This window comes from Saccopteryx leptura, chromosome 2 (assembly GCF_036850995.1).
Source record: "Saccopteryx leptura isolate mSacLep1 chromosome 2, mSacLep1_pri_phased_curated, whole genome shotgun sequence".
NCBI classification, from domain to species: Eukaryota; Metazoa; Chordata; class Mammalia; order Chiroptera; family Emballonuridae; genus Saccopteryx; species Saccopteryx leptura.
Window position 1 is genome coordinate 344,218,052 of NC_089504.1, and position 204,794 is coordinate 344,422,845.

Consider the following 204,794-nt stretch of genomic DNA (forward strand, 5'->3'; position numbering starts at 1 on the left):
GGATGGCTTTGTGGCCTCTGCCTCAGGCGCTAGAGTGGCTCTGGTCGCAATATGGCGACGCCCAGGATGGGCAGAGCATCGCCCCCTGGTGGGCAGAGCGTCGCCCCATGGTGGGCGTGCCGGGTGGATCCCGGTCGGGCGCATGTGGGAGTCTGTCTGACTGTCTCTCCCTGTTTCCAGCTTCAGAAAAATGAAAAAAAAAACAACAAAAAAAAAAACAACAAAAAAAAGAAATATCTGGTATGGTGATCACCAAATGTGAACACTAGCTATTTCTGAGTGGTAGGATTTGTGGTGATTTTACTTGACTATTTTAATAATAATACCATTTATATAAATTCATCACTTTAAAAAAAGAAACTAGCCCTGGCCAGATAGCTCAGTTGGTTAGAGCATCATCTCAAAGCACAGAGGTTGCTGGTTCAATCCCAGGTAAGGGCACATATAGGAAACAGATTGATGTTCCTGTCTCTTCTACTTTCTCTAAAATCAATAAAATAAACATTTTTAAAAAAACATGAAAAAAAGAAACTGAAAATATGAATTAATCAAAAGGCTATATGGGTGTTTAGTGTGGGAAGAGCTGTTTTCTGAATAACATTAAGAGGATGGGAGGGGAGTGGGAACTGGGAACAGAGAGGAAGGTACATATGTCTTAGCACCCACCCCCCACTCCATGTCCCATCACACCCTTGGGGTTAAAAGTCTTGATAAGAGAAAGGTGGCAGGTCTGGGACACAGGTCACCAAGTGGGGGATGCAGGCCACAGGGTTGACATCACAGAGCCCAGCATCCTGGCCCTTCTCAAAGTAGACGCTGCCAGGGGAGAAGATTGAGGGGTCCTCATCAAAGAAGTTATAGGGTCGGAGCAAGAAGCCAACTCTGTTCCCCACAGTAACTGTGTTGGGGACATCCTCAGCATGGGGGATGTGCAGGAAGCTGGCTGTAACCCAGGCCACCAGGTCCTGCAGGAAGAGGGAGTTGCTGGAGAACTTTGGAGGGAAGACCCAGAGAACCACCCCTCAGCCACAAGCCCCAACGTCCAGCCTCAGCCCTGCTTCCAGACCTCCTTTCAGCCCCAGACTCTCAAAATGTGATGACCCATGTAGGAAGCTGTAGGGTAATCAGTATCCCAGGTCTAATCTCACCCCAGGAGGGATGACTCATGATGGTCATCAGAGAACTCCTTGGCTTCTGAATCTGAGAAACTAGAAATATACCATTCTCTCCAACCTAGGGTCAGGGGTTGGGCAGCCAAGACGCTGGACAGAAGAGCCCCTCCCCTCTGTCTCTAGAGCTACCAACCTCTCCGAGGAGAGTTTCATTATTGATGAAGTCAGCAAAGGCAATAGTTGGTGTCCAGATGTCATTCTGGTAATAGATGCTGCTGCTCTGTGACTCCTTTTCTTTCCTCTGGGTCACCACGAGCTGGTATCTGACCAGGAATGTTGTAAGAAGGTGGAGTCAGAAAATATCAAAGACCTCTACTGTCCCAGAAGTCCTTTGGATCAGATTCTGTGTGAGAACATCTCCCAACCCATATCTACTTGGATCTGAGAGGAGGTACAGGGTTGATGGTAAGCCAAGGACAATAAGTTGGGGTCTCTAAGAGCTGGGATGGGGAGGAGGACCAGTCTTTCCCTACCACCCAGTATCCAGAGCCCTTCTCACCTCCCCCAGCTGAGGGCCCTTTCCATGTCGCTCTCCAGGGGCATGTGGATGCCGAGGGGGCTGTGGATCTGGATTCGGTAACCACGCTGATGACCCCAGGCATTAGTCTGGTTGCCAGCCAGGTAAAGGTAGCGAGGAAGGGGATTTCCCAAGGAAAAAGCTGCCAGGTCCTCCCTTCCCAGGACCTGCCGAGTCAGCTGTGGACGCTGCAGTTGGTGTTCTGGACTCCAAGGGGCTGCCACCGGTTTAAATACCACGTCTTCAGCTACCACCCAGTTTTTCAGCCCTGCCAGGTGAGGGGGAGGAGAGGAGTTCCATACCAGGTGAGACAGTTTCCTCATCTCCTCTATGACTTCCACTGTTCTGCCTGACAAAGGGCAGCAGAACTCATCAGAAAACACTACGTGCTGGGAGCCACGAGGTCTAGATCGGAGAGCTAGCTCATCTTCTTTGACCCTGCCCTGTGGTTACCTCTAGTCACAAGTGGCTATTGCATGTAAGTTAAAAATACAGTTCCTCTGCCTGACCAGGTGGTGGTGCAGTGGATAGAGCATCGGACTGGGATGCGGAGGACCCAGGTTCGAGACCCCAAGGTCGCCAGCTTGAGCGCGGGTCATCTGGTTTGAGCAAAACTCACCAGCTTGGACCCAAGGTCGCTGGCTCAAGCAAGGGGTTACCCGGGCTGCTGAAGGCCTGCAGTCAAGGCACATATGAGAAAGCAATCAATGAACAACTAAGGTGTCGCAACGAAAAACTAATGATTGATGCTTCTCATCTCTCTTCGTTCCTGCCTGTCTCTATCTATCCCTCTCTCTGAATCTGTAAAAAAAAAAAAAAAAATACAGTTCCTCAGTCACACTAGCCACATTTCAAGGGCTCAATAGCCACATGTGGCTAGTGGCTAATGTATTGGACAATGCAGACATAGCACATTTCCATTTCTGCAGAAAGTTCTGTTAGCACTGGTCTACCCTTGGACCAATTATTTCTTTATTCTCATTTTCTGAACCTCTACACTGAACATAATAAAAGCTGCTCTGTGGCTGAGCTCTGTATGTGGAAAAGCATACACAGGTGGCCAGTTGCATTCTTATAACTATGAAAGGGACATTTGTCTTGGAGAAGCTGGCTGGAAAAACTCAGTCCTCTTCCACGGTGCTCTGCACACCCCTATTAGCTTTCTTTCTAAACAAGATGGAAATGACTTTCAGTCTTTTTCAAAAGTGAATAGATTTAGCCTGACCAGGCAGTGGTGCAGTGGATTGAGTATTGGCCTAGGATGCTGAGGACCCAGGTTCAAAACCCTGAGGTTGCCGGCTTGAGCGTGGGCTCACCAGCTTGAGCGCAGGGTCACCATTTTGAGCATGGGATCATAGACATGACACCATGGTTGCTGGCCTGAAGCTCAAGGTCACTGGCTTGAGCCCACACTCATTGGCTTGAGCTAAGGGTCACTGACTCAGCTGGAGCCCCCCTGGTCAAGGCACATATGAGAAAGCAATCAATGAACTAAGGTGCCACAACTATAAGTTGATGCTTCTCATCTACCTCTTTTTGTCTGTCCCTGTGTCTCTCAAAAAAAAAAGTATATAAATAGATTTATATCTTTAAATTGTCTGGGATATCCTTAGAACTCTATTGCATTGGTAACCTGCACTCATCATGCCACCCACTTGGCATTAGATCGTATACTTGACAAGACTGTCATTTTCTTTAAACATGACCTATATGAAGGCAGCTGGCACAGGGGGTGCTCTACTGAAGCCAGTGCCTCTGTTGGTTGTCCTATGCACAGGGGGCCTGACAGCCTCTGGCCCAGACTATACTGTATGTACCCACTAGAGAGCCAATAAACATTACTCGATTTTACTTCCTAAGACAAGGCTCTTTAATACCAAAAACGCTGAAGAGACACCTCAAATCAGAAAGGTCATATTCCAAATATATCAAAGAATCGTTAATATGCCATTTCAATCATGCTATTTCCTTCGTTCTTCCTCCCCCTTCTGCGCACGCACGCATGCGTACACACACACACACACACACACACACTCTTTACACCCAGGAAAATAAAATCTTTCACAAGAAATATCCCTAGTTACAGCACAATTGGGCATCTGCCCCCATACTCAGTTTCCCTAACTGTAAACTGGAAAGGGTCTGGTGGATTTATAATTTTCCTCTGGGTCTAACCGTCTGATTTGACAAGTTGGTTATTTTCTGTCCCCAAGAAAACATGTCAGGAGCAGCAAGTGCTTTTTGCACTCTGAGACCTACTTGAGAACTCCCTTTCTACACTTGCAGCAAGCCTACTACATGCCTACCACGCCACTGGAGAGCCCACTGTGTTGACATGGGCTGACAGGGGTGGGATAGCCCTTCCCAGGAGGATGGGGCCACTATCCTGTCTCCCCAGTTGTCTGAATTCCTGTGGAGCAATTGTCAGCTGTACTCCACCTCCGTCTCATGTCCGGACCACCTCTACCCTGAAAATCTCTTTAGATGGACTGCTTCCTACCTCTGTTCAGGCCCCCACTTTACCCTCCTCCACTGACCTGCAAAATTAGGACTCAGAGAGCCCCAACTCCAGCCTCATCCAGCCTTAGGACAAACTCACCACCCATAGTCACTCAAGGTTAAGGTAGACAGACATAGCCGTTGCATTAAACTAATTTCTCAGTGGCAGCAAGTCAGAGGGGCTGGATGATCAGAACTTGGCGAGGGAACTCTCTACCTCTGCCAGATACCAAATAAACCCAGTATTTCAGACTGGTTGCAGATGCATACACTCAAATCAGTCCCTGCTCTGTGAATTGTGGAGCAGGAATGCTATACTCTCTTGCCTCTTCTGGCCTGATGGGGGGGATCTCCCTCCCCTCTGCCCCACCCCAACTCGCAACCCTCATTCCCTGAGCACTCACCTGCCACATCCAGGTCCAGCTTGAAGTGGAAGGCATGCGTGTGCACCGTCCCCAGCACCCGTTCCCCCACACGGTTCCCAAAGAGGAGGCTTTCTTCCCCTCCACTCAGGAAAGCTGTGTTGATGAAGCCTGTGGCATGGACCCGCCCTTCAAGTGCCCCATTTGGGTACAATACAAAGTCCCAAATGTAGTCATAGTTGCCTACAGATGACACAGACCTGACTACAAGAGCTGAGCTGGCCAAACCACCGTAGAAATGACTCTCAAGGTGATTGTGGTGCCTACGAAGGGGTAGTCCTTGGGCCTCCTCAAATATACACACAGCCCCCGGGAGCAGCTGGACTGCTGCTTTGCCTACTAATATGTGGATGTCCACCATTGTAGATTGATAGGGGCAGTCCACACCCCGCACCAAGCCCCGGCTGTTACGGCCAAGTCCGTAGCTGCTATCCAAGTATCGGGTCATCATTGTCTTGGGTGAATCAGCACCGTAGATAGTTATACACTCCTGGACACTGATTTCATAGGCTACTCGCTCGCCCTTGAACCGAATATCAAAAATCCTCATGCCACTGAATACCCCATGGCCAAAGGTAAATGTCCAGAGGGAGGATACCACCAGGTTCCCCTGTACACTGTACTGGGAGCCCTGCGGTGAAAACTGAAGAGGAGGAAGAGGACCTGGGGAGACCCGGGACCTCAGGGATGAAGCCCCCTTTGGCAGGGGCAGAGGAACTCGAACCACTTCCAGCTGGCCAGCCTTAAACTCCCATTCCAACTGGCCCAAGTCTGCATAGTAGCGCCCGAGGTAGAAGACCTGCTGGACAGCCCAGTGGGCAGGGTCCAGGGCCCTGTGGTCCAGCAGTAGCTCCAGCCCCACTGGGTGAAGGAAAATCCCAACACCTGAGATGTTATGGTGGAGCGCTATCCAGGTAGTACGGTCCCCTGAGCGCAAGCCACTAGGCGTGGCATGCAGAGATGCCAAGGTGGAGCCATTGTAGTTGAAGACTGAAGCAAGGAAGACTGGTGCCTTGGGTAGCTCCACCTCTTTCAAATGTGTCCACATCTGGGCAAACTCAGTTCCCAGCATTGGGCGGCGGTGATAGGGCACGGGGCCCCCGTGACGCTCCACAGTCACATCCCGCATGTAGGTGGGGTGGGGCAGCGGTCCCACCACCAGCTCACTCACATTGGGCTGGGGTTGTCCGCCAAAGAAGACGATGGCCAGTGCTTCCCGGGCAGGTGGGGGGCTCCCCCTGTCCAGGTGAGCCAAGGCTGCAGCCTTGTGGGGCAGCTGCAGCTCCACCGAGAAGATGCAGTTGTCTGAGGGGCGGGCCTGGGCTGCATCCACCAGGCCTGGCCCCAGCTGCTGGGTCAGAAAGCTCATCACAGCCATCAGCTCCTCTCGGCTCAGGTCTGCAAACAGCTGGCTCTGGCCAGGGTGTGTCCACTGCTGGGCACCATGGGATACAGAGGGGCAGCGGGGAGGCTGGCTGGAGCCCCCTCGGCTGGTCAGCAAGACATAGGTCAGGGCAAAGATGGTAATGAGGGAAAGTGCCAGGAACACGAGGACTACCTTGATATTCATGGTGAATGCTGAGCTGAAATGAGTCCTACCAGCCGCTCCTCCCAGTGACTGACATCAAATCAGGGTTTATATTCAGTAGGATAGGAATGGAGAAAACTCCACCCTGTGGGTTGAACGGGAAATGTCTGACCTTGATTTATATAATTCGGTTCCAATTTTCTGTTCTGTGGTTTGGCCCAAGGCACTACTTCCACGTGCATAGCACCCCCATCACTGAACTCCTACCGGCTGCCCGATCAGTACTCACTACTCATCTCCATCATTTAGACCAGATCAGAGGACATTTGAAGTAATGCTAAACTGCCTTCCATTCAAAACGAGTGAGGAAGAATGGAAATCCCAGATGCCCAATCAAGTCCTGTGCGCTGAATGCAGCCACTAAAACTGGCCATTTTCCTACCTCCTGGCAGGTGCTGCTCCCCAATATTTCTAGGACCTACTGCCCAGTTCAGCAGTAAGCATTGTGTTTTGCCATTTATCTAAGGTCAAGTTCTTGATCTGTAGTCTCAGGCCTCTTCTGTCTAGTCAGTGAGAAAGGAGTCACTAAAGGCCTGAGCTTAGCAGTCATATTTGTACACCAAACCCAGGTCCCTAAGCTGTGTGACCACAGGGGAGGTACTTATAAGTCTGTCTCCTCACCTATAAAGAAGGGATAAAACTACCTTATAGATTCATGAAGATTAAATGTGACCATGCATATAAAGGGCTTGTTAGCTACTGGTCATCACTGAAACAGAACAGAGCAGATGTTTCTCCATCATTCAAGACTTTAAATTTCTTTTTGCAGAGACAAGGGGATCATTGGATACCAGAAGGCTACTCTACAAGATGGAAGTTGAGGAAACTTTATTTCAGAGGGAGCTAGGGTCCTAGATGGCTCTCCAAGTCATCTGAAAACTAAAACCAGGAGTCTCCTGACATCTTAAGAAATTAAAAACATTATTTGGAGGGGAGAATTAGTGTAAGAGAAAGAAAATGACAGCGTAGGGTGCTCTATGAACCAGGTGATTCCACACACGGCACCACAGCAGCCTCTACTGGCAGTTCATGGGCATCACTGGGGAAGGAAGGGAGGAACTGTGATGTGGAGGACTGGGACAGAAGCTTAGCTTTGTGAAGAGGTAGGTATCTTTCATATAATTCAGACTAAACATAAATGAAGGACCCACCCTTGCCTCTTGGTAGGCAGAAGCCTCAATCTTTCTATTATTCCAGAGAAAAGAGAAAGTTCAATTGGTATAAAGACACAATAGGGTGGCTGGCAGTGTCTGTGGAGGAGGGCACCCCAATGCGCACGCATGTGAGTATGGGTGGATCTCTAGCCACCAGAGCATCGCAATCGCACCAGGGTCTGCAGCTTTAGAAAGAGGTCAAAGTACCTGTATTTTTAATAATTTCTTGACATGGTAAAAGAATTATACATTACGATCCAAGGGCGGTTGGGTGAGGAGGAGGGGCAGCAGAACAATCCAACAAACAAAAAGGGAAACTGAGAAACTCATGGTAGGAGAAGGGACGTGTTTTATCTGGAAGGGATCTGGAGGGTGGGTAGGGGCACTGCCCAACTAAAATGCAATTGGTTTGTTACTGAGTACTATTCACGGGAAGAGAGCATCCTGACTGCTTCTCTATATAGCATATCGGGAGTAAAAATGATGTATCCAGGTGGAAATACGATTAGGGGTTGGAAGACAGAGACAGGGGAAGAGTAAGTCAGAGACAGACACTGAAAGAGTCACTAGCAGGCTTACTGCAGACTCTGACTCTCCAGCACTGGTAAAGTTAAAAAGTGGGGGACATCTCTGGAAGATTCAAGAGATAGGAGGCAACTCTTCTATAGTTTTGACTTGCCCAGCAGATTTCCACATACACACAATGCGTACACACTCGCGTGTATACACACATATACACACAAGTGACTGCTTTCCCTGGAAGCACAATACTATAAATAAGAGAAATACTTTTCCCAAAGAGAGCCCAGCCGGAGCAGCAGCATCTGGCACTCACAGCTGTAGACTCCCCCACCCCAATTTACAACTGGTCTGAAGAGAGGCAATCAGGAGTCCGAGGACTGGCCTTTGCAATAATGCCCAACAGGACCCAAATCACACAAAGAGAAAGGAGCCTTCTCCAAACCCTCTGCCTCCCACCTCTCGGTTCTCCAACTCACCAGCCTCTGGGTACCAAGAAGCTACAATATCAGAAGACAATGGGCCCCAGTGAATGACAGCTGAGACAACTATCAACTCCTGAACTGTGTGTGTGTGTCTGTGTGTGTGTGTGTGTGCGTGCGCACATGCACATGTGCACATGTCACGGTTTGGGGGGAGTCAGGTAACAGAGTAGGAAGGCAGATGTGTGTGTATATGTGTGTGTCTGTCGTGCACATATGTGTATGTGAAAATTCTAGTTATAAAAACATCTGAAGGAGCTAGAAACAGCTGAGATCTAAGATGTTTCTTGTCATGTATGTAGATGGGAAACCCGAAGTCATCACCAGCACAACTGTGGCATGCAGGATCCAATATCCCACAATAGCAAGAGACCCTAACCTTACATCAGAAGAGAGGAGCTGGTCTCCCCAACCCCAGATCCTAAAAAAGAAAACCTAGCACTTTCCTTCTAGTTCCCTCAGCTCCTAACCAACTAATCATCAAAAGGGAAAAAAAAAGCCCAAGACACAGGAGTGGGGCGGGGAGAGAAAACACAAGTATTCTTGTGCCAATATCCTGCACACACAAACCTGGAGTTCTCCAGAAATTAGGACAGGTCGGGTGTTGGGTGTTAGGTGTTAGGGAAGGAAATAGAAGAGTTCCTGAGGCCTGAAAAAAGAGGTAAACACGTCACAGAACTACATGAGAGTTTCATTAGACTCTAACTAAAAACAGAGAGAGGTGTGATTACTATTTCCAGCCAGTTTCCCCGTCACGATAGTCATGTAACAAACCAAGGCAATGTCGGTCTTGAGCCAGACTCACAGAGTCCCCTGGCCCTGGCCTCAGTACAGTGTCTCTGCATTGCTGCTCCGGGGCCGTTTGATCTTCTCAATATTTTTCAGAATCATGTCATGTAGAGTGACCTGGGAGAAGAGATCAGAATCATAGAGAATTCTACCCCTGCCTCAAAAAGAAAAGGCCCCTCCCCACCAAATCCCCAAGCAATTCACATAATCTCACTCTCTTATTTGAACCTGAAATCAAGGTGGCTACCCAATTCTTTTTTTTTTTTTTCCTTACAGAGACAGAGAGAGATTCAGAGAGAGGGATAGATAGGGACAGACAGACAGGAACAGAGAGAGATAAGAAGCATCAATCATTAGTTTTTTGTTGCAAGATCTTAGTTTTCATTGATTGCTTTCTCATATGTGACCGTGGGCCTTCAGCAGACCAAGTAACCTCGTGCTCAAGCCAGCGACCTTGGGTCCAAGCTGGTGAGCTTTGCTCAAACCAGATGAGCCCGTGCTCAAGCAAGCTGGTGACCTCAGGGTCTCAAACCTAGGTCCTCCACATCCTAGTCCAACGCTCTATCCACTGTGCCACCATCTGGTCAGGCGCTACCCAATTCTTATACCCCAAAACTGGGTATACCTGGGTATTTTCAAGGCCCTGTGTCTAATAAAAACTAACCTTTATTGAGCATTTAACATACCAATAATTGCACTGGGCCCTTTTATATATTATCTCACTCATTATTTTTAAATTTTTTTTTAAGATTTTACTCATTAGAGGGGAAGAGAGAGGAAAATAGAGAGAGAGGGAAGCAGAGGAAGAGAAGGGGGAAGAACAGGAAGCATCAACTCCCATATGTGCCTTGACCAAGCAAGCCCAGGGTTTTGAACCAGCGACCTCAGCATTCCAGGTCGATGCTTTATCCACTGGATCACCACAGGTCAGGCCCTCACTCATTTTTAAAAACCATCTTTGTAGAGTATATATACTGACTCTAAGCTGCATTTCAGAGATGAAGACTCTGGAATCTGAGGTTAAACAACTCACCCAAGGCCACACACTACAGGTAGCTTTGGTTCCAAACCTAAGTCTGCCTGACTCTAATAATCTCATCTTCGCCCCTATACTACATCACACTCTCTCCCATCCAGGTAGAAAGAAGGAAAATACCCAGCTATATACCCTCAATGATTTCAGAGTTCTTGACACTCTGCTGACTTTGTTCTATTCATTTTACCTCCACCCCTATCTCAACCCCCACAGAGTGGCAAGAAATTTCTCACCAGAGCTAAGAGAAGACAGGGCAACTGTGGGCAGGGGCCTAGGTTACTTACATATTGATTCCTTAGTTCTGATATGATGAGGCGAAGGCTGATATATTCTTTCTCATCAATCTCTGTCACAGTTCGGCGATAGTCCTCCTGAAAGAAGGGGCAGAGCCAAGGCTAGTTCCCGAGGCCGACTAGCCGCGGACGGCTCCTCCCCAGCAACAGTCACTCCTCCCGTCCCTCCACTTCCACCCGCAGGCCACAAAACCCTTACTTACCACGTGGGGATATTTAGCTATTTTAGAAACCAATTTGGCTCTTGTAATATAATATCTGGAAGGAGAGAGAAGAGGAGGAAGCTGCAGAAGACCCTGGACAGTGTTTATCACCACCTCACCAGCCCCCAATGCTGGGCCAAGCCCAAGCAGCCCTACCTAGAAATCTGGTCCAGATAAGAGGCAGCTTCACTCTCAACAGTCCTTAGTTCTGCAACTGTCTCCTCCTGGAAAAAACAGCAACAGTAAGTCAAAAGTGTCTTCCATATCACTCCACGGCAGACCAAAGGGAAAGGAAAAACTGACAAAGCAGGGAGATAAGAGGATCTCCAAAAACCTTCCTCTGCAGTGTGTAAGGGAAGCACATTACCTGAATGGACACCCCAAAGTTGTTCCCATCTTCTATCCTGGGGATCAGGAGCTGTACCCACATTTTGACCTGGAGAGTAAGGAGAACAAAATGTGCATATGAAGTCCATGGCTTTTTCTGCTTACGCCATGAAGCATACAATTCATGCTGCTGCGGCCAGATGCCAGGAGCACAGGAGCCAAGATACTTAGTCTGCCAACACCCATATCACCTCCATGCCTCCAGCCCACCATCCATCATTTTTCATAGTTCAAGCCAGGCTGTCAGAAGTCAGCCTATTGGTCACTAGCCCCTGCCTCACCGTGTTGCATTTCTCAATCAGCAGCCGGATCTCTGGTTTCACTTTCTCAATAATGTCCACCAGCTGCTGGTTGCTTTTTAGCATCCCATTGGGCATCACAAACACCTTGGTTCCTGGCAGGGACATGAAGAAGGCCAAATGATTGGGCTGAGGGCCAGGACATAGCATCCCCCACCTTTCTCTCTTCTTCCCCAGACCCATGAGATGCTATGACCTCTGCCTTTTATCTGTCACAACAAACACCGACACACCAACAGAATCAAAAAGAGAGAGTGTATGGATTAACAAATGAGCATTTAAAATGTGCCCAAAGTCTGAAAATAAGGAAATTAAAGTATGCTTTAAAGACTTAATGCACTATTATTAAAGAGGAAAAAATAACATGAAACTGGGACTTCTGTGAAAAATCTGCAGTGGGTAATTACCCCCAACCTCTCTCCTTTGGCAGTTCATACTAAGTCAAACCCTCCTTTTTTACTGGAAAGTGAGGTTGAGCGTGCTAAATAATGACCATATTTGGAAGACTTGGGAATGCCAACTCTGAGAAATAAAATGAGATCCTGCTTCCATTCCTGGAGAACACCATACCCATCCCGTTTCTCAAGGCTGCAAACCAGGGAGTAGGTGGGGTGGAGGGGCTCTTACCTTGAAAGGCCTCTTCACACTCATCCAACCTTCGCTTTTTGTAAGTGGGCTAAGGAAATAAAGAGACAGAAATTAGCCTGCTCTGAACTCTCCCATCCCTACCAGTTACACTTTAAACAAGTTTAATCCCTTCTTTGACCCCACTGGTTACCTTACTATATACAATTTACTAAGTACATATAAGGCTTTAAGAAAAGGTTCTTGCCACAAAGTAACTTACGTTCTAGTTGGTAAGACCAACCTTTCCAGAAATATAACCCATTAAGCAAATACAGGAGGACAGATACTATAAACCCGGGGTTTCCAACCCTTTGCATCTCACAGCAGACATAAACTACCATATTTCCCCATGTATAAGACACACCTTAATTTTGGGACCCAAAATTTTTTTAAAATATATTACATAAAATTATTTTTTTATTTTTATTTTTTATTTTATTTATTCATTTTTAGAGAGGACAGAGAGAGGGAGAGAGAGAGACAGAGAGGGAGAGAGAGGAGAGACAGAGAGAGAGAAGGGGGGAGGAGCTAGAAGCATCAACTCCCATATGTGCCTTGACCAGGCAAGCCCAGGGTTTTGAACCGGCGACCTCAGCATTTCCAGGTTGACGCTTTATCCACTGTGCCACCACAGGTCAGGCCTATTACATAAAATTATTAAACTCAAGTTTTATTCATAAAATTCATACAACTCATCACTGTCAAACTCCCATCCATTAGCTTGTCCTTATCTGTGTCTGATGACGAATCGTTTTCTTCATATATTGCCTCGTCTTCAGTTCCATCTATAGCATTTGAAATGCCAAAACGCACCCAGTTTTTAGACACCAAATTTTTCAGGGATAGGTGCATCTTATACATGGGGGAAATATGGTAAATTCTGCAGCACACCAAAAACATATATTTTTTGCCAATGTGACTAAAAAAATAAGTATAATTTTGATTCATTCACAATGAAGCACTCTTGTTGTGCTGGCTGTTGTCAGTTGTTTTATTTGACAACCTAAGGCAGCGGTTCTCAACCTGTGGGTCGCAACCCCGGGGGGGGGGGGGGTTGTCGAACGACCAAAACACAGGGGTCGCCTAAAGCCATTGGAAAATACATATTTATTATACAATACATTTTTAAATAAAATATGTATTTCCGATGGCTTTAGGCGACCCCCGCTGGGGTCGCGACCCACAGGTTGAAAACCACTGACCTAAGGGAATAGAGGTCAGTGCCCCTGATGAAACAGTCTAGTATTGGATGTTTTAAAAATTCTTGCAGCACACCAGTGTGCCACAGCACACAGTTGAAAATTGCTACTATAAACAATAGGAAAAAAGAACCATTCAATGCAGGATAAAGAATAATTGAGAGAATATATACAAATCTGCTTGTTCCATAAAGAAACAATATTCGATCAATAAACACATATTTAGCACCTGTTATGTACCAGGAACAATGCTAGGTGCTGGGAATACAAATATGATTGAGATAGTTTTTGCTTTCCTGAATTTTAAGTTCTAACAATGAGACAATGCAGACAAAGAGCAATACAGTGTCATTAGTGTTATAGAATGTAGATATTTAATTGACAGTGAATAGGTAGTAAAGATGTACAGCAAAGACAGGGACTGCAATTATATATCAAGAGCTATCCATCCAATAACAAGACTCAAGACACTGCAACAGGTAAGAAAAATCTTGCTTAGAGGTGTGGGAACAGATCAGACAGCCTGAGGGAACCCTGTAGTTATTAGTCCTACTTGAAACTCTAACACACGGTAGCATTACTAAATTCACCTCAATGCTATTAATAAAAATCAGGGTCTAAAGGGGGTGTACTGCAGTCATCATGTCTGTAGTCCTCATTCCCAGATCCAAATCCCACTGTCTTCTCTGTACATGTTTAGACTGACCAGGAAATAAAGGACAGAGAACCTATTGCTTCAGAAGACAAAGACAATTATAGGACACTTACACCATCCAGTCCATCGTGGCTATTGGTGAGAAGAATGGGATCAGGAACAGGGAGATTCATGTCTGAGTGGATCTGAGTTAGGTCATGAATATTTAGAATTGGTTCCTGAAAGAGTAAGATAGCCACACCCCAAACATTAGTCATTTTTTTTTTTGTTTGTTTTTTTTTAGTGAGAGGAGGGGAGAAAGTGAGACAGACTCCCACATGTGACCCAGCAACCCATCTTGGGCGGATGGTCCAATCAACTGAGCTATCTTTAGTGCCTGAGGCTGATGCTTGGACCAATGGAACCACTGGCTTTGGGAGGGAAGAGGGAGGGAGGGAGAGAGAGAGTGAAGGGGAGAGAAGTAGATGGTCCTTCTCTTGTGTGCCCTGACAGGGAATAGAACCTGGGAGGTCCGTACACCAGAGGCTTTATACACTGAGCCAACTGGCCAGCACCTCATTAGTCTTTTCAAGATGAACAAAAGAGTATCTCATTTGAAGAGCAAGAAATGAAATTACTGTACAGTACAAAACAAAATAGAATCAACACTTAATTTGTCCCATTTGACAGAAAGACCAGGGTCAAAAAAATTGGGAAAAGGAAACGGATCTCTCACCTTCAAAAAACTATCAAGTTCTAACAACTTCTTTGGGAAAAAATTTGCCACCAAATCTTCTGCCTAAAGATGAGAAAAAATACATTAAGAATTATGAGACGGTATCTGTTAACAGGTATCTCTCCTTTAGGAAACTACCAATTAACCAATACTAACGTTTTCTATTTATTTCACTCACCTCACTTGTGATCCGCTCCCTGAAAGAATCAACCTAAAATTAACAAAGAACAATTTAGTAAGAGCAAGTCATTACCTGGCAACAGCGGTAAGGGCAGGATGGGGAGACCCAAATCTAGTTTTCTTTCCCTCACCTTGTAATTGTAATGAAAAGCTGAGAGGCCCCCAGATTGCAAGTACTTTATTTTTTTGCGTACCCATTTCTCCATCTCAAGAGAGGGAAGCAGGGCTTGCGGCCGCGCCTGCCTGTCTTCCCTCTCTCCCTCCCTGTGTCTGAGGCTGTCTGAATTTGTGAACAGATGAAAGACAGACAGATAGGGGAGGTGTGAGCTCACAAACGTGCCAACTTCAGTCCAGACTTGGCCTAAAATACTAGGCAGGCCTGACGCCAAGGGCAGCGGCAGCGGCCGGAGGCGGGGCTGGGGAACTTCCAGCTGTCACTAGCCTAAAGCACTGAGTCCACCACGTGTCCGGGGCTCTCCATCACCATACGAGGTACAGAAGACCACCCTATATTATCCTCTCCCCACATGCCGTCTTCGGGAGTGGGGGGCTGGGCTGAGCCGAGCGGAAGCTCAGAGCCGGTGTCCCCAGGGAGACAAAGACGCCATGGGGAATGGGGAGCTGATCAGACTGTTCGGGGATCGAAGCGAGGGGTAAGGAAGCCAGGACCGGTGCCGCTACCTTGAGCTTCACTTCCTGATCCACTTTCAGCAACGAGGCCATGGCCGGGCAGGGCCGTGTCCGCTCCGCTGGAGACCGGAGGCGCTGTGGCTCCGGGGAGGGGGTAAGAGGGACGGGAGGAATCTCGGCTGCTCTCGGGACGCGGCTGCCCTCGCTGGCTCACTCCCTGCTCTCTCGCTCGCTCCCTCCCTCTGTGCGATCTGCCAGCCCGCCCGCCTGCTGCCTGCTGCTGGATGCCTGCTTGCTCTCTCTCTGGCCCTCCCGGCTTTCGCCGCTCACGCCGGAAGTTACGTCACAGCCAATCGCCGGGACTCCAGCTAGAATGCGTATGGGCTTTGCGCAGCCGTACTGAGGGTCGACTCTGGATGCTCGGGTCAGGTTCATATCTCCCCAGTTCCTGTGCCCGGTAAGAGGAAAGTAAAAGGGAGGGTGGCGGAGGCTGGTTTACTGAGTCCCAGAGAGACTCAGGAGCTGTTTGACTCTCTGTTAGCTCGGCACTCGCCTTCACCGAAAGGACTTTCTTAGCGCTGCCGCTTGGAGGACAGGACCAACGATGTCGTCGCGCGCAAGTGACGTTAGACCGAGAAAGCTGTCGGTCCCGGCGCTAGCTTCAGGGATCTCGTCTGAGATTCTTGCAGCCTCTTCTCTTTGACCGAAGCTCTACTGCTATGCTAGAGCCAGAGACAAAGTTCTATTGTACCAGGCTTCCCCACCTTTCTCCACCACTTAACTCTCATACACTTTCAGACATCGGAGATCAACTGCCTGATGGGTAAATTAACGCCCAGAATGGGTTGGCTTCACGGTGATGCCACTTAATCCTGGAACAGAACCCAGGTCTCCTGATTTCTAGGACAGTGCTGTATCCATTTTCCTAATGGGAGGCAAAGACCTTATCTCCACTCACCCATTCTCTCGGTCTGTCGACATTGGTTATTTTGCTAAATAAAATGGGCGGGCCGTTGTGCTAGGCTCTGTAACAACACTGCCGCAGAGCCTAGAAATATAATGTTAGTCACTTAAGTAAGTTAAAATCTTCTAGTAGCCACATTAAAAAGTAAAACGGGTGAAATTAATTTTAATCATACTTAACCAAGTTTCTCCAAATATTAATTCAATGTGTAATCAATATTTTTAAATTAATGAGATCATATACATTCTTTTTTTCATACCAAGTCTTCAAAATATGGTAAGAATGTTAAACTTACAGCACATCTCAATTCAGACGTGCCACAATTGCAGTACTGAATAGGCACGTGTGACTAGTGGCTCCTGTATAGAACAGCACAGCTCTGGGAAATCAAAGGTAAATAAGACTCAAGTTCTCTGGTCTCACAGGGCTTAATACTGGGGAAGACACCTGAAAGTAAACTGTCATCACCATAATTACAAAATTTGATAAATATTAGGAAACTGATACAGAGAAAATAGCAGGGACCTATTTTAGATAAAGTGGCCAAGGAAGGCCTTTTAGATGAAGTAACAATTACTCTGAGATCTAAAGGATGTAATGAGGTTAGCTTGGGAAGACTCAGGGGAGGAGCCTTCAAAGATACAGGTGCAGCCCAAGAAAATGCCTTGGGGAAGGAAAGAAGTTGTCCTATTGAAGAAATTGAAAGACTAGTGAGCTGGGTGGGAGTGGGGTGAGGTGGGGTGAAGTGGGTTGTTAGGAAACAAATTTGATTAAGTGCAAAAAATTCTGTAGGGTTGTGAGTATTGGAAATCATATCTTTGAAAGAACTAGCCAGTGCCAGGACACAAGGCAGGCACTAGATACATAAGCCATTTTGATAAGCTACCTATTAGTGTTTAGCATGAAGAGGTTACTCTTTAAACTATGTAATTATCATGCTTTCAGACTCAAAGACCTTTTGTGCTTATTCAAGACTACATACAACATAGCCCATACTACCTATCTTGCTTATTAACATCTGTTTTCCCATTTTATATTAACACTTGTCCCTAGGAAATTTAACCTCAGATCTAAAACTTCAGAAATGCTTTCCAAAATTTACCTTATTTTAAGTTTGCTTTACCCTGCATGTATTTAAAAATTTATAACTTCAACTTACAAACTTAATATGTTTGTTCTTCTTGGTGGCTTTGTTCTCAAATACTTGTGTTTTGTTGTCAAGTTGTAAGAAGGCATATACACATTCCTTCTTTATCTCCATTCCTCCTCCCTTATCCAAATGTTTTATGTACTGCTCACAAAAATTAGGGGATATTTCAAAATGAATATAAAGCAATAAAAAAAGCATTTGATTTTTTTTATTAAACAAGAATATCAGAAAAGCAAAGGACAAGTCAAAGAAAGTTGATTATGCAAATGAGACACAAAACCAACTTTTATTTCATTGGTGAAAATGCACTATACAAAAGTCTGAAAGTACTAGAGTATCTGCATGTTTCCTGATGCCCTAATTTTTGTGAGCAGTGTATAATATTCCACTTTATTCAGTGAACAGTTGCCGAGGGCACCACTATATTTACTAAACTCTGTTCATTCCTGTGTGCTTATAAATCAAACATGATCACTGATAACTGGTCTCTCTTTAAGTTCATGTCCACAAATCTCAAGAGGGTGTGCAACACTGCCTGAGACCCTACTACATACTACTGACAAGTTTACTCTTCCACACTCCAAATGACTGTCATACCATCTTATCTCCCCAAACCTTCAATATCCTTCCCCTCCCACCTCCAATTTATGGTCTTGGCTTATTTTTCACTGTGAAAACAAGCAAGTGAGAATTTCAGCTCACCACCAAATCTGCCAACCTGGAAATACCTTCTGCCTTTCTTCCCCTTTTATTGAAGGAAACATCCCTGTTCCCATTAAAAACCAACTCTTTCTGGCCCTGGCCAGCTAGCTCAGCAGTAGAGCATTGGCCTGGTATGTGGAAGTCCTGGGTTCAATTCCTGGCCAGGGCACACAGGAGAAGCGCCCATCTGCTTCTCCCCCCTTTCCCCTCTCCTTTATCTCTCTCTTCCCCTTCTGTAGCCAAGGCTCCATTGGAGCAAAGTTGGCCCGGGCACTGAGGACGGCTACATGGCCTCCACCTCAGGCACTAGAATGGCTCCAGTCGCAACGGAGCAATGCCCCAGATGGGCAGAGCATTACCCCCTGGTGGGCATGTCGGGTGGACCCTGGTTGGGCGCATGTGGGATTCTGTCTCTCTGCCTCCCTGCTTCTCACTTCAGAAAAATACCCCCAAAAAACAAAAACAAAAAAAACCCCACCCAACTCTCTCTTTTGTGCATTGGAACCCATCCTCTTTTTCTTTTTTTTTTTTTAATTTTTATTTATTTATTTATTTATTTATTTATTTATTTATTTTAGAAAGGAGAGGGAGAGAGAGAGAGGAGAGACAGAGAGAGAGAAGGGGGGAGGAGCTGGAAGCATCAACTCCCATATGTACCTTGACCAGGCAAGCCCAGGGTTTCGAACCAGCGACCTCAGCATTTCCAGGTCGACGCTTTATCCACTGTGCCACCACAGGTCAGGCCATCTTTTACTTTCTCAAGGTCTGTGTTCAGTGATTCTCCATTCTTTTTCCTGTATTACATATATCTTCCTCCACTGGAACGCTTCCAAACATGGTAAATCTCTCCCATCTTAAGAAAAACCCTCCCTTGAATTCAGATTCCTCTTTCACACTCTATTTCTGTGCTCTTCTTCATGGCAAGACTTCTTGAGCAATGTTGTCTCATTCTAATTCCTTATCTCCCATTTAGTCCAATCCTCTCCAGTTAGACTCCCATTCCACATTCTCACTGAGATAGTTCTTGTTAGGTTACTAATGACTTCCATGTTGACAGCACCAGTGGTCACCTCTCCATCTTGCATGAACCTCTCAGTGGTACCCAACACCTGTATGCTGATGGCTATAAATTTACTTCTCTAGGCCTGACATGTTACTGAGTTCCAGTTGTCAACTAAAAAGGCATCTCAAACTTAAGGTGAATTCTTGATTCTCCCACACACCTGTTATTTTTCTGCTTGTTTCTATCTCAGTAACCAGCACAACTGTCAACCTAATTGTGAAATCAAATACCTATCAACCTCGATTCCTCATTCCCTCATCTCCCCACATCCAACCTTCATCTGATCCTGTCAGTTTTACCTGTATAATCCTGTATGAGTATGTTTTTTTTCCATCTCCTCACTTGTTACCCTACCAGTGGTTGGCAAACTCATTAGTCAACAGAGCCCAATATCAACAGTACAACGATGGAAATTTCTTTTGAGAGCCAAATTTTTTAAACTTAAACTATATAGGTAGGTACATTCCTTATCGAGGTAGCGCCCGCACATGGTATTTTGTAGAAGAGCCACACTCAAGGGGCCAAAGAGCCGCATGTGGCTCACAAGCCGCAGTTTGCCGACCAGGGCCCTAGTCAAAGCCACTGTCATCCTTTGCTGGGACCATTATGATAGACTGGTCTCCATGTTCACTCTTGCCATCACCTCCACTACCACATTGCATTCTCTACTCATACCCAAATTATCTTTTAATATGTCAACTGTGGTTATGGCAGTATCTACTAAAGCTGAATAAATCTATCTTCCAGAAATCCCAACTCTAGAAACACCCAACAGAAATGTATAAATAAATGTATTCACTAAAAACATGAAAAAGAATGTACATTGCAACACTATTCACAATTGCCTCAACTGAAAACTACTCAAATGTCTCTCAAGAGTAAGATGGATAGCCTGACCAGGTGGTGGTGCAGTGGATAGAGCATCAGCATGGGACACTGAGGACCCAGGTTCGAAACCCTGAGGTAACTGGCTTGAGCATGGGGTCATCTGGCTTGAGCACAGGCTCAACAGATTGAGTGCAGGGTTGCCAGCTTGAGTATGGGATCACAGACATGACTTTGTGATTGTTGGCTTCAGCCTAGAGGTCTCTGGCTTGAAGCCCAAGGTCATTGGCTTAAGCAAGGGGTCACTGGCTCAGCTGGAGCTCCTCAACTGTCAAGGCACATGTGAGTAGCAATCAATGAACAACTAAAGTGCCACAGCTACAAGTTGACACTTCTCATCTCCCTTCCTTTCTGTCAGTCTGTCTCTCTCACTCCCACTAAATAAAATTATTTAAAAAGAGTAGAATGAATAAATTAAAAAAAAACACTTATTGATTGATTTTTAGAGAGAGACAATAAAACATCAACCTGTTGTTCCACCCATCCATGCACTCATTATCATACCTACTATATTGGTTTGTTGCTTTAACAAAGTACACAAACGGGTGTCTTTGAACAAGAGAAACATACTGTTTCACAGTCTGAAATCAAAGTAGCTGGACCATGCTCCTGCTGAAGGTACTAAGGCGAAACCTGTTTCAGCCCTCTCTCCTAGCTCCTGGTAGCCTCGGGTGTTGGCTTGGAGATAACTTCTCTCTGTGTCTCTTCACATGTTCTTGACTATCTTTGTGTCTAAACTGCCCCTTTAAATTTTTTTTTTTAAGAGAGAGATAAAGGGAGAGAGGAGAAACATCGATTTGTTGTTTTACTTATGAATTCGTTGGTTGACTTTTTGTGTGTATGTGTGACAGAAACAGACAGACAGACAGGAAGGGAGAAAGATGAGAAGCATCAGTTCTTTGTTGCAGCTCCTTAGTTGTTCAATGATTGCTTTCTCATATGTGCCTTGACCTGGGGGGGGGGGTGTCAAGCAAGTCACCCCTTGCTCATGCCAGTGACCTTGGGCTCAAGTCAGCGACCTTGGGCTCAAGCCAGCGACCTTTTGGGTCATCTCTATGATCCCATGCTCAAGCCAGCGACCCCACACTCAAGCTGGTGAGCCTGTGCTCAAGCGGGGACCTTGGGGTTTTGAACCTGGGTCCTTTGCATCCCAATCTGACACTGTCCACTGCGCCACCACCTGATGAGGCTGGTTGATTCTTATATGTGCCCTGATGGGGGATCAAACCTGCAACTTTGGCATATTGGGAGGATGCCCTATCCAACCCAGCTAGGGCTCAAACTGTTTGTATAAAACATCAGTTATATTGGGTTAGGGAAACCTAACAACTTCATTAACTTGATCATCTGCAAAGACCCTATTTCCATAAAGGATCCTGGGACTGAACATTAACATCTTTGAAAGACTCAATTCATCCCATAATACCTACTATTATCTGAAATCATCTTATTCATTTGTTTACATGTTTATTGTCAAATTCTCTCCCCTAGAATATAAGCTATTAGAGCAGTTCACCAATGTATCCTCTCAGACCTATAAGACTGATTAGGTCCTCAGTAAACCTTTGTTGAATTGATGATTTGGGGTATGTTGTTGAGTATTCACAATCCCTCAAGCACTATACATACTGACCTGTCACATATTCTCCAAGCAGCAGGGCACACAGACAGTTTACTCTGTGCTGAGCATTGCTCTCTTTACTTCATATTATTACATCATTTAATCATCACACTACCCTGTGCTCACTTTAAAAACAAGACAAGAGTAGTTGAATAATTTGCTCAAGATCAATGTTGGTGAATGACAAAGATACATTTTCAACCCAGGCAGTCTAGACTTTCAAACCCTCAGTTGTAATCTCTATACACCCATACCCCTCTATAAGCCCATTATATCTCTATGCCTTTCTGAGACCATTAGTAGTGGTAGTTAAAGCAGGAAGAAATGTAGGACTACGAACCCACCATGCCAGGCCTAGGTGGGATTTCTTTGGGAGTGATTCCATTCACCTACTCTAGAGGGAGTCTCATGCTGAAAGATCCAAGAGGAAGAAGGGTTGTAAAAACTAATTAGCAATACCAGGAGAAAATCATCTGTTCATATATTACATTTATGTAATACTAATCATAGGGAGATCACCTACATTTAAAATAATAGGAAAGTGACAATGACTTACTAAAAAAAATTTTTTTTTCCTTTTTTGCACTTTTCTGAAGCCGGAAACGGGGAGAGACAGCCAGACAGACTCCCGCAGGCGCCCGACCGGGATCCACCCGGCACGCCCACCAGGGGGCGCCGCTCTGCCCCTCCGGGGCGTCGCTCCACCGCTACCAGAGCCACTCCAGCGCCCGGGGCAGAGGCCAAGGAGCCATCCCCAGCGCCCGGGCCATCCCCGCTCCAACGGAGCCCTGGCTGCGGGAGGGGAAGAGAGAGACAGAGAGGAAGGAGGGGGGGTGGAGAAGCAAATGGGCACCCCTCCCGTGTGCCCTGGCCAGGAATCGAACCCGGGTCCCCCGCACGCCAGGCCGACGCTCTACCGCCGAGCCAACCGGCCAGGGCCCTAAAAATTTTTTTATAAGAGAAAGTTAGGAAGGACTCTTGGAGTTTAGGGAGAATGTCAGAGGTGACACACCTGGGGGGTAGAAGAGGGGAATGGGAAAGGCCAGAGTGTGCTGCCGAAAGTGCACTGGGAGTGAGGACGACTTTCTAAGCAATATAAATCACCCAGAAAAAAAAAGACAGATTTGACCTCATAAAAATTGAAAACTTTTGCACATCTGGAAAATACATTAATAGACCAGTCATACAAATTGATGAAAAATATTGAGCAAAATATTACCTAGTAGATAAATGAGTAAAGGACACAAACAGAAAGTTCACAAAAAAGTGAACAAGCTGATTTGTACAAATGATGTCAATTTTTTTTTTAGATTTTATTTATTCATTTTAGAGAGAAGGGAGGGGAGAGGAGCAGGAAGCTCAACTGCCATATGTGCCTTGACCGGGCAAGCCCAGGATTTTGAACCAGTGACCTCAGTGTTCCAAGTTGGTGCTTTATCCATTGTGCCACCACAGGTCCCGATGATGCCAATTAATATAATAGGGAAGTGCCATTTATTCCCCCTCACTCCTCAAATATTTGATACCTAATACTGGCTAAGGCATCGTGAAACAGATTCTTATACATTACTGGCCCTGGCCGGTTGGCTCAGCAGTAGAGCATCGGCCCAGCATGTGGAAGTCCTGGGTTCAATTCCCAGTCAGGGCACATAGGAGAAGTGACCATCTGCTTCTCTACTCTTCCCCCTCTTCCTTCTCTCTCTCTCTCTTCTTCTCCCACAGCCATGGCTCAAATGGTTTGAGTGAGTTGGCCCCAGGTGCTGAGGATGGGTCCATGGCCTCACCTCAGGTGCTAAAATGGTTCAGTTGCTGAGCAACGGAGCAGCAGCCCCAAATGTGCAGAGCATCATCCACTAGTGGCCTTGTTGGGTGGGTCCCCATCCCAGTGCATGCAGGAGTCTGTCTCTCTGCCTCCATGCCTCTCACTTAATGTATAAAATAAAGTAAAATAAAAATATACATTATTGCAGGCAGAATATGATTTTGTGCAACTGCTCTGGAAAACAGTTGCTAATATTAAATAAGAGACATGAAATAGCCATACTCTTTTCATCAATAATCCCAATAATGAGGCTTTATCATAAGAAAGCAGTCAGCTCTTCCTTGCAGTGTTATTGTAATCACCAAAACTGGAAGCAAGGGAAATTTCCAGCAACAAATACGTTAAGTTAGAGTGCATGTGATGTGATGCAGCCATGACGATACAATTATAGTGTAGTGCGATTATGGGTAATTCCATGACACTATACCTCTAACTTTTTGTATTGTTACATTATCTTTCTGTAAAAGTTTAATTTTGTTGTAAATTAACTATAAGCTTGTTGTAAAAATAATCTAACAACACAAACTAAGTAAAGTCTTGTTCCATTGTCCAATGAAAAACTGCTTGCTGCGTATCACTTGATATAATGTAATATCATATTATACACCACATACAGTATATTATTTTTTTCTGCAAATGGAATCATACCATGTATACTGCCTATAACTTTTTTTTTTTTTTTGCAAGAGAGAAAGAGGGAGGGACAGACAGGGACAGAGATGAGAAGGGAAAGGAGAGAGATGAGAAGCATCAACTCACTGTTGTGGCACTTTAGGTGTTCATTGATTGTTTTCTCATACATTCCTTAACTGGTGGTTCCAGCTGAGCCAGTGACCCCTTGCTCAAGCCAGTGACCTTGGGCTTTAAGCGAGCAGCCTTTGGACCCAAGCCAGCAACCATGGGGTCATGTCTATGATCCCATACTCAAGTGGCAACCCTGTGCTCAAGCTGGTGAGCCCACACTCAAGCCAGCGACCTCAGGATTTCGATCCTGGGTCCTCATTGTCCCAGGTCGACGCTCTATCGACTGCGCCACTGTGTGGTCAGTCTGCATGTAACTTTTCTTATTTCAATAGACAATCATCTCGTGTCAATTAATGCAAAAAAACCCCTCCTATCTGGTCTTCCTGTTTCCAACCTTGCCCTTCTTCAGACCACTCTCAAAGTAGTCAACTGAACCAAGTAAAAAGCAAGTTTAATTTTTTTTTTTTTTTTTTTTTTCATTTTTCTGAAGCTGGAAACAGGGAGAGACAGTCAGACAGACTCCCGCATGCGCCCGACCGGGATCCACCCGGCACGCCCACCATGGGGCGACGCTCTGCCCACCAGGGGGCGATGCTCTGCCCATCCTGGGCGTCGCCATGTTGCGACCAGAGCCACTCTAGCGCCTGAGGCAGAGGCCACAGAGCCATCCCCAGCGCCCGGGCCATCTTTGCTCCAATGGAGCCTTGGCTGCGGGAGGGGAAGAGAGAGACAGAGAGGAAAGTGCGGCGGAGGGGTGGAGAAGCAAATGGGCGCTTCTCCTGTGTGCCCTGGCCGGGAATCGAACCCGGGTCCTCCACACGCTAGGCCGACGCTCTACCACTGAGCCAACCGGCCAGGGCAAGTTTAACTTTTTTATTATTACTACTAATTTTAGAGAGAGAAAACATTGGCTTGTTGTTCCATTTATTTGTGCATTCATTGGTCAACTCTTGTATGTGTCCTGACCAGGGATCCAACTGACAACCTTGGCATATCCAGAGGACACTAACCAACGGAGCCATGGGGCCAGAGCCCCACATTTTTCTTTTGTAATTTTTTTTTTACAGTGTCTTTGATAGTTCCAGAAGCTTTCATTTCTAAGGAGTAAAATTCAGTATTCTCCTTTTGGGCTTCTGATTTTCATGTCATGCTTAGGCAGAACTTTTCCACTCCAGGATTATTAAAAATATTCACTCATGCTTTCATGAAGTACTTTTTAAAAGTTTTTATTTATTGGTTTTTATAGAGAGGCATGAGTAGTGAGAAGTATAAATTCACAGTTACTGCCTGACCAGGTGGTGGCGCAGTGGATAGAGTGTCGGACTGGGATGCGGAGGACCCAGGTTCGAGACCCCGAGGTCGCCAGCTTGAGCGTGGGCTCATCTGATTTGAGCAAAGCTCACCAGCTTGGACCCAAGGTTGCTGGCTTGAGCAAGGAATTACTCGGTCTGCTGTAGCCCCACGGTCAAGGCACATATGAGAAAGCAATCAATGAACAAAGAAAGTGCCACAACGAAAAACTGATGATTGATGCTTCTCATCTCTCTGCATTCCTGTCTGTCTATCCCTCTCTCTGACTCTCGCTCTGTCTCTGTAAAAATAAATAAATAAATAATTAAAAAAAATTCACAGTTACTTGGGTCGTTTTAAACTTTTTTTAAAGAAGTTTACTTATTTTAGAGAGGAGATGGAGAGAAGGGGGAGGAGCAGGAAGCATTAACTCCCATATGTGCCTTGACCAGGCAAGCCCAGGGTGGCGACCTCAGTGTTCCAGGTCAATGCTTTATCTACTGTGCCACCACAGGTTAGGCTAGTTGCTTGTTTTGCTTGCTTGTCATATGTGCCTTGACAGGGCAAGCCCAGGGCTTCAAACCCTCAACTTCAGCATTCCAGGTCAATGCTCTATTCACTGCGCCACCACATACCAGGCATATAGTACTTTTTTAATCATTGTATTTTTTCTTTTTTTTCTGTCCCCCTTCCCCCTTATTCATTATATTTTTGTTGCCTAAATCCGTGGCTAACTTGGACTTTCTGGTGTAAGCAGTGAAGTAGAAGATTCAGCTCACCTCTATCTACATGGTTCTTTTGCCCCACTCATTACATTAAGTATATAGTTCATTTCTCCACTGATTTGGAATACTTTATCACAAACTAAATCCCCCTGTATACTTGGTCTATTTTAAAATTATTTTGTATTTTTCCGAAGTTAGAAGTAGGGAGGCAGTCAGACAGACTCCCACATGCGCCGGACCGGTATCTACCCGGCCTGCCCACCAGGGGACGATGTTCTGCCAATCTGGGCCTGGCGGAGCCATTCTAGTGCCTGAGGTGAGGCCATGGAGCTGTGCTCAGCACCCCCGCGGACTTTGCTCCAATGGAGCCTTAGGGGAAGAGAGAGACAGAGAGGAAGAAGGGGGGGAGGGCAGGGTGGAGAAGCAGATGGGCGCTTCTCCTGTGGGTCCTGGCTGGGAATCGAACCCGGGACTTCAACACGCCAGGCGGACGCTCTACCGCTGAGCCAACCGGCCAGGGCCACTTAGTCCATTTTTGAACTCTATTCCGAGTCATTGACCGCCCTATTCCTGCACCAAAACAGAAATGTTTTAATTTTATACTTTATTATAAAAGATATATCTTTATACATTTCAGTATCTGAAGTGCTTGACTTTTCCCAATTAATTAATTGAAATTTTATAATATAAAATAAAAGTTTACCTTCCCTCCAAGTGTGTCTACCACTCTCTCAGGGACGTTTGAGAGAAATCCCAGCTCTCCCAAAGCGAAACTTTTTTTAACAGATACTGCAGGAATAATTAAAGTGGCTCTTCAGAAGCGACATCTGAAGAAAAGTCACTGAATTAGAGAAAGGCGGAGCCTCCTCATTCTCTCCAATTCTGTCTCTCCACTTCCCCTCCCAACCTTTGCCCGTCAGCCTATGCCTGCCGCGTTTCCCAGTTCAGCCTCTAGGGGGCGCAAACCGGCCCGAAAGCGGCCGGGGCAAAACGGACCTATTGGCTCCTCCTACAACTGCAGCCGTCGTGGCGTCACATCCGGTCAGGGCGGAAGTCCTCCGCAGGCCGACCGGGAAGTAGCTGAAGGCTGGCTATGGCAGTTCTGAAGGCCTCGCTCCAGGACAGACTTGAGGCCACGGTGCCCCCGCGGTAGACCAGACCAGGGTGGCGGGCTCCGGGCCCCGAGGTGAACAGCGTCGAGGACTGAATCGCGGCCTTAGAAGGGAGCCTGGGAACCCTGACTGCCCCTAATGCAGCCCCTCTCTGACTGGGCTGTAAACAGTCTTTGCCGGGGCTGCCCCGGAAGCAAGTCCACTTGGTATCGTGCGGTTGCTAGAGGGAACGGCGCGGGCGGGATTTCCCCCTTCACACCAGCAAGGTTGGTGGTAGCCTCGGACCGGGGGTTCAAGGGTGCCTATTCTCCCTAACATCGCCTCCTCTCCACCGCCGCAGGGATGGAGGGATCGAAGACGTCCAGCAGCACCATGCAGGTGAGCTTTGTTTGCCAGCGCTGCAGCCAGCCCCTAAAACTGGACACGAGCTTCAAGATCCTGGACCGTGTCACCATCCAGGAGCTCACAGGTCAGCGAGACCCTTGCAAAGAGAGTGGTCAAAATTGTTGAAAGTGAGCAGCTTTGGAGATGTAGGTCTTAAGATGTCTGTCTGTGCAGTCTGTCACAGACTCCAGTGTAGACCTAGGAAAGTCACTTAATCGCTTTGACTCCCTGTTTTCTCATCTGAAACATAAAGAAGTTCTGACATAGTATGCTTCTGAGAGCTTTCTATAACAAGGAACTGTTCTTAGTTTTTACTCCTGCTGTTTCAGTAGATATATAATATATATAATATATATTATATATATGTGAAAATAAAATAAAGGGCATTTTTTGAGGACTTGTCATATACCAAGTTCATTACATGCATTACTTTGTTTAGTCCCTGCAACAACCCCTAGGGATGATTTTACAAATGAGGAATTGAGGCTCAGAAAGCTTAAGTGGCCCTGGCCAGTTGGCTCAGTGGTAGAGCATCAGCCTGGCATGTGGAAGTCCCAGGTTTGATTCTCGGTCAAGGCACACAGGAGAAGCGCCCATCTGCTTCTCCACCCTTCCCCTTCTCTCTTACCCTCCTGCAGCCAAGGCTCCATTGGAGCAAAGCTGGCCCAGCGCTGAGGATGGCTCCATGGTCTCCGCCTCAGGTGCTAGAATGGCTCCTGCTGCAACGCAGCAACACCCCAGCACCACCCCCTCCTGGTCATACCGAGTGGATCCCGGTCTAGCGCATGCAGGAGTGTGTCTCTGCCTCCCAGCTTCTCACTTCAGAAAAATACACACACAAAAAAGAAAGAAAGCTTAAGTGATTTACCCAGTGGTCAACAGTTGATAAATGGAGTAATAGAGTCTCATAGTCTCAAGAAGTGAGATTTAGTTTTAAAAAACCCAAAAAACTGAATAGGCAGTTTAAATAAGCTCAAGGATCTGACGGAATCAGCCTGCTTGGATATAAATCCTGGCATCATTTACTAGGTGAATGTCGTTTTGCAAGTGACATCACCTCTCGAGGTCCTGGTTTTTTGGTTTCTTTATCTGTAAAATGACTTCCAGGTAGTTTTAAAAATCAAATATGACTAAGAACATAAATACTTAGGAATATGCTGGACAAATAAAACTAAATAAATGTTAGCCTTTGTTACTACCCAATTTCTCTTCTTTGAGAATTAACTCTTTAATGGATTTAGAACTTTTTATTATGGTGGCCCTGACCGAGTTGCTCAGTGGATAGAGCATCTTCCAGTGCGCTGAGGTCTTTGGGTTCAATCCCGGGTCAGGGCACATAAGAGAAGCAACCAATGAGTGCACAAGAGCTGATGCTTCTCTCTCTCTCTCTCTCTCTCTCTCTCTCTCTCTCTCTCTCCCTCTCTCCCTCCCTCCCCCCTCCTTCCCCCTTCTCTCTTTTTTTTTTTCTCAAATCAATGGAAAAATTAAAAAGAAACCTTTTTATTTTGGAGATTTTCAAATATACAGCTAAGAGAAGGGCATAATGAACATCACCCAGCTTCAACAAGTAACTACATTCTCTCAGTCTTGTGTCCTCTATACCTCCACTCACCTCCCATTCCCTCTCATTATTTTGTTTTTTTACTTTTGTTATGGAAAACTTCCAAGTGTATAATGAACTCTATGTACCCATCACCTAGTTTCAACAATTATTTTTTTAAATGTTATTTTTTTATTGATTTTCGAGAGAGACTGGAATGTAGATCTGTTCCTGTATGTGCCCTGACCAGAGATCAAACTAAACTGGCAACCTCTGTGCTTCAGGATGATGCTCTAACCAACCGGCTATCCGGCCAGGGCACTTCAACAATTATCGATGCACATTTAATCATGTTTTATCTGCAGCCCTATCTCTTTCCCTCCCACCCCAAATTATTTTGAAGCAAACCCCAAAAATAAATACCATAAATATTTTGGTAACTATTTTTTAAAGATAAGGTATCTTTAAAAACATAACCATAACATTATACTGGAGAAAAAATTAACAGCCCCTTAATCTTATTTAATGGGAACAAGGGGAAGAAGAGATTCTTCTTTGTGTAAATGGTACTCTCAGAAAAAGGTAGAGGTGGGGTGATGATAAGGATGTTTCTAATTCTTTTTTTATACTTTCATATCCACTTTTTTTTTTTTAAAGAGAGAGAGGACAGACAGGGACAAACAGGAAGGGAAAGAGATGAGAAACATCAATTCTTTGTTGCGACACCTTAGCTGTTCATTGATTGCTTTCTCATGTGTGCTGTGACCTGGGGGGGCTCCAGCTGAGCCAGTGACCCCTTGCTCAAACCAGTGACCTTGGGCCCAACCCAGAGACCTTGGGCTTCAAGCCAGTAATCATGGGTCATGTCTATGATCCCACATTCAAGCCAGTGACCCCGCGCTCAAGCCAGTGACCTCAGGGTTTCAAACCTGTGTCCTCAGCCTTCCTGGCCGATGCTCTATCCACTGTACCAACACCTGGTCATGCTCCACTTCTGCTTTGATAGGATTCTTTCTGACTTAATATTTTCCTTGCCCTTAGCTCCATTACTTGCCACAGCCCAGGTGAAATCAGGAGAGACCCAGGAGGAAGAGGCTAACTCAGGAGAGGTAGGAAACACTGAAAGGCAAACCGGGTTTCTGCAAGGTACTTTGTGCTTCTAGAGCCACAGATTTTGGGGATGTCTGGTTAATAAGAGACATTCTACGCAATCAGGCCGCTGTGGATCATTGGAGGTAAGGAAGTGCACCTGAGGTCACAGGGTTACTGAATGGGGCATCCATTCAAAAATGTGAAGAGAGGTTCTTTATTTGAGGCAGAATTATAAGCCATTATAGGTGAGAGATGTGATGACCTGTGGATCCAGGTCATCTCAGGGCATATCTAGTTTATATCTGTTGTCCTAGGTAATTATTAATATCCACTTCTCTTCATTCTCTAAAGTATCTTGGTTTGGGCAACGAATTATATAATTACCCTGGCCAGATAGGATTGTCAGTGTTAGAGAACATGTCATTTTAAACTGTGATAACTTCAGTGAGCATTTTCATTGCCAAAAACAGATGTCATAGGTTTTTTATCACATATAAATTATGTCAAAGTATTGAAAACATCAAATTACCTACTTTTTTCTATGTCATGGCAACCTTCATTGTAGTCTGATCTGGCTTTGTCCTTGTGTTCTGATATATAGGACATCTCACCTTTACCCCTGACTAATGTTGAGAAAATGTATAGTTAAGTTATAATTGAGTATAAACATAGTTAGGGAATGCTGTTCCCCACAAAAAATCATATGGGACTTGAAGTGTGTCTGTACCAGGGGTCCTTCCTTAGTATCCAAGAGTTGGCTAGATAATACCCATTTGTTAAGTCTCTGTGGTTTATCAGTCTTGTGGTTATCAGGTATAAAGCCAGATAGTTCTGAGGCTGTCTTTGGGAAATAGACTTCACCTCTAAACTGTCAGAATTCTAATGCCCTCTTATTTCTTTCCCAGGAGCCATTTATTGAAACTCGCCAGGATGGTGTCTCTCGCAGATTCATCCCACCAGCCAGGTGCCTACTACTCCTCAGCCCCCTGCTCCTTGCCAAAGACTAGTAGAACTTTAACTGAACCCGGACTTGAGGCCTGGAGCTAGGTGAAAGAGATGAAGCATCACTTAGCCTTTTGACTCTTTTAGAAAAGATGCATTCCCTTACACCTGGCCCATCACTTTCCAGTATTCAGTTAGTACTGGAAAACCCAATTAGTTTTTCCTATAGCCATTCACATGTGGGAAGAGACAGTAGCTCTCATGATAAAGAATTGAGACCAAGTCAAGGGAGTGATTAACAAATAGAAAAGATGGGCTCTTGAAAAGTTTAAAAATAGCAAATGTTGTAGATGTTCAGATTCTTAGTTATTGATGCATGTGAAGGTGGCTGGCGAGGGACGTAATATTAAAATGTGGTCTTTCCAGGTTCTCCTTTTCCGTCATAGACACACACATCTCAGTTTTTGATTGCCCCTCTCCCTCCGTAGTCCATCCAGGCCAGCCTTCCTGCTGAGTGCCCCTGTGGAGGACCAGCATGGCCTTCCCTCGGGAGAGAGGGACCTTTGGGAGGTCAGTCAGGCTAGGAGTGGGTGTGCACCTTGAGGCCCCTCAGCTGGTGCTTGAGAGTCTCTGCCACTGGCACCACAGTAGGTGGAGGAGGCCTCTCTGCTCCCTCATGTGGCCCATGGGCGGGGGGCTGTCTGCAGGATGATGTCTACAGAAAGTGCCAACAGCTTCACTCTGATTGGGGAGGCATCCGATGGTGGGACCATGGAGAACCTCAGCCGAAGACTGAAGGCAAGTCAGCCTCATTCCAGCATCAAGCAGTGGGCATGACTGGTAGAGGTGGGGGTGACTGGGCAGGTAGCGTGGGGAAGGCCCTACCCTGACTCTTCGACACTTCCAGGTCACTGGGGACCTTTTTGACATCATGTCAGGCCAGACAGATGTGGATCACCCACTGTGTGAGGAATGCACAGATACTCTTTTAGACCAGCTGGACACTCAGCTCAACGTCACTGAAAATGAGTGTCAGAACTACAAGTGAGTGCTTCTAGAGCCAGGGTCCAGAAAATGACATATGGGCTTGAGCTGTCACTGGTCTGAGCCTGCCTGGTCCTTACCCAAGAGCTGTGTTCCACTCAGGTGAACAGGTTCCCTCTGGTAAGCATACTGTGTGTCCTTGGCAGACGCTGTTTGGAGATCTTAGAGCAAATGAATGAGAATGACAGTGAACAGCTGCAGCTGGAACTAAAGGAGCTGGCGTTGGAAGAGGAGAGGCTGATTCAGGAGCTGGAAGATGTGGAAAAAAACCGTAAGATAGTGGCAGAAAATCTCGAGAAGGTGCAGGCTGAGGCTGAGAGACTGGACCAGGAGGAGGCGCAGTGAGTGATCACCCTGTTCTTCTCTTTTCCTGCCCTCAAAGCTCCAGCTGAATGTGTCTGATTTGTTTGTAAGCTGCAGTCAGCTGTCATTTCGCAGCATGTCTGCTCTGGATCCTGCATATTGTTTCCAGGCCCTGTTTCTAGAGTTTTGTTTGAAGGGTTATATGTGGAGGGTCAGCATGATTAAGTGAAAAAAGCATGTTGATTAAATAGAGAAAGGATAGCAAGGGCTGTAGTCACAGCTCTGTGCTGTAGGGAACTGGGCTCATTTGGGTTAGTCAGCTGCTGCACCCGGCATCCTGCTCTGGAAGGATGAGCATATTGGCCTACATTCATTCTTTCTTAGCTCAAAATTTTCACTGGTGCTCTTGACCTGAGAGAACCCTCTGTCTATTGGAGGAGACAGTTTTCACATTCACTGAAATAGGGGATATGAAGGACAGGACAAAAAGTTAATTTTTCACAGAGCAGTGTAACAAGTTCCATTGGAAATGGTGTTTACTAAACACTTCTCAGCCATTTGGCTAAGATCAAGTGTGGAAATGGTGATTACTAACTATTTTAAAGGATAGTAAGTATATAGAGGTGAAGTTATAGAAGTTCAGTTATGACTAATCCATGGAAGAAGCCACTCTTGACCCACTCACTTTGATTTTGGAAAAAATTAGACATCTAAGAGATGTTTGGCCCTAGTTTGAGTCTCTTTTTCCTCCTCTTTTTGAATATGGGCAGCTGGAATTTGAGACATTCCTGTCTCTCCCAGGCAAAACAACTGGTGCAGATAAGTTCCTTTGCGTAGGATCTCTGACAAATCTGAAAGCTGCTGTGACTAGATGCAACCGTGATTACTAAGAAAAAATCATTAAGGAGAGTGATAACAGAAATTTTAGCCTCCAAACTAACAACCTTCAATGGCTACCTTGGTTGCTCACAGGTATCAGAGGGAATACAGTGAATTTAAACGACAACAACTGGAACTGGACGATGAGCTAAAGAGCGTAGAAAACCAGATGCGTTACGCCCAGATGCAGCTGGACAAGCTGAAGAAAACCAACGTTTTCAATGCAACCTTCCACATCTGGTAATGAGGGCTGGAGGGTGAAGATCTGGGAAGTACCACAAATCTGGCTTCAGCTGTTGACCACCAAGCCAGGGTGCCCATCTCCCACAAAATAGGACTGTATATCATTCTTACCCCATCAGGTTTCTTTGATTCCTTGTGACGGGCTAGGAACAATCAGGGGAATTGGAATTCTAGAGCTTATTGCCATCTACTCTTTCAAAGAAAGATCTGAACCCTCCAGCCACATGAAATTCTGGTTCTCTGCCTGGAGCTGATTTCTTACCCCAAAGGACATTCACGTATTAATTTATTTGATGTTTTATCCATTTAGTATCTGTTGAGCATCTTCTGTGTGGTAGGTACTATTCTAAGCACTGGGATGGCAACAGCAAACAATTTGTATTCTTTCTAGTTGCTTATAATCTCGTGGAAAAGATAGATAAGTAATAGACAATTATAACACAATGTGATAATGGTTAATATAGGGTACTGTGGGAACACAATGGCTACTTGACCCAATGTGGGGAGGCCGCATGGAACGTTTTGCTTAGGGGAGGTTGATGGTTTTTTTGTTTGTTTGTTTGTTTTTGTTTTTTTTTTTATTTATTCATTTTAGAGAGGAGAGGGAGAGACAGAGAGAGAGGAGAGACAGAGGGGGGGGGAGGAGCTGGAAGCATCAACTCCCATATGTGCCTTGACCAGGCAAGCCCAGGGTTTTGAACCGGCGACCTCAGCATTTCCAGGTCGACGCTTTATCCACTGCGCCACCACAGGTCAGGCTGGGGAGGTTGATGTTTAAGCTGAGATGTGAAGTAGAAGTCTGCAGAGGAGGGGGGTGGTTTCTGGCAGAGAGAACATGTGTAAAGAAACAGGAAAGTGGGAGTGGTGAATTCAGAGAGCTTATTGTGACTAGAGATTGAGTGTAAAGGGGAGAATGACAGGATATGAAACTGGAGAGTTACCAGTTCCTAAAGTATCTTGTAGGTGTCATAAAAGCCTGCAGACTTGAACCGAAGGCATTGGGAGCCACTGAAGCATTTTAGACAGGAAAGTGATATAATCACGTTTGCGATTCCGATAACTTTACCTGCAATGTGAGAAAGAACTTGGGGAAGAGGGCAGTATTTTTGGTAAGGAGACAGTTAGTAGCAATCGTCACAGGAAAAGAAAGTAGTAGCATCGAGTCTGGGGAGAAGTGGACAGCTTGATGAGATTTAGGAGGTAGAATCACCAGAGTGGTGCTTTTTTGCAGGGGGGGAGCTGAGAAAGAGCATTCAAGGATGGTACCCAGGCTCTGCTTTGGCATCTGAGCAGCAGGTAGAGAGGTGAGGACTGACACTTAGACATATATTTGAAGCACCACGTAGAGGTTGGATATATGAATCTGGAGATGAGAGAGGTATAGGCTAGCTTTTAGGTGAGAGCAGGAAGTGTCAGAATTTGCTAAGTTTTAAGTTCTCCCTATATTTTTCCTTGCCCGTTTGCCTTCTTCTGTAGGCACAGTGGACAATTTGGCACAATCAATAACTTCAGACTGGGTCGCTTGCCCAGTGTTCCTGTGGAATGGAATGAAATTAATGCTGCTTGGGGCCAGACGGTGTTGCTGCTCCATGCGCTGGCCAATAAGATGGGTCTGAAATTTCAGAGGTAAGAAATGTAGCCCTTTCTTGTGGCGTGGTACATCTTTGATATCGTTTGTATCTCCATTCTGGTACTGCTCTCCACTATGGCCGAAACCCTTTCTCCCAACAGCCTGGGAGTTTCCTGTCTGTGGAGACTGCCTGCTTCTGGTTTTCCCCTCATCATAGGGCTCTTCCTACTGATAAGCAGTCCTTGAGCTGCATGACCTTAGCAGTGGTCCCCAACTTACCATCTGTCTCCAGAACCTTAGTGTTCCTCAGGCTCTTTTCAGCTTTTGTCGTTAAATCTAAAACACTTTCATCCACAAAGGCCCCCTAGACAATTATATAATAAATATACTTTGTTCGGTAAGCAAATCTTTTTTTTTTTTTCTGAAGTGAGAAAAGCAGAGGCAGAGAGACTCCCACATGTGCCCAACTGGGATCCACCAGCATGCCCACCAGGGGGCGATGCTCTGCCCATCTGAGCCATTGCTCCATTGCCCTGGAGGCACTAGTGCCTGAGGCAGAGGCCACGGAGCCATCCTCAGCACCCAGGCCAACTTTGCTCCAGTGGAGCCTTGACTGTGGGAGGGGAAGAGAGAGGCAGAGAGGAAAGAGAGGGGGAAGGGTGGAGAAGCAGATGGGTGCTTCTGTGTGCCCTGGCCGGGAATCAAATCTGGGACATCCACATGCTGGGCCGACGCTCTACCGCTGAGCCAACCAGCCTGGGCTGCTAAGCAAATCTTTTTTTTGTTTGTTTGTTTGTTTTGTATTTTTCTGAAGCTGGAAACGGGGAGAGACAGTCAGACAGACTCCCGCATGTGCCCGACCGGGGTCCACCCGGCACGCCCACCAGGGGGCGAGGCTCTGCCCACCAGGGGGCGATGCTCTGCCCATCCTGGGCGTCGCCATGTTGCGACCAGAGCCACTCCAGCGCCTGGGGCAGAGGCCAAGGAGCCATCCCCAGCGCCCGGGCCATCTCTGTTCCAATGGAGCCTCGCTGTGGGAGGGGAAGAGAGAGACAGAGAGGAAGGAGAGGGGGAGGGGTGGAGAAGCAGATGTGCGCTTCTCCTGTGTGCCCTGGCCGGGAATTGAACCTGGGACTTCTACACGCCAGGCCGACGCTCTACCACTGAGCAAACCGGCCAGGGCTGCTAAGCAAATCTTAAACATGGAGTCTATAGGGAGATGAGGGAGAGGGTTGGAATAATAAAAGAGATAGGATGAAGTCTGAAAAATCATTGGGTTCTAACATCCCAATAATCACTTTAGTAAGAGTCCTGTATCCATCTCTGTATGCTTCTTCTTTTAGATATCGACTTGTTCCCTATGGAAACCATTCGTACCTGGAGTCTCTGACAGACAAATCCAAGGTACTCTGGGGAGCTCCATAATCGCTGGAATACAGAATTCTTGTACCTTCTAACAAAATGGTTTTATTTTGAAAGTGGCATTATTCAGTTTCCTTCTTAGACTGATATATCTCAAGAAGAGTCAATGTCTTGTCTAGTTCAGGATTAGCTCTTTGAGGTCTAGAGAGAAGTTAGGTGTTTCACGGTCTATTGAGAAGGGATATGGGCAGATTGGAGGAGAGTGTGTGCTTTAGAATGGGGAGTGAATCACTGTGAGATAAATATTTAATTCATTTCTATTGATAGTAAAACAGTATTAAGTGCATTTTTATTTGCCCAGAGTTACTGTTTTCAGTGGGATACAGAAAGAACATGACTTGAGAGATTGAGAGGATTGGGAACAGTCTCTGAAATATAATAGCCTGTCTTAGTGCCACACCCATAGCCAGTTCTCTCTTCTTGGGCAGGAGCTGCCATTATACTGTTCTGGTGGGTTGCGGTTTTTCTGGGACAACAAGTTTGACCATGCAATGGTGGCTTTCCTGGACTGTGTTCAGCAGTTCAAAGAAGAGGTTGAGAAAGGCGAGACACGTTTTTGTCTTCCTTACAGGTCAGTATCCCCCAGTGCTGAATGAACCTAGAGTAGGACCAAATTGAGCAGGATTGAAAGGACAGTAAGAATAAAGGCAAAACATATAGAAGGAAAAAAAAAAAACAACATATAGAAGGTGGGAAAGCAGAAAATGGTACGAAATCACTTGACACTGATGGGCAAAGACTGATGTAGCACTGCAGGGAGGACCAAGTGTGACCACCTGGCTCCTGGAGAAAGGAATGTTGTCTTAGTTCAGGGGATTTTCATAGCACAGAGCTCATGCCCACTCTCCAATTTCAGGAGGATGTTTCCTTAAGACCCTGGAAATATACAGGAATGCTTCCTTTGGCCAAATTGTGTAGGAGCCCGGTGATGGATGGCAGTCTTAGTTCAAGAGAGTAAGGCCGAGCTGCTTCTGTCGCCCCAAAACAAAGCATTTCTTTTCTTCTGCTGCCCTTCTCTCCCCATGAGCTCAGGGATGCCTAGGAAAACAGTGAGGAGTACTGTAACCCTCACTTACCCTCTGCTCCAGGCTTGTCATCTGTTTGGGTGTGTGTCCTGTCCCTGTACTCCACAATGACAATGAGACTCTTGTGACAGCCTTCTTGATTTTTGGCTTTCAAGCAAATCCAAAATACACTACCGTTCCTCGCCAAGAGTTCTTTAGTAGATAAAATGACGTGAATGGTCCCATGATTGAGTCCTTGCCCATTTGCCTGAACTGACTTAACTCGGATCTCAGTTACTAATGAGCTCTGCTGTGTCCATCTGCAGGATGGATGTGGAAAAAGGCAAGATTGAAGACACAGGAGGCAGCGGTGGCTCCTATTCCATCAAAACCCAGTTTAATTCTGAGGAACAGTGGACAAAAGCTCTCAAGTTCATGCTGACGAATCTTAAGTGGGGTCTTGCTTGGGTGTCCTCACAGTTTTATAATAAATGACTTTCTTTTTTCCTTAGGAGGACGTTTGCCTTAAAGGCTTTAAAGTATGTTTTGTTTGAAAAAAATAAAGGTTTTAAATTAAATTCGGGTACTATTAAAGAGCACATGTTTACAATACCAAAAAAGGAAAAATCTACAAAAGCCACTTTATTTTAAAATATCGTATGACAAATAGTTTCAAAAGCTATACATGCCATGTATAGCTACCAGCCTTTGTTACACTTTTGACTCTTAATCCCATGCCTTCCTTCCCCTTCTTCCCTTAAAACAGCTAATTTAAGTTTGCTTCTGTGTTGTTTTTTAACTGAGTTGAATTGAGATTGATGTGTTTTCACTGGATTTTATCTCTCAACTTCCTGCACTTAACAAAATTAAATAGACACTTTTGTCTCCACCGAGACAAGATGTATAAGACGCACAGTTGGATAACGTGAGAAAATGACATATAAGCTTTGGTTACCATGTGATGTGATCAGAAGCTTGAAATTTAACACTTCTTCTCACTTGGTTCTAGTACTGAATGCCTGCTCTGCTCTGTGTTAGAGATATGAAATGGTGTTTGATACTGTTTGAGACGTTATGGAGAGATTTAATTATTTGTAATAAAAGATTTGCTGCAGTCTGATAATTGCCCAAGGTGCACTGTTGTTGTTGTTGTTTTGTTTGTTTGTTTGTTTGTTACCTGAAAGAGAGTACTTTGTATTTCTGGGAGAATTGAGTTCAAATGCAGGTATGTGGAAATTCTGTGAAACATGTTTAGAGATGGGTTAGTGTTACCTTTTAAAAGGATTAGTGGAAATAGCTGCAGAGAAAGCCCTATTTGTGTAGATCTCAATAACAGAACAGAGATGTTTAACTAAGGGAAATACAGGCTGCCTTCTTGCTAAGTCAGGGTCAACCAGTTGGTCTCAGTTTTTGAGCCCCTGGTTAATACTCATCTCCATGTCTGATGTTCTCTCTTAATGAAATGAACAGTTAAAGCCATAAATACCTTGTTAAGCAAAAATGAACCAACTTCACTAATATTCTGTCTCTCCCACCTTTTTACATTTTCAGTCTGATGCAACAAAAAGGACATACTTGTCCACCTTAACTCTTGTCTTTGATGCAGAAAAATAAGCATAAAGTTGGAAAACACAGTTCAAAAGATCCTTGAAACTTTTGTACTCTGGGTATTAAAGTAAACAAAGGGAGGGATGAGTGCCGTGATAGAAGGCTGTTTATAGCTGGCACATCCAGCCTGTCTCATGTGTTGGAGGAAGCGGCAGCTTTCAGAGCTCTGGCCGCGAGGTGGGGAGGAACAGGCTGCTGTCGCCTGGGAGTGTTGGCTCCCACGCTGTGAGTCAGGATTGCATAAGAGAATGCAGCAATGCTCTCCAAGGCAATGCCAGTGATGCTCTGCAAATGCCCCACAACCTTCAGAAATAGAGACAGATTTCTTATTACTGAATCATCTCAACATGTTTTAGTGCACAAATTGCTTGGGCTGTTCTCTCAAGCCAAGTATAAATTTTTTTGTTTCTCTGAATTTACAGAGAAGATTAAGTCCAGATCCCAGTGTTTGCCAATAGCCAGATTACACTTGGATACCTTTGCCCTGATGGTGCTAGTGTGGAAAGTTTCTGCTAGACATTTCACTCGGCTGGAGATAAGTTTTGTGAAATGTGAGAGGGATGTTTGGGCCTTGACCTTTTCTCTATTTGGGACGATACATCTATTGGACTTTAAAATGATAGTGGATTATCATCATAAAGGGAAATGAACAAGCTGAACTGGACCTCCATTCCAATTTCATAAGAGGAAAACGACACTTCAGTTCTAACCTAGTTTTTCCTCTCCTAAATCCTGCTCATTCATATTAATCCTGGGACTTGGCACTTATCTTTTATAGGTTGTTTTCTGTTTTCCTTTAACGAATGGGGGAATGCTTTCTATTAAATGAATTCTGACCATGCTGGTCCTGCTCAGTGGTGCATACCTGGCTCCAGCACTCGTGGTTTTGGATGAAAGCACTTGCTGCAATGATTCCTACTGCCAGCAGCATAAAGTCTTCCTTCACCGAAACAAACTTTTCCCTGAGTGATTAAAACCATTATTAAGTTGGGAGCTAGAATGAAATTTGATCTTCCCAATCCTAGGGTCATGGAACTTCAATTGTTGTTTATGTTGACCATCTTGGATATTTTAGACATGGAAGGAAATGGTCAAATAATAGCTAATCGACCCTTCTCCCAGCCTCCCCCAAATCACCTGGGATTAAAACATGAGCCTCCTGTCTGGTTTATAGGCCTTTTGTTGTTCCATCTGTCTCCCTAACAAATGTAACTGTGAGGCTTTTTACCATTCTGACTTTACAGTAATCAAACACTTGTGTCCAAGTTGCAACCTTGTGACTGGCTTCTTTTCCCAAGTGACTGTAAAAGCAGTCCAGTAACCTCAAATTATACACAGCTATAAAGAAAGAACTAGAAAATAATTACTTGAAGTCATTTAAATTTAAGAGTAAAAGCAAAAAAAGGCATTTAGGGTTTTGCTAATTGGGCTCAGTCATCTGCATCCAAGCAACATACCGGATGTTAATTTGAACCAGATAACCTGTGCAGGTTATCTGGACCAGGTGCCTTGCTAGGTAAAGTGCATTCCCCAAGTTCTCATGCTGCATTCTAGACTCCCTGTCTCTGGAGGGAGCCTACGCTAAAGGGGTTGCCTTACCCTTGCAGTTGACTGGGTGTGGAGTTCTCAATTGAAGCCCTCAGCAGGCTCTCATATATGGGCTCATGCAGAAGATAGACTAGGTCGAGCAGGGTTAGACAGGTTGCATGCAGCTGTGTGGCTGGGACCAAACAGCCATTGTATCCTAGGTGGAGTATGGGCATGGTAAAGAGCATTATGCGGGTCTTTTCTGATCATATCAGTTGTTATGTAACATAAAACTGTTGAGCTGCTAAAGTGCTTCCTGGTTTCTTTGCTTTACTGTAAGAAACCTCTTTAGTTGGAGGTCAACTTTAAAGGACAAAGGGAAAGATAGAGAAATCTCCATATAACATGCTGTATGTTTGTTTGTTCCCCTCTTATCTCATGCCTCCATAAATTCACCTCTTTGATCCTGCAATAAGAGGGTGCCTAGTGAGTCCAAACAGCAGCCAGGCACTGAGACCTAGATTTCTTTCCCTGACAGGTACCAGTGAGAGCCCTTTCCTCAGTCATCCCAGGCTTCTTGCTGTTCCTCACTGGTGGGTTCTGCCCACTGCCCCCAAAACCCTGAGTACATTCTTACTGTCTTCTCTGGAACACTCCAACCCACAGTCCCTGACACACTTAACAAAGTACCTAGAACCTCAAGGAGCATCTCCACATATGCCAGTGGAGTAGGCAGATTGATTTGAAAGTTCAGGGACTTCAAAACATCAAGCTCTGACTCCAACAGTTCTTCTTTAGTGTGTAGATACCCTAGAGCTTGGAGGAAATTCAAGACTGTAATGTTGCTGATTATCTGAGCAAGAAAAAACAAAAGAGAGAGAAAAGGGTGTCAGAATGAAGGTCATACATCTTGGCATAGTATCCAAAGCCCTTCACAGTCCAGCCCATGCCTTCATCTCATCTTCTGTGTTGGTAATTCCCCCTTACACTAATGCTGGTCATGTAGAGCTTACACTTCCAAACCCACCAAGCTCTCCAAGCCTCTCTCTACACATGCTGTTTCCTGTATCAGGATCTCTCTTTCCTCCCCCTTCTCTCCCTGCTTTCCTTAACTCCTCTCTCTCTTCCCTTAAGACCCACCCATCTTCCACACTCCTCCCCCTTCAAGAAGTCATTTTCTCTAAATACACTTCCTGGACTCTCCAAGGCTAATAAGGTACATACACAGCCCTCAGTATTTACACTAATCAGAACACTTTCCCACATTGTTTGCCTGTGTGTCTTCTCTCATTGGATAGTAAGTTCCTTGAGAGCACAGACAATATTTTTACTGTTGCAGCCATGGCACCTAGTGCAGCATCTGGCCACAGAAGACAATAAATATTTGTTGAATGAACGATACTTTGTTATATAGGCATTGGGTAGTGATGTGGAAAAATTTATCCTTTATAAATGTAATAGCTTGCCTTCAATACTGATAGGCGTGTTGACAGTTCAGACATTTTATATCAACTGTCCTTGAGTCCATGGGGAGAAAAGGTGACCTGTGTGAATAATGGCATCTATCCAGCAATTATACTTTGGGAACAAAACTTCAGGCTATCTAATAACCGCCTGTGCGTGTGCGTACGTGCGCGCGGGTGCGTGCACGTGCGCATGTGTGGGAGGTATGCTTAGGGAGCATAATTGCACTCTGGAATTTCCACATAAATAGTATCACCTAGCCTAGGAGGAGGTTTCTCCCAGTCACCTTTGGATGAGCTGGTTTCTTTCTAACACTCAGGTGCCCATGAGCAATCCCAGCTCCTTACTTTGTAGTGGAAAGAAAGTTTGCTCGCCAGCTGAACACATGACACAAGACGCAGGATAAACTTGCTGAACAGCTGCTCTTTCAGAGCCCTCCAATTCTGAGGCACTGTCTTTCCTCTCAGCTGGATTGTAGCTTGCCTACAGATAGTCTCTGCCTGCTTAACCATAAACCTATAAAGAAGGGAAAGGGAGAGTGAACAATCCACACTCACTCAAACTAAGGGGAGTTTCTGCTTCAAATTCTGCTACATCTTATCCTCTCCAATAGCAATTGCTAGCTAAAAAAATTTACATTTGCAATAGAGGGTGCAAAACGAAGTGTCATAGTAAGGGGAAACTAGTACTTTTTTTTTTTTTAAGATTTGGGGACATTAGTTGTTCTGAGGGTACCACTTACAAAGGCCTTATGCTTAGGGCTTTACCTTTCTAGGATTTCCACAGCCTGGTAGCTCACGGATTTCTCCAGACACCATTGTTCAGACAGAAGAAAAACAAACTCTGCCAAAACAGGAAAGAAGAGCCTAATTCACAAGGTGCAACCAAAACCACTCTGTGAAGTCTTGGCGTTGTGTAAAAGCCATGGTGGGGCCAAGGGAAGAAGGTCAAGAGGTGAGAAAGATGAGACTGAAACAACCCAAGCTAGCTTGGTTCCCTTTGCTGCCAATAGGCAGATCAGAGGCATGAAAAGGAGGCTGACTGAGTGCCAAAGACAAGGGCTTACCAAGCCCCCTCAGTGACCCTGGAGACTTCCTGTGGGTCTCAGCTGATAAAAGGCTTAGCCAGCTACACACAAACATACCAGCTGGTCTAATTGGCCTGAACATCATGCTGGGAACCCCGAGTTTCAAGGGAGATTTTTGGCTAGATAAAAACCCTAACCCCTATATTGTTTGCAGTGGAATGTTGACAGGAACAGAAAGGTCCCTCCTGCAGCTTCAATAGTCTTTATAGTACTGTTTGTTTAGTAACCACCCTCTGAAGAACTCCCATTGCTTTACAAACATGATTCACCTTACAGCTGGACACCATCTCTCCACCAACAGTTTGTTGGGTAAATGTGTGGTGGCTGAGCCTCTCCTCAGGAGCAGGCTTGTTACGGTGGAGTGACTTGTTTTGAAAAAACATCCTCCAAATCAGGGCACACAGCCCAATTTGGGGAGGGGAGGGGAGTCACTGGGAAGGCGGGAAGGGCCAGATACCTTGGCAAGATTGGAGGCTGCCTGTTTCTCTTTTAAAGAACCACCCCAGATAGAATTTTATTTAGTTTGCAATATCATGAGAGGGTGGAAACAAGGGTAAATGTTAGTGCTCAATAAAGAAACCTGCAAAACTGAGAACTTTTAGCCCTGATCAGCAAAGAATTACATACAAATTACTATATGTTTTCAGGGAAATTTTGACCTTAGAAAAGAACTATCAAAGTTAAGCAAGCACAAGATAATTTAAAAATCTATTCAACATACATTACACATAGGTATATGTACAAAACCTTATTGTTAGTAGAGATTAAAGCTCTGCTAGCAGTGTCCAATGAAGAGAATTAGTTTAAGCAAGTAAGCAAAATACCCTAGAATATTTGCATGTTATTAACCAATCTTTTTATTTAATAGAGTTTAGGCTTTGTTTTCTTTGTGAGTGTGTGTGTATGTATAGTTGTCAGTTTGGTTTTGGTCTGAATTATCTGGGCAATTGTTTCTGTTTTTCATTTTAGCTTGCCAAGAGCACAGAGCTGGGGTTAGGTGGAATGGATGAGGGTTGCACCTCTCCCTTGCTGCTGGCTCCACCTCCTGCGCTTGCAAATATACTCAGATCTTGCCTGACCAGGTGGTGACGCAGTGGATAGAGTGTCGGACTGGGATGCGGAGGACCCAGATTTGAGACCCCGAGGTCGCCAGCTTGAGCGCGGGCTCATCTGGTTTGAGCAAAGCTCACCAGCTTGGACCCAAGGTCGCTGGCTTGAGCAAGGGGTCACTCGGTCTGCTGAAGGCCCACGGTCAAGGCACATATGAGAAAGCAATCAATGAACAACTAAGGTGTCGCAACGAAAAACTGATGATTGATGCTTCTCATCTCTCTTCGTTCCTGTCTGTCTGTTCCTATCTATCCCTCTCTCTGACTCTCTCTCTGTCTGTAAAAACAAAAACAAAACAAACATACTCAGATCTATTCTTAACTAAAAGACCCTCCCTTATTGTCCTCGTAAGCTAAGACTTTGTCTAATTTCTTGAAAGCCTAGCTTACATCTGCTGCTTCCACTCCACCATTCACTTCCTAATGTTCTGCAATCTGGCTTCTATTTTTTCCTACTTGCTGAAATGATTGTCTCAAAGGCCAGCAAATATGTCCTAACTGTAAAATATCATGACCCTTTTGCCATCCTCATTCCCGTGGTTCATATCCCTGAAGCATCTGAAACTGCTGGCCATCATTCCTTCTTAAAACTCTCCTCTTGCTTCCAAAGATCTCTTGGTTCTATCTTCCAAACCATTCCTTTTATTTCCTTCACAACTCTTCTTCCTACTCCAATTTCTGGAACACAAAATGTTTCCCAAGGAACTGTCCATGACCTTTTTTCTCCCTCTAGTAGCTCATCCTCTGCTACAGTTTCACAGTATCATATATGGAGATAATTTCCAAACCTTTATCCCTAGTTCTGACTTTTTATCTCTCCTCTGGCTTTTTAAGCAGCCTTCTAGAAACCTTCCTCTGTTTTATAAGCACCAAAATTCAGTAGATTCAAAACCAAAGCAATTATCTTTCCCAAACAAAAGTCACACTTCTGTTTTTCTGGGGGTTTTGTTGTTGTTTTTAATGTATGTGTGTGTTTCCCTTAATGGCTCCACTATATTCCCAGTCTCCTAAGCTCAACTCTTCGGCATGGTCATCTTTGTCCTCTTCACTTCTTCAGTCCATCCACTGTGGTACACTATATGTTCTTTTTTTTTAATATTTTTTATTTTATTTATTCATTTTTAGAGAGGAGAGAGAGAGAGACAGAGAGAGGAGAGAGAGAGAGAGAGAAAGAAGGGGGAGGAGCTAGAAGCATCAACTCCCATATGTGCCTTGACCAGGCAAACCCAGGGTTTTGAACTGGCAACCTCAGCATTTCCAGGTCGACGCTTTATCCACTGTGCCACCACAGGTCAGGCCATTATATGTTCTTAATCCATCCTTCCTACCTTGTCATTCTCTCAGCCTTATTATCTAAACTACTAACACAGACGCTACTGGTCTACCTACCTCCCATCTCTCTCTACTCCAATCCATCCTTTACATCACAGCCAAAATATTTTTCTAAGGCAAAAGGTACAGTTATATCACACTCGTATTAAAAAACCTTCAATGCCTTCTTGCTTTCCTACCAAGCCAAGTATAAACTTCTTACCTTGGCACTCTAAGTTCCATATGGAATGTCTCCAAACTACCTTTCTGATCTTAATTTCAACTTTTCCAGTGCTTTGGCCAACATGGCCTACATGGTACTCACACTTACCCTGAGTGTCCCTATTTCCATAGCTTTATTCATGTTAGAAACGTTGACCCCCCCCCCCCCCTTACTATCTTTACCAACCAGAATGTCATCTTTCAAGGCCTACTTCAAATGCCAGGATGCCTGGAGGACTCCTTTAATTCTTCCTATCCACACCTCATCTCATCACTCCTTTCAATTACCCTTAAAAGCTTGTTTAATCTCGTATGTCACTTATTCAACCATACTTGTACCTAAGCATTTGCAGATTTGCCCTAATATCCTCCAAGGATTATAAACATGGTTTGAAAGCAGGAACTAGATCTCCGTTTCATCTTTCTATCCCAGTCAACATGGATAATAAATACTCTGCACATACGGAAAGCAAGGGTAGGGTGCTGGTGTGTCTCGTTCATCACTATATCCCCTGCACCTGGCATACAGTAACTTATTTGAATTAATAAAGTAAACTGAATCTCAAGTTCGGTGCCTCAGAGACTGATGCCCGGGTCTCCCCTAAAAACCCAGCTCCCCGGCCCTGCGTCCACACCCACGATCCGGGTCTCCCTGAAGCTGCCCATCCAGCCCGTAGACTCCTGCACTGCTTGCTCATTCTGCTGCGCCAGGTGGAGCAGAGCGTCTTCAATAGTCTCTGTGGCAACAGCTCCAAACTGAAATTCACTGAGAGAGGCCAATCTTGGCCTTACAGGTCCGTCCATTTTCAGAGGCCTTTTTGGACACCCAGACGGCTCACTAGACCCAAAAACCAATGCCCTTATCTCCTTCCAGAGCCTTCTGCCACATTCTGGATTCGTTCTCCCCTCCTCTGTGCTTGTCCTCGCCTCAAGTCTGAGGAAAACCCAGTGCTACCACGGCCTCCAGCCCTTCACAGCCTTTTCCCTCCTCAACGGCCGCGCACCCCTCAGCCAATCAGAAAGCACGGCCGTTTCCCTTCTCCCCGCCCTTCTCCTAAGGCCAAGAGACGCACCGGGTTGGTAAAAGAAAACGCGGACTACAGTTCCCAGCGTCCCCGGCGGCGGCCAAACGCTGTTATTCCCAGCAAACTCCGCGCCTGGGGACTGCGAAGGGCGAGCGGCACTATGGCGGCGTCGGGATCTGGTGACCCTCTGGATGCTAAGAGTGGACAGGCTCCTGTGGCCCAGCGCATCGACCCGACTCGGGAGAAACTGACTCCAGCACAGCTGCATGTCATGCGTCAGGCGCAGCTCGCCCAGTGGCAGAAGACGCTGCCACAGCGGCGGACCCGGAACGTCGTGACCGGCCTGGGCATCGGGGCCCTGGTGTTAGCTATTTGTATCCGTCTGGACTGTAGACTCAGGGAGACCGCAGATGGGGGTCAGAGAAGGGGAACAGAGGCGTGTAGGAGGGCAGTGTGAGGATGATAGAAGGAGTCTGAGCTGTGAAAGTCGAACGCTGAGCCAAGCGTTTAATGTCATTTTAAGATGCTCTTTTAATGTAATTCATTAGTAATAACGGGGTCGGAGTTAGGGCTTGGAAGAACAGAGGGCAGAAGATCAACTCACTGATTTGGGAGGATGAGAGATTAACAAGTGTGGTGGAAACAAATCTAGGAAAGGGGAATGTGCATATATTCCAAGTGGTTTCCCTAACCCACCTCTCCAGATGGTTACACCATCTACTCAGTGTCCCAGGAGCGTTTCCTAGATGAGCTGGAAGATGAGGCCAAAGCAGCTCAAGCCCGAGCTATGGCAAGGGCATCATCAGGACCCTGATTCAGATGGGCATTGCACATCTTCAGCCTGCTGGAGCCTCTTCACATGATGGAGGATGCCCCGTGACCTCGTAGAAGTTGAAGCCTGCTCACAGCATTGCTGGCCACCTTACAAACCTTAGACAGTGACTGAGCCCAAAAAGACCGGGAGTTATGCATTTGGCCATCGTCAAGGGAACATTGCCCACCTCATACTCAGTATGTGGCAGCTGAGCTATTCTTATAGTTTGTTTTCTTTTTTAAAAGGTACCCAACCTTGGCTTTTCCCAAGCTTTCTGACTTTGTGATTTATCCCCTTCACTTCCCAGGGGCTGGGAGGAAGAAAGACAAGAAATGGGCTGTTATTGGAGTGGGTATGACAGCTCTGGCAATGTTGGGGACTATAGGAAAGATGGGGTCAAGTGGAGAATAATAAACTGAGTCATCTCTCTTGGAGTCAGATGAGTGTGTTGGGCTGACACTTCATGCTGGAAAGCTCCACAGGCAGTAGCTGCAGCGGTGGCATTGCCCCAGGGAGCTGTAAATGTTTAACTAGAATTACTTTTTCCGTGAGATCTTTCCACCTGATTTAAGGGAGAACTCATGGTGGGTCACTGGGCTGTTTGAGACTAAACCACATCTTGGGGATAGGAAGGTCACTCTCTGTCCTCTACCCTCAAGAACAACACACTAGTCCAACTTTGGCATTTCTCACCCTTAGAGAGAAAGGTCAGTGAAGGATGAGGGACAAGCGGCTTTTTTTTTTTTTTTTTAACTTCTACTGGGGCCCACCTGTGTAAATGTAAGGTGATGTCTAGATGGGATCTTAGTTTGGTGAGGTGGGTCATTGACCTTGCATTTTTCTTATGAACTGCTGGCAGGAAACCAGAAGGCTGGGCATCTTCTACCTTTGCCTCCTATAGTGAGAGGAAAGTCCCTTCTAAGTCTTCCCCTTCTTTACCGCACAAGCCTTTGTCCCCAGTTTTTAAGGCCTGACAGACACAAATTCAGAGTCCTGGTTTCCAGCATTTTTATTGACTGCTGCTAATTCTTGTGAGAACACCCTGTCCACTTGCCCTGCTGGGAGTGTGCCCTCTGGAAGCATCTGTGCTTGGGTGGTATTGCTTAGTGGTTGAATCTTGGCTGAGGAGGTAGCAGGGATGGGAATGGTAGGCTGCAGAATTTATACCTTCTACACACAGCAAATAGTTCTCATATTTTTGGCTCTTCGCTGTAATGGAACAACACTCTCCATGCCCCTTTGTCCTCCTACTCCCTCAGTGCTGGGATCTTCCTTGCAGAGTAGTGCTGGTCAGCAGATTCTGAGAGCACACGCTACATGGTGGGTCCTGGTATGGGGGAGACACATGGCTTCTGTTCTGAATTCACTGCAGGGAAAAGAAAAAGTACTGAAGAAACCTCCAGGGTGGGAGGAAGGTGCAGCTGCAGCCAGTTACAAATTCCCTGGGCTCTCCCTCCCTTGGGCCCGCCCTCACCATCCTGCCAACATCCCCGGCGAATGTCACCCCCTTGCTTGCCCGCTGCTCCTGGGAGCCGGTGCTGCTGCCACTCAGGGAGTTCCTTCGTATGATGCCTGGGTGCAGGATGGGGAGGGAGAGCACTGAGTGAGGGAAGGGGCCGCAGGGAGACAGGGGACTAGGCCCCACAAACCAAGGTCAGACCTCCAGGGCCTGAAAGAAGCTGCATCACTAGGGAAATGAACATAGGAAAGATGGGAGTCTGGCAACTGCAGTCTCACCAGGGCCTGGGGGCTCGGAGCGCTGCAGGCTGTTGCGGCGGGATGTGGGGAAGCTGCCCTTGGAGAGGCGGCGCTGGCGGCTGGAAAGCATGGCAGCCGGGGCCACGATGCCCGGCGGGGGCTGCTTCCCAAGCCTGCTGTACAGGTCCTCAATTTCCTTTTTCTGTAGTGTCTGCAGTGCCTCCACCTCTGTCAAGTGCCTGAGGATGCACCAGGAGCATGAGGGCTAGTTACACGCTTTGCTCTCCCAAGTCCGCTTCTTGTCCTCCATCCTCCCCAGACTCACTTCTGTCGAAGGCTCTGCAGCTCAGCCCAGAACTCTTCATCCTCCCCACTGCTCTCTGATTCCTCACTGCTCAGACACAGGCTGCTATAGGAGTAGTTCATCCACACTGGGCTGGGGTGGCCCAGGGGTAGGGAGCTGTCCCCCACTTGGGGCTCCTTCCCACTGTCCCTTTCCTCCTCAATTCCAGCCCCCAAGCCCTCGGCTGCGCGGTCACTCTCGGCCAGAGCTTCCCTGGCCTCCGGCCCGCCTCCAGCACTGTCCTCTGTGTCTGAGCTTTCTGAGGTCAGCTGAGGAGTTGGAGGCTTCAGGGAACCAGAAAGAGCCAGGGATGTTGGTTGCCTGGGAAGAGGCTCAGGTGGTTCCTTGGATGAAGTCACTTGGAAACGCCCAACAAGCTGGGGCTTTCCCTCTGTAGAGAGACAAGGAGGGAGTCATGGAGAGAGGGGGAGAAACCGGTGGTGGTATACCAAGTGGGTTGATAGTGGGCGGAGGAAGGTCAGTGGTCAGAGGCCTCACCTTCAGAGATGGGTGCCAGTCTGGCTTCACCCAGAAGTGGCCGAGCAGGATTTGGGGAGGCCTACAAAGTGCAGGTCCATGAGGAGAATGATCCAGAATGGAGCCCCCTTAATCATCCCTCTTGGTTTCATACTTACCTCACTCTCCAACTCGGCTGTCAAAGGCGAAGGCCTCTCCTGGCCACAGGGAGCAAGGGGGGCGAGAGGGGGCAGGCTTGGTAAGGGACCAGGAGGGGCTGGAGGAGACTGGGAAAGGAGCCCAGGTGAGGGTGACAGCAGGGACTGGGCCACAGTCATTACTGCCAGTGAGAAGGCACTAGCCAGAGAGAGGAGAGGGGCTGCTGTGGTGGGGGGGAGGGGTGAAGCAGAGGAGCATGGGAGAAAGGAATGAGGCATGAGAGTGCCCTGGGAACCACTGGGAGAGAAGGGAGGGGGGGAACTGGGGGGGAGAGAACTCTGTGGAAGCTGAGAGGGTGGAACTGGAAACTGGGATCCACTGGGGAGAAATGGAAGTGGAGAGCTGGGAGGGTGTGGATAGAGGTTTGAGACCTGGGAAGAAATTGAGGAGAATGGGGTGGGGCAGGAATGACATGGGGGAGAAGTGATGGGGAAGATGGGACTCGGAAAAACAGGGGTTCCAGGAGAAAATGGGTTTCCAGGAGACAAGGGGGCTCCAGGGGAAGATGGGGAGGTGGAGAAGGCTGCCCAGCTGCCATGCTCCAGGGAGGTACTGCTCTGGAGCTCTGCGAGGGGAGAAGGGAGTGTTGAGATTCCAATCCATTTGCTGCGCCTTTCCCAGGAGCAACCGAAGGGTTGGGAAGAGTACGGACAGAACTCAGTACATACCACTGGGTGGGCTGGGGAGGGAGCCTGGGAGGGAAGGCAATGGCGCTGGCTCCTCCTGAGGGAGAGAAGGGGCCCACAGTCACAGTGGGGAAGAGCCTAGTCTTAGATGGAAGCTTTCAGACTAGGGTTCTTAAGCTAGGACTCATGGACCTCTAGGAGTCCACAGACAGATTTGAGGAATTCAAAAATGTATTGCTGAAAGGTAAAAAGGCATGATGGCTGTACCTTACTTAAGTGATTCAGAAAAAATATGTGGACACACAGAAGGGAAAGGAGAAAGATAAAATTAGTGTGGCAAAACAATTGGCAAGTCTAGTCTAAGAGTATCTGGGAGTTCTTTGTACAATTCTTGCAACTTCTTTCAATGAGTTAGACATTTTTCTAGAACAAGGGTCCATGGCTTTCATCAGAGGTTAAGAGCCACTAGTTTAAGTTCCCAGAGATGGAGAGGGGTTAGATCCAAGGTGACTGGTGAAGCAGAGAGTAACGAAGCTGCAGCAGAGTCCGTTTCCCCCTGGAGGTGCCCAAAGGGTCTGACCTGAGGACCCAGGGGGTTTTCGGCAGCTTCCACAGGGCCTGTATCTCTCTTCAACAGGGTCTCCACTCTCTGGATAATCTCCCGAATCCGGTTCAAGAATCCGGCTCGCTCCGAAGGTAGAATGAACTCATTATACACCTGGCAAAGGTCAGCAGGAAGGGGGATGGAGGATTCAGTTATCCCACTCATCTCTTTCCCCTGCCCCGATTGTTAAAAACCAGCCCTTCACCCCACCACTTCTGCCAACCACCAACCTAAAACAAGTATTTAAAAAATGTCTACTGAGTGTCAAGCACTGCGTAGCATTAGCTATTTTCCTCTAAGCTGTAGAGGAAACTAGCTAGCCTTCATAGGATGCACATATATATTAGAGACTTTACATATCTTATCACATTTAATGCCAACAGCTTTCTGGGATTTGTATTAATACCCCTATTATAGAGTTAAAATAACCAGTACTCAAAGGTTAAGTTCAGTCTGCCCAAGATCACAGGATTTGCACCCAAACCTGTCTAAACCAAAGCCTGAGTTCTTTCCACTGTTTCCTCACATGCTTTTGGACACAGTTCTGCTCTCATAGGGCTTTTAAAGTATAACACAGATTCCTGGCCAGTTAGAGCATCATCCCAATATGACAAGGTTGTAGGTTCCATCTCTGGTCAGGGCAGATGCAAGAATCAACCAATGAATGCATAAGGAACAACAACAAATTGATGTTTCTCTCACTTTCTCTAAAATCAATCAATCAGCCAATAAGTAAATAAAATATACCACACAGATGTGTATGTGGCATGCGCACACACATACACTTAAATAAAAATGAGGCAATAAATAGTAAATATAACATTCCACAAACACTTATTAGCACATATTATGTGTCAGGCATTGTGCCAGGTACTGTGAGAAATACAGGGAAGCATAGAACAAGGTCCTGGTCCTGAAGAAGCCCAAAATCTAGTGGAAGAGACACATACATACAGAACTCAATACACTGCAAGTCAGCCCACGACACGTGAGGCATTTATGATTGAGGGATAGATAACAATGCTGTTCTGGGCAGGGGAAAGGGAGAGTTGTTGTTTAATGGGTATTGAGTTTCAGATCTGCAAGATGAAAAAGTTCTGGAGATCTGTTTGACAACAGTGTGAATATACTTAACGCTCACAAACTGTATACTTAAAAAGGGTTGAGGGCACATTGTATGTTATGTGGGTTTTTGTTGTTTTTTGTTTTTTTTTTAACAGAGAGAGAGACAGATAGGGACAGACAGACAGGAACACAGAGAGATGAGAAGCATCAATCATTAGTTTTTCGTTGCAAGACACCGTAGTTGTTTATTGATTGCTTTTTCATATGTGCCTTGACCATGGGCCTTCAGCAGACCGAGTAATCCCTTGCTTGAGCCAGCGACCTTGGGTCCAAGCTGGTGAGCTTTGCTCAAGCTAGATAAGCCCATGCTCAAGCTGGCAACCTTGAGGTCTCGAACCTGAGTCGTTTGCATCCCAGTCTGACGCTCTATCCACTGCGCCACTGCCTGGTCAGGCTGTTATGTGTTTTTTAACCACAGTTCTTAAAAATGCTATTCTAAAAATAGAGTAGGTGATACCACCCCAGGGGGTGCAGGGTGGAGGGAGCTAGAGGAGCTGGGAGGGTGGCACCAAGCTGAATTTTGAAGGATGGATAAGAAAAACAAGCCTTTAGGACCTACTGTGTGTGAACACATCTCATAGATTATATCATAGCATTGCCCTTCTCATATATATCACATCTCATAAATTATATCAGAACATCTTTGCAAAATAGATATTATCACCTACATTTTACTGATGAACAAGGGAGGTTCAGAGAGGTTAAGAAACTTGCCCAAGTTCACTGAATTAGTAAATAACAGCTGAAATTTGAACTCAAGTCTTAAGTGAAAGCCCATCCTTTCTTCTGTTCCACACTTCATCAGGAAGAGAAGGGCAGTGCAGGCAGAGAGAACAGCAGGAGTAATAGCTCTGGGGCGTGGAAGGGCATGGCACGTTCACAGAGTAGTGGAGACTTGAGTATAGCTGAAAGTACTGCGAATTGTAAAGACCATGTTCTAGAGTTTGGCTCTTACTCTGTAACCACAAATAGCCACTGAAGATTTTGGGGGAAAAGCAAGATCAGATTTAAGTCTCAGGAGAATTCTGCTGCAGAGAAGTGGAGGGTAGACTGGTAAAGAAAGAAAAGAGGGCAGTGGGTCCTGGGGTCAGGGGGCGGGTCTCTGTGGCAGCGTGAGGCCTGAGTGGGCTTGAGAACCCAGTAGAGAAGGCTCTCAGGCAAGAGGCGACAGACTCCTGAGCAGATAAGGCAGAAGCAGAAAAGCTCCCAGCCTCTTCAGAGGACCATTTAGAAACCAGGGTGACTGGAGGAAAGATTCCAGAAGAGGCAAATAGCTTGATAAAAAGGTGATACTTTTGCATGCCAGGTGATAGTTTGTCTTTGTCCTGGACACGAGCTGAGTGACATAGAGGAGAAGCGTTTTTAGAAGACAGTACCTGAAACGTGACGTTTCTCCCATTCCCTTCCCTCCTTCACCCCGGAAGCTGACAGCCACCGCTCTCACTCCACTGAAACTGGTCTCTCACAAGGACCTTCTCCTGACAAAAACCAGTGTGATCTTGCCTTAGGCTTCACTCTATGCCACCTCCTTGAAACTCTCTCTTCCCTTAGTTTTTACTAACATCTTTCGGGGCTCTTCCTACCTCTCAGGCTCCAGCTCTGTGCCCTGTGATGACCTGTGCCCCCTCCCATTCCAGAAGTGGAGGTATCCACTGAGACACACTCTCAGGCTTTCTATGCCTCTGGTTTTGCATGCCCATCTCCCTTCATTCTCAGTTCTATACTGACGACTCCTAAATCCACCTCTCTCTCTAGCCCTGCCTGACTCACATCCTGCGACTGTGGACAATCTTATCTTGCCTGTCATTGAAGCTCACCATGACCCCTAAGAAAAGCCCACTTTCTTTTCCATCTTCCCCTTTTCTTTGATAGTCTACTCCCAATAGTCCCTCCAAGCTACAAGTCACCCTTGATATCCCCTCTCCCTAACACCCTATCATATCAACTCAGCAAATATTTACTGAGTACCATGTGTATTGTACTACGTCAATAAATTATTGTATTACAGAGTAATTTATTTGCTTGAAACCCCTTCCTGCTTCCCAGATAATCTATTGTTTCCAATCCACACCTGGTTTCTTGTACCCACCTGTCAACTGGATTCCCTACCCCCCACCCACACCCACATCCCATGGCAGATCGGTCTTCCTAGAACCTATTCTAACCATGTTACACTCTGCCTAACTCATAAGACCATCTATAATCCAGGCCCACTCCAAATGCCCAACTTTGCTTCCAGAAGGACTTTTATTGGAACCCTTAATTTAATTTAATTTTATTTATTTATTTATTTTTTGCATTTTTCTGAAGCTGGAAACAGGGAGAGACAGTCAGACAGACTCCCGCATGCGCCTGACCGGGATCTACCCAGCACGCCCACCAGGGGCGATGCTCTGCCCACCAGGGGGCAATGCTCTGCCCATCCTGGGCGTCGCCATGTTGCGACCAGAGCCACTCTAGCACCTGAGGCAGAGGCCACAGAGCCATCCCCAGCGCCCGGGCCATCTTTGCTCCAATGGAGCCTTGGCTGCGGGAGTGGAAGAGAGAGACAGAGAGGAAGGCACGGCGGAGGGGTGGAGAAGCAAATGGGCACTTCTCCTGTGTGCCCTGGCCAGGAATCGAACCCGGGTCCTCCGCACGCTAGGCCGACGCTCTACCGCTGAGCCAACCAGCCAGGGCGGAACCCTTAATTTTAGTGGTTTCCTCATGAAGATCTCCCAATGCCATATTCCAAGTTACTCCCTACTTCTATGCCTTTGCCTGTGCTGTACCCCCCCAGACTGCCCTTTCTACCCTTCACTGCCATTCTTACCCATCTGTCAGACCTCACCTAAATCCTACTTCTTCCCGCCCCTGCCCCCAGCCCATCCTTCACGTATAGCCACAGTATTGCCATCTAGCATGGACTTCACTGTAGCACTTGTGTATATTCTATCTTAGTCTCAGATTGCTCCACCTGAGGATCCAAACCTCACTGGATAAACAAATCTCCCGCAAAACAAGGGCAGAGATGTCTTTGGTGACATTGTGCTGAGTGTCAACCAGTGCTTTAAAAACCCTTGCTGTTGGTTGGGGCAGGGGGAGTTCAGCAACAGGGAACACCAGGAGAGAGAGTCTTATCCAAGACTTAGACACTCTATCCTCCTATTTCTCCCCCTTACCATGGCAGCTGCAATCTCCTCCGGACTGTCCCCATCCAGATCAAATCGGAAGGTCACCATCTTGCTGTTGTGTGTCTGTAGCTGGCACTCAACCACTCTGTCATTCTGGTCTGAGACCTTCAGATTTAAATTCAGCAAAATGGAGGAGGTCAAGCCCTCTGTCCTCTCCTCACATGTCCCCACCCCACCCCAACCAAGTGATGTGGCTGGATTATAATTGGAGAGAAGCAGACGCTGCCCCCAAAGTCTGGCTGCCGCTTGGGTACCAGTCACACACTGCTACTTCCCTTTTCTGGCTGACCTCCCCCATCCTCCTGACAGCTCCCTCCTGGCCCTGAAGGTTGTTCCCCACCTCCTGTGCCTCTTCCTTACGCTAGTGACACGAAGCCGGGATCGGGGTCTGCGCCGGAGATTTCTCGCGAGGGGTCTCCTCATCCGTCCCATCCCTTCACCCACGTCGCTGAGGCCTGATGCTGCATCTGAGGCGTAGCTACAAGAGGGAAAGGAGATAGGAGGACTGTCAGGGAGGACACTGGGACCCCAGAGCTCCATGTCTCACCCCAGCACCCCAAACTCATGCCAGAACTTACCTGTCTGCAGGGGAGAAGTCACTACCAGGGCCAGAGCGTGGGATGGATAGGGCAAAAGCCTGCAATAGGATACAGGTTCTTGAGATCAGGGGAAGATCATTGCTGGCCCCCAGGAAGGCAGTTTCAAGGATGCTGAGGTAGTAGGGAGATGGAGTTAAGGAAGATGAGGACAACAGTGGTGGATCTCCAGGGACATGGGGCCCGGTCATGGGGTTGGATTTCACAAGGAAGGAGGTAGGTCATAGGCTTTGGATAGCTGGCAACCCTCCCAAGTGACCCCCTCTCACCGAGGGCAGGCAGAGATGGGACTCAGCGGGGCTGGATGGCACCTCCATAGGGGGCTGAAGGGCAGGGTCTGAGGCATCCAGGAAGCCAGAGGAGCTGAGGTAGCCATCAGTCTCGCAATCCGCTGGTGGGTGAGGGGATCGAAAAAGGGGAAATAAAGGAGAGTGGTGGCAGAGGAGGGGGCTGCCTGAGAAGGGAGGGGCCTGGAGTCGTCCAGAGGAGCTCCAGGGCTGGATGTGGAAGGCAGGGTAAGTGGCAGTGCTGCTGGGTTGAACTCCTGGGCAAGGGGTGGGGTGCAGAGGCCAAGGGTTCTGGGAGTTACGTGCCAACGTCAGAGGTGACTTACAGGTGGTAGATGAGTAGCTGGCATGGCGGAAGAGGAACAGCTGGTGCTGGTCTGCCTCTGGCTCCTCAGGCTCAGGGGGGAAGGAACTGGGAAGACCAGGAGTCATGGGAACAGCTGGTGGTGGGGGTTCTGGCTCAGGGGGGAGGGCCTCCAACTCCCTAGCTTTGCGTAGCTTCTCACGCTTCCGTTGGATAGCAGCCACCCGTTCACGTACTGCACGGGCCACTGGCTGATAATCAGCTTCGCAGACTAAGCCCAGGGCCACCTGGAGTAGGAGGGTGAGGAACACAGGTTGGGCCCACCCTCCTCAAAGACCCATCAGAACACTTTTGTGGAGCCTCTAAGTCTAAGACATAGGAGGAAGGAAACCGACACTTATTGGTTACCTACTGTACCCATTAACTAGCAATCCCTTACACTGTCACTATTCAATCCTCCCAATAACCTCCTGAGGGAAGTCTTATCAACCCCATTTTAGAAATAAGTTGATATTTCATGTTTATACAGTAAGTCACTTGCTTTCGTTTGGGGGGAGGTGGGACATTTGGCAATATTTGGAGACTTTTTAGTTGTCATAACTGGGCATCTACTAAGTAGAAACCAGGGATTCTTCTCAACATCCTACAATGCATAGGACAGTCCCCAAAACAAAGATGTGAATGGTGTCCCGGTCAAGAACCCCTATAAACCCTGGCCGGTTTGCTCAGTGGTAGAGCATCGGCCTGGCGTATAGAAGTCCCGGGTTCAATTCCCGGCCAGGGCACACAGGAGAAGCGCCCATCTGCTTCTCCACCCCTCCCCCTCTCCTTCCTCTCTCTCTCTTCCCCTCCCGCAGCCGAGGCTCCATTGGATCAAAAGATGGCCCGGGCGCTGGGGATGGCTCCTTGGCCTCTGCCCCAGGTGCTAGAGTGGCTCTGGTCGCGGCAGAGCGACGCCCCAGAGGGGCAGAGCATCGCCCCCTGGTGGGCATGCTGGGTGGATCCCGGTCGGGCGCATGCGGGAATCTGTCTGACTGTCTCTCCCCGTTTCTAGCTTCAGAGAAAAAAAAAAAAGAGCCCCTATAAGTAGCAGGTCAGGATTTGATCTCAGGTCAGTGCTATAGAAAACTGTTCTTATGCCACATTTCCAGCTTCTTGACCCAGACCCACAAAGTTGACCCCCACCCTTTCAACTTTCATTTTTCTATTGATAACCTTATATTCTCTCCCTTCCCCCTCAGGCCTTCCTAAGCCAGGCCCCCAAACTTTCCCCATATCTTCTGCCTCCCAGGTATACCTCTCCTGTTCCGACAGCTTGCTTTCACCATCTCCTTATTCATTTCAGCAACAAGCTTTGCTGGGCACGTAAAGGAGGTCGGGTGGGGTGATGTGACTTAAAGGCTGAACAACCTGAGTTTAGATCCAGCTCTGCCACTTGCTTGGCGCCTTGACAAGATATTCAACCTCTCTGAGCATTCATTTCCTCACTAATAAATCAGGGTAAAGTCATTCCATGTAGAGGTGGTAACAATGATCAAATGCATGAGAAAGTGCTCTAAGCCATGTACACATGTGGGCTATTAATAGACTCCTACCATGTGTCAACACTGTCAGGAACAGAAAAATCAGTAAATAGTCTCAGCACTTAAGGAGAAAGAAATGTATCCTGGTGGAAAACAAGACCACTGGTGGTGGGTCCTGCCACTGAGGACCTGCTGAAGTGAAAAGCAGCTTTTAATTTTGACTCTAGTCTAGAGGGTCCTGAAATTGACGGTTCTGAGCATGGAGGACGAAAGAAGAGAGAGAGATGGGGTGTCGGGGTGAATAAGAAAAAAAAAACGAGAGAGAAAAGAGTAGCTCGATAAATTGCAGAGAAAGGCATTCCAGAAACATCAGATCAGCAGGAAAGAAAGCAGGGAGGTTGGAGGAGCCAGGGTCTGTCTTGGAAAAGGAAATCTTAAGCGTGTTGAACACAGGATGTGTGTGTGGGTGTGTTAAGAAGGAAGGGGCAGGGAGACACTGGCAGGAGATGCCGAGAAGAGTGATTGGGCCATTTCGTACCACCCCGAGGCTCCTCAGATGCCCGCTGTAGGGCAGTCTGCCCTCCCCTCACCATCTCCTGCGCCACTTCCTCAGCTGCGTCCCGGCCCAGCTGGAAGAGGAACTCAATGGCCTGGTTATCCCGTGGACGTCCCCCGCGCCGGGCGTCCTCCATGCGTAGCCAGAGCTTGAGGTCAGGCTTCTCCCCGTCATCCTCCTCTGCCAGCTCCACGTGCACCCCACGCTCCTCGCGGAAGAAGGCGTGAGCCAGAAGGTCCTGGATGGTGAACCTGTGGGCCAGCGGCGCCCAGTGAGCCCACCCCCCGCAGCCACCGCCCCAGCAACCCACCCAATCTGGCTCCCTCTATCCCACCTTTCATTCTTATCCGTGCGGATGCAGCCTTCAATGATCTCCTTCACCTCGGGTATTTTCACCTTGTAGAAGCTGTTTGGCTTTGTGCCCTGAGGGAAGGGGTTGCTTTAAGCCTCCAGCTCTCTGCACCCTTGCTATGGGCTTGATGCGCGCGTTCGCACACACACGCCCGAGGAAGCAACACTTGCAGTTGCAAAAGCACTGTGACTGCTACTAGAACATTTGATTTCAATTCCCAAACCCCCAAGTACCGACAGTGTGAACTTAAACAAGTCTGCCTCTAAGCCAGTTTTTTTCATTTTAAAACGCTGGGCAGAATATTTGCCATGCTGACCCCCTGGGGCAGCTGAAAGAATCCGATGAGAGATTGGAAGTGGAATCATTTGTAAACTCTAGGGAGCGCTACACACACATCATTATTCTAAATAGCTTAATCTGGGGGGGGGGGGGGGTGCGCGCGCGCATCATATCCTTCAGTGCAAACCAGGGCATCTTGTGTCTAGCCTGTTTTCATTAAAGGAAAGGGCACTGACCGCGGACTGGTTAGGACAGGAATATGGGAGGGGACCTGGAATTCCTTCTCCTCTCCGGCCTTCTCTCACCGAGGTGACCTTTCGGTAGATTTGTGCGGCATTCTGGCACTCAGAGTAAGGGTACTCGGAGGTAGCCATCTCCAGCATGCACATGCCAAACGCGTACACGTCCACGGCCTCATCGTACTTTTCTTCGTACATCTCCGGCGCCATGAACTCTGGGGTCCCTGTAGGATTCACAGCAGGCATCAGGCTGCAAAGCCTCCCTTCTGGCTTCTTCCTCCCCTTGGGTGTACATAGGCTGGGCAGCCCTCCAGTTCTGGAGTGCAAGTGGGCGACCCTTCACCACTGCAGTAAGGGGGAGAGGAGATGCCATAGGTCTCCTCATTTTTCCTATGGTTTTCTAACTCCGTAGAACTCGAAGGACCCTGCTGGGGGAAAGGGGGGACCCCAAGCTCTCTTCTGACTGGGAGAGGTAGAAATGGCAAAGACCGTTCTGGCGGGACGCACCGATGACACTCTTGGCAAAGGAAGCACGCTTGAGCGTGGCCAGGCCCAGGTCCCCGATCTTGACGGAGCCCGTAGGGCCCGTGATAAAGACGTTGTCACACTTGAGATCTCGGTGCAGGATGGGGGGTACCCGCGAGTGTAGGAAATGAAGCCCTCGCAGGATTTGACGGCTCCAGCGCTGAAGGACTCGGGGCTTCATCTCACGGAATCGCCTCAGGTATCTGGGGAGAGTACAGAGCCAGGATTGTTGCGGGGGGGGGGGGGAGCGGGGGAGCAGCCCCCCCAGAAGTTCTCCTAGCCCCACCAGCACCACTACCCATGCATCTTCTGCCCAGCATTCTCCTAGCCTAGGTCAGCGCAGGGATCCAGGGAGAAACTGAGTTGGGAAGTGTGGTAGGCACACATGGGCTATAGGGCTGAGGCCAAGGTGCTGGGTAGCACCGGAAGGGATGACTAACTGCCCCAGCGTGGGGGAGGGCTCTACAAAGGAAATAACTTTTGTATTGCATCGTGAAGGATGAGTAGGAGTTCAAGGGTGAAAAGGGGAAGAGATGGAGACTTTCCAGGGAGAGGGGACACTGTGCTTAAAGGCATGCAACCAACAAGCCACAGAGGAGGATGGGAGGAGGTGCTGGGAATTTGGTTTGTCCGAAATTTAGGCTGAATATGAGGCTGGATCCTAAGGGCTATGAGCAAGTTAGGAAGTATGGACTTTATCCTAAGAGCCCGGGGAGATCTTGAAGGGTTTTAAGGATGGGAGTGATAGGGTCAGATTTGCAATGGAAGGAGATAACCCTGGATTGCAGGAAGATAGGATAGTTTGGAGAGGAGAGGGATAGAGCGAAGGAAGGCCCTCTGAGGGGACTGCAGGTCTCCAGACCAGTGAGGTGGCAGCAATGTAAGGGTGTAGATGGGGCAGTGAACGCTGAGTGGGGAGATGCAAGGAGGGACTTGGAGACAGACCGATGGGGGAAGGGTATGCACAGAGTGGAACGAGAGGAGGCATCTGGGGAGATGCCCAAGTTTTGGCTGGAGTACTGAGTGGACCTTGCTATTCATCAAGGCAGGGACACAGGAGGGGTACGTGAGAGATAGTGAACCTGGTGCTGGACCTGGATGTAGAGTTTGAGGAGCCTGAAAAGTTTCAGAAGCAGTGGGAGCTCCCACCACCAACCCTCCCACCAACCATTATAACCAATCGCAGAGCTCACGTCTTCAGCGTGCCAGAGGTCATGAGTTCCGTGACCAGCACAATGCAAACCTGGCCCCTCAGCACTGACTTCCACGAGTCATAGAAGCGAACGATGTTGGGGTGCTGCAGCCCCTTGAGCATCTCCACTTCTTCTGAGAATCGCTGCCGCTCTGCTCGCGACAGTTTCCGAGTCTGTGGGGTAGGGGATAGGAGTCAAGGTCAAGTCAAGCCCAGGACACCCCCCCCCCCCCCGTGGAAGGAAAGGATGGGGCACAGGGGGCGGGAAGATGATGAGGGCTGAAGCTGTGGGATGGGGCTGGGTTGGTGAGATCGCAGGCCTAACCAGCTGTAGACCCCGAATTTCAGGTACGCCCCCTCAAAGTTGCTCAATGACACGCCCATCCTGGGTCTGGGGCGGCCTCTTGGACCCCCCGCTGGACACAAGCGGCTTTATGCAATCGGGTCCTGGAGCCCTGAGCTCATTCAATAGCGCCTTTGTGGCCGCCCAGGCAGGCCTTGAGGCGGGAGGGGGCGCCCGGGGGCTGGCAGCAGGCTGGCAGCAGGCGGGCAGACGGCGGACACAGAATTGGGGCCGGCAAGGGGGTTAACCTCAGAAATTGAGAACTGCTAGAACGAGACAGGAGGCAGAAGGGCTGCAGAGGGAAGTACAGAGAAAGGAAGAATCAAGGACCAGGTGCCAGGAGACTGCCCCCTGTCCCATGGCTGTCCCGCCTGTCTCATCACCCTCCCTCACCCCCTCCACCCCAGTTTGGCCGCCTCTCCTAGCCTGGCCTAGAGCCTGGGGTGCGGCACTGGCAGGAGCAAGGGGCAAGCCCAGTGCCAGGACTCCAGGAAGGACCCTTCCCCCAGGCTCTGTTCCCCACTCGGCATCTGAAGCTGCTGGCCCCAACTTGAAACCCACGGGACTCAGCAACTTTGGGCCTGGGGAGGGAGAGCCCAGGTAGTCAGTGGGATAAAGAGCAGGACTGGATTCCAGCCAGGGCCTGAGCTCCTTGTCTCCTCCTCCCCCAACTGTGGAGAAGTCCAGAAGTCTGACTGCTCCAGAAGGGGCCTGGAAGGGCCCCATCCTGCCACAACAGCTGAACTCTTCTTAAGTGGAGAGGACTCTGCCCCACTCCCTGGCCTCCATCATTCTGCAATGATCCAGGTTGAGGGAACAGGAGGACCAGGGTCATGCTGTGGGTCTCAGGACTTAGGGGAAGGGAGGGGCCACTGCAGGAAAGTAGTAAGGCCAGCCAACTTTTCATACCTGAACTGGCTCAGTACCCAATTTCCCACCCTACTTCCCACTTCTCAGGGCTGAGTATAGAGACTTTAAAGTGAGAAAATGTCCAAACCCATTGGGGAACCACCACACACCACCTGCCTCAGTTTCTCTTTCTGCCGCCCAGAATCAGCCAGATCCATGGGTCATCAGAACAAGTGGGAGCAGGAATGTCTGGACATTTGACTGGAAAAATACATCCCTCCCTTGTTGCTATCCCTTGGGTCTCCCATCCCAAGACCTCCAAAGGGTCCCATCCCAAGGTGCTGCCAAGGGGGCACCCAGCCGCACCTGCAGCTCACACCAGGCCACCTCCACCGTGGTGTCGGTGTCTAGCCCTCGATACACCGTTTTGAATGAGCCACGTCCAATCTCAATGTCAAACTTGAGGTATCGGCCGTCTGGGGACGTTGCCACAGCCTGGGTCTCTGTGTCCTCCTTTTCCTCCTGCTCCCTCCGCCGCTCCTGGGCCGTGGCTTCGGGGACCCTCGGCGGTTCCCGAGACCCCGGGCTTCCTGCGGAGCACGCAAGCTCTGGACACACAGTGTCTGCAGCCTTTACCGGGGCTCCTCCAGTGCACGTGCCCTTGGGGGGCTCTTCGGAGCTAGGCGGTGGAATCCTTGCGGGGTCGGGACCAGGAGAGTCCGGAGGATCGGGGGGCTCCGGAACGGGTGAGGCTGTCTGGGACCAAGAGCTCAGCAGCCCCAAGTCAACTGAACTTCGGCGGCTGAGACGGGAAGAACGCGGCCGGGGCTCAGTCTTCCCGGAGAAGCGACGCGCCCGGCGAGCAAGGGGCCCAAGACGGGGTGCCCCCGTGGCAGTGACAAGGGGCGGGGGCCGCAGAGCCAGGTCTGCCTCCGCCTGGGACATGGGGACCGCGGTCTCTGGAGCCGAGGGTGCCAGCATGAATAAGGGCCGGGCGGCGCAGGGCGGTAATACGGCCGGCTGGAGAGGAGGTGGCTTGACAGGCGGAACGGCTGGGTGCGCAGCACTCAGGCTGAGCTACTGGGGCCCTAGCCCCCAGCTCACCCGCCCCGGAGCCCCGCCCCTATTCCCCCGGGGCCGCCCCCTCCGAGCGGCGAGCGGTGTGGATTCCGGTGCACAGCCCTTCACCTCATACGTCGCCCCGCCCCCGGCCGATCCCCCTCCCTCGCCTCCCCACGCGCCGCCTTCGGGCTCATTCCTAAGAGCCGGGTGCGAGGTCGTGGAGTGTCCTCCCGCACTGAGTGCGCAAACCTGTTTGGGGGGGCACGATGCTGGATAGGGAGAGGAAATGTGACTGTGGCTCGCCAGCCCTAGAAAGGGGGGTGGCTAGGGGGAGGCCACAGCACGCCTGCACGCCCCAGATAAGTAGCACCACCCCTACTAGTCGTCCAGAGTTGCACCAGGCTGACCATACAGAGGTCAACGGAAAGGTCTGGTTTTCTCCATTGCCACCATCCCTCCTGGCTGCACAGAGATGGGTGTGTGCAACCCAGGACAAGCCCCACGCCCCAAATCAAGGACCCAGTAAGACATCCCTTCCACCTTCCTACCTTGACCACACCTTGGCCCTGATTAGAGTGGCTGTTTTTGCTATGTGGGCTCTCCTTCCTCCCCCTTATGTTTGCCAAAGTTTCCAATAAACCAAAGTCCATGTCCAGTTTACCCCTCCCACCCCCTCAGCTCCCCTTGGCCTCAACTACCTCACCCAGACCAGATGGATGGAGGGAAGGTCTTCGGAGTTCAGGACTTTCATGAGGTTGGTGAGGGAAGGGGAAGCCATTAAGTTTCTCCGGTTCAGACACAGAAAGCAGTCTGTCCCCAAGCTGTGTTCCATCAGCACTCCCCCACACAGCCCATCCAGCAGATGTAAAACCGCAGGCTCATTGGAGCCTGCCAGCACTGGAGGACTTTCTCATTTACAAAGGCCATAGGCGTTCTCTCCCATTTCCTTAGCTGGGATTTGCTCAGGGCATAACACTTCACAGCCCTCCCCATGCCCATTTTAGTAGTGACATCAGAGGCAGGCAGTGGGGTTGAGCTTTTTAATATCATAAATCACTGTCTGGCCCCGCCTCTCACTGCCAGGCCCCTTCTTGGGCCTCCTATCTTCATATTGCCTGGAAGGCTGCCTGCAGCCAGGGCTTCCACCATCCCCTAGTAAGGATCCAGCACCAGCCTGAGAGGGGAGGCAACAGCAGCTAAAGGGGTAGGAGAGGGAAGAGACAGAAGCTTGTATAGGCATGTGTGTGTACTTACATATGTGAACACATGTAAAGTGCTGGGTTGCAGACCCTGGCTCAGGGGCAATCTAGGACAGGAGAGAAGGTGGGGCAAGGAGAAGCACATCTTTTCTTTGTGGCACCTCAGCCTCGCCCTATCCCAGGGACAGACACACGGGGTAAGTGGGAAACCCATCCCTGGACTGAAGCCCTTTTGAGTCTGGTGGAGTCACAGATCCAGTCTGTGGGGACACTGGGTCTGTCTCCTTTTGAAAGCCCTGGAAGGGTGAGAGGTAAGGCGTAAAGGGAGACAGGTCTCTGCTAGAAGAACTTGACGCCTCGGCCATCGCTGATGGTGATGATCTCTGCCTTGTGCTCCTGCTGTAGGGCCTGCAGAGCCCGCAGTACAGTTGCCTCATCCAGCCCATGGAACTCTGGACAGGAGACAGGGGCAGTCAGGGACACTCAGCGCCTTGGGGTTCAAAGCCTCTGAGGAGAGCAGTCTAGTGGGAGGCTGAGACCTTACAAGGCCAGGATACACATGTGCCATCTCTACTGCTGCAGCTGCCACCCACCCTTCCAGGGGTGGGCCTGACCAGAAGGTGGTACAGTGGATAGAGCATTGGACTGGGATGTGGAGGACCCAGATTCAAAACCTCAAGGTCACTGGCTCAAGAGCAGGCTCACCAGCTTGAGCGCAGGCTCACCAGCTTGAGCATGGGATCATAGACATGACCCCATAGTCACTGGCTTGAGCCCAAAGGTCGCTGGCTTGGAGCCCAAGGTTGCTGGCTTGAGCCCAAGGTCACTAGCTTGAGCAAGGGGTCACTGGCTCTGCTGGAACCCCCAGACAAGGCACATATGAGAAAGCAATCAATAAACAACTAAACTGCCATAGCTACAAGTTGATGCTTCTCACGTCTCCCTCCCTGTCTGTCTGTCCCTGTCTTTCTTTCTCGCCCCCCCCCCCCCAGAAAAAGAATAAGGAGTGAGCCCTGGCCAGGTAGCTCAGTTGGTTAGAGTGTCATTCTGATACGCCAAGGTTGCGGGTTTGATCCCTCCTCAGGGTATATAACACAAGAATCAACCCATGAATGCATAAATAAATGGAACAACAAATCTATCTCTCTCTCTAAAATCAGTCAATAAATAAAAAAAATTTTTTTTAAACATTAAGTAGAAGAAAGCTTTAGTCAGCATAAAATGAGTATTCATACTTATTTCACCTTTTTTGATTTTGTCTGACTCAACTCCCATGTGCACCCCAATTAGTGTACAACGCACAAAAGTGACACTATTTGCTTACAGGCCACAGAAGAGACCTTGACAATCAAGACTAGGGAGGTCAAGGACAAGGGCCTAGTTGCACATCTGTACCCATCCATCATAAAGACCTGTCCTAAAACAAAGCATAGCCATATGCCAGAAGACTGTTAAGGTCCAGCACAGGTAACTGCCCCTTCCTAGTTAAAAGGAACAAAGGTGGGAGCCCTGGGCTAACTGAGTGTCTAGAGATGTGGCAATCTACTGCAGGGAGATATGAGGCAGGAGGCAAGCCCTAACAAGCTTGTACACCTCATTCCCTGCAAGGGGCCCAGCTCTTGAGTCAGGAAGCTTGCTTTCTGAGGAAGCCTCCACCTTTACCCAGCCCGAGTGGTGGGCTAAGCAAGGCAGAATCACTGAAGTCATAGGTAATGGTGGGAGTAGCAAGCACAGGCCTGCAGAGCCAAGAGTTATAAATGCTGTTGGGGCAGTCGGGACCTAGTAAAAAAAGAACGCACCCCCCCTTTCCGCAGCTAAGATCGGAACTTTTGGTGATCCTGGGGGTCAGAATATGAAGGCAGAAACAAAAGATCTAAGAGAACATTTATACTATGTAAAAATCAAACATTATGCAAATCACTGCCTGGTTAGGAAACAAACTATTTAAAGGGCTGAGGGTGTTGGCCCAATCCCTTTAGCTAATGCCCAGAAATCTTGAGCCCTCTATAAGAATAAAGGGTGAAAAGAAAGCCTGCCTCAGCAAGAAATGAGATTTCAGGCTTAATCTCCTGCCCTGGTTCCTCATTCACCATCTATCTACACCCCTAATTGTTAACTTTTCATGGGTCATAGGTGCCCTTGAAAATCTGATAATATGAACTCTATCCCACAAAATTTGGGGTTTTTTCTGTATATGAAAATAATGGTCATGAGTTAAGAAACCTTGTATTATGTAGTATTTGGAATTCAGAGGCAAAGAAATGTGAAGTCTGAATGTCAATTAAACAAGGACTGGAGAGAGGATTCAAATGACAATATTGGGGGAAGGGAAAGGCATTACCCTCATCCTCTGTGTCTTCCCCATTGGTCAGTTCATACAGGGTGAACACGGAATTGTTCTGGCCACTCCTGGAAACCTATGGACACAGAAAACAGGGATTGAATAAGGACCGGGAATCTCCTGGGAGGTAAACTGGCCAGTTTCACCTCTCTGACCCAGGAATGGTACCCAGTCCCAAACCAGATCTCTTACCTCTGCAGAGAAGTGGCTAAAACCCACAAACCCTACAAGTGCTATATTTATACGTGTATACACATATTCAGAACCACTAAACCACAGGCCTTCACGTGTCTGAGGAGTGACCTCTCATTCTGGTTATTTTCCTGTTCAGGAATGGGTGGTTTATGTGCTTGTTATATTTGGGTTGTTGATGCTTTTTCCCTCTTTTCTCTCTTGGGAATGTTTAGAGCTGGTGGTGGCTGGGAATTTGGGGGACAGACTCTGTCCCCACACCCACACTGGGTCAGAACATTGCATTCATATTGTGGACAGCCCCATAAGGGTGCGGTGGGGGAGGGACCCCATGTTTTGTTTTGTTTTTTTCTTCCTTTCCCCATTTATCTTCTGTGGCCAGAGGCTCCAGCCAACAATAGTACTTGTGGTTCCCAGTACTGCATTCTCCAAACATGGCCTCATGTAGCCTCTGGCCTCCAACAGGCAAAGAAAGGGAACTCTGTGTAGACATGGAAATTGAGTCACTGAAAGCATCTTGCCGGGAAGACCTGCACTTCCTCTTTCTGCCCCTTTCCACTTTGCTCAGTCTTGGTCTGGGAACACCGGGTATCTGCAGAGCACAGATACCATTCTCCTTTGCCATGCATTTGTCATTGCAGCAGAATACTCTCACCCACTGATAGATGAGTTTCCCCCATTCTTCTGGCCTCCGCCACATGATCAGGAAGCTGGACTTGTTCTTATCCAACCATTCGAGGTTCCCTGCAAAACAGATACTTATGAAAGCATCATGCTCTAAGAAGGAACAAAAAAGTAAAAACCAAGATAGAACGGAGTAGAAGAGACTCATCTTTCAGAAGGAGAAATTCAAAATTTGTTTTACTGTTGCTGTCCACAAGGCATTCGTTTTCCTTCTACATTTATCCAGGTGTTAGGGCACAGATGGAGAGATTTTAACTTTGTATACCAGTGGGGGAAAGAATGAGGGATATTGGGCTGTCTACTGTACAGAGACATTTGGACTTCGAGCCAGGGGAGAGAAAAAAGTAAAGACTTGTGTTAACCTGCCCTCAGGAAAACAAGGAATCTGGGGAACTGAACCCACCTTTCTTCCTCAGTTCCTCTAATACAATCTGGATTGATTCCACGGGGAGCTTCCCTGATTTAAGGTTAAAGGCATGCCGTTAACGGAATAAATTGAGGGGGATAAAAATCTGCAGAACCAGTCTCCTGCTGAGAACCACCTGCCCCCTATCTTTTCCTTCCACACACACATATGTGCAATTCCCTAGTGGGATATAAATGGGCATTTCCTGGATATCGGGGGGGGGGGGGGGAAAGAAGATAAAGACAAACTATTGCAATTAAAAGGAAGAACTTGACAAAATGAAAGGTACTGCATTTTCTCATCCTGTCTTCTCTCCTTCCTGCACAGATATTTTAGTTATGAGTCAGGCAGCAAAAACAAATGACCCTTACTTCCTGGGAGAGTAGGTGGAGAAAATTACTAAAGGTAGTACCTCAGTTTGAGCCTCCCAATGACCAGGACTGGAAATTCAAAGTCAAAAGGGCTCTCAGGTTGAAAAGCTTGGGACCTGGCTTCAGGACAGAGGCTCTAAGACCTGAATGACACCTGGATACCCATCACTGCTTAGGACAAGAGGGTTTGGTGCTGCATTTGCGTTTGGGGGTAAAATGGATGCCAGCTCCATATATTTGTTCTTTCCCAAGGCCAGTGTGGATGGGAACCTGACTACTATGGGTGAAGGAGGGTGTGTGAAGTCTGGGCATGTGGCAAAGTGTGTAAGTGCATGTGTGTGGGCTGTGGACGAGCCTGAAGGAGGATACGCTGTAGCTTCACGTTGTTGAAGAGCGGGCTCTCCTGAGCTTCCATCACCGTCATGCTGGACTGTTTGTGCAGGCGGCAGAAGGACAGGACCAGCGAGCACCAGGCGGCCAGCTGCTTCTGCCGAGTGTCCACGTTCGGCTGTAACCTGCCGGGTGAAGGGAGTGGGTTGCAAATTACAGGGAGTGAAAGGGCGAGAGGCAGCACTTGCCCGAGGCGCGTTTGGGGGAGAAAGTGAGGAGCAGAGAGTGGTGGCGACAGGGTCCTTTCTCCCCCTCCCCATGTGAAGGATCAGGGCTGAGCCCGGGTTCCGGGAGAGGGAAGGGAGGCACAGCGGGGCTTCTCGGGGTCTGAGCCTCACGTAAAGAAGGGCGGGAAGCGATACTGCCACGGCCACTCGAAACTCATCGCCATCGTAGTAGTCCAGGAAACCCGGAACCTCCCGGCAAAGGACTTCCGGTCTCTGCTTCGGAACGTCCGGGCAGAAAGTACAGCAGAAAGGTTCCGGACCCTTCTCGTGAGACGGGGAGCAACCTAAAGAAAGGGGTCTATCTTCCTTTCAGCCCGTCCTTTGCCATTATCCTAAAAATCCTTACCGTTTAGAGTAGAAAGGTCCCTGAGAAGTCTTCTGATTCAACCTCAGAGAAAAGCAGTGACTTCCTCCAGCAGCCCAGTTTGTTACTAGAACTGCAATTAAAACCCCGGTCCAGACCCCAGCCTAGGCTTTTGTTCACTATACTAAGCTTCTTTTAATGTTAACATTTGTGTCAGTTGCCATTTAAATTAAACACCTCACAATTCCCCAAATCCCTTCAATTCCTATGTCCTTCTACTCCGTCATTCTTCATGCAGCACCTGTGGTAGAACATTTGTAGCTTTTATCACTGGAAACAGCTCTGCTTTCATGATTCAGAATTTACATCTTTAATCATAGTCATCAATCTCTCACTTCTCCCATGTCTTCACCTTCCTAGCCTCAAGTCTCAGATCCCTTTTGGTCTATCTGACTCCTTACCCAGACTAGACTACTCAATTTTGTCCCCTTGCCTACCTATCTGCTGGCCAGTCCCCAAACCAGGATTGTTGCTTCTTGTCCAACCACACTCCCTTTTTTATCATTCCTTGTTGGGGAGTATTACTAAAAATAAAAATAAATCACCAAAACATGCTAACTGAGCCCCAGATTCCTTGACTACTTGACTAACCTCACTGCTGGGTTCTAAGTGCAGCCCAGTGACCCTTTGTCCTTTACTGATTTCCTGTCACATCCCTGAAGATAACTCTTAAGACTTTTCCACACTCATCAAGCCATTCTACCTGTCCCCCCTCTCTGGGGAATGCTCTTCCCTTCTGTTTTATAAGACTGAGGCCATGTATGTTACCTATCAACCTTTCCCTCTCCATCTGCCATCACAATCAACTTATCTCTCAATAATTCCTCTCCACTTTTATTCCTTCCTTTTGAAATCGAAGGAGGAAGTGTCATTCTTCCTTTACAAAATCAACTCTTTGGTGTATCTTCTTGTCTTTCCTTTCCAGCTTCCTCTAGGACTTCTTTGTGCATCATCTTCCCTCCTTCCTTTCCCCTGCTTCCTCTTCCCTGGTCTACAAAAATATGCAGAGGTCATCCCCACTTGAAAATGTGTAGTGTCCTCTCAAATTCCTGTATGATCTCTAAAATCTCCTTAACCCAAATCTGTCCTTCATTATGCACAGTTTCTGGTTCACAGAAGTGCCCAACAAATATATGTTAAATGAGCAAAATGAACCATATAATTGATAATGTTCTTTCAAAGGGCACCATCTCCTTTGCTTCCATGGCGCTGTTTTATCCTTGTTCTGATACTGTCTGATTATCCCCTTTGTCTCCTTTTTCCCTGTTCTTTTTTTTTTTTCCCCAGAGACAGAGGGAGAGTCAGACAGAGGGATAGACAGGGACAGACAGGAATGGAGAGATGAGAAGCATCAATCATTAGTTTTTCGTTGTGACACCTTAGTTGTTCATTGATTGCTTTCTCATATGTGCCTTGACCATGGGGCTACAGCAGAACGAGTAACCCCTTGCTCCAGCCAGCGACCTTGGGTCCAAGCTGGTGAGCTTTTGCTCAAACCAGATGAGTCGCGCTCAAGCTGGTGACCTGGGGTTCTCGAACCTGGGTCCTTCGCATCCCAGTCCAACACTCTATCCACTGCGCCACCGCCTGGTCAGGCCCCATTTTTTATTTATTTATTTTTAATGTTTACTTCATTGATCTTAAAGAGAAGAAGTGGGGGGTGGGGAGACTGGAATAGATCTGTTCCTTTATGTGCCCTGACCAGGGATCAAACTGGCAACCTCTGCACTTCAGGGTGATGCTCTAATCAACTGAGCTATTCAGCCAGGGCTCCTCATTCTTTAAATATGGGTGCTTCCTAAGAACCTAAGCTCAGATTTCTTCTTTTCAATACAGTTCTTTCTTAGAACTCTCATCCCTTTCATGGCTTTATATAACATTTCTGTGCAGAATACTCCTAAACTTATGTTTTCAGCTCCACCCCTCTTTCCACACCCCCCTCCATTTCTAATTCACTGTGTAAAATAACAGCTTGTTCCATCTTACCTCATATTGCATATCCTTTTCTTCAAGCTACTTCTTCCTCTTAATGGCTCTTCTTTTTATAAGATTTTTATTTATTCATTTTAGAAGAGAGAGACAGAAGGAAGGGAGGAGCAGGAAGCATCAACTCCCATGTGTGCCTTGACTGGGCAAGCCCAGGGTTTTGAACCAGTGACCTCAGTGTTCCAGGTCAATGCTTTATCCACTGCGCCACCACAGGTCAGGCTGGCTCTTTTCTATTATTACTTCCACTACTGTCTGAATAACTCAGGTTCAAGGCCTGAGTCACTTTAATCTCTTCTCTCTGTCACCTGCTTTATACCCAAATCCTGTTGATTCCTTCCCGTTTTTAACTGTTTCTTCTACTTTTTAATTATATTTTATTTCCCTATTCATGGTACATTTGGTCCATGTCCTCCTTTTCTCAACACTGGATTATTACAATAGTTTCCTAATTCATCTCCGTTTCTGCTCTCCCCACTAAGGGAGTGCGCTCCACCTAAGGCCTATTCATGTAGCAATTCCACAATCACTTCCTGTGATCACACCTCTGCTAGATGTGACCCTTCCTTCCTTTGCACACATAGAAAACATTTTGTTTGTATCCCTTGCATAAATATCATCGCACAGTCCATTGTTTTTGTTTATTTGCACATGTCAGCTTCCCTACTAGTTGAAAACCATTGAGAGCAGAAACCAAGTCTTATCTAACTTATCTTTCCAACACAGTATACTATACACAGTGTCTTATACCAGCATGTCTTTGATGTATATTAGTAAAATGCATGAAGGCAAATATGGGCCAAGAAAACCATAGATATATCCTTGGAGAAGACATGCATTCATGGAAACAGCTAAGATTTATCTCAGGGGAAAACTCAAAATGTCCTAGGGAATAGGTGTGTCTCCAGAAGGACTGATATGTCTGAGAGAAGTGTGTCTCAGAGAATGACTATATACATTTCAGGAAGCATACAAGTATATATTTACAAAATAGATAGGCATATAGCCTGACCCGGTGGTGGCGCAGTGGCTAGAGCGACCCAAGGTTTCCGGCTTGAGCATGGGCTCATCTGGCTTGAGGACAGGCTTGCCAGCTTGAGAATGGAATCATAAACATGACCCCAAGGTTGCTGGCTTGAGCCCAAAGTCACTGGCTCAGCTGGAACCCCCCAGTCAAGGCACATATGAGAAAGCAATCAATGAACAACTAAAGTGATGCAACTATGAGTTGATGCTTCTCTTCTCCCCCCCCCCCCTCACTTAAAAAATAGGTAGGCATATCTAGGAAATGGATACACATATATTCAGAGAAGCAGATATTTCAACAAGAAAAAAAAAGAAAGTTCTTGAAAAGACTTTAGGTGACACAGGGAGTAAACAGGTGTTTTATGGAGAACAGTTATTCTCTAGATCAGTGGTCCCCAACCTTTTTTGGGCCACGGACCGGTTTAATGTCAGAAAATATTTTCACGGACCGGCCTTTAGGGTGGGACAGATAAATGTATCGCGTGACTGAGACAAGCATCAAGAGTGAGTCTTAGGCCCTGGCCGGTTGGCTCAGTGGTAGAGCGTCAGCCTGGCGTGCGGGGGACCATGGTTTGATTCCCGGCCAGGGCACATAGGAGAAGCGCCCATTTGCTTCTCCACCTCCCTCCCCCCTTCCTCTCTGTCTCTCTCTTCCCCTCCCGCAGCTGAGGCTCCATTGGAGCAAAGATGGCCCGGGTGCTGGGGATGGCTCCTTGGCCTCTGCCCCAGGTGCTAGAGTGGCTCTGGTCGCAGCAGAGCGACACCCCGGAGGGGGAGGGGCAGAGCATCGCCCCCTGGTGGGCAGAGCGTCACCCCTGGTGGGCGTGCCGGGTGGATCCCGGTTGGGTGCATGCGGGAGTCTGTCTGACTGTCTCTCCCCGTTTCCAGCTTCAGAAAAATACAAAAAAAAAAAAAAAAAAAAGAAGAGTGAGTCTTAGACGGATGTAACAGAGGGAATCTGGTCATTTTTTAAAAATAAAACATCGTTCAGACTTAAATATAAATGAAACAGAAATAATGTAAGTTATTTATTCTTTCTCTAGATAGTTCTGATGACCTGGCAGGTTTGTCCCAAGGAGAACTGGAGGTAAAGGTTCCATATGAGAACTGAGCCTCATTGTTTAGGGTAGTGGTCCCCAACCCCCATTTGGTACCGGTCTGCAGAGAAAGAATAAATAACTTACATTATTTCCGTTTCATTTATATTTAAGTCTGAACGATGTTTTATTTTTAAAAAATGACCAGATTCCCTCTGTTACATCCGTCTAAGACTCACTCTTGATGCGTGTCTCAGTCACGTGATACATTTATCCGTCCCACCCTAAAGGCCGACCGGCGTCTGTGAAAATATTTTGACATTAAACCGGTCCGTGGCCCCAAAAAGGTTGGGGACCATTGGTCGAGGGGACCTACAAGAGTGTCTGCATTCCAAAATTGTGAGTCAGAGACTAGTATATTACCAGAAAGTGATGTGGATGGAAAAAGACTGCTGTAACAAACACAAATGCCACCTGGGCAGGTGATAGGGGGATAGTCATGCCCTAGGCATATACATTTTTAGTAAAAGGTTTATCTTTGCCTTAAACAAACCTTGTCCATTGTTTCTGTGCATCTATGTTAGCACACTTTTGAAAATGCCTTTTTTCTAGCCCCTCCTTCTAAGATGTAACCACACTCAAGAGAGCACATATCTTAACTATCTCGTCATCCAGTCCCCACCTTGCTTTCTCCCACCTTCACGTGATCTTCCTAACGTTCCCTCCTTAATTTCAGATGCATAAAAGAAACTCCAAAACTGTCATTCTTCAGAGCATTTGAGAGCTTACTATTGGCATACGCCATCAGTTTTAACCCAAATAATTTCTTTTTAGAATTCTCTATGGGTTTGGACATTTATGTTGACAGTGGGAAAGTGTCTTTAAATTTTTTATTTATTGATTGACTTTTAGAGAGGAAGAGAGAGAGAAACATCAATTTGTTGTTCTACTTATTTATTCATTTATTGTTTGACTCTTGTATGTGCCCTGACCAAGGGATCAAACCAGCAACCCTGGCATATCAGGACGATGCTCTAACCAACTGAGCTACTGCGCCAGGGCTGGGGACGTGTCATAAGGGAGCATAAGTGTGACTAGGAAGCTGATAGAAGGATCCAGTTAAGAATTAGTGTTTGCGCCTGAGCATTGGCCTGGGATGCTGAGGACCCAGTTTTGAAACCCCGAGGTTGCTGGCTTGAGCGTGGGATCATAGACATGACCCCATGGTCACTGGTTTGAGCCTAAAGGTCGCTGACTTGAAACCGAAGGTTGCTGGCTTGAGCAAGGGATCACTCATTCTGCTCTAGCCCCCCCCCCCCAGGCATATATGAGAAAGCAATCAATGAACAACCAAGGTGCCACAACGAAGAATTGATGCTTCTCATCTCTCTTCCTTCTTGTCTGTCTGTCTCTGTCTCTCTCTTGCTAAAAAATAAATAAATAAATAAATAAAATTTTGTGTTTGCTATAGAGATGACAGGTCTCTGACCTCAGGATCCAATCTCCTGCTTTGGGCTTCTTTCACCACACACCCATCTCTGGTATTGTTTTAGTGGACACTAGGGGGCAGTGTGCAGCCAGGATGTAGGCCACACCCCTGGGGTCCAAGACAAAGTAGCATGAGGGCCAGGGACCTGGAGGGGAGAGTCCTGTGGTGAACCTAGCAGAGGAAACCCCCACCACCTTTGCCCTCTTTCGGAGGTCCTTAGGGGTGGGCTCCGGTTGGTCAGATCAGGGTTCCTATTCCCAGTCTTTAAGAGTGAACTGAGGCATAAATGAGGGGAAAATTCAGGGCTCCTGTGTGGTCCCCTTTCCTTCTTGCATCAGTCACAGCAGAGTCCTCCCCTTGCCCCTGCCCCCACACCTCCCCAGCAGCTGTCCAGACCGGAAGGGAGTCTCTTCCTGCATGCTTCCTGGAGCTGAGTTTGGATAGGGGCAGGAAAGGCCCCGCCTTGGGAAGAAGGAGTGTATGAGTGTGGCCTTCAGGTGGGGGGGGGGGGGAGATGTAGGGGGCAGGTAAGTGAACAAAACAGTGGGGCTATACAGATTCTTCCAGCTCTGCTGCCCAGAGCTGAGGACCTGTGGGAATGGCAGACTCTGGGAAGGACACAGGCCCCACTGGGATGGGGAGGAGGACAGTATACAAAAGAAGTCTTTTATTTTGAAGATTACAGAATTTGTGCCATGACCCCACCCAGCTCCATTTCCACCAATTTAAGGCTCTGCAGTGGGGTGAGAGTGAGAGAAGGAGGTAGGGAAACAGGCACTGGAGGTGGCAGGGGAAAGGATTAAGGTGGCTGCTGGGAAAGTCAGGCCACCTTAGGCCTGGGCTTCACTGTCTTTACTCCTCCACACCACAAGGGTGACCAGGAATGGAATGAGGCATATGGGGGCTATGATCAGGGCCAGGAGCACATCCTCTGGAGGGTCTGAGAGGGTGGGCTGCACCAGGGAGCAGTTGGCAAAGTGGGTCTGGTGAGTCTCAAAGATGATCTGTTCCGCCAAGGGATTAGGAAAGCCCAGGCCAAAATGGTCTGCATTCTGTTCCAAGCAATATTGCAGGTCGCTATAAGGTCTGGGGGCAGGAGAGAACTAGAGTGAGGGAGGAGTTGGACCCACAGAGAGGAGAGCCCAACATTCATTCAGGGCCCACCCACTAGAAGCAGGCTACATCCCTGGCCCAAACCGCCCTCCAGCACTGCCCCTACCTGCTAATTATGGTCCAGTCGCACCAGTCTTCTCGGATAGAGTCCATTAAATCCTTATAGTCCCGCCAGCACAACTGGACAATTGTCTCATAGTTCTCCACCATGGTCCCTGTGGGTACTAATGCTGCACATTGACCACACCCTGCCCCTCCCTCCAAGTCCTCTGGTCCAGGTATTTCCAGCCAAGAGCCATTGTCCATGACTTTAAACATAGGAACTACCTGGACAGCCTCAGAGAGGTTCCCAAGCAAGACATTTCTGGCTGAGGAGAGAGTCCCAGCTCAGGAAAATTTTAATGCCTTCCATGTGCGCAACACTTTCCAGACTGACAAGTTTCCAAATACACTTTCTTCCGGGGTCTTCTAACCCATCTGTGAAGTGAGCTAGCTTAGAGGACTGCCCTATGGGAAATGAACCCTTCCCTAGTGACTTGCTTCTCCTCCTGCCCTAGGCCATCTTCCCACTGCTGCTGACTACTCACCTTCTGGCTCCAAGCTGCCTGGGGTGGTAAGAAGCTGAGCCACGGACTGTTGGGGCTTCAGGATAGCTATGGGCAGAAATGGGAGGAGGTGGAAGAGCTAGGATCTGGGCAGTGAAGTCTGGAGGGTGGATGTGAGTTGGAGGCTGAGATCCTTCTCAGAAGAGAAGGAGGAATAATTCATCCAAGGGGTGCCTCAGTGCCCAAGAGAGTGGGCATAGTAACAGCTCCCTCCCGTCACATTCAGTCCCCAAACTTCCTCCTTCCTCGCCAGCCCCAGATCTCCTAAGACCTGTCCGCGGGCTCCCCGCCCCAGCTTCCCCCAAGTGGGAAGCAGCTGGCGCGGCATCCTTACCGAGGTGGGGCCAGGGACTGTCCGAAGGACAGCGCTGTCCTCATCCACAGCCCAGGGCCCGTTTCGGCCTCTGCTGTCCAGCCCCACTTCCCTCCAGGGCCTCCCGCGCTTCCCACCCGAGTCCCCGGCCGCTGCGCTCACCGCCCAGCAGGAGGAGGAGGTAGAGCGCTGTGTGTCGCCCCGCGCGGGTTGCGGGGATCCGCGGGCCGCCCGCCGCACTCTCTGCCCGGAGTGAGGCCATCGCGTGGCGAGCTGGCGAGGAGGGGCCGCAGGGCTGCGCCGGACCCGGGCGGGGGCGCCTATATCCCCGGCCCCAGCTGCAGGAAGCCGCGCCGCTTCCTCGCAGGGGCTGGGACAGCGGCGGCCACGTGGGGGGCGGGGGCGAGGCCCGGGGCCGGCGGGCTGGACCGGGTGTAGCAGCCCCACCCGGTCCAGGCGCCCGCCACTCCTCCACTTCGCGGGCAACGGCCCACCCTTTCTTCCCGCTCACACTACGGGGTTGGACGGCTCCCCCTTGTAACCCCAGAACCGGGATCCATTTCCTGGTCTCGGTTGCCGGGATCTCCAGGACTTGCAAGGATCTCCAGGACTTACTGGGATTTCCCTCCGGGACTTGGAGAAGAGGGAGGGGTCTGGGAGCTCAGAGGGCTTCTCCACGCGTCAGTATCTAAGGCAGGGGGTTAGGGCTGTCCTGGGCTGTAGGGAAAAGAAGGCCTGGAGCTGGGTTCAGAGTTCCCAATTTCCCTGGGAAACACCCACTGATGTCAGGCCACCTGCCAAAACCCGGGTGGAGATGAGAGCCACCCTTCCAGAGGGCCTGAGGATAGAGACAGAGGGAAAACCAAAGTCCCAATACCTTCTTTCTCAGGTGTCTCCTGGGGCCTAGACCCACAAACAGGATTGGGGAGAGGGGCAAAAGGAAGATGCCTGCACTCCCAGATAGAAGCTGGCCACAACTCTTTAGGGCCAAGGTTGCGAGAAGGGAAGGGTTTCAATTCTAAACTTTAGAACCTACAATATGTGATGTCATTCATGAAATGGGTATATTATTATCCCCATTTTACAGTGAAATAAGTGAAAGCTGAGGAGAAAGAGCCCAGAACTTGGAGTTCAGAAGCTCTGAGTCCTGATTCCACCTTTTCACTCCTCTGGAATGACTTCAGTTACCTTCACAAATTCTTAGTGTTCTCCCATGTAAAACAGAGACATTGCCCTCTTCACTAAACTGTTGTAAGGATGACGTATATGAAAGGGAATGGAATTGCACTCACACAGTAGATGCTAGTTTCCTTTCTTCCTTTCCTAAGGACTTGCCTAAGGTCACACTGCTGGCAAGTAGCATGTGATCCTGGGCCCCCAGGAGCCCTGACTTCTGCCACTTCACAGCTGTCTTTATGTCCTAAACCAGAGCTTCATTAGCTTGAAGCAGTGGAGGAGCCCAGAAGCTGGCTTGACTATGACATTCAACTCCAGACACAGCTGTCAGCACCGAACTTTCCTAAATTACTCCCAGACACTGACACTTGAACTCAGCTGCTGTTGTTATCCAAGTTGGATATCCATGGTGGATCCCTGTCTACCTTGAATTATGTCTCATGATCTCTCTTCAACATCTTCATCTCAGGGTCTTGGGCTCTTGAGTAATGGCCACTGATAATCTGTAGTCTCCTCCATAGCTAGGGTTAAGAGGTTGCTTTAGAAAGACACCCAGAGGGAGAAGAGAGGTGGCCTATTTGGCATAAACCCCAAAGCCCTCCTGCGGAGGGTCCTCTGCAATGTGCAGAAAAGAACCTGGCAGTTCTGACCCACTTCAGGTCAGGGAAAAAATCAATTCCTTCTCTTCCACCTGTGATTTCCCTTTTTCAGGAAGACAACATGGGCAAGAGGGAAATTCTGGGTGCTAAGATGGAAGGAGGAAGCAAGGAGGGACAGAAAGCAAAACCAGCCATTTCCACTGGGTTGCGGTCAGCAGCACCTGAACCCACTGTAGGTTAGGACTAGGGTTGGGGTCAAGATTAAAGTCGACAAAAGCAAATATTGAATATTAAATAAGGCAGCATGAATAAAAACAAGCAAACATTGGTTAGGATTCTGAAGGCAGGTTCTGCCTCTGTCTTGCTGTGCAACCTTGGGCAAGCCATTTTATGTCCTCGGGGCGCCACATTTTCATATACTAAATGACCTTAGACTCAGGAGGGAATACACAGGTGACTTGGTAGAAAGTGTGATTTTTAGCCTAGAGTTGGGGTTAAGCTTGCATCAGGAATGGAGCCCTCCAAAGGTGAGCTTGTTGTAGGCATTCCTGACCAGGGAAGTCCAAGCCCGCCCTTGGCAGAGGCTGGAAAATTTCTCTCCTGATTTTCCTCTTCACTTTTCTTCTTAGCAGTTAAGTGTTTGGATGTTTTCTATCCTGGTAACTAGGGATCAGTTATGGAGGTCCTTTGGGGCTAAACCGGGACTGGAGACCTCACCTTCCTCTTCCAAGTTGCCATAGGAGATAGTCCCATGTTCTGCAGCAAAGAGACAGAGAGGGGCTTTGCTAGGGACAGGTTATTTCATGGTAAGTCCCATTTTCCACTCCTGGGAGCCTTTTAAAGCCCACTTCGGCTTTCAAATGTATCGTTTTTGCTATAAAAATAGCTTTAATTGCAAGGAATACATAAGTATATACTTGTTACAAAATATATTTTGTCTTTCAAATCGTTTAAATAACCTGGAAGTGAGCCAAAATATGAAAAGAAGATTCAAACTTGTTCCCTTTAAGGGGGATGCTGCCATGACTGCCTCGCACAAGCACAACCAAAGGCAATGATGATACTGAATTCCAAAGAGCGAGGGCGGTTATGAAGGCTTTGAGGCCCGTAGGTTGAAGAGCTTGATTTTGGAAAGCCTCAGGGGGTAGCAGGAGACAGGAAAGCCATGAAATTGAAGGACACTTCAAAGGACAGGACGGAGCTGTGGGGTCATCAGCATCTTGAAACATTTGTTGATGTGATTTGGTGCAGGATGTGCTGAGTAGGTCTGTAGTCACATAGGGTCAGACTTAATCAGGGTATAGACGGGGTCTCCCTGGTGTTGAGGTAATACTGGAGAAACATAGCACACTGAAGCCAGAGTTTCCAATTCTGTCTGCAGCTCAATCTCTGTTACAAAATATTTAAACACAGAAAACTTTATAGCCCCATTCTTTTATCAATCACTTCCCCACATATTTTGGACTTAAAAAAAAGTATGCATAGGATTTAATATTCATACTGTTCAATGATTTCTTTTTTTATGTAATAACATATCTTCAATATCTTTCCTTGATACCATATGTAGATGTGCCACTTTCCTTATAACTGTCACATAGTATTATTTTTATTCTTGCTTTCCCTATATCCAGTGGAGTCTGGTCTTTAAGTTCCCTATATACTTCCTTATTAATCTGTCCCTACCCCACCTCCACCCCTACTGCTTGGGAAGAGAAGACTATGGTTCTGGTCCAACTGAACATTGACCTGAGATTTCTGGCCTCAACCTAGATTGAGTTCTCCTAAGTAGGGATCCTACTGTCACGTAAATTTCCCTTCTTATTATAGGTTAGGGGCCTTCCTGCCTGGACTAGGGGGAGAGATGACTTGGTCCTTAGGAGAAGTGCCATTCCTGATCCCCAGCCTTCCCCAGAACACACATCTAGAACAACATAACGGGAAGTGTAAAACCCTGGGGGTCTCCTGCACAACAAAATGACAGGTGGAACATCTTGAAATTAGCATCTATACAGTGTAGAGACATTAACACATGCTGACCTCTTCCCCAACTGTCTGCAAAATAAAGAGAAGAGCACAAGAGAAGATGTGGGGGAGAGAAAGAGAGTCAGGGAAGCCAGAAGTTCTGGCTGAGTGAGGCTGATCTTCCCAAGCTGGGGAGAGGAGACAGACATCTTCGGAGGGCAAGGAGGCAGCAAGAAAAACCAGGAGGGCTGCAGTCAGGGAGCCAGCTGGCTGAAAACGGGCAACCAGAAGGATGGGGACAGACACAATTACTCCATCTCTCCCCAGCCTCCTCATCTTCATAATGACAGCACACTCGGTATGAGGAGGATGACCACCTCTCAGAGGGGAAAATGGTCATCAGAGGAAACTCAGGCTCTTGCATTGGTAAAAAGCATGGAAAATGGTTAAGTTATATTCCTCATCAACTGCTGAGGACTTAATAGTAGCTACCATTTATTGAACACTTACTACATGCTGTACAGTGTTCTCTGACACACGCGCTGACTGCTTTGCACAAATTTCTATGGTGTATGATATTACACCATAATATCAGAATTATTTCATCTGTGGGTGAAATGAGAAAACAGGAGTGGTTTGCCCAAGGTCCCAGAGGTAGTAATTGAAAGAGTCAGGATCTGAACCTAGAACTGCTTAATGCTAAGCTGCATGTCTTAATTATTATGATTTATCACTTCCTTCTCACTCCAAATCAGAATATTAATTCCTTATTGGGTGCTGAAAAGAAGGGAAAAGGATAGAGTTTCTTCCAAGACCAGACTGACTCCTTCAAAATAAGATTCTGCACACAACTTGCTCCCCCTCCTTCCCTGACCCCGGCCAGACCATGCCATCACATGGTGGAGGCTGTTTTTCTGAAAAGAAGCCAGACTAGATTTACAAGAACAACGTTCAGACAGTGTGACTGGAGAGGACCATGGCCAAATGACCACAGCACACGCCCAATAGTGCTGAGAACACTGTTGGTCCCTTAGCACTGAAGGCTGACTCATGGTTGCGTCAGGACCGACCGAGTTCAGATGCCAGGATTGCTTTCACCCTTCCTCCATTCCCGGGCGGTCCTGTGAACCCATCCCCAGGAACGTTCCTGCCTCCTCCCAGCACATCCAGGCTGAACGGTGTACAACATGGGGATGCCCTGAGGATGCCAGGCAGTATGCTCAATGTCCCACACAAAAGGTTTCATTTCAAACTCACAACTCTAGCCTGACCTGTGGTGGGGGAGTGGATAGAGCATTGACCCGGAACGCTGATGTCGCTGGTTTGAAACCCTGGGCTTGCCAGGTCAAGGCACATGACAAACAAGCAATGAACAACTAAAATGAAGCAACTATGAGTTGATACTTCTTGCCCCTCTCCCCATAAAACAACTAAATAAAATAGAAAAAAAACCACAAAACCCTCACAACTCTGTTAAATAGTAACTCACTTGAGGAACTAAGGCTCTGAACAGTTAGGTAACTTGTTCAAGGTCAGGCAACTACTATTGATACACAGGTCTCCTTGATGCCGAAGCCTGGCACTTCACCTCTTCTCCACGATACCTGACGGCAGTCCACCTGCTAGCCAGCTGGCTAGACAGAGCCAAATAAGAAGGGATGAGGCTGAGCGGCCAGAAGGGCAACCAGACAGGGTTCCTCATGGCACAGAGGACCTTCCCCACTCAGTACAACCCCTCTTCTGGCCATGACTACTTCACCTACACTGTATCATTTCACATCCTTTCCTCTAAGACTTTTCTTTTTTTTTTATTTTTTTTATTCATTTTAGAAAGGAGAGAGAGAGAGAGAGAAGGGGGGAGGAGCAGGAAGCATCAACTCCCATATGTGCCTTGACCAGGCAAGCCCAGGGCTTCGAACCGGCGACTTCAGCATTTCCAGGTCGATGCTTTATCCACTGCACCACCACAGGTCAGGCCCTTTCCTCTAAGACTTTAATACATTAGATCAGCGACTTTCAACTAGTGTGCCACAAAAAAACTTTAAAACATGCAGGGGCCCAGCACTCGTTCCATGTCTAGCTGTCACTGGTTGAAGCGGGGTGGTGGCATAGGGATTGGTGTGTTCATATAATCCAAAGAAATGGAACCTGAACAGCCAGGGGAAAACTTTCTCAACATCAAGACAAGTGGTGAATTTGGTAAATGCCCTGCAAAAGATATGGAAGAAAAACAAGATCTAGGAACACTGGTGAGATGGTTGAATTACGCATAATGCTGCAGAGCAAGACTGCTGGAAAAGGAGGCAAGAATATTAAGGCTCTGCACGCAGACTATTGTGCCAGTGTTTCAGTCCCAGACAGCAGTGGCTCCAAGCGCATATTGAGTATCAGTGTTGATACTGAAACAATTGGAGAAATTCTGAAGAAAATTATCCCTACCTTGGAAGAGGGCCTGCAGTTGCCATCACCCACCACAACCAGCCAGCTCCCGCTTGAATCAGATGCTGTGGAATGCTTAAATTACCAACACTATAAACGAAGTGACTTTGCAAATTGAGACTGTTGATCCATCAGAGTCTGACAGGAGGAATTATTAGGGTCAAAGTTCCTAAAATCAAAGACCTTTGAGAGGACACTCAGACAACAATCAAGCTTTTCAGGAATGCTGTCCCCATTCCACAGAGTCGTTCTCATGGGAGGAAAACCTGATAGAGTCATAGAGCGCATAAGATCATCATTGATCTTATAGCAGAACCCCCCCATTCAAAGGACATGCCCAACCTTATGATCCCAATTTTTACAATAAAACCGATGATTATAGTGGCTTTACAATGATGTTTGATGAGCGCTGTGGATGTCCCATGAGATTTCCCATGCGGGAAAGAGGTGTTTTGACAGAATGCCTCCTGATCAAGGTGGGCATCTGAAGCCTACATCTAGAAGAGATTATGATAATATGGGACCTTGGCGAGGACCTCCTTCCCCTCCTCCTGGCCAAGGTGGCCGAGCTGACGGCAGTGCCAAATCTTCCTCTTCCTCCACTACCACCACCTAGAGGAGGAGATCTAATGGCCTATGAAGGAAGAGGAAGACCTGGAGACCATTGCGATGGCATGCTTGGTTCCAGTGCCGAAGAAACTTGGGATTCTGCAATAGATACATGGAACCCTTCAGAATGGCAAGTGGCTTATGAACCATAGGGTGGCTCGGGATGTGATTATTCTTCTGCAAGGGGTTGTGGTTGATCTTAGTGGTGATCTCATATGGTGATCTTAGTGGACCTATTATTGCTACACAAGTAACTATTTCCAAAGAGGTGGCTGTACCCATTGTTGGCAAAAATAGTCAGAAGATTAAACAAATTAATCATGCGGCAGGAGCTTCGATCAAAATTGATGAGCCTTTAGAAGGATGCAAAGATTGGATCGATACCATTACAGAAACACAGGATCAGATACAGAATGCATAGTATTTGCTGCAGAACAGTGTGAAGCAGTATTCTGGAAAGTTTTTCTAAGGCTAGTGAAGGACTGAAGGAGTCCTGCATCTTTCTTTTCTTTTTAATCTGCTTCTGTTTGAAAACCCAGCATTCCCTTACTTCAGAGGTGTTCTGCATTTGACGTATAGTGAAATCTTTGCTGTACACCAGATATAATGTTTTAGTTCCTTACAAATGGGATGGGGGAGGGTGTGCAAAAACTAACAATGAAACTTAACAGCAGCAGAGTGAGTGAATTTTCATTTTTGCTCGTTGGTGGTTAAAAAGGAAGGTTCTCCCAATGTAATTATTGTGAACACTTCGCTTTGTGGTTATTGTAATATTCTGGGAGGGGGTGTGGGGCAGGCAGAAAAAGTAACAATAGTTCATATGTCCCTGCATCTATTCAGAGCAGTGTGCAGAATGTAATGCTCTTTTGTAAGAAATATTCTATGATTTAAAAAATAAATTTAGTGACCCTAAAAAAAAAATTTTTTTTTTGCCATTTTTTTTTAAATTTTAATGGTAAAAAAATTTTTTTAAAGATTTTTTTTTGTGTGTATGAGTCTTTTTCCTTTATTCCTGCTCGCAACCTGCGAGTGAGAAAATACACACGGGGGGGGGGGGACACTTTCCATTCAGGACTTTCAAGGCCACTGACTTTTTCCGTTTTTTTCCTAGAATCAAAGTCCCTCACCAGACTTATTCGCCTCTGTTCCCCATCTCCTTCTCCTGCACAAACTGGCTTCTCCTTCAGCATTCCGCCAGTTTGGCTGGCTCCTTTCCGCCATGTGGCCTCTCTGCCCTGCTACAACATGAGGTCCTCCTCTCAGCTTAGAAGAATGTGGTCTCATCTCCCCCAAGAATTTTTAAAACACAAAATATCCAACTATTTAGTCATGGAACTGACCTCTTTTCCCTTAGATTGTCAAATTAAAAACAACAGCCAACACAACAATAGCTATCTGGTGTGAATGCCCTGTCTTGAACCATAAATGTATATAGGTCATATACTATAACAGAATTGCATCTTATTGGTTATGTCACATAATAAGGTTGTGCCTGATTTGGCTAATTCTTGGTGCCAGGAATCCTTATAGACATGTAGGCACCTGGGTTTTTTGTTGTTGTTGCTGCTGTTTTTAGCGAGAGAGAAGGACAGACAGGGACAGATAGGCAGGAAGGGAGAGAGATGAGAAGCATCAATTCTTTTTTTTGTGTGGCAGCTTGGTTGTTCATTGATTGTTTTCTCATATGTTCCTTGATGGAGGGAGGGTTCCAGCTGAGCCAGTGACCACTTGCTCAAGCCAGCGACCTTGGACTTCAAGCCAATGACCTTTGGGCTTAAGCCAGTGACCATGAGGTCACGTGTATGACCCCACACTCAAGCCAGCAACCCCATGCTGAAGTTGGTGAACTCGCACTCAAGCCAGATGAGCCAGTGCTCAAGCCAGTGACCTCAGGGTTTCAAACCTGGGTCCTCTGTATCCCAGGCCCATGCTCTAGCCACTGGGCCACCATCTGGTCAGAAAGCACCTGATTTTTTAAAAAGTTCTTTTTGGGTCCTGGCTGGTTGACTCAGTGGTAGAGCATCCACCTGGCTTGTGGAAGTCCCAGGTTCAATTCCCAGTCAGGGCATACAGGAAAAGCAACCATCTGCTTCTCCACTACTCCATCTCCTCCTTCTCTCTCACTCACTCTCTCTCTTCCCCTCCTGCAGCCATGCCTTGAATGGATAGAACAAGTTGGCCCCAGGAGCTGAGGATGGCTCTATGGTGTCACCTCAGGCACTAAAACAGCTTGGTTGCCTGAGCAATGAAGCATCTCCCCATAGGGGGTTTATAGGGTGAATCCTAGTTGGGGCCCATGCTTGGGGCACACACGGGAGTTTGTCTGTTTGCTTCCCTGCCTCTCACTTAATAAAAAACCAGTGATTTTAGATTTTAAAAGGTAGGTCATTATTATTATTATTTGTAAATTAATTAGAATTATACCTATCTTTTTTTTTGTCAGATCAGCAAAAATGTGTTTTTTGGTGTGCCACAGAATTTTAGTAGAATATCAGTGCCACAAGGTGAAAAGGTTGAAAATCACTGAATCAGATGGACAATGAAAAAAAGCTCATAACCTTATGAAATAAATCATTTTTCTAGATCATAACAAGTATCCAATATATATATTTTAAGCAAATATGACATGTTATAACAGTGTATGTGTGTTTCAACACATGTAGAGTTTATACTGTGAGCTAAGAAGTACTATAAAAGGCAATATTTTTCTCATCTGTAAAATGGGGGTAATAATATCTATAAATTACAAGATTTAAAGCACTTAGAGCGGTTCTTGGCCCATAGTCAATGTATATTATTATTTCTATTGTCTTAGTAGTTAAGACACTTTGGAGTCATGCTCACTTGAGTTTGAATTTCAGCACCATCACTGATTTAATTGTATGATTATGGGAATACTAAAGGTCTTTTTGTTTTTTTTTTACAGAGACAGAGAGAATCAGAGAGTGGGATAGATAGGGACAGACAGACAGGAACGCGGAGAGATGAGAAGCATCAATCATCAGTTTTTCGTTGTGACACCTTAGTTGTTCATTGATTGATTTCTCATATATGCCTTGACCGTAGGCCTTCAGCAGACTGAGTAACCCCTTGCTCAAGCCATTGACCTTGGGTCCAAGCTGGTGAGCTTTGCTCAAGCCAGATGAGCCCGTGCTCAAGCTGGTGACCTTGGGGTCTTGAACCTGGGTCCTCCACATCCCAGTTTGACAACCTATCCACTGTGCCACTGCCTGGTCAGGCTAAAAGGAACTTGTTAAATATATAAATAAATGTGATTTATTTTTGTTCCTTTATATATAATGTCATGGATATAATCTGTAGATAGATATATGTTCTTTTCTTGTTCTCAAAGGGTTTCCATAGCCTGCTATCCCATTCAAGCCACAATGGGGTTCAAAGGGCCATATCATCAGAAGTGTAGGACCCTGCTGATAAGCCAGGGAAGAGAAAGGGAAGTCACAGAACCAAGGGACACTCCCCTTTCCTGTCCAGCTAGGATTTGTTTGTCTTCCACACAGGCTGTTCCCTTCTGATAGGGAGTGTCCAACTTTGATTGGCATCTCCAGTACAGGGGAAATAAGGAGCCCCCCGTCTCTCAGGAGTTGCTTTTCTCTGGATTTGCAGAGTAGTCTCAAACACATTTCTCATTCTGGGGCCACTGGTGAGAGCAGAAAGCTATGGAGAGAATCCAAAATCAGGATGTCAGAGCTAGAAGACCTCAGAGAAAGGAAGAGGTAGAGTGGAGTGGTTCAGAGCATGGGTTTGGGGGTCAGAATGACTGGGCTCAAATCCTGGCCACACCTCTTACCAGCTAGGTGATTTGAAGTAAGTTCAGAATCCTTTTAAGCCCGAGTTTCCTGAGCTGTAAAAAACAAGGATGAGTATATTACTGACTTCATATGAAATGAAACGACCCGTTGTAAAACACTTAGTACACTGCCAAGCACCTAATGAGCAGCCAGTATTTGAAGGCTATTGTTATTTTTCTCGTTCTGCAGTTTTACAGTTGAGGAGTCTGATGGCCCAAAAGGAAGCACAGCTCATTAGCTGTCCACCCAATCAGGGCTACTTCCCAGGCAGTGCCATGCCATAGGCGTGTCCTGTGGGATCAAGGCCCTGCAGTAACTGTGCCAGGGATAGAGAATAGCCAGCACCGCCCTAGCTGTGGGCTTGGAGCTTTCAGAGTGTGTGCAAAAGCAGGGCACAGATTCCACCTAAGTAATCCTCCAAAGAGAAGGTTTCTTCCTACTGAAATAACTTATTTTGTTATTAACAAAAGCTAAGCAGGCCCTTTCTAATATTTTTGGCTTGGAGGCTCAGAGTTTAAACTTATGACAGCCATGGACAAGGGTTCATTGTGGACCTGTTCTTACTTGCTGAATTGAATGTATTATAGTGATCCTTAAGCAACTAGAGGTCAGGAACTAAGTACCTGGGAGTGGAAAGCTAGGTTTTTGAGATCAGAGGACGAAGTGTCCCAGGGAAGAAAGGCTTCAAAAATTGAGCCATGTTTCCAGGCTCAGTGATGTCTAGGCCTCAACTTGATTTGGAGTTACCTTTGCCTCTAAGTGTTCAGGGAAGGGTCTGGCACTTGAGTTGGCCCCACCAAGGCCTGGGCAGCAGCCCCAGTTTCTGGTGACCTTTATGTGGGCTTTTAGGTTGCCTATTTGCTTTGTTTTGTTGTTTGTTTCCCCACAGCAGGGAGGCCTTTCCCTGCTTCTGGGTGGGAACTGGGGGAGGGAGGATGGTTTGCTCCCATCGCCACAGCTGTGTTTACACTTTCCTGTCAGGGACTGTCTGGGGCCCAACCTTTCCTTAGTCCTTTGTATCCCCCCCCCCCCCCAGAGATGTTATTTGATATCCCTGTGGGCTTTACAAGGGAGGGGCAGAATGAGTCAAGGGGTCACCATCCAAAGGGGGCTGAAAGGAAGGGAGGAGGTTGCGAGGGAGGAAGGAATAGTGCAGAAAGCTCTGTTTGAATTCTGGGAAGCATCATCTCCTTTTCTTTCTATCAGTGGCTTGAAGACCAGCAGGGGACAAAAGTTCACTTAGAGCCTGCCGGCCCCAGAAGGAACAGAACATGCCATGTTGTTTCTAATCACTTGGTAGGACAAGATTTTGCTTGGTGATGGGGAGGTGATTGCGCGGAGCAGTCTTCCCTAGGGCTTCACTGGGGCCAGTAGTCAGTTACGGGCATGTTAAAGCCAATAAGATCATGCTAAAATACACATAAATTAAAAAGGACTTAAGATGATAGTCAAGTAAATAGTGCTCTTCTTCTCCAGGGAGCAAGTTGAGCTGATATTAATCAATATAGTAGTGTTGCCGGACTCTCAGCCAAGCCCAGGAGAACGACTGCCAAGGCAAATCAGGCATCAAGTTTCAGAAATTAAACACATAATTTTATTTTTCCGCAATAGGGACCTTTCAGAAAAAGAACAAGCTCTATTAGGCTACTCAGCACACTTTGCCCAGTTTCTTTCAGCCCCAAAGGCCTGCAATTTAAGAGCAAGATGAGCAACTGGAAGCCAGCAGTGACACAGTCGTTCCTTTCTCCCGTGATCTGCCTGGGGGCGTGGCTGGGGGAGTGGGCTAGGGGTAATGGGACTGTTCTTCAAAGGTCCAGTTGCTGAACGCTTGCCAAGAGTTTTTCTACGAATTTATAGGACAAAGACCTGAAGGGTTGGAAAAGAAAAAGTTGTGGAGGAAGAGCGGGCCAAAAAGATTGGCTGAAGGTTTCTCATGAACCACAGTCAGCTGAGAAAGAGGCTGGTCTCAGGAAAAATTCTTCCCCATCACACGACGAGGAATTGATTGGCAGACAAATTTTCCCTAAGAACCCCATGCTTGTTGGTGATTAGGAAAGCTGTTTTTATAAATTTCCAGTGAACAAGGATTACTAAACCCTGGGCTTGGTCCTATACCAAGTATCATTGTGAGTATAAAAAAGGTATACAGTGGCCCTGGCCGGTTGGCTCAGTGGTAGAGCGTCGGCCTGGCGTGTAGAAGTCCCGGGTTCGATTCCCGGCCAGGGCACACAGGAGAAGCGCCCATCTGCTTCTCCACCCCTCCCCCTCTCCTTCCTCTCTGTCTCTCTCTTCCCCTCCCGCAGCCGAGGCTCCATTGGAGCAAAGATGGCCCAGGCGCTGGGGATGGCTCCTTGGCCTCGGCCCCAGGCGCTAGAGTGGCTCTGGTCGCGGCAGAGTGACGCCCCAGAGGGGCAGAGCATCGCCCCCTGGTGGGCAGAATGTCGCCCCCTGTTGGGCGTGCCAGGTGAATCCCGGTCGGGCGCATGCGGGAGTCTGTCTGACTGTCTCTCCCCGTTTCCAGCTTCAGAAAAATACAAAAAAAAAAAAAAAAAAAAAGGTATACAGTGAAGTAGTGAGTGTAAAAGTGGTCCTGGAGTTGCAGTAAGAGAGACCCAGGAGGGCTGGTAGGCTTTACTGAGGAGGTGGAGCTTGTGCCATGATCTACAACTTTGACATAAATCCTCTCACCTTCCTTCTTTTCCACCTCAAAATATTTCTGGCCTAAGCTGTGGTGGCACAGTGGATAAAGCGTTGACCTGAAACACTGAGACTGTGGTTTCAAAACCCTGGGCTTGCCTGGTCAAGGCACATATGACAAACAATCAATGACAACTAAAGTGAAGCAACTATGAGTTGATACTTCTTGCTCTGCCCCTCTTCTCTGTAAAACCAATAAATAAAATCTTACAAATGTATACAGTGATAACTCGGTTTTCCTCAATAATCCGTCTGAAAACAATCGGTGAAATCCAAAACCGACAAAAACTGAGGCAATTATTTCCATATGAATCAATGTAAATCCAATTAATTTGTTCTAGACACTCTAAAATACCAAAAACACATTTTTATAGAGAATAAATTTAGTGTTTAATACTAAAAACAATAATAAATTAATATAAAATGAATATAAAAGACTAATGTAAAGAATAAATGAACATCTAACATGGCATTTACCTTTCTTCTTTTTTTATTTTAAAGATTTTTTTTTTTTAACAGAGACAGAGAGAGGGATAGACAGGGACAGACAGACAGGAACGGAGAGAGATGAGAAGCATCAATCATCAGTTTTTCGTTGCGACACCTTAGTTGTTCATTAATTGCTTTCTCATATGTGCCTTGACCACGGGCCCTTCAGCAGACTGAGTAACCCCTTGCTCAAGCCAGCGACCTTGGGTCTAAGCTGGTGAGCTTTTGCTCAAACCAGATGAACCCGCTCTCAAGCTGCCGACCTCAGGGTCTCGAACCTGGGTCCTCCACATCCCAGTCCAACGCTCTATCCACTGCACCACCGCCTAGTCAGACGACATTTACCTTTCTGAAGACTCTTCTTGGTGTATAGAAGACGGCAAGGAGGGGAGAGAGAGGTGCAGATATTACTGTTTGGAAGGGGAATCCTCCTCAATAAGGACTTTAGGTATCAAGGCACTATCTGGGGTCACTTTCCTTCCTGGTCTTTTGGCACTAGGACCAGCTTCAGAGTCAATGGACCCATGTCGCACAAGAAAGCTGTCCAAAGAGGTCTGCTTCTGCTGCCTCTTTAAGATTTGCCTAAAATAGGGCAAGACATTATCATTAAACAAGTTGCAGACACGGCCTGCAACAGCTTTGTCTGGATGACTTTTCTCCACAAACCCCTATAAGGACCTTACTCCGCATGGAGAAGATGTCCTTAATCCCTGAGGAAGGCACATTCTCCCCTGTCTCTTCCTCCTCACCTGAAGCAGCTTCTTCCTCTGCCGTCTGTTGCACTTGTAGGTGAAGGTCTTGCAGCAGCTCTTCAGTGGTGAGTTCTTCACTGTGGTCATCCACCAGCTCTTCCACATCCTCACCCCTCTCCTCCAAACCCATGGACTTCCCCAAATCAACAATTGACTGCGCCACATGGGTAGGGTCATCAGGGGAAGGCTCAAACCCTTCAAAATCTCTCTCATGCACACATCCTGGCCATCATTTCTTCCAGGCAGAGTTTATAGTCCTGGGTGTCACTCCCTGCCAAGCCTTACCTATGAGGCTAATGCAGTTGAGAATGTTGAAATGTTTTTTTTCCAGAACTCACTTAAGGACAATTCTGTATCTGATGTCACCTCAAAGCACCTTTGAAACATTGCTTTTGTGTACAGTTTCTTGAAATTTGAAATGGCATTCTGGTCCATGAGCTGGATGAGTGGTGTGGCATTAGGGGGCAAGAACTTCACTGTGATAAAACTGAACTCCTCCAACAATGTGTCTTCCAAACCTGCAGGATGTGCAAGAGCATTGTCCATTACCAGGAGGCACTTAATGACAACTGATTATCCTGGAGGTATTTTTTTTTTCTTTTTTCTTAAATAAATTTTTATTAATGATAATGGGATGACATTAATAAATCAGGGTACATATATTCAAAGAAAACATGTCTAGGTTATTTTGTCATTAACTTATGTTGCATACCCCTCGCCCAAAGTCAGATTGTCCTCCGCCTCCCTCTATCTAGTTCTCTGTGCCCCTCCCCCTCCCCCTAACTCTCTCCCTCCCTCCCTCCCATGTCCTCCCTCCCCCCACCCCTGGTAACCACCACACTCTTGTCCATGTCTCTTAGTCTCGTTTTTATGTTCCACCAATGTATGGAATCATGTAGTTCTTGGTTTTTTCTGATTTACTTATTTCACTCCGTATAATGTTATCAAGATCTCACCATTTTGCTGTAAATGATCTGATGTCATCATTTCTTATGGCTGAGTAGTATTCCATAGTGTATATGTGCCACATTTTCTTTATCCAGTCTTCTATTGAAGGACTTTTTGGTTGTTTCCATGTCTTGGCCACTGTGAACAGTGCTGCAATGAACATGGGGCTACATGTGTCTTTACGTATTAATGTTTCTGAGGTTTTGGGGTATATACCCAGTAGAGGGATTGCTGGGTCATAAGGTAGTTCTATTTGCAGTTTTTTGAGGAACCACCATACTTTCCTCCATAATGGTTGTACTACTTTACAGTCCCACCAACAGTGGATGAGAGTTCCCTTTTCTCCGCAGCCTCTCCAATATTTGCTATTACCCGTCTTGTTGATAATAGCTAATCTAACAGGGGTGAGGTGGTATCTCATTGTAGTTTTGATTTGCATTTCTCTAATAACTAATGAAGCTGAGCATCTTTTCATATATCTGTTGGCCATTTGTATTTCTTCCTGGGAGAAGTGTCTGTTCATGTCCTCTTCCCATTTTTTTATTGGATTGTTTGTTTGTTTGTTGTTGAGTTTTATGAGTTCTTTGTAAATTTTGGATATTAGGCCCTTATCTGAGCTGTTGTTTGAAAATATCATTTCCCATTTAGTTGGCTGTCTGTTTATTTTGATATCAGTTTCTCTTGCTGAGCAAAACCTTTTTATTCTGATGTAGTCCCATTCATTTATCTTTGCCTTCACTTCTCTTGCCATTGGAGTCAAATTCATAAAATGTTCTTTAAAACCCAGGTCCATGAGTTTAGTACCTATGTCTTCTTCTATGTACTTTATTGTTTCAGGTCTTATATTTAGGTCTTTGATCCATTTTGAATTAATTTTAGTACACGGGGACAGGCTGTAGTCGAGTTTCATTCTTTTGCATGTGGCTTTCCAGTTTTCCCAACACCATTTGTTGAAGAGGCTTTCTTTTCTCCATTGTGTGTTGTTGGCCCCTTTATCAAAGATTATTTGACCATATATATGTGGTTTTATTTCTGGGCTTTCTATTCTGTTCCATTGGTCTGAGTGTCTATTTTTCTGCCAATACCATGCTGTTTTGATTATCGTGGCCCTATAATATAAAGTCAGGTATTGTAATGCCCCCAGCTTCATTCTTTTTCCTTAGGATTGTTTTGGCTATTCGGGTTTTTTTATAGTTCCATATAAATCTGATGATTTTTTGTTCCATTTCTTTAAAAAATCTCATAGGAATTTTGATGGGAATTGCATTAAATTTATATATTGCTTTGGGTAATATGGCCATTTTAATTATATTTATTCTTCCTATCCAAGAACAAGGAATATTTTTCCATCTCATTGTGTCTTTTTCTATTTCTCTTAATAATGCCTTGTAGTTTTCGTTATATAGGTCCTTTACATTCTTTGTTATGTTTATTCCTAGGTATTTTTTTTGTTGTTGTTGCAATCGTGAAGGGGATTATTTTTTTGAGTTCGTTTTCTAATATTTCATTGTTGGCATATAGAAAGGCTATGGACTTTTGTATGTTAATTTTGTATCCTGCGACCTTACTGTATTGGTTTATTGTTTCTAATAATCTTTTTGTGGAGTCCTTCGGGTTTTCGATGTATAGGATCATATCATCAGCAAAAAGTGATACCTTTACTTCTTCTTTTCCGATATGGATGCCTTTTATTTCTTTGTCTTGTCTGATTGCTCTGGCCAGAACTTCTAGCACCACGTTAAATAAGAGTGGAGAGAGTGGACAACCCTGTCTTGTTCCTGATTTAAGGTAGAAAGTCCTCAGTTTTATGCCGTTTAATATGATGTTGGCTGATGGTTTATCATATATGGCCTTTATCATGTTGAGATATTTTCCTTCTATACCCATTTTGTTGAGAGTCTTAAACATAAAATTGTGTTGTATTTTATCAAAAGCCTTTTCTGCATCTATTGATAAGATCATGTGGTTTTTGTTCTTTGTTTTGTTGATATGGTGTATTACGTTAACCGTTTTGCGTATGTTGAACCATCCTTGAGATTCTGGGATGAATCCCACTTGATCATGATGTATTATTTTTTTAATATGTTGTTGTATTCGGTTTGCCAGTATTTTGTTTAGTATTTTAGCATCTGTATTCATTAGAGATATTGGTCTGTAGTTTTCTTTCTTTGTGCCATCCTTGCCAGGTTTTGGTATGAGGGTTATGTTGGCCTCATAAAATGTGTTTGGAAGTATTGCTTCTTCTTCAATTTTTTGGAAGACTTTGAGTAGAATAGGAACCAAGTCTTCTTTGAATGTTTGATAGAATTCACTAGTATAACTGTCTGGGCCTGGACTTTTATTTTTGGGGAGGTTTTTAATAGTTTTTTCTATTTCCTCCCTGCTGATTGGTCTGTTTAGGCTTTCCGCTTCTTCATGACTCAGTCTAGGAAGGTTGTATTGTTCTAGGAATTTATCCATTTCTTCTAGATTGCTGTATTTGGTGGCATATAATTTTTCATAGTATTCTACAATAATTCTTTGTATATCTATGATGTCTGTGGTGATCTCTCCTCTTTCATTTTGGATTTTATTTATTTGAGTCCTGTGTCTTTTTTCCTTGGTGAGTCTTGCCAGGGGTTTGTCAATTTTGTTGATCTTTTCAAAGAACCAGCTCCTTGTTTTATTGATTTTTTCTATAGTTTTTCTGTTCTCTATTTCATTTATTTCTGCTCTGATTTTTATGCTCCTTGGTTTGGTGCATATATATTAAGAATTGTTATGTCTTCTTGATTCAACTTCCCCTTAATCATTATGAAATGACCATTTTTGTCTCTGAGTACTTTTTCTGTCTTGTAGTCAGCATTATTAGATATGAGTATTGCTACACCTGCTTTTTTTTTGGGTGTTGTTTGCTTGGAGTATTGTTTTCCAGCCTTTCACTTTGAATTTGTTTTTATCCTTGTTGCTTAGATGTGTTTCTTGTAGGCAGCATATAGTTGGATTTTCTTTTTTAATCCATTCTGCTACTCTGTGTCTTTTTATTGGTAAGTTTAATCCATTTACATTTAGTGTAATTATTGACACTTGTGGGTTCCCTACTGCCATTTTATAAATTGCTTTCTGTTAGTTTTGTATCTTGTTTGATTCTTCTCTTTTGTTTTTCTATCATTTGTTTTTGTTTGTTTGTGTTCCATACTTCTTTCTGGAGGTATTTTTTCACACTCCGGCCAAACACTTCATCCACTCAATGGAAATCAGCCTCGTGACCCATGGTTTCTTGTTTGTCCTCCACATCACACACAATTTACTTTTTTTTTTAAACAAGCATTTGATTTATTTTTTTAAATTTTTATTTATTCATTTATTTTTTACAGAGACAGAGTGAGTCAGAGAGAGGGATAGACAGGAACGGAGAGAGATGAGAAGCATCAATCATTAGTTTTTCATTGTGCATTGCAACACCTTAGCTGTTCATTGACTGCTTTCTCATATGTGCCTTGACCGCGGGCCTTCAGCAGACCAAGTAACCCCTTGCTGGAGCCAGCAACCTTGGGTTCAAGCTAGTGGGCTTTCAAACCAGATGAGCCCGCGCTCAAGCTGGCAACCTTGGGGTTTCGAACCTGGGTCCTCTGCATCCCAGTCCGACACTCTATCCACTGTGCCACTGCCTGGTCAGGCCACACACAATTTAGTTTTAATCACATTGTTTCTGCTAAATATTCTAGGAGTTTCTGAATTGTACACCAGTAAGGGCTTCACTTTACAATCACCACTAGCATTACCACACAACAAAAGAGTTAGCCTACATATCTTTCATAGGCTTATGTCCTGGCAGTGCCTTTTTCTCCTGTGTAATGAACGTCCTCTTTGGCATTTTCTTCAAAAAGAGGCCAGTTTTATCACAGTTGAAGACTTGTTGGGGGATGAATCCTTCAGCCTCTACATAATCTTTGAATTCAGACACAAATTTTTTGGCCCCAGACTTGTCCGAACTTGCACCTTCGCCGTGCCTAGTAATACTGTGTATGCCAGTGCGCCTCTTGAATTTTTCAAACCAGCCTCTGCTGGCTTTAAAATCACTATGTGCACTAGTACTTGTCCCAGGCATTTTCTTAATAAGATTGGCATACAACAGTCTGGCCTTTTCACATATGATGGCCTCTGAGACAGAATCACTATCTGTTTTTGATTGATCCAAATTAATAATAACTGTTCGACATCTTCAGTTGTTTGTCATCTCTGTTTCTTTAGCACATTCACATCTTTTGCTACATTAGCCTTTATTGCTTCCTTTTTGCCACAATGGAACTTATCATGGATGGCTACTTCCCATACATGTGGCCAATTTCAGCAATCTTGGAGCAACTTTCGTACAGTATTTTTCAATGATTTCCTTCTTCAACTCAATCGTGTTCCTGGCCTTCTTCTTCAAAGGGCTTGCTGGCTCTGGAAACTTTCTTTGGTCCCATGATGGAGCAAAAAGGAAAGGGTTAACTTATTAGCAAGGGAAACACGTAACAGGGACAATGATATTGAGCACATTTTGAAACTGAAAAACGCAAAATAAACACATTACACCGAATACTGTATACACAGTAATCACTCACATGTAATTGTAGTATTAGCACTTGCAACCAATAAAAAAAGCACAAAAACACTGGAAAGCAATGGAATTGTTTAGCTAGAAGCGTGGGGTGATGCCCACACATCCAGAAACAACGCCACACTGAGCAGGAGAAGGCGTGGGTTGCCCTTTGTTTTCGCAAAATTAGCAGCGAGGTCACGTGGGCACGCCGACGAAATCCAAGGCAACCAACAAAAACCAATATAATTTTTCGCAGAGAAAAGCGACAAAAACCGAAACCGACAATTACCGAAGTCAACGAAAACCAAGGGTTATTTCCACCCTGGACAGTTAGCTTAGTTAGTTAAGAACGTCATCCCGAAATAACAAGGTTGCAGGTGCTATCCCTAGTCAAGGCACACACGGGAAGCAACCAAAGAATGCATGACTGAATGGAACAACAAAGGAATACTTCCCTTCCCCCTTCCTCTCTCTCCCTTTCTTTCTCTGTCTCTCTCTCACTCTAAAAAAAAAAAAAAAAAAAAAATCAATACAAATTAAGCCAGAGCTGGATAGCTAGGTTACAGTGTTCCTCTGAAGTGCAGAGGTTGCCAGTTGAATTCCCTGGGTCAGGGCACATACAGGAGCAGCTCAATGTTCCTGTCTCCTCTCTCTTCCCCTGTCTCTCTCAAAAACAAAATAGCCTGACCAGGTGGTGGAGCAGTGGATAGAGCGTCGGACTGGGATGCGGAGGACCCAGGTTCAAGACCACAAGGTTGCCAGCTTGAGCGCGGGTTCATCTGGTTTGAGCAAAAGCTCACCAGCTTGGACCCAAGGTCGCTGGGTAATAATAATAATAAAAATAAATAAAGTAAGTATTTCTGTAACCATATTTTATTATTGCAAAACTTTTTTTTTTTTTTACAGAGACAGAGAGCGAGTCAGAGAGAGGGACAGACAGACAGGAACGGAGAGAGATGAGAAGCATCAATTATTAGTTTTTTGTTGTGCATTGCGACACCTTAGTTGTTCATTGATTGCTTTCTCATATGTGCCTTGACCGCGGGCCTTCAGCAGACCGAGTAACCCTTGCTCAAGACAGTGACCTTGGATCCAAGCTGGTGAGCTTTTGCTCAAACCAGATGAACCCACGCCTAAGCTGGTGACCTCAGGGTCTCAAACTTGGGTCCTTGGCATCCTAGTCTGATGCTCTATCCACTGTGCCACCGCCTGGTCAGGCTGCAAAACTTTTTTTATCTTTCCTCTTGTCACTTGGCATACTCTCCTAAAACAATGTTGTCCACTCCCATGGTATTAGTTACTATCCCACATGTTGATGGTTCCAAATTTCTCACCAGTCTCAGTCCTGACAATCAGATCTTCTGAACATATCTCCTGAGATAACTCACATCCTTTTTTTCCAACAATTATTTATTTAGTGTAAAGTTCCTCAAACTTGGTCACGCAGTGGGATCACCTGGGACGCTCTGAGAACTTGCGAAGCCCAGTCCAAACCTCAGACCAATCAATCAGACTCTCTGGGGGTGGGAGGCAGCCATCAGCTATTTCATTCAGGTTCCCCAATTTTGATTTTAATGTGACCCAAGTTTGAAAGTCACTGATCTAGAAGGTATTGGGATTGAAAAGGAAGATCATCGTAAATTATCAAGCATGAAGGAATGTTGTCTTTATTTGGTAGTTATTTGAATAGAAGCAAGAGAAAAACAGCAAAGTCAAAGTTTCTGAAAGAAGAAAAAGAACACTAAATCGGGAATCCTCAGACCTGAGTTTCAGACCTGACAGAACAATTTTTCATCTTTGTAAGGCAAGTATTTTATCTCCCTCACGCCAGAATAGCCTTGTGTGTAAAACTGAAATCCTTTCTACCTACTTCATATAGTTGTTATGAATAATATTTGAAAAAAATAAACAGTATAGGCTTTTAGTGTTATATACTTGGAGACAAATTTAAGGTTATTTTGTATTTTAAGTTTTAATTTTTTGCCTGACCAATGGTGGAGCAGTGGATGAAGTGTCAACCTAGAACAGTGGTCCCCAACCTTTTTTGGGCCACGGACCGGTTTAATGTCAGAAAATATTTTCACGGACTGGCCTTAAGGGTGGGACAGATAAATGCACAAAATAAAATTATGCAACCGGCGTAAAAACTGGCATTTTTAAATATAATTGTCGAACTTATGAGACAAGCATCAAGAATGAATCTTAGACGAATGTAACAGAGGGAATCTGGTCATTTTTAAAAAATAAAACATCGTTCAGACTTAAATATAAATAAAACAGAAATAATGTAAGTTATTTATTCTTTCTCTGTGGACTAGTACCAAATGGCCCACGGACCGGCACCGGTCCGCGGCCTGGGGGTTGGGGACCACTGACCTAGAACACTGGGGTCGCTGGTTCAAAGTTCTGAGGTCGCCGGCTCTGCGTGCAGGCTTGTCAGCACAGGGTCACTGGCTTCTGTTGGGGAAACATCCACAGGATCCCAAAACTTGAAAGGTTGCTGGTTTGAAATACCCAAGGTCACTGGCTTGAACAAGGGGACTCTGGCTTGGCCCTGGTGAAGGCATGTACGAGAAGCAATCAATGCACAACTAAAGTGAAAGCAACTACGAGGTGATGCTTCTCACCTCTTTCTTCCTTCCTGTCTCTCTCTCTCAAAAAAAAAAGTTTTATTTTTTTTAACTTTATATTTTGAAATAATTTTAGATTTTCAAGAGTTGAAAATGGTAGCAACTTCCTGTATCCCTTCAGCCATTTTCCTTAAATGCTGAGGAAGCATAATTGCCAAAGCCAAGAATTAAGATGAATAAAATACCATCAACTAACCTATGGACTGTATTGTAATTTCATTATCCTACTGGTGTCCTTTTTCTGGACTAGGACTCAATCCTGGATCATGCATTACATTTAGTTGTCATGTCTCCTTGGTCTCCTCCAATTTGGGACAGTTCCTCACCTTTTCTTTCTATGATGACTTTTGACATTTTTTGAAGATACTGGCCAATTTTTATGTAAATTTCCCCTTACTTTAGATTTTTCTAATGCTTCCTCATGATTTAATTCAATTTACGCATTTTTCAAGAACACTGCAAAGGAGCCTGACCTGTGATGGTGCAGTAGATAAAGCAACAACCTAGAATGCTGAGGTCACCTGTTCAAAGCCCCAGGCTTGCCAGGTCAAGGCACATATAAGAAGCAACTACTACAAGTTGATGTTTCCTGCTTCTTTCCCACCTCCCTTCTCTCTCTCTCCTCTCTCTAAAATCAATTAAAAAATTTAAAATAAGTAGATAAATAAAAGAATACTATAGATATGACTTTGTGCCCTTCTCATTGCATCATTTTGAGAAGTACCTAATCTAATATGAATATATTAACTTTGATCACTTGGTTAAAGCCATGTCTGCCAAATTTCTCTCCGGTAAAGTTATCTTTGTAACTTATCTTCTGAGGAGATACTTTTTAATACAGGCTAATTTGAATCTAAGTGATTGGGAAAATTGTTGACAGAAATAGAGAAGTCACATGTAAATAAAGCAATAAATAAAGCCCATACCCTGACTTGTGGTGCCGCAATGGATAGAGCATGGACCTGGCACACGGAAGTTCCAGGTTCAAAACCCTAGGGTAGCTGGCTTGAGTGAGGGCTCACCAGCTAGCAGTGGTAGTCAACCTGGTCCCTACCACCCACTAGTGGACGTTCCAGCTTTCATGGTGGGTGGTAGCAGAGCAACCAAAGTATAAATAAAAAGATAGATTTAACTATAGTAAGTTGTTTTACAAAGATTTATTCTGCCAAACTTAGCGAAAATCCAACATAAAGTACTTGGTAAGTAATTATTATTATATGCTTTAACTTGCTGTAACTCTGCTTTATAAATTTTATAAAGTAAAGTTACTTCCCTACTTTATAAATCACCATTACTGCCTGACGTGTGGTGGCGCAGTGGATAAAGCGTTGACCTGGAATGCTGAGGCCGCCGGTTCGAAACCCTGGGCTTGCCTGGTCAAGGCACATATGGGAGTTGATGCTTCCAGCTCCTCCCCCCTTCTCTCTCTCCTCTCTCTCCCTCTCTAAAAATGAATAAATAAAATAAAAATAAAAATAATTAAATCACCATTACTGTGGAACTGGTAAGCGGTTAGAAAATTTTACTACTAACAGAGATACAAAAGTGGACGGTAGGTATAAAAAGGTTGACTACCCCCCTGAGCTTAGAGCATGGAATCATCAACATGATCCCGAGGTTGCTGGCTTAAAGCCCAAGGTTGGTGGCTAGAAGCTCAAGGTCACTACTGCTGGTGAGAGCAAGTGATCACTAGCTCTGCCTGAGGGCTTACCTCCCCTCCAGGTCAAGGCAGGTAGGAGAAGCAATCAATAAACAACTAAGGTGAAGCAACTACAGTTAACCCTTCTCATCTCTCTCTCCGCACTCTTTCTCCCCCTTTCTGTCTCTCTGCCTTTCTCTCTTTCTCCGAAAAAAAAAAAAAAAAGAGCTCATAAACCCTTGTTTGGAGGTATTGGGTAGCTGTGAGGGATCAGTATGAAGGAGTGAAGTAAGACGTGGGGATGCAAGCGCTGGGTAAGTTCTTCAAGAAGATATTAGTGGCTCCTCGAAGTTTCCCAAGAAAATTGTCCCCTGACAAGGCCACCTTGGAAACCCTCCGTCTGGGGTTGTACCACCTGGACTTCCGAGTAGAGGTGTTCGCGCCAAGTGACAGACATTTCCAAAGGGAAGCCCGGGTGGTCCGACCTACGGGGGTGACTCAGTGCGCACGCGCCGGAGGAGGCGCGGGGCGGGACCACGGCGCGGTAGGCGGGGCCACGGCGCGCAGGCGTCCTAGTGGAGGGTGCCTGCGGCTCGGGATGGAGGGTGAGTGAGTAAACAAGCCCGGGCGGGTCGGTGGGGCTGGGCCGTGGCACCTTGCCACCAGGGGCCTAAGGGACCGAAAGGCGAAGGGGGGTCAGAAAATTGGGAGGAAGCGGAGGGGCACACTGCCTTTCTGCTGGGGGTAGCGGGGCGCCCACTCCCGGTTCCGAGGGCTGGGGGAAAAAGGGGCGACGGGGCGAGAGAGCCCCGGCGAGGACGGCGTCTGTGGCTGGGAGGGCGGTGTGTCCGGGAGGAGGAGCAGCGGGGGCGGGCCCGGGGACGGGGAATCCCGTTGGAGGGCGGAGGGCGGGGTGGGTCGGGTGGGCGGGAGCCCCAGTGTAGGGAGCGCGCGGGTGGGCGGTGGCACCTGCGGGGGCCCTTGGCGAGGTGTAGACTCTCAGGGACCGGGGATGTGGGAGAGGAGGGCCAGACACGAGCTCAGTTTGGAGGGTGCTGAGGCATGGGTTGCAATAAAAACCAGGGCCGGGACTGGAGTGAAGCGAGAAGCGAGAGTGAGGTCCTAAGCAGCAAAATATGAGGGGCCACTCACTCGGGGTGGAGCTGGTGCAGACACTTTAGGTTTTGGGTGCGGGGCGCCTCTAGCCTCACCAGTCCCAGCCCCCAATAAGCGGCAGCTTCTCTCCAAATTTGGTCTCACGCCTATATCCCTGCCCACCCCAGAATTCTCCTGGGGATCAAAGGCTAGAAGGGAAAGAGCCTTGAAGCCAAAAAGCAAGGTGTTGTATTTGGGACTTGCCTGTTAGTAAATGTGGGACAAACTTTTTCGGTAAAAAGTGACAACTGAAGAAATTGTTTCGAGGGCGGGAAAGGGAAGGGATATGGAAGGATGTCAGTGCCACCGGTGGAATATTGGGAGCTGGCTTTAAAGGTGAAATGTGAGATTGTAAATGGAGTGGCCTAAGTGTGGAGCCTAGCGCTAGAGGGGTGAGGATAAGGAAAGGAGCCGAGGTGGATGAACTACTGCCGTGTGTAGGACGACCGCATTGAAAATGTGGTCTGAACCTCCGCGTTTGCTGCCATGACGTCTTTGAGAGAAAAATCCCCCACCTGGAGCCTTGAATGAAGTTTCCAATCTGAGAAGGTGCTTTCAGAGGTTCTGTGAGAGTTTGTCTATTTTAATATTTTAAGCCTTGGAAATTCCCCAGGGCTGGGATGGTGTGGCATTGGAAGAAGAGATAACTTAAGTAGAATAAAGTGTGTACTTGAGGAAAGGAATTTTTTGTAAACACAATTATAATAGAGAAGGGACTATCTATAAAAATGTAATAACATTATTGTCAAGGTTTATGTTGAGTGTGTGTATCACAGTGTGAATTAACTTTCTCAGGGCAGGGATGTTTGTTTTATTCACTGTTATACCGCAAGCGCCTAAAACAGAGCCAGGCACACAGTAGGTGCTTAGTACATATTTGTGGAATACATAAATAGTGGGCAGATCGCTCATTGTGTTACTAGAGCTGTTTGCAGAGGTAGGTTCATCGCTACTGTTTATGTATCTCCACCGTGAATTGAAAAAGAATGAGCCTGACCTGTGGTGGCGCAGTAGGGCGTCCACCAGGAATGCTGAAGTCGCCAGTTCAAGATCCTGGACTTGGGCCCTGGCCGGTTGGCTCAGTGGTAGAGCGTCGGCCTGGCATGCAGGAGTCCTGGGTTTGATTCCTGGCTGGGGCATACAGGAGAAGCACCCATCTGCTTCTCCACCCCTCCCCCTCTCCTTCATCTCTGTCTCTCTCTTCCCCTCCCGCAGCCAAGGCTCCATTGGAGCAAAGTTGGCCTGGGCGCTGAGGATGGCTCTGTGGCCTCTGCCTCAGGCGCTAGAATGGCTCTGGTTGCAACAGAGTGATGCCCCAGATGGGCAGAGCATCGCCCCCTGGTGGGCGTGCAGGGTGGATCCCGGTGGGGCGCATACGGGAGTCTGTCTGACTGCCTCCCCGTTTCCAACTTCAGAAAAATACAAAAAAAAAAGACCCTGCACTTGCCTGGTCAAGGCACATATGGAAGTTGATGCTTCCTGTTTCTCTCGCCCTTCTCTCTCTCTCCCCTCTCTAGAATGAATAAAAATAAAATCTAAAAAAGAAAAAGAAAAAGAATGGGATGGAAAATTAAAAATCTACAGTGCCATCCACCCAGGTGTTACTTAGCCTGCTATTTAATAAAATTATTTGTTATAAAAGAGAAACTAATAAAGACATTAAACTTACCCCTAAGACAATCTTCTGTAAAGGGACACCTTCATGTGGATGAAAGAATTCCATAGGTTGGAACTTTTATATTCTAATATCAGTCTCTCTTAAGTTTAAGAGTATTGTTCCTTGCTCTGACTAGGTAGCTCAATTGGTTAGAGTATTCTCCTGATACACCAAGGTTGCACATTCAATCACCAGTCAGGACACGTATAAGAATCGACCAATGAATGCATAAGTAAGTGGAACAATAAACTGATATTTCTCTCTTTCTCTTCCTCTCTCCTGCTCTCTCCCCCTTTCTCTCTCTAAAAATCCATAAAAGGCCCCAGCTGGTTAGTGGATTGGAGTGTCATTCCAAAACAACAAGGTTGCAGGTTTGATCATCGGTCAGAGCACACTCAGGAAGCAACCAATGAATGCACAACTAAGTGGAACAACAAATGAATGCTTCATTTCCCCCTCTCCTCTCTCTCCCTTTCTCTCTCTGTCTCTCTAAAAATCAATCAATAAATAAAAAATTAAGCCTGACTAGATAACTTGGTTGGTTGGAGTGTCTTCCCAAAGCACAGAGGTTACTGATTTGATCCCCAGTCAGGGCATATACAGGAACAGCTTGATGTTCCCGTCTCTCTCCCTGCCTTTCTTAAAAAAAAAAAAGGCAATAAGAATATTGTTACTTAAATGTTTTATCTCCAAACATTTCAATAATGTTTTTCCATTTCCAACTAATGACAAACTACGTTCTAGCTTTAGCCTTGCAAATTGAGATCCATTTTTCTGAAGTAAGATTTTCAAGGTTTTGTAGCTTTCTTTTTCTATAGAGAATTTGACTAGTAAGTAAGGTAGTTATTATTTCCAATTATAATTTTTTTTTTACAGAGACAGAGAGAGTCAGAGAGAGGGATAGACAGGGACAGACAGGAACAGAGAGATGAGATGCATCAATCATCAGTTTTTCGTTGCACATTGTGACACTTTAGTTGTTCATTGATTGTTTTCTCATGTGTGCCTTGACCGTGGGCCTTAAGCAGACCAAGTAACCCCTTGCTCGCTAGCGACCTTGGGTCCAAGCTGGTGAGCTTTTGCTCAAACCAGATGAGCCCGCGCTCAAGCTGGTGACCTCAGGGTTTCGAACCTGGGTCCTTGGCATCCCAGTCCGATACACTATCCACTGCGCCATCGCCTGGTCAGGTCAATTATAATTTTTTTAGAAAACAAAATTATAGAACAGTTTTAGATTTACAAAAAGGTTGTGAAACTTATACAGGGAGTTCCCATAAACCCCACATCCAGTTTCCCCTATTAGTAACATCTTACATTAGTATACATGTTAACATTTTTTACATTTGATGAACTGATATTGAGCTTTCTACAATTATTATTCATTCTGAAGTTACTCAAGAGTTTTTTAAAAGGTGAAATTGCCTACTATTTTTTATTTTTTAGAGAGGAATGGAGAAGGAAAAACATTAATGTGTTGTTCCACTTAGCCTTCATTGGTTGATTTTTATTTATTTTTTTATTCAGTGAGAGGAAGGGAGGCAGAGACAGACTCCCACATGCACCCCAACCAGGATCCACCTGGCAATCCCATCTGCGCCAGTGCTCCAATGCCGAGCTATTTTTAGCACCTGAGGCTGAGGCTTGGATCAGTTGAGCTATCCTCAGTGCCAGCTTGGGGCCATGCTCAAATCAATCGAGCCACTGGCTGTGGGAGGGAAAGAGGGAGAGAAGGGGGAGAGGGAGGGTTGGAGAAGCAGATGGTTGCTTCTCCTGTGTGCCCTGACTGGGAATTGAACCTGGGATGCTCTACTGCTGAGCCAACTGGCCAGGGCCCTATTTGTTCTTTTTTATTGCTGAGTAGTATTCCATTGTATGTATATACTGTGCTTTGTAGCCATTCACAAATCCATAAATATTTGTCTTGTTTCCACTTTTTGGCAATTATGAATAAAAATGCTATGAACATTTGTGTACAGGTCTTTATGGGGACATATATTTTCATTGCTTTTGGATAATTAGAAGTTGTGTGTTAAGTTATGTGGCAAATATATATTTAACTTTATTTAAAAAACAAAACAATTCTGGCCAACTGTTTTCCAAAATGGCTATACCACATTTTACATTTTCACCACCAATGTATGAGCCAGGGGTCCCCAAACTACGGCCCGCGGGCCGCATGCGGCCCCCTGAGGCCATTTATCCGGCCCCACTGCACTTCCGGAAGGGGCACCTCTTTCATCAGTAGTCAGTGTTCTGAGAGTAACTGAACGAGAACGAGGTACTGCGCAAAGGATTATGTGGCTGCACAATGGAAGACGTCCAAAAGCAGGCCCATAGTTCCCATTGAAATACTGGTCAGTTTGTTGATTTAAATTTACTTGTTCTTTATTTTAAAATTGTATTTGTTCCCGTTTTGTTTTTTTACTTTAAAATAAGATATGTGCAGTGTGCACAGGGATTTGTTCATAGTTTATTTTATAGTCCAGCCCTCCAATGGCCTGAGGGACAGTGAACTGGCCCCCTGTGTAAAAAGTTTGGGGACCCCTGGTATGAGCATTCCAGTTTGCTGCACATCTTCACCAACAATTGATATTATCCATTTTTGTTTTTTTAGCCATTTTAGTGAGTTGTAATACATCATGGTCTGCCTCTTTAGCAGTAGAGTGTAGGCCCAGCGTGTGAAAGTCCTGGGCTCGATTTCCAGTCAGGGCACACCGGAGAAGCACCCATCTGCTTCTCCTCTCCTTTCCCTCTCACTTTTCTCTCTCTCTCTCCTCCCCTCCTGCAGCTATGGCTTGATTAGAGCAAGTTGGCCCCAGGCGCTGAGGATGGCTTCATGGCCTCTGCCTCAGGCTCCAAGAAGAGCTCAGTTGCTGAGCAATAGAGCACTGCCCCAGATGGGCAGAGCATCACACCCTAGTGGGCTTGTCTGGTAGATCCCAGATGGGGCGCATGCGGGAATCTGTCTTCCCTTCTCTCTAATATAATAATAACAATAATAATAATAATAATAATAATACATCATTGTGGTTTTGATTTGCATTTCTCTAATGACTAAATAGTATTGAGCGTTGTTTTCTGTACTTTTATGCTATTTCTAAATCTTTTTTTTTTTTTTTTTTCATTTTTCTGAAGCTGGAAACAGGGAGAGACAGTCAGACAGACTCCCGCATGCGCCCGACCAAGATCCACCCGGCACGCCCACCAGGGGTGACGCTCTGCCCACCAGGGGGCGATGCTCTGCCCATCCTGGGCGTTGCCATGTTGCAACCAGAGCCACTCTAGCGCCTGAGGCAGAGGCCACAGAGCCATCCCCAGCGCCCGGGCCATCTTTGCTCCAATGGAGCCTTGGCTGCGGGAGGGGAAGAGAGAGACAGAGAGGAAAGCGCGGCGGAGGGGTGGAAAAGCAAATGGGCGCTTCTCCTGTGTGTCCTGGCCAGGAATTGAACCCGGGTCCTCCGCACGCTAGGCCGACGCTCTACCGCTGAACCAACCGGCCAGGGCTCTAAATCTTTTTTGGTGAAGTAGGTCTTCAAATTTTTTTTTTTTTTTTTTTTTTTTTTTTACAGAGACAGAGTCAGAGAGAGGGATGGATAGGGACAGACAGACAGGAACGGAGAGAGATGAGAAGCATCAATCATCAGTTTTTCGTTGCGACACCTTAATTGTTCATTGATTGCTTTCTCATATGTGCCTTGACTGTGGGCCTTCAGCAGATTGAGTAACCCCTTGCTCAAGCCAGCGACCTTGGATCCAAGCTGGTGAGCTTTGCTCAAACCAGATGAACCCACGCTCAAGCTGGCAACCTCGGGGTCTCAAACTTGGGTCCTCCGCATCCTAGTCCGACGCTCTATCCACTGTGCCACTGCCTGGTCAGGCACTCTTCAGATTTTTTTGCCACTTTTATTAGCTTGTTTATCTTATTGAGTTTGGGGATTTTTTAAATTTTGTTTTGAGGGGGTGAGTAGCAAGAAGCATTGACTTGTGGTGGTTGCTTCTTGTATGTTCTTTGACCTGGCAAGCCCTGGGTTTTGAACTAGTGACCTCAGCATTCCAGGTCAACACTCTGTCCACTATGCCACCACAGGTCAGGCAGGAATTGTTTATATAAAGATTTATTTTTAAACTTCTTGACCAAAACAGTATGTTTTAGAGTTTTTATTCAATGTATAAGTGAACTAAATGAACATAATAAGCTCTTAAGTAATAGCTTAGTACTTAATTGAAATGTAAATGCTGTTTTGCATTCTAAGAACTAAAGAACAGATCAAGTAGAAATATAAAGTATTTTTTATGTGCCATTCCCATGCCCAGGATGAATGAATCCTTTTCTCCACATCTGCTGTAGTAAACGCTGAGTGTTTTTGTTTGTTTGCTTTTTACAAAGAATATTTGGAGTGATAGTTGCTGGTTAGTGTCCAGATGCTATGAGAACCAATCTTATGGCTGTGTTTTGGTGTTTATTTTAATCATACCTGTCTGTTCCAAATGGTATGTCTCATCTTCCTCATACACTTTGTGAGACTAACTGCCATGTAAACTTTTAGAGACATTGAAAACCCACTAAAAAGCAAAGCAAAATAAATATTGCCTCATGGTCACATGAAATTCAAATATCTTTTTTTTTTTAATTTTTATTTTTGTATTCTTTCTGAAGCTGGAAACGGAGAGAGATAGTCAGTCAGACTCCCGCATGCGCCCGACCAGGATCCACCCGGCACGCCCACCAGGGGCGATGCTCTGCCCACCAGGGGGCGATGCTCTGCCCCTCCGGGGGTGGGGGGGGGTGGGTCGCTCTGCCGCGACCAGAGCCACTCTAGCGCCTGGGGCAGAGGCCAAGGAGCCATCCCCAGCGCCCGGGCCATCTTTGCTCCAATGGAGCCTTGGCTGCAGGAGGGGAAGAGAGAGACAGAGAGGAAGGAGGGGGGGGGTGCGGAGAAGCAAATGGGTGCCTCTCCTATGTGCCCTGGTCGGAAATCGAACCCGGGTCTCCCGCACACCAGGCCAACGCTCTACCGCTGAGCCAACTGGCCAGGGCTCAAATATCATTTTTATTGTAAAAGGAAGTGTGACTTATTTTACATTATGATTGGTTAAAACATATATTTCATATATATTTTCATTTGTATGTGTATACTCCTCTGACCAAATAAAGTACTTGAGTAAAATTAGAAGTAGTGCCATTAATTACTGGACTGTTGTAGTGTGTTTACTGTCAACTCTTTTGACAGACTGTAGGAGATGACATTTTAGTTATAACACCTTTCTTTAATAAAAATATTGATATGTTTCTGAGTCCATCTCCTCTAAGAAATCTACACACAAATACACATACCCATACCCACATATATGCCCGAGCAGTTGTGGATTGAGGAAGGAGAGAGATGAGAAGCATCAACTCATAGTTGTGTCACTTTAATTGTTCATTGATTGCTTGTCATATGTGGAGGTAGAAGGTGACCTTACACTGAGCCAGTGACTCCTTGCTCAGGCCAGAGACCTTGGGCTTCAAGCTAGCAATCACTTGATTGAGTTTGGGCTCAAACCAGCGACCTTGGGCTTCAAGCCAGCAACCTTTGGGCTCAAACCAGCAACCTTGGGATCATGTCAGTAATCCTGTGTTCAAGCCAAGGACCCTGCACTCAAGCCAGGGACCCTGCGCTTGAGCTTGCGCTCAAGCTGTTCTTAAGCTGGATGAGCCCGCGCTCAAGCTGGCAACCTCAGGGTCTTGAACCTGGGACCTCAGCATCCAGGTCAATGCTCTATCGACTGCACCACCACCAGTCAGGCAGGATTATGTTCTTTTACATTACTTGATCTCCAGTTTTAAGTGGATGCAGGAAACTTGCCCTAAACTTAACTATTTCTTTTTTTAAATGTTATTTAGAAAATTAAATTTAAAGGGGTGATATTGATCAATAAGAGTACATAGGTTTCACATAAACAGTATGGCGTTTGAATTGTTGACTATGTTGTGTACCTATCACCCAAAGTAGGTCATTTTCTGTCACCATATTAAGCTTACTATTTCAAAAAGGGAAATGAGTTCCAAAAGGAATGGGAAAGGGATTGCAATCAAAATGCATTTTTTGTCCTAGCTGAGTAGCTCAGTTGGAGTGTTGTCTTGACACGCCAGGTTGCGTGTTCAGTCCCCAGTCGGGGCACATAAAAGAAGCAACAAATGAATGCATGAATGGGTGGAGTGACAAATCAATGTTTATTCCTCTCTCTCTTTCAATCGATCAAAATAAGTAACTTAAAAACCACTTTTTGAGGAGGTTATGTCTCACTGTACTGTGATCTGTAGCATTGAGGTCATTTGCATCTCAATAACTGTAACCTAAGGTTTCTCAAGGAGGCAGTTTTATCTTACATTTTATCCTACATTTTTCATTTTTTGGAGTAGACTATTAATCTTGTTCAGCAAAAATTATATGGACAACTAGTTAATATTACATGTGAGTGTGGTGTATATTCTTAGTTTTATCAGTCAGAAAGAGTCCCTCTTTTGGCTCCATTCCACAGAGGAATGAGAAGTATTTAAAAGGTTTTAAGAGGAAGAGAGGTGGTGCCATTTAGGAAAGAAATTCAGGTCAGCTTAATTTTTTTTTTTTTTTAAGATTTTATTTATTGATTTTAGAGAGAGAGGGAAGGGGGAGGATACAATCATAGTTGGTTCACTTTTGCTGTTGATGGATTGTGTCTTGTATGTGCCTTGACCTGGCAAAACCAGGTTTCAAACTGCTGACTTTAGTGTTCTAGGTCGATTCTCTATCCACTGTGCCACCACAGGTCAGGTCAGGTCAGGTCAGCTTAAGTTTTTATAACCCAGGATTTTAGCACTCTGGGATTTAAATTCCTAAATTATGTTGTTGTTTTGTCCCCTTCTTCCAGAGAGGTAATATTTTTTTTTTTTTTTTTTTTTTTTTTTTATTTATTTATTTATTTTTTTTTTTCATTTTTCTGAAGGTGGAAACGGGGAGAGACAGTCAGACAGACTCCCGCATGCGCCCGACCGGGATCCACCCGGCACGCCCACCATGGGGCGACGCTCTGCCCACCAGGGGGCGATGCTCTGCCCATCCTGGGCGTCGCCATATTGCGACCAGAGCCACTCTAGCGCCTGGGGCAGAGGCCACAGAGCCATGCCCAGCGCCCGGGCCATCTTTGCTCCAATGGAGCCTTGGCTGCGGGAGGGGAAGAGAGAGACAGAGAGGAAAGTGCGGCGGAGGGGTGGAGAAGCAAATGGGCGCTTCTCCTGTGTGCCCTGGCCGGGAATCGAACCCGGGTCCTCCGCACGCTAGGCCGACGCTCTACCGCTGAGCCAACCGGCCAGGGCCCAGAGAGGTAATATTTAACTGACAGGAAATTCTGTTTAAGAGCTTGAATCACTTGATTGAGTTTACAGTAAACAGTGAATCTGTCTGCATTTTGCTATTCCTTTATTTATCCTCTAAGTTTCTTTTTTTATGTGTATGTGTGACAGAGACAGAGACAGAGAGAGGGACAGATAGGGACAGACAGGAAGGGAGAGAGATGAGAAGCATCAATTCTTTGTTGGCATCACCTTTCAGGGGTCTCCAAACTTTTTACCCAGGGGGCAGTTCACTGTTCCTCAGACCATTGGAGGGCTGCCAAATACAGTGGTCCTCTCACTGACCACCAATGAAAGAGGTGCCCCTTCCAGAAGTGCAGTGGGGGCTGGATAAATGGCCTCAGGGGGCCGCATTGCGGCCCGCGGGCCATAGTTTGGGGACGCCTGCCTTAGCTGTTCATTGATTGCTTTCTCATATATGTGCTTTGAGGGGGGGGGGAGGCTACAGCAGACCAAACCAAATGACCCCTTGCTTAAGCCAGCGACCTTGGGCTCAAGCTGATGAGCCTTGCTCAAACCAGATGAGCCCACGCTCAAGCCAGCGATCTCAGGGTTTTGAACCTGGGTCCTCCATGTCCCAGTCCGACACTCTGTCTACTGCGTTGTGGCCTGGTCAGACTATCCTCTAAATTTCTAATAGCATGCTACCGATCTATTTGGTTCATAAAATGGAACAAAGTCCATGTGCATGAGATATCATAGTTGTGATCTGATTGTGGCATATATGTGACAGTGGGTTGAATTTTGCTATTTTCTTGTGTCTGTGCTGTCAAGTCTTTTGGGGAAGAGCAGGTAATTTTGAAATGATTCTTCAGAAGAAATGGGATGTTAAGCTCCAAAATAAAACTTTTTTTTCCAGAAAATTTGAAAACAAGGCTTTAAACTTGAGTTTCTGTTTCAAATTTTGGCTCTCCATAGTTCCTTGTAATACTTTGGAAATTTAAAATATTAGGTGTTTAATAATATTAGGTGACCAGGCGGTGGCGCAGTGGATAGAGTGTCGGACTGGGATGCGGAAGGACCCAGGTTCGAGACTCCGAGGTCGCCAGCTTGAGTGCGGGCTCATCTGGTTTGAGCAAAAGCTCACCAGCTTGAGCCCAAAGGTCGCTGGCTTGAGCAAGGGGTTACTCGGTCTGCTGAAGGCCCGCGGTCAAGGCACATATGAGAGAGCAATCAATGAACAACTAAAGTGTTACAATGTGCAACGAAAAACTAATGATTGATGGTTCTCATCTCTCCATTCCTGTCTGTCTGTCCCTGTCTATCCCTCTCTCTGACTCTCTTTGTCTCTGTAAAAAAAAAAAAAAATTAGGTGAAATGACTTGAACTAGTTCTCTAGGAAACAAGTAGATAATGTAGAGTAAGAATATAATCCTGTAGATTTTGTTGTATTTTTACCTGCATATAATATTTGTTCTTTCTCTAAAATAATTGGTGGGCCTGCAGGGAGAGCCTAGAAATTGGTTCAGAAAAGTAAAATAGCAAACTTGGTAATTGTGAGAATATATTTGTACACATGATTGGAAGGATAGAATTTAATAAAATAAAGAACCTTCCCAATGGCAGCAAGTATTATTGGGACCTGATTTATATGCAGAAATAGTGGTAGCAGAGACTTCAGTCTCTTTTATTTTATTTTATAATTGGATTTATTTTGGTGACATTGATGAATAAAATTGTATAGGTTTCATATCTACAATTCTACATTACATAATCTGTACATTGATTGTACTGTGTTTACCACCCCAGGTCAAACTCTTCATAGTAAGGGGGAGCATCTTACTGAAGTATCAGGGTCTAAGTACACTTCCCTGACTTAAAAACTACTGTCTGTTCTCTTTTGAAAAGCTGCACATTTGTTTTGCCTTCATGTCTTACCATTCTTCCAAAGAACAGAAGGCACATTATAAAACCGGACACTTCCCTTGCATTCTATGAGGTAGGTAGAGTATGTTATAGTAAGTACTTCTTTAAAACTATGACTCTTACTTCAAACATCAAGAAAAGTTATTTGCAGTGTTATATATTTCCATATGTCTTGCTGTTGACTTGGAGATGAAATTATGCTGTGGTCATAACTACCCTTTCTTGGCTAAGGGTATGGTAGATTTAGACAATTTGGTAAGTATGGTTTTATAGTACTTTCCATGAACCTCTTTGATATTAATTTGGTTCTTGATGAACATTTTTCATAATCAAGGTAGTAGGCTTCAAAGTTTCTAAGTAATGGACTTCCTAAATATCTCTGAGAGAACTTCTTCAGTGCTAAATTAAAAATGAGGTATCACAGGTGGACAGAGGATAAGCTTTTTGGTAATCAGACCAAGAATTGCTGACATGAAATATTTTAATTGAAACTTTCTGTTGAACTTCTAGATATGGGTTCTTTAAGTATATGTTTTTATGAGTAAATATGATGAGAGTGAAAGTATAGCTGACCATGTTTGAGTTTGAGAAATGCTCCATTTCCAGGCAGTAAAATGCTGTTTCTCATCCTTGTCTCTCTTAGATTACAGCAAAATGGATATACCAAATCCCCCAACTTCCAAATGTATCACTTACTGGAAAAGAAAAGTTAAGTCTGAATACATGAGACTTCGACAACTTAAACGGCTTCAGGCAAATATGGGTGCAAAGGTAAAAAATAGTCCCCAAGTGAAAGGTTCTGTATTTTAATATATTGGTCCAGTGTGGAGGGGTTGAATTTTTTTCTCTTCTCTTTGAAATCCTAACAACTTTTTTCTTGGCTTGGCTAGGCTCTATATGTAGCAAATTTTGCAAAGGTCCAAGAAAAAACCCAGATCCTCAATGAAGAATGGAAGAAGCTTCATGTTCAACCTGTTCAGTTGATGAAGCCTGTGAGTGGGCATCCTTTTCTCAAAAAGGTACTTCCAGGTGTCTGAGCTCAGCTTCTTCTTTTCCTGGACTTGTATTTGTGATTAGAAAATAAGAAAGGATAACAGATACAGTTAATATATTCAAGTCAACTTTGAATTACTAGGATGGTAAATCTGTAGCTTAAAGAAGAACCTTTTGCCTATTGTTGTTTCAGCATAGTCATCGTAGAAAAGTAGGACATCTGCTATCTACTTTCCTGGGTTCTGTGTCCAGGTTTCAAAGCAACCTTTTTTTGTGCCTTGTTTGGCAGCTTCAGCCCTTTGATGTTGGTAAAAGGAATGGCCTGGATGAATGACAGGAGTATATTGATCAAAGGGATATCCCTTATTGTAAATTTACAAACCATTCTAGTTTCTTAAAGAAATAATATATTGTAAATTGTTTTTTCTATTGATTTGAGAGAGAGAGGAAGGGAGGGGAGAGGAAGGGAGACAGAAAGAGTGAGAAAGAGAAGCATCAACTTGTCATTCCACTTAGTTGTTCCATTTAGTTGTGCATTCTTTGATTGCTTCTTGTATGTGCCCTAACCAGTCATTGAACTTGTGACCTCAGTGTGCCAGGAGAATGCTGTATCCACTGAGTCACCTGGCCTGGGCTGAGATAATATTTTTAAAATATAAAAAGTGGGTAGTATATTGATAGTAATTTTGTTTCCCAAAGTAGAATATGACTATAATTTCTTTTGCTTCCTTCAGTACTGCCCCCATCAATTGTGCAGCTAAGTTGATGTCGACTGTCATAAAGTTTGAGTGTTCAGGAAAACTTGCTCGTCTTCCTCCTCATCTTTTAGGATTTTCAGAGGTCCTTTGCTGTTATGTGTACATAACTCAAGGAAACCAACAGTTTTATTTTTATTTATTTATTTATTTATTTTTTGTATTTTTCTGAAGTTGGAAACGGGGAGGCAGTCAGACAGACTCCCGCATGTGCCCGACCGGGATCCACCCGGCATGCCCACCAGGGGGTGATGCTCCGCCCATCTGGGGTGTTGCTCATTGCACCAGAGCCATTCTAGCACCTGAGGCAGAGGCCATGGAGCCATCCTCAGCACCCGGGCCCACTTTGCTCCAGTGGAGCCTCGGCTGCAGGAGGGGAAGAGAGAGACAGAGAGGAAGGAGAGGGGAAGGGGTGGAGAAGCAGATGGGCGCTTCTCCTGTGTGCCCTGGCCGGAAATCGAACCCGGGACTCCTGCATGCCAGGCTGACGCTCTACCACTGAGCCAACCGTCCAGGGCCAAAACCAACAGTTTTAGATTGAAGTAAACATCAAGTGTGGGATTTGAAGCCCTGGCCGATTAGCTCAGTGGTAGAGTGTCGGCCCAGCATGTGGAAGTCCCGGTCAGGGCACACTGGAGAAGCAACCATCTGTTTCTCTACCCCTTTACCCACCCCTCTCTTTTCCCACAGCCATGGCTCAAATGAGCAAGTTGGCCCGGGTGCCGAGGATGGCTCTATGGCCTTGCCTCAGGTGCTAAAATAGTTCAGTTGCTGAGCAATGGAGCAGCAGCCCCAGATGGGCAGAACATCAGCCCCAGATGGGGGTTGCCCGGTGTATCCTGGTTGGGGTGTGTGCAGGAGTCTGTTTCTACACTTCCCTGCCTCTCACTTGATATGAAAATAATAATAATAAAATTAAAAAACATTTTTAAGTGTGGGATTTGAAATAAAATCATTGAATATAGGAGGCACTGTGCTGGATTCAGTAGAGGATACAAAGGTGAATAAAAGATAGTTCCTGCTTTCCACAGGTTTACAGTGCAGTGGCTCCTTTTAGGAACTGTTACAAAACTCTCAGCCTATTAATTTGAAAAAATTAGAAAGCTGCTGGCATCATTTTTAGAAGGAAAAGCCAATTCTCTCTTGGGTTATGTGCTTGCCTTTCCCTCTCCATGTCGTTGTTTATATTTCAGTGTACCATAGAGAGCATTTTCCCAGGATTTGCAAGCCAACATATGTTAATGAGATCTCTGAACACAGTTGCATTGGTTCCCATCATGTATTCCTGGTCCCCTCTCCAGCAGAACTTTATGGTATGTATTGAAAGCACTCTGCTAATGTTTAAACTCTATGATTTTCTTATGTTGATATCCTGGCACCTTTCTTAAGGTAAATATTATCTGAGTATACTTAACAAACCTTGGACATGTAGGGCCGAGTGCTTTTGTAATTTATTTACTCTAAAAAGTATATTACAAGTTGTTCTGACTTGTTAGATGTTGTGCTCTCTGAAGTGGACTGTGTCGATGCTGGTTCGTTTTTGAATGAATGAGACTGGGCAAGACTCCAGTTTTCCCTTACTACTTTGGCCCAATTTTACAACGTTGTGTGCAGTTAAATGCAGTCTAAGTCAGACACTTGAGGCTTAAGCATGTTGACAACTCCCTGCTGATGGCTCAATCCTTTCTGAGTCCCCTAAAGGCAAGATACTATGAAAGCAACTGAGATAAATGAGGTAGGTGTTCAGGGATCCACAATCCTTTCATCTAGGCCTTTATGCTGACTTCTGCTGGGATTATTTGTGGTCCTGATAATCAGTCCTCTCTAAATACTGCCATTGCTTATCATCTGCCCGGTAACAGATAACAATTCTGCTGACTAGAATAGGATGTGGATTTACTGAAGGGAATCTGCTCTTAGAATAAACCTTAAGAATAATTTTACTTTGTAACTTGAGGATTTGAGAATGTGCCCTCTGCTGAACCAAAAAAAGAAAAAATCCATTAATATTACTTATTGCTAGAAAGTATTTGTAGTTCATACTATTGATTGACTTAAGGTTCCCACTAAGTATGATTGACATGAGTTATAATCATATTTTTTATTATGATTATGGGAGGTTAGTCTTAGTGTGTAATAGAATATCCGAAGATTTTATGATTGCTCAGTTTCTGTTCTAAATATTCTAGTTATATTGCAGATTATACTTTTGGAAACCTTCCTTCTTATTTACTCTCTCTACATATGAGAAGAGTTAGTATTAAAGACTCTTTAGGTTGTTATTTTAGGTGATATTCATACCTATTTCACAGTGATGATTAGTGGATAAAAATGAGGCAATAGATGATGGAATCACTGTGAAAAATACTGTATTTTTCACTTCTTAAGACCCACCTGACCATAAGATACACCTAAGGTTTTAAGGAAGAAGATAAGGAAAAAATATTCTGAACCAAATGGTGTGTTAAAATATTTAATAAAATACCATATTTTTTGCTCCATAGACGCATGGTCATTTCCCCTCCACTTTTGGCGGGGTGGAGGGGGAGGAAGTGCGTCTTATGGAGTGAAAAATACGGTAAATATGCTATCAAATTTTAGGTGTTTGTGGAAGTATCCTAGTTAGCATCATGCTAAACATTTGGTGGTTAATATCCTCAGGTAGTTAAACTGATGTTTTGTTTCTAAAAGTAGCAGTGCCCTCTTCCATTTGAGGTTTGAGGTTTTGTCAGCAAAACAAAATGGCCAGTTTTTAAAATGCAGTCAACTGTGACCAAAGTCATTTTCAGGAGATTCAAGCAGCAAAAAAAGCCTCAGCAAAGATTTCATTAAACAGAAAAGAGGAGGTGCATAGTTGATTCATGGAACAAATCACATCTGGTTTGATTTCAGGTAGAAGATGAGACAGTTCTGTGCAATATTCCCTACATGGGAGATGAGGTGAAGGAAGAAGATGAGACGTTCATTGAGGAGCTGATCAATAACTACGATGGGAAAGTCCACGGGGAAGAAGGTAGTGGTGCTAGGCTCTTTGGGAGGAAACTCTGTTAGAATGGTGCCTCTTCTTTGGTCCATCGTCCTCTTCCTTTTATCTGCTGGCTGCCTCGTGGTGTACACAGTGAAGAATATTTCAGGGTAATCACGTGGCTGAGAGTAGAAATTTTATAGTAAAACTATTCCAGCCTGGCCTGTGGTTTCTCAGTGGATAGATTATCGACCTGGAATGCTGAGATCGCTGGTTCAAAATCCTCGGCTTGCCTGGTTAAGGCACATCAAGCAATGAACAATTAAAGTGAAGCAACTATGAGTTGATACTTCTTGTTCTCCCACCTCTCTCTGTTAAATCAATAAATAAAATCTTTTTAAAAAAATAAAAATATTTATATTGAAAAATATTCCAGTTAAATTTTAAAAGGAGTTGGGACATAAAAGGATCATACAGTAATCAGTGATGGGAGAGAAAGTTCAGTATACAAATAAGTGATTATAGAAGTTTTTCATAAATCCACCCAAGGCCTTTTGTTCTTCATTTCCCTTTCTCTGAGAATGGCAATGACCATAACCTGTCATACAACTTTGATCCAGATATCATATCTCAGAAGTTGTTTATAATATCTTGACTTTCCTAAAAGAAGGTCATTTGGACTTAGTTATAGACCTAGTAAAGGCTGTCAGCCCTGGCTGGATAGCTCAGTTGGGCAGAACATCGTCCCAATATGCAAAGGTTGTGGGTTTGATCCCTGGACAGGGAACGGATCAATGTCTCTCTCTCTCTCTCAAATTAAAAAATTTTTAAACTGTGTTAGAAAAGGCTGTCAGTGTGTAAGAAGTGGGAAGATGAGGAGAGACTCCCCATGGATTTGCAAAGCAATAGCCTCACCTGCACTTTTGACCTTTTTGGGTGCTGTTAGTATGCTGCTGAATTGCGTTTATCACTACGCCCTCTAGTGTTTAAAGTATTTCTCCTAAGGTGTAGTGTAACTCCAGATAGTCTGATTTAAAAAAAAAAAGTCTTTTTATTCAAAGAAGTAACTACTGACTAATTAGCAACAAAACCAAGTACATTTTTATTTTATCATTCTTTTTCTGTCACATATGCATTGTTTGTACATTTCTGTGAGATTTTGGACTATAAGTACAGGTTGACCTGTGACTATAGAAGTAAAGTACCCCAGTGAGAATAAAGTTTATAACTGGATTTCCCATTTTAGTCAGCTGACCTGTCACAGTTGTAAGAACCAATGAAATTATTATAATTCCCTGGTTGTCCATATAAAAATGTACACATGGCCCTGGCAGGTTGGCTCAGTGGTAGAGCATTGGCCCGGCGTGTGGAAGTGCTGGGTTTGATTTCCGGTCAGGGCACACAGGAGAAGCACCCATCTGCTTCTCCACCCTTCCCCCTCTCCTTCCTCTCTATCTCTCTCTTCCCCTCCTGCAGCCAACGCTCCATTGGAGCAAAGTTGGCCCAGGTGCCGAGGATGACTCCATGGCCTCCACCTCAGGCCCTAGAATGGCTCCGGCCGCAATGGAGCATCGCCCCCTGGTGGGCGTGCCAGGAGAATCTCGGTCGGGTGCATGCCAGAGTCTGACTGCCTCCCTACTTCTAACTTCGGAAAAATACAAAAAAAACCCCATGTACACGTGTAACCTATCTGAGTCTCAGGAGTGAATACAAGAAAACCTTCGTAGGAGAACTAATGGAATATGAAACAACCACTCTTCATCTGTTTAATTCTTATGTTTCAGAAATGATCCCTGGATCTGTCCTAATAAGTGATGCTGTTTTCCTGGAGTTGGTAGATGCCCTGAATCAATACTCGGATGAGGAAGAAGAAGGGCACAATGACACCTCAGATGGAAAGCAAGATGACAGCAAAGAAGATCTGCCAGTAACAAGAAAGAGAAAACGACATGCTATTGAAGGTAAATACTACTACTTTCTTATTCCACTTTAAAAGTAACAAGGAGGCCCTGGCCGATTGGCTCAGTGGTAGAGCATCGGCCTGGCGTGTGAAAGTCCCAGGTTCAATTCCCAGTCAGAGCACAGGAGAAGTGCCCATCTGCTTCTCCATCCTTCCCCCTCTCCTTCCTCTCTATCTCTCTCTTCTCCTCCCGCAGCCAAGGTTCCATTGGGACAAAGTTGGCCCAGGCACTGAGGACGGCTCCATGGCCTCTGCCTCAGGTGCTAGAATGGCTCCGGCCGCAATGGAGCAATGCTCCAGATGGGCAGAGCATTGTCCCCTGGTGGGTATGTGGGTGGATCCTGGTTGGGTGCATGCAGGAATGTGTCTCTCTGCCTCCCAGCTTCTAACTTTGGAAAAATACAAAGGAAAAAAACAAAAAAAAAAGGTAAGAAAAAGGAAGAAGGAAAATACAGGAAGGTTTACTACTTTTTAAAGGCTGTTGTTGCTTGTCATTGGTTTGCTTAAAAGGGGAAAAATGATCATTGATGATAGCTTAATATATCTGGGATCTAGCTGAGAAGAAAGTAGAACTTCGAAAACAATCATTGACCCTGGATGGGTAGCTCATTGTCTTAATATATCAAGGTTGTGGGTTCAATCCCTGGTCAGGGCACATACAGGAATCAACTAATGGGTGCATGAATAAGTGGAACAACTAATCTCTCTCTCCCTCTCTTCCTCTCTCTCTTCTTCCTCTCTCCCCCTCTTTTCCTCTCTCTCTCTGTCTCTCTCTCTTCCTCTCCCTTTCTCCCCCTCTCTGTCTCTCTTCCTCTCCCTTTCTCCCCCTCTAACTTTTTCTTTCCCTTTTTCCTTCCCTTCCTCTCTCCTTTCTTTCCTTTCTCCTTCTCTTCCTCTCTCCTCTCCCTTTTCTCTCTCAAATCAACCAATAAAATAATACATTTTTTAAAATCATTGTTCCTTTCTAATTAAAAAAGTAATATATTTGGAAAACATGGAAACTTACAAGGAACAAAATAAAGTTTGCTTATAATCCTGCTGCCTAGGAATAACCAGCATTAATATTTCCTTCTAGACTTAAAAATATATAAAATGTGTGTGTTATATATACAGTGCATACAATGTTATATGTCAAATATATCTCAGTTTTTTAATAGTACATATATAAATCAACCTATTTATATGTGTTATGTGAAATTAGGATCATGTTTTGTGTGTGTATACACACATATATATCTTTTTATTTAATATTATAGCATGAGCATTTTTTCATTTTGTTAATAATTAACTATTTAATGTTTAATTATACTCTGTTACTTAATTATACTATATATGTGTGTCTCTTTTGTGATAAAAAAGTTATGTCTTATTCTTTAGCATCAACATATAGGATTCTTCTATATTCAGGTCTCTCTGAGGAACCAGTGGTTTTCACCTCCAGATTCTATCTTGGGCAGTGGATTTTGATGTTAATGTGTAGATGACTCTTTAATTCCCCTACTTCCTGGTAGTCTATTAGATAAGTCCAGGTAGCCTTGACCTTCTTGATATATTCCAAAACAGCCAATGCTTAGGTTAATTAACAAAGCTCTCATCGAAATGCTGTGACAAAAGGAAAAAGGATCAAACAGCTTTGTTTGCTTACTCTGATTGTAGATGACACTCTGGAACTTTGTCTTTTCTAATTCAGGCAACAAAAAGAGTTCCAAGAAACAGTTCCCAAATGACATGATCTTCAGTGCAATTGCCTCGATGTTCCCTGAGAATGGTGTTCCAGATGACATGAAGGAGAGGTAGGGAAAGCTGTTCCCTTCAGGCCATATAGAGTGATGAAGCAAAATTTTTGGTCAAACTTGTATTTGGTTAATAAAAAGCCTTGTTTATGCTAAGTGCGTTAGTATTTGCCTGTACTTCTGATTATTTCTGGCTTACTTGCTTACCCCTAAATATCTGTTCCCATATTAAGGGTCATTGTTTCCTGGCTTTTGAGTAAGTCTGAACAGAGAACTTTTATAATTCTGCCATTTTTTTGGAGAGTTACTTTAGCACCATACTTATCAAAACTTTCCCGTGCCTTACTTTTAGACATATGCCCAGCCCAGCATAATTACAGTGTACCCACTTAGTTATACACAATTCCATCATCAACAAGAGTCATAAAAACTGCCTGACCTGTGGTGGTGCAGTGGATAAAGTGTTGACCTGGAACACTGAGGTTGCCAGTTCGAAACCCTGGGCTTGCCTGGTCAAGGCACATATGGGAGTTGATGCTTCCTGCCCCCCCCTTCTTTCTCTCTCTTTCCTCTCTAAAAATGAATAAATAAAATCTAAGCCTGACCAGGTGGTGGTACAGTGGATAGAGTGTCGGACTCGGATGCGGAGGACCCATGTTCGAGACCCTGAGGTCGCCAGCTTGAGCATGGGCTCATCTGTTTTGAGCAAAGCTCATCAGCTTGGACCCAAGGTCGCTAGCTCGAGCAAAGGGTTACTTGGTCTGCTGAAGGCCCTCGGTCAAGGCACATATGAGAAAGCAATCAATGAACAACTAAAGTGCCCCAATGAAAAACTGATGATTGATGCTTCTCATCTCTTTCCATTCCTGTCTCTCTCTCTCTCTCTCTCTCTCTCTCTGTAAAAAAAAAAAAAAAAAAGACTCATAAAAACTCCCATCCTCTCTTGGCCAACTGTACCTTGATGACTGTCAGTACTCAATCTGTATTTTCTCAGTGTAGACATTCCCTGGGAAGGAACTCTTATCTCTGTTTTCTTAAATAGGTATCGAGAGCTTACAGAGATGTCAGACCCCAATGCACTTCCCCCTCAGTGCACACCCAACATCGATGGCCCCAATGCCAAGTCCGTGCAGCGGGAGCAATCTCTGCACTCCTTCCACACACTTTTCTGCCGGCGCTGCTTTAAATACGACTGCTTCCTGCACCGTGAGTGGGCTACTCCAAAATGTTCTCCTGTTTTCTATTCCCAGCCCCCATTTCCTTCTCTTGATTTTAGTTTATCATATAGAGTTCCCAGCTTCTGATCTGATGATGGTTTTACAAAGGACCAGTCTATTGTCACTTGTTCAGTTATAGTGCAATGTGCTTTGCATGGCCAGGACGGAATAACCAGCAACGTAATTGTTCTTGAATACCTCCTAGCTTTGAAAGTATTGTGCTGGTATCAGAGATGATTAAATTTTATGCACCTTGGGAGCTATTTATATCTAAATTCTGTAGTAGCTCCCTTATTCAGTCTTGTTCCCCTCCATCCAGTCAAGGAGATGAATTATTGGAAACAGGACCATGTTTTGTTTTCCAGCTTTTCATGCTACCCCTAATGTATATAAACGCAAGAACAAAGAAATCAAGATTGAACCAGAACCATGTGGCACAGACTGCTTCCTTTTGCTGGTACGTCCTTAAGCTGTTCTACCACTGTAAACTTTGTTGAAAATTGAGCAGGAAATGGTCCTTGGTCTTTCTGCCCCTGGGAACACAAACCAAGTGAGACAGTATATAGCACTTGGGTCATTAAGTAGAAATAAAACATGATTTCTGCTCTTAAGGAGCTCCCAGATACTGAGGCAGTAGAGCTGTGAAGTTAGTCTTCTGAAGTGAGGTTTGTAGAGCACTGATGGCTTCTTGGTCTAATTGTCATCTGTTCAAATTTCAGAGTCTGAAACTGTATTATTTGAACTGAGCTGTGTATGTTTAACTTACAGAAAAGTATATACACAAGTTTTCTTTTATTGCTTTTTAGAAATCAGTGCATATTCAAATGCTGAACTATCTTGCCCCAAACTTTTTATTAAGAAAAATTTTAGTTATGTAAATAAAATTGAAAGATACTTTTTCCCTCAATTTAATAACATTTTTTCCATACTTGCTTTATTCTTATATTTGTGTCTGTATATCTTTTGCTGAGCCCTTTGAAAAGAAGTTGCAGCACTGGCCAGATAGCTCAGTTGGTTGGAGTATCATCCAGATACACAAAGGTTGTGGGTTTGATCCCCAGTCAGGGCTGTACAGATAGGAACAGATCAATGTTTCTATCTCTGTCTCTCCCTTCTTCTCTCTCTAGAATCAATCAATAAATTTTTTAATAAAGAAAATTAGTTGCAGACATTGTGATGCTTGTTTGCTAAGTATTTCAGCATGAATCTCCTAAAAATAAAGACATTTTCTTACATATTACAACTAAGAATACTAACAAGAATTTCATAATATACCTAGGCACTCATTTATTTTTAATTTTTATTTATTTATTTAAGTGAAAGGAGGTGAGATAGACAGACTCTTGCATGCATCCCGACCGGGATCCACCTGGCAACCCCATCTGGGACCAGTGCTCTGCCCATCTTGGGCCATGCTTGCAACTGTAGCGCCTGAGGCAGCTCCATGGAACCATCCTCAGTGCCCAGGGCCAACACTGTCAAATCAATCAAGCTATGGCTGCAAGAGAGGAAAAGAGAGGGGGGGGGAGAGAGAGAGAGAGAGAAAGAGAGATAAGGTGGAGGGGGATGGGAGGAGAACCAGATGATTGCTTCTCCTGTATGCCCTGACCAGGAATCAAAGCCAGGACTTCCACACGCTGGGTTAACACTCTACTACTGAGCCAACCAGCCAGGGCTCTAGCCATTCTATATTTAATTTTTTTTAGCAGTACCAAGAATAGTTAGTTTTATTTTCAAATCAAGATCATACAGTTATGCATCATATTTGGTTATGTCTTTTCAGTCTCAATAATACCACATTTTTATTTTTATTTTTTTTACAGAGACAGAGTCAGAGAGAGGGATAGATAGGGACAGACAGACAGGAGCAGAGAGAGATGAGAAGCATCAATCATCAGTTTTTCGTTGTGACACCTTAGTTGTTCATTGATTGATTTCTCATATGTGCCTTGACCGTGGGCCTTCAGCAGACTGAGTAACCCCTTGCTCGAGCCAGCGACCTTGGGTTCAAGCTGGTGAGCTTTGCCCAAACCAGATGAGCCTGCGCTCAAGCTGGCGACTTCGGGATCTCGAACCTGGGTCCTCCGCATCCCAGTCCGACGCTCTATCCACTGCGCCACCGCCTGGTCAGGCCATATTCTTTTTTTCTTTTGAAAAGTTTAGGCTGGTTGTCTTGTAGTATGTCCCATATTCTGGTTTGTCTGTTGTTTCCTCCTGGTGTCATTTAACTTTAAAATAGGGAATGTTACTCTATTCCCTATTTCCCATAAGCTAGAATTAGTTCTGAAGGCTTAGTTATATTTATGTTAAACATTTTATATAAGAATATATTATAGCCCTGGCCGGTTGGCTCAGTGGTAGAGTGTCGGCCTGGCGTGCAGAAGTCCCGGGTTCGATTCCCGGCCAGGGCACACAGGAGAAGCGCCCATCTGCTTCTCCACCCCCCCCTCCTTCCTCTCTGTCTCTCTCTTCCCCTCCCGCAGCGAGGCTCCATTGGAGCAAAGATGGCCCGGGCACTGGGGATGGCTCCTTGGCCTCTGCCCCAGGCGCTAGAGTGGCTCTGGTCGCGACAGAGCGACGCCCCAGATGGGCAGAGCATCGCCCCCTGATGGGCAGAGCGTCGCCCCCTGGTGGGCGTGCCGGGTGGATCCCAGTTGGGTGCATGTGGGAGTCTGTCTGACTGTCTCTCCCCGTTTCCAGCTTCAGAAAAAAAAAAAAAAAAAAAGGATATATTATAAGTGATGCTCTGTGTGTCACATTGTAGCATAGGCATATAATATCAGTTTCAGTGAATTTCAAAACTTTTCTTTTGGAATTTCCTTTAGGGCCTACAGTATATTGTTCTGAATATTCTTATTAATGGCAAACCTTTATCCTTTATGTATAGATTTAGATTTTAGAAACAGCTAGATGTCTTTAGTAACCAAGTCTGGTAAGATGATAAATGATCAAGTTGCATGATAGTGATTTGGTCTTTAAAAAAAAAGGAAGCAGCCTGACCTGTGGTGGCGCAGTGGATAGAGCGTCGTCCTGGAACGCTGAGGTTGCCATTTGAAACCCTGGGCTTGCCTGGTCAAGGCACATATGGGAGTTGATGCTTCCTGTTCCTCTCCCCTCTTCTCTCTCTAAAATGAATAAATAAATCTTTTTTTAAAAAAAGGAAAAATAAAGCTATAAAGTAGTGAAACAGTATTCTTTCAAGTTTAATATACTTAATTGGAGGGAAGTTCCAAAACTAAGTAATAATATTGTACAAATTCAGGGATTACACATTTTATTGAAACAGAGACAGAGCAGTAGAATATAAAGAGCAGTGTGGCCTGGGGACAAGGAACCCTGATCCTTTTACCCACTCTGGAACAATTAGCTGTATACTCTCAATCAGGTCCTTTCCCCTCTCAACCTCATCAACTCATCTACAGGAGAATGTGTTCGCAAATTCCAAACAGCTAATACACAAATAATTGTAGATACAACTCACTGGAAAGTTGAAAATGCATAGATTATATCTTTTTTAAATTACTTTAAAGGATTGCTCTTTTGTGAAGAAGTATAAGTTTCTAAGTGTTACAGTGTTTGCTAAGCAGCTGTCAGATGGTCACACTTATATGGTACAGAGCAAACAAATTAGAAAGACAGTATCATTGCGTGTAAGTACAGATGTTGAAGAAGACGGTTTGTGATGATGGGATAAAATATGGCGACTCTGGGCCTATTCTGGTTTTCTGTCTATAACGTGTCCATTGCAGGAAGGAGCAAAGGAATACGCCATGCTCCACAATCCTCGCTCCAAGTGCTCTGGTCGTCGCCGGCGAAGGCACCACATGGTCAGTGCTTCCTGCTCCAACACTTCAGCCTCTGCTGTGGCTGAGACTAAAGAAGGGGATAGTGACAGGGACACAGGCAATGACTGGGCCTCCAGTTCTTCAGGTACAGTTAACAAGATGATCTTTTCTTTCCACACAAGGACTCTGGTAAACCCAGGATCACTCCCAATATCTGTTATTAACATTACTACGTTTTATAAAATTGTTAATTCTTTCTACAGGTTCACCAGGGGAGACAGGGACTATTTTTTTTTTTTTTTTTTCTGAAGCTGGAAACAGGGATAGACAGTCAGACAGACTCCTGCATGCACCCAACCGGGATCCACCCGGCACGCCCACCAGGGGGCGACGCTCTGCCCACCAGGGGGCGATGCTCTGCCGCTCCGGGGCATCACTCTGTCACGACCAGAGCCACTCTAGTGCCTGGGGCAAAGGCCAAGGAGCCATCCCCAGCACCCGGGCCATCTTTGCTCCAGTGGAGCCTCAGCTGCAGGAGGGGAAGAGAGAGACAGAGCGGAAGGAGAGGGGGAGGGGTGGAGAAGCAGATGGGCGCCTCTCCTGTGTACCCTGGCCGGAAATCAAACCTGGGACTTCTGCATGCCAGGCTGACGCTCTACCACTGAGCCAACCGGCCAGGGCCCGGGACTATTTTTTTTACTAGCTATGCTGCCTTTTAAATAAAATACAGTACTTCTGAGTTTGTGACCAATTGCATTCCACCTTCTTTTGTTTCTTTTATTTCTTCCTCTCTTAGAGGCTAACTCTCGCTGTCAGACCCCCACAAAACAGAAGGCTAGTCCGGCACCACCTCAGCTCTGTGTTGTGGAAGCACCCTCGGAGCCGGTGGAATGGACTGGGGCCGAGGAATCCCTTTTTCGAGTCTTTCATGGCACCTACTTCAACAACTTCTGTTCAATAGCAAGGCTTCTGGGGACCAAGACATGCAAGCAGGTACTGTCTGAAAGGAGCAGGAACAAGCGTGGTCCCTCCTTTCTGTCACTAGTGGGCACTGCTCTGCCAGCCCTTTGCCATCCAGTAAGCCTGCCTATGTGGAGAGAAGCCATCTCAGGCTGTCCCTTGTGAGCCTGTGCTTCTGAGCTATAAAGGGGATCTCCAAACACGTGGCCTTCTGCGGAGGCCAGCCCAGCAGTGCTTGGAGCTCTGCTGTCCTCCTTGCTGAACTCTTATTTCTGTCTTAGCCATGATCTAACTCTTCTGGATGTTCCAGCATACTCTTAGCTTCCTTTTTGGTTCCCACCTTTTCTTTTAAGCGTGTATTCATTTTCTAGAAGGGACTCCCAGGTCTTTTTTTTTTTTTTTCAGAGAGAGAGAGGGATAGGCAGGGACAGACAGACAGGAACGGAGAGAGATGAGAAGCATCAATCATTAGTTTTTCATTGTGCGTTGCAACACCTTAGTTGTTCATTGATTGTCTTCTCATACGTGCCTTGACCACGGGCCCTCAGCAGACTGAGTAACCCCTTGCTGGAGCCAGCAACCTTGGGTTCAAGCTGGTGGGCTTCTTGCTCAAACCAGATGAGCCTGCGCTCAATCTGACGACCTCGGGGTCTCGAACCTGGGTCCTCTGCATCCCAGTCCAATGCTCTATCCACTGCGCCACCGCCTGGTCAGGCTCCCAGGTCTTTCTGGGGACATTCTAACCCAGTGTACTCCTGCTCCCCAGCTGCTGCTGCTGCTCCTGTTCCTCCCATCAGTCTCCTATTGCTTTATCCTACGAACGTCCTAGCACACAATTTCATGACTACACTCCCAAAAGATAGGCCTGGACCTCGCCTTCTCACTCATACCGTCACTGTAATCACAGTTTGATGGTAGCCAGTGACACTCTGAGGCAGGACAGGGCTGTAGTGAGGAGACCCTGTAGAACAGGGACAAGGAGTCAGGTAGTAAGGCCAGTCTGTCCAACAAGAAAGGAATGCCAGAGCCTGAACCCTGCTCACCAGGCTCCTAGCTTCTGGAGGAGTTTCTGTGGCTTCTTCTTCACGCCTCCTTTACTTAGAACAGACAATAGAACCAAGAATTGAAGTGCCCTTTGCTTTCATTGCTGAGCTCAGACCTATTTCCCTGAGACAGATTCTTTTTTATTTTTAATTTTTATTTATTTATTTTTTTTTACAGAGACAGAAAGAGTCAGAGAGAGGGATAGATAGGGACAGGCAGACAGGAACAGAGAGAAAGATGAGAAGCATCAATCATCAGTTTTTTGTTGCGACACCTTAGTTGTTCATCGACTGCCTCCTCATATGTGCCTTGGCCGGGGTGGGGGGGGGGCACAGCAGACCAAGTAACCCCCTGATCAAGCCAGCAGCTATCTTGGGTCCAAGTTGGTGAGCTTTTGCTCAAACCAGACGAGCCCGCGCTCAAGCTGGCGACCTTGGGGTCTCGAACCTGGGTCCTCCGTATCTCAGTCCGACGCTCCATCCACTGTGCCACTGCCTGGTCAGGCCTGAGACAGATTCTTAACCCTAACGATCCATCAAGCTGGGTGCAAAACAATTTTTGTGTGTACTTTTCCTGAGAAGAAGATGTATACTTTTCCTGAACTCTCAAAAGGGTCTATAACTAAAAAGGAAGGAAAAAGACTAAAAAGGAATACCCTAAAGAAAGAAGCACATGAAAGGCAGCCAGCTTTCCTGAAATACTGTCCTTCTGGGGTAGTCCAGCTCTGCCATCTCTGTACCAGCAGAGGGAGCTAGTGCTGGTATATGTCAGTTCTCACGCTCAGTTACACAAGGTACACAAAGTTGCCCTTCCTGAGAAGAGAGATACTGTCGGTAAGGATCAGCCCACCTGCAGGGCTTGGCAGGCAGAGCTGTAAATGAGAGATACTAACAGGAAAGCTGTAAGTGTGCTCAGTTTTTCTCCTTTCTTGAGTCAGGATGAATGGTTAAGAATGAACTTCAGAGCCATCACCACTCTGTCTCCCCCTGACTAGAGAGATGCTCAGTCAGCTGCTGGGAGCTCTCTAGAGCCCCCCTAAGCCCAGCACCTGGCTGGGTCACTTATATGACCGCCTAGCTCAAGAAGGAGTGACAGGACCTCTTGGATTTCTCTTCCAGGTCTTTCAGTTTGCAGTCAAAGAATCACTTATCCTGAAGCTGCCAACAGATGAGCTCATGAACCCCTCACAGAAGAAGAAAAGAAAGCACAGGCAAGGGTTGGACAAAGGACTTTCTGTGGCCAGGCTGTTCCGTGTGCTCTGACTTCCCCTTGGACTTCCCATCTGCCTCCCTCTTTAGCCACTGCCCATCCCTTTGGCATTGCGCAAGTGCGGGCCAGCCTTCTCAGCGCTCCCTGTGGGTCTGTGCCGCGGACCAGCCTGCGCCCTGTCCCTAGATGCTGTGGATCATGAGATCATTGTTTGGTTTTCCATTTAAGCTCCTGGCCAGTAGAATGTGAGCTGGCCTCATGGTTCTACCCTGAGGCCATTTTCCTCATTGGGTGATTAGTTAACCACTGTACCCACTTCTCAACCCTAACACCAGAGTTGTTTTGTTTTGTTTTTGGCACGTGTATTGTTTTTCTAAGTTTCATAATACTGTTTTCTAGTTAGCCTTTGCTTAGAGTTGGAAGTTTTTGTTTCTTGAGGTGTTTTTTTTCAAAACAAAAAGTATTGATACTCTGCCTTGGCGTGGTTCCCTAATTACTATCACCTATTGAAGGAAGGAACCGATGTGGATTCTAGTTGTAGAAGGAAGTCCCTGTGGCCGCTCCCTGTCAGTTCCTTCACTCAGAGCGTGTTCCTGAAAAGTCTTCTCACCTCCCCATCTTGAAACTCTGCCACTCCTCCACCCCCTCCATCCTTCCACCCTTCCACCCCCACCCCCTCACCTGTCCATCCCTCCACCCTTCCACCCTTCCACCCTCCACCCCTCCACCCCTCCACCCTCCACCCCCCACCCCTCCACCCCCCACCCCTCCACCCCTCAACCCCTCCACCCTTCCACCTCTCAACCCCTCCACCTGTCCACCCTTCCACCCTCCACCCCCCACCTCTCCACCCCTCCACCCTTCCACCCTCCACCCTTCTACTCTTCCACCCCCACCCCCTCATCCCTCCACCCTCCACCCTTCCACCCTTCCACCCCCCACCCCCCACCCTTCCACCCTCCACCCCCCACCCCTCCACCCTCCACCCCCCACCCCTCCACCCCTCCACCCCTCCACCATTCTACCCTTCCACCCCTCCACCCCTCCACCCTTCCACCCCTCCACCCTTTCACCCTTCCACCCTTTCACCCTTCCACCCCTCCACCCTTTCACCCTCCACCCCCCACCCCTCCACCCCTCCACCCCTCCACCCTTCCACCCTCCACCCCTCTACCCTTCCACCCCCCACCCCTCCACCCCTCCACCCTTCCACCCTTCCACCCTTCCACCCCCCACCTCTCCACCCCTCTACCCCCCACCCCTCTACCCCTCAACCCCTCCACCCTTCCACCCCCCACCCCTCCACCCCTCAACCCCTCCACCCTTCCACCCTTCCACCCTCCACCCCCACCCCTCCACCCTTCCACCCCCCACCTCTCCACCCCTCCATCTCTCCACCCTTCCACCCCCCACCCCCTCACCCGTCCATCCCTCCACCCCCCAACCCCTCCACCCCTCCACCCCTCCAAAGGCAGGGGAGAAGGAGGAACAATAGTGTTAGACATAGAGGGTTGGATTTTGTTTGGTGTCTATTTTTTGTTTTATATATGTTTGTTTGTTAAGGGGGTTGTTGCTTATGTTTAAATCTTGAAGCATAGGCCAGTGGGATTTGGGATGGACTCTAGCTGCCCTGTACCAGAACAGGGGCCTCCTGTGGGGGGATTTGGAAGGACAATCCCCAGTTATCAAACTGCAGTCCCTCGGAGTAGGTTGCATTGTCCTTTACCCACGTTTACAGAGTTCCCCAGAATCATGACCCAGACCCATCCTGTCTCTTTTTCAGGTTGTGGGCTGCACACTGCAGGAAGATTCAGCTGAAGAAAGGTAGGTTCCAGCAGGGCCTTCGACAGTGCAGCTCCAAGTCTCACCACTGTGGCCGTCCTCCGCCCCACCTGCAGCTGTACTTGTTGACCCGACACCGCTTCCATGGGTTACGGTTTTTCTGCAGCAGCTGAGAACAGCTCAGCTTCTCACTGCAGCTGCAGAGACCACTGAGGAGGTAGACTAACGGACCTTGTGGCCTCTGGCTTTCCTGGTCCTGGACTTCATTTAATGTTCAGAAAGCTGCGCTACAGTCCTGGGCTATTTCCACACTTTCCCCACAAAACAAATGACCCCATTGTAGCTTTTATGAACAATTATCATCAAGGATTGCCTCTCATTTCCGGTGTCAAATGAGTGTCCAAGGTTATGGTTAGAACGAGCCTCCTCTGAATCAGCGCCGTCAGACAGTGGGGAGGGAGGGCCGCTCGGGAGCCTGGGCCCAGCAGCGCACTGTTCTCTTCTGTCCTAGATAACTCTTCCACACAAGTGTACAACTACCAGCCCTGCGACCACCCGGACCGCCCCTGTGACAGCACCTGCCCCTGCATCATGACTCAGAATTTCTGTGAGAAGTTCTGCCAGTGCAACCCGGACTGTAAGAGCTCTTTGTTTTCCCTGGAGCCGGCCCAGTCAGTCGGCCCCAGGGCATCCCCGGTTGCCCTCCCTCCTGTGCCTTTTGCTGCTTAGGGGCCTTCTGATGCTCTCCTGGCTGCTGCATTTTAAGCATTCTACAAGAGACTTAAGATCTGGAAAGGTCATTTTTTAAAAACCCTTACATATATGATTCTAAAAGCAATAATTATACAGAATCAGTTATTTCCCCAATTTTACCATCTAGGGCAGAATTAAGAGATAACAGGAATCTTTTTCCTTATGGTGCAGTTACAGCCTCCCTTCCCAGAATGTTTTATAACAGATAAAGGTTACAACCCTGTGTATGTCTATTTCAGTTTAATACCTGGAGTTTTAATATCAAGTATGTCTGGATGTCAGCAGGAGGTAGGATAGAGGCCAGAAGGGCTTCTCTCACCTCTTATCACACTGTGTCCTTCCCCCTTCAGGGCAGTTTGATGGCAGTCCCCAGAGCTTGCAGAACCTGGTGCCCAGGCGTTTGTGCTGAAAATAACTCCCAACCCATAGCAGATACCACTCTGAACCACAGCAGAGGGGTGCTGGTACTGGGGAGGGCAATGTGGGGGGGAGGGTGACACAGAACGGATGCATTCTGTTTTCAAAATGATTGTTGTTTTGATGTTGGCTATTTACCAGTGAAAAACACTGATTTCATTGGGAGGGGGCACTATCCACCTCCCTTCCAAATTCTGCCATCAAGGAGAAGGGAAAACATTGTTCACTGTTGGGGAATTTCTAGGAAATACATCTCTGTAGTCAAACCTGCTTTTTTGACTCTCAAGCATAAATGTTGGGAGGCACTCCATTTTCTTTGGAAAAAATGGTTTTTTGGGGGGGGGGTTTGTTTGTTTTGTATTTTTCTTAAGTTGGAAACGGGGAGGGGGTCAGACTCCCGCATGCGCCCGACCGAGATCCACCCGGTATGCCCACCAGGGAGAGATGCTCTGTCCATCTGCGGCGTCGCTCTGCCGCAATCAGAGCCATTCTAGCGCCTGAGGCAGAGGCCACAGAGCCATCCTCAGCGCCTGGGCAAACTTTGCTCCAATGGAGCCTTGGCTGTGGGAGGGGGAGACAGAGACAGAGAGGAAGGACAGGGGGAGGGGTGGAGAAGCAGATGGGCGCTTCTCCTGTGTGCCCTGGCCGGGAATCGAACCCGGGACTCCCGCACGCCAGGCCGACGCTCTACCACTGAGCCAACTGGCCAGGGCCAGAAAAAATGTTTTTTGATTTTATGATTATCGGGAAGGGAACTTCTGTTTTGTCAAATATCCTTGAACACATAACATTTACTTCTCTGCTGTCCCTTGAGTCAAACCTGACCCAGCATTAGCCTGCTTCTCTTCCTACCCTTACCTGTTGTCCCCCCAGGTCAGAATCGCTTCCCTGGCTGTCGCTGTAAGACCCAGTGCAATACCAAGCAGTGTCCTTGCTATCTGGCTGTGCGAGAGTGTGACCCGGACCTGTGTCTCACCTGCGGGGCCTCAGAGCACTGGGACTGCAAAGTGGTTTCCTGCAAAAACTGTAGCATCCAGCGGGGCCTCAAGAAGGTGGGGGCCTTTCTCAGGGCTTTAGGCCGGGTTATGGGATGTGGGAGAGACTGGATAGTTCCCAGCAGCCTGTTTCTACCAGTTCCTTGGCAGGTTTGTACTTGAAAGTGCTTGGTAAATTCTAAAAGACACACTTTTACTGAATTAGTCAAGTTTTCTGTCCCAGTGATGGATTAGAAAAGTGACTAAACTGGCCAGATGGAAAGGCGCAGAAGGATGGACTGGTCATTGATGTTTATTTTTATTTGACACATAGCAGTGAATGCCCAGAGTCAGATCCAGAAGGTCCCCAGGTCTAGAGGAAGGGGCGTCATGTTTCCTTTCCCCACCTCCCTTTTTGTTTTTCCTCCCACAAGAACAGAATGGCTTACACCTTTTTCTGTTTTCAGATCCTCTTAACAGTTGGTAGTTCTTTCCACTTTGCCCCACATCATACACGTGCACCTCCAGCACGCATACCCCCTCACTCACACACCCTGTAGTCTGAGGTTTGACTCCTTCTTCCCCAGCACCTGCTGCTGGCCCCCTCAGATGTGGCTGGATGGGGCACCTTCATTAAAGAGTCTGTGCAGAAGAATGAGTTCATTTCTGAATACTGTGGTGAGGTGAGTGCTATCAGTTTGGCCCACATTCTTATCTGGGGAGATACTGATGAGAAACTCTGATTTTCTGTGGTCCAGACTTCTGTGAATTAATCTCTAAATAACTCAGCTGAGTTTTCACAGGGCCTTTTGGGGGATCCCACAGAACTGTTCGCAGTCCTGAAACAAACCACTCTTTTTCAACTCTGGCAGCTGAGGCCACACAAAAGGGGCTGGTGGGGGGACTCTTTAGCATAACATTGGCCAGCCTGGGTAAGGATTGCAATGAAATAACTGAGCTCAGTATGCTATAATCCTCAGCAAGCACCTAGATGTGCCACTGCCCCTCCCCCTCCTGTTCAGGGGCAGGGGATTGTGCCCTGAGCAGACAGCCTGATCTCCTTGTTCTTGTCTGTCTCTGCAGCTCATTTCTCAGGATGAGGCAGACCGACGAGGGAAGGTCTATGACAAATACATGTCCAGCTTCCTCTTCAACCTCAACAATGGTATGAAGTCTTCTTTCTCAACCCAAGGTCGTCTTGGGCAGGTCATCCTACCAGATGTCCCTTGTTACGGTCCAGGTTCAGATCAGCTCTGAATCTTCCAACAGAGGCACAGAGCAAGGCGATGAGATTGAACCCAGAGATACCACGAGCCACAGTTCACTTGCTTTGGGAGAACTTCCATTTCTAGTTGTGTTTCTAATCAGAGCACTGAGCACTTACACCTCAGAAATCTCCCTCCCTAGATGGGAAGAGGAGACCAGAATTCCAGTGAAAAGGGGGAACTCAAAGGGAATACTCCCACATGAAGCTGCATTTTTTTTTAAATTGAATTTATTCAGGTGACACCGGTTAGCATAATTAGACAGGTTTCAGGTGCCCAATTCTATAACACATCTCTACACTGTCTTGTGTGTTCTCCCCCAAGTCAAATCTCATCCCTCACCCACCTCCACACCCCACTCCCTGCAGTCGTGCACTGAAGCTGCATTATTATGCTGCCTGCTTTCCCAGATCCTGTTAGTGTGCTGGGCTTCAGAATGCCCACTGGATTGTCTTGTTTCTGTTACTGTTTGATTGATTTTTTTGTTTGTTTGTGGCAGAGACAGAATCAGAGAGAGGGACAGACAGACAGGAAAGGAGAGAGATGAGAAACATCAATTCTTTGTTGTGGTTCTTTAGTTGCCCATTGGTTGATTTCTCATATGTGCCTTGACCGTGGGGCTACAGCAGACCGAGCAACCCCTTGCTCGAGCCAGCGACCTTGGGTTCAAGCTGGTGAGCTTTGCTCAAACCAGATGAGCCCGCGCTCAAGCTGGCGACCTCGGGGTCTCAAACCTGGGTCCTCCGCGTCCCAGTCTGACGCTCTATCCACTGCGCCATGCCTGGTCAGGCTCTGTTTGATTGATTTTAAAGTCAAGAAGCTGTGAAGTTACCTGTTGAACACATGGTCTTCCTTGATTTACTTTATACAGATTTTGTAGTGGATGCAACCCGGAAGGGAAACAAAATTCGATTTGCAAACCATTCAGTGAACCCCAACTGTTATGCCAAAGGTGAGTCCCCAGTGAACTGGGAGGCGGGCTGGGCGAATGTATGCTTCACTTACTATGTTCTATCCATTATTAACTTTTTTATAGCTGAGCTATTTTCTTGTCCAAAGATAATTATGATTACTGTCTAGTATCATTTTGAGCCCCCCCCATTTTATAATCTGCTCTTTTGACTGAATACATTATAAACATTTTCCTTCAAACATGAGTCTTTTAAAGATAATTTTTTCCCCACGTCATTACCCAGAAAAAGAGATCTGAAAGTGAAGAGGCAGCTTTATTGACTACTTTCTAATTCCACTTCATTTATGTTTTCACTGGTAATTTGAAGAAAATCAGCCCAGAATCACAACTGATTGTTGACTTGGGGTGACTAGGAACCTAGCCCTGGGTTATTCCTATTTGCAGTGGTCATGGTGAATGGGGATCACCGGATTGGGATCTTTGCCAAGAGGGCAATTCAAGCTGGCGAAGAGCTCTTCTTTGATTACAGGTGAGACAGCCAGGTCCTAGAGAGGTGGCCCTAGAGGGGGAAGGGTAGCTGTTGGAATTGACTTAAGGCTTAGGGTGGTGATATGGATGAAGGCGAGGATCTCATGGTGCTCAAGGCTTTTTCTTTGTTCTGCTCTCTGGTGCCTTGCCTCAGAAGGGGGAGCACTGTACACTGCTGTTCAGAAATGGGAGGGGAAGTGAAATGGGAGGGGACTCCCATCTTTTTAATCAGAAAAGCGTTGATAGTAATCTGGTTCCTCCTCCTGCTCTGGAACAGGTACAGCCAAGCTGATGCTCTCAAGTACGTGGGGATTGAGAGGGAGACTGATGTCCTTTAGCCCTCCTGGGCCCCACCAGCGCTTATGGTAGCAGCACTGTCTTTGCTTGTATGCACACACCACTGCTGCTCGAGTTTCCTGCACTATGTGTCTCCCACACCAAGAAACCCCCCACCCACTCCCTCGGTAGTGAGGCCTCAGTTGTGTCCAGTGGGGACAAAACTGGCTCAGTGTAAGGGCAGACAGGCAGCTAGGGCTTGGGTCCCAGGAGATAGTGTTGCAGATGTCAAAGCTTGCATCTCAGGCCTCGGGGGAAGAGAACACAGGCTGGGGGTAGGTGATGTATGCTTGATTTCTTGTCACCCAGGCTGTGGGTCTCAGGAACCCACTTGGGCAGATCCTAACAAGCATTAGCCTATAATTCTAACTTTCCACATCAAGGGCCCTTGTGTAATTGGGTTGCCAACGTATCTCTGTGGTCCCGAGACCTGGAGAGGACAGGCTAAGTGAAATTGGTACCTGGAGCTCCTGAGTGGCCTGGGTTAAAGGTGGGCCTGGCAGGCAGCAAAGACTGAATTCAGAGGGGAGATAGATCACCTTACTACCTCTTCCTTCCTGGCAGGATTCAAACGGAAAGAATGGGTTCTAAGTAGAAATATTCTGCACTGGGAGAAGGAAAGTTAAGTATCATCCTCCGATGGACAGTGAGAACCAGCCTGATGATAGTAGTTAAACTGCTAAGCCTTTGGCCCAGCAGGCTTTGAGAAACCTCTATGTATTCTGGAGATGGACACATTTTCAGATGCCCCAGAGCAAGTACCAGTGCCCTGTTAGCTCATTCCAAAGTTCTAGCTTAGCAACTGCAGGCAGGCATTATGCTGCTACTGAAGAAGCGTGGAGGGGTATACCAGGCTGGGTGGGAGTGCTCTGGTTCCCTGGAGCAGTAGTTGTTTTCAGGCCTTTCATTCCCCTTAGAGACTCAGGCCCACAGAGCCACTGTTACCTATCTCCTCTGCATAGATGGGTGTAGGCCTGGACTGGGGGAAGATTGTTGGTGTGATTGATTTTCCTGTCTGTAGCACCTGCTGTTGGAAAGGGTGAGTTGACAGTATGTGTTTGGAGATGGGTGAAGGACTCCCAAATTGCACGTGTTTAGGATGGCATCACGTGTATACTGCACTGGCAGAGGGTATTCAAAGCGTCGAGAAGACCACCTGTGCCAGTCTGTGATGCTGTTCTCTCTGGGATTCATGCAGAGCAAAGCACTTTATTTCTTTTAGGTCTGTAGATTGGGGTGGAGTTGGAGCTAAGGTCTCTGGGGTCCTTGCGTAAGTCCTATTTCTAAGGGAGGGGGAAGGAGGGGGTGGAAGGGTCTCCTGTTCTGTCTCATTGCCTGGTGGAGGTAGAGGAGCTGCCTTGACAGAGAAGAATTGAATGAGAAAGGCCAGCTCTAAGAGCTGCTCTGTGGCTGGCATGCTGAGCTGGCAGGGAATGAGGAGCATTGTGTTGGGTGAAAGGACATGGGCAGGTACAGACTGGCCTAGGGAGTATCAGAATAGGGAGCGGGTGTCTCCCTTCTCTCTGGGGAATCAGAGCCTCTCTTTCCAAGTCTATGCTGACCACTCCCTTCCTCCAGTCTCACTGGCTGTCCCGTGAAGCAAGGAGGAGGATTCTCTCTGGCCAAGCAGCCATCCAGGGATTTTTGTGGGACACACACACACACACACACACACACACACACACACATTCACCTATTCTCACTCACCACACTTGTGGGCACATGTACTCAGCAGAGCACACGCTCAGCCAGCGTGTGACAGAGCCTCTTCTCACCTGAGTGGGCCAGCCTCCACCATGATTCTGATATGCACATCTGCTGTGGTTTATACTCATTGTGTATTGGGGACACCTTCTAGCTGGACTGTGGGTTCTGAATTACTCATAAATTATAGGGGAAAACCAGAGACCGATGAAGGAGGAGGAGTTAGGTCTGTCTGAAATGCTAGCAGCTGGCCAAGAGGAATAGGTGGGAAAAAATTACATCCAGCCTTTGAGAGGCAGGACTGACCCCACCCTTCCCTCAGTGTGCAGAATCACTGTGGTCCATCCCTACTTCCCCAGTTTCAGACCACTAATACTCCTGTTTCTCTAGCATTCCCATCCTTTTTCCCTGCTGTCCTCAACCTTTAATGACGGGTGTCAACCCTTCCCCCCAGACATGTAATGATAATGGAGCAAGGTGGTGGGGTGGGTGCGGGGGAGGCTGGTATATGTGCGGCTTTATTGCCAGTGAATTTCACGCACTTTATAAAGTCCTGTGGCTTGTGACCTCTTATCTGAATAAAGTGGCAGAATCCATTTTAGCAAGTTGTGTACCGTATGTTTGTGGGCTGGAAAGATCCAGGGATGGCAGTTCAGGGGCAGCTTGGGCTAAAGGTTTAGCATTCTGACCCCCACTTGTCCACTGAGATCTGGGGCTGGGGAGGGGAGGAGATTGGCAAGAACCAGTCAGGCTCCTGTTAGATGATGCAAGAATTCTGAGGACTCCCCAGAGGCATTTCCAAGCTCTAAGATTAGTTCCCTTCAACCATCCCACTAACCCCACCTAACCACGACACTAGCCACCACACACAGACTGGGGCTCTGCCACTCTGCTTTATTAATGGCTCTGAGTCTTGAGAGCACAGCTTCAGAGTGGAGGCCAGATCAGGCTGGAGGAGTGACCAGCAGACCTCATGAACTTCCAACACAGGAGAAGCAAACTACAGACCGTGGGCACAGCATAGGACAGGACAATCGATTGGTTTTTTTTCTTTTATATATAAACTGATAATTTAAAAATTAGAGTAATATATAGAGTTTCTCTAGAGAGACTTTGCAACAAAAAATATATATAAAGAATGTGACATCCTTGGCAAATGAAGCAGCATCTCTGAGCGGAGGAAAGAGGGCTCCTCATGCACTGGAGAAGGGGCCAAGCCTTTGGACAGGCACCAAGGCTATTGCATACCTTGGAAGAGAGAGGAGGAGTAGGAGGCTGGCTAGTCAGTGTGTCTGCATTATTTTCTCTATGTTGCAAGTTTTTATGGCTTTGGCTAAAGCGTTTGAAGCAGCGGAGGTACTAAGGTGCTAAACTGAGGCCTCTCAGTCTCTGTAAAAAAAAGAAAAGGGAGGGGGGTGGGAGACAGTGATGAAGCCCTCCCTAACCCCCAACTGAGTGGACGTAGATGGAAGATGTTCTGCAGGGCAGGGGGAAGGCTGGGTATGATTTAGCAGCCTCCTCCCCCAGACCTTGTGCATCCCTGCAATCCCACACATCTGTCCCTGCTGAGATTGAATGTTTGAAGAGAGACAGTTAATTTCCCCTGAACTCTGTTAATCCCTGGCAGCAGCTGGGATAGGGATGGCAGGAAGGGCCTGTCTCAACCTCATGAAGCTTCTCCTTTGGGGCAGGCAAACACCAGGAGGCTGGGGAAACGGAAACAGGCAGGGCATTGGTTTAGGCAGTGAGGCTCGGCCACTCCCTTTGGTCCCATCTATAGATCTGCCCACCAAGCTTGGCAAGAGGGGCATCCTCAGGATGAGCAGAACCAGCTAAGAGGAGCCAAATGTCCCTGACAGGGTTGGGTAGAGGCAGGTACTGGGGAATTTGAGGAAATGGACTTGGTCCCTGAAGCCCTTCTGAATCATTCAGATCTGGACTCCTCCAGGATCTGGGGTAGGTTTTGGTCCCGGGAGCCAGGGGCTGGGGCTGGGGCTGGGGCTGGGGCTGGGGCTGGGGCTGGGGCTGGAGCTGGGGCTGGGGCTGGAACTTGGGTAGAAGCTGGTGTAGGGGCTGGGGCCTGGGCAGAGCCTGAAGCAGGTAGGGGAGGTTTGCTGCTAGGGTGGTAATCATGGGTAGCCTTGGGCTCATTGGTGTGGTAGGAACCCTTGTAGCAATGATTTTGCAGATAGAAGAGCACCAACATTCCCACCAAGCCCAGCAGCAGGAAGGCCACCAAAACTGAAAGGGAAAAAAGAAACAATTCAGGGCAGATCTTTGGGGTTTCACCTATATACAGATGCACATGTATGTTCTTGACTAAAAGCATACGTGTGCGTCAGTGTCTGCTCTCCAACCATATCAGACTATTCCTCAGTGTCAGGTATGTCTGAATTCCTGGCTTATCCCCTGTCATTTTTCTTTCTAATATTCTCTTTTCACATCCCTGGTAATTACCCCAATTTCTTATCTCTCTAGGATGTTACTATACCCCATTTCTTCATTTCTTACCCATAGTCCCATCTTGATATTTCAATTAAAAAATCTATAGGGCCCTAGCCTGACCTGTGGTGGTGCAGTGGATAAAGCATCAACCTGGAATGCTGAGGTCGCTGGTTTGAAACCATACACTTGTCTGGTCAAGGCACATATGGGAGTTGATGCTTCCTGCTCCTCCCCCCTTTCTCTCTCTGTCTCTCACTCCCTCTCTACTCTAAAATGAATAAATAAAATAAAAATTAATTAATTAATTAAAAAATCTATAGGGCCCTAGCCAGTTGGCTTAATGATAGAGCATCAGCCCAGCATGTGGAAGTCCCGGGTTCGATTCCCGGCCAGGACACACAGGAGAAGCACCCATCTGCTTCTCCACCCCTCCCCCTCTCCTTCCTCTCTGTCTCTCTCTTCCCCTCCCGCAGCCAAGTCTTCATTGGAACAAAGTTGGCCCGGGCACTGAGGATGGCTCCATGGCCTCCACCTCAGTTGGTTAAAATGGCTCCCATTGCAGCGGAGCATCGCCCCCTAGTGGGTGTGCCAAGTGGATACTGGTGGGGCACATGCAGGGAGTCTGTCTCTTAGCCTCCCTGCTTCTCACTTCAGAAAAATACTACAACAACAAAAAATCTATAGCATCCTCACCCTGGCCAGTTGGCTCAGTGGTAGAGTGTTGGCCCTGCATGTGGATGTCCCGAGTTCAGTTCCCAGTCAGGGCACACAGGAGAAGCACGCATTTACTTTACTCCTCCCCCTCTTGCTTTTCTCTCTCTCTCTCTCTCTCTCTCTCTCTCTCTCTCTCTCTCTCTCTCTCCCCCCTTCTCTTCTCCCTTCTGGAAGCCATGGCTTGATTGGAATGAGTTGGCCCCGGGCACTGAGGATGGCTCCATAGCCTCTACCTTAGGCGCTAAAAATGGCTTCAGTTGGAACAGAGCAATGGCCCCAGACGGGCAGAGCATTGCCTCCTAGTGGGCATGCCGGGTGGATCCTGGTCAGGGCACATGCAGGAGTCTATCTCTGCCTCCCTCCTCTCACTAAAAAAATAAAATAAAATAAAAATCTCTAGCATTCTCAAACATTTAAAAATCGCCAGCCCAGTCATATACTACCTTCAGCACAGGCTGTCTCATCCTTTGCACCACCATGCACTAGGGCCGTCACCACCCCTCAGCCCTGGGGATACAGGGCAGGGAGGGAATGCTGACAGGGTAGAATCAGGAGGTCTGGACAGCGATCACACTACTCACAGCCTAAAAGTATGGCAACCCATCCATCATCATGGTAGTACGGGAAGTCTGAAAAAGAGAAAGCATCAGGTAGGAGAAGCCTTCTACATGGTAAGCATCAAGAATCATTTTTTTTCCCTCCCTCTTCCTGTCCCAGGGACGTACCTGGGGGCAGATACCAGGGATCCAACTCAGGTGGCACCTCTGAGAAAAGACGTGGCATGGCTCCACAGTTAGATTCAGACAGTTCTCCCTGAACTCGAAGGGCCTCAGCTAACTCAGCAGTCATGGGCCGAGGGGTTCGGAAGTGGGTCTTGAGGGGGGCCACATTGTTGAATCGAACACCAGACAGGCAGCCCGAGAAACCTGGTGTGTTATAGCGCTGGATCTCTGGGTCAATCACTCCTGTCTCTGGGGAAGAGGCAGGCCCGGAAAGAAAGGGGCTTGGACCTCCAATAGCCCTCTCACCATCCACAAGTTTCCCACTCACCCACCACCTGCACTGCAATTCCCAGTTCCGTCATTCTCTTCTAGGCTCCAGGGACTTCACCCACAATTTCTTACCTAAAACGCATAGTCACCCGCAGCTTACCCATAACACGCCCTAGATACAAGGCCTTGGGTGAGTCCAGCTGGCTGTCCACCAACAGGGAGAACTTCTGTTCTGTCATTGGGAAGTAGTCCACCTGAGGCGGGGAGCAGGAAGGAGACGAGGGAGAGAGAACAGAGGCAGACACAGCCGTGATTGTGCAGGAACTCTGAACTCTGTCCAAACTGGTGGTAAGTCCTAGCTCTGTCCTAGGTGGGTAACCCCTGGACCCAGATGTAGGATTTGGTATTAAAAAACCAACCAGCTGGATGACCCCATGGTCTGGCTTGAGCCCAAAGGTTGCTGGCTCATTGAGCAGGGGGACGCTGGCTCAGCTGGAGCCCCCCCCCCCTCAATTGGGGCATGTATGGGAGAAGCAATCAATGAACAACTAAGGTGCTACAGCTATTGATGCTTCTCATCTCTCTCCCTTCCTGTCTGTCCCTCTCTCTCTCAAAAAAAACAAAAAAATCCAACAACCTGGTTTTAAGCCCCGTTTTTGCAGCTTCCTAGTAGTTTGACTGATAAACCACTTTACTTTCTGAGCCCATTTAACAATTTGTAAAACAGAAATAATAACACCTGCATACCTGAACAGCCTCACAGTCCTGTTGTGAGAGTCACATGAGGTAATGCATGTAAAAATTCTCTGTAAGTTGGGATGTGCTCTACAAATGCTAAACACTTGACATTTTCCTGGGTGCCACAATCTAGATCATGAGGTTATGATCTGAACTGTTCCACCTCCCTCTGTACACACCTGGATGAAGAGGCTGCGGTAGACACGGGTGATGTTGACACTGTGGGGCTGACCATCGGTCACGGGTCGGGTGGTTAGCTGGTACACGTAGGGGCTGGTGGTGCCCAGCTGATACCGCAGCTGCAGAGTCCCTGTGGGGTGGGGAGGAGAAACCAGGAATCTCCTCTCAGGCCCCACAGCCCCCTTTCTCTAAGAGCACTTGGGTCCTATATGTATTAGTGAGTCAACAGTGTGAGAATGAAGGGTGCCGTGGGGGAAACTGGAGTTGAGGGAGACAGCCTGTTGGGAGCCTACCATCTTCCTTGATGAGCACAGCCATGTAGTCACGCACAAAGGAGCTGACATAGAGCAGGACAGCAGGGGCAGACTGGGTGCTGAAGCTGAAGGACACTTCCTCTCCAGTGACGTTGTAGACGGGGCCCCGGTAACCTGGCACAGGCCGGCCGGGCTGCGGGTAGTCAGGCAGACGGTACCCAGGGCCATGGTAGCCAGGCACGTAGCCAGGAGTGTCATAGCCAGGGATGTAGCCGGGTTCGTAGCCTGGCACCGGCCGGCTCAGCATGTGGGAGAACTCCCGGGCTGCAGAGCGCAGTGCTGACTGCAGGTTATAGCGCATCCAGGTGCCAGACTCAAAGAAACCACCAATATCTGAAGGCAGAGGTAGTGAAGTCAGGGCTTCTGGTCCCACATTCAGACATTGTATATGTCATCTGTACACACCCACCCATGAGACTTGCCCTCAGTTCTGCCACCACCACAGTTTCATCTAATCTACCCCCTGTATTTTACAGGTGGGGAAACTGAGGCCCAGAACTGGGTAATGACTTGCTTAAGGATACACAGTAAGTGAAGAGCCAAGATTAGAATCAAGATATTGTGACCCCATCCAGAACATTCACCGCTACTCACACATTCCAAACCAAGACCAAAGGTCTCCTCCTGTTGGTCCCTAAGTCCCTGTAACTCCCTAACTCCACCAGACTTCCCATCAGTAACCTACCTGCTCACGCATCCTCCTAGACCAGCCTTAGGGAGGATGCAGTCTGGTTATATGTGCAGAGATCTTGCTGTGGTGAATGAAAAGGCTCTCCTTAACCAAGAACCAGGTTGCAGACATGTTTTAGGAGTGCAATTGTCAAATAGGAAATGGCATAGGAGGGCCTCATGCAGCCTGAGGTGGATATGCTCGCAAGGGGGGTAACCTGTGTTACCTTGGTGATAGGGGAAGATGGGGAAGTTACTTGCTTGTTGCTTTTGAGTTCTTTTACTACTAGCTAGCTGTACCACCCCTTCCTTGCCCCACTTTATGCCTTTGGCATCACCCCGCATCTTCAGCTGCCTAATGGTCCCAGATCAGAGCTCAGGAACCCAGAGACAACTCTAGTTTTCCCTGGTGCTGACTTTATACCCTCCTTCCTTTCTTTCCTGGCATCCCTACATCCTACATGCCATTATACCCAATGGCTCTCTGTCCTCCCATAACCAGTAGCACTGACCATGGTTGCAATATGGCCCATCAAAAGCTGTGAGGTCACAGTCACATGTGTAGTAGCTGTAACGTTCCACGCAGCGGCCTCCATGGAAACAGGGGAACAGGGGGTGGGTGCAGTGGCCTGTGCAGTTGGGTGAGGTACCCTCAGAGGCATTGGCACGGCCTTCCAGGTTCAGAGTCACTCCATTCAGACGCATAGCCCTCAAGCAGCCCACGAAGGGGCGCCTCTTTAACTCTGCGGATCCTGGGAATGGAGAGCAGGTCAAGAAATGGGTTTAGAGCAAGAGACAGAGAGCTAAGTGCTGGGGTTGGGAAAGGAGCCAAAGGGGCTGAAAGAATGGAACAGAGCCATTGGGCCAGGGACTGGAGAGGAAAGGTGGGCCTTGCTCACTCTGAAGCAGAGGGGGTTGGAAACTAGGATGTGGGCTTCCTGGAAACAAGAGCAGCCTTGAGAAGGTGGGAAGGATAAGGAAGCTTCAGACCTGCCTCTGGGTTGCTGCTCACCAACGTAGAGGGGCTGGTCATACTCCAGCCAGATGTAGGTCTGTAGGGGCATTGGCCGCACCACCCAGGGCCGGTGGTCCACACGGAGCCGGGCCTGCTTCACGTTGATTTCGGCCCGGACCAGGTGCCACTCATCATCGTTGAACTCCAAGTCATCTGCGTGTACAGTCAAGTTTTCATCTCCGTTCCCCACATCGAAGGCGAAGACCACATCCCGGGATGCTAGACAGTGTAAGGGTGAGGGAAAGAGCATTCACACCTCCAAGATCCCTCACAGATTCCTCGCCCAACACAACCTCTCTTCTTCACACTCTTCAGAGCTCCTGGCACGTCCCTCCAATTTGTCTGCAGCCTGGGACAAAACCCATAAGCTGCTTAAAACCTCATACCCCTGGTCTCTCCCAAATTTGCAGGTCTCCGGAGTTAGCGTCCTAGCCCCATTTCTCAGGTTAGACGCATTGCTGGTCAGCTCAGAGAAACCTCAAGTGTCCGCCTTCCTTATTTACAAGTAAGGGGCCTACGGCTCCAATAGATGAACTGGGCCAAAAAGCCAGCTTTCAAGACAGAGCTGGGCCTAGACCCCACGGTCATTGAAAGCCCTCTCCACACTGCCCCTCAGAAGGGCATCTGGCCTTGTCTCTTGCCCCAGCCTCCACCTATCCCTTTTCTCCACAGAGATCGTCATCTCCCCCACGCCCCTCCCGGTGTGCCTGCTCACTGTTTAGTTCCACCCGCAAGTAAGGTCGGCACCACTGGTAGTAAGAGCCTCCCTTATTCTCTAGGAAGACTCCTGAGGGAGCCGAGGTCCTGAAGTAGAAGGAGACATCAAGGCTGTGGTTGGCACGGATTGGAGGGAAGCGTAGTGCAGCCCCAGTGTGGAAGGAGATGGTGTTCCAGGAGTTTCCTACAAAACCAGATGGAGGAAGGCCTTGTCAGGGGGATTGGAGGGTGGGAGAGTAAGGGAGTCTCCGGTAGATGGGGGAGGGAAAGACAAATACAGATAGCAGTAACCAAGGGGGACTGAGGGGTGTAATGAAAGAGAGGTGCAACACAGATGGGGGTCATATTATAGCAGGACCTGCTGTGTCTGGCAGTGCGTCCTGGAGGCACTCAGTGGGTCAGGCCAAGATTATGGAAACCAAAGAGCCAACCCAGGAAGGGTACACGAAAGGGGTCTGCCACTCACGATCACCATAGCAGCGCAGAGGCCTCAGGAAGAACTGGGCCTCAGAAGTGGAGCGGTTTGTATCCCCCACCACCACCTGAGTGACAGGCAAATGGTCAACAAAGGTCAGCAGTCCTTTGTCCGTTCTCCTGTGGGGGCAAGATGCAGTGGCTCAGCCACTGCCATTCACCTGCCCCAGAATCCTGAAAGTCCTGTCCCTTTGCTCCCCTCACCACTGGGGCTGGTCAGCATCACAGTTACAGTACAGAGCAGGGTCCACGCAGCTCCGGTCCAGACCACAGGCACAGCGCCGGATCCCAGGCTGTGAGCCTCCCCAGTAGAAGTGCTGCTCTTCATTTCGGCCGATCCAAAAGCTGTAGGGGTAGCCTCCTGGGGAAGAGGTGCAGGCAGTTTCCAGGCCCTGTCCCTCCACCAGCCTCTGGGCTCCCCTCTCACCCTTCTAACCTGTCCAGACCCTTGAATCTTCTAGCCCAGGGCTCCAGCTTAACCATCTGATTTTTCCTCCCAGGCCCCCCACTGGTCCCTCCTCTAACTGTCCATCCCACCTTCTCGGACCCCAGCCTCAACCTGCAGTGTTGAGCAGCCTAGAATTGTAACAGGAAAATTCGATCCACTGTTCACAGTGCTGGGAAGCATTGGCCAGGGCACCGACTTCCTCCCAGGATGCATTCCAGTATTGGATAGCCCCCAGGAATGGCCGCTCCATGCTAGAACCTGTCACCCGAGTTGTCCACAGCCTGTCATGCCGCACAACTGTCCATGCCCGGTTCTCTGGGGGAGGGGAAGGGACAGAGCTTTGGCTGGAGATGGACATTCTCTACCTATCTCCCTACCCACCACCATCACCAGTGCTGCAACTCAGAGCCAATAATTGTGGCCAGCAGCTCCATTCCAGCCCAGCTCTGGGCACTGTACATTGTAGTCTGGAGATGAGACAGCTGGAATGGATCAGGAAGTTGGAATTTATCTGCAAGGCTAGGTTACAAATTCCTGAGTGTCACTTTTCCCCTCTGCCCTCCTTTAACCCCACCGCAGTTTTTGTTTTGTTTTGTGTGTGTTTTTTTGGTGAGAGAAAGAGAGTGGGGCAGGGGTGGGAGAGAAATGAGAGGCATCAACTCATAGTTTCATAGTTGCAGCACTTTAGTTGTTCACTGATTGCTTCTCATACATGCATAGATTGGGGGGCTCCAGCCAAGCTAGTGACCCCTTGCTCAAGGCAGCGACCTTGAGCTTCAAGCCAGCGACCTTTGGGCTCAAGCTGTGACCATGGGGTCATGTCTATGATCCCACACTCAAGCCAACAACCCAGCTTAAGCCGATGAGCTTGTGTTCAAGCCGGATGAGCCTGTGCTCAAGCCAGCAGCCTTGAGGTTTCGAACCTTGGACCTCAGTGTCCCAGGTTGGTGCTCTACCCACTGTGCCACCACCAGTCAAGCTAACCCCACCACAGTTTCATTTTACTGGGCCCTGTCCATCCTTTAATCCTTCCCTGTTTCCCCCACACCCAGCATAGCCTTGTCAACTGCCCCTTCACCACCTATCAGAGCCACTTACCTCGGATATCACAGTACACTACAAATGGCTTTAGGGGGCCACTGCCATCAGGATCAATGGTGAAGTTTCCAGAAGTTTTCCCACTAAGCCGATAAGCCTCACAAGATTCCTTATACAAAGCTGGTAGGTGGTAGGGTGGGGAAAAGGTGGTTGTGGGTTCAGAGGGCTAGGTGAACCAGCCCAACCATCTCCAGCAGCCTCAGGATCCCCAGCAACCTTCTCCTGACCTCCCCTGGTCTTTACTCTTCCCCACATCCCAGCTGGCTTACGTTGGTGGCAGGTCTCCCCCTTGTAGCCTGTCAGTTCACAATAGCAGATGAAGTCATCCCAAGATTGGTAGCAGCGTCCGTCATGCTCACACATGTTAGGGTTGCACCTAAGGAAGGAGTCAGCACCAAAGGAAGAAGCTTTATTGGGAGCTTAAGAATGGGGTCAGACCCATAAAGGCTCTACTGCCAGCGCCTGAGGGCACCTGAACCCCATGAGATACACCTTGCCTAATTAGCCAGATATGAGCCTAAATGCTGGGTCATTATTAGGCAGGCCTTAGAGCCCAAGTACTGTTTCCCATTCGCTAAAAGACCAAGAATGATTTATACTGCCCCTTCCCCCAAAACTCCCTCTAAGACCAAAAAGATGCTTCATTTCCATTCTGAGCATATGTCACTTTAAGGGAAGAAACAAGAGGTGAGAGATCAAGGAGGAATCTTCTCCAGCTGGGAGACTGAGGAGCTGGGACCAGGAGAAGAAAGATTATTGAGAAAGACCACTCCCTTTGGGAGACCATGGATGAGGGCTTTGGAGGGAGTCACCTCTTGCAGAGGGAGGGACTTCTGGATACCTATCAGTGATGCCGCATGTGTCAAAGAGGACTTCAGCATAGTAGCCAAGCCGCCGGAACTCCACCAGAGTCAGGTTGACCAGCTGACCGTCCACTTTGAGCAGCTCCATGCAACCATGGAATGCTGTCTGGTTGGAGTGGCAACCCCATCGACTGGCTGGCTTGGGACAACCTGGAACAACCGCCCCTGTGAGGCTCTCCCCAGGGGAAACTCCAGACACCCTCCCCCAGGGTGATACCAAAGGAGAGCCAGACATGAAGGAAGGGAGAGGGCCAATAAATAATGACAGTGACTTTCCAGTTCCCTAGGCCACAAAGGGAAAAGAGGGATTTATCCCCACAAAACTCTCTATGTAGCCCCATCTAGGTGGACTTAGGTGGGGACATTCCTACCTAGGAACAGGGTCTAGCCAGGTTGGCCACCACTTACCCCCAAAGAAGTATGAAGTTCCTGTACGGATCAGCAGTGGGTATGAGACCCTGACCTCTGACCCTTCCACATCATCGATGCTGATGACTGCATGATTTTCTTGTGCTGCAAAATTCACCTCGTGCCAAAAGCCATCATTCAGGCGGTACCCTGGACAGAAAAGGATGCTGTGGATGGGGAAAGCACCAGGCTCTAGGAGAATTGTGTCTTTCGTGGGAAAGCAGCACCCCTACTCTGTGTCCCAACAGCAGCCTCTGTTCCCCCTCCCATTGTTACGCTTATCACACTGAGTCATGACATCTCTGAATGTCTCTCTTCCCTATCCATAACCCTAGCAGCTTATACAGAGTCTGCAAAGTTCTACATGAATAACACCTCCAGAGACCCCCTGGAACTGGAGAATACCAGGACTCGGTCTTCCTGCTTCTCCTAGCACCCCTAGCTTCTCAGATCTGCTCCCAGCCCCAGGTGCCTCCATCCATTCTCATTTCTTCCCAGGGCCCTGGGACCTCCTGCTCTGCTGTCCTCACTCTCTCACCCCTCTCCAGTATGCAAAGGCCTTCCAGTCCAAGCCTATAACCTCCCCAGATCTCCCCTGCCCTTCTCTGGCCTCCTAGTGCCCCCTCTTCACCCCTCACCAGCAGCGAACTGAAGCTTCTTTCGGCCAGACTGCGCAATGGACACGTTGACTTGCCCTTCACTGAGCATCATCTCCACATGGCCCAGCCCGTCCCCCAGGCTGGAGTAGAGTAGCAGTCCCGTGAGGTCCCAAGTTCGGAAGCGAAAGGAGACTGCGAGACGGCCGCGGCGCGGGAAGCCAGGCACTTGCACGAAGTTGTGAGGACCTCCGAAGTTGACTGGGTGAGGAACCGGGTCCAGGCAGCGGAAGGCCACCTTACCCTGGGGGCAAAAGCGAGGATTCATCAGTAGCCGCAAGTCCCTGCCCAGCCTCTACTGGGAATTCCGTTGGCATTTTGGTCTAAGATCTTTGCTTCAGCATTCCCTCGTGTGGGGAGGAGGAGCGTCGGAATAAGACCTCCAGCTCTAGCTATTCCCAACCCCCCTAGAAACGTGTCGAGCTGTAGAGAGGGGTCTCTGCTCGTTCGCAATTACTGATCTACATGGTCTTCAGGGCGATTTTCTGGCAGTGGCGCTGGATTAGGCGCTCCTGAGCTGGGGTAGAGGAAGCACGCCAAAACAGCCCTGGGTTCAAGTTCCTACTGAGCCACGGCGCAACTGCGTGCCCCTCTGGCTAAGCCACTCCTGGCCTCTGTACCTTATTTTCCTCATCTTATTCATTGAGGTGGTTGGACCAGACCACAGCCTCTTCACTAGGCAGCAGGGGGATGGCCTTGGCACCTCCTGTGATTCCGTGATGCCAAACCCCGCCCCCCCCCCGCCCCAACATACACACACGACTTGAGCATCTGGCTGAGGAGAGAGAGGTCCTGGGCTTTTATATGATTCTCAAGATTTCTTCCCGCTCCACCTCTGCTTTCCAAGAGGCTCTGATGTCCCATCCTCCCAGATCCCCTGCCCACTGGCCTCAAAGGTGATCCGCGAATGGCGTCGCACTGCCAGGTCCGCGATGTTGACTCGGTTGAAGATTACGTTTTCTATGCAGCCGCGGAAATTATGCCGATAAGCGAGATTTTTCTGCGCGGCTCCCACCAGACCCCCGATGAACATCTGCGGGCAGGGTAGGGAATGAGGTTCCTTGGGTGCGGAAGCCTGCGCACCTTCCTGGCGCTCCGGGGATACATACAGCCTTATAAAAGATTTGAGCCTGACCAGGCGGTGGCGCAGTGTACAGAGCATCCGCCTGGGACACTGAGGATCCAGGTTCAAAACCCGGAAGGTGCCGGCTCACCGGGCCTGAGCGCGGGGGTCGCTGGCCCCAGCCCAATGTCAGCAGGTTTGAGCAGGTCACTGGCTCGGCTGGAGCCCCACCCCTACCCCTTCAAGGCACATATGAGAAAGCAATCAATGAACAGCTAAGGTGCCACAACTATGAGCTGATGCTTCTTGTCTCTCTCCCTTCCTGCCTGTCTCCCCACCCCCTCTCTCTTTTGCTCTCTCGCATTAATAATAATTTTTTTAAAAGACTTGAAACACAACCAATATTTCCCCAATATTGGTATTAAAGCTGGAAGATCACGGGGCCTCCCCAGGTTGCGGTACTAGTCCTAACTCTACCGCAGATTGGCTGCACTCCCTTAGGTAAGTCAACAAAACTTTATATACAGATGGAGGCTAGGGTCTTTGTCAACTTCACAGAGTTGGGCAATTCGATGGGGCACTTTTCTTTCATTTAAAAAAATTTTTTTGCCCTGGCCGGTTGGCTCAGCGGTAGAGCGTCGGCCTAGTGTGCGGAGGACCCAGGTTCGGTTCCTGGCCAGGGCACACAGGAGAAGCGCCCATTTGCTTCTCCACCCCTCCGCCGCGCTTTCCTCTCTGTCTCTCTCTTCCCCTCCCGCAGTCGAGGCTCCATTGGAGCAAGGATGGCCCGGGCGCTGGGGATGGCTCCTTGGCCTCTGCCCCAGGCGCTAGAGTGGCTCTGGTCGCAGCATGGCGACGCCCAGGATGGGCAGAGCATCGCCCCCTGGTGGGCAGAGCGTCGCCCCTGGTGGGCGTGCCGGGTGGATCCCGGTTGGGCGCATGCGGGAGTCTGTCTGACTGTCTCCCTGTTTCCAGCTTCAGAAAAAAAAAAAATTATTGATTGATTTAGAGAGAGAAAGTGAGAAACACTGATTTATTTATGCATTCATTGGTTGCTTGTTGTATGTGCCCTGACCCGGATGGAACTTGCAACTTTCAGGAGGATGCTCTAACCAACTGAGCTACTCCGCCAGGGCCTAAGGGGGCAATTTTCTCATCTTGCCCAATCCCCCAAATCCAGACTTTCAAACCCATCTCAGTAGTTCTGGGGTGGGGCCCAGGAATCTGCATGCTAACAGCAATGATAAAAAACCAGGTCCTTTCTGTGAGCTGCAAGTTTGCCCAAAGCTGCTAGGATATTCAGAAACCAGAAAGCGAGGTTTCACGTTTGGTGGAGAGAAATGCAGTCTCCCCCCACACACAGTGATCCAGCACCCCACTCAGCTAAATGAAGCCTCCTGCTTTGCTCACCTCGGTGTCCAGATTCAATCTTTCAAAGTCTCCATTGAGAATGAAACGCTGCACGTAGCCGTCCAGGGTGAGATTCGCTTGGCGGCCATATCGGTCTACACGCACATAATGCCAGTGCTGGTCATTGAGAACCCCACCAGCACTCACTGTCGTGTGTCCTGGTCTTGGCTGGATGGGACTGCTGCCTGAGGGTAGGGAGAGGGAGAGAAATCAGACCTCACACTGGAGAACCCCTGAAGCAGTGGCCAGCAGCAGCCAGGGAGGGTGGGCATACAGAGATTGGACCACCAGGAGCCTGGGATGGAGTGGTGGTCATTGGCCAGGATGTGACTTATGTTAAGTCCTTTGACCTCTTTGAGCCTGTTTTCCTATCGGTAAAACTTGGGACTTGTACAATAGCTGCTTCTATCTCATTATGTGGATGTTATGAAAAACTAATTAGATACAAAATAACTAGTGTGTGTGTGTGTGTGTGTGTGTGTGTGTGTGTGTGTAATGTTTTTACAATGAATCCCAGACAGACTGGGAAGTGCCTTGTCCAAGGTCACACTGCTAGTTGGTGGTAGAGCTGAGACTGGAATCCAGTTCTACTAACTCGGAGACCAGTGCTTTGCTAGCACCAAATTCTACATGAAAAAAGGCAGATTGGTCCAAACAGAAGAGGGGACGTCAAGTGTGCGCGCGGCTTCGCGAAGGTGCAGCGAAGCGCGCAGCCACAGCGCCTTCGGAGTCGCACCCCAGTCCCTCGCTCACCCAGACTCATGTGCAGCAGCAAGTGCGCCCCCTGAAGCTCCAGTGTCACGTAGTCGCCTTGGGCACCCTCAGCGTGGAGCAGGAGCCCGTCTTTCTCTTCAGTCTTGAAGCTGAAGGCGAACACGTCCCACAGGCTTCGGCTGACCCCTCGCGGGAAGCGGTACGAGATGGCATCATCGCCGTCGAAATACAGCACATCCGACTCTGCGCGAACGACCGCAGGTGGGCCGGGGACCGAGGAGACTGTCTTGTCTCCCGGCCCCCCTCCACAATCTCTGCATCCTTACTGTAAGGACAGCCGTAGAGGCCTAGCCTCAGGCCGATCTTGCCGCGCGGGTTCCAAGCCAAGGGCACGATGCGGATGTAGCGCGCGGTAAAATGGTAGTGCAGGTCGTGGCGCACCACTGCCGAGTCATTCATGTTACCGAAGAAGGTCTGAGGGGAAAGAAGAGAAGCGTGACCAGGTCCCCACCTTCGGCGTGCTCCCCAACAGCCTCTCGGCCCACAGTTGTCCCAGCCAGCCAATCAACTTCCCGAAAGCAAACGCTCCTGCCTTCATTGATCTCCCCTGCCTTCATGGCTTTCTGCAAACACGGTTAGTTTCCCTAGCCTAGAGTGTCCTCTCCCACTATCTCACTTCTTCAAAGCTCAACTCAGGTGTCACCTCATTCAAGAAGCTCTCCCAGATTTTACCCTTAGGTTGTTAATTAAGCCCTGTCATCCACGAGTGTCTCACATACATGGTGAGTTTACAGTCCCTCTGGACTGAGTCCCCGTTGTGGAAGTTACTGCTCTTCATTTGTGCCCTCACCACTGCCTCCTCCTCTTTCCCACAAGCTAACGCCCAGTCCAGGTCGCGGAGCTGAGGAGGTTCCCCAGTGTGTATGCAGGAGGCTGGAGTACCGCATTGTGCCCTTGCTGGTAGAACACTGTCCAGCTGTCCACTCGGTCGCCATAGAGCAGCATGTAACGTGTGACCCAGTCCCAGGAGTTAAAGGAGCCTTGTGTGGCCACAGCCCGTATCCGGTGTTTCTTCATTAAATCGATCTGGAGCCAGGGATTCGGGTCCCCAATCCGGGGAGACCATCCGCTTATGCCTATAGAAGGGGCAAGGGCTTTCACCACTGGCGCCCCCTTTACCCCCAGCCCTCCAGAGTCTCCCACCTGTCCGTCCGTGGGGACTGGAGCTCACCGTGTAGCCGGGCAAAGCGCGGCACAGTGAAGAGCCCATAGTAGGAGGAGGCACCCAAAGAGCGTGCGTACAGAGGCCCCACCAGCTCCTCGTCACAGCCATCTGGGTTGGGGGAAAAGACACTTTGGTCAGGGGCAGCCCCTTCCAGGTCTTCCCAAAGGTCGGGTACACTAAGAACTAGAGCTCCTCCTTCTCAGTTCCCCAGAAGCAGACCCAGCCCTAACTTAAGCCGTCTACTCAACCCTGGCTGCAGCAACAGCTGCACACTCAGGGGAGGCTACCTTCTTCTGGGGGAACCCCTAGACCAGGCCCTCCCTAGCCCTATTCTTGCCGTGGTGCCAACTGAGCTCGGTAAGCCTCAAAACACACTCTCAAACTCAGCATCTCTCAGAACTTGAGTCAGCCCAAGACACCAATCCGGCCCCAGCATGAGCATAGTCCCACTCATCAGCACCCTCAAACCTGCACCAACCCCAAATCCGGGCCTTGCTCCCAACCATCACCAGCTCCATGTTCAACCTTAGCGTCAACTGGGCACCAGCTGCTGCCTGGATCTCAACCCCCAACCCCAAACCCTAGCCCCTGGGCCAGCTCCAAGCCTAACCCCAGTCCCTGGCAAAACCTTAACCCTATCCCGATTCACCAGTTAACAACCTTATCTCCAACCTTCAAACCCAGGCGCCAGCTGTGGCTTGGATCGTAGTGCCAAATCCCGGCCGGGGCCAAGTTTAACCTCGGCTCCGAGCCCAGCTTCAGAAACCCGGGGCGCGCGCGCTAGCTCGGGAGCTGCATTGCGGAGCGCGGGGGAGAGGCCGCAAAGGATGAAAGCGAGCGAGCGGGCGAGCGAGCGAGCGCGCGCCGGCCGGGAAGGGACCCGCGACCACCCAGCCGCAATGCGGTGCGGGACCCGCCCTGCAGGCTTTGAACTCCCGGACCCAACCCTTCCGGCCTCGGAGCCCCGCACTCACAGTAGCCCCAGCTCTGGGCTCCCGAGACCGCAGCGAGCAGGATGCAGAAGAGCCGGAGATGCATCCTGCAGGTCTCACGGGTCTCCGCGGCCGCCTCCCGGTGCCCGGCTCTGGCTAGGGCTCCAGTTCCAGCTCCAGCTCCCAGCTCTCCTGGGGTTCGCAGCGGATCACTGTCTCCCCTCCTTCCCCACCCCTCCTTCTTTCCTTTGTCCCCCAACCCTTCTCCCCCCACCCCCTTCTCTAAGTCGTTCCTAGTTCTCCGCTGTGCTCTCTCTCCTCTCCTTTCCACCCTCTCTCCTCTCACCTCCCCCCCTACCCCAGCCTCTCCTAGCACGCGCTGCTTTCCCCGACCCCGCGCAAGCGCGCGCCTCAGCCTTGCTGCGAAAGGGCGGGGGTAGAGAGCCTCCAGACACCGGGAAATACCTTGAATAACCCGAGGCTGGCAGGGACTGTGGTCGCAGGGGTGGGGGAAGGGAGGTCTTTAAAGAAAAGGGGTGGGGGGTCTGGATATGGGAAGAAGAGTAAAAGATTCTAACATTCTCCGAAGGCAAATTATGCTCCAAGGACCCTTGTTAGGCACCCTCATAACCCTGTGAATTCAGCATTTTTACCCAACTCTGCAGATGAAAAACCTGAGGCTCGGAGAGGTAAAAAAACAAAAACAAAAAACCAAAAAACAAAAACCTTACAATCACACATTTGCAATCACACATTTGCTAGGTAGCTAGCAAATGTGGACATTGCAAAAACCCATTCTTTCTTTTGGCAAGGTAAAGAGAAATTGTTTTTTTAGGGGGTGGAATGGGAAAGTTAGAGAAGGCCCACAGACCCTAATACCCACCACCCCCTCTTGGCCCCTTTCCCCGCCCCTTCCTTCCTGTCCCAGTAGTTTTAACTTCTCTCCCCAGTGGCTGTACCTCAGAAACCGGTGTAGCCAGAGATGGGGACCGAGACTTCAGAACAGGTGGGAGTGGGGGTAGAATGGAAGGATTGCAGAGAGGGAGGTAAGGTGAAGGGATGGGATTCCACACCTGGCAACAGGCCTCTGCCATGCTGTAACCTATTCAAGATGCCTGAAGCCATTTGGGATCAGGAGTCCTCCAGATAAGTGGGGCTGGTGATGTGAGGCTGGGGTTGGGGGACAGGAATGGGGTGCAAGGGAAGGGTGAGCTGAACGTAGAAGTTCAAGGTGCCAACAGAAAACCTGAGCCCCAATTCTTAAGACCCGCTTATCAAGAGAGTAGTTCAGTGCACCTGTACCGGGGTAGAGGTTGGGGTTGGGGAGGAGAAAAGAGAAATGAGACACAGCCCAGAGCCCGGCCACCAGGTCTGAGGCAAAGCCCGCAGTTAGACGTTCTTCCAGGAGAGGGCGCTGCAAGCGGAACTGAAGCTTCAAGACTTATTAGTAATACAAACCCTTGGCCAGAGCACAGATGCTTCACATCCATTATCTTCCTATTTCAAACAATCCTTATTTCAAATAACCTTGTCAGGTGGGCTGGTCAGGATTTCTAACCTCTACATTACATATTAGACAACTGAGATCCAGAAAGAGCAAGTGGCTTGCTCAAGGTCACCCAGAAAGCTGGATGCAGAGGAAGGAAGGGTGCAAGGGAAGCCAAGGCCTGTTGTGGGTGTGCTGGGGAGTTTGCAAATAAGTTTGTGCCTTCTTTCCGTGTGCAGTTGTATCTGGTCACACCCAGATTAGAAGGCATGTATGGGAAGGGGAGGTGAGTGGGAAGATAAGGTCTCATAAGGTCTCTCCTCTCGTTTTGAACTCTCCAGGTCTCCTGGGGCCCCTACTCCGGGGACGATGAGGAGGCATACTCGGCTGAGCCATTGCCAGAGCTTTGCTACAAGGCGGATGTCCAAGCCCTCAGTCGAACCTTCCAATCCAGTGTCTCCCTGACGGTGGCTGCCCTGGGTCTGGCAGGCAATGGCCTGGTCCTGGCCACCCACTTGGCAGCCCGACGTGCTGCCCGCTCACCCACCTTCGCCCACCTGCTCCAGCTGGCCCTGGCCGACCTTCTGTTGGCCTTGACCCTGCCCTTTGTCGCAGCGGGCGCTCTGCGGGGCTGGAGTCTGGGAAGCAACACCTGCCGTGTCATCTCCGGCCTCTACTCAGCCTCCTTCTACGCAGGCTTCCTCTTCCTGGCCTGTATTAGCGCCGACCGCTACATGGCCATTACTCGGGCCCTCCCAGCTGGACCTAGGCCCTCCAGGACAAGCCAAGCACACTTGGTCTCAGTCATGGTGTGGCTACTGTCGCTACTCCTGGCACTGCCTGCTCTCATTTACAGCCAGGACCGGCAACGAGAAGGCCAGCGGCGCTGCCGTCTCATCTTCCCCGAGGGCCTCACGCAGACGGTGAAGGGGGCGAGTGCGTTGGCACAGGTGGTCCTGGGCTTCGCGCTGCCGCTGGGTGTAATGGCGGCCTGCTATGCACTTCTGGGCCGCACGCTGCTGGCCGCCAGGGGGCCGGAGCGCCGACGCGCGCTGCGCGTCGTGGTGGCTCTGGTGGCGGCCTTCGTGGTGCTGCAGCTTCCTTACAGTCTCGCCCTGCTATTGGATACAGCCGACCTACTGGCGGCCCGTGAACGGAGCTGCCCTGCCAGTAAGCGCAAGGATCTGGCACTGCTGGTGACCGGGAGCTTGGCTCTCGCCCGCTGCGGCCTCAACCCCGTGCTCTATGCCTTTCTGGGCTTGCGCTTCCGCCAGGACCTGCGGAGGTTGCTCCGGGGTGGGAGCTGCAACTCAGTGCCTCACCCGCGCGGCCGCTGCCCCCGGCGGCCCCGCCTCTCTTCCTGCTCCGCTCCCACCGAGACCCACAATGCTTCCTTCTGGGACAACTAGGGCTGCGAATCAAGAGGAGGGGGCAAGCTGAGGAAATGAATCTGGGAGGGTAGTGGAAAAGGGGAGTAGGTGGGGGAACGCTGAAAAAGAGGTAGGAACCTAAAGCAATTGCTTCTGTGCTTTGCCACATTAAATTGATAACATGGAATTGATATGCAACCCAACAACTGTTACTATTTTTGAGTCACTGACTTGGGAAATATTTGTAGCAGGGCGGAGCTATGGGTCTCCCCCCACATCCACCTCCAGGGTGTTAAGCTTAGAGTGGAAGGCGCTGGGAGCCTTGGTGGGGGTTGGGGTGCTGTTGAGCCTGCTAAAGCTCCAGGCACTGACACACACACCCCTTCGTCCGCTCTCTGCTAACAGAGGTGAGGTGGGAAAGCTGCCAGGCGAGGGATGGGGGTTCCTCTTGAACTAACATAAGGAAGAGCTTTCTAATAACATAGAGTGCTGTCCAGTAATGGCTGCCTTAGCAAGTACCGAGTTCCCGGTCTCTGGAATGTTCTGGCTGAATCTGTCGGGAACTGTGTGTGCCTGAGCATGGTGTGGGGATAGGGACGGGGCAGGAGATTCCCGTTTCTGGTGGACTTTTTTGGATTAGAGTACCATTTTATTTTACAGTCTTTTCTAAGGTTCTGTGGTGGAAAAAAAAAAAAGGTAAAAAATTGAGTCGGAGTTTTTTCACCTTGGAGAAAAAGCCAGGAGAGAATTCCAATTTGCAAATTTCCAAATAGTCATTATCATGGACATGGTGGGGGTGGACGTGACTGTTGTCCTCTGTCTTCTCTGGGAACAGGGTCAAAAGAAATGCACTTAGCCTGCCAGAAAGAGAGAGGTTAGACATGGGAAAGAACTTCCCCGCAAAAGGGCCTGGGATCCAGACAGGGAAGAGAGTATATGGTTGTGGTGTCTCCACTCCTAGGAAACTTCAGTGCAGTCCACTCTCTTTTGGGGCCAGGGCAAGGCTAGGATGGCCTCTAGAGACAGTCGCGTTGATTCTTGGTCTTTGTTTTACACAATCACGAAAGGCAGGATGGTATTCACGTGCGACAACTCTCGCAGTTTAATATCCGGTCAGCAAAGCTGCCCCAGCTACTCCAACCAGCAGTCTGGGGACCTGGGGAAAGAAGGGTGTGGCGTGGCGTGGCGGGGAAGTCTCCAGGGAGGCGCTGCCCTGACGTCCCCGCCCTGTCCCGCCTCTCCCAGCTCGGACTAGTCTTCCTTCTCAGAGAGCCTCCGGCGGCTGACATAAACCACAGCCTCTAGAGGCCGTGAACCTCGGAAGACACGGAGATGGCGCCGATCCTCAAAATGTCCCACACGCCAGCCACTGGGGGCCAACCAACCTGGAATCCTCCACCGGAGACCGCGGGAATCGCCGCTGAGTCAGCAACACACGCGCGCGCCCGCTGTCCCTCAGGCCCCCGCCCAGCCCGCGGCCCCGCCCCGTCCCCTTAGCTCCTCTGTTAACTCATTCCTACAAAGAACCGCAGGATTTTCACCGAGAGACCTCCACTCTATTCGAAGACAACAGAATTCCCTAGAATCCCCACTGGAGTTCAGTGAGCTGTGCCCTCTAAATTAGATTTTATTTCCGGCCTAGGTCTGCACTTCATTTCAAAAAGAGGTGACTTGTCAAGGAACTGGACTTTATCCAGGGGCGGAGGGCCAGCCCCAGAGCTGTGCCTGACGCAGGTAGCTAAGACTCCTTCCTTTCTCGGGGACCCTAAGACCAGACAGAGATTCAGAGGGTAGCAGTTAGGGCCTTTCTCGATGTCCTAAGAAGCCCTTCGTTCCCTAAACCTTCTCAGGAGGGTTTTTAACCTGTAGGTTGGTGAGCCAAGAGTTAAAACAAGAGCTTGAAGGCGGGCTTCCGTGACGTCACTAGCACTCGGTGTCCGACCTCAGAGACAGGGGCGTGACTAACATTGCACCGCCCCCTCCCTCCCTATTTCCTTGCCCCTCCCCGCTGTCTCCAAGCCAGTGGCACATGATGCAACCCGCCGCCGTTTCAGTATTCTGATTGGTGGCCGCGCCCGGCGCCAGGCACAGGGATTGGGCAGGGGAGGCTGTGAAAATTGGACCCTGCCCTGTAAAGAAGGGAGGAGAGAAAGGAGAAGAAAGGGGGGGCGCCCCGAGGGGAGGAGATTTGGGAGGCGGGGTCCGGGCGCTGTGCTCGCGCACCTAGCGCGCGAGTCCTGGGGCTGCAGGGAGCGCAGCGCGCGCGGCCCGGGCCCCGGCCACCGGACGCTGTACCGGACACGACCCTCCCTGGAGCTTGGACAGCTGCCCACCTTGGACACTGCACCGGACACTGCCCCCCACAGGGCTGGACACTACAACGGACACTACTTCCCAGCTCCGGACATTGCTCCCTTCTCCCCCCTGAGACCTGGACGCTTTTCCCCCTCCCCCTTCGGGGGCCCAGACACTGAGCCCCCCTCAGGCTCTAGCTAGCAACCCCTAGCACCCCAGCGCCAGACACCGCCTCTTCCCTGTCCCCTTCTTCCTTCCCCTCTACCCGCCTCATCTTTACACCGATCGGGTCGGAGCCCTGCCAGTTTCTCGGAGCCCTGCCAGTTTCTTCGACCCCGTGCAGCTCGGCCCCCGCTGCCCGCGCCCCCATCCCCCGGCTGCTTGCCCGGATGCCTCTCCCCGGGGGATTGTGGTGGCTCCTCTGCTGCCGTCGAGGCTTTACTCTTCTGCACCGGGACTACGGGGACGGTGAGCTTAGCGGGGACGGGGACGAAGACGAGGACGAGGAGACCTTTGAGCTACGGACCCCGAGTCCAGCGGGCGGCAGGAGGGTAAGTCCTGGGGGTTTGGAGCCTTGTCTCAATCCCTCTCCCTACCACGGGCCGTCACGCTGAATCCTGCTCCAGACTCAAGCCAAACGCCGTGCTCTTAGCAGGCTGGGGACATGGGAGAGGTTTTTGCTTGGGGGCTAGAAGCCCCCGGGAGTTCAAGGAGCAGCCCTGCTTGGATGTGCCTGTGGGCCTCCCGCCGCACGCTGGGCGCTGTCCACCTGCTGGGGGCCCTGAGGCAGGAAGGCGTCACGCGTGGCCCGACCTGGCCCGGCCTCTCCCTTCTCCGCCGGGCTCGCGTCCCATCCCGTCTCCTTCCGCCTCCGCCAGCGCCCAGGAATGTGGTGAGGCCGGCTGGGCAGCTCGGACGCCTGGGTCCGCTCTGCTCCCAGGTCGTGAGTGCTGAGTGCTGGGGTCAGATGCGGGACCTCCGGCCTCAAGGACCTGGGAGAGGGGCAGAAGGCATCCTCAGATTGGGGTCCGTGGCGGGGACCCCAAGGAGAGGGAGCTGAGGGTCACAACTCTTCGAGGACCCCTCATCATTACCCTCAGGACAAAACTCTCGGATCTCCCTGGTGAACCTCCTGGGAAATCTCGGAGGGGATGGTGAGAGACACTCGTCTTCCCGCTTTTTTTCCGAATCTCCTCGTGGGGAAACTGAGGCACCACTGATGTAGGAGACCTCTATCCCCTGGCGTCCCCTCTCTGATTACCCGGCAGACAGGCAACCAGACTCCCTAGTGCTGTGGCCTAGGTCAGGTTCCCATCCCCCACTCAGGGGTCCCCAGCAGGCCCGGTGGCTCTGTGCCCGGGTGGAGCGGGCTGCGCTGCCCGGCCGGCGCCAGCACCTGGCGGAGGCGGAGGGTGGATAAATATAGAGGGGGGGGAGGGAAGCAGGGGACTGCAATTAGGGGAGTTGGTCTAAGAGTGGTCAGCACCTGCCTGCATGGTGGTGTGGCCAAGTGCCCCTATCAGACCCTTCAGAAAGTAGGTGGATCCTCGCCTTAGAAATGCACAGGACCCAGGAGTCCCTAAGCTTCCAGGCTGGGCAGGGTTGGCTCTGTGAACCAGGCCATTGCCTCCCTCATGCTCCACCTCCAACTCCTCCCTGGAGCTCGGGGACAGGTGTCCCTGGCCCCCCTCCCCCATCTTCTCTTCTTGGCTTTAGCAGACTGGGTGCAATGGGATGATGGCACAGTTCCTGCCTGACCGGGCTCCTGGATGGATTTGTGGCCTCTCTCAGACCCCAGTTTACAGTTGAAGTTCTAGGGCATGGATGGGGTGGTGGGAGCGGGAAGAATCCCCTACAGCATCTCCCCTGATAGGGTGTGCCATTCCTCAGCCTGGCCAGCCCTTCCTGAGCTGAGACTAGCCCTTCCTGAGCTGAGACCCAGTAAAGGGGCAGGCTCTGTGTTTACATTGAGTCTTAGGGGTGTTGTGGGAGGGCATAAGAAGCTTTAGGAGAAAATCTTATACTGAAGGAATCTCTCTTACTTTCGTTCACCTCTGTGCCTACCTCCTACCCGCACACCAGCCAACAAGGGAAAATGAGGGGGAGGGGGCGACTTCGAACCTGCCAGGGCAAGAAGGGACTTCATCCACCTCTCCTTTTCAACTATCGGGAAGCTAAGGCTCAAATACTGAAGGGGCTTGCCAAGTTCCCTCTTTTATTTCCCTGGGGTATAAGTGCTGGAGCTGGTAGTAGAACCCAGGTCTTCTGACTCCCTGCCCAGTGCTCTTTCAGCTCTACCAAACCCCTGATTGCATCTTCGAAGGGTAGCGGAAACAGTGCTTCTTAGCTCCAGCTGTTTAGTAAAGACTGGCAGGAGGGGCGAGCCCAGTGATTTCAGCTTGCTCCGGCACAGTCACGACCCCACTCCATGATTCCTCAATCCCCTGAGCAGCGCTGTCCTGGGGGCAGAAGCCACGGGATTCCCGAGAGGAGGGCTCTGATCCTAAGCCTGTTTCCCCAGGGCCCCCTGGATGTGACTCTGACTCAGCCTGTGAGGACCGGGCCCATTTCAGACAGGTGAGCTCCTCCCCTGCGTCCCATAGTCTGGAGACCACAGTCTGTTCCTGGGACCCCCATTCTCACCGCCTTCCCTCTCGCGATTGTGCAATAAGGGAGAGTCCTTAACGCCGGACGCTGTGGTTTGGCTGGGGTCCCGAGGGGGCGGTCCGGCTGGGGGCGCGCGGGGGGGGGTGGGGTCGGGCTATTTTTGGTGCGAGGTCAGATCGGCCTAGCGGTTCCCACAGCCTGGGGGAGGGGTGCCCAGGCCAGGAGCAGGCAACCCTTGCTGTCTGGAGAACCCGTATTGAGGAGTGCAGGACCCGCAGCCTCATCCAGCCATTCCTCCTCTCTGGCCCAGGCTGCAGAGTTGGGAGGAGACACGGAGCCTTATCCCGGAGAAGGGGCTGCTGGAAGACGACACGGATGTCGTCGTAAAAGGTGAGGATTCACCTCATGCATTCTGGATGTCCCCCAGTCCCAAGCCTCCAGGGGATAATGTGTTCGCCTGCTCTCCCCAGGTTGGCTGTATCGGGAGCCCCGCGGAGGAGGGGCGCGGCCCTGGTTGCCGCCGCGCCGGGCCTGGTTCGTGCTCACCCGGGACTCCCTGGACCAGTTCAGCAGCAGCGGGAAGGGGGCGCGGCGCCTTGGGAGCCTCGTGCTCACCAGCCTGTGCTCGGTGACCGGCCCGGAGCGCAGGCCCAAGGAGACAGGTGAGACCTTGTGGGGACTCTCCTACCCCCCTGGGCAGTAGCCCCGGCCGGCCCTGATTGCCCTCCGCGGCCTCTTTTTCCCCCAGGACTGTGGTCAGTGACCGTGTCTGGCCGGAAACACAGCGTCCGGCTCTGCTCCCCGCGTCAGGCCGAAGCTGAGCGCTGGGGGGTGGCGCTGCGCGAGGTGATCGCCTCCAAGGCGCCGCTGGAGACCCCCACCCAGCTGCTACTCAGGGACATTCAGGTAGGAGAGAGGGGACTCCATCGAGAAAGAGGAGGTGATGGGCCCAGCTTTCTGGATTCTTGGGGAGCCCCTTTCCCCATCACTGTAACCCCTTCCCTGACCTCTAGGAGAGTTGTGGAGACCCAGAGGCGGTGGCCCTCATTTACCGACGGAACCCAATTCTGAGGCACACCAGTGGGGCCTTGTATGCCCCACTCTTGCCCCTGCCCTATGGAGTCTGCACCCCAGGTGAGTGGTGCCAGTGGCCCAGTCCCTTTGATGGGAGATCTGCCTAGGAGTCTTCAGGGGACCTAGTCAGACCCTCACTTAAAAAAAAATTATTGGTTGATTTTTAGAGAGACAGAGAAAGAGAGAGAGAGAGAGAGAGAGAGAGACATTCATTTGTTGTTCCACTTAGTTGTGCATTCATTGGTTGCTTCCCAGATGTGCCCTGACTGGATATCCAACCAATCTTGGGTTTTTTTTCGGGGAGGAGGCTCTGACTTAGCCAACTGACCAGGTCCTCAGCCCCTCATGTTAGGATGAAGTCAGAAGCCAACCAGACTTGATACCCAGGGTGTTGGGTGGGAAACCAGCACACAAAAAAAGGTCCCTTTTGACTTCCTTTATATGGATCTCATTCTGACTACTGGTGTTCCTTCATGAGTTTTTACCGTCTTCTTTTATTATACTATTCTTATGACTATGCCATACTACCTTTACAAGTAGTAGGAAAGCCAACACTTTGGGAGAATGTATTGGCCTCATCCAGCTATATTTCTACCCAAATGGGATTAGTGACTGGCCCAGGTCCTAAAGCTAGAGGATTAAGGGAAGCTGGAAGAAGAACCCTGATTTTCTGACTCCCAGACCAGCCTGTTTTCTGGCCAATGGGGATGGCTCTCTATACCTACTTACAGGATCTGGGTTTGAACCTATGTCCTTTAGTCTACCTTACTAGCTCGAAGTGCAGCTTTAGCAGATCCTGAGGGGGAGATTCCTGGGAGGCAGGGGTTGAGAGTTTGGCTCTGTGGGGACCATTGCTTTCCCTTCACTCTTCCTGTCGTTCGTACTCTCCCCTCCTTGCCCACCCTCTGACCCCTTATGCTCCTTCTGACCTCCCCTGGTTCATGCCTTCCTCCCAGGGCCCAGCTCTGTGTCCCCTCTCCAAACCGTCCCTCCGCCCCCACCCTCCCGCAGGTCCAGGCTATGCACCCTTGCGCGAGGAGGCTGTACGGCTGTTCCTGGCGCTGCAGGCCCTGGAGGGGGCGCGGCGCCCCTGGCCCCTGATGCAGGGTGTACTTCAGACCTGCCGGGACCTGCCTGCGCTTCGCGACGAACTCTTCCTGCAGCTGGCTAAGCAGACCTCGGGCCTCTCGGGGCCCCCCAGGCTCCTGGCTACCCAAGACCCCGCATCCCTACGGTACTGGCAGCTTCTCACCTGCATGAGCTGCACCTTCCGGCCTGGGGGAGCTGTACGGGGGCATCTCCTGGGACATCTGGAGAGGTGAGAAGGCTGGGGTACGATAAAACCAAACAAGGAGGCTATAGGGGTGGGAGAGAATGATGGGCCTTTTGAAATGGTTTGGCAGATGGAGAACTTCCCAGAGAAGGGAAGGGACTTGCCCAAGGTCAAGGCTGCTGCTTATATGTACAATGCCTTCGTCAGAATTATAAGGTCACATCTCACTTGCCGGTGGAAGAATGACAAAAAGGTGCCATCTTTGGGCAGAGGAATAATCAAAAGGCTCGGGGCTGATATAGTCCAGCGCCAGGTTTTTAGGTTGGATTTTGGATTTCACCCTGAAGAAGGACCATGGAGACTTTGGAAAGTGGTGGGGGGTGGGGGCAGTTAGAAGAGAGCTGCTAGGGGCCATAGAAAGTAATTCAGCTCCACACAGAGCAACAGGGATAGATGCAGAAGAGCCTGTCTCTGCCTTCAAGGAGTTTAGAGTTGGAGGGGAGAGAATCAACGAGATGAAATAAACTATAAGAATGTGAAGCTTTGCTCAGTGGTAGTATCGTAGCCAATGAGGTTTATCCGAGGCACGATTATTGCTAATTGAAGAAAAAAAAGAAAAGAAATGTGAGGGTGGGGAGGGAGAAGGAAAGCCCTCCAAGCAGTGATCTTGGGGTTCTTTCTATCTCAGGACAGAGCAGGCGCTCCCGGATTCGGAACTGGCAGAATATGCTCGCTTCATCCGCAGAGCACTGAGCCGGACTCGCGGGCGAGAGTTGGTGCCCTCACTGGCAGAGATTTCCGCTCTGAGCCAAAGGCAAGAGCTGTTGTGCACCGTGCACTGTCCGGGGGCTGGTGCATGCCCTGTGGCCATAAACTCCCACACCACGGCTGCTGAGGTAAGGCCAGAGAAAGACCAATGAAACCTCAACCCTTCCTCCCGACTTCTCATGTCCTGTTCTCCTGGTGCGCAGGCTCCAGGTTTGCCCGCGTATGAGATTCATCATTTGGGTGAGGGATATGTGTGGCAGGATCAAAAGACCTGAAAGCCCCTCTAGAAGTATGGACAAGACCGCTGAGCAGTCTGAGTTTCCCCTCATGCTTCGCCCCTCTTCCCCCAGGTGGCTCGAGAGCTGGTGGGGCGGCTGGGCTTGGCCCGAAGCCGCAATGCTTTCGCACTGTACGAGCAGCGAGGGGCCCAGGAGCGAGCCTTGGCTGGGGGGACTCTCGTGGCCGACGTGCTCACCAGGTTTGAGAAGTAAATGTCCAGCCCCAGTCCTGCTCACCGTTAGCCCATCTTCCTCTCAGTTTCGCGGTCAATTCCTAAGCAAACGTTTATGAGCGCTTGCTGGTTCCGACATGGACCCCTGTGCTATCTCCGCAGTCCACTCCGGCCTGGCCCCACCCTGACCATCGGCCCCACCCAGATTTTGGCCCAGTCCCGCCCCAGCCCTTAGGGAATGGGGGCTGCCTCTGTGTCGCCTAGCACCAGGTTCTTTAATGCAGTTTGGCGGCGGAGGAAGCCCGGCTGGAGGACTCGCCCAATACGGGTTGGAGACTGTGTCTGCGTCTTCACGGACCTCTGCATCCGGAAGGACTGTCCCCTGACAGTCATGAACTGCCTTTCCTCTTTGAGCAGGTGAGGAGCTCCAGCATTCACGCCCCTAAAAGCCTCCTGACCCTGAACTCCCTTCTGGACCATCACATTTCAGCGTTGTAGCAACTCCGTGGGAGGCTTTACTCGAACCCAGACCTCAGATTCTCTCCCCGAGTTGTTTTCACAACCGTATAGCTGCCTCTGCCTCTGCCTCTGCCTCGTTGACGCCCGGCGCCTCCCCCATAGGCTCACGCTCTGCTGCTGCGTGGCCGGCCGCTCCCGCCAGACGACACGCTGCGCGCCCTGGCGGCGCTGCGCTTGCAGAGCCTGCACCGGGACTTCTCCCCGCGCGCGCCCCTGCCGCGCCTGGACCGCTTGCTGCCACCTCCCGCCCCGCCGCGTGAAGACCCTACCCGCCCGATCCCCAGGCCTCGTCCCTCTACTGCCCTGCTGGCCGGGGCAATCTGGAGTTCGGGCCTGGCCAAGAGGCGAGCGGAGCGGGCCCGGCTCAGCGGCGGGGCTGGCCGCCCGGCTGGAAGCGTAGTCCGAGAGGGAGGAGGTGGCGCCGGCATGGCGGCTGCTGTACTAGGCGGCTGGAAGCGGCTACGGGGCATGGGCCGAGCTGAGGCCATGGCTGCCTACCTGGCTCTGGCGGCGCAGTGTCCAGGGTTCGGCGCTGCTCGGTATGAAGTTCTGGAGCTGAGCACGGTGAGGGGGAGAAGGGAGAAGGGGACTCTGGTGGCCCAAGCCCCACACTTTTGCCCCAGAGCCAGAGGCCCCCACTGTGGGTCACTTCACTCCCTGCATCCAGCACAGCCGCCCATCTCAGACCCCAAGAATCACTGGCCCTTGGACCCTCATGTCTCTGTAGTCTTAGCTTCCCGTCCACACATGCACTGTGGATCATAGGGGGACCCGGAAGCTTCCTGCTCTCAGCCATCTCCTCCCACCAAATATTATGCCGCAGGGTCCCCTTTTTGTACCCTGACTCTGCTTGTCTGTCCCCAGAAGCCTGGTGGGGGTGCTCCACAGAAGCTATGCCTGGGCCTGGGAGCCAAGGCCATGTCCCTCTCCCGACCCGGTGAGACAGAGCCCATCCACAGTGTCAGCTATGGTCATGTGGCCGCCTGCCAGCTAACGGGCCCCCACACCCTGGCATTGAGGGTGGGAGAGAGCCAACTCCTCCTGCAGAGTCCCCAGGTAAGTGAGAAGGGGGTGTGGAAGGAGGAAGGAAGGGGAAGGATGTCAAGAAACATTTTTTAAACACTTGAGCATGGGCCAGGTACAGCTCTAGCCACTGATGATCCTGTAGTGATCAAAGACAAACTCATGAGCTTACATTAGAGTGGGGGAGTCAGACACCAACCAGGAATCAAAGGCTATTTAAGGTAGTGAGAAGTGCTACAAAGGAAAGAGTAGTGTGACAGAAAGTGACTGGAGGGGACCATAGCATTCTGTAGGATGGTCAGGAAAGTATACTCAAAAGAACTAGCCATAGGAAGTTCTGGGCGAACAACATTCCAGGTAGAGGGAATTGCAAGTGCGAAGGCCCTGAGATGAGAATAAACTTAGCTTGTCGGAGGAGCACAAAGAAGGAAGTGTGACTGGAACATAGTGAGTGAGGGAGTGACGGTAAGAAAGGAAAGGTTGTAGGGGACAGCTCATGGAAGGCCTTGGTAAGGAGCCTGGGTGGAGGAGGAGAAAGGAGAACCCAGTGGCCCCTGTCGCATCCTGACCTCTGCCCCCTCTTAGGTGGAAGAGATCATGCAGCTGGTGAATGCCTACTTGGCTAGCCCCTCCCCGGAGAGGCCCTACAGCAGTCCTCCTCCATGCCAAGACCTGCCAGACACCTCCTCTCCCAGCCAGCGCCCGGGCCTGGATGAGCCCCAGGGACAGTCTGGCTGTTTGGGGCAGCTGCAGAAATGAGCCTGCCAAGAGGTCATGACCTCCCTCCCATCTCCAGCCTGGACTTGGACTGCTCTGAGATTTGAGAGAACCATGGACTCTTTTAGCCCTGCAGGGACAGGGCACACCTCACATGCAAGGGCTGCAGTGGGTGCAGACAATTTTTTAGTTTGTTTCTTAATTTATTTGTAGAAGAGAAGTAAAAAAAAAAAAAAAGGTTATTTACACAAATCCTTCCTGTGGGAGTGTTGTCAGTGGGACAAGTTGGAGCCCCATAGCTCAGAGCTCCACCCCTGGGGACGCCCACACTCTGAGCTTTTACCAGCACTGAGGGGAGTCTGGACACCACAGGGCCCCACCCTCCTTGACTGGATTTAACCTTCTCCTGGCCAGTATGCTGCCAGTGGGTGGGTGGTGGGATAGACAAGAAGACATTTTGGAAGCTGACAATTACTTAACCTCTCTTCTCTATTGAACGGCATGGGGTGGTTTCCTGGTGTTCCTGAGGCCAGAGGGCAGTGAGTCATCAGACTGGCACTACCCAGTTCCTACCCTGGTGTCTGGCTTGTAGGGCTTAGTGGATCCATCTTTAGTGTGCCTACTGCTTTAGACCTAGAATGGAGAGAAGGCTGGAATGGAGGGATAGGATTAGCCCCCGAAACTTCTCTGGCACAGATAAAGAGCTTGTTAGGACGGGCTCAGCCCTACTCCTGAACTCTGTTCCGGCTTTATCAGGTTGAATTGAATGGGGTTGAATTCTTGAGGACCTGATACCCTTGGGCACTGGGAATCCAGAATGCTAGCTCTCCTTCAGTAGTCCCCACAGCCTCATCCCTGAGTAGAAAAGGATGGGACAATACTGATCCACCCTGGGGCAGGAGTTTAGGCACGGAGGAGACAGCAGACCTCAGTAATCAATCCTCTGTAGTCTTGAGAGCAGGGCTAACTCCAGTATAACAGTGTATTCTAGGCAAGGATGTCAATGGAAACAGTGGACACACTAGGATGAGCTAAGTGGTAAGAAGCTAGAACAGGTCAAGGCCATTCTACCAACACATGCCTGGACACTGGGAGGGAACATGGAGGGATCTTCATCATTCCCATGGTCACAAACCAAATCCTGATGATATTCACAACCAAACTTTATTATTTTATTAGAGGTAAACAAACATACCAAGGGTTAAGGCATGGAAGGGAGGGAGTTGGGGCTAGACATGAACCTAAAAGGGTTGCTGGTGAGGGAAATTGGGATCAGACGGACCAGACATGATAGGAACAGTGCTTACTGTCCAGGGGAGGAAGTCACTGCTCCTGGGTGCCCCAGGAGATGTAGTCTGGCCGCGTGGCAGCGTGGTACTCGTCAATGAGCTCCTGTACAACCTCCCTGGACCTGTCCAGCTCGTCAAAGTTCTCCTTGAAGATGTCCTCCTTGCGGAACTGCTCCAGGAAGGCTTCCCGCTTCCGCAGTTTGTCGTACTGCTGGCAGGAACTTTCAAAGAGCTGTAAGAGAAATCTCCATGATGGGAACCAGTGCAGGATGGGGGGGGGGGGATTGGAAATGAACTGGGGGGGAATGATGAAGAACAGAGTGGCCAAAGAAGACCAGTAAATTAGCCTCACTGAGGAGATGCTGGTATGGTTGGCCATCATGAGCCCGCTGACACGGTGGGCAGACGGCAGGTAGGGAGACTTCCTGGACAGGGCCACCTGGATGCTGGCTGGGCCCCAGGGGATGAAGTTGGCCAACTTCCGTTCCCGGATCCTCTGCAGGCTCTTGTGCACCTGGAGTTGGAACAGGAGTGGTGGTGGTCACCTCTCCTCTACCCCGATGGGTCCCAGGGGTGGAACGAAGGGGTCCCACCTACCTGAGTGGGATCCACCTCCCCCTGGATGATGTTGAGGATGGCAATGTAGCAGTGGTTGGTCTGGCGATCCCGGCCGGTGGACACCATCACGTTCTTGGGTTGTAGCAGCCGCCTCATGACATCCAGGACCGTGGTCTTCCTCACACTAGCCACCTGAGGGGATAGTGGGACACAGTGACCAGGCCAGCACTCAGGTCAATATCCAGAGATGCACGGACAGAGAAGAGTAGGCAACACATGCTCCCCACTAGACTCAGGGCAGTATGGTCTCTTTGGGGAGTGTCTTTAGATTCAGGTCTACACTGAGCCTCTGCCGTGGGATCAGGAATCTTAGGCAGCCTCAGCTCAGCAAACTCACGTCCCTGTACAGGAGCATAAGCAGATTCCATACAGCCCAGCCCTTGCAGGGAGCCAAAGGCAGGGGAGAGAGGAGAGCAAGTCAGCACGGAACTCATAGTCTGTGCCAGTCCCTGAGCACAGAGCCTCCTGGGGCAGCAGGGAGAAGAGAAAGACGAGGTTAGGGCTTCTGGGCACCACTCTGAGGGCTCTTCTTACCGACTGGTCTGTGGTGAGGGGGGTGTAACCAGTCATGAGGAAATGGAGGCGTGGTGTGGGAATGAGCGAGGCGATGAGGCCGATGAGGTCGTTGTTCATGTAGCCAGGGTAGCGCAGGGTGGTGGTGCTGGCCGACATGATGGTGGATACCTGGGGATAGGGATGCCATGTCATGGCTCTTGTCTAGGGGTACCTTTCTTCCCCAGATGGCATTCCAGTAGGGAGCGGTTCCAAAGGAGTCCAGAAGTGGGGGCTCACCAGCTGGTTGATCTGGGAGAAGGATGGGTTCTGGATGTGCAGGCGGTCTGTGGCGATCCTGTTCAGGGCTGTGTTGTCCAGCACCACCTGGGGGGACAGAAGAGGGTCACGGCACCTTTTTGAGGAGAAAGGAGTCAGAGAAATAAGTTATTTGCTTAGTCCCCTCTTAACTACAAAGGAAATAAGTATGTTAATTTAAAAGTATGTTAATTTACTGTGTCATAGATATCATGAGACACTTGACCACTCAGTGCAGTAAAAAAACTATTTGATTATCCCACGTGCCATGCACTGTGCCTGGCTCTGCAGACACCAAGAATGTAAACAGGCATGGTCTTCTCCCTCGTCAGGTCTACAGTCTAATGGAGGGAGACTGACTTTAAATATAAAACAACAGAAAAGTTTAGTTATAGCCTGAAATATGCACAAACGTATTTGACCTTGACTGCGTGGTCAGGTCAGGAAGGTTTATAATAAGAAAGTGACCCTTGGGCTGTAAATTTAAGCACGAGTAGGCATTAAATAGGCTAAGTGGAGACATGGGGGAAACTGTAAGCAACTTAGGATCACGTCCTTATTTCATAATTTGGGCCACAAGATATGGCTTTGCTGGTCCTCTGTTCTCTTGGCTGGTTCTCATGAAGGACAGGTGTATGTGTCTCTTTGGTTTGGGGAGGTGAACCCAAGCCCCCCATTTCCTCCTCTTACGCTCACCACACAGTCTGCATTCTGGGTCAGCCTCTTGAGTGTGAGCAGTGAGTTGTAGGGCTGGACCACCACATCGCTCATCTCATCCTGGTTGGGAAACACTGAGTATGTCTGCACCAGCTTCTTGGGGTATCTAGAAGTGAAGAAAAAGAAAAGGGGAAGGACTCCCAACACTGCCCATCTCTGTCTTCGCTAGGGATAACAGAAGCCATTACTTTCCAAGTGCCACCAAACTCTTGCACAAAAGGAGTGAGAGCAGAACTGAGTCTTCAGAGCACAGGAGCCAAAAAGAATAAACCTAAAGCATCAATCCCTGTAGGCCTCCTCCTCTTCCTAGGTAAACCCCCTCCCAGGAGTTACTGCTTCCAAGATGTTCCCTGGGTGGCCAGACTCTGTTCCTATCCTGTGACTCAAAGGGCTATTGCAGACCTGTAAGTCTAAGAGAAAAAAAGTGACAGAAAGGAAAGACATTACCTGCCTAACCTGTGGTGGCGCAGTGGATGGGACATCCACCTGGAATGCTGAGCTTGCCAATTCAAGACCTCAGGCTTGCCCAGTCAAGGCACATATGAGAAGCAAGGTAATGCTTCCTGCCACCCCCCCTCACACACACACACACACCCTTTCTCTCTCTCTCTCTCCTCTCTCTAAAATCAATACATGAAATCTTTTTTTTTTTTTCAATTGTTTTTTAAAAAGGAAAGACATTACCCAGGGAACCAGGGCTAATTAATGCCCTCTCCCCAAACACAGGCTTACCTGTCATTCAGTCGCTCCAGGAGATAGGAGCCCAGGCCAGAACCCGTCCCCCCAGCGATGGAGTGACACAACACAAAGCCCTGCATGGGGAGGGATGGAGAGCCAGTCTCCAGGGATCTGGGGAGAGGCTTCAGGTTTGTTTCACTCCCCACTCCCAACACACTCATATCTCAAGCCTTCCTCTGTGTCTGTCCGGGCTGAGGTGCCTTGGGAAGGATGACTCATACCTAAGAAGCTGGTGCCATCCAGATTAGGATCTCCTTGAGGACAAGAACTGTACTTTGTTTACCTCAATATCTCACATCTGATGCTCAATAAATGAGTTTTAACCTGAGTTTTCCCCATCATACCACCTGTTCAGTCTACCTCCTGACTTTTCCCCAGCACCTCTCAGCGTTTTTGTTTTTTCCTCAGTGGGACAGAACCTTACCTCTAGGCTGTCACTTCCATCTGCTTCTCGGTCTATGATGTCAAAAATATCTTCATGGATTTTCTCACCCTGCATAGTGACATGGGGAAGATCAGGATGCAGGTTCTAGAAAGCATCTTTCAGTACCAATAACTCTATCCAGGGACACTGCGGCCACCCTCAAGCAGAGCCTCAGCTGTGGCCCTCAACCCAGAAAAGCTACTTTTCAAATTATTTGCAAAGTTTGCATAAGCCTCTCCCTGGCTGTCCCCTCTCTGGGGTTCCCTTTGTCTCCAATTTATTATTGTAATTCTGGTCTAGTTAAGAGTCTCCAGGCTGCTTAAGCTTGCCTTGCCTAAGGGAGGGAACATCAAGGGTCTTTGGGCTGGCCACCTGCGTACCTGCGAGAATCCACTGGCCCAGTTGTTGCCAGCTCCTCCTCCATGCTCTGACAGGTAGATGTTCTCTGGGTTGTAGAGCTTGGCATAGGGGGAGTTGAGGATGGAGTGGATCACCCGGGGCTCCAGGTCCAGCAACACCGCTCTGGGGATGTAGTGCTCATCGTCTGCCTGTCAACAGAAGTCCAGGAGGGAGCCCACGCAGCTAAGGCCAAGTCCTCCATCCTCCTAACCCTGGCTCTGCCTGCCCTCCCTCCTCAAGCCAACTGCCCTGGCCCCTCTGCCCAGCGGAGTTTCCCAGGACCAGGCCGTTGCCCCTCCCTTTAAGCCTCCTGGCCAAGTCGCTGGGAGCACCTGGTAGAAAAAGACGTCCTTGCGGTCAGTACCCTCGGTAGCGAATTCCTCCACTATGCCTTCGGGGCTGATACCATGCTCTGCGCACAGTTGTTTCCAGAACTCGAACCCAACTGGGGATGGTAAGAGATGTTTGGGTCTGCTAGAGTCATAAGGCCCCAGAAGCCCAGGATTAGGCTCACAGGCTCCAAGCCACTCAAAGGCTTGGATCCAAGACTCTTGTTCTGGGAGCCATCACAGCCCAGGGCTGCAGGCGCAGTTCTGGGTGTGGGGCTTATTCATCATGCGCAGTAGGGCACGGGCGGGGGCGGTCATGGGAGAAAATCGGGAACTGGAGGATGCCAAGCACTTGAGTGGGACCTGAAGGGGCAGAACCGAAGACTGGAGGGGCACGGCGCACGTTTGCTCACTCTGGTTGCCGCACTGGCCCAGCTGCAGGGTGATGATCTCCCGGGGCATCGCTCTTCAGACGCGGGCGCGCCAGCCCGGCCCGGCGGGAGTCACGGCACAGACGAAAGCCTGGCAGCCGGACGCGCAAGACGTGGGGAGCGTGCGCTCTCTTCGTCTTTTGACGCGGGTGCTCGGTCTGCGCGTGTGCAGTGCAGGTCTCCCCGCGGCCGGCAGGCCGGGATGCCCAACCTGGGCATCATTTCCCCCACAGCACTTGCAACTGGAATTCGGCACAGGCGCAGAATGAGGCCACTCCCCACCCCCTACCCTCCCACCCCAGCTCCGCGCCTGCGCGGTGAGGCTAGCCGGGGCTGCAGGGTAGACTTCGGTATAGGGGACGTTCGCGGAGAGGTGGCCCAGGTGTGTGGTGTCAGTTTCACTGTGTAGATTGGTGAGCAGTTCACCTAGATGGAGTGGCTGGACTCAAGCCAATATTCTAATTTCCATTTTTAAATTAAATGTACCTAAATATAATCTGTCATTTTAATAATTTAAAATGTATAATTCTATGGCATAAAGTACATTCACATTATTCTGTAACCGTCACTACCATTCATATCCAGAACTTGGTCATCTTTCCAAAATGAAACTCTGTACCCATTAAACAAGAACACCCCCCATAACCATTCTAATTTCTGCCTCTGACTTGACTATTCTAGGTATCTCATATAAGTGGGATCATACAGTATTTATCCTTTTGCATCTGGCTTTTTCACTTACCATAATGTCTTTAGCGTTACTCCATGTTGTAGCATGTGTTAAAATTTCATTCCTTTTTAAGGCTGTATAATATTTCCATTGTATGTACATGCCACTTTTTTTTTTTTTTGTATTTTTCTGAAGCTGGAAATGGGGAGAGACAGTCAGACAGACTCCCGCATGCGCCCGACCCCCACCAGGGGCGACGCTCTGCCCACCAGGGGGCGATGCTCTGCCCCTCTGGGGGGTCGCTCTGCAGCGACCAGAGCCACTCTAGCGCCTGGGGCAGAGGCCAAGGAGCCATCCCCAGCGCCTGGGCTATCTTTGCTCCAATGGAGCCTTGGCTGCGGGAGGCGAAGAGAGAGACAGAGAGGAAGGAGGGGGCGGGGGTGGAGAAGCAAATGGGCGCTTCTCCTATGTGCCCTGGCCGGGAATCGAACCCTGGTCCCCCGCACTCCAGGAGGACGCTCTACCGCTGAGCCAACCGGCCAGGGCCTGTACATGCCACATTTTGTGTTTATCCACTCAGCTGTCCATAAGCCCTGGGGTTGCTTCCACAAATTAGCTGTTTTGAATAATTCTCTATGAACATGGGTATACAAATATCTGAGTCCCTGCTTTCAATTCTTCTGGGTATATACCCAGAAGTAAAATTGCTGGGTCATATTGTAATTTTATGTTTCGTTTTTTGAGAAATTGTCATACCATTTTCCACAGTGCTGCACCATTTTACATTCCCACCAGCAATACCCAAGGGTCCCAATTTCTCCACATCCTTGCCAACAGTTGCTACTTTGTTTTGTTTTAAAATAATAATAACCACCTTAGCGAGTGTGAAGTGGTAGTCTCATTGCAGTTTCTATTTTACTTTAAATTACAAAATGTTTTAAACATATAAGCATGATTTTGTATTTTTACTATATATTTTTGTTTTGAAATTATATATCAATGTTATCGAAGTATAATATCCTTTTGTTTATTTTTTTGTTTTGTTTTGTTTTTTTTAAGTGAGAGGAGGGGAGATAGTGAGATAGACTCTGGCATGTGCCCAACCAGGATCCACCTGGCAACCCTGTCTGGGACTGACACTTGGGCCAACCAAGCTATCCTCAGCACCTGGGCTCAAACCAACCAAGCCACTGGCTGCTGGAGGGAAAGAGGGAGAGAAGCAGATGTGTGCCCTGACCGGAATCGAACCCAGAAAGTCTATATACCCAGCTGATGCTCTATCCATTGAGCCAACCAGCCAGGGCCCTGAGTTTTGTAATTGAGCAATGTCGGTATACGTAGGCTTATTTAATTCCATTTAACTGCTTTATAGTATTTTATGAGATGAATAAAACTTTATGCTGTTTCTTTCTCTTTTTTAAAAAAATTTTATTTATTGATTTTACAGAAGAGGGAGGGGCAATGGAACAAGAAGCAATAATTCATAGTAGCTTCATTAGTTGTTCATTGATTGCTTATCGTATGTGCCTTCATCAGGCACACCCAGGGTCTGGAACCACCAGCCTCAGCATTCCAGGTCAGTGCTTTACCCACTGTGCCACCACAGGCCAGGCTATGCTGTTTCCACCACACAGGAACAATTTGATTCTTTTCATTTAATCCCTACTACATTGAAGGAGTACAGGGACTTCTTCGCTTGTGAAGATGAAGGAAGATATTTTCCCCTAGATAGTTGTATCAATTTACACTCTGACCAGCAATATTTCCCTACACCTGCATCTACCCTTGGGTTATCAGATCTTAAGTTTTGTCAATCCATGGCTGCCCAATAGGGTCTCCTGGTTGTAATTTCCAGTTATGATCACAAGTGAAGTTGATTTGATTTTGTTTTGTTAGTGACCTTTCAGAATTGCCTGTTCATATCCTTTGCCCATTTTTCTATTTATGTAGACAAAGTGATCCATCTATTTCTTCCGTTTTGCACATGTTATACCTTGTTAAAGAAACCTTTCCGTCTCCCAGCATCATAAAGCTGTCTTCTATGCCTTCTTCCCAAAGTCCCATCGTGGTTTCGCTAGTTCCCTGTAGGTCTTTAGTTCATCTGGAACTTATTTGGAGGCCTCCTGTAAGATGGGGATCGACTTTATCATTTCCACATGGACGGCCAGTTGTCTCTGAACCAATTATTGAAGTGTCATCTCCCCCACACCCGGAACTTTTCAAGTCCCCGCCCCGACGTGGGCCACCTCCGGCTGCTCTTCGGTTCCGCTGGGTTGTCTGTCTGTCCCAGTCTGTCTGGCTTCCTCCCGAAGCCGCTACAGAGGCGCTGGCGAAAGCACCACCGCCAAGAGTCATGCTCAGACGAGGTTTTTTGTTTTCTTTTCTTCTCTCTCTCTCTCTTTTAAGAGAACTCGGCCTCCATCCAGCGCCAGCCGCCAGGAATCCTCTGGGCTTCTTTAGAAGGCTCTGGCTCGCCCCACGCCCGCCCCCTCCCCGACCTTGGCTCAGTTTCCCTCCGCTCACTCCACCCAGGCCTCCCAGCCCGCTCCCTCCCGCTCACGCCGTGCTGTCGGAAGATCTCGAGCGGCTCCGGGAGGACTGATGGCTTTGCCCTTTCAGGGAGGGTCTGGCTACTCCCTTTGAAGTTTGAGGGTGGGGTGGGCGCTCCATCGTTAGCCTCGCGGCTCCCCTCCCCCGCCAGAGCCGCTCCTTCAGGGCGGGCTGACTTCAGAGGCTGTGCCAGGCCCCTCTCTGAGTCTGCTCAGGTGAAGAGGAAAGGCTTCAGAGAAGACAGTGAACTTGGCCAGGCCTCCCTCTTGGTGAGTCTGGAACGGGCTGTTTGCTTCCTGAAAAAGAATAAGCTGTAAGCAGTTTGTGAACACTTGTGAAACACCAGAGTTTAATTTCACCCTTTTCTTAGGATTAGTAACAGTGACTTGCTCCTCCTCCTAGTTGCCCAGAAGTAGGAAACCGTTCTTCAAATCCCAGTTTATGGGCAAACAGGTTAGAACGTGTGAATGTATCTGAGCTGGAGAAGTTACAGTGTAAGTTTCCTCTAAGAAGCCATCTCTGACAATTTTTAAAAATTAAAACCTAATTCTCTGTCATGATCCTACAGATCTAACTTTATTGAGGTTGAGCAAAAGGCTCAGGTCCAGGATCTCAAGGTCAGAATCCACGACTTGACTACTGAGGGTTGAGTTTAATTTGCTTGGCTCCGTGTGCTCTGATCCAGGTTATGATAATGTACTGAGGTATGGTATTCCTCTGTCTGAGGCCTTGGTCTGTCTCTGATATAAATGTAGCATTTGTAAACTAACAAGTTGGTTAAATGTCTTAAACCTTTATTTGACATTCTAGTTGAAAAAACATTATTTTGGCTGCATCTTTATTACTGGCCTTTCCTGGACACCTGGCCTGCAGTATGTCAGGAACACAGGTATGTTGGGGAGGTAAGCAGTGGTGTGAGGTGGGAAAATAAAGGTGTGTCTTAGGGACCAGGAGGAAGAGAGCTAGTTAGAGCAGCTTTAGATCTTGAGACTGGGATCCTATGACTCCAGGGAGTTTAACTTTCAAAAGGAAACCCAGGAAAAACTCAAACAATGGAAGCAAAGAGCTGAAGCTCTTTATCTGAAGGGTGTTATGCTAAATTCTATTTTGTTCTGTATTGTTTTCTCAGAAATAGGGAAAAGAAAATAAGCCTAAAAGTAATCCTGTTTGTGTCATTTGCTCATTCCTTCATTCTTTTATTTTGTACCTCTTTACTACAGAGCACAATAATAGGAGCTGGGAAGGAGTAGGCAGACCCCAGTGCCAACGGCCTTGTGGAGGAGACACACAGCAAGATTAGCAGAGCATGCAGAGTAGAGAGCTTAACTTGGAGGTGAGGGCGGGAGAGGTGAGAGAATAATTGGGAAAGACTTTTTGGAGGAGGTGGTGCTTGGTCTAGTCTTGAATGTCTGGTAGGAATTGAGCATGTGGGGATAGTGGAGGGGGATACAAATCAATAAGAAAACCAACACTTGGCCTTCACCAGATAGCTCGATTGGTAAGAGCATCATCCTAATATGCAAAGATTACCAGTTCGATCCTGTCAGGGCACATACAGAAACAGATTGATGTTTCTGTATCTCTCTCTCTCTTCCTCTCTCTAAATTCAATAACGTAATTTTTTTAAAAAAAGAAAGAAAACCAGGCCCTGGCCAGTTGGCTCAGTGGTAGAGTGTCAGCCCAGCATGTGGAAGTCCCAGGTTCGATTCCTGGCCAGGGCACACAGGAGAAGCGCCCATCTGCTTCTCCACCCTTCCCCCTCTCCTTCCTCTCTATCTCTCTTTTCCCCTCCCGCAGCCAAAGCTCCATTGGAGCAAAGTTGGCCTGGGCGCTGAGGACGGCTCCATGGCCTTCACCTCAGGCACTAGAATGGCTCCGGCCACAATGGAGCGACTCCCCAGATGGGCAGAGCATTGCCCACTGGTGGGCATGCTGGGTAGATCCCGGTTGGGTGCATGTGGGAGTCTGTCTGACTACCTCCCCACTTCTAACTTTGGAAAAACACAAAAAATAAAAATAAATAAATAAAATAAAAAGAAAGAAAACCAGTCCTGGCCAGTTGGCTCAGCAGTAGAGCAGTGGCCCGGTGTGTGAAAGTTCTGGGTTCAATTCCTGGTCAGGGCACACAGGAGAAGCTACCATCTGCTTATCCACCCCTCCCCCTTCTCTCTCTCTCTTGCTCTCTTTCCTCTCTCTCTCTTCTTCTCCTGCAGCTATGGCTCAAATGGTTTAAGCAAGTTGGCCCTGGGTGCTGAGGATGGCTCCATGGCCTCACCTCAGGTGACAAAATGGCTTGATTGCCAAGCAATGGAATAGTGACCCCAGATGGGCAGAGTATTACCCCGTAGAGGGCTTGCTGGGTGGATCCTAGTCGGTGCACATGCAGAAGTCTGTCTCTACCGGCCTCTCACTAGTAATAATAATAATAATAATAATAAACCAACAGTTAAAAAAATATGGATAAGCCTGACCAGGCAATGGCGCAATGGATAGAGTGTTGGACTGGGATGCTGAGGATGCAGGTTTGAAACCTTGAGGTTGCTGGCTTGAGCATGGGATCAGATATGAACCTATGGTCGCTGGCTTGAGCCCAAGAGTCACTGGCTTTAATCCCAAGGTTTCTGCCTTGAGCAAGGGTTCACTCACTCTGCTGGAGGGCCCCCCCCCCCAGTCAAGGTACATGTGAGAAAGCAATCAATGAACAACTAAAATGCTGTAATGAAGAATTGATGCTTCTCATCTCTCTCCCTTCCAGCCTCTCTCTCTCTCTCTCTCTCTCTAAAAAAAAAAAAAAAAAGAAGAAGAAAAAAGAAAAATATGGGTAAAAGGAATGAACAATTCATGATAAAAAAAATCTCTCTATACCAGCGGTTCTCAACCTGTGGGTCGCGACCCACAGGTTGAGAACCGCTGCTCTACACACACATGCACGTGCATGCACACAGACATATATAAAGATGCTCAGTCTTACTAGTGATCAGGAAAATACAAATATTTTTCTTAAAGATTTAATTTTTTCATTTTAGAGAGAAAAGAAGAGGGAGAGAGAGAGAGAGAGAAGAGGGGTAGGAGCAGGAAGCATCAACTCCCAGACGTGCCTTGACCAGGCAAGCCCAGTGACCCTGCACTCAAGTTGGTGAGCCTGCACTCAAGCCGGATGAGGACCCAGTTTTGAAACCCTAAGGTCACTAGCTTAACTGAGAGATCATAGACATGACCCCAATGTCGCTGGCTTAAAGCCCAAGGTCTCTGGCTTGATCCCAAGGCCGCTGGCTTGAACTTAAAGGACGCTATCTTGAAGCCCAAGGTTGCTGGCTTGAGCAAGGGGTCACTTGCTCTGCTGTAGTCCCCCGGTCAAGGCATATATGAGAAAGTAATCAATGAACAACTAAGATGCTGCAACAAAGAACTGATGATTCTCATCTCTCTCTCCCTTCCTGTTTGTCCATATCTGCCCCTCTCTCTGTCTCTGTCACACACACACACACACACACACACACACACACACACACACACACATTATTTACCCTGATATATAGTTGGCACAAATGGATATTGAAGGAATCATAAAATTGAGATATGAATGGAAAATGAGGTAAACAGGGATTATATAGACTTAAAACAGGGGTTTTAATCTGGGCACAGAGTTCCCCTTCAAAGGATCCATGGATAAAATTCAGGTATTTGTGAACTTAAATGGGGAGAAAATTACATTTGATTTTTCACTCACTTCTAACTAACATTTAGTCTTTCCTTCAATTAAGACTGTAGGCGCCAGCCTGACCAGGTGGTGGCACAGTGGCTACAGTGTCGGACTGGGATGTGGAGGACCCAGGTTCGAGACCCCAAGGTCACCAGCTTGAGCGCAGGCTCATCTGGTTTGAGCAAAGCTCACCAGCTTGGACCCAAGGTCACTGGCTTGAGCAAGGGGTTACTCAGTCTGCTGTAGCCCCACAATCAAGGCACATATGAGAAAGCAATCAATGAACAACTAATGATTGATGCTTCTCATCTCTCTCTGTTCCTGTCTGTCTGTCCCTATCTGTCCCTCTCTCTGACTCTGTCTCTGTAAAAAAAAAAAAAAGACTGTAGGCGCCTGACCTGTGATGGCACAATGGATAAAGTGTCAACCTGGAATGCTGAGGTCACCAGTTTGAGGCCCTGGGTTTGCCTGGTTAAGGCACATACGACAAGCAACTATGAATTGCTTCCTACTCCTTCCCCCTTTCTCTCTCTCTCTAAAAATCAATAAATAAAACTTAAAAAAAAAAAAAGACTGTAGGCATCACACTTCAGTAGTATTTAGTACCTATGACTTTGTCACCTATAAAAAGCACAGCTGCCTGACCTGTGGTGGTGCAGTGAATAAGGTGTCAACCTGGAATGCTGAGGTTGCTGGTTCAAGACCCTGGGCTTGCCTGGTCAAAGCACATATGGGAGTTGATGCTTCCTGCTCCCTCCCCCCTCTTTCTGCTCTCTTCTCTCTAAACTGAATAAAACATTAAAAAAAAGCACAGCTATATTAACATCACATTGCAGTTTGATGCATATGTTGTAAAATATAGTTTATAGTCATTGCTACTTGAAAACACGGGATGTCTACTTTAAGATTTTTTAACTTAATGCTTTAATAAAGGACACAAAAGAAAGAAGTATAAGTATTACCATGTCACTTTTTAAAATATATTGTAACATATAATTGGTTTTCATACTAAGTCTATGTGTATCATTGTATGCATTCAAAAACATAATCTGCCAGACTGCCAAAGACATTCACAGTGTGAAAAAGGTTAAGGATTCGAGCGCTAAAGGCAAAGCCAGAAGGGGAGACTTGTAGATGGGGAACGGGAATGTAGTGTGTGAGGAGCGCTGCTTTTTAGAACATAGGAGAGGTTTCCATGTTGAAACACTGATGGGACAGAGAGAGGATTTTGAGAGCCAAGGTCCCTGAGGATGCTGGAGCTATTTGGATGCAGGGCTCAGGTGGAGGGATTAATACAGGAAGGAAACTTTTCCCACAATAAAAGGGAGGAAAGGATGAGTGTAGATAAAAATAAGTGTTTTAGTGGGGTGGGAGTGGGGGCAGGAAGCTGAGGGGGGTTCTCTGCCTGATGACTTCTATTTTCACCATGAAGTAGGAGTGAAGTTATCTGCTGAGAGTGAGAATGAGAGGGGAGTTGATAAAGGTAGGGAACAAGGACAAGTAGGACTATCAGTCCAGTGGGTGGAGAGGGGTGGGGCAGTAGAGATCGCTGGGTTGTCATGGCAACAGTCTGTGTGTAGGAGTTAGGGCAGAAAGTCAGCTAGAGCTAGGGCTGGAATTTTACTAGGAAGAGGAGGTGATGATTGGGAGTAAAGGAAGGAAGATGGGTCAAATTGTCCAGGCTGCGTGGAGAAGAATGGAAGCTAGGAAAGGCTCATAGCTTGGGAGAGTGCAGTCAACATTAGGAAGAAGAATGGGACAACAGGCATAAGGAAGTGGAGATGCAGGAAGTGGTGGTACAAGAGTACACCAGTCAAGTGTACTCAAGGATAAGGATAAGGAATAGTCTGTGAGATGGCAGGTGATGAGGTCTGTCCATATAATGCAGGTGACAAGCAGAGAAGTAGTAAAAGACATTGAAGCTGAGGAGGTCAAGAAACAGCCAGTCTAGGCCCTGGCCGGTTGGCTCAGTGGTAGAGCGTCGGCCTGGCGTGCCGGGGACCCAGGTTCGATTCCTGGCCAGGGCACATAGGAGAGGCGCCCATTTGCTTCTCCACCCCCCCCCTTCCTCTCTGTCTCTCTCTTCCCCTCCCGCAGCCAAGGCTCCATTGGAGCAAAGATGGCCCGGGCGCTGGGGATGGCTCCTTGGCCTCTGCTCCAGGCGCTAGAGTGGCTCTGGTCGCGGCAGAGCGATGCCCCGGAGGGGCAGAGCATCGCCCCCTGGTGGGCAGAGCAGCGCCCCTGGTGGGCGTGCCAGGTGGATCCCAGCGGGCGCATGCGGGAGTCTGTCTGACTATCTCTCCCCGTTTCCAGCTTCAGAAAAATACAAAAAAAAAAAAAAAAAAAGAAACAGCCAGTCTAGTCAGGACCATCCTTATGGATATAAAAGTTATCAAGGATGAAGGCAAGGCTGAGAGTGGAGAGGAAAGTCTGAAGAATGTGGAAGAATAATATGGAAGTAGGTAGATCATTGGAACAAGTAGTCGAGTGTGGTGGTATTGGATAACGTGCCTCAAAGGAGGAGGAGGGCTTTTTAGTAAGATAAAATAGTTAATTCTTTATAAGTAGCAATAAGGAGATGAAAGAATGCCTATCCACCCATTCTTCTGCCATATAGCAAGAACTTCAAATAAATAAATAAATAGTCTTTGTTAAAGATGCCAGAAGAGAATCATTACAATTTTGTACCTGACACAATCTAGTACAGTGGTTTACAATCCTTGAAGACAGTTCCTCCCATCTCCCCCCCCCCAACCAGGGGGCATCCACAAACCAGCAGAGGCCTATTTGTTTTTATCACAATGATGGGGACGGACAATACTGGCATTTGGTACCTAGAGATCAGAGATGCTAACTGTCCTGCAGTGTACAGAACAGTCCCATGTGGTGAGGAATTGTCCTGCCCCCAAATGCCAGTAGTACATCTCATGCACTGTATGGATGAGGAGACTAGTTTTCAGAGAGCTGAGATATATACAGTACTTACATTTTGGGGTTTCTGTAGTCTTGATATTATATTAAGATCTGTGGCTATGTGTGAGGTCACTGTGGTAGACAATGTTGGTTATTGAATCCAACCCCCTTTCCCTTGTCACCTCCAATGATAGGTCTATGGTCACCTCAGATCTGGTCAGTGGTATGTAAACAAAAGTCATGAAGTAAAACTCCTAGGAAAACTTTTTCAAAAGGGTGACCATGCAGCCAGATGTCCCCTTTGTTCTGCTCTCTTCCTTCTGCTTGGAACTTGGTTCAGCAGCGGAGGCGGATTAAGGTCTATTGAGGCCCCAGGCACAGAAGACAATATTGGGCCCCTAAAAATGAGAGAGAGACGGGGAAAATAAAAATCCATGTTAACCATTTTTTTTTCCTTGTGGGAGAGACAGAGTCAGAGAGAGGGACAGATAGGGACAGACAGACAGGAAAGGAGAGAGATGAGAAACATCAATTCTTCATTGCAGTTTCTTAGTTGTTCATTGATTGATTTCTCATATGTGCCTTGACCCAGGGCGCTACAGCAGACCGAGGGACCCCTTGCTCGAGCCAGCGACCTTGGGCTGGTGAGCCTTGCTTAAACCAGATGAACTCACGCTCAGGCTGGTGACCTTGAGGTCTCGAACCTGGGTCCTCCACATCCCAGTCCGACGCTCTATCCTAGTGGTTCTCAACCTGTGGGTCGCGACCCCAGCGGGGTCGCCTAAAGCCATCGGAAAATACATAATGCATATCAGGTATTTATATTCCGAATCATAACTGTAGCAAAATTACAGTTATGAAGTAGCCACCAAAATTATTTTTTGGTTTGGGGTCACCGCAACATGAGGGGTCACGGCATTAGAAAGGTTTAGAACCACTGCTCTATCCACTGCACCACCACCTGGTCAGGCCATATTTTTAAATAAATAAAAAATATTATGTACTATTAATGTTAAAATTGGAGATATGAAACCAAACTTGGTGTCATTAGAAAAAAGTGTAAAGTTGGAGTTTCGCGGGGCCCTTCAGAAGTTGGGGCCCAGAGCGCATGCCTTGTGCACCCACCCTTAAATCCTCCTCTGTTCAGCCAGCCATCTTGTGGTCATGGTCATGAGTACAAAAGCCACACATTAGAGATGGTGGAACACAAAGAGAGAGAGGCCTGATGTCCTCAATGTCCGTGTGTCCTTTTTTTTTTTTAATTTTTTAAAATTTTTTTATTTTTATTTATTTATTTTTTTACAGAGACAGAGAGAGAGTCAGAGAGAGGGATAGACAGGGACAGACAGACAGGAACGGAGAGATGAGAAGCATCAATCATTAGTTTTTCGTTGCAACATCGCGGGCCTTCCGCAGACGGAGTAACCCCTTGCTTGAGCCAGCAACCCTGGGTCCAAGCTGGTGAGCTTTTGCTCAAACCAGATGAGCCCGCGCTCAAGCTGGTGACCTTGGGGTCTAGAACCTGGGTCCTTCCGCATCCCAGTCCAACGCTATATCCACTGCACCACCACCTGGTCAGGCTGTCCGTGTGTCCTTTATGGCATGCTAATATGTGTCTCAGCCCTGCAATGCCCACCTCTGGATTAACCAAGTGAGAAAAACAAACTATTTGTTTAAGCCGCTATTAATTAGATGTTCTGTTATTTTCAGCTGAATGCTTTACTACCTGATAGACTCATAGGGCCAGTTAGTAACAGAGCTGAGGCCAACCCCAAATTTTCTCTCTCATAATCTAATGTGCTTTCCTTGACAGCAGTGGGTCTTAAAGCATTACCATTGACTGGGGAACTTGTTAGAAATGCAGCATTTCCTACCCCACCTCAGACCTCTTAATTCAGAAATCCTGGGAGAGGGGCCACAGTCTGGTTTAAAGAGCCCTCCAGGTATTCTCATGCACCTAAGTTAGAGAGCCCCTGCTCTCTACCCATGTTCTTCGGGTATGATTCTGGACCCACCCACAGCAGCAGCATTACCTGGAGGCTTGTTAAAAAAATTATTTAAAAAATATACTATCGTCCCTCTCCCTCTCCCTCTCCCTCTCCCTCTCCCTCTCCCTCTCCCTCTCCCTCTCCCTCTCCCTCCTCCCTCCTGCCTCCCTCCCCCTCCTCCCTCCCTCTCCCTCTCCCTCCCCCTCCTCCTTCCCCCTCCCCCTCCCTCTCCCCCTCCCTCTTCCTCTTCCTCTTCCTCCTCCCTCTCCCTCTCCCTCTCCCTCTCCCTCTCCCTCTCCCTCTCTCTCTCCCTCCTTCCTCCCCCTCCCCCTCCCCCCAGGGAGCTGACTTCCTGGAGGAAGAAAAAATAAAAATAAAAAAAATAAAAAATATACTATCTGTGCCTCACCAGTGGGTCTCAGTGGTTAGAGCATTGACCTAGGATTCACTAAGGTTCCAGGTTTGAAATCCCAAGCTCACCGGCTTGAACACAGGCTCACCAGCTTGAGTGCAGGGTTGCCAGCTTGAGCATGGGATCATAGACATGACCCCATGGTCGCTGGCTTGAGCCTAAGGTCGCTGGCTTGAGCAAGTGGTCACTTGCTGTGCTGTAGTCCCCTGGTCAAGGCACAAGCAATCAGTGAACAACTAAAGTGCCTCAACTACGAGTTGATGCTTCTCATCTCTCTACCTTCCTGTCTCTCTTAAAAAAAAGAGATAGATAGATAGACAGACTATCTCATGCCCTGGCCAGATGGCTCAGTTGGTTAGAGCAGCATCTCAATACACAAAAATTTCAGGTTCGATCTCCAGTCAAGGTACGTACAGGAACAGAGTGATGTTTCTCTTTCTCCCTGTCTTTCTCTAAAAATCAATAAACTAAAATTTTCGAAAAAAACAAGACATTTTCGCCTGACCAGGCAGTGGCGCAGTGGATAGAGCGTTGGACTGGGAAGTGGAAGGACGCAGGTTCGAGACCCCGAGGTCGCCAGCTTGAGCGCGGGCTCATCTGGCTTAAGCAGAAAGCTCACCAGCTTGGACCCAGGGTCGCTGGCTCCAGCAAGGGGTTACTCGGTCTGCTGAAGGCCCGCAGTCAAGGCACATATGAGAAAGCAATCAATGAACGACTAGGCAACGCACAACGAGAAACCAACAATTGATGCTTCTCATCTCTCCGTTCCTGTCTGTCTGTCCCTGTCTGTCCCTCTCTCTGACTCTCTCTCTCTCTCTCTCTGTAATAAAAAGAAACAAAACAAAACAAAACATTTTGAACATTAAAAAACTTATAAAAAATAAAAACGATAGTATAGCCTGACCAGGCGGTGGCGCAGTGGATAGAGCGTTGGACTGGGATGCCGAGGACCCAGGTTTGAGACCCCGAGGTCGCCAGCTTGAGCGCGGGCTCATCTGGTTTGAGCAAAGCTCATAGCTTGGACCCAAGGTCACTGGCTCAAGCAAGGGGTTACTTGGTCTGCTGAAGGCCCGCGGTCAAGGCACATATGAGAAAACAATCCATGAACAACTAAGGTGTCACAATGCGCAACAAAAAACTAATGATTGATGCTTCTCATCTCTCCGTTCCTGTCTGTCTGTCCCTGTCTATCCCTCTCTCTGACTCTCTCAATGTCTCTGGAAAAAAAAGATAGTATAATTACACCCTATTTATTTAACAATTGATTTTAAGATTTTTTAAAATTAATTGATTGACTTTTAGAGAGAAGAGAGAGAGAGAGAGAGAGAGAGAAGCAGAGTGGGCACATATGAGAACAACTTGTAGTAGTTGCTTTCCATATGTGCCTTAACTTGAAAAGCCCAAGGTTTCAAACTGGCAAGCTCAGCATTTCAGATTGAATGCTTTACCCACTGCGCCACCACAGGTCTAGCTCTTCACAATTGATTTTAAATGAAAAACTTATCCCAAGTATAAATTTGAGAACACTCTTTTGGGAATCACCTGAATGCTAAGGTAAATTTGTGCCTCTGTAAAAAAAAAAAAAAAAAAAAAAAAAAGCCTGACCTGTGGTGGTGCAGTGGATAAAGTGTCGACCTGGAAATGCTGAGGTCGCCGGTTTGAAACCCTGGGCTTGCCTGGTCAAGGCACATATGGGAGTTGATGCTTCCAGCTCCTCCCCCTTCTCTCTCTCTCTCTCTCTCTCTCTCTCTCTCCTCTATCTCCCTCTCTGTCTCTCTCTCCTCTTTAAAAATGAATAAATAAAATAAAAAATTTAAAAAATATATATATATTTTTTGTAGAGATAGCAACAGGAAGCGGGGAGGAGGAGAGAGATGAGAAGCATCAACTTGTAGTTGTTTCACTTTTTTTAGTTATTCATTGATTGTTTCTCTTGACTGGGGGGGTGGGGCTCAAGCCAAGCCAGTGACACCTTGCTCAAGCCAGCGACCTTGGGATCTTGTTGATGACCTTGTGCTCAAGCAATGAGCTTGTGCTGTAGCCCGGGACCTAGGGATTTTGAACTGGAGCCCTCAGCGTCCCAGTCCGACACGCAATCCACTGCGGTACCACCGGCCAGACAAATCATGTAATATTTGAAAATATGTGTTTTAATATCTTTATACTAATTAGAGAAAGGATAGAGGCAAATTTAAATATTTTTAAATATTTTTTTAATCCTTTTACACCACTTACTGGAAATATGTATTTCATGATGGCATTTTCAGGAATCTGTGACTGTCCTTAGTTTATGTCCACATTATCCCTAATTGTATGTCCATTCTGATAGTTGTTCACGCTACATTTTCAGCCATAAAATGTAAGGTCTTACCCCTCAGAAACACATTTTCCTGGAAATGTATTTTCCAGAAAAAGACCCTTTTAAAAAGATAAAACTCTTGGCCCTGGCCGGTTGGCTCAGTGATAGAGCGTCGGCCTGGCATGCAGGAGTCCCAGGTTCGATTCCCGGCCAGGGCACACAGGAGAAGCGCCCATCTGCTTCTCCACCCCTCCCCTTCTCCTTCCTCTCTGTCTCTCTCTTCCCCTCCCACAGCCGAGGCTCGATTGGAGCAAAGTTGGCCCGGACACTGAGGATGGCTCTGTGGCCTCTGCCTCAGGCGCTAGAATGGCTCTGGATGCAACAGAGTGACGCCCCAGAGGGGCAGAGCATCGCCCCCTGGTGGGCATGCCGGGTGGATCCGGTCGGGCGCATGTGGGAGTCTGTCTGACTGCCTCCCCGTTTCCAGCTTCGGAAAAATGCAAAAAATGCAAAAAATGCAAAAAAATGCAAAAAATAAAATAAAACTCTTTCTATTATTTCCATTATATGCTACATTTCTTTGTGTAGAATGGAGCCTGTGCCCAGGTGCCACTGTGCATTATGATGTTGATTTCCTGGTGGCACAGTGACTGCATCCTGGGGCTGGACAGGACATGGACGTCATTTATTATTTAGGCCTTCCCAACCCTTCCCCCTCAGAGTTCACACAGTTGTACAGCACTCCAAGGAAAGGGAAAGGAAGATACGGTTCCCCATGGCAGGGCTGCCTCGAGGCTCCCGTCACAAACTAGCGCCCACTTGAAGCACCCGAGTCTATTTCAACTTTCATGAATGAAGAAACTGAGGCTCGTTTCTTTTTCAAAAAAAGTATTTGCAGAGGTACACATAATAGTATTATTGTGCAGGGTCTGTATTTTCCTTTCTTTTCTTGTGAGAGTTGTGCTTTTTCCCTCCTCCTTTCAGTAAATATGATTTCCATCTGATTCATGATATGTATATTTGCTTTAGTGCTTTTGTCACACTTTTTAAAATTTAATTTAATTTAATTTATTGATTATAGGGAGTGAGAAAAGGAGAGAGGGTCTGGGAAAGAGTGAGAGAAAGGAGCATTGATGATTTGTTGTTCCACTTTTTTTTTTTTTTTTTTTTTTGTATTTTTCTGAGGTTGGAAATGGGGAGGCAGTCAGACTCCCGCATACGCCTGACCGGGATCCACCTGGCATGCCCACCAGGGGGCGATGCTCTGCCCATCTGGGGCGTTGCTCTGTTGCAACCAGAGCCATTCTAGCGCCTGAGGCAGAGGCCACAGAGCCATTCTCAGCACCCGGGCCAACTTTGCTCCAATGGAGCCTCGGCTGTGGGAGGGGAAGAGAGAGACAGAGAGGAAGGAGAAGGGGAGGGGTGGAGAAGCAGATGGGCGCTTCTCCTGTGTGCCCTGGCCGGGAATCGAACCTGGGACTGCCGCACGCCAGGCCGACGCTCTACCACTGAGCCAACTGGCCAGGGCCTGTTGTTCCACTTTTTTATGTATTCATTGTTAATTCTTTTATGTGCCCTGACCGGGGATCAAACCTTGGTGTATTGGGACAATGCTTTAACCAACTGAAGAATCTGGCCAGAGCTTTGTCACAATTCCGTTTTAAGATCCTATTGGCCCAGCCATTTGTGCTTTTGTGTCTTCACAGATTTTTTTTTCTGATGTGATTTAAAAATATAGTAGCATATTGTATTTCCTGCTACTGCTTTAATATATTGTTATATTTAATTTTTATTTATTTATTCATTTTTATTTTTTTTTAGAGAAGAGAGGGAGAGAGAGAGACAGAGAGAGAGGAGAGACAGAGAGAGAGAAGGGGGGAGGAGCTGGAAGCATCAACTCCCATATGTGCCTTGACCAGGCAAGCCCAGGGTTTCAAACCGGCGACCTCAGCATTTCCAGGTCACGCTTTATCCACTGCGCCACCACAGGTCAGGCAATATATTGTTATATTTAATAAGTTGATCTTTTTTAAGTATCTGGAGTTGTTGTTCCTTTATTTCTAGAGCTTTCATTGTTTAAGTGTGTGTGTGTGTGTGTGTGTGTGTGTGTCTTAAATATTTTTTCTATTTTGACTGTTGATGTCAGTACATCTTTCCAGCTATGCCAGGTTAGCAAATTTGGCTAATTAAAACTATTTAGGAGATTATTAGGAAATAACTTAAGACATGGTTTTAGTTTCCTGTTCTCTATCGTTCGATTTGTTAAATCAACCAACTCCTAAGAATAGTTATTTAGCAGCTTAATGGAAAATCGGAAGGCCCAGCCCTATTTTCTCCTTTTAGCACTTTTTTTAATGGTTTTTGTCCGTTTTTTGGAGTTCTTGTTTTCTTAGTCCTGGCCTGCCTATACCTCTGGCTCCTTACCTCTCCTGTTTATGATTTTGGCTATTGACCCTAGGCCTCTGCAGGCCTCGGACAATCTCTTTATACAAGCTCTCAGCATGGGTCTGAGACTGTTTTGAGGATTCCCCAGTGAAAACCGTCAGAGTCCCTTCCTTTGCTTGCTTCAACCCCAACTGTAAATTAGTGATAGAAGCAAGTCAGCATGTGTGTTTTCTGGATGAACCAAGACCAAACAGGCTGGAACAGGGCTCCCTCTGTTGAATCACCCTGTGATCACATAAGCAAGGAACCCTGGAACCAACCAGTGTCCAATTCCCTCTACCATCGTTCCTCTGTAGCTCAGGAGTGATACAAGGCTTAAGGCGTTTTTGTTAATCACATGTTGAAGCAAAGTCATTCTCAAACTATTCTCACATGTTGGGATCAAAGTAATTTTAATCTTCCCTAATCTGAGTTGACATCTATGTGACACAGCTCCTGCTCCTTGGCATATTTTAGAAGCCTTTGAGGGAGCAAAAAAAAAGAAAAGAAAAAAAGATATTATGCTCTGGAGCCTTTGCTTTGTCAATGTAGGTTTTTTATTTTAGAAAGAAAGAAATAAAGCTGTATTTACAGGAGACATAAGACATGATTGTACCTAGAAAATCCTAAGGAGTATTTTAAAAAGCTACTAGAACTACTAAGTGAGTTTAGAAAGGTTATAGGATACAGGGTTCATATGTACAAGTCAATTGTATTTCGTTTTCAGTTTTTCTTTTTTTAGCGAGCAAGAGAGAGGCAAAGAGAAAGAGAGAGAGATCAAGAGACAGAGACAAGCCCTGGCCGGTTGGCTCAGCGGTAGAGCGTCGGCCTAGCGTGCGGAGGACCCGGGTTCGATTCCCGGCCAGGGCACACAGGAGAAGCGCCCATTTGCTTCTCCACCCCTCCGCCGCGATTTCCTCTCTGTCTCTCTCTTTCCCTCCCGCAGCCAAGGCTCCATTGGAGCAAAGATGGCCCGGGCGCTGGGGATGGCTCTGTGGCCTCTGCCTCAGGCGCTAGAGTGGCTCTGGTCGCAACATGGCGACGCCCAGGATGGGCAGAACATCGCCTCCTGGTGGGCAGAGCGTCGCCCCTGGTGGGCGTGCCGGGTGGATCCCGGTCCGGCGCATGCGGGAGTCTGTCTGACTGTCTCTCCCTGTTTCCAGCTTCAGAAAAATGAAAAAAAAAAAAAAAAGAGAGAGACAGAGATAGACAGGAAGGGAGAGAGATGAGAAGCATCAACTTTTAGTTCATTGATTGCTTCTCATACATGCCTTGACGGGAGGGGGGGAGAGGAAGTCCAGCTGAGCCAGTGACCCCCTTGCTCAAGCCAGTGATCTTGGGCTTCAAGCCAGCAACCTTTGGACTCAAGTCAGCAACAATGGAGTTATGTCTATGATCCCACACTGAAGCCGGCAATCCTGTGCTTAAGCCCACGACCTCAGGATTTCAAACCTGGGTCCTCAATATCCCAAGCTGTTGCTCCATCCCACTGTGCCACCACCTGGTCAGGCAATCAAATAAATAAATCAGTATTTATTTATTTATTTATTTATTTATTCATTCATTCATTCATTCATTCATTCATTCATTCATTCATTTTAGAGAGGGGAGAGAGAAAAGGAGGGAGGAGCAGGAAGCATCAACTCCCATTTGTGCCTTGACCAAGCAAGTCCAGGGTTTCCAACTGGTGATCTTAGCATTCCAGGTCAATGCTTTATCCACTGCTCCACCACAGGTCAGTCTGTATTTTTAAATTAAAATTTTTTAATTACTTATTTTTAAAAATTGTAGTAAAACATAAAAGTTACTATTTTAACCATTTTAAGTGTATAGTTCAGTGGCATTAAGTATGTTTACATTGCTCAATCATCAACATGTCTTCTTAACATGTAAAATTTTTAATTACTAAGTGTATATATATATATATATGGCCTCACTGGTGGTGGAGTAATGGATAGAATGTCTACCCAGGACACTGAGGGCCCTGGTTCGTAAACCCAAGGTCACTGGCTAGAGTATGGGCTCATCCAGTTTGAGCATGGGGTCACTGGCTTGAGTGTGGGCTTGCCAACTTGTGCGCGGGGTCGCCTGCTTGAGTGTGGGATTATTGACATGATCCTAAGGTCTCTGGCTTAAGCCCAAAAGTCGCTTGTTTGAAGCCCAAGGTCGCGGCTTGAGCAAGGGATCACTGGCTTGGCTTGAGCACTTCCCACCCTAGGTCAAGGCACGTGTGAGAAGCAATCTATAAAAACAATGAAAGCAAAGCAACTATGAGTTGATACTTCTCATCTTTCTTCCCCCTCTCTCTCTCCCTTCCTGTCTCTCTCTCTTTCTCTCTCTAATATATATATATATATATATATATATATATATATATATATACACACACACACACACACACATCCACACATGTACACACACACACACACACACACACACACACACACACACACATATATATATATAAGAATTGAAAATGGAATGGGGAAGGCTTGTATAGTATCTGCATTTCTTTTCTTTTTTTCTTTTTCCATTGATTTGAGAGAGAGAGAGACTGGGAGAGAGGGTAAGGGAGAGGGGGAGAGTGAGAAAGAGAGAGAGAAAAAGAGAGAAGCATCGCCTGACCTGTGGTGGCACAGTGGATAAAGCATCAACCTGGAAATGCTGAGGTCGCCGGTTCGAAACCTTGGGCTTGCCTGGTCAAGGCACATATGGGAGTTGATGCTTCCAGCTCCTCCCCCCTTCTCTCTCTCTGTCTCTCCTCTCTCTCTCTCTCTCTCTTTCTCTCTCTCTCTCCCTCTCCTCTTTAAAATGAATAAATTAAAAAAAATAAAAATAATTAAAAAAAATCTTTAAAAAAAAAAAAAAAAAAAAAGAGAGAAGCATCAACTTGTTCCATTTAGCTGTGCACTCATTGGCTACTTCTCATATGTACCCTGACCAGGGACTTGAACCTGCAATCTTGGTACACTGGGAGGACACTATCCAGTGAGCAAACCAACCAGGGCCTATTACCTCCATTTCTACTTCAAGATAGAAAAAATTCTAAGCACTGAATTATACATATAACTGACTTACCAACCAATCTGGATGTGGCATCATCCTATTCTTCACACTTCCTTGGGAATACAGGAAAAAAAACCCCACTAATATTTTAATGGTAGATGACAGTTTGGTCTATGTAAAATAACTTCTTCCAGGTTTTCAACATTACATTATCAAAACATATTTATTGTAGTAAATATAGCAGAAAAAGAAAATAACCTGGAAGGATTGATACCGACCTTTTAGGAATTCATAACTGTCCCTTTCAGTATTCGAGGATTTCAATAGTATTAACTGATGTGTGAGTTAATTGTAAGCCACAGTTAGCAAACTTTAATTCAATAGCATTTTAGGGTTAATACTGAGTTCCTGGCAATAACACATCAATCAGTTTTATCTCTGTTTTTGTTTGATAGAAAACCTTATGATGGATTCATTTTATGTGTCTAGCTTTCTTTTTTCCCCCTCCTAAATGATGTTTGCTTCATCAGCTTTTTAAGTGTATGTACATATGTATATACGGCACAAGTATAATGTGTTTTCTGACCTTTTAATTGGAAGAGACTTAATTTTACCAACTGTCATTTACATTCCTAGATGATCATTAGAATTAGATAACACAAAAGTCGGATAATGAGAATCGGGCTTCTATTGAATTTGAAAGAGAGGTATCAGTGCCAAATGGTGAACTGCCAATGGTAAACGCCTTATCTGCACTGGTAGAGGGCAGGTATTGCACACATTTGCCTGGGATGAAATATTCAAATGACTTCTGTGTCCTTTTGGAATGCATCACCATCTTAGAATAATAGACTCTTTGATCTAGAAGTCCAACCCTTATTCTTACAGACTCCTATGCCCCTAATCAGACACAGGTGCTCCCCTCCCAGTTTTCCTCTTGCAATCATGTGACAAGTTATTTACATTAACACATAAACAATAGAGTGAGAAATTCTTCAGCCAGGAGATACATTGCTCATCTTTGCTGTCTTCAGCACTTATCACAGTGCCTGGATCTTACTAGCTTCTCAGTAAACATTTGCTGAGTGAATGAATGATGAAACCACAGCCTAGGGACAGGAAGTGACTTGCCTAAGATCACAAATCTAGTTAGTAACTGATAGGCAGATGATGATACATTTTAATTACATTGCATTGCTTGAAAACACATGAGAGGCCAGAATTTGGCTGCATCCTGGAACCAAACTCTGGTAACAGGTTATTCACAGAATTAGAAATTCATGCAATAGTCCACAGCATCAAGAGTTGACTCTGGTCCTGGCTGGTTGGCTCAGTAGATAGAGTGTCGGCCCAGCATGCGGACGTCCTGGATTTGATCCCTGGTGACTCACATGAGAAGTGACTATCTGCTTCTCTTTTCCTCCCTCTCTGCCTTCTCTCCCTCTTTCCCCTCTCGCAGCTAGTGCCTTGACTGGTTCAAGCACAGGCCCCAGGCACTGAGTATAGTTTGGTTGTTACAAACATTGGCCCCAGATGGGGGTTGCTGGGTGGATCCTGGTCAGCATGCATGCAGGAGTCTGTCTATCTCCCCTCCTCTCACTTAAAAAAAAGAGTTGACTTTGACATCATCATGAGAACTTTTTTTGATACCTTAAAGTTTTGTGGTTTTTTTCCGAATACTCTACCAGCTGAATGATGGGTACATGTTTGTTGGGAGGAGGAAGTCACCTTGGTTGGGAAAGGCTAGAATAGAAGAAGTCCCTGATCTGTAGAATGGCAGTGAGATCTCTCCCCATCCCTGGGTTCACAGATAGGTGATTATGTTCATGATCAGTCTTTGTTGGAAATACATAATCATCTTTGGCATAGGTTGAGGAAGGTTTGGTGGCAACACTGTGTGTGAGTGTGTGAGTGTGTGAGTGTGTGTGTGTGTGTGATGAGCACTTTGTCCTGTGCCAAGATCAAGGCTGGCTTTTGTTTCTTGGAGACAGTGTTGCAGTGGGATATTAGCATTAAAACACAAGCTCAGAGACAGCTGTGGCTTTTGAAGAGGTTAAGTAACCCAGGAAAGGTAATCTGGCCATTGGCGAGGTGTCAGTCATCACTGAACTCAGCAGAGTTTGATCTGAAGATGTGCTTCAGGGAGGTGTGGCCCAACAGACCTGGTGGAGGTCCTTTTCATACACTATTTCAAGGTGACAACGAGAGTACCAGACTTACCTGGTTTGCCTGATGGCCCTATAGAAAAGTGTGTAAGATCTGGGCTAGACCCTTACATAGGGGTGTGCAGGGGTGTACTGGTGTGGGTGAGGGGAGGGGCCCATGTCCTGCCTCCCTTGGTCATTATGAGCCTGCCGCCTCAGCCAGATGGACAAGTGAGGACAACACCTGGCTGGATCTCAGGAGTGAGGTTGACCAGCTTTTGTTCCCGAATCCTCTGTTCTCAGGACTGGTGTGTTTGCAATCCACAAGGAGGCCAGGCTACACAGACTTCCCATGGCCACAGTAGACTTCAGTTAAGGTCATTCCCTGGCTCTGGGTAGGGGACCCTCATAAACTGTATTGCCTAAGGTTGTGTGTGTCCTAGAAGCAAAGGTAGTAGTCTGGCCTTCCTTAGCCTCTTGACCTGAACCCTATTTATTTTGTTCATATCTACTTCATTTTTTTTTTTTCATGAACTTCAGGGTATTTTTCATACTATCTCTGTGGCCAGTGCTCTCTATGTTTCTACTTCCAGCCTTGGGGGCCGGGCTGATGGCATACTGTACTCAGAAAATAGTACCATTTCCAGGAACTGGGATCTAAGTGGGCAAGAGAGTTGTGTGTAGCAGTTCTTTCTAGATTTAGGAGAAGGGTGGGGCAGGAGTGGGACTTCTCAGGGAAAAAAAGAGAAATCATTTTTGAGACTCGGAAGTGGGGCTGTTTGGTTTTCCTCATTGGTGCCCGGGTGTAGGCTGGTGATCCTGAGGCTTCTCGCTCTTTTCCATCTCCTTCCAGGCCATGGCCGTGCTCCTTGGGCAAGGCACTGGAAGGTTTTGTTCGTTTGTTTAATTTTTACTTATTGAGAGAGGAAAGAAAGGGAAATAGAAAGAGACAGACAGACAGACAGAGACGGGAACATCTATCTGTTCTGGTATGTGCCCTGACCGAGGATCTAACCAGCAATCTCTGTGCTTTGGAACGAAGCTCTAACCAACCCAGCAATCCACTCAGGGTGGCAACTTTGTTTTATTTTATGAAGACATTCCAGCTAATCCAGTTCTGGCCACCCCCTTTTCTCAATTTTACAGGTTTGGCCTTGGAACTGCTCTACCTTCCACTGATAACCCATTTTGGTGCAGCTGTCCACAGATCCAGTTCATGATTCATGACTATTATTTGATCTTGTAGGAAATAAGATACTCATAGTTACTAGTTTTTTGTTTTGGTTTGGTTATGATGGTAAACTTAATGTTACGTTATTTATTTATTTATTTAAATTTAATATTTTTAAGTGAGAGGAGGGGAAATAGAGAGACAGACTCCTGCATGTGCCCTGACCCCCATCTGGAGCCGATGAGCAAATCAACTGAGCTATACTCAGCACCTGAGGCCAATGTTCAGCCCAACCTAGCTATCCTCAGAGCCCAGGGCTGGTGCTCGAACTAATGGAGCCACTGACTGCTAGGGGGAAAGAGGGAGAGAAGGGGGAGAGGGAGAGAAAGAGAAGCTTCTCATGTGTGCCCTGCCTGGGGATCGAACCCAGGACTTCTGCACATTGGCTAATGCTCTATCCACTGAGCCAGGTGACTAGGGCCACATGTTGTTTATTTTTAATTGAATTTATTAGGGTGACACTGGTTAACATGATTATACATATTTTAAGTGCCCAATTCTAAAGCACTTCTCCGTACACTGTATTATGTTCATCCCCCCAAGTCAGGTGTTGATTCATCACCCTCTATCTCTCCTATACTCTCCTTCACCTTATCCCCTCTCACAATCACCACACTATTGTCTGTGTTTCTTTTTTGGTCCATTTGGTCTTTGGGGGTCCCTCCACCACCACCCCCACCTCAACTAGTTTGTTTTTGTTCAAGTGCCAATAGCACATTGTATAAGGTATCCATTGAGAAAATTTCCAAAGGATCAAATATCAGAAATTCAGCTACATCAGCCTATTTGGTTCCTAATACCATAAGCTATTCAGTATAAGAATATAAGAATCTTGGGCTATTTTTTCTTATGACATGCATAAAAGGAATTGAAAAAAATTTTATTTCAAAGTTGTAGCAATTACATCTCTTCCCCCCTTTTTTCTCCCATCTAAGAATAAAGTCACAATATTCCTAATCTGTAGGCCAATGGTCAACATACAAATTTATCCTGGGATACACTATTATTTGATTGTGTGGCAAGTCTTTTTATGTCTTGTTAAAGGAAAGGCGGGGAGCAGAAGCTGTGGCCTTGACATCATTCTTTCATTTGTTCAGCCAGTGTTTGTCCAACAGCTACATTGTGCTAGACCTGTGGTAGATATCAGGAATGCAGAAATAAAGACACTGTCCCAAGCACAGAAATGCATAGACCAGCGGGGAAGACAGGGAAATGAATCATTAATTGAACATAATGGGGTAATTGCCAGGAGAGCAGGAACAAAGTGCAAGTTACCTTGAAGAAGGCCGTGGCTTCTTTCAGTGGAAAAGCAGTAGACCCTCACTTATTTATTTATTTATTTATTTATTCATTCATTCATTTTTTTAATTTTAGTGAGAGAAAGAGAGAGAGAGACAGGATGGGAGAGAGAAGCATCAATTCTTCGTTTTGGCGCCTTAGTTGTTCATTGATTGCTTTCTCATATGTACCTTGACCGTGGGGGCTCCAGCTGAGCCAGTGACCCCTTGCTGAAGCCAGAAACCTTGGGCTTCAAGCCAGCGACCTTTAGGCTCAAGCCAGAGACCATGGAGTCATGTCTATGATCCCACGTTCAAGCTGGAGAGCCCTCACTTAAGCCGGCAACCTCAGTGTTTCAAAACTGGGTCCTCAGTATCCCAGGCCAACACTTTATCCACTGCACCACCATCTGGTCAGGCACCTCATTTTTTTACTATTGTTTTTACCATTTTTACATTTTTATCAGAAAAATAATTTCCCATGTAGATATAAGCAACACAGCTAATGTCTGGAGAACTAAATAGTATTCTCAATCAAGATCAGCTGAAACATATGATCCCCCAAATTCTCAGTGGATCTTAAGTCTTATTAGGCTAACTGCTGTATGCTTTTGGGGAGCCATTGGATTAATCAGGTTTTGGGGGGACATATTTTTAAAATCAGTTATATAACATGTATAGATTCTACTTTATAGTGAAAGAAACATATCTATTAAAAATTTTAAAACGTATTCATTTTATATTTCCTATATTTGCAGAAATTAGTTCTGAGGTATAAGTTGGTTGAATATATAACTTTTTTGGGATTAGACTTTTCACAAATACTTGTTTTTTTTTTTGTTTTGTTTTGTTTTTTTGTATTTTTCTGAAGCTGGAAACAGGGAGATAAATACTTGTTTTTAAAGAAATCTTTTTTTAAAATAAAGAGCTAAATTATGTTTGGGGAATGTTAAGAAAAGAACATTTCTTATCTATACATTTTCTACATATGGAAATAAATTTATAAAGTGTAGGCCATGATGTGAAAATGAATGTAACATCTAATTGATTATATAACCTTATCATTCAACTCACTTTATAGGGCACTATTTCCTAAGCTAGTTTTGGGGAAATTGGCCTTTTCTATTATTTTGATTGAATCATGGTTAGATGCAGATTAGAAATTGCCTCATATAATCTTATCTATACCATTGGACCCAAAGCAATATATCTTTTTTTTTTTTTCATTTTTCCAAAGCTGGAAACGGGGAGGCAGTCAGACAGACTCCTGCATGCGCCCGACCGGGATCCACCCAGCATGCCCACCAGGGGGTGATGCTCTGCCCCTCTGGGGCGTCACTCTGTTGCATCCAGAGCCACTCTAGCGCCTGAGGCAGAGGCCACAGAGCCATCCCCAGCGCCCGGGCCATCTTTGCTCCAATGGAGCCTCGGCTGCGGGAGGGGATGAGAGAGACAGAGAGGAAGGAGAAGGGGAGGGGTGGAGAAGCAGATGGGTGCTTCTCCTGTGTGCCCTGGCCGGGAATCGAATCCGGGACTCCCACATGCCAGGCCGACGCTCTACCGCTGAGCCAACCGGCCAGGGCCAGCAATATTTTATTTTATTGCTATCTAAATTCTTATAAAGGGCAAACCTTCATATCTGTGGTAGATTGTTATGTTGATGGCCCCTAATGAATTCTTCCTCCCAATATTTATGCCCTGGGTAGCTCCTTCTATATTGACTCTGGTCAGTGTATACTCGCCTTGGTCAGTGTGCATGACACAGCACAGGAGAGTAAGTGTGTGTGTATTGGGGTTTGCCCTCTTGGAACACCGTCCCAATGCAAGGAGGTGGGTCTAGTCTACTGGAGGTTCGGGGGTCATGAGGAGAACTGAGTCTCCCTACCGAGCACCAATGACCAAACATATGAATGAGCTAAACTCCCAGTCATTCCAGTCATCTAGCCCAAATGAGCCACAGGAGGCCAGCAGAAGAGCTTCCCAATTAACTTACAGAATCAAGAGAAACAATATCTCAACATGTCTCTATGTTTTTCAATGAAATTTTGTGCAGCACTAAATTAACAGGTACAATGTCTTCTACCTGGTTTAATTTGACCTCAAAGGCAGAGTAAGATGGAGTTATGAATAATGCTTGGATGTGTTACTTCGCAAGTTGCTCTGAGAGAAATGGAAAATATTTTACACATGAAATGGAAATTATTTTGACCTGCTAGTAACAGATCTTATTCCAACTTGAAAATTGTTGGAGCATGCTATTGTAAATATTATAATATATGTTATACATTTCTTCAAGATATTTTTCTTATAAAAGTAATATATTTTCACTGAAGAAAAATGAGAAAGACTGAAAATTAAAAAAAATAAATTAGACATTTTCCCATACTCCAGACATCTGTTGACAATCATGTTGGTGTATTTTCTGAGTCAGTAACTTTTCTGTACTCCATTTCACATTTTTCATATTTAAATCAGGCCGGGGAAGGTGAGAATGTATATACAAGGGGTACAGAGAGTCTTGTGATATTGGTACAATTAGACTTTTTTTGAGAGAGACAGGAAGGGAAAGAGATGAGAAACATCAACTCATGGTTGTGTCACTTTAGTTGTTCATTGATAGCTTTCTCATATGTGCCTTGACTGGGGGAGCTCAAGCTGAGCCAGTAACCACTTGCTCAGGCCAGTGACCTTGGGCTTCAAGTCAGTGACTTTTGGGCTCATGTTGACGATCCCACGCTCAAGCTGCACCTCCATGCTCAAGCTGGCAAACCTGCACTCAAGCCAGATGAGCACATGTTCAAGCCGGCAACCTCGGGATTTTGAACCTGGGACCTTGGTGTCCCAGGTCGACACTCTATCCACTCGCCACCACCAGTCAGGCTACAGTTAAGCATCTTGAGTATGGTGATGGTACATGAAGCTACACACACATGTCAGAAAATTGCATAGAGATATGCACACACAATGAGTGCACTGTATATAACAGGTGAGAGCTGCATATGCTCTTTGGATGGTGTGGTTTCAATTTCCTAGTTTTGATACTGTATTATAGTTATGCAAGATGTTAACATTTGGGGAGGCAGGTGAAGGGTCCAGGAGACTCCCACTTATTTTGTGGTACTTTCCTGTGAATCTATCATTTCAAAATTTAAAAAAAAGAACAGTCTATAGGTAGTGTTTTGTGCCCTACTTTTCCTATTTATATTTTTATTTTTAACAGAAAGACAATGTTCTAAGTTTTGTTTCCATATGTCTTGATTAATTTCAAAAACAAAAAACCAATCTCAGTGTGTTTTTTTTTTTTACAGAGACAGAGAGAGGGATAGATAGGGACAGACAGATAGGAACGGAGAGAGATGAGAAGCATCAATCATCAGTTTTTCATTGCAACACCTTAGTTGTTCATTGATTGCTTTCTCATATGTGCCTTAACCCTGGGCCTTCAGCAGACCGAGTAACCCCTTGCTCAAGCCAGCGACCTTGGGTCCAAACTGGTGAGCTTTGCTCAAACCAGATGAACCTGTGCTCAAGCTGGCGACCTCGGGGTCTCGAACCTGGGTCCTCCATGTCCCAGTCCAACGCTCTGTCCACTGCGCCACTGCCAGGTCAGGCTCAGTGTATTTTTTAAAAAGATTTTATTTATTGATTTTAGAGAGAGGAGAAAGAGAAAGAAAGGTGGTGGGGGAGGAGTGGGAAGCATCAACTCGCAGTTGTTGATTCTGGTATGTGCCTTGACCTAGGCCAGCCCAGGGTTTCCAGCCCACGATCTCTGTGTTCCAGGTCGATGTTCCATCCTCCCCACCATCACAGGTCAGGCCAGTCTTAATGTATTTTAGAATTAACTTCAAGAATGCCTACACATTCTGTAGAATGCATGGGGTTGTATTTGAGAGTACGAGAAAAAAGAAATTACATGACAAAATTATAACACTAAAATAATGTGATATTATGCATCTGATGGTTTGGAGACAGAA

The 204,794-nt window shown here is 47.7% G+C and overlaps 13 protein-coding genes and 2 pseudogenes across 29 annotated transcripts; 7 read left to right on the forward strand and 8 right to left on the reverse strand.

Moving 5' to 3' along the window:
• Positions 1-587: 587 nt before the first annotated feature.
• AOC2 (amine oxidase copper containing 2) lies at positions 588-6,180 on the reverse strand. Its single transcript, XM_066366323.1, has 4 exons — positions 4,593-6,180; positions 1,672-1,957; positions 1,306-1,435; positions 588-965 (listed from the first exon to the last, which is right to left on the reverse strand). Exons 1-4 carry the CDS (start codon positions 6,178-6,180, stop codon positions 699-701), a joined length of 2,271 nt encoding a protein of 756 aa, XP_066222420.1. The 3' UTR covers positions 588-698.
• Positions 6,181-7,550: 1,370 nt separating this feature from the next.
• PSME3 (proteasome activator subunit 3) lies at positions 7,551-15,688 on the reverse strand. Its single transcript, XM_066364089.1, has 11 exons — positions 15,418-15,688; positions 14,735-14,767; positions 14,557-14,619; positions 13,955-14,059; positions 11,988-12,036; positions 11,343-11,455; positions 11,042-11,110; positions 10,831-10,898; positions 10,675-10,729; positions 10,463-10,549; positions 7,551-9,259 (listed from the first exon to the last, which is right to left on the reverse strand). Exons 1-11 carry the CDS (start codon positions 15,457-15,459, stop codon positions 9,179-9,181), a joined length of 765 nt encoding a protein of 254 aa, XP_066220186.1. The 5' UTR covers positions 15,460-15,688; the 3' UTR covers positions 7,551-9,178.
• A 34-nt stretch (positions 15,689-15,722) lies between these two features.
• BECN1 (beclin 1) lies at positions 15,723-38,994 on the forward strand. 3 transcript variants are annotated; one of them, XM_066364094.1, is made up of 12 exons: positions 15,723-15,823; positions 27,785-27,913; positions 30,410-30,477; positions 31,366-31,424; positions 32,110-32,200; positions 32,310-32,446; positions 32,593-32,787; positions 33,722-33,868; positions 35,348-35,497; positions 36,785-36,845; positions 37,292-37,434; positions 38,194-38,994. In XM_066364094.1, the coding sequence occupies exons 2-12, from the start codon at positions 27,787-27,789 to the stop codon at positions 38,360-38,362; spliced, it is 1,347 nt and encodes a 448-aa protein (XP_066220191.1). In that variant the 5' UTR covers positions 15,723-15,823; positions 27,785-27,786; the 3' UTR covers positions 38,363-38,994. The 3 variants fall into 3 exon arrangements, with proteins under 3 accessions (XP_066220191.1, XP_066220189.1, XP_066220190.1); XM_066364092.1 differs by lacking the exon at positions 15,723-15,823 and adding an exon at positions 27,362-27,518; XM_066364093.1 differs by lacking the exon at positions 15,723-15,823 and adding an exon at positions 27,536-27,710.
• A 613-nt stretch (positions 38,995-39,607) lies between these two features.
• Positions 39,608-46,999, reverse strand: CNTD1 (cyclin N-terminal domain containing 1). Its single transcript, XM_066366324.1, has 7 exons — positions 46,831-46,999; positions 43,234-43,309; positions 42,814-42,982; positions 41,693-41,855; positions 41,075-41,219; positions 40,341-40,437; positions 39,608-39,778 (listed from the first exon to the last, which is right to left on the reverse strand). The coding sequence occupies exons 1-7, from the start codon at positions 46,997-46,999 to the stop codon at positions 39,608-39,610; spliced, it is 990 nt and encodes a 329-aa protein (XP_066222421.1).
• A 339-nt stretch (positions 47,000-47,338) lies between these two features.
• COA3 (cytochrome c oxidase assembly factor 3) lies at positions 47,339-48,474 on the forward strand. The gene is made up of 2 exons (XM_066366325.1): positions 47,339-47,594; positions 47,925-48,474. Exons 1-2 carry the CDS (start codon positions 47,381-47,383, stop codon positions 48,032-48,034), a joined length of 324 nt encoding a protein of 107 aa, XP_066222422.1. The 5' UTR covers positions 47,339-47,380; the 3' UTR covers positions 48,035-48,474.
• Positions 48,475-49,032: 558 nt separating this feature from the next.
• Positions 49,033-64,432, reverse strand: WNK4 (WNK lysine deficient protein kinase 4). Of its 3 annotated transcripts, none has more exons than XM_066364096.1 (19): positions 63,690-64,432; positions 62,133-62,305; positions 60,922-61,142; positions 60,481-60,638; positions 59,879-59,967; positions 59,579-59,795; positions 57,488-57,752; positions 57,144-57,265; positions 56,857-56,915; positions 56,639-56,756; positions 56,267-56,383; positions 51,957-52,094; positions 51,419-51,473; positions 50,711-51,315; positions 50,574-50,634; positions 50,058-50,466; positions 49,772-49,971; positions 49,551-49,606; positions 49,033-49,400 (listed from the first exon to the last, which is right to left on the reverse strand). In XM_066364096.1, the coding sequence occupies exons 1-19, from the start codon at positions 64,302-64,304 to the stop codon at positions 49,398-49,400; spliced, it is 3,681 nt and encodes a 1,226-aa protein (XP_066220193.1). In that variant the 5' UTR covers positions 64,305-64,432; the 3' UTR covers positions 49,033-49,397. The 3 variants fall into 3 exon arrangements, with proteins under 3 accessions (XP_066220193.1, XP_066220192.1, XP_066220194.1); XM_066364095.1 differs by having other exon boundaries at positions 49,509-49,606; positions 63,690-64,431; XM_066364097.1 differs by lacking the exon at positions 49,551-49,606.
• Positions 64,433-65,411: 979 nt separating this feature from the next.
• Positions 65,412-70,434, reverse strand: VPS25 (vacuolar protein sorting 25 homolog). The gene is made up of 6 exons (XM_066364098.1): positions 70,307-70,434; positions 69,948-70,093; positions 69,205-69,258; positions 68,773-68,861; positions 67,926-68,001; positions 65,412-66,036 (listed from the first exon to the last, which is right to left on the reverse strand). The coding sequence occupies exons 1-6, from the start codon at positions 70,357-70,359 to the stop codon at positions 65,924-65,926; spliced, it is 531 nt and encodes a 176-aa protein (XP_066220195.1). The 5' UTR covers positions 70,360-70,434; the 3' UTR covers positions 65,412-65,923.
• Positions 70,435-76,742: 6,308 nt separating this feature from the next.
• Positions 76,743-78,648, reverse strand: RAMP2 (receptor activity modifying protein 2). Of its 2 annotated transcripts, none has more exons than XM_066366327.1 (4): positions 78,291-78,648; positions 77,798-77,863; positions 77,317-77,425; positions 76,743-77,183 (listed from the first exon to the last, which is right to left on the reverse strand). In XM_066366327.1, the coding sequence occupies exons 1-4, from the start codon at positions 78,388-78,390 to the stop codon at positions 76,928-76,930; spliced, it is 531 nt and encodes a 176-aa protein (XP_066222424.1). In that variant the 5' UTR covers positions 78,391-78,648; the 3' UTR covers positions 76,743-76,927. The 2 variants fall into 2 exon arrangements, with proteins under 2 accessions (XP_066222424.1, XP_066222423.1); XM_066366326.1 differs by having other exon boundaries at positions 77,317-77,434; positions 78,291-78,569.
• Positions 78,649-84,006: 5,358 nt separating this feature from the next.
• Positions 84,007-85,415, forward strand: LOC136393697 (heterogeneous nuclear ribonucleoprotein K pseudogene; annotated as a pseudogene).
• Positions 85,416-102,991: 17,576 nt separating this feature from the next.
• Positions 102,992-140,391, forward strand: EZH1 (enhancer of zeste 1 polycomb repressive complex 2 subunit). 6 transcript variants are annotated; one of them, XM_066364107.1, is made up of 21 exons: positions 102,992-103,049; positions 114,480-114,570; positions 115,141-115,268; positions 115,388-115,516; positions 117,439-117,558; positions 119,138-119,258; positions 120,995-121,171; positions 122,861-122,963; positions 123,946-124,109; positions 124,486-124,577; positions 127,870-128,050; positions 128,702-128,898; positions 131,028-131,119; positions 132,902-132,942; positions 133,412-133,537; positions 134,944-135,122; positions 135,632-135,727; positions 136,128-136,209; positions 137,181-137,261; positions 137,667-137,751; positions 138,028-140,391. In XM_066364107.1, the coding sequence occupies exons 3-21, from the start codon at positions 115,152-115,154 to the stop codon at positions 138,086-138,088; spliced, it is 2,244 nt and encodes a 747-aa protein (XP_066220204.1). In that variant the 5' UTR covers positions 102,992-103,049; positions 114,480-114,570; positions 115,141-115,151; the 3' UTR covers positions 138,089-140,391. The 6 variants fall into 6 exon arrangements, with proteins under 6 accessions (XP_066220204.1, XP_066220206.1, XP_066220201.1 ...); XM_066364106.1 differs by having other exon boundaries at positions 103,020-103,049; positions 114,381-114,570; XM_066364108.1 differs by lacking the exon at positions 102,992-103,049 and adding an exon at positions 103,864-104,148.
• Positions 139,738-156,990, reverse strand: CNTNAP1 (contactin associated protein 1). Of its 2 annotated transcripts, none has more exons than XM_066364102.1 (24): positions 156,908-156,990; positions 155,940-156,041; positions 155,651-155,844; positions 155,035-155,182; positions 154,748-154,951; positions 153,995-154,179; positions 152,411-152,554; positions 151,504-151,765; positions 150,866-151,015; positions 150,436-150,607; positions 149,864-149,970; positions 149,595-149,714; positions 148,608-148,811; positions 148,253-148,409; positions 148,041-148,168; positions 147,573-147,758; positions 146,855-147,076; positions 146,355-146,594; positions 145,153-145,506; positions 144,859-144,989; positions 144,102-144,195; positions 143,675-143,920; positions 143,531-143,578; positions 139,738-142,031 (listed from the first exon to the last, which is right to left on the reverse strand). In XM_066364102.1, exons 1-24 carry the CDS (start codon positions 156,969-156,971, stop codon positions 141,715-141,717), a joined length of 4,179 nt encoding a protein of 1,392 aa, XP_066220199.1. In that variant the 5' UTR covers positions 156,972-156,990; the 3' UTR covers positions 139,738-141,714. The 2 variants fall into 2 exon arrangements, with proteins under 2 accessions (XP_066220199.1, XP_066220200.1); XM_066364103.1 differs by lacking the exon at positions 156,908-156,990 and adding an exon at positions 156,594-156,644.
• Positions 156,867-159,907, forward strand: CCR10 (C-C motif chemokine receptor 10). Of its 2 annotated transcripts, none has more exons than XM_066364111.1 (2): positions 156,867-156,978; positions 158,693-159,907. In XM_066364111.1, the coding sequence occupies exons 1-2, from the start codon at positions 156,949-156,951 to the stop codon at positions 159,758-159,760; spliced, it is 1,098 nt and encodes a 365-aa protein (XP_066220208.1). In that variant the 5' UTR covers positions 156,867-156,948; the 3' UTR covers positions 159,761-159,907. The 2 variants fall into 2 exon arrangements, with proteins under 2 accessions (XP_066220208.1, XP_066220209.1); XM_066364112.1 differs by lacking the exon at positions 156,867-156,978 and adding an exon at positions 157,828-157,871.
• Positions 159,908-161,744: 1,837 nt separating this feature from the next.
• On the forward strand, positions 161,745-170,691 carry PLEKHH3 (pleckstrin homology, MyTH4 and FERM domain containing H3). Of its 5 annotated transcripts, none has more exons than XR_010748918.1 (13): positions 161,748-162,567; positions 164,538-164,593; positions 164,934-165,013; positions 165,094-165,285; positions 165,372-165,529; positions 165,637-165,757; positions 166,709-167,015; positions 167,659-167,866; positions 168,089-168,225; positions 168,474-168,606; positions 168,811-169,247; positions 169,573-169,764; positions 170,317-170,450. XR_010748918.1 is itself a non-coding variant. In XM_066364113.1 (13 exons), the coding sequence occupies exons 1-13, from the start codon at positions 162,406-162,408 to the stop codon at positions 170,488-170,490; spliced, it is 2,382 nt and encodes a 793-aa protein (XP_066220210.1). In that variant the 5' UTR covers positions 161,752-162,405; the 3' UTR covers positions 170,491-170,691. The 5 variants fall into 5 exon arrangements, 4 of the variants coding, with proteins under 4 accessions (XP_066220214.1, XP_066220210.1, XP_066220211.1 ...); XM_066364113.1 differs by having other exon boundaries at positions 161,752-162,567; positions 168,811-169,272; positions 170,317-170,691; XM_066364114.1 differs by having other exon boundaries at positions 161,753-162,567; positions 168,089-168,216; positions 168,811-169,272; positions 170,317-170,691.
• On the forward strand, positions 167,510-167,589 carry LOC136396379 (U4 spliceosomal RNA; annotated as a pseudogene).
• Positions 170,692-171,593: 902 nt separating the features above from the next.
• Positions 171,594-176,444, reverse strand: TUBG2 (tubulin gamma 2). Its single transcript, XM_066364118.1, has 11 exons — positions 176,186-176,444; positions 175,776-175,888; positions 175,425-175,592; positions 175,045-175,113; positions 174,615-174,694; positions 173,862-173,988; positions 173,148-173,234; positions 172,890-173,039; positions 172,335-172,487; positions 172,090-172,251; positions 171,594-171,969 (listed from the first exon to the last, which is right to left on the reverse strand). Exons 1-11 carry the CDS (start codon positions 176,232-176,234, stop codon positions 171,772-171,774), a joined length of 1,356 nt encoding a protein of 451 aa, XP_066220215.1. The 5' UTR covers positions 176,235-176,444; the 3' UTR covers positions 171,594-171,771.
• Positions 176,445-204,794: the final 28,350 nt, after the last annotated feature.

What these genes read in the sequence shown, in the direction of transcription:
- AOC2 (XM_066366323.1), bottom strand. Translation starts at nt 6,180, where the DNA reads ATGAATATCAAGGTAGTCCTCGTGTTCCTGGCACTTTCCCTCATTACC. An exon ending in GCTGGACCTGGATGTGGCAG is followed by an intron (nt 1,958 to 4,592) that starts GTGAGTGCTCAG and finishes CTCACCTGGCAG; the next exon opens with GGCTGAAAAACTGGGTGGTA. An exon ending in AGGGCCCTCAGCTGGGGGAG is followed by an intron (nt 1,436 to 1,671) that starts GTGAGAAGGGCT and finishes ATTCCTGGTCAG; the next exon opens with ATACCAGCTCGTGGTGACCC.
- WNK4 (XM_066364095.1), bottom strand. Translation starts at nt 64,304, where the DNA reads ATGCTGGCACCCTCGGCTCCAGAGACCGCGGTCCCCATGTCCCAGGCG. An exon ending in AGGAAGTGGCGCAGGAGATG is followed by an intron (nt 57,753 to 59,578) that starts GTGAGGGGAGGG and finishes CTCCTACTCCAG; the next exon opens with GTGGCCCTGGGCTTAGTCTG. An exon ending in AAAACCCCCTGGGTCCTCAG is followed by an intron (nt 51,474 to 51,956) that starts GTCAGACCCTTT and finishes TCTCTCCCTCAG; the next exon opens with GAGGAGCCAGCGCCATTGCC.
- BECN1 (XM_066364094.1), top strand. Translation starts at nt 27,787, where the DNA reads ATGGAGGGATCGAAGACGTCCAGCAGCACCATGCAGGTGAGCTTTGTT. An exon ending in AAGAGGCTAACTCAGGAGAG is followed by an intron (nt 30,478 to 31,365) that starts GTAGGAAACACT and finishes TTTCTTTCCCAG; the next exon opens with GAGCCATTTATTGAAACTCG. An exon ending in CTGGACCAGGAGGAGGCGCA is followed by an intron (nt 32,788 to 33,721) that starts GTGAGTGATCAC and finishes GGTTGCTCACAG; the next exon opens with GTATCAGAGGGAATACAGTG.
- VPS25 (XM_066364098.1), bottom strand. Translation starts at nt 70,359, where the DNA reads ATGGCGATGAGTTTCGAGTGGCCGTGGCAGTATCGCTTCCCGCCCTTC. An exon ending in CGCTTCCCGCCCTTCTTTAC is followed by an intron (nt 70,094 to 70,306) that starts GTGAGGCTCAGA and finishes TTCACCCGGCAG; the next exon opens with GTTACAGCCGAACGTGGACA. An exon ending in GGAAACTCATCTATCAGTGG is followed by an intron (nt 68,002 to 68,772) that starts GTGAGAGTATTC and finishes CTGTGTCCATAG; the next exon opens with GTTTCCAGGAGTGGCCAGAA.
- COA3 (XM_066366325.1), top strand. Translation starts at nt 47,381, where the DNA reads ATGGCGGCGTCGGGATCTGGTGACCCTCTGGATGCTAAGAGTGGACAG. An exon ending in GGCCCTGGTGTTAGCTATTT is followed by an intron (nt 47,595 to 47,924) that starts GTATCCGTCTGG and finishes CCACCTCTCCAG; the next exon opens with ATGGTTACACCATCTACTCA.
- CCR10 (XM_066364111.1), top strand. Translation starts at nt 156,949, where the DNA reads ATGCAGAAGAGCCGGAGATGCATCCTGCAG. An exon ending in GCCGGAGATGCATCCTGCAG is followed by an intron (nt 156,979 to 158,692) that starts GTCTCACGGGTC and finishes TGAACTCTCCAG; the next exon opens with GTCTCCTGGGGCCCCTACTC.
- TUBG2 (XM_066364118.1), bottom strand. Translation starts at nt 176,234, where the DNA reads ATGCCCCGGGAGATCATCACCCTGCAGCTGGGCCAGTGCGGCAACCAG. An exon ending in CCCAGAATGCAGACTGTGTG is followed by an intron (nt 173,235 to 173,861) that starts GTGAGCGTAAGA and finishes CTGTCCCCCCAG; the next exon opens with GTGGTGCTGGACAACACAGC. An exon ending in TCTCCCAGATCAACCAGCTG is followed by an intron (nt 173,040 to 173,147) that starts GTGAGCCCCCAC and finishes CCCTATCCCCAG; the next exon opens with GTATCCACCATCATGTCGGC.
- PSME3 (XM_066364089.1), bottom strand. Translation starts at nt 15,459, where the DNA reads ATGGCCTCGTTGCTGAAAGTGGATCAGGAAGTGAAGCTCAAG. An exon ending in GCCACGATGGACTGGATGGT is followed by an intron (nt 12,037 to 13,954) that starts GTAAGTGTCCTA and finishes TTATTTCCTTAG; the next exon opens with CCCACTTACAAAAAGCGAAG. An exon ending in GTGTGAAGAGGCCTTTCAAG is followed by an intron (nt 11,456 to 11,987) that starts GTAAGAGCCCCT and finishes TGTCCCTGCCAG; the next exon opens with GAACCAAGGTGTTTGTGATG.
- RAMP2 (XM_066366326.1), bottom strand. Translation starts at nt 78,390, where the DNA reads ATGGCCTCACTCCGGGCAGAGAGTGCGGCGGGCGGCCCGCGGATCCCC. An exon ending in CCTCCTCCTCCTGCTGGGCG is followed by an intron (nt 77,864 to 78,290) that starts GTGAGCGCAGCG and finishes TTCTGCCCATAG; the next exon opens with CTATCCTGAAGCCCCAACAG. An exon ending in AGGCAGCTTGGAGCCAGAAG is followed by an intron (nt 77,435 to 77,797) that starts GTGAGTAGTCAG and finishes GTGCAGCATTAG; the next exon opens with TACCCACAGGGACCATGGTG.
- CNTD1 (XM_066366324.1), bottom strand. Translation starts at nt 46,999, where the DNA reads ATGGACGGACCTGTAAGGCCAAGATTGGCCTCTCTCAGTGAATTTCAG. An exon ending in CAGGGAGACCCGGATCGTGG is followed by an intron (nt 43,310 to 46,830) that starts GTGTGGACGCAG and finishes CTGTTTTGGCAG; the next exon opens with AGTTTGTTTTTCTTCTGTCT. An exon ending in ACACCCAGTCAACTGCAAGG is followed by an intron (nt 40,438 to 41,074) that starts GTAAGGCAACCC and finishes TTAATCACTCAG; the next exon opens with GGAAAAGTTTGTTTCGGTGA.
- CNTNAP1 (XM_066364102.1), bottom strand. Translation starts at nt 156,971, where the DNA reads ATGCATCTCCGGCTCTTCTGCATCCTGCTCGCTGCGGTCTCGGGAGCC. An exon ending in ATTCGCGGATCACCTTTGAG is followed by an intron (nt 151,766 to 152,410) that starts GCCAGTGGGCAG and finishes TTTTGCCCCCAG; the next exon opens with GGTAAGGTGGCCTTCCGCTG. An exon ending in TGACCAGCCCCTCTACGTTG is followed by an intron (nt 146,595 to 146,854) that starts GTGAGCAGCAAC and finishes CTCCATTCCCAG; the next exon opens with GATCCGCAGAGTTAAAGAGG.
- PLEKHH3 (XM_066364113.1), top strand. Translation starts at nt 162,406, where the DNA reads ATGCCTCTCCCCGGGGGATTGTGGTGGCTCCTCTGCTGCCGTCGAGGC. An exon ending in CACGGATGTCGTCGTAAAAG is followed by an intron (nt 165,014 to 165,093) that starts GTGAGGATTCAC and finishes TGCTCTCCCCAG; the next exon opens with GTTGGCTGTATCGGGAGCCC. An exon ending in TCCTCCTGCAGAGTCCCCAG is followed by an intron (nt 169,765 to 170,316) that starts GTAAGTGAGAAG and finishes GCCCCCTCTTAG; the next exon opens with GTGGAAGAGATCATGCAGCT.
- EZH1 (XM_066364104.1), top strand. An exon ending in CTGGGCCTCCAGTTCTTCAG is followed by an intron (nt 128,051 to 128,701) that starts GTACAGTTAACA and finishes TTCCTCTCTTAG; the next exon opens with AGGCTAACTCTCGCTGTCAG. An exon ending in CCCCAACTGTTATGCCAAAG is followed by an intron (nt 137,262 to 137,666) that starts GTGAGTCCCCAG and finishes TCCTATTTGCAG; the next exon opens with TGGTCATGGTGAATGGGGAT.